Source organism: Pipistrellus kuhlii, unplaced genomic scaffold (genome assembly GCF_014108245.1).
Source record: "Pipistrellus kuhlii isolate mPipKuh1 unplaced genomic scaffold, mPipKuh1.p scaffold_m20_p_4, whole genome shotgun sequence".
Taxonomy (NCBI): Eukaryota; Metazoa; Chordata; class Mammalia; order Chiroptera; family Vespertilionidae; genus Pipistrellus; species Pipistrellus kuhlii.
In genome coordinates, this window is record NW_023425540.1 from 29,696,740 (window position 1) to 29,944,608 (window position 247,869).

General features: G+C 37.5%; 3 protein-coding genes, 2 long non-coding RNA genes and 1 pseudogene across 8 annotated transcripts; 5 read left to right on the forward strand and 1 right to left on the reverse strand.

Moving 5' to 3' along the window:
* Window positions 1-48,257: 48,257 nt before the first annotated feature.
* On the forward strand, window positions 48,258-66,006 carry SHISAL2B (shisa like 2B). The gene is made up of 3 exons (XM_036409101.2): window positions 48,258-48,522; window positions 55,505-55,662; window positions 65,788-66,006. Exons 1-3 carry the CDS (start codon window positions 48,332-48,334, stop codon window positions 65,922-65,924), a joined length of 486 nt encoding a protein of 161 aa, XP_036264994.1. The 5' UTR covers window positions 48,258-48,331; the 3' UTR covers window positions 65,925-66,006.
* LOC118702769 lies at window positions 49,500-50,744 on the forward strand (annotated as a pseudogene).
* An 883-nt stretch (window positions 66,007-66,889) lies between the features above and the next one.
* Window positions 66,890-82,884, forward strand: LOC118702770. Its single transcript, XR_004982841.1, has 3 exons — window positions 66,890-66,973; window positions 81,652-81,656; window positions 82,874-82,884. It is a non-coding gene; the product is annotated as an uncharacterized LOC118702770 (long non-coding RNA).
* LOC123651154 lies at window positions 67,529-68,528 on the forward strand. The gene is made up of 2 exons (XR_006739657.1): window positions 67,529-67,574; window positions 68,044-68,528. It is a non-coding gene; the product is annotated as an uncharacterized LOC123651154 (long non-coding RNA).
* On the reverse strand, window positions 68,598-94,368 carry SREK1IP1 (SREK1 interacting protein 1). Of its 2 annotated transcripts, XM_036409102.2 has the most exons (5): window positions 94,191-94,363; window positions 88,449-88,496; window positions 82,217-82,360; window positions 75,512-75,584; window positions 68,598-72,544 (listed from the first exon to the last, which is right to left on the reverse strand). In XM_036409102.2, the coding sequence occupies exons 1-5, from the start codon at window positions 94,201-94,203 to the stop codon at window positions 72,355-72,357; spliced, it is 468 nt and encodes a 155-aa protein (XP_036264995.1). In that variant the 5' UTR covers window positions 94,204-94,363; the 3' UTR covers window positions 68,598-72,354. The 2 variants fall into 2 exon arrangements, with proteins under 2 accessions (XP_036264995.1, XP_036264996.1); XM_036409103.2 differs by lacking the exon at window positions 88,449-88,496 and having other exon boundaries at window positions 94,191-94,368.
* Window positions 94,369-94,592: 224 nt separating this feature from the next.
* On the forward strand, window positions 94,593-237,893 carry CWC27 (CWC27 spliceosome associated cyclophilin). 3 transcript variants are annotated; one of them, XM_036409098.2, is made up of 14 exons: window positions 94,595-94,857; window positions 100,441-100,537; window positions 103,906-104,018; window positions 106,147-106,290; window positions 107,888-107,986; window positions 109,106-109,209; window positions 111,236-111,305; window positions 116,298-116,377; window positions 117,385-117,418; window positions 119,643-119,800; window positions 173,893-173,996; window positions 211,447-211,556; window positions 216,568-216,671; window positions 236,268-236,860. In XM_036409098.2, exons 1-14 carry the CDS (start codon window positions 94,816-94,818, stop codon window positions 236,428-236,430), a joined length of 1,422 nt encoding a protein of 473 aa, XP_036264991.1. In that variant the 5' UTR covers window positions 94,595-94,815; the 3' UTR covers window positions 236,431-236,860. The 3 variants fall into 3 exon arrangements, with proteins under 3 accessions (XP_036264993.1, XP_036264991.1, XP_045427132.1); XM_045571176.1 differs by lacking the exon at window positions 94,595-94,857 and adding an exon at window positions 98,359-98,382; XM_036409100.2 differs by lacking the exons at window positions 211,447-211,556; window positions 216,568-216,671 and having other exon boundaries at window positions 94,593-94,857; window positions 236,268-237,893.
* The last annotated feature ends 9,976 nt before the right edge of the window (window positions 237,894-247,869 follow it).

Here is a 247,869-nt window from a genome sequence, read left to right on the forward strand (position 1 = left end):
GGATTTGCTCCATCCAGATAAAGCTTCTGGATTCTGGGATTACAGTTCATATATACAAGATGAAGGATGATGGGACAAAACATAGCCCCACTTTGTAGTTGGTCCCAAGACAAGTATATTATCGATACCCATTGTGTCCCGCCTCTATTTGCCCATTCTAAATGCCTCTCATCTTACTTGGGCACTCCTGAGCTTGGTGACCAGGACTGCCACCCCTGAGTGGCCAGACACCCTGCTTACCATGCCTTTAGTAGATTGTGGTTGCTGCACTTGCCCATTTACATTTAAACTTGGGCATGAGATACCAAAAGGTGACCAGATGGGTCATCTGAGTGCCAAACATACTCCTCTGGACCCTCATTATGTTGCAAACCACTGGACCCCTACAAACTTCACTGATGTAACAGGCCTCATAATCTTTGTAAGGTTTATCTTTCATCCTCTGTGATCCTTGTGTCTTACCAGGCAATGCAGAGTACTCACCACCTAGCCAACTCCTGGTAACATGATGTCATTAACACAGTGGGCAAATGTGATATCCTCTAGAAAGAATGTTGAGATCAATAGGATCTGACTATTCTGCTATGAGGCATGGTGAGGTCTAGGAACAGAGAAGTCTAGTTCCAAAAGGTCATCTAAGGACATGGAGTTATGCTAAACACCAGATACCCAACCACTCAATGATTAAGATAAACATTTTACAGTGAGAACAGAGTGCTATAGACATGTGAGGTCTACTAGTGGTAGAGGAGGCTGTTTCCAAAAGGTTATCTGAGGCCATGGAGTTGGGCTATATACCCAAGGCACGTAGCTGCTAAGTAATAATAAATGAGCACATAAAGTTCCATTCTCTATGTTCTCATTGTTAGATAAAAGACCACCACAATCTGGTATAATTTCTAATAGTGCCCATGCACTTGCTGGTCAGTGGCTGGAAAATAAGGCAGTTTTCCTCTGATTGCATCTGTTTTCTCAGTGAAATATGAAACAAAGCCTGAGCTGAGAGGGTCTTGTTGGTGTAAAGAAAGAGGGCATTAGGTATGAAATAATTTTAGGAAGTAGGACAGCAACGATTCACACAATGTAATAGGATTGCAAGGATTTGTGGAGAGCCTACTTAAGATATGTGGTGATAAATGTAATGTGAGACTAAATGAGCACAGCTGTGTTTCTTCTCCAGCTCCATCCATCCGCTCCATCCATACGGGTAAGCAGGGAGTAGGTGGGGATGTTCTTTTGTGACATTTGAAACAGTTGCTACTATTGTACTTGACTCCTGCGTAAAGCTGCAGGGTTGAGGCAAGTCATCTTTGGAAATTTTCTACCCCCTTCCTGATTCCTATAAGGAAGATACCTCGGATGACCTAACCCCTACCATTACCACACCATGATGTTGTAAAAGAGGAGCCAGGAAACCAGAATGGAATTCTAATTGGTGGAAAGGTTGAAGGAGAGGAAAGTAGATTTTTAACAGTACCTTACTAAGCCACCATTCATAGGATCTAAAAATGTACGAACCTTATGTATTACTGCTTGACAACTTTGCCTACTTATATGCACTAGAATTGGATCACCACTAGATCAAGATTTAAAAAAACACAAACAACCAAAAACGTAAAGACAAACAAACAAAACATTTCCATCACCCCTGCCCTCAAAGTTTCCCTCCAGCCATAGTTCACATTTGCAGATCAGAGGCTCTAAGGCTGAGTCTCTGATTTCCACTCTCAACCCAGACAGACCAGGGTCAGAAACAAATAGCTCTGCCACCAGTTTCATTTATTCATTCTTTCTTCCTTTCATATATAGATACATAGACGATACATGTAGAGCCTGATGGCTGTTGTCTCTCCCTTGTGCCAGAGATTGACTTTCTCCTCTTCAGGGCACCTCCCAGACCTAAAATCAACTACTCTTCCTGTTACTAAATCCCTGAGTTGAGCTCAGGGGCAGCAGACAGGAAGCCATCTGCAAGGACTGGCTTCTAATGTTCCTTCCAGTTTTAACAGCTAATCATTCCGGGAGACCAGCCTCATTCCTTTGCATAGCTCTGTGGCATGTGTTAGTCATTGTTGACTCAATTCCTTATGATTTATCTAGCAGCTAAAATGCCGTCAGGCTCTACATTGGTGATCATAATCACTGTTACTGATAACATTTAAAACATAGCTACATTGCTTTTGGAAAATTGCACTTGAGTGTAGTTCCAAATGTGTCCCAAAGAGGGCAGTAAAATAATACTTTGTGTTCTGCTGTATCTTCAAATATTTTTAACTGGTGAATTATAAAGCATGCTGAGGGGAAAACATCATGAGAAACTGATGGGAAAATAAGAATTTTTGTTTTCTATTATTCTATTATTGCTAAAGAACTATGACTGCAAAGAAATAATAGTGTAAATAATGCAAAACACCATCGCATACATAATTTTATTTACTAATAATCATCACAACAAACCTTTATGTTGGTTATTTCCATTTATATCATGTATCATGACTAATTCAGGTCATTCAGCTAGTAAAGCAGCAGAACCGGTTTTCCAAAGACCAGAGAACTCTTTCCTGCACACCTCTGCTTATTTCTAAAGGTCCATAAATTACTTCAATTATCAACAGTTATCATCTTTTTAACTTAAAAAATTTTAATTACAGTTTACATTCAATACTATCTTGTATTTAGTATCAGGTGTATAATATAGTGGTTAGAAAATCATATACTTTACAAAGTGTTCCCCTTGATATTTCCAGTACACACCTGGCACCATACCAAGTTATCGTAATATTATTGACTATACTAGAGGCCCAGTGCACAAATTTGTGTACCAGTCAGGTCCCTCAGCCTGGCCTGCAGGATCGAGTCAAAACTGGCTCTCCAACATCCCCTGAGGGGTTCCGAATTGTAAGAGTGCGCAGGCCAGGCCAAAAGACCCCATCGGTGCATGATCGGGGCTGGAGAGGGATGTGGGAGATTGGCCAGCTTGGGAGGGGCTATAGGAGGGCTCCAGGGCATGTCCAGCCAGTCTCACTCAGTCCTGATTGACTGGACCCTAACAGCAATCTAACCTATCAGTCGGAGTGTCTGCCCTCTGGTGGTCAGTGCACGTCATAGCGAGCATATCATTAGAATATTAATGCTTTGATTGGTTTAACGACCAGACACTTAGCTATTAAGCTTTTATTATATAAAATTCCCTATGCTGTATTTTACATTCCCATAACTATTTTGTAACTATGAATCTGTACTTCTTAATCTGTTCATCTTTTTTATCCAGTGCCCCAACTTCCCTTCCCTCTGCCAATCATCAGTCTATTTTCTATATCTATGAATCTGTTTCTGTTTTGTTTGTTCCTTTATATTATTCTTTAAATTCCACATAAAAGTATAATCCTATGGTATAATTCTCTGACTTAATTTCGTTTAGCATAATACCCTTTAGGTCCATCCCTGCTGTCACAAAAGTGAGATTTCATTGTATTTATGAAAACTTTATTATTCAAATTTGTATCTTTCTTCTTCTTCTTCTTCTTCTTCTTCTTCTTCTTCTTCTTCTTCTTCTTCTTCTTCTTCTTCTTCTTCTAGAAGACCCTTTTTTCACTTCTTATAATACTCATTTGGTGGTGATAAACTCTTAACTTTTCTTGTCTGGGAAGCTCTTTATATGTCTTTCAATTCTAAATGATAGCTTGGCTGGGTAAAGCTTAGAGCACTAGTCAAGTATACAATATTACCTATATGTTCCCAAAAATTCTAATTTAGCACTTCTTAGTTGGGATTCAGGAATCTGTATTTTAAAAACTCCACCAGGTGATTCTCATCATGAGAGAAGTTTGGGAAACACTGCTTTAGTGAATTTCTTATTTCAGTTATTGCATTCTTCATTTCTGACTGGTTCTTTTTGTGGTTTTGTTGTTGTTGTTGTTTTATGCTATTGAAGTTCTCACTGAGTTCCTTGAGCATCCTTATAACCATTGTTTTGAATTCTGCTTGATTGCATTTCATTTTTGAAGATTTCTCTTGTTCTTTCTTTGTCTCATTTGGGACCTGTTTCTTTGTCTCATTTTAGTTGCTTCCTTGTATTGTTTCTGTGTATGAGATAGAGCTGCTGCATCTCCTGGATGTAGTAGAGTGGCCTTATATAGTGCCCTATAGGTCCCAGTGGCACAGCCTCCTCAGAGTCCTATGCTGAGAGCAACCCTGCGTGGGCTGTATTCATGTCCTATTGTAGTTGATCCTTGATAGCATATCACTTGGAGGGATTGACCCCCTGGCTATTTGGCTACAAGGAGTGGCTGTAACTACAGAGAAGGAGCTGATGTGTAGGGGTTGACCCCACAGCAGACTTGCTTTAGTGTAGCTTTGGTGCTCACTGAGTTCTCCCCTTGAATGTGTGGCTTGGGGATGTGGTAGGGTGGTAATCTGGCATGATCTACAGCTGTCCACTAGGTACATTAACTCTGGGGCCTCCTAGGAGGTGAAAGGTCAGCTATTGCTTGTGCCCTATCTGGGGCCACCTGGCAAGAACTATTGAGCAATCTGCAGATAACTACTGGGCTTGGAGGTGCCCAGGAGAGGCCATACTGTTAAACCAAGGCCAGCTACTGCTAATGCCAGGCCTGGGGCCAATTAAGCAGGGGATCAAAGTAAGAAGAAGCCAGATTCTGCTTCTTTTCCAAAGCCTGAAGCAAGAGAGGTCATTTGTATAGAAAATATACTGGAAATGTCTTGGGTTGGGCCCATAAATTGGGTGGGGTGGGGTGGGGTCTCAGGGAATCACCAGGGTAGGGCCAGCAGTGTTAGTGAAGTTGATAGAGATTCAGATATGGCACCCGCCTAGCGGTCTGAAGAAGGGCTCAGAAAGGAAACAGTGGCCTCTGCAAAAACTTCTGTCTGGGGAAAAACTGTCCCCCCAGCCTTCACCCTAAAGCCAGACAATTCAGTTCCCTAACTATGTCTCTGGTGCCTTTTGAGCTGCTGCCCTAGTGGCTGGAGCTCAAAGCAAGAAAATCTGAGTAAGTTCCTGTGCGGGCCCTTAAAGAAGAACACCTGGGACTGCAGCAGCCACAATCTATGCTGGATAATAATATCCCCGGGATGTCCCAGTTAAGATGGTAGAGTAGAGTAAGATGGTCCCCAATATTTCACAGTCAGAAGTTATGGGGACTTCTCCTTCTGGCACTGGAACTATGCAGTGCCAGAAATACTGGTGTGGGGCTGAGACCCCCTAGCTCCTCGAGGGGGTTCTCTGTAGCCAAGATATCGCTCCCAACTTTTATCCACCATACCTGGGTGTGGAACCAGACCATTCCTGTCTCTGTTCCTCCTCCCAGTCTCAATGTGTCTTCTTCTTTATATCCTTAGTTGTAGGACTTGTGTTCAGCTAGACTTCAAGCAGTGATAAATAATTGTGGTTCTGTAATTTAGTTGAAATTTTGATGTGGTTGTAGGAGGTCCCCAATATTGCATTTACCTACTCTACCATCTTAACTGGGACATCCCGGGGATATTATTATCCAACAGAAATTTGGGATTCAAATCATAAAATTTGGAGCTGAGGTTTTCTCAGTAAGATAAACAATTCATCCTGGTTTGCTTGGGACTTTACAGTTTTAGCACTGAAAATCCCACATCCTGGGAACCCCCTGAGTCCCAAGCAAAACAGAACAGCTGGTAATGAGCGTCTTGAATCACCTTGTCCATTGGTTACTTAATAGCAGTCCAATGGCTCTGTGGGAGTTCTGTCAAGTGGTGCCCAACACATTGCCTTACCCTTAATACTTCAGTAAATATCTATGAAATTATAATTCAGTGTTATGTTTTGTTTGGGGGGAAATCTTTTCTGCTAATTCCTAGATAGGACATAATCTTTGGAGTTACTCTTGCTGATTCGAGACTTATTGGCTCAACCTATTTGGCATCATTATCCACTCTGGTCTCAGCTTGGTTTAAATTTCCTTGAAGTTTCAATATGCTATTCAGAAGCAGCTTTTTGTGAGAGGGCAGTAAAATACCATAGCTGAAAGATATTGTGACTATAAGAGGACATTTCTCGATTTGCCTCTAGAGTCCACAGGTTGAGAATCTCTAGCAGGGTCGCCTAAGACCATCAAAAACCACAGATATTTACATTATGATTCATAAGAGTAGCAAAATTACAGTTATGAAGTAGCAACAAAAATAATTTTATGGTTGGAGGTCACCACAACATGAGGAACTGAATTAAAGAGTCGCGGCATTAGAAAGGCTGAGAACTACTGCTCTAGACCAACACATCATAAAGCAAAACCAAGTTATTTTCCCCCATTTCAGATATTTAAGCACTTTGTCAGTGTTGAATGTGTGATACACAAATGGTCAGCCTCTCATTGCCCTTTAAATTATGGATATGTGAAAATTAACATGCCCCCGAGAACATAAACAAAGTCAGATCTCTCAGAAGTTCAAGGTGACTTTCTTCTCCCCCGTAAATTAAGTTCTCAGGCAGGGAGCCATTCTGTGATAGCCCCAAAGAAGGGAGGAGCAGAGTGACAAAGTCTCCCTCCCAGGAAGAAAGATATATGGAAGGCAAGAGGTGGCAGCTGGGACCCTTTCAGGGTCTAGGAGATTATGGAGAAGAGAAGAGGACAGTAGAGACAAAGCAAGATTTGTGATGTTTGCTGTCTAATTTCCAATTTCTGGGCTGGTATCCCAGAAGAAGATAGGCTGAGAAGAAAGATGCATACTTCTCTGAGGTATTGGGATCCTTGCATCACACTATGTCTGAGGGCACAACTATGGGAGCAGCCTTTCAACAACTGGAGGCAGCTGCTTTAGAGTAAAGTTGCAAGGGTTATGAGATTGCATGGTCTTGGAGACTGCCTAATCTTCCTTAGCTTCTGGTGATGTGGAAAATTACTCGTAGCTCCCATAGTAGAGCACACAGGAGTCGATATTGCTGGCTTTTCAGGGTCATTCTGCAGTGATAGCCATTTTTCCAGGATCATGACCCAGGACAAGAACCAAATAGGATTCACAGCCAGATCTTACGGGGAATATACAGCATCCTCAACAGCTTAGGGGAGTCTGAGTTAAACTTGACTAGTCTGAGAGAAACTAGAGCACAAGTTCTCCAGTAACCTTACCAGGCTTCAGCAACGTGAGCCATTCGGGAGAGCAGGGGCAAGATGGACCGGTGACATTCTCTCCACAAAAACATAAGGATCCACTCACAGATCAGAGCACTCCCCTTCCCCCATCACTGCCACAAGGACACATAAGAGCATGATCCCAGAAGCCATCTTTGTCAGGGACAAGGCAGAGAGTGAAAACCTGGGGAAGAATAAGCATTTAAAAGGCATAGACTAAAAGGAGACATCTGAAACCAGAATATGATAATATACCCTTAATTTAAGTTTCCCTGGCCCACACTAACAAGTAGGGTAGGAGTTTGGGGACTGACAGGAGTGCTCGTAAGGGAGATTGAATTAATTGTTGAAAAATAAAATAGCCACATTTTGTTTGCATTTTTGTGGATAGAATGAGTAAATGTGCCATTCTGCTATGGTAGCTAATGGAATGAAGTTTTAAGTGTACTGATAATTCAGCAAAGCAGGTCTTTTGATGAAGCAATCAATCAGCTAATCACTCAATCATAAATCATGAACTGGTACTCAGCAAATTGTTTTTAGAAAACTGATCTTTTGTTAAACTGCTGTTCAGTGAATTGATCTGTTTTGCACTCCTGGTAAGAAAATGCAAAGAATTCCCACTTTCATGATATTTATTTAGACTCTGTACAGTTTTAGCCACTCAGATTTTGCATTAGTTGAAAACACTTTAAGATACATTTATATTGTTTCCATATTAGCACCCAAAGCTTCACCATTTCGGCATAAACATAAAATCAAATGAACCATGCATGACTAGTCATGAATCTGGTGTGAGTGGCTCTCTTAACACAGGTCCAGCCTTAGCAGAATCCTCCCAGGCATGATCAGAATGCAAAAGAGGAAAGGAGAGAGGAGGGAGAGAGGGGGTGGAATGATACAAATAACCCTGCAGCAACCTGCGCTAATGCCTGAAAATGCACGTTTTGTCCTATTGGAGATATCTTCCCCACTTCAAACCACTTTGTAGTTTCCTACCACACAGAATTCTCTCTCATGCACTTTGTTGGTGCATAGTATGCAACATTTTCCCCCCTAAGTTCTACTTTGCATAAGTTGAGACTGGAGTGTCCCCAGCACATCTGTAATAAGACATCCTTACCATAAAAATGACCCTGATGTCATACTCCACAATGTGGAAGGAAGCTCTTGCTATCTGAAAGGTTCCATTTTAGCTCTCAGCTCCAGCTCAGTTCAAGCAAGTCAGGGCCTTCAATGTCTTCCAGATACCACAGGTCATTTCCACCACTGCACTGTCTCTTGTTCTCCACTGTTACACACACACTGTTACACACACACACACACACACACACACACCCCTATATCCTGCTCCATTTTTAAAGCTTTCTGATCTCAACAACCACACAAAACCTTCCATCGACTACCACAGCCCACATTGATCTCTTCATTTCTTGGAGACCCTATAAGCACTGTTTAACTGCATCATTCACTTTGGGTTTTAAACTCCATACATGTTATGTTTTACTTCTTTCATGTATGCATCACTCCAAACACCAAAACTTCCTGAATTCAGGTGTTATATCTGATATTTCCACATCTTGTTCTGCGATGAGGACATCCAGATCCACTCTAAGAAAGGCTTCCAGAATTGAATAAAACTTTCAGCTGCAATTTCAACACTTTGCTATGATTTAGAAATAATTCTGCTTGCTCATATGTTCAAAATAGACACCATATCAAATCACTTAGGAGAAAGAATGCTTTTGGAGAGATTTTATAATGATGGAAAATGATGGTATTCAGAAATAGAACTGAATTGGTTCTTTGAAAAACAACTTTGCAACATAATAATCTTAAAAATTTGTTGAACAAAGCATACAGGTCTAGCATATATAGATATGTCCACAGGGGAAGGGAAATAATTTAGTATCCAAATGAAATAATAAAGACTGAGCAATTCATTTAATAGAGAAAAACATTACAAAATGTAAGACAAGGAAATAGAGAAATTATCTTCATGTCACAATAGGTCATAAATTGAATGTAAAAATATTTTTAGAGTAAATATGATATTGCAGAGGATGAAGAAGACATATAATACTAATGAACAGGGATTGGAAAACAAAATAATTTTTGACAAAGAACTCATACACAGGTCTATCTTTAAATAGCAAGTTTCTTAGTTTCCTTAAATGAACTTAAAATCATTTATTAATGTAGCTCATGCATATCTCAAGAATAAGTGTATTAAATACTTATGGGCATTAAGGTATATTCTTTATGTTCTATTGCAATTTACTAATCTTTAAGGTCTGGAATTTTCAGTTGGGAACCTCATCCAGAGGTGTGGAGAAAGTGAAATAAAAAAGCAAATGAAACAGAGACCCCAAAAAAACAAAGGTTAAAGATTTTGTGAGCATGGAGTTACCTATATAACTACTGTGAATATTTTTGATGTGTATAAAAGTCAAAATGTTACCATTATATATTTAGAAATATAGAGAAAAACACCAGAAGAGACAACTAAAGATTTGAAAATAGTTCCTCTGTGGGAAGAAAAATGGAGACAGACTAGGATAGGAGACAGGGTCTAGGTTATTTTCATTGTAAGTTTTGTAATACTAATGTGTTTTAAAAAGCTATTCGTGTATTACTTTGAAAAAACTAAAATTAAAATTTTTTAAAAATGTGAGATGCTGAGGAGCCAACTGGAGGTTCTGCAGACCTTTGTGCAGCTGGGCAGCTGCTGACCTTCATTCTGGGTGATGGGTAGGCCTTGGGGACCAGCATCTGTGATTGTTATTAAATGAAGGTCTTTGCTCTGTGGCTATTTTTCTGAAGTCAGTTAATAGTGTCTACAGTTGATCAATCAAAATGCTAGTATAAGCATATTTTTAGAGACTGTCACCAGAACTAAACAGATTTTTTTTTTCTCTAAGAAGGAGTGAAGGTGAGGAGTTGAGAAGAGCAAATTGTCACTTTGCTTTCAGGCCTGGTGGGAACACTTACAGCATTCAAAGCTTGGTGTGTGCCACGAGGGGAGAGGGGAAGGGAATGGGGTGGTGCCACTCCTAGTCCTTGATCCCAGCACCCCTCAGCTCCTCTGTGTGAATGACTCCCACCCCCACTCTTTAAGTTTTAAACAGGCAATTGGTGCAATCCATTATGAATCATTTTCAAAACGTAAATAGCAATTGTGCCATTTTTATGTTTGTTTCTTTCACATTACTGAGTCCCGTGCTTTGCACATACCAAGTAATCAACAGGTGTTGAAAGAATAAATGCACCTTGCTCTATAGCTATCTGCACCCACGCTGTCTGTTGGCTTCCAGTTGACTGGGCCATTGGGAGCCCCCCTGCCAGAGATCTGATTATGGGAAGAGAAAGAGGTCCAGGTATTTGCTCCATCAGCTCTTCTTCTCTCCCCCTCTCTCTGTCTCAGTTTGGCAGTGTCTGTGTTCCCCCACCCAAGCCCATAGCTCTTGCTAGGCAGTCTTTCTCCTACAGCTTCAGATCTTGCCAGATTCCAGCAGCCACACCCTCTCCTTGTCCCTTCAGACCTCTCTACTCTTTCTAGCTCCTATATGATCCACATCTTCATAGAGTCCCTTCTTTAAACTCCTTCTATTTCTCTTTTGATTCTTTGTCTTACTGATTTATCTCCTATTTCCTGCTCGAACCTTGTCAGATTCAACACATACATAATATACTTCCTAGTAGTCCAATTTAATGAGTCTTTAGGGTGCAAGGCATCATACAAGGTAATACAGAGGAAACAAAGATTCAGTCTCGACTTTTAGGTCTTCAATCCAGTGAGGAAAAATGAGAAGACATAAAAAAAAAAAAAAAAAAAAGAAGCCCAGCTGGCATGGCTCAGTGGTTGAGCATTGACCTCTGTACAAGGAGGACATGGTTTGATTCCCAGTCAGGGCACATGCCCAGGTTGTGGGTTCAATTCCAAGTGGGGAGGAGGGTGTGGGAGGCAGCCAATCAATGATGTCTCTCTCTCTCACTCTCTCTCTCTCTCTCTCTCTCTCCCCCTCTATGAAGTCAATAAAAATATATTTTGGAAAAAAACAAATAATTGCATAATCAACATACAGATCAATTTTATTCATTACAGATAAATACTAAAATAGAACAATTGATAAATCAGAGAAAGCAGATGTGTTCAAATTTGCTCTGTTCATTATTGAAGAAAAAAAAAAGGCTCTTCAAGAGCTAGTAACTGAGTGGGCACATATCTGCCTTATCTTATGTAAGACAAGGCAGAATAGTTACCTTAATATACATGTTTCTGGACCTGGGACTCACTCCAGCACCTATCTGATATACGTTTATGACCTTTGAAGGCTGATATGAGACAACAAGATATATAGCAAAGGCTCAGATCCACTAAGATTTATGATGCATAATCTTTTTGGTAAAAAGTGAAGAATACCAAGAGCTCAGGATTTACAGTTGGTGATTTCCCAGAACAGAGGGGGAAAAAACCTGTTTTCCTGATCCTGTTCACTTTTGTCTGCCCTCCTGAGCTTTATCATGGGAACTGTTACAGTGTTTTGTTGGAAAAAGAATAGAATTTGTGAACCAGGATTTTAAAATTTATACAACAGGCACTATGGCTTACCAGTTTAGGGCAGACTGCTTAGGTTCAATCTTAGCTTTGCTATTTCCTTTGAGAAGCTGGTTAGCATTTCTGTTTTTTCTTTATCTTATCCATAAAATGAGAATAAGAGCTGTACTTATCTCAGAGGATCATAATGAGAATTAGATGAGTCAGTATGAGCAAAGCATTTATACGCAACACATGCTATATATCCATTAACTGTTGTTCTTGTATTTTTGGACCTTATAAAGATACTAAAGGCCTGATGCATGAAAATTTGTGCATTGGGGTGGAAGTGGGGTTCCTCAGCACAGCCTGCCCCTTCTCACAGTCTGGGAGCCCATGGGGAGCAGGCCTAAACCATAGTATGGCCTCCCTCTGAGGGAGACAACCGGGCTGATCAGGGGAAGGGACCACCCCCATCACCCTGCTGCTGCTGCCTCTGCTGGCCACCAGCCCTCCTTGGCCTTCACAGCTGCTACAGCTTTGTCCAGAAGAACATTCAGAAGTTGGCCGTCTATCTGATATAATGAGCATACTACCCTTTTATTAGTATAGATTCTAAAACCCTGTCTATGAATTAGACATGGCTTGTCTGGATTGACTTTCTTGGTGTGAAGAATTCCATGTGGCCTGTAAAACTCTTGATGTCCTGTCAGGTAAATGTTTTTTATAAGAACTCTTCAAACTCTAAGCTTCAGTGGACTCAAAGCAGGAAGAGGTCATTGGTGATTGAGAACAGGTCAGGAAGCCCTTTACAAAGGTGGGTATTTGAGACAGAACATAAAATAATCAGTAAGAGTTAGAAGAGGAGAAAAGGAAAGGTACTCTTTCCCAAATTGTGCTTGTCTTTGTTGTTTATTTCAGGGTACACTTTCCAAAAGCACTTCATCCTCCCAAGGACAAACACTAATAGTCTCTGATGTTGTGTATTGTGTGGGGTTGGGGAGAAAGACAAGTAAAGGTTGCATAACACGTTTAAAGTCTTTGTGTTCCACTGTGGCAGAATTTCATTAAAGTCTGTGAGTTTACAATGGTTAGGAGGTACCGAATGCTTTTGTGTGTGTGTGTGTGTGTGTGTGTGTGTGTGTGTGTGTGTGATCCAGATTCCAGGCTTCTCACCCCATTCTGTCTTTTTTTTTCCCCCCAGGGGAAAGGAGGATTTGCTTCATACCTTTCCTGAATCAGTTTCATGCCACAGCTGCACCTCTCTGTCTCTGTAGGGGCCCCAGGGCCATCATTCACTTTACTGATAGTTGCTGCCAGGACACTTGGTCCATTGTCCCAGTGAAAGCATGTTGTCACTACTAATTGTGGGTGACAGCAAAGGGCTGGCATTTTTACTGCCCTGACTTTTTCTTTACCCCATCACAAGGTTGTTCTGACAAATTTAATTTACACTGAATATTTAGTTATAGGAAGTTTACTTAGTCACAACACAGCTTAAAACAGACTATTATATGTCCTTAGTCTTAAATGTCTTCCAGCTACTCTGTGCCAGTGCAGCACAGCCAATGGTTTGGTGAGCCTGAGAGGAGTTGAGGGGAGGGCAGCGAAGAATTGAAGAAAAGACAAAGAGAATAAGCTGGGTCTAGGTGATCTCCTATGCCTGGCTAAGGCCACAAAGCAAGATCCTGAGGACTAGCTGGGCCTTTATTTCATAGCCAGAGGTAAACAAGGTAGTGGTCGTCATAGTTAAATGGTCTTTTGAGTTTCACTTGTTTTGTTAACACTTGCTGCACCTCCCATAGCCCATTTGCTACCCAGATAAGATCTAGAGAGTACCTCAGGTCAAGCTTATTTATGCTAAGAGGGCTGTGGCCTCTAAACTGGGAATTTTTTGTGGCTTTGCCAACAGGTCAGTTCGAGGCTTAACCCTATAGCCACTCTCTACACTGCTCTACAATTGGAAATTTTCTTCCTGGTTTTATTGCCAAATTTCTCTCTCCTCTCTGAATCCTCTGTCCTTTTAAATTCCCTCCAGTATAAACTCTGTTTATTCTTATGCAAATAACTTATCTATCTTTTAGTTTTATCATTCTCTTTAAATACATGCCTCTGGATCTTTCCTTTCACCCTCATACAGCTCATCAAGGCATCTTCCAAATAAAGACATAAAGACAACTCTGAAGAGAGTTCTGGCACCAGGTGCTAACTGGTAAACATGTGATGAGATGGAGAAGAATTCTCACAGAGGGAAACTGTACAATCATACCTCTGAGATACCGTGGGTTCCAGACAGTGGCAGTAAAGCCAGTGTCACAAAAAAGCAAGTCATAATCATTTTGCTGGTGGGAGGTCTTGCCTTCTGAAATTCATTTAAAAAAAAAAATCAGTATCTGTAAAGTGCAATAAAGAAAATGCAATCATATGAAATGTGCCTGCAACTGCATATGAAAGGATTAGCCCTGATAGTTATCCCTCCACTGATGTGCTAATGAATCCACAGACCACAGCAGCTTGGAGGACCATCTTTGCTTAGTCAGGTCAAATGTTAGATGACTGTCTTAGGTTGGATTCCCTAGAAATGGAACTGAGATGCAAATTACTGTGCAAGTTGTTTCATTGAGAAACTGCCTGCAGGGAAAGCCTGCAGGAATGGGGAAAGCAGATGAGGTCAGGGGAAAGGCCAGGTAAAGATGTGTGTTCAGTCCATATGAGCTCTAGCTTGACCCTACAGGGAACTTTGCAGCAAGAATAATACCAGAGAATTATCCTGACTCAAGACAAGAGGGCCAGGCTTGGAGCCAATTAGGCATCTCTGGGACTAGCCAGACCCCGGAGATCAAATATAAATCAAACTGCATTCCGCCAGTCACTGTCTGTTGCATTTTTATCTTCTCCAATTTAAAATTTTTACCCCTTTTATATCTTTATATTTTATTTTGTTGACTCGCTAACCATAAACATTTATGTTCTGACTAATTTTGATTAGCTCCACAAATGGCACCACTATAGTTGAGCCACCAAATTCTGTTAGATCGCATAGCTGGACACATGTATGAGGCTTATAATGGATTGAGGAATTACTGCCTTCTGATTGGTTGGGTTACCGTTGACCCTTGAACAATGTTGGAGTTAAGGGAGCCAATTCTTGTACAGTCAAATATCCATGTATAACTTTTAAACTTAACTACTAATAGCCTACTATTGACTGGGAGCCTTACCAATAACATAAAGTTGATTAATACATATTTTGTATACACTGAGTGGCCAGATTATTATGATCTCTGAATGCATAACAATCTGGCCACTCAGTGTATTTGTATCTCAAATGGGTATCAAAAGTATTCTAAACTTTTGCTGGAAATCAACCACCTATTTACCCCGAGCTTTCTATCAGCTAGTGCAAAGGGAAAAACTAATCAGGTACATGATTTATAGTATCTTTGATATAAAATAAATGAGGTACTCAAGAGAAGTTCACTGAGTGGCCAGATTATTATGCACTCAGAGATCATAATAATGTGGACACTCAGTGTGTATATATATATATATATATATATATATATATATATATATAATAGTCTTATAATAAAGTAAGCTAGAGAAAATAAAATGTTATTAAGAAAATTGAAAAGAGAAAATGCATTTATAGTAATATACTATATTTATCAATACTATAAGTTTACATAGTTTATTTACAAGATGGGAAAAAATCCACAGATAAGTGGACCCATGCAGTACAAACCAATGTTATTCAGGGTCAACTATAGATTGATTGATCCAAGTCTTAGCTAAAGAGGCAAAGATTCACAAATATTTGATTGCTCTTAAAAATAAGATGTCATATTGATTTAATATTTTATAGAGCAGTTTTTTCTAAGCAAATATTTGACAATGTCTTTTTATCTGATAACTGCAGATAAAAATAACCCAAAACACAATAGTTTCTTATAACAGAAAACTGAAATTTAAGAATGCACCATTATAATAATAAAAGCATAATATCTAAATAGACTGGAGAGTCGAATGACCTTCTGGATGTCATTCCAGATGTCCTTCCAGACAAAGCTGTGGTGGCAGGGGGCTGAGGCAGAGGGGGTTAGGGGCAATCAGGCAGGCAGAGTGGTTAGTGGGGATCAGGCAAGCAGGCAGGTGAGTGGTCAGGAACCAGCAGTCCCAGATTGTGAGAAGGTGCAGGCCAGGCTAAGGGACCCACCCCCCAACCCTTGTACAAATTTCATACACTGAACCTCTAGTATAGTATAATATTAGAACCAAGATTTGTCAGTTGCAAAGAGCAATCAAATTAATCCTACTAAAGAAAGAAGTTAATTTCAAGGCTACATAAACTTAACAGACTTCAAGACAATGAGACAGAAGTCTGAACTATCAGAAGCTCTCTGTCTTAGTAATGGTGTGGTCTCCTTCATCTCTGATTCTTTCTATAGTCTATTCCAACTGTCATCGCCTCAATCATTTTTCTTTACTCCCTCATGTTCTATTGGGCCATTGGCTCAACTCCAGATTAGACCACGAATGACTGAACCCTCCTTCTAGGTCTCTTGGTTCAAATCCTTGAGAAAAGAAATCTGATTCAGTGAGGTAACTATCTCTTGATAGAGTCACCACTGTCCACTCAGCATGGCTAGAGCAAGAGGGTTTAAAACTAGAAAATTAAATTTGGTATGAATGATACATTGATATTTTTGCTATAAATAAAATTTTTAATTATATTTCTATTGATTTCAAAGAGGAAGGGAGAGGGTAAGAGGGATAGAAACATCAATGATGAGAGAAAATCATTGATCAGCTGCCTCCTGCAAGCCCCCTACTGGGGATCAAGCCTGCAACCTGGGCATGTTCACACGACTAGGAATTGGACAGTGACCTCTTGGTTCATATATCGATGCTCAACCACTGAGCCACACCAACAAGGCTATGCTACAAAGAATTTACATAGACCACACATGTTCATATTCAGTAACTGGTATTCCACATTCTCCTATTAAGGCCAGAAGAAAGTTTATTCTAGTATAGGCCTAAGGCCTGGAGACAAATAAAGCTTTAGGATAGAATAAAATCACCTTAGAATAGACTGAATTCTGTGGGTGAAATAAATGAGGACATAAAGAATACATCTGGAAGAAGTTTTAGCTTTGGATTATGTCTGTTTATTCAACGACCAAATGAAGTAGAAATGTCAGCGGGGAATAAAACATATTTTTTTCCTAAAGTTATTCTTGTTCTATGACACTGAGGTTGAAACTAAGATGGTAGATTCTGCTATAATCACCCCTTCTCAGTCTCATTCAGCTTTCTGAAGCTCCAGGAAGGTGTCTGACTCACAGGCCAGCCTTAAGCATTCAAATGTCAAAGTTTATAAACAGTATTATACACAGTGTCCTTGGAGAAGCTTTCAGAAGGGCATGACTATGCCAACAGGTCCCTTGCAAAAATAAAAAATAAAAAATAATAATAGCAATGCCGGAAATCTCATCATTAAAGATGAGTTTCTAAATACCATTTCCCACTAAAAGGAATAGCACATCTTGGAGAATGGCTGATTCCAGGTCAAGGGCAGGAAAAGTTCAATGTGAGCCCTGAACGTCTTGTCTCAGAAACCAAAGAAGGGTCAGGGGATGGTGGGAAAGGGGGCATATGTAATACTTTCAACAATAAAGATAAATTAAAAAAGAAAGAAAGGAAGGAAGGAAGGAAGGAAGGAAGGAAGGAAGGAAGGAAGGAAGGAAGAAAGAAAGAAAGAAAGAAAGAAAGAAAGAAAGAAAGAAAGAAAGAAAGAAAGAAAGAAAGAAAGAAAGAAAGAAAGAAGAAAGTAGTGCTTGAAAACTAATTGGGTCCTATCAAAGGGAGATAGAAACTTCCGCTGATTAAATTCAGAATGACAATTATAACCTCCAAAAGTCCATAGCTATATTTGAAAGAAAAAAAAGGAAAGTTCTTTGTTTATAAAAGAATGCAACTAATAAATGTAGATGAAATGGTAGGAGGAGGAAACGAACATTTTGCAACTCTCAGCATAATATCGATAGTTGATCAAAACAAGGATTCTCAGTGGGTTTTTCAATTATTACTATTGTTGGTGATGGTTCCTGGGGTCCATGCCACTCTCTCCTCTCACTTCTATAGTTACATAGCTACACCAGAGCTTTGAGTGTTGGAGCTGGCACCAGGCTAGTCTGTCACGTTGGCAGAGAGCAAAAACTTAGACATTTTTATAGCTCTTGATCTATGGTAGATCCAACATTTTGGACACAACATTGTGTCCAAAATTTTGAAACAATTTGTACAGCCACTATTTTGTACCTTCACAAGTAATGTGTATAATTATATGATTTTCTAATTAAGTGGGGTGGGGAGAGAAGTACACCTCATTGATTGGTTTATATTTCTTTGTTCACTAATAAATTTGAACTTTTTTCTAATATGTTTATTATTGAGTCCATGGATTTCTTCTTGTGAGAATTTGACTATTTGTAGAATTTGCTCACTTATGTTTTTAAGGCTTAGTGTTCTTTTCTCATTTATTCCATTTTCTATAGTTTGTGATGTATTATGACTTATTGTTACTGACATTGAGGATTTTTAAAAGTATACTATAAAAGGCCTTTGTTATAGAAAAGCAATAATAGAAGATCTGATGACACTGCAGAGATTAATTCATTCTTCTTCAATAGCTCTTAAAATATTGTAATTTCTTTTTGTTTTTATGTGCAAAGGCTGTTCCTTGTATGCACTTAAATTTAGCAATATTTCTTTACTATTATATCTATTGTTTCTAAGCTTAAAATTATAAAGATATCTCTTCACAATTTTTATAGCTGTTAATTATATTTTATTCTGATTTCTAAATGTCAGTATTTTTTAGTATAACTCTTAAATGTATCTGAAATGGATTTTGAGAATGAACAAAAATAGTTTAAAATGCAAAAAAAATGACAAATTGACTTTCAAAAGGAACTTGCTCTTTACCTTTTATCCAGCTAAATTATGACTACAGTGGATGGAAGAAGACTATGAATCCAGGCATTGCAAAGAAGATAAATACTCATGTCAAAAAAAGGAGAGCTCAGCCAAAGAGAATAATGATAGAGAAGAAACTCATAAAAAAAAAAATGTTCTTACTGAGTGACTGTTTTGGTTTTATTTTGTTGTTGTGTTAGCTTGATTGTTGGGGGAGGGCTAAAAAAAGAAATGCAAAAAACTAGCTGATTTTAACTCGATCTTACTGCAAAATTGCCTGAATAACACAAGAACAAGCTTAATGGCCACGGCTGGGGCAGCCTTGCCTGGACCACCTGGAGGTTCAGGGATTAGCCGAGCCATGACTATTACCCTTTCCTGAGCAGATAATCCTTCTATTTCCTGAATAAACTCAGCAGTTAGGACTTACTTCATCTTTTTCTGTTTTTTTTTTATTTATTTTTATTTATTTATTTATTTATTTATTTATTTATTTATTTATTTATTAAAATCTAATGAGTTTATAACGTTCTTTAGTGACCACAGTGTTTACACGTTGCACTCAGCTCCTTTCACTTTCCTGAGACATGTCTGTTCACCCCACATGCTGATCTTTGGCTTCCAGGCAGTCTTTATAAACAAGGAAAAATCGTGGTCACTTTTTGCTGATTGCCTGGAAATATAAGAGACCCAGATGACAGAAATGTTTTCGGTGCCCTTCCTGTAGCTTTCTCCCTGTGGAAATAATTTGGTTTATTGAATTAATACCGTTCTTACCTTCAAGCTGGTGGATGGTATTTATCAAGCTGCTTTCAGACTTCACACCTGGGTAATTCTTGAGCTAATTTTCTCGTTGGTTGTCAAATAATTGAGCTAAGTTAATTTCTTTCTTTGTACCGTAATGTTTTAATTTCCAATAGCAAATAGCTCCTACCTGTTGGGATTCAGTTGTTCAAAATATATTTTTAAATGTTTGAGGCTCATCGTTGAATTGTGTATCATAATTGCAAAGGAGGGGATAGAAAGGGAACAGGAAAATTTCCAGTTGTAGCCTATAAACCCTAATGGGCAACAGTGGCAGCTAATTTTTAAACTGATATTATCTAGCCTTTGCTTTAAATATATTTTTATTGTTGTTGTTGTTAAACCACAGTGTCTAACATATATAAATATCCCTTAAATAAATGAATTAACAAAGTCCAGAAGTTTAAATACTATACTCCAGAATTAATTAAAGACTATATGGCAGCTTAAAACCAACCCAGTACAGTGATGAATTTGAAGAAAGCACATTAAATCATTAGACAGATGGGCCCATGACTCATTTTAAAAATGTAATTCTCTTTTACAACTTTAAAAGCTAATACCATGAGAAGGTAATTTGGTTTGTTTTCTGACTCTATTAGAAACAGCTGATTAACATTCCTGTTAGTTGTGTGTAATTCATATTAAAGGAAGGGGGGAAAAAAACTACACTTTTATATTTTAACCTCTTTTTCTTGTATTCTGAGATCTGGCTCCTTTACTACCCAGCCTTAGAATACATTTCTTAGGTGGATTTTACCCATTACAAGCCCATATGAAATGCTAGATCTCCATATTGGCATTTTTTAAAATTAGATTAGCTATCTTGTTTATCCCCCCTACCCCCCTTGGCCTTCCTGAGGGACTAGGTTCAATGTGGCTAAATTGTCAAGTCAATGAGGGATGCAGGGAGGATGGAGGAAAGCTGGGGCAAGAGGACAATGGGCATCTGTCTAAATGGGAGAGGATAAGGGAAGGGAAATTATAAAGGAAACAGGGGAAAGCAAAAAGGATAAGAAATAAGGATAATTTCACCCTCAATGTTCATGCAGCCCATCAGTCACTCAACCAACTTTTATTGCCTGTCTGCTGTATGCTGGTGTTGTGTCTCTTCCATGCTGTGCAGGAGTCAAAGACACAGCTTCTTCCTGTCTTCAAGGATTGTATAATCTAGAACAGGAGAAAAGATAAAGACAATGATTTAACAGAAGGTAGAATGAGATCAAGGCTGTGCATTCATTCATCCTTGAATTCCTCTCCTCCATTTTCTCTTAAGTCTGCTCTAAAAAGGTTCTTACCCCCACTACTCCTTCAAAACTGCTTTCAGAAAGGTCACCCATGATCAAATGCTAAATGTAATGGCCAGTTCTCTGTCCTTATCTGAGTTATTAGCAGTATCTGTCACAACCCAGCCTTCTCCCTGAAATACTGTCTTCTCTTGGCTTCCAGAACACGCACTCTTGGTTTCATCCTCTCTCTTCTGTCTCTTTTTGAATTCTTTGTTAGGATATCTGCTTCTCTCATATTTCTTTATGCTGACATGTTCCAGAACTTGATTGTTGTCCCCTTCTGCTCTCTCTCTACAGTCACCCCCTTGATGATCTCATCTAGGCTTCTGACTCTAAATACCACCTTCTTGCTGATAACTCACAAATTTATAGCTCCAACCTAGACCTTCTTCCTGAACTTGAGATTCATATATCCAACTGGGTTCTTGATACCCAGACTTGAACAACTAATACATATCTCATGTCCAACCTATCCAAAACTGAATTTCTGATCTCTATGCCCCCATACTTAACCCACAACTTTCCCTTTCTCAGTTTACAGCAACTCTATTCTTCTGTTCACTCAGGCTTAAAATCTTGGAGTCATCTGTGGTTCCTCTCTCTCTCACATCTTATATGCAAATGTTTTTGAAACTCTTGTTGGCTCTACCTTTTAAAAAAATCTAAAACTTTATCATTTCTCACCATCTTCAAAGCTACCACTGTGTTCTAAGTAATCTGGTCCTGTTAGGTTTTCTTACATTCTAACTGATCTCTCTCCTTCAACCTTTACCCTACTGCCTTAGACTATTATTAACCTGGTTGCCAGAGTAATTCTTGTAAAACTTAAGTCAGATAACTCAAAACATGTCCAAAACTCCACTTTTCAATTTACCATGAAAACCAAAATCTTGACAAATAGCCAAAACACCGCCGATGATGTTACTCTTCTCCTTGCTTACTTGCTCCAGACACACTGCCTCCTGCTATTTCCCAACACACCAGGAATTCTCAGGGCCTCTGCATGGGCCATCCCTCCTAACCACTCTACCCCTAGCCCAAAAGCCTGCATGGCTAACCCCTTCTGCTCAAGTCTTGGCTCAAAAGTCACCATTGCAATTGGACCCACCTGACCACCTTATTTAATGTTACAGATTATGCACCTCCATTTTTTCTTTATACTTCAGTTTTTCATTTTCATTTTACCTTACCTTGTCTTTTTTCCATAGCAGTTATCACTTTCTAACATATATAATTTTCTTGCTATCATGTGTATTGCTTGTCTCTCCCTGCTGAGCTCCAGGAAGGAAGAGATCTTTTTTTTCTTTTTTTTAAATTAAATTTGTTAGAGTTACATTGGTTAATAAGATTATATAGGTTTCAAGTGTACATTTCAATAGTACATGGCCTGTATATTGCACTGTGTGCCCACCACAAAGTCAAATAACCTTTTGTCACCATATACTTGGTCCTCCTTACCCTTTACTACTCCCCACACCTTTCCCTCTGATAACCACCATACACACTGTTCATGTCTATGAATTTCAGTTTTATATCCAACATATGGGTGAAGTCAGATGATCCTTAGCTTATTCTGAATAATTTGTTTTGCTTAGCATAATATCCTCAAGGTCTATCCATGTTGTTGCAAATGGCGGTATTTCATCTTCTCTTTATTCACTGATAAAACTCAAACACCTAGAACACTGTCTGGGATGTTGAAGGTGCTTAATGAAATTTTTTTGAATTGAAATTGAAGTCATTCAATATCCATTTGACAAATATATAATTAGTATCTACTATGTGTCAGGCACTGTGCTAGAGGCTTGATATTCAGCAATGAATAAAAAAGACTTGTCCTGCCAAAACCGGTTTGGCTCAGCAGTAGAGCGTCAGTCTGCAGACTGAAAGGTCCCAGTCAATTCCGGTCGAGGGCATGTACATTGGTTGTGGGCACATCCCCAGTAGTGGGTGTGCAAGAGGCAGCTGGTCGATGTTTCTCTCTTATTGACATTTCTGGCTCTCTCTCTCTCACACTTTCTCTCTGCAAAAAATCAATAAAATATATATTTTTTAAAACTTGTCTTATGTTCATGAAACTCACAGAGCAACAGGGATCACAGATTCTGGGCAAGTAATTGCAATGTGATGATTGTCGCAACAGAGGAAGTACTAGTAAAGAGCATTATGGGACATATATTAGGAATCTCACTGAGGCTTAGGAATCACAAAAAGCCTCCACAAGGAAAAGATTTAAGTTCAGACATGAATAAAATGTAGAGGGACCAGCTGGTAGGAGGGCATGGAGAGAGGTCTACACTAAGAAAACACATTGGGATAGTATTGATAAAAGAATGCCTTACAAGGAATAGTTTGCTGATGGCGAGGGTGATGGGGGAAGGCAGCATGACCGAGATCACATGTAAAGGTAAATTGAATTAGCCAGGTAATATGGAGGGATTGATAAGAGAGTGGAAGTGAGAGTGTGTCAGATGAAGGAACCAGTTTCAACTTAAATTTAATGAGCAGGCAAATGTGGAGCTTACATGGTTCAGTTTGCCTGGAGCATAGGAATGGGTTCTCAAGGAAAGTACTGAGTGAAGAAAAGTAAGTTGAGGCCAGAGGTAATGCAGAAGTCCTGAAAGATTTAAATATATATATATTTTTATTGATTTCAGAAAGAAAGGGAGAGAGAGATATAGAAACATCAATAATGAGAGAGAATCATTGATCTGCTGCCTCTTGCACACCCCACACTGGTGATTGAGCCCACAACCCAGGCATGTGCCCTGGCTGGAATTCAAACTAAGTCCTCCTGGTTCATAGGTCTACACCAGTGGTCAGCAAACTCATTAGTCAACAGAGTCAAACATCAACAGTACAACAATTGAAATTTCTTTCGAGAACTGAAAACTGATTTCTATGCATGGGCCAATAAGTTTCAATCACACTGTACACGTGCGAGCCCGCACGTGGTATTTGGTGGAAGAGCCACACTAAAGGGGCCAAAGAGCTTCATGTGGCTCGTGAGCCGCAGTTTGCCAACCATTGGTCTACTCTCAACCACTGAGCCATGCCAGCCAGGCCTGAAAAAATTTTTTTTAAATTAATATCTTTTTGCTATTTATTTATTTATTTATTTATTTTATTGATTTTTACAGAGAAGAAGGAAGAGGGATAGAAACGTCGATGAGAGAAAAACATCGACCAGCTGCCTCTTGCACATCCCCTACCGGGGATGTGCCCGCAGCCAAGGTACATGCCTTGACCGGAATGGAACCTGGGACCTTTCAGTCTGCTGGCTGACACTCTATCCACTGAGCCAAACCGGTTTCGGCTGGCCTGAAAGATTTTTAAGCAGAATTGTAACAGGACCAAAACTGCATTTTAGAGAGATTTAATTTAGCTGCAGGATGTAGACAGTAGGAGCAGGAGAAAGCAGGTTAGCTGGGTCTGTAGGGAAAGCCTGCTAAATCTTGCCTTCTACTTTGAAGTCCCCAGGCAAGGACCTTGTTTGCACTAAGGAGTGAAAGAGACCATAATTAAAATCCACAGGAGACTAGAATGAACACAAGAATTCCAATTCGTTTATTTACTGTGAGAACTATAATGTACCACAGAATTGAAATTCTCATGTCAAAAAATGGAACGTATTCTTTCCATCTTGAATTGGAAAAATCAAGACAAAAATCTCTTTTAGAATCTGCAAAAGAATCATCACAAGAAGTTGATGAGTGTGAATTCCTTCTATAGCCAATCTCCAGTGAGCAGGGAATTGCTCAGTAAACATGGAATCAGAATGAAATGCTAGCTAGCTTGGGGCTAATGGAAAGTATGAACCAGGTAGAGCCTATCTTACAGTTGGAATTTAAGAGTTCACCAGAGGATTGCAAATTTAGAGTTTATCTGGATTGCAATCTCCTAAAGAGCATTTAAAAAAGACCAAAGCTGCCAAAACCGGTTTGGCTCAATGGATAGAGCATCGGCTTGGGGACTGAAAGGTCCCGGGTTTGATTCTGGTCAAGGGCATGTACCTTGGTTGTGGGCATATCCCCAGTAGGAGGTGTGCAAGAGGCAGCTGATCGATGACTCTCTCTCATCGATGTTTCTAACTCTCTATCTCTCTCCCTTCCTCTCTGTACAAAATCAATAAAAAAAATATATTTAAAAAAAATAAAAAAATAAAAAAGACCAAAGCTAACACACACACTACACACACACACACACACACACACACACACACACACACAAGATATTCCAGAATAACCCAAATACTATATTCAAAATTATTTCTGATCCTTATAGCATTAAACAATTTTGCATCCTTGGCTTTTCTTTGACTAGGCAGGCAAAGAATTAAGAACAAATAAATTAAACAAAATGTTTAAAAAAAATTAAACTCTATCATGAATGTCTCCCACATTGTTCAGTATTTTGTTTTGCTTTGCTCTTTTTCAGATAAGAAATATAAGTGGTTCTTTTACATCAGTATTCCCAGAGATATTGAAAGGCAGTATGTTGTTTACCAAAACCCTTTCAGGTTTTTCCTCTCTGTTCAGAGATATAGCACAATCACATAACCATCTAAACAGCTGTCCTACTGAGTTAATAATAGTCGGCCCACTCACTGTGTCATTTTAGGAGTTTCCTTTTCCACTATTTGGATTCAATGGCAATTATCTCAGTTAAAAAGTAAACCAAATTGAAAAGTTTTGGATAGAGGTAAAATATGATTTCTGAAATTTTAGAAACTGAACATTTTCTAAGTTTTAAAAACAATGGCTTGTCATCAGTGGTTTTAAAAAAAAATCCTTTCTTGCTAAAGTCTTTGCTGAATGCACTGAGAATTTTTTTAAATAAATTTTTTTTTATTGATTTCAGAGAGGAAGAGAGAGGTACAGGGAGATAGAAACATCAATGATGAGAGAGAATCATTGGTTGGCTGATACCTGCATAATCCAGGCATGTGCAGAAATCGAACTGTGACCTCCTAGTTCATAGGTCGATGTTAGCCACACTGGCCAAGCAGCACTGAGAATTTTTCTAGAGTCATACAGCAGGCCTTGGGAACGAATGCTCCTAAAACACAGTATCCTCTGGGCTCAATCAGTCTCAGTGGGATTTGGAAACAGAGTACTGACAGAATTAGATACTCTTTGGGAAGTTGTCTCTAACCCCGCTGTCCCAATCAACTTTTGCCACAGCATTAATACACCACAAACTGTCAAGGCCATCCACAACAAGGACACACTCCTTGCTTTCAAGTCTGCAGGTGACGGTGGCTCAGCTGGCCCAGACCTGACTCAGGGTGGGGTCTGTGCCCTGTGTCTCTCATTTTGTGTGTTTTCATTCTGGCAGGCAGGAGTGCAAGAAGGTAAGTGGGAACACACAATGCCTCTTAAAGTTCCATTCAGAACTGACACTGTGTTCCTTCATCTCACGTCCCACTGGTCAGAGCAAGTCAGATGGTCAAGCCCAAGGCGAGTGAGGAGGCAACATATTGCATGACATGAGTATGCAGAGGAAAAATGAGAAAAGGTATATGTTCCACCATTCCATTTCTCTAAAAGCTAACACCCTTTTCTCCTTGGGGCTTGGGTTCTGGCAGAAATATTTATCAGTCCTATTGGAACATAAATCCCAATTTTAAAACCATTAACACAATGTGATATGGTGTGGTCTTTCCTTACCATGTGGAAACATGAGTAGTAAAACTGACTTACTTTAGCATAGATGGTAGGCCACCTCTAAAATGGCCCCAGTGATCATTGCCTTCAGGGTCTTACATCCTTTCCTTGAGTGCAGGCTCAACCTGATAACTCTGTTTAGAAAAAATACCCTTGTGTTTTTCTTTACTCACTAGAGGCCTGGTGCATAAAATTCCTGCACTGAAGGGGGAGGGTCCCCTCAGCCCAACCTGCACCCTCTCCAATCTGGGACCCCTTGGGGGATGTCCAACTGCCGGTTTAGGCTCGATCCTAGGGAACCAAGCCTAAACCCGTAGTTGGACATCCTTCTCACAATCCTGGGTTGCTGGCTTCTAAATGCTTGCCTGCCTGCCAGCCTGGTCACCTCTAACTACCCCCTCCACTGGCCTGGTTGCCCCACGTAGCCTGCTGTTCAGTCGTTTGGTTGCCCCCTCACTGACCTCCTGCCTGCCTGGCCACCCCACACAGCCTGCTGCTCGGTCATTTGGTCAGACCTCACTAACCCCCTGCCGGCCTGGTTGCCCTATGCAGCTTGTTTGGTTGTCTGTCCAGTTGTTTTGATTGTGATGGCTGCTTAGGCTTTTATATATATAAATAGTACTTCTGGCACTAGATGTGTGTGTTTTACATACATGGCACAGTTCTCTGCAACACCAGGGGTTGGGGAGGGTGACCTGAATTCAATTAAATTCTGACACTATCTACCTAGACTTAGTGCATCCCACATGGGTGCCTTAGTTGCCCTATTCAGATGCCAACCGCAAATCCCAGATTGTCACCTGTACTTCCAACCAATCAACCATAGATTGGGGTTCCTTTATCCCCTCCTTGAGTTTGATAATTTACTAGGTTAGTTCACAGAACTCGGAAACACACAGATCTATCATAAAGAATACAATGAAAAATACAGATGAACAACCAGATAAGGAGACACATAGGGCAAGGTGTATGGGAAGGGCACAGAGCCACCATGTTCCTTCCAAGGACACTTCTCTCCTAGGATCTTCACATCTTTATCAACCTGGAAGCTCTCTCACCCCCAAAATTGGGGATTTTTATGGAGGTTGTATCGTCTAGTTGTGACTTATCAATAACTCATTCACTATTCCCTCTCTCCTTCCCAGAGGATAAAGGATGGGATGAAAAGTTCCAAACTTCTAAATATGGTTTTGTATTTCTGTTGAGCAACTCCCATCCTGACTAGTTAGCCCATCAAGAGTTGCCTATTAGAACTCCCATCACCCAGGAAATTCAATGGCAGGAAGGGGATAAAAAAAAAAGAGGCCTGCAAGTATTTATCCCAAAACTCTTCTCTGAGGGTGTGTCTATGTAGGTCTTCAGGGAGCACACTGAGGCAATTAGGAGTGTAACCGGTAAGAGTTGAGGGAGGGGCAGTACAACACCTTGAAGAGAAACAGGAAAAGGAAGCAGGAATGGGCAGAAGAGTTTTTGGACCATGATTCTGTGAAAAGAAGGGGGTGGGGAGAGAATCAGAATTGTTAGGAAGACTCTCAGATTGCAATGGAGATCCAATCATCTCAGCCAAACCAATGGGGAGCTCTGAAGCAAAGATCACTGCGATGTTTAATTTATCAAGACCACAGTACCCAGATGTTTGGCCAAATATTATTCTGGATGTTCCATGAAGGTATTTTTTAGATGAGATCAACATTCAAATCAGCAGACTTTGAGTAAAATGACTATCCTCCATAATGTGAACAGGTTTCACTTAATCAGTTGAAGGCCTTAATAGAAGAAGATGGACCTCCACAGCAAAATGACTTTTGACTTGAAACTTGTTTTGGTATATGTGAAATATTATAAAATTTATATACTGGTCCCTGCCCCAACTCCACACAGAGCTCTTAAAATCCTTACAATTTCCTTGCCCAACTAACGTGGCTCAGTGGTTGAGCATCAACCTATGAACCAGGAAGTCACGGTTCAATTCCCAGTCAGGGCGTATGCCCAGGTTTTGGGCTCAATCCCCAGTGGGGGATGTGCACTAGGCGGCCGATCAATAATTCTCTCTCATCATTGATATATATCTATCTCCCTTTCCCTTCCTCTCTGAAATCAATAAAAATCCTTACAATTTCCTAAATGATAAGAACACGAGGGTCATCTCTTGTTCTAATATTTGGTCTGCTGGCACCTTGAATTCAGACCACTATGAGAGAAAAACTTCTGTGAACTAAGATGTCAATTTGCAGTCATTTGTTCCAACACCCACAGGAAACTGACATAGCTCTCCATCATTTATTTTCTCAAAACTAAAAAAGCAGAGCTGTGAGTAATTTGATTGAGGCACCTAATCTGCTGTATCTAAATAATATACTTAAGGTATTCTGGCAGGAGATAAAGCTATTACCTCTGAAAGAGCAAAGATAAGAAAAGCAGAGGTTTCCATCTGTCTATTCCTTTTTATTTGGAGAAGGTCACAGAAGTAGGAAAAGTGAGCCGGTTGGCCTGGGCTCAGGAAAGGAGTGACAGGCAAAAGAAGAGCCCTGAAATCTGAAGAGGAAGAAAGCGAAGTACACTCCAAAGGAAGATTCAGGCGGGCATGCTCTACAGAGCAAGAGTGTGCCCCCTCTACCTATTTTTATCATTGCAAGATTAACCATTTCTATCTTCATTACCTAAGATCAGCCTTCAACAGGAAACAAGTCCTTATGTATAATATAGGTATTGGGGTGATTATTTCACAAAAGAAATCTTGTGGTTTTGTCCATTAAGATGTATGCGTTCCTCTTATTTTAGTATTATAGAGCTACTTGTCTTCTTTGATCTGTCTGTTCTCCTAATTAATGTCAGTGAGGATTTAAAAAGTCCCTGTTGATTTTCTATGTTTATTTGTAGAATGGGATAGAAGATGCTTCTAAACTTTATTTTAATCATACGTGTTTGAGAGATAGACTTTTTTCAAACCATGTTCCTCGGCTTACAATTTTCATTATACTGCATCCAAAATTTCATTTCTTATTACATTTTTATATGAATGGTTTCTTTGTACAGTGTGTTTTCTATGTTTATTTATTAAATTGGGAATGGAAATGTGGAAGCGTTGTTTATTTCAGTGTGTATGCATACCACAAACACAATTTATTATAGAAGTTGCCTTTTATGTTTTTCTATTTTAGGGTGTTTGGGGTTCTTTTGTTTGTTTTCCTTGGGAATTATTCCTATGATAGAAAATGGAACATTTACAGAAATTTGTTTTCTCTGCTGCATATATCCATGTTATTTCTCAGATTTCCTATAATTTACATAATAATTAGAAAGTTAGTTTAAATTTGACAGTTTCTATTATTTACATTATTTATTACTACCAAATTGAATGTTCTCTGTAGCATTTTTACTATTTATTTTCATCTTCAATATGAAAAGAAAATTTGAATTATTTTATGTACACACATAGACTTATTCAGTTTATTTTGTTAGAAAAGTAGTGTTCACTTGTTTGCACACTGTTTTGATGTGAGGATAATTTTTTTACAGCTTCACTGAGATACAATTCACATACCATACAATTAACCCACTAAAGTCTGTACTTCAATGGCTTTGGATTGTGTTTTTCATTCATCATTAACATAAGTAAGAGTCCTCATGAAACATGGTCGTTGCAATGGAAATTGTGTGGAGGATTGGAGGAGAATCTAAAGAAGCTAGAACCTGGGGTTTGCAGGGGGTCACCAACCAGAGATGAGGGAGACACTCTCCTCTCACACCACACAGCACTCACTGCAGGCTCAGCACCTAGGAGCCTGCCACAGGCTGACTCAGCACTCACGTAGCCAGCACCTGAAGGAGATGCATGGTCAAAACAATTAAGTGACTATCTGTACACTAAACAGTGGGATAGGCAGCCTCCTTCACCCAACCAGCAGACAATATCATACACACCCAGACACACACACACACACACACACACACACACAGGAAATTAGCAATTATTTTCCAGAAAAAACTGAACGCTCCAGGAAAAAAAGGCATTTCACAAATTATACTTAGCAGTTTCCCATACAAATCAGGCAAGCCCACACAACTCACAGAGCTTCAAATAAGATTTTCAGTACTTCACATCTTAACACGAAAGGACTCTAAACATTTGAGAAATGTTCTAATACAAAGAGAGACTAAGGGACACGTGTATGCACACACACATACACACATCTCACACATCGGGCAACTGCAGAAAATGAGACACAATGAGGAACAAAAGAAATTCAAGAAAAAAACATTGTACAAGAAAGAGGTATAATCATATTAGATGATTTGCCTCTGTAGTGAACAATTATAATAATTATCAATTATGATATAATTATATATAGTATTATTATTACAATAACAAAGCAGACTAAATAAAGTGATATAACTATATTGAGAGGGGAAAAAAGAAATAGAGGAATATATATGAAAAAAGCTAAACCATCTATACCAGTGGTCAGCGATCCCTAATCATAATAGAATATTCTACATCCCTAATTTCCAAGAAGAAAAATGCACAGGCGTGTTTTCCATCAGGCTATGACTGATAGACACATAGTTTAAGGCTTTAACGGACAGACAGAGAGACTCTCTCAACTCGCTCTTCTCCTAAGTATAGTGCCTCCAGATTCAAGTGTAACCTCTGGAGGTAGAGCATTTTCCATCTGATGGTCTTCCAGGTGGGAATAGAACTTTCAGATCTCTACCCTTGACTTTTCAAAACTGTGTGGCATTATGTCATCTCCTTGATGATTCAGTCCTTGTTCTACCTTGCAGAGAACAGAATTTCCCAACAATTTAACATGTTAGCATTTCATTTCTGCAATTCCTGAGGAACACTTATGACCATTTTAATCTTGGAAGTCTGAAGCTTTTTGAATGTCAAGGTACTTGCTTTTCTTCATGTTTGACAGAATTAATTAATCTCTGTACTAGAAAGAGAATGATGAAATTTGATTTTAATATATATTTAAAACATATCATTTAATATTTAAAATAACTTCATCTAACATTTTATTTATTTACTTCTCTTTCTCCTTCTCTCCATTTCTGAGAATTCCAGGATTTATAGAACATTTGAATTTCCTCTCCCTCTCACTCCCTCTCCCCTCCCATCTGTATTTAGGTTCAGCATGACATTAGTCTGTTGTTCCCACTCAAAGCTTGTACTGGGAATGCACTTGCTGGTACTTTCAAGTGAACTTGCATTTGATTGAACAAGCAGGCCTTTGCCTTCTTCATTGTAGCCCCATGTACCCAGTTTCTGAGTAGATAGCTCAGAAAAACTGTGGTAATCAAGGAGGTGGTTGTTGCTAAGCAACAGAAACGCAAGCAGGATGCCTTGTGTTGGGGTCTTGGCAGTGCACTAGGAATAAAGAAGACCTGCCAATCATTTCTTGTCCTCAGGGAACCATTGAAAATGCAGGTGCAGGGTAAGACGAAAATGTGGAGATTCAGCACTGGCATCTGGGCTTCTCTCTGAAGCCCTAGCTTGATCATCACAGTTCATTCCCTCCCCAAATGCCTCATTCTGATAATGGGGCTGCTGTGCCCAGTAGACATACATTCTCCTTTCTTCTCCTGATACATATTAGTTCCAACTGTTCCCAGTTGGAGATCCTATTTTATTCTTGAAATCCTACTTAGGATCTTCAATCTTAGCCCCAGCCTGGGACAGATGCCTTGATAATGACAATTGTCCCAGCTCCAACACAACTGAGTCCAACATCTGTTGGGGGTTTCCTATATTATCCATGACTGGCAATAACCATTTCCAAACTCCTTCCTGGATCCCATCCCAGTTTTTGCCCTGCCTGGCTAGCAGGGTTTAATATCAGGCCCTGGCCCTCATTCCCGCTTCTAACTACAATCCTTTCCCCATATACGCCCCAAGTTCTGGCATCCATGCCTCTCCCATAAAGCCTGAGGTAAGATGTGACTATCCATTTGTGTCTTGCTTTGATGTCCTTCGTTTGAACCTTTGTTCTGAACATTGAGGCTCACGCTGTGCTTTAGGCACAGGCTCGAGTACATGGCCCAGACTGTTTGTGACGTATCAGAGGGTTTCTAATTTACAAACAGGTTTTGTTCCCCAGAAAAAAAAAATCTATTCCTAAGACAACAATTGAGTTATAGGAACAAACATTTCAGAATTGACATTTAATTGTAGTTGGGCTCTCATGTCAGCCTATAAAAAGCCTACTTGATACGAAAGGCATCAGCCATGAGAGGTACTGCCCCCAACCATTACTTCAGCTCTGACAAAAACCGTTTCTGTGGAGAAATGGAATTCGGGTTCTAAGGAGCACTTCCAGGCCCAAGTCCCTGAGCTGCAGCAGGGACTTCATTGCCTACTAATGAGAGCAGGTGGCCTCAGAAAGGCACTGGAATAAAAAGAGTTTATTGAAGCTGGAGAAGGAATAAAAGGGCTAGAAGCACATTGACCTCAGCTATTGGTACAGAAGCTGGGGAGTGCAGAGCTCAGCTGATGGAGAAGCAGGGAGAAATAAACTGTCTGTTGAGAACCCTCGTTTCTGGGCTGTCAGTGTCGTTGGTGGAGAGATGGGAAACGAACATGGCCCAAGATGTTGACAGGAGGATTTGTACCAAATCTGGGACTGAACCAACATTATACAGAAAAGAGGTATCAGGAATGCTAAAAACCTATGCAGAGGGTGCCCAGAATCTCCTTTGAAGAAATTGTTCCCTGCTCCCTACCCGTATCCATAGGCATGTCCTTCCAATCAAATGAAGGGCCTTTCTTCCTCCCAGGAACTGGATTTGAAGATTGGGAGATTTGAGGCACTCTCGGTATACCTGGATGTAAAATACAAACCTTCAGGGACTACATGTTGGCATGTTCTGCCATGTGGCCACGGATCAGAGAAAACTGGCATGCAGCAGAGAAGAATTAAATCATGTGTTCAATCATTCAGTGAAGGGGAAAAGGGAAGGCAGAAGAAGAGAACTAATGTTTCACCAAAATGTTCATGCTAAACAGAAGATTGATTACTCGGAGGCTTCCAGACAATGGCTCAGGATGATATAGTCAGCAGGAGGAATAATTTGTTTGTGATGATTAACTAGGAGCCAGACTCCAAGAACATACCTTGGCTGTTTGGGATGTCTATCCAGGGACCCCAGGTACCCCAGTCCTACCACTAAAAATGTTTTTTCTTCTCTTGCTGAGTGGTAGCAGACCTAAGAGAACCTCTGTGGATAACCTCTGAGGATTAGTAACTTGTTGTTTTCCATATGCACCTAGTAGCCACGGTGTTGCAAAGCAAACCAGTGGTTAATGCTGAGGAAGACAGCACCCTGAGACAGAACCCCCAACAGTCCGCAGGGTCCATGAAGCGCCTGGATTTATGCACAATTGAGTGCTAAGTTAATACGTCATGGCTTAATTGATGAACCCGCTCTTACACAACTGGGATCTCTGTCAGCTTCAAAGAAACACCATCACCCCTGTACTAACAAGACTACAGAACAATAATATAATCAGTGATGGACACTGCCATGTCCCACAAAAATGAAGCCCAATTGTAATCAACAAACTCAGTGACTCAAGTGGAATATAATATTTCTAAGCATATGTGATTTAAGAGCACTACAAATGCAATAGTTTTTACTTCTCTAAATTGATAGTACTCACAACAATGTCTGCTTCAATAAAATTTCATGAAATTCTTGACTAATGTGGCAAGATAATCCAAGGGAAAATTTGGCATGTATTTCATGTTTCTCCAGTCTCAAGACAAAACAACGAGATATATTACTCCAAATTCCTATCTCCTTTTAATGATATACACAAAGAGGAAAATTGAGCTCTCTCTGCAGGAGGGCTATGTTAGGAGAATTTGGCTTCTGAAAACCTTAGCAACAAGCATAATTATCCAGGAAGGATAAGGTATGAAGCGTGGAGAGGAAAAGGGTGGCCTGACCCAACATGACTAAGGAATGAGTGACAGTTACCAATGGCCCCACATTGCCTACAGTAAGGCAATCAGTGGCTATTTTATTGATAGGTAGTACATGAACGCCCAGGAGCCATTGAGACTGCCCCAGTGACTGGGCAGGCAGATCTGCCACCTTTAAATAGACCTACTGCCCAAAACAGTGGCACTTGCATTGGGGTGAACAACAAAGCAGGTGCATAGCTAGCACATTTGACGCCAGTAGTTAATCATTATTTTGACATCCTTATCTCCATCGGCCAGACTTTTAAAAAAAATTAACCACATAATAATAACTGTTTTTTTAAATTTATTTCTTAGTTGTAAAAGAGTTAATAATATAGAATACAAATTTCTAATGTAAAACTTATGCAAACTCAGTAGGCTATTTCACTTAGGAACTAAAAGGCACTAATCAAACAAAAACATTATCTGCAATTTTCATTTTAATTCACTGATTTAAATTGTAAATACAAAATTATGAGTTGTCTTGTAAGAAAAACTGAAGTTCTATTGTTTCATCTTTATAATGAGTGTGTCATCTTTACTTGTTTTGAATTGAATCTACTGTTTAGATGCAGGAATAGGTAGCACACGGGGCTTCCTTCAAATGATTTCTAATCTTCAGGAACTCATAGCTAAACAAATGTGCATAATGATGGGACCCTGGCAGAGATAGGGTGATGGGCGGTGAAGAACTGAATAACTAAATGGTCTTCTAACTGAAGTCCATGTAGAATAAAATATTTTTAAAGGATATTTAAGAAAAAGTGCCAATGTGGTTTACATATATTATTAAAACTCAACAGTATTCACAGCAAATGTTGAATATTTATACCCATAAAATTTATTTTTCACAGTGGAATATCTATCACTGCTTAAAATTGCCAGTGTGTGGTGATAATAAAAAGCAGAGCAACTTTTTAATCAGCATTATTTTTGTACATAATTACTTACAAAAATGCACCCTCTATTGCCCATACCTGGGCAGGCTGTTTCTACCATCTACTCGTGGTACTTACAAATTATTTGAAATTGCATAACCTTTCCAGACACTTGCAGTGCTAGAGCAGTGGTAGGCAAACTGCGGCTCGTGAGCCACATGTGGCTCCAGAGCCTTGGTTTTGCCACTCTGTTGACTAGTGAGTTTGCTGACCATGGGATAGGGGCTTAATCACAAGGAACCACAACAGCCTGTTAAGTATTGAAATCGAGAGTTTAGTTCAGTGGTCAGCAAACTCATTAGTCAACAGAGTCTGACCACTGTGCTAGGGGAAATAGCAAAAAGCCTCCCAAAGTATAATTGAGCTTAAATTCCCTACGAGTTATACTGCTGCTTACATCAGATCATCAGATTTCATTTGATTTTAAGGAATGATTTTCACTTGTGTACTGTAAGGTAAATTTGTATCAGTTATCTATATTTATAAAAATCCAGAGACCGTAATGCTGTCACAACCATAAAGAACTAATGACCAGTCGCTATGACACCCATTGCTGTCAGCAAACCAGCCTGATCCAGGCCGGATAGCCCCCAACATCCCAATTAGGGTGGAGCCAGCCAGCCAACCATCTTGGCTGGCAGAAATTTGGGGTCTGGGGACCTTGGAGATTCTAGGTCTCAGTCTCTGGCATCTGAGCAGGCAAAGCTCTCGTTTGGTGAAAGTGGGCCTGGGATCAGGGCGCTGAAGTTGGGGATGGGGTGGGGAAGATTTCCTGGTGGTCACAGCAGTCCCTGTGGGCTGTGCACAACACCTGGGCATCTGGTCCTGGTCAGAACTGTGGCAGGAATAGGAGTGGGGGGTAAGGGGAGCGGCACACAGGAGACAGAAGGTGCGAGGCCCAAAGTGGCTCTTACCCCAAAGTGGCTCTTACCAGCAGGTGGGCCATGATGTTCAGCAAGGCACTGGGCCTCAGATGGGAGCAGAAGCAAGCAGGAGGGCAAGGCCCCTCACCAGTCAGAGCCCAAAGCAGTATAGAAACCCTGGCAGGGTGGATGGCCCTGCAGCCCTGCACGTTTTTGGCCTTGGCCTTGGAACTCATAGGTCAGCCCCCCTCCAAGAGAGAGGATGTGGTGGAAAGTGGCAAGGCCACAGGAGGGATAGGAAATGTTGTGGCCATCTTTGGGAAACACAGCTGCCATGGTCTTCACTAACTATGAACAGGTAATCTTTGGTCTCGGTTCTACGGAAGAGGAAGCTGAGACTCACACCTCACCCGATTCTCAGCCCTGACCCTGTGCAGCATTGTTTTCATTGAAAGTAGAGGATCCAAAATGATTTTAGATCTTTGCTATTTTGGGCAGGAAAGAATTTAGCACAGGGAATTGGTGCTTGGGACATCATCGGAAAGCTGGAGGAGTGGGTATCAGGCTGGGCCACCAGGAAAGACTCCCTGCCCAGCGGGAGGAGCTGCCCCCTCAGCGAAAATTGAATTCTTGGACATTCTGGCACAGCTGTGGCCCAGGGATCAGGAAACTGCTGGCCCCACAAGTGCCCTCCGGCTCCCACAAAACAGGTCACTGGGCCCTGCCTCTGCCACAGCTGCCTGTGCACAGCCTGGATTCTGCTGCAGAAATTCTCCACATCTCTGCAAACATGATCACTAGCAAACAGTCCAAACTGTGGGAAGATGCCTCTGCCCCACTTCTGCCTTCAAAATATGTGTAAGTACATCCAATCAGCAGAAACAAATTCATACCCAGAAACCTAGCTGCAAAGGAGTTTGGTCAATTTCAGACTTTTGTCTAGGAGCGATATCTTGCCAATATACCTTATGTGCCTGGTATTGATAAAAATGGGGCCTGGCTGGTGGGGCTCAGTGGTTGAGCATCAATCTATGAACCAGGAGGTCACGATCTGACTCCTGGTCAAATTTCGGGCTTGATCCTCAGTAGGGGCGTGTAGGAGGCAGCTGATCAATGATTCTCATAATTAATGTTTCTATCTATCTCTCCTTCTCCCTTCCTCTGAAATCAATAAATATTTTTTAAATGGGGTTATGCTGTAAATATGTGTTATAATGAGGTTTTTTCACTTCATAAATCACTAATGTATTTCCTGTTAAAACCATACTCGGAGAAATTATTTATCATTCATTTTTACTGATCTCAGAGAGAAGAAGGGAGAGAGAGAGAAACATATTCTGTTGTTTCTTGCACTCACTGGACTGGGTATTTAATCTGCAACCTGGGCATGTGCCCTGACTGGCAATCGATCCACCACTTTCTGGTGTATGCTATGTTGGTACCCTGACCCCAAGTCCCAGCCTCCAGAATTGTGAGAAAAATACGTTTCTGTTGTTTGAGCCACACAAATTTAAGATATTTTGTTATGGCTGTCTGAGCTGACTAATCTATACTAATAAAAGGGTAATATGCTAATTATACTGGGCCAATGGGACATCTTCCAGTTGTCCTTCCAGACAAAGCCACTGTGGCCAGGGCCGAGGCAGAGGTGGTTAGGGGCAATCATGCCAGCTGGGGAGAGCAGTTAGGAGCAATCAGGCAGGTAGGAAGGCAGAATGGTTAGGAGCCAGTGGTTCTGAATTGTGAGGGTGCAAGCTGGGCTAAGGGACTTCCCCCCACTCCCATGCATGAATTTCATGCACTGATCCTCTGGTAATATATAATATAATAAATATGGCCATAGCACAATTTATATAAGTAATATATGATTAAACATTTTATTTTTCTAAATAAAAATATCTAAATATCCCTACCTGGTTTGGCTCAAGTCCCAGGTTGCAGGCTCGATCCCTAGTAGGAGGTATGCAGGAGGCAGGAAATCAATGATTCTCTCTCATCATTTATATTTTTATTTCTCTCTCTCTCTTCCTCTCAGGAATCAATAAAAATATGTATTTTAAAAAATATCTAAGCATCTTTGGGTGTATTTTTTTCCTGAAAAAATATGGGAAGAAGTGGTCAAATTTCAATCACAGAATTATGAACAATGTTTTTCTAAATAATTCTATTACCAGAAAATCTTATATAGGTATGGTAACAACACCAACAAAAAAAAAAACAACCCCAAAACACAAACTTTTGTATTTTTCCTCTCCAAGTTGGTAGTCATTAAAAGTGTTCCAGGCTTAAAAATTGTTCAGACTGTGTTTTCCCAGGTTGCACCATTCTAGAAGTAAAGTGATGTCGTATAAATAGTAACTAAAAGCATTTCTTTGACTCAGCTCCACCCACTGTCTCAGCACTTCCAGTCACTTTCTACTTTCCAATTACCTGCACTTATATATAGGTGAATTCAACTGAGTAGCTAATTTTTGAAGATAAGCTTCTCAGATTTCATCAACTCAGAGATCTCTAGTGCCTCACACTTCCCTAAAAGCTTTAGAGCCTTCTAGAGCCACCTATGCTGCCACAATGGCCCTTTGCTTCCACTGAGCACACCCATGTCGCCTCCACAAAGCTGTTGCTGTCATTGCTGTTGCCATAGCCAGCACTGGTGCAATGTTCCGGCTTAGACTTGACCCTACACTCATTTGAATATTGGTAGCAGCACTTGAAATTACAGCCAAAGCTAAGAGGATGGTCAGGAAGAAAACAAGGAAAGAATGTTCCCCAGGAGGCATGAAGAATCTGAGATGGCCAAGAAGCAGCCTCAGTTACCAGAGTCTAGGAACCAAGATCATTTCTCCTGGCAGGAGCATCCCTGCCCCCCAAGGTACTCACACTTTCAGACCAGCAGAGCCCATCCCAGGCCTTGATTCTCAGACCTTCATAATCTAGGAGAGAGAGAGAGAGAGAGAGAGAGAGAGAGAGAGAGAGAGAGAGAGAGAGAGAGAAGAAGAAGAAGAAGAAGAAGAAGAAGAAGAAGAAGAAGAAGAAGAAGAAGAATCTTTGAGTAAATGCTGGTTCAGATTAGTTTCTTAGCCATAGATTAGTTTCTCAGCCATACATGTCAAACAGAACCTTGGTAAATTGACTAGCAATTTGTCCTTGGGGGCAACTGGTTCCATGGACCAAAGCTAAAGATCTAGATGTATTAGGCTACCCCACTTTTACCACTCTATGGGACTCACTGCTGTGGACCACCCATTCTCACCACATAAAACAGCCTCCATCAGGACAGTACTCCTGCCATCCTTATACCAAACTCCAAGAACACAAACAAGTTTCCCTTTAATCTGCAAAAAGAAAGGAAGAGTTATTCTTTATCACTATACCTGATTCACAGTGAATGCTAAGTAAAGGAGTGCCTTTTCAGTTTTTTGGGAGTGGAAGAGGTAGCACAAACAGTGACTATAAAAGTAGGTTAATAATGTCTAAGTGTAAGTTACTGCAGTAAGAGAAAACGCTTTAGAAAGTAGTACACTGACAAATGGAATGCTAATTGAACTGCCTCCTCAAATGAAGAAGAGACTCTTTTCCCTCTCCCCCATATACTGAGATGACCAGGGAAGGAAGAGGGTCAGAAATCAGTCGATTGGTTGTGTTATCATACAGTAATCTTGCCTCATTTCTGCCACACCCCAGCGATGAAAGGAGGACCGAGGCCCTTAAGAGTTAGGAAAGACCCTTCTCTCAGCTCAAGTCATGAATGTTACACGGTGTGATGTGCTTTCCGTGGAACATTTGTATCATTTGTTGGTGGTAGCCACCACTTTCCAGGAAAGTGCTATTTGTCTTCACAGTCGCTGGTTAGGTCCCTCAACTCTACCCATGTTCAGCCATGTTCTCATAGGAGAGCACCAACTCTGCCAACGTCTAGACACAGTGATGCTCATCCAAAGGAGAAGGGTGTAATGAGCTGTGTCTGCTGGGCCATGAGTCCTGAGCCCTTTTAGCTTATTCACGGGCCAGAATGTTCACCAGGTACATTCGAATGGAACCTGACACTTCTTTCCACACCAGACTGAATTCTGAGTTTGCCAGCTGTTTCTACTCTGCAGCTTTTCCAGGAGGGGGGTCTACTCTTGGGCCAGGCACCCTTCCTCCACCAGATGCTGAAGGTCCCAGGGTGGATCCCAGCCTCTTAAGGGAGAGGGCACTCTGGGGATTTTGATTAAAAAAACAACAACAATAATATAAATATAAAGAGTAAATAATGTGTAATTTTATATATATAAAGTATACATGGACAGTATATGTGCACATACAAAATACATAATTTAAAACTATAAAGATGAATATCCTCCCACAAATTACTAGAGGATTCTGGGAGCCAAAAATGAAGTATGGTGTGTTGTAAAAGGGTTGAGAAACCAGAGTCACATTGCAGTGGTGAAATTCCTACTCTGTCTCTTACGTAAAGCCATCAAACCTTAACCTCTCTGTGCCTCAGTTTCCTAACCTCTGAAGAGGAGATACCCATATTTTCTACTGCCAAGTACAACATGAGAATTAAGTGAGATAATACATGTGAAGTGTGCCTGGCAGCACTTGGTGGTACATGAAGAATGATCAATAAATGGTAACTGTTAGCATTCAGCTCTTCTGTATGAGGTTGGGATCCTTTGGTGGGAAGGAAAAGGGAGCCACTCTGCTTTACTTGGTAAAGAGGAAATGTTGTAAGGCCACACCTGGAAGTAGGGACAATAAATGATGGACGACTTTCCTAGCCATGTTGCTGGTTTCCCCCCAGAGCCTTTGGAGTTTGCAGGCATCCCATTGCCACTGTGCATATGAATGAGGCTCCATAGCCTGCTGTCTGACAATGCTGCTGCCTCTGATTCTGTGTGCCAGCTATAAAGTTAGTCCGACGGTTATAATCCAATGTGTGGTTTAGTAAAGACACTGCTGTTCGCGGTAGCCATTTGCAGTGGAAGCTGGCCTGGAATTTACAGCACAGGAACCAGCCTCTAAACCACTCTCTGGCCAGAGAGTAGGGTATTTACACACCAACTGCCCCAAATGGTGTCATGTTCCTCCTCTTCCTGTGGCTTATCCAAGAAGGAATGTCAAAGAGGGCACAGTGTTTGTTAGGCTACTTCTGGTTATGACAGAAAACCCACTCAAAGAGGTTTAAACAATAAAGGCAATGAATGGCCTCATGGAACCACGACCTCATGGGGCTGGCTGATCCGGGGACTCGATGTGGGAAAAAGACTCAGTTTCCTTCTGCCTCTCCACCTGGCACCTGCAGTGCCCTCTTTACCCCAAGGCAGACTCCCATTGTGGTTCTGGATGGCTGACTGCCAGCTGCACTTTCCTACTGCCAGGAGGAGACAGATGGCTTGTCCTAGCATTCAAGCAGGAGTTTGAAACTCACCAAGGTTTGACATACTTAGGGCCTATGCTTAACCTTCCAACCAATGATTGCAGCCAATCAGCCAGGGGCTGTCCCTGGTGCTGGTGGGGGGTGGGGGAGAGGAGAAGGGGAGCCACTTCTGGAGTTCAGGGGCTGTGTGGAGAAACTAATTTAGGGATAATCTTAGAAAGAAGGGAGGAATGGGTGATGCAGCAACAAATATCCATTATAGGCATGATGTGGTTTGGAAATTGTAAAGGGTTATGCATCTGGAGGTCCTCTGACCTTAGCTATGTGTTCCCAAAGAGTAAGTGACAGCTTTCGTGTGCAATGTATTAAGGACTTTGATCCCAGGAATATCCAGCTCTCCTGGAGATTGCTACACTGAAGAAAACAGCACAACTCTAGGGACAGGGTTTGTTATCAACCCTTCAGCAGCATGAGCTCATTAATACCCATCCACCACTCAGTAGTCTCCTCTCTGCTTCTCACCTCTTTTTATTGCCAACAAGTCATTTTTGGTCTTCCATATGTTTATGCATGTGTTCTACTGCCTTATAGCATGTAAACCATGATTTCAGCTTCCTCACGGTCTCCCTATGTGTGTATTTTCAGATTCTCCTCTACCCAGTAATTGCTCCATTCTGTCAGTTTCAGGGAGCTACATGGTGAGAAAATCCTACGGCTAGGCTTTGAAAACTGACAAAGCCTTGGAGAGGAAAAAAATAAAGTCATGGTAATTTTTGGATAGAAAAACATAACATGAAGATGTTTCTGAGGCAGAAAGAAGACTGATTAGTCAGATCAGGAGAGCATGCTAGAGATGATCAAGAGAGCAATAACGATGGAAAGTCGAGTGGCACTGATTATAGAAGTTTGGGAAATAAGGGTCTATTGAAGGCTTTTGAGCAAATCACTCATCCTGCCTCTTCATTATTTTTATATCCACGTCAACTTTGTTTGAACTCTTATCTTGCTTTTACCCAATAGCAGATACTTCTTGTTGTTAATTGCTCCCCATTTGTTCTATTCATGCCAGATTTTAGGTGAGCCTGGTGGGCTATAGTGATGAGAAGGAAGGAGCAGCACTCACCTTTGAGACACAACACTGGCCACTGTCCTGTAGTTAAGTTAGATCAGCAATTCTTAAACCCATCAGACTCAATGTTCACTTTATAAGAACGATTTCTGTAATTCTTCTTTTACTATCTTGAATAAAATTTGCCTGCAAGATGATGGGTCTTCATACATAATTATAATAGATGAACAGTGTCCCCTCAAATCTGTATGATGAACTCTTCGCCCTCGTACCTTAGAATGTATCTGTATTTGGAGATAAGATATTTACACCGTTAATTAAGTTAAAATGAGGTCCTATGGGTGGGCCCTGAACCATTATGACTGTCCCTCACAAGGAGAGGACACTTGGGAACAAACACAAAGGGAGGAAAGTCAACGTGAAGACTCAGGGAGAAGACAGCCGTCTGTAAGCCACGAAGACAGGCCTGGAGCAGATTCGTCCTTCACAGCCCTCAGGAGGAAACAGCCCTGTGCACACCTCGATCTCAGACTCCTAGCTTACATCACTATGAGAACATAAGTCTCTGTGGTTTAAGCCTCCCAGCCTGAGGTTATGGCAGCCCTGGCAGAGTGGTACACTAATGATAAACACAAATGACTTTTCTATAATGCAAAGAAGAAATAAATGGAATGTGATTTACAATAAAATATGGATTTCTATTTGTAAAAGCTCAAGCACATCTATACCAAACATTTACACCACTACTGTGCCTGCAGCCAGGTAGAAATCACTGTGGAGGGGAAGTTCAAATGCAGGCTGACACAGATGGCTTACAATATTGGCAACTCAGCTACAGAACCTCCAGCAGCATTACTATTGGTACAACATTTCTGAAAGAACAAAAAACTCTTGGTAAAATGCCAAATGAGACAAGCAACAATCTTCCCTCAATTTAAATGGTGGTTACATTCCTGGAAAATTCAAGAACTACTCTGTACTTATTCTAACACAGTAACAGGTGTTATGTGCAGATAATTATAAATAGGTTTTTCAACTACATAAATGTCCCATGGATCTTTTGAAAGTCACAGCAGTTCATCATTTTTTTCTGTACATGTTGCAGGATGTCAGGATGTTTGGCATCTCTGGCCCACGCCCATCTCAATCATCGTGACAACCAATAATGTCCCCTCGTTTCAAAAATATTCCCTTAGTGTTCCCTAAAGGGGAGTACCACTTTGGTTGAGAACCAGTATGGCACAAGGAAATAAAAGAGGCAACTTATGGTTAACTTTTGGGTTATGGGTATTGGTCCAGCCCTACCCCCACTACCTGCCAGAACCAATCCTGCCTGGAGGCAGAGACCTGGGGACTAGGTAACATGGGACCACAGTAGGCAAGTCAAGCTAGGAATATACATCTTCTGAACTGGTGTTATTGAATGCAGTCTTTTTTTTTTTTTTAATATATTTTATTGATTTTTTAAAATGTATTTTATTGATTTTTTACAGAGAGGAGGAGAGAGGGATAGAGAGCTAGAAACGTCGATGAGAGAGAAACACGACCAGCTGCCTCTTTGCACACCCCCTGCCGGGGATGTGCCCGCAACCAAGGTACATGCCCTTGACTGGAATCAAACCTGGGACCTTTCAGTCTGCAGACCGACGCTCTACCACTGAGCCAACCCGGTTTCGGCTGAATGCCAGTCTTGACATTGACCTTAAGCCTCAGTGCAAAAAGGCCTCCTTTGTTTGCTTAGACTTCAGAGGCCTCAAGGTGTTTGAAGTTTGGTACTGACTAGCAGCTGTGGGCCTGCCTTTCTCTCTGTGTGTTCATGTGTGTCGCTAAGAGTGCAGCTGTGATTACAGGGACAGGAGTGAGCCAGTGCACAGCCACAGAGAAGCATCCTGACTAATCCTATTGTTCATTTCTCTGCCCCTGTTCCTGGACCATTGAACATTCACATGAACCAACAAGTTGGTCCCACCAGAAAGCAATGATCTCTAACTATAACTGGGATCCAAACAATGCACTTAAACCTTTGCTCTGGAGAAACCAAGATGGTGGCATAAGGTAAATACCTAAATGCAGCCTACCACAACAATTTTAAAATACATAATCTGTGCTTCTCAAATGTTTGCTCTGTACCACTTCACACTTATAATAGACCTACATGAGTAATTGTTCTTCCTAACTGAAAGAAGTCTGAAGAGAATTTTCACTTTTATGGAAAAACAGTGAAAATAGCCCTCAGTGCTCGTTCTGCAGTGAGCCATTGGCACCCTCACCACCAAGCTCCTTCCCTGGGAACTACACTCAGTGTCAAGCTGCCATCGTTTTTGAACTGTCTGTTTTGAATTGAACTTGCTCAATAGGCAGCGAGAACCATCTTCTCTCTTCAAAGACATAGGGGACTTGTTCAGCAGGAGAAAGAGGTCTAAAAGCCAGCTCTAAAAGGAGTACATTGAGTGTGTCTCCAATTGCTGCTCCTCTCAACTCTGCTATAATCAGAACATGCCAAAGAAGCAAACTATATGTGCATGTGACAAGTGATTGTAAGCTGAAGCACAAGATAACCTAACTGCCTAAAAAAAAAGTATCTTAAAAAGGTAATTCATTTGATTTGTACACGTTGTGCTCTGAAGGTCCAAAAGAAACATTGCTTAGCAAATCAATATGTTCTTCTGTCTGATACAGATGAGACTGAAAATCAATTTGCATTCTTCTTGAAATAAGATTTAAGACTTAAACTGAGTCTAAGTTAGGAATGAGGGGGGAGGTAACAGAAAGGCAGGGGCACTTCCTTCTCTTATTCAACTTTTTTATAATAAAAATGTATTCCTTTTAGTGATCAACAAGAGTGAGTACACATTTTTAATGTATATTTATATAACTTCTTTATACATTTTGGATATTAATCTTTATCAGATGTATAATTGGCAAATATGTTCTCCCATTCAATGGGTTGTCTTCAGTTTTGTTGATGCTTTTCTTTGTGCAAAAACTTTTTACTTTGATGTAGGCCCATTGGTTTATTTTCTTTCCCTTGCTGAAGGAGATATATCAGAAATAAAGATTGCTATGAGAGAAAAACAAAACAAACAAACAAAAAACCCTTTGCTCCGCCCTGCTGTCACCCAGGCATGCTTCCAGCTATGCTTATTCTCAACCTTCCATTCTCTTCAAGCAGTCTAATTCTGCCTTGTGGTTATGCTCTGTAGAAGACTTTTGTATCTTTTACCACCATCATTGTCCTGAAGGACTTCTCGCCTTCTCCCCTCTCAAATTTTCTTTTCCTCTTGCACAAGAGGAAGCAAAGTCCTTTGTTGCCTGTACTGCCTGTTCCTCCTCCTTCCAAGGGAATCTGCTCCATAGATTAAAGAGCTTCAGTCTTTCCATTTCCTTTGCCTGAAGATGTGCATGATGGGTCAGAACCCTTCAGTTGCAAGCCATAGAGTACAACTTCAATGCACTTCAGCCAGAAAAGGGGATTTTATCCTAAGGAATCCAGGACATCTCAAAAAACCCAATGGTGGGAATGCCACAGTGTCAGGAAAGGATTTGAACATGAACTGTGAAGCCATCAGCACTCTTTCCACCCTTCTTTTCTGCTCCTCTTATTGGCTCCATTTTGTACACTCACTTCTTGTGGCTTCATATCCTCAAGGCAGAATCCCAGTTCCAGGAGCAAGAACCTTACTTGACTAGCTTGGATCAAGTTCAGTTTGCTGGCAAGTCCAGCTAAAATAACCTAACAGGGACCAGATTCACCCTGCTGCCTGACACAAGTAACTCCACAAAATATAGAAGTCCTAGGTTGTGAGCATGGATACCAGGAAGTGCAGGACAGTGATCCTCCAAAGAGGAAACCAAGGAGGTGAGCCTTATGATTGCCTCAACTTGCTGCCTGGAGAGTTTCCAGGCTGCAGCACCAGTGGGGGAACCCGAGAGGAGCCCAGTAGTCTCCCTGAGTTGAGAAAACTGAGTAAGATGCGGTGGCTAGAAGTAGCAAGACAGAATACCAGAGAGAAGACAACTGGAAAGAAGGGGGGTGGGGGAGATCTCACTGAGTCTTCAGCTGAGTACTGACCAGTACATCCCTGTAAAGAAACCACTGGAAGGCAGGAAAAGGGCCACCTAAATGGGGCTGTCACAGGGCCTGACACCGTTTGTTTCCACCAGTCAGACCACAGGGGTAAATCTAGTTATTGACAAGGTATCCAGTGGAATTCTCAGATTGTCTGGAAACATTTAGTCCTCAAGTCTGCTCTGGTCCTGCCTAACAGACCTTAAAAGTAAACCTGAGAGAATCCAGCTGTGTCCGAGTATCTTCACTGCATCCCAGAACAAATTTCAAGATTACTTACAGGAACACAAAAATACCCACCTTCCCTTCCCCCCACAGTAAAACTCAGGATGCTGGCACCCAATCAACAAAGAAGCAGAAAATGAAAGGGAAGGAACTCTGCTCAGTCTATCGGAAATGCTGTGGACATTATTGTTGCCTCTTCTCCCATCACAAGGCTATTAGTGCTTTCTTCTGCACAGACCAGACTATTTGACTTAGTACAAGGAGCCTCCATGACTATTGTTATTTTAAAAGGCTTTGTGAACAAATTAGAAAAAGGAGAATGCCAAACACGGAGGAGACTCGGGAAGTTTGTGCAGCGCTTTAAAACCGGCCTGGGCCTCTTCTTCCCTGTTTCCCTGGCTGTCCCCTCTCCACAGAGCCCTCCCTCTCTTAACCTAGTCTCTTGGCTTTCCTTGTCTTTCCAGGATGTTTAATTGAACCCAACGCATGGCTGGTTTCCGGAGAAAATTTGTTTCTTTTCTGATTTTTACATGGGCAGATTTTATTTATTTTTTATTGCCCCCCCCTTTTTTATTAAGTTTATTGGGGTGACACTGGTTAATTCAGGTGTGGGTTTCTATGTTACAAAATCTGTCTCTCGCACCGCGTGCCCACAGCCCAAAGTCAAATATTCTGTCACCTTCTATTAGGCTCCCTCTGCCCCCACCTCCTTCTCTCTGGCAGCCATACATACTGTTTGTGTCGGTGAGTTTCAGTTTTATATCCCACCTATGCGTGAAACCGTGGCATGGGCAGACTTTAATGTTTCACATGTACTCCTCACAGAAGGGGTACTTCTCCACACCCCCTCACCGGCAGGTACTTCAGTGCCTTTTGTTCTGTCCACTGCCCCTCTTTCTCTCCCCCCCACCCCCAGGGGCGATGGCCTGTGGTGGGCGAAGGCTCCTGCTGGGTTTGCCTGGGCTTGGGCAAACGGAACTGCAACTTGGGCGCATCTGTGACCTGGGCCAACATACCCTGCACCTCCACGTTCTCCTCATGTGAGGTCTTCCTGGCATGGAGTGGGGACAGGCTGTGGATGAAGTGAGGGGAAGTGGGGGGGGCGGGGGGGGATCTGGGGAGCCCGAAGGAAGCAGAGGAAGAGCTCGGGACAGGAGGCACAGGGCTGGGGCCTCACGGATGGAAGGACCAACGGCTCTGTAGCGAGAGGGAGAAGAAGCGCGAGTGCAGCGACCAGACACCATGTGCGCGGGGGGCGGAGGGAGCGCAGAGGAGGCGCGCGAAGGCTGAACCCCCGGCAGCAGCCAGACATACTCTAGACCCGGAGCGGGGCGCCGGGCGGAGAGGTCCGCGGGAGCTGGCGAGGCGGGGTGCGTGCGGTCCGAGGGCAGATCGGGGGACCTGGCGTGGCCCTGCCCGCAGCCGGCGGCGATGGGCGAGGCGAGCCCCGTGTGCTCCGGCTACTACAGCCTCAACCGCAGCTTCGTGGAGCCCTTCCAGTGCCCCCGGCGCGGGGACGCGGCCGCGCTCCGCTACTGCTGCGGCTTCGCGGACCTCAAGTACTGCTGCGGGGAGCCGGGCAGCTACTTCCCCTACAAGCACAGCTACATGTGGAGCCTCAGGTGGGCAGGGCGGCCGGCTGGCGGGCCGGGGAGGCGGCGGCGGAGGGCAGCGCCCATGGGGAGGCGGGAAGGCGCCCGCGTCCCCACGACCCGCTCCGGGCGGTCCCTCCGGGAGGATGCGGAGCCTCCTAGACCGGCGAGGGGTCTGCAGAGAACCCCCTGCGGGCTAGGAGGTGCCCCGGGAGCCCGGACTTCTCGGGCGAGGGTCGGAGCGAGGCCGCCCGAGGTGTGGATCGGCTCCGGGACCCCCGGCGGGGCGCACGCTGCCAGCCCGGCAGGCCAGGCTCCGCTCCCCGCTAGGCTCGCCCGGGCGAATGGCTCTTCCCTCTCCCCAGGGACCAGACCCAGGCGGGCGACTCTTCTGGCTGACAGGGACAAGACGCGCAGATAACTTAAGGAGGTTTTAATTCTTTTTTTATTTGGTGCATTTAAGTAGAAAGGGCCAGTTTTAAGGCATGAACTAAGGATCAGAGTATTTTAAGTCTCTTTGGAGGTAAGAAAGAATTGGCTGTAAAACTATCAGAAAGGTAGGGGTGAGCGTGTGAGAGCGCCAGCCAGCAACTGGGCTTACATTTGACACACCCTGGACCGAACTGGAGACCCACGGAGGTTCAGTTTGAGGTGCTAGGATTTCACACCCTGTAGAACCTTTCCAGGACACCCCCTTTCTAAATGGGGTGGCCATCGCTGAAGAGGCTTTCTCAGGTGGGGTCTTTCTTGATGAGAATTTTACTTATTCCAGCTAGTATTTAGGCGGCTGTTTTAAACTATGAAGCGCTTTTCCTCGCCTTCCACTCCAGAGGCTGTACACTTTGAACTTGTTTCCTTCCTTTTGTCTGGAGAATGAATGGGGTGTCAGGATTATAGGAAAGAACTCCCACCCACCTTAAATTGGGGGCAGGGAGAGAGAGAGAGAGAGAGAGAGAGAGAGAGAGAGAGAGAGAGGGAGTTAGGGAGAGGGAGAACAGGTTTACAGTTGGGGATGGAGCTGGAAGAGGGGACACCCTTGTGGTCACTGCAGAAGCTTCTGGGCCTGCAGCTTCCTCACAAAACAATTGATAGCATTTGTGGCCCAGTTTAGCCTCCTCTAGCAGGATTATCAGAGTGTTTGTGATTCCACAGCATGGATGCATGCTCTAGATTCTAGAAGATATTACCGAAGTTTTCAAAGCTGTAGTTGTATGAGAGGACCAGGAGACTTCAGATGACTATCTTCTACCTTTTGTATCACCTGGTCAGCAGGACCACTAAATTTTATGGCTAAGTGTGGGCCTGTGTATCCTTTCACAGGGATTCACTGAAATATTTTGTTTGCATTCCATGTCCGATGTGTATGGACTACCTGGGATTCATAGCATCCACCTTTGTGTCATGTCACGGGTCATGTGTCTGAGCATTTGCTCAACTTTTGTAGAAACTGTGTACATTACTCCTGCACATTTCCTTACTTCTTTTACAAAACAGAAGTAGAACTGCATGTATATCTTAGTAACAAATTAGGCATGGTTTATGCATGTATTTCAATAGTTTTAATAAATGACCTCAGTTTAGCAAAAGAGAGAGAGAGAGAGAGAGAGAGAGAGAGAGAGAGAGAGCGCTCTGTAGTTGATAAAAGTTTCTGTGATAAAAAAAAAATCTCAGCAATTCAATAAGTTGAATTCATTTCATCAAGAAGTGATTGTGAAATGCTTAAAAGGCAGGAAAGATGAAATTTAGCAGGTCCTGTCAGAGGAAATAACTGGTATCTCCTCTGCACAGCTACAGGATTTCGATTGGCAGTTAAAGCTTGCACTTTCTATGGATAAAATTGCTACATTACAAATGCCACTTTTCAACCGTCATCTACATGTAAAAGAAAACGGTGAAGTCAAACTGTATTCTGTTGGAAGGAGTAAAGAGCTGCAGAATCTGGAAATGTCTTGGCAGCAACTAATAAGGTCATCCTGCATTTGAAATAACGGAAAGATGACTGTCACCAGCATTATCAGATTCCACTGCTATCGCAGAGTGAATACTGTGTGCTCAGAAAACCTGTGACACACTATTATGCCAAGCTGGGAAATCAGCAGTGTTGAGAATACAAAGATAAAAAAATTATCAACTTCTGAAAGAACAGGAAATTACATGGCTCATAGAAAACATAAACATTAAAGATAAAAAGCTATAATAGCAGTCTGTATTTTCATGACTGTTTTGCTTCATTGATTAAATATCTGAGAAATCTTTATATAAAGCTTTACTGAAAATTAACAATAGGCGCTACAATAATGTAAACATACAAAGCACACATAAACTGGAATCTTGCTTTAAGAAGTCTGTGGCTCTGGCCAGGGGATTCAGTTGGATGGAGCATCATCCTGTACACTAGTAGGTTGCGGATGTGGTCCCCGGTTGGAGAGTTAGATGGGAGGCAGCCCATCAATGTTTCTCTCACATCTCTCTCTCCTTTTCTCTAAAATCAATGAAAACATCTTCAGGTGAGGATTAAGGGGGGAAAAAAAGGATGTGAATATCAAGGATGTGTGTTTTCTTTATATGTATATGACTGGACTTATGGTATTTTAAAATAACTTTTAAAGCATGTTCAAAAAATTCCATTTCAAAGAAAAGATTATAAAATGTAAATTCCCTTAGAGAAAGAAGCTCTTCTGAAACTAAATCTGTGTAAATAATTTTGAGTTTATAAATTCTAGAAATGAAAATCTTGTACTGGGACATAGGAAAAAAATGCAATGGGCTACTTTTGTATTTCAAGATCTTGGGAGAGTAGGAACTGAAAAAAGAATATATACCATTGCATAGTGTATATAGTACTATTCAAACATCAGCTGAGACCACATATATCTTTATTTTTGTTATAAACTCTTAATATTGAATTTAACAGTTTTGGATGCTAACTTTATTGGCAAACAGATAATTTTAAATTTCAGCTAATTTTAAAGATAAGCATTCTGAACATAAAAGTACAATTTTATTTCAGCAAAAAATATGTTTACAGTTTTGAATATTCTTTATCATTATTTATTAATTGTATTATTTTCCATACAAACAGCTGTAAACCTACTTTTGCCCCACCCTGTATTATTTCTCCCAATCTCCTAGGAGGATCCAGAATTTAACAGGCATGCCAAATCTACAGCAGATGACTTTAAATGTTGTTTCCTGAAGCAGTACAATCATTTTTTTAATGTATTGCAAGCCTCAAAAAATCTCCAAAGGAGTGCCCACTTACCAGTGAGTTCAACTAACAAAATGGTGATGCATCAGAGTGGGGCAAAATCTCAAAAAATATAATGATAGCTTATCCTTATTATTTGGAGAAGCATTGTATGCTGCACTGTCATATTATTTGGCCTTTTGGAAAATAATGTAATAGCCCAGCTCTGAGACTTTGGAGATGTTAATAACGGTAGCACCAATAGATACTGGCAAGCCATAAACCAAACTCAGTTGTTTGATTTAAATCCCCAAGTGCCTGCAAAGTGTCTGGCTCACTGCCAAGAGACAGGCAGCAGAGGTTGAAACCTGTGCTAAGGTTTATGAGGGCACAAAGATGGAACAGTTTGCGGGGGTCTTCGTTCAGCACTGACAAAGTGGACAGTGCCTTCAGTTCCTGGGAATTATAAAAATGTTTTCAGCTGATGGCCTCCTTTGGCATTGTTAAACCTGAGGATCTTGTTAGTTATTGAGCTCTGAGGACCCACTGGGGAGCTCCGCCCCTAATTTAAAATAGTTCAACTCCGAAAAGTATTCCAGAAGCCACTACCATTTGTTCTGAGATTCTGCAGCTTCTGGAGAAAGGCACAGGTATAGCTACTACCAGGTAAGTAAAGTTGCTGAGTAGGAGAATTGCTCATTAACATGACTGCTGCAGACCTTCTCTCCATGAGGAAGAATTATTCTCCCTTTTCTGTGCCCACTTCCATCTTTTCTCCTCTTATAGATCTCTAACCTCTTTGATAGTCTTCTTCAGGACCTAAGAAAATAATGCCTATTGCACAAGGCTATGCATGAGTTCAATAGTATGTGTTGAAATGAATATCTTAGGATATTCCCAGAGCTCCATCTAGGTTCGCGTGCATAGAGCAATATTTCTATAAAGCGGAACTGTGACATTGAAATAGTTTGTCAAGATTGGCAAGATGTCCTTTTAAAACAGAAAACAGAGCCCAGCCGGAGGTCATGGTTCAATTCCTGGTCAGGGCATATGCCAGGGTTGTGGGCTCAATCCCCAGTGTGGGACATGCAGAAGGCAGCCAATCAATGATTCTCTCTCATCATTGATGTTTGTATCTCTCTCCCCCTCTTTCTTCTTCTCTGAAATAAAAAGTATTTTTTAATTGTTTAAATGTAGCAGTACATATATCCCACACCAAGTGTCTTGTGTCCATTGGTTGTGCTTATATGCATGCATACAAGTCCTTTGGTTGATCTCTTTCCCCTGCTACCCAACACTCCCTAGCCTTCCCACTGTAATTTGACAGTTTGTTTGGTGCTTTCCTGCCTCTGTATCTATCTTTTGGTTCATCAGATTATAATTTTCTTTATTTTACATAAATGAGTGAGATCACGTGGTATCTTTCTTTCATTGCTTGGCTTATTTCACTTAATATAATGCTCTCTAGGTCCATCCATGCTGCTGCAAATGGTAAGAATTCCATTTTTTTTTTTTTTTTATAGCAGTGTAGTATTCAACAGTGTAGATGTACCATAGTTTTCTAATTCACTCATCTGCTGATGGGCATTTGGGCTGTTTCCAAATCTTAGCTATGGTTAATTGTGCTGCTATGAACATAAAGGTGCATATATCCTTTCTGATTGGTGTTTCTAATTTTTTTTGGATATATTCCTAGAAGTGGTATTACTGGGTCAAATGGGAGTTTCATTTTCAGTTTTTTGAGGAAACTCCATATTGTTCTCCACAGTGGCTGCACCAGTCTGCATCCCCACCAGCAGTAAAGGAGGTTTCCTTTTTCTCCACAACCTCCCAGCACTTGTTTGTTGATTTGTTGATGATAGCATTGTGACAGGTGTGAGATGGTACCCGCATTGTTGTTTTGATTTGCATCTCTCAGATAATTAGTGACTTTGAACATGTTTTCATCTGTCTCTTGGCCTTTCTCAGTCTTCTTTTGAAAAGATTCTATTTAGGTCCGTTGCCCATTTTTTTTTTATTGGATCATTTATCTTCTTTTTATTAAGTTGTATAAGTTCCCTGTAGATGTTGGAGATTGAACTTTTATCAGAGATAACATTTGCAAATATGTTCTCCCATGTAGTGGGCTTTCTTGTTGTTTTGATGATGGTTTCTTTTGCTGTACAAAAGCTTTTTGTTTTGATGTAATCCCATTTGTTTATTTTCTCTTTAATTTCCATTGCTTTAGGAGCGGTATCAGTGAAGAAATTAATTTAGCATATGTCTGAGATTTCTCTGCCTGTGGATTCCTCTAGTATTAATAAAAAAATATTTAAAAAAAAAACTAAAATCAAAACAGAAAGCAGAAACAGCATGTTCTGTTTTTATTTGTGGTTGTTTTTTGTTGTTGTTGTTTTTGTTTTTTTCAAATCATGTGGAGAGGTTTTTTAAATTGTGTACATTAAAAGCTCACTATATGTATGTTGAATTCAACAAAATTGACAATTTTACTTTTAAACTGACTAAATTATGTGAGGTTTTTTTTGTTGTTGTTGTTTTGTTTTGAGATTCCATTTTTTTAATAACCAGGCTCTTACTTCAGAAATCTTGCCAGATGCCTGGTCTCTGAGCTGCCTTGTGCAGCAGATAATATTAATGAAATGAGTCCTCACCCTCCTTGACCTGTACAATATACAACAGCCATCTTTGAGGCAAACAAGCAGGACAGAGGAGTTGTCAAAGCCAGGAGTCTACCCCTTGGAGTGCACCAAGTGAATGCAAACTCCTATGTAACTATATAACTATATACACACTCTAGCCACAGAATCACCCAGTCTTCACTTGTGTACAAGGCTAGGCTATTAATAAATCCAGAATAAGAATTCCCATGTCTGTGGCTCAGGAGGCAACCTTTAACTTGCAGGGGTGATTTCTCTCCTAAAAACAAGGTTAAATTAGATGAGCTTAGCCCCTTTTAATTCCGTTCTCCTTACTCCCAAGGCAGTGGCATACCTGGCATCGCTTCTCAAATTCTCCCTTCCCTCCCTTCTAGTAGATGTCACACTTATCAAGGCTCTAACTCTAGGAAATAGCAGAAGCTACAGGCAAGCCAGGAAGATGATGAAGGAAAAGGTCATTACTTTTCAATAATGATGACTTTTTAATCACTACAAGTAGACCCATCATCAGTAAATTATTATTTACTTCCACTTATGGAACATTTATTGCAAGCTAAGGATTCTGTAAACACTTTTAATAATTGTGCAAAACACCATAGGAAAGTCAACAGAAGTATCTGCCCTTGAGCAGCTTAAAACCTAATTACACATTTACACACCCACACATACATAGGGTTCATGAAGGTACATGTATTTGCTTTAGTTTTTCAAAATAATCCTTTTTCTTTCAAGCTCCATCTGCCATTTAAAAGCATTAAGTTCACAGGTTTATGTAAACTATGTTAGTACTCATCTGATTAGTTGTATAGACAATTGTATCAGAAGGAATTATTACAAATTTAGTGCAGAGTAAATAATATCAGATATACACTTTACTTTTAGAGAAAAGTACAAGGATATTTTCCTCTAGAGAATGTAACCTTTTACCTATCATATGAATTCACATGACATACTATAATAACATTAACATACACACATATATAGAAAAATATAGTAAGAATTTCATGGTAGAGAAAGGAGAGCTGTAGATTGCAATCATATACTATTTATCCTAGAATATAATTTGGTTAAGAGTGACTGCAGCAAGAACTAACAGTATAGTATTTAAACCTCCTTTAGTTCTTATACAAACTGGTCTGTGTGACACAATGTTTTCTGTTTTCCTCAGCATCGGTGCCCTGATTGGATTGGGAATTGCTGCTCTTGTTTTACTTGCCTTTGTCATCAGCGTCTGTGTCCTTTGCTATTTATTTCTGCATACAAAGCCTCAAAGATTAGATACTGGCCTTAAACTTCAACACCTAGAGGCTTCTTCCACTCAAGAAGGTAATCAGTACAAATTATTTATAGCCAATTACCTGTACTCTGTTGAAAAGAATAACCTGTACCTGGGTAACAGATGATACTGTTAATGAGTGCTTTTTAAAAATTCAATTCATTATGTTTCTTTGTAGAAATACATGTTAAATTAGGCCTTAATGATGAAACACCATAGAGAAATTGTGCCCGGGGGAAAATAGCAGCAGGATGTAGATGTTCTTGTGAAAAATAATACATAGATCCAATAAATCCTCTTTAAGATATGTATGACTCAGTTACAAAGGTTTTATCTTTTTGAAATTTTTAAATTTTGTGGGTTTTTTGGTTGTTGTTTTTTTTTTTGTCTAAAGTTTTACATATGTCTCCTTTTTCCCCAATTGCCTCCTCCCCACCCACACTTAAGTTTTGTTTTTGATGGAGCCACAGAAATCATATAAAGAAACGACATACCTGATAATGAATTCTCAGTGTTGCATTACTCTAGATTGGTAAGTCCAGTGGTCAGCAAACCATGGCTCCCGAGCCACATGAGGTTCTTTGGCTCCTTGAGTGTGGCTCTTCCACAAAATACCATGTGCGCACACGTACAGTGTGATTGAAACTTCGTGGCCCATGCGCAGAAGTGGGTTTTCTGTCTAGGCAAGTCTATTTTGAAGAAGTGGTTCTAATGCCGAGCCACACTCAAGGGGCCAAAGAGCTGCATGTAGCTTGCAAGCTGCGGTTTGCCCACCTTTGGGTTAGTCAATGGCCAACTAAGCATTCACCTTCACATGATGTGTGCCTATGGTGAATTTGGAGGAGGTGTGCAAAATCAGAAGCATGTAAAAGAAACAGAAAAATAGATGATAGTCCTGTTCTTGAACAGATTATGAACTAGTTAACATATAATGCTGTGTTTAGTGTAACTATAAAGTAGGAAGACATTTTTATGTGTGGCTCATGGAACTGGGTTTCATTGTTACCTCAGTTATGATGTGCTACACAAATGCTAATTATTATTAAGAAACTCAGAAAGAATTGTTAATATTCTGTGGATATAAATTTCTATAAGTGTATTTAGAAAGTAGTAATTATGGTCCTAGCCAGAGTTGCTAAGTAGGTTAGAACATTGTCCTGTGCACCAAAGGATCACAGGCTCAATTTCCAGTCAGGACATATACCCAGGATGAGGGTTCGATTCTGCTTGGGGTGCATAGAGGAGGCAACCAATTGATGTTTCTCTCTCATATTGATCTTTCTCCTTTTCCCTCTCCCTTCCTCTCTGAATCAATAAAAACATATCCTTGGATGAGGACTTTAAAAAAAGTAGTAATCATAAATTGTATTTGAATATATATATATATATATATATAGCATTTTAATAAAAATTTAGAATATACGTATATATATATTTAAAACATGACACACATGTTGACTACCATTTAAAAAGAAAAAGAAAATTTAAAGTTATTTTTTTATTTTAAATTAGAAAATTCTCTACTCATATGCTCTATTTTAGCTGAATCCTGAAGCTCATATGTATGGAGCAGATGCTCTGTAACCTTTCAATCCTCAACTGCCATGTGATTGCATTAGCTCTCTGTGGGGAGCTCTCTCAGGGGTCTTTAGCGTCCTTTTCTAAAGCAATTTCTGAAGTTTGGAGACTGTCTGAAAGACTTGACAGGTTTTCATGGGTTAAACCCTTGTTTTATCCACAGGCAAAATGAAGCAGTGGATTAGTGATTATGGAATAACCAGGTCACATTATCAATTTTTGTCTCAACAGCTTAGATAATGTAAGGTACCAATTCTTAAGTTTTTCGATGCATGAGAATCACACGGGGAGCTTATAAAAACTACAAACTTTAAAACAAATAGCTCCTTTTCTTATCCTTGCTCCCCTGCTGTTGATTGCCCATGCTGGCCAGGCAGGACTGGTCCTTTTTAATGCTGCTGAGAAAGATGGCTTCTGCAGTATAAGGGAATGATTCAGGACAGGGATACTGGTGGCTGACCTCTCAGCTCTCTCCCCAGAGCCACCAACCCGACTCTCCTCATGTAGCTCTAGTCCTGAAGCCCAGGGTGAATGGCTGCAAACATTGTGTGTTGGCCCTTTAAGAGGCATAGACAGAAACCCCAGTGCTTTTCACAGTCAGGTATAATATTATGTAGGCACCTTTCCCAGTTCTGGGGCTTTGGGCTGGGGAACCTACCTCGGAGTTTAGACCCCAGGTTTTCAGGGAGAATCCCCCACAGCTGAGCTGTTCCTCCAGAACTTCAGTTGCCATCACTGGGAGTCTGGCCAGCCGTCTTGTGCCTCCACACTTCCTTGGGTATAGGTTACTCTCCAGCTAGCCTTCAGTAGGTTATTCAGGATGATCTTTCTATGCTCTAGTTGTAATTCCACTTTGGTCCTGGGAGGTGAGTGTAGCTTCCACCTAATTCATCACCATCGTGGATCTCCAACCTCCCATCATTTGTTTGTTTGTTTGTTTAATTGTTGAGAGTATTACAGATGTCCCCCATTCCCATCCTTTTAGCCTCCCCTATTCAGCCCCCACCACCCAGGCCTTCCTCACATTGTTGTCTATGCCCATAGGTTATGCATATATTCAGATATGTTCTTTGGTTAATCTCTCCCATTATTTTAAATTAATTTTTATAATTGAGACATTTTCAGTATAAGCAATTTGCATGGCCTTAAGGGAAATGTATTTTTGTGTACACACTAAAACTGACTTAGGGCACTGGATTTTTTTTTTTTTTTTTTTTTCTATAAATGACAGTAAGTTAAAAATAATCTAATCTTAAATAATTTGCCAAGATTTTTTCTTTCTGTATTTTTATTCTATTTGTTTTCTTTTTTTTTTTCAATGTATATAGTTTAAGGCTTAATACATTTTCAATTGATCCTGAGAGAAGCTGGTCTCTGGCGGTGACTATAGCGTTTAATTGGGCTACCTCCAGAGCTCACTCTGTGCGGAGATCCTATTTCTAAGCAATTGATTGCCTTTAAATTGTGTGCCATAACCATTTCTTCCTTTTTGACTTTTGTATTTTAAATAATGCATGTTTCAAATGCCAGCTTTTGAAAGAACAGCAAAGCTTGTAAATAACACTGTAAAGATGTACAGTTCTGAGCAGAAGATGCCTGTGTTACGGGCATCTTTCTGAGTAGACACTCCTGAGGGTGAAGGCTCATTTGAAAACATATGGAAAAGAAGGGATTCTTACCATTTGCAACAGCATGGATAGATCTGGAGAGCATTATACTAAATTATGAGCACACTTATGAGCCTAACCAGTGGTCAAGGACAATAGGGGGGTGGAGGCATGAGTGTGTGTGTGTATGTGTGTGTGGGGGATTAGAATGGGGGTTTGAGGACAAATATGTGATACCTTAATCAATAAAGAAATTAATTAAAAAAATAAAATCTATATATAGTATAGCTTAAAAAAAGATAAATGCCACATGATCTCACTCATTTATGGATAATAAAGAACATTACAAAATGTTGAACAAAAATAGACAGAGGCAAAGAAGCATCAAGCAACTGTCAAACTACAGCGGGAAGGCAGGGGAGGGTTGAGGGCCGGTAAGAGATCAACCTAAGGACTTGTATGCATGCATACAAGCACAACCCACAGATGCAAGACACTAGGGGTGGAGGGGGGATGGGGAGGAGGCAGGCGGGAGAGGGTGAGTAAGGGAGTCCAGAGGGAGGTTAAAGGTGGGGGGAGGGAAAGAGACATATGTACTGCTATTTGTAATACCTTATACAGAATTTTAAAAAAATAAAGAAAATGCTTCAAAAAGAAAAGAAAACATGTGAAAGAATTAATAACTAGTAGAGGAGCAAGAAAAGAGGCGAGAGACTTAGATCCCTGCTTCTCAAACTTTTCCATTGGTGAATCTTTGAAGGTCAATAAGAGAGGAACTTATGCCTCCAGAATCACAAGGGCTAGAGGGGAAAAGCCTGCTTAAGCCTTATGAGCTTTCAATTGTTTGAAGTTATCCACTTCATTTTTTAATTTATGGAAAATTTCTATTTGCATAATGTAATGGCTGGCTTTACTCTAATAATACCTTATTTCCAGATCTGAGTAAAATTGATGCTCCAGGATATTCACTCTGTGATTTTGAGTGCCCATTGACACCCTGCAGCTGTGGAAAGGGGTGGAGGATAGAGGAGAGGCATTCTTAGGAGCAGAGTTTTTGATGAAAATTAGAAGGCCGATATTAGCAGGGGTGCCTGGTACACATAAATAATATAGTTGTACGGGAATAATAGACAACGCCAGGCCTCTATTGGATGATTTCTTTTGTAAAGGCAGGTGATGCAAATGAAAAAGGATAAACAAATCAGCGGTAAGACAGAGTTGTCTAGGAGAAAAACTTAAATTATATCTGGAGTACTGAGAAAGAAAGCAAATTGAAGATCATATAATCATTTATTCTGCCTGTGAACAAAATAGGACTTACACTGGCTCAGAATGAGCTATTTTTTCTTTTTAGAAGACACCCTTGCTCCTGAGTTAAAAAACAAAAAACAAAAGCAACAACTCACTTCACTTTAATTGTAGGAAAATTAGAAAATATAGAGAAACAAACAAATATCATCCATGATCCCACCATACAAAGATAAAAGATATTAAACATGGTAAATATCCATGGATTTTTTTCTTTGCATCTAAAGACATATATAAAAAAAAATGGGGAGGGGGTAAGTCTTATAATAACATGCTTTTTTTTTTCACTGAATAATACCGATATCTTCGTTTACCAGTAAATAAATACCTTTGCCATAATTTTTAATGGTTACATTGTATTGTAATGCCCAAGTGTCATAAACCCCAAAGACTACCAGGGAGCCGAATCCGATGCAATTGCAGAAAGCCTGTATTTATTTCGGACTAGTCCCAGCTCAGTCCCACTTACACTAGCGAGGGCTCGGCGAGAAAGAGAAAGAATTTAACATATCAATGGGTTTTATAGGGAGGGTGGTGCCACTACCTTGGCTGACCTGATTGGTTGGGTTAGGCCTAGGGTCCAGTTACCAGGAGCTGGCCCCGCCCCGCGGTGCCCTCTCACCCTGCCCTGCCCTCTCATTATTACCATGATGGAGTGCTATAAGTATTTATTTTTTCTATTGATTTCAGAGAGGAAGGGAGAGAGAGAGATAAAAACATCAATGGTGAAAAAAAAAAAATCATTGATTGGATCCCTCCTGCACGCTCCCTACAGGGGATCAAGCCCACAACCCAGGCATGTGCCCTGACCAGGAATTGAACCAGTAAATTCTTGGTTTTTGGGTCAGTGTTCAACCTTGAGCCACACCGGTCAGGCTATTCTTTTATTTTGATATAATTTCACCTTCCAGAAAAGTTACCAAAAAATTATAAAGTTGTACCTTTTCTCAGATTTCCTAACTTAATATTTCGCCTCATTGATTTCATCATTGACTTTCTCTTGATATATATTTTCTGAACAATTTGAAAATAATTTTCAGGTATCCTATCTTTTAACCATAAATATTTCAGTGTGAATTTCCTAAAAACAAACTGTATTTTTACATAATTATAGTAAATTTATCAAAGCCAGGCAATGTAACATTGATACAGGAATATTATCAAATCCGTAGTCTATATTCAAAATTTGCCAATATACTTAATAGCAATTTTTTTCTTGTCTTAGAATTACATCCTGTAATTAGATGTCATATTTCTTTAGCTTCTTTCAATCTTCAGTCTTTCTTCGTCTTTCATGACCTTGATATTTTTTAAAAGTAAAAGCCAGTTATTTTGTACAGTGTCCCTCAATTTAAATTTTTTTCTGATGTTTTCTCATGACTGGAGAGAGATTATACATTTTGATAAGAATACCATAGATGTTATATGCTCAGGACACCATAACAGGAAGCGCATACTAGATTGGTTTGTACCATTATTGGTGATGTTAACTTGGATTCTTTGGTTAAGGCTGTATTTGCTAGATTAATCCATTGTAAGGTCACTATTTTTGCCTTCATCATTACTAAGTAGTTTGTTGTCAGGTACTATGAAATTATAAAAATATCCTGTTCCTCCTCAAACTGACAACCCACCCATTAATTATTGTTAATTGTAATTTTTTCATTCAGAATTTCAGAATAATTTCAGGATTATTATTATGATAGGTGTAAAATGGTGATTTTCTAACTTCATCATTTCTTCTACAATACATCTATTACCTATTATTTAATTACAGGAATTCTACTTTCCATTCTCCCCTATTTATTTACCTATTCATTTATTAAGATCAGTATGAACTCAGATTCTTTATCCTAAAATATTCTACTGCTACCATTATTTATTTGGATCCTTGAATTGTTTCAGATTTGACCCATGGGAGTCACTTTATACAAGGTCCGGTGTCCTTCTGAAAAGAGTTCATTCTTTTTAAAGCCTTTTTTGCCTTCCGTCACAAGATGTTCCAGGGTGTCCTGTACTTTCCCTGTTCCATCCTAGGAAACTGACGTTTCTCCAAGAAGAAACCTGGTGCATTTTAGTTGGGAATGGTGTTTAGAAACCAAAGTCTGGGTATACCATATTTTACTAAATCACTGATTTTGAACTAGTTCTCACCCCCTCCACCCCCCCATTACATACTAGTACTTACAATGAACATTTAAGCATTTCCTTAGCACAGATGCCTGGGAGTGAAGTTGCTGACCAAAAGGAGGGGCACATCTTAAAGGCTTTCGATACAAGCTGCTAATGGCCCAGCAGAAAAATACTATTTCATGGGTATTATTTCAAAAGACATGTTCTACTAATTTCATTGAGAGAAATAATGTAGTGTTTTGTCTTTATCTAATTAGGAGAGTGGATATTCTAATGTTTATTTGTCATTATTTTTTTGTGGCATGTGTTGCTCATATCTAATACACACTTTTCCATGGCAGTATTCTTTTTTCATTATTTTATAAGAACTTTCCTTACAATAATTAAACTTTTTCATATATATTGCACATATTTTTTATAGTTATTTCCTTTTTAATTTTGTAAGTGACAATTTTTTAATTTGTTTCACCATTTGTGATTTCTCTCTTTAGTTTCATATAATACATTTATTTATTTGCTTTTAACATTTAAATCTTCAATAAGTCAGGAGTTTTTTACTTTGGTGTAAAGTGTGAGGTAGGGATCTGCCTTCATTTTTATTTGGCAAACAATGAGTCAATATTTTAAAAAGCCATATTTCTTTTGCCAATTTTATATATCATCTTTGTCATAAATTAAATTTTTATATACACAGGGATTTGTTTTTAGATTTTCAGTTCCATCAAATTTATCAGTCTGTTTATCCTTAAGCCAGTACTATACTTTTAAAATTATTATAGTGCTAGAGTTTAATATCTGATTAGGCAAGACTTTCTCTTCTCTCCATTATGCTTCTTTTTCAAAATTTCCTGGCTACTCTTGTAAGGGTCATATTTCCAAATAAATTTATGAATCACACAGTCAAGATTTTAAAAATCAAGTGGTATTTTGATTTTTTTCCTTAATGTATAGATAATTTGGGGAGCTATTTTTCTTAGTAGGTTTAACACCACTCCAACAAAACACTGCTTACAACTCATTAATTAGGCTGCTAGTTTATTTAATAATACTATTCCATTTAGAAGGGCTTTAAGAATTCATTGAGATCTTAGTAGAGGATGGACTAATTTGAATTCAATGACAGGCCATTTAAAGAGAATTTTCTACTTAAAATAATAAGCCTGGAATTTCCTATGGCTGTTTTTGTTCCTAGAATGTAGAAAACCAAATTGCTCAGCAGTATCTGGCTACATTTAGCATCTGTGAGTCCTCTTCAGGGCACAGTGTTAGGCAATCCTGGTTGATGCTGGAAACAATAAGCAAAATAGAAGCCAGTTTCTTAGTGTGAAAATTCATTTGAAAGGACTTAAAGTAGCAGTTAAATTCCTTTGTTAGTTATGTTAGTCATCAATGGATGCAAAAAATTAACAATGCACAAAATGTAAAGAAAACAACAACAACAACAACAACAACAACAAAAACAAAGACCAATTGTGGAAAAAATAGGGTAGGAAAACATTTCTGGATAGAATTGTCTTTACTCATTGACAAGTGGACACAGCAAAAAGGTAAGACTAGGAGTTAAACTTTCACAATGAATTTTTAAGTATAGTTCATAGATAACCTACATACCCTTAAGGGAAGGCAGGTGGCAAGGGGGAAGATTTTTTGCTCTTCTATAATTTTGCTCCTCACCATTTACTTTAGATCCAGCCCTGTGCATCATATTAAACTTGAGAGGAAAATGTCTTCTTGCAAATAAAAAAAAAAAACCCTCTTAGGTGAAAATCCAAGATTGCTTATTTCCACTAGAAGGTACTTGTGGTATGAGTGGGATATGTAGATTTTTCTTTTAAATAATACGAGTAAAGTGAGCCAGCTGACTAGTAGTTAGAAGCTGTTGTGGGCCTGCAGAATGGTACACAGAAGCTAGGAGCTAGAGAGACAATGGCAGAAAAGTTTAATTAAAATTCTGCTAGAGAGCCAGGAGATGAAGACTGGCAGAGGTCCCAGCATTTTATTTTTTTTATTTTTTTTAATGGCAGGCAAGAAAATTGTTCATAAATAATAAAACACAGAAATGGGTCCTGGCCATGTTCTCAGTGGTTAGAGCATCAGCATGCAAACTGAAGGGTCATGGTATGACTCCCCATCAAGGGCACATACCCGGGTTGCAGGTTTGATGCCCAGTCTGGTTGTGGTATGTACAGGAGGCGACCAATTGATGTGCCTCTCGCACATCAATGTTTCTCTCTCTCTCTCTCTCTCTCTCTCTCTCTCTCTCTCTCTCTCTCTCTCACTTCCCCTCTCTCAGTCACTCCCTTCCACTCTCTTGGCCCTATTTTAATTGGTTTGTTTCTGTTGTTGCTGAGTTGGGAAATAACTTCCTGAATTTATTCATCTTAAAAGAAGAAAAACAAAACAAAACAATGGTATGTGACAAGGTAAACAAAAATCTTGCAACCCTGATTAAAATATTATAAATTTAATTAAGTGACAAGCTTTGGAAACATGAAGGACTTGAATTCACATTAGTTTTCAGATTTCTTAGAAGTCCAATAAAATATTCAAATTTTAGATGTCTAAAGACATGCTTACATAAGTACAAATGCTATGCAGGTAATATGAAACTTTGATCTTTTCGCATTACCTGCTATGACACAGAAGAGTAAAAATAGTACTAAACAAATGAAAAGTAAACCACAAACATTGTTTTCATATTTTATACGAGGAAAATAATTTCAAGTGCCCTCGTATAGGATATATTCTATTACTTAATTATTTTAATAGTATTTAAATTTAAAGCAAATGTATTTAATAGTATTTAAATTTAAAGCAAATGTATTTTTAAAGTCTACTTTTCAAATAACAATCTTTTCAAAGAACTTATCATTTCACCCGATTTTCATGCCAGCTTTCCCTCTTATGTTTACTTTAAACAGCTTTACTTGCTTGTTAGGGCAGAGGGCTACTTGCCAAGTCAGAAAATGTGTCTTCAACAAATTAGTTTTTAAAAATCAAATGGTTGAAACACCTTGCCTGGATGTTTAGAAGTAGAACATTATTTTGCCACCAAACAGTTCTCTCTCCTTGTACACTCTGGACTCATACTTACATGAGTGTATTGTGGCACAAATGTGTTCTCTCTTAAAATTACAACTAAAGCGACTGTGATGGCAAAGCCCTAAAGTGCTGCAAATTATGATGATTGGCTTCAGTATAGTTTTGTTCACTTCATGAATAGGGGCAGTCACACTTTTGTTCCAACAGCTCAGAAATCGTTTCTTCTCTTCAAGTGTGTAGTTATCTCCAAGGAAGCATGGAGAAAGGTAAGCCTAGAAATAAAACCTGACTTCCGTTACTGAACATTTCCCTTATTTGACTTCCAGGAGAAAATGCTCAAAAACAACTTTGAAGGAATTCAGTTCTCACATATCCATCTGGTATTTTCAGGACATCCCATTTTCAATATTGCTACAAAATGTATATTGTTAAGCAAAAACGTTGCAAAGTCAAGTTTCATGACATAATTTCACATGAATTATTTCAATTTGTTTTGTGTATTTGCAGGCAACTCAAAGAGGAAAATCAAAACTCCTAATTCAAATGCAGCATCAAATTCAACAAATGAAACAATCTATGAAGCTGAGGATATAATTGAGGAAAAAACAATGGATACAACACAAATCAACATCGTGTATTATTAAAAATCCTGTGTGATAAAAGCTTACTGGAGAGATGGAACAGTAAAAATAAAGTGCATTTTAAATACTTCGTAATAGTACTTTTCAAGAATTCGCCACTCACAGAGCTAAAGATAGCTGCATTTGTTATCAATCTTTTTATTGAACACCCACTAAGGTTTTGATAGATTTTCATGTATATAAGTTTACTTTTATTTGCTAATTAAAGTGTGCATATACAAAACTAGAGGCCCGGTGCATGAGAATTCATGCACTGGGGGAGAGGGGTCCTCATAATGGCCTGCCACCTCTCACAGTCCAGGAGCTCTCAGGGGATGCCCTACTAACGTCTTAGGCCTTCTCCCCACAGCACTGCCCGTCCCACGCTGCTGGCTCTTGGCCGCTGTGGCTTTGTCTGGAAGGACCTCCAGAAGACTTCCAGTCTATCTGGTCTAATTAGCACATTACCTTGTTATTAGTATAGATTATGCTAGTACTTTAGGCAAAGTTAAATAATTTATCAATAACACAGATAAGCAAGCCTATCTCAGTGAGGAACAAGAAATATTAGCAGCATTTCAAAATTTAGGTACCTAGAGGCAGTCACTTTTTTTTTTTTTTTTTTAAGAGATGGTACAGATGGGTAGATTTTGGGAGAATGGTCTTATAAACTAGAGGTGGAATGCTCTTAAGTCTCTTAAAAGTCAACCCACACCTTTTTTTAGAAGACTTGCTGGCACCCTCACCATGTATTTATTGCCTTTATAAAAGCTAACATTCAAAACCAAAATATATTACAATGTATAATCTACATAGTACATGTTTCCTGCATACTGAAGGATAGCCATGACAAAAATCCTTCCCTGGGAGAGTTCCTGGATCTACCGAATGCCACTTAGCTAGAAATAAAACTAAAGTTCCTGTAAATTATCATTGTCTTCAAAGGTTTTTTCCTTACGTGTGATTTCTATTGTAAGAACACAGAGTTGGTTTTGTAATAGAATTCAATAGGAAAAAGGAATTGTTTTAAGCTGGCTCTGCTGAACACACACATCTCTGTGTTGCATAAAGTGGTGAATACAGCTTCTGTGTTCTGATAGGAAAAAACGAATGCCTTATTGCTCTCAGGGATAGAACTTTTGATCATTAGGTGGCCAAAATTTCTACCAAGAACAAGGGAGGGGGATCTTCTCAGCGAGTGCTGTCCAGTGGGAGTTTCTGAGATGTGAATATCCTGTCTATATGTGCATGGTATGGCAGGGTAGCCACTCTACACAATGTGGCTACTGAGCACTTGAAATGTAACCAATGCAACAGAGCACACTTTTATTTTTTTTAGTTAATTTAAATTTAAATAGCCACATGTGGTTATGCTGACATCACAGTTCCAGATGTAACACTTACTGCCCGTTACATTTTATGTTCCAAAAAAGCAGTTTGGTCAACGTTTTTTTATTTTTTAAAATATTGTATTGATTTTTTTACAGAGAAGAAGGGAGAGGGATAGAGAGTTAGAAACATGGATGAGAGAGAAACATCGATCAGCTGCCTCCTGCACACCCCCCACTGGGGATGTGCCCACAACCAAGGTACATGCCCTTGATTGGAATTGAACCTGGGACCCTTCAGTCTGCAGGCCGATGCTCTATCCACTGAGCCAAACTGGTTAGGGCAGTCAATGTTTGATACTGAGATTGCTTAAAAGAGTGCATGGGAAGTTTGGAAGTTAAAACACTACATTATAAAAATTCTCATGTGGTCACAAAAGCCAAGAATTTTCATTTATTTTTGTGAAAGCATGTATAGCATTTGTGATACTTCTTGTTCTTTTATCTAGCTTGATTAAAAAAAAAATCCCAGAAAATCAGCTACCTTAATACACACGTTAATAATTATATTACTAATTAGATGCTGCCTCTGGTGAAAATGAAAGTAGATTAAGTTTAGTGAAGGCACTGGTACAGTGCTACTTTTCTGCTCAAGGGGAAGGACACAGGCCATACATGGAAGAAGTAGGAAACTTAAGACTCAGGGTCAGCAAAATGCTCATGGTCCCCAGACAACTGGCCTGCGGGACAGGCATGGGCTGGGCGTGGCTGGGTGCCTCATGGGTGTGCTCTGGGGGAGACATCCCAGCCTGGAGCACTGCGTATTTTCAGAGGAGTTGGGAGAAGACAGATGAGGTCAGAAGACCCTGAGCTTCACAAGTGGGATTGGTGTTATGCAGGCCTAAGAAACCTGTTCTTGAATGCCAGTGCCCAAGAGGCTTGAATCCCAGCACTAGGACCAGAGAGAGTTCCGGAAGCACTTCCTGTCTAGCCAGGTAACCGGAGGGGGCACCACGGGGCTCATCCAGTGAACCAACAGGTTGTCTCTGTCACTTTGAAGCAGTTGTGCTTCACAGATTGAGACAAAGTATTAAAGGCAAGAAGCCTTACCGACAACAGTGGGGTGATGGCCAGAGGGAAAAGTTGGAGGTATCTGGAGGTGGGTAAAGGGGGAGAATGGGAACGGAAAGAGACTTTGTTTGGGGTGGAGGCCATTCATTGCAGCGTGATGATGTTTTGTTGTGTTGTACACTTGAAACGTATGGTTTTGTGAAACAATGTCACATCTATAGGTTGTTTTTTGTTTTTTTTGTTTTTTAAAAAAGCAGGAAGGCTTATCAAATTACAGCACAGCCAGGACATCGAAAAGTACATTTTAAATTATTTATTTGGACATAACAAATACTAACATAGCACAGAATTTGTCAGTCAAAAATAATCTAAAATAAAATTAAAAACAAAACACATTTCATAGTACGTACATATGCATGTAATTCTGGGGACAGGTCTGATAACACTGTAACTTTATGTGTTTTTAGGAGACAAGTCACTGTATGATTTTCGGTAATAACCAGATCTTAGAAAAGCGGGACTAGAAGAGTACAAATAATAGGACATAAAGATTGTAATCATTCTTATGTGGCCTTCTAATGAGAGCAACTTCATCTTTTAAAACTGGAGGAATTACAAACCAAACCCCAGTAAGTCATTTCTTTCCTTAAAATTCTGTCATTGTGCCTCACTGCTTACCCATTTGAGTCCAAACTCTCTAAACATGGAACCTAAGACCTCCTCCTTTTGTTCCTGAGAACCTAGAATGGGAGTCTGAAATCTTACCTCTTCCTGCCTCCCATATTGCTTGTTATTTCTGACACACAGACCCCCCAGCCTCCATTGTGGTCTTTGTTCACAATGCCCACTGGTCAGGAACTACCATACCCACCAGCCTCATCCTCAATCAAAATGCACCTCAAGCACAACTTTCCCTAAGGAGCCTCTTCCAACTTCTCCAGAGCAGGTGAATACCCCTATGTGCTTCTCTAACCCACGTTCCAGTCAATTACTGCACTAAAGTGATGTTTCTCCTACCGACTGAATGACGAATGTCTTCAGGGAAGCAAGCGAGTCTTTTTAATCTGTGTATCCCCAGTGCTTAGCAGAGTGTTTGCCGTGCTAGGCGTGCAATTAATGTTTGTTGAAGAAAGGCCACGATGGCATTTTTATGAACACTATTAACAACTCTTCAACCTAGTTTAACTGAAGGTGACATTGGGCTCTATAATTTGAGAGTGGTAAGAATAGATACGTACAGTGAGTATTAAATGTGAAGCACTGGGAAGTCCTCAGAGAGATTTTATTCAACAGATGATCCAGAGAAAAGAGGGAATTGTGTGGGGAGTGGGTCTATCACCCCAAAAGGAGTAGCCTCAAAATGTTCAGATAATGTGATTACTGATACAGGTCTAAACAAAAATTCTGTCTGCATCTGGCAAAAATGGTGCAGTGGATGGTGAGGAAGTGAACCAAATATCAATTTTCTGCTTATAGAAGTTGAGTGTGCTTAACAGTAGAATTAATAAATTTGACCTTTATCATTGCAGACTGCTACCTGCTCCTTTGTAATAATTTCTAAAATGAACAGTATCAGTTGGATTTTACTAAAATATCAATACTCATACATTAAGGACTGAAAGGGATCTTAGAGATAATTTGTTACAATGTTTTATAGATGAAAAACGCCAAGGCCAAGAGAAATTAAAATGACTCTGAAGAAGGTCACATAGGTAGTTACGAAAGTCCAGGACTTTTTGGATTTTTTAACTATAAAATTGACGTTCCTTCCTGCTAATACTGCCGGAGAAGAAATTTCACTATTTCTCCCCTAAAATATACTACTGAGATTTGCATCGAAGACCAATAACAATAATATGACGTTAGAAGAAAATTACTTTAGTAAAAATAAATTTATTTAATTCAGCAGAGGTGTTTCATAAACTATTCTCATATGATAGAAAATTTACTTAAGAATAATTCCAAGATTGTTTCTGGGGGAAAATAATTACCATTAAAATCTTTTAATTTGTGTACTAGAGTTAATGAGAGCTAAATTTTATATAACTCTCTAAACCATTATTAATCATGTCACCATGCAGAAACAAATTTAATGAGCTAAATTATAATCTTTACAATTAACAGAATGAAACTTACGAATAACCAAATTAACTCTATTCACTAAAATTATCTTATTTAATCACATTACACACTTGAGAGGATGAGACCATCCTTTTGCATACAGATCTTTCCAATCATTTTAAAAAAGATTTTTGTACTTAGTTGGTCATTTTGATAGACAAAGAACTATTGATATATTTTCAGAAAATACAGTTTTCAAAAATACATAAAGTACAGTCAAAGAAAAATAAGCCCTTAAAAACCTAACTCTGTGTTTCTCTCCAAACAGCTGACTGAACTTAATTTAAACAAGATAATTTCTTTTCATGGTCATATGACTAATTAGGTATGGAAAAGCTGTCAGTGGCTGTAATGCGATAGGACAGAGATGTGGCTGCAGCATCCCTAGAAGCTGAGCATGGTAAGCATATGGCCACAGGAGTTGTGAGGCTCCGAGGCTTACTGAAGTCATGCCAGGTAGGGGTGTATGGTGAAGAAAGAATCAGTACACCTCTCCAGCCAGTGAGGTTACGTGTACTTACCTGATTTCCCCATAATGAGTTCATCTGTAGCCTTGTCTGTGGGTTACCAATTTTAAAACTCATAACTGCACTGCACTGAGGTACCTGCAGTCTTTGGTGCTGTGCATTGGGAATGATTTGACTCCTGATGCTGCTACAATAAAAGTAAGTTATTGGGCATAAGGGATACCCAAATGTTAAGCAAAATCACTAACACTGATCATTGTGACAGTTCAAATGTAAGAAACATATCGACTAATATTGTTGGAAAATGCTTACCCATATAAAATTCCCATTATATAAAGACTTTCATGATGCAACTCCCTGGTTCTTAAATTTTAAAAAGTACAGAATAAAATTCTTAATCCTAAATTTTTATCACTGCTCCTGAGGTTTATGACTGAAGTAAAAGAAAGAAACACCCCAAACTAGTCATTTATGAAAGCATAAATTCAGTGTGAAACCTGCTTCAAAACTACAAATTATTTCAGACAAATAAATATATATGTTCACATTTATAAAAATTTTCCACATAGAAACAAGTTTCATAAAATTTACATATTGGAAACAATAAAAATCAGTTATAATGAAGATTTTGCTGTCATCTCCTAAATAAAAGTTCTGTTCTTGAGGTATCACTCTGAGACATGCCAATATGGCACATTTGTAAAACAACCTAGGAGTCTATTCTAAAAATCCTGCCCAACACAACATTATCTCTACGAGACTAATAGGCTGAACCAGGCTTGTGTTTTTAAACAGGAAGAAATATTTTAATTGTTATAAAAATAAGGAGGCAGGTACTAGAAATGCTGCATGTCGTAATACAATGAAACTTAGTTATAAATACAATATTTTCATTATCCTCTTCCATTCATTTAAAAAGTTCTAGTCAAGGTCTATAAATCAGCTTCATTTTCTATGACATCCAAAAAAAACCCAGAGATTAAAAACCAGTAGTGAAGAATATTACTATCTTCATACATTATCATAGGATATAAAAAGCTATTAAATTTATCAGTGTCAAGAGCAAAGCATTATCCCCTATCTCACTGCATCACTGGAAGGCAGACACTTGATTCGGCAATACTTATTAACTGCTAGGTAGATTACCAGTGTTGACTGTAGTACAATCAACTTATAAAGTAAAATACTAGCCAAACATAGAGACACGGATACGAAAACTGATGTGTTTGTATGTACAGATATCCATATTGGGGGCACAGCTATCAAGTAATAAGACTGATTCGTACTTTTAAATCATAGTATGTTAAAAATATATTGCTAGAGGATAATGGTCCCATATGTGGAAAAAATGTCCATATGAACAAGCCAGTAATTTATTGCAAAGCATAATTATATAGCAAATTCCAAAGAAGGTGAAATCATTTTCAAAATCAAAATTTTAAAGTTAATGGTGTAAGCCATAGTCTGTTACTTTTTGGAGATTTCAGAAATAGTAGGGGTGGAAGAATGCTTTTCCTTTTTTCTCTTCTTTTTTTCTTTTTTGTGATGTTTCCCCTTTTTTGACTTATTCTTTTTTTCTTTTTTCTTTTCTTTCTTCTGATATTTTTGTTTCTTTGGTTTTGAGGTGTCCTCTTCAGCAGAACTGGATGAATAAGACCTATCGGCAATAATGTATACTGATTGATAATTGCATTTATAGCTGATAGGTAAATTTAAATGGGATTTTATCTGCCTTAAATCCTTCTTGGAGCAAGGTGAGAGTATAAACAAAAAAACTCAAAATGTGCTGTATATATTTGGATCCTCTTAAAATGCTGAATTTAGAAGTTTTGCTACTTGGTCACTGAAACGGACAAAACAAATAACTCTATTCTGCTCAACTCTAGTTACATAAGTTTCATATCCTATATAATCCTATATAATAAAAGCCTAATATGCTAAGTGTCTGGTCGTCTGGTTGGCCATTCAACCAACCAAAGTGTAATATGATAATGATATGCTAAAGCCGCTCAACCACTCGCTATGATGTGCCCTGACAACTAGGGGGCAGACAGTTGACTGGTCAACCAATTTAGTATTACAGTAATCTTAGAAAAATAAAGTATTATAATAAATCATTATAATTAACTTTTGACGTGCATTGACCACCAGGGGGCAGATAGTCGACTGGTTGACTAGTTGCTATGCTGTGTACTGACCACTAAGGGGCAGATGCTCTGATTGGTAAGTTAGTTTGCTGCTGGGGTGCAGCTGATCAGGACTGAGCGAGATGGTCCAGACACCCTGGAGCCCTCCTGTGGTCCCTCCTTGGCTGGCCAACCTCCTGCATCCCTCCCCAGCCCCAACTGTGTACTAGTGGGGTTCCTCAGCCTGGCCTGTGCCCTCTTGCAATCTGGGACCCTTTGGGGGATGTCCGAGAGCCAGTTTCAGCCCAATCCCACAGGCATGAATTTGTGCACTGAGCCTCTAGTAATTATATATAGTTTTATAAAGTTACATAAAGTTTTATGAATTATAAATTTGGTGAGCATGAAAACTATTTTTCTGATTTTCAGTTTTTCATCCTATTGTACCCTTCAAAAATTTATAAGGCAAAGTTGCATTTATCAAGCCTTATTATATATAATACACTAGAGGCTTGGTGCACAAAACTTGGGCATGGGTGTGGTCCCTAAGCCTCGCCAGCGATTGAAGTGCAAGTGTCTGGTATGGAAGGGCAGGTCCCAGCTGACCTCTGGGCTGTGAGCAGCACCTGGGTCCCCAGACCCCCATGTGTTCCCCTCTGCCTGAGTTATTGGGCCCCTGCCTGGCTCCCTCAGTAACCGGGAGCCAGGCGGTGGCCCCGCCCCACAGTGCTGCCACTGGTCACTGTCAGAGGGATAATGGGTGGGGCGATTGGGCCCTGTCAGACCCGTCTTGACCTGGCACCACCCGCTTACCTGCTCGACCATCCCACCACAGTCCTGCTTTCGTTGGGGCCCACTAGGGCTGACAGCACCTCCACTGCCATCTGCTGTCAGCACTGCATCGCTGACGCCAACCAAGTTTCGCACCACCCCCTGATGGTCAGCGCACATCATAGCAAGTGGTTGAGGAGACAATTTGCATATTAGGTTTTTATTATATAGGATAACTTGTATTGCAATAAGTTGTTAGCATAGTCCATCAATCTTCAACCTTTTTCATCTCATGGCAAAAATACTAATTTGTAAAATTCTGCAGTACTCCAAAAATATATATTACTTTTGCTGATCTGACAAAAAAATTGGTATAATTTTGATTCATTCACACCAGATGACTATTGTTCTGATGATTGTTGTCATTTTTTTAATTGACTATCTAAGGGAAAAAGGTAAGTGCCTCTGACTATATGGTCAAATGTTACATGTTTTAGAAATTCTTGTGGCACTCCAATAGAAAATTGCTGGCATATTCTTTTAAAAGAGCACAAAGAATGTGATTATATAGAAAGGGTTATAATTATATAATGCAGTATAAATGGATAAAACTGAAAATAAGCAAAATAAAAGTATTTTTGTCCTTTCTTTTTTCTCCCTTTATTTTATCATTATTTTTTTCCATTACCATTTATCCCCCATATGCCCTCTTCCCCTTCCACCCATTCACGTCCCCCTCGCAGTCACTGCACTGTTGTCCATGTCCATGAGTTCTTTCTTTTTCTTTTTGCTCAATCCCTTTAGTGTTAATTCTTTTGATTTTTCAAGTTAAAGTACTTGATTTTTCTAGATGTTGTGATAACAGATACACATTTTTATTAAAAATAATTTTCACAAGATATAGAAAAGATGCTTTTAAATGAATATTCTATATAAATTAATTACGCTGATTTATTATTATAATTTTTCTAATATTTCTATAATACTAAATTGGGGAAAACTATAGAATCCTTCCTCTAATATTAAAGAACCCCTCCCCCCCAAAAAAAAAACACACCAAAAAAACAGAAAGCAGAGAAGTCATTTCTTAAGACCTTATATGAAGTGTGTAACAACCCACCCTTACCCAAACCCCAAATATGTATGACTATACAGGAATTGTGGCCAGCAGTGCCAGTCTTGGTCAGAATGGTTACCTGAGTCTTGGGCAACCCTGGGAAGCCCTGGGCAGCTGGGAAGCAGCCACCTGAGGCTTGCCTGCAACTCGGACCAGCCCTGGGCAGCTACCATCTCCTGCGGGGCTGAGGAGACTGGGTGCAACCATCTTGGGGCTGAGGGTGGCATCTTTGAGGGCATGGTAATCAATTAGCATATTCTCTCCTTATTGGTTGTGGATGTTACCATCTTTGAGGGTGAGACAGTCAATTAGCATATTCCTGCCTTATTGGCTGTGAGTGCATGCCATCTTTGTGATGGTGTGAGGGTCAATTAGCATATTTCCTCTTTATTAGATAGGATTTGCTCCAAGAAGAATATTTAAGAATATCTAAGTGCTGACTTTATTTTTGATTCCTGAATTGAAGGACTTTTGTTATTTCACTGAGACAATTGAATACCTAACTTCTACTAAGAAAAAAATGATAAATAAACTGGATTATACAGGGGGAAAAAATCTATAATCCATCCTAGATTCAGTCCTACTTTAAGAAAATGATGTTAAAAAATACCTTTTCCTTTTTTTTTTCAACTTGATTTTCTCTTTGCTTTTTGCTTTTTTCTTCTCCTCTTCTTCATTTATTCCTGTGTGTTGAGGGGAAAGAATCAGGTCACCATGGGTCCAAATACTAATATATTATGTACACATTTTAAAATTTTGGTTGTTGGCAGATAATTTTCACTGATTAGGATACTGAACTTTTCTTGTAACAATTTCCCCTTTCTTAATTTTTTTAAATTGAAGTATAATAGACATAACACTATATTACCTTCAGGTGTACAACACACCAATTCAAAAATTTAATATATTGCAAAACAATCACCACAATAAATCTAGCTCACATCTGTCACCATATATAATTACAAAAATAGTGTTTTTCTTTGATCAAAACATTTAAGATCTAATCTCTTACCAATTTTCAAATGTACAATACAGTAATAAACTACAGTCACTATGCTGTATGTTACATCCACATGACTTAACTTATTCTATAACTGGAAATTTGTACCTTTTGACCCCCTTCAGCTATTTTGCCCCCACTCCCAACCCTGCCTCTGACAATTATCAATCTGTTCTATCTATTCTATGAACTTAGTTTTTTTTTTCTTTATATCACACATACAAGTGAGATCCATACTGTATTTGTATTTCTCTCTCTAACTTATTTTGCTTATCATAATGCCTGCATTGATTATTTTCATTATATGCCTTTTATAAAAATTTCAAATATTATTATGTATATTGAGTAACAAATTTTAGTATTTTAATGTTAATTCCTATAGAAAATCAATTTTTGGTGGGCACCATTCCAGGGCTTAAAAAACAAATGATACAATCAAGTATAGTTAAAAAAAATTTTTTTACAAACAAAATTGGGATTGTGGGGTCCTAGGATCATGGGACAATAACAATAGATTTAATATTTATGCAATTGGTATTCTAGATGGATAGAATACATACTGTTAGGAGAGAGTATAGGGACAGAAAGGAAGGTAAGGTTTCCACATTTTACTTAAATTGGTAAAGTGACAATATAAGTAGACTGATAAATTATCTATATCCAATACCTGGAGTAACCACTAAAAATACTATACAAAATACCACAGAAAAATTTCAAAACACCAAGATATATTCAAGGACACTAGCTGAACCAACATGGAATTCTATGTGTTCAAATGATACTAAATAAATCAAAGTACTATAGATAGTTCTAAAAAAATGTTCAAGTAACCCTCAGGAAGGCAGGGAAAATAAAACAAAAATGCAAAACAGAACATGTAGAGAACAAATAATAAAATAACAATTATCCCCAACATATAAATAATTACATTAAATTTTAAAAAGGATACCAGTTAAAAAAAATTGACAGAGTGGATTGAAAAATATGACCCATCTACAAAATGTCTATAAGACTTTTATCTACAATTTGTGCACATTCATTAGAAGAAATACTTAAATATCACTATTTGCCCTTAATAGAAGTGTCAACCAAATTCACCATCAACAATGACAGATGGAAACACATACATGCTATTGGTGTAGCAGGGAGGGAAATTTAAGATTTTGCATAATAATTTATTAGAAAATGATACAACCAACCTTTGGAATACAAAATAGAAGGCAAGAAGGTCTTGTGTACTTTACCACTTAAATTTTGTAATAATCAGCAACAGTGGTGGCCTCTTATGAAACATACAGGAGTTGGAGGTTAGGATCCAGTGCTTACAAATATACTTGGGATAGAATGGAAGATCCATCCTAATAGTACAAGCTGGCTCAGCTACTAGATCTTTGTTTGTATATCTGTCACCAGCCACTTTTAAATACCTGAGTAGGCAGTTCCAAACCTAGACCCATTAATCTAAATTTCTCATTCCCTTTTGTATCTTCTAATTACTTAACAATTATCTTTTAGAGCTGAACCAAATATAAGCTTTCTCCAATTACTGTGTGAATTATTTAAGCCTTATCTTAATAAAGCTTGAAGCCACTGTTGTAAGTCATTCATCTGAATCTGATTTCAGCAGGATAGGAGAGACACAATTATGGCAAAATGCAAATACCTATGTAGTTTTCAGTGTCAACCATCTTTAAATAAAATCAAGTATAAATTTAACACAAAACTCTCTTAAACCAAACCAAACCAAACCAAACCAAACCAAACCAAACCAAAAAAGGCCCAAAACCAAAATTTGTCAAAATACAACATTACTTTTCTGTACTAAATAAAAGGATATAAAAATATTAAGGGATGAAATATGAGAAGAGAACTATTTCCTAATACTAGGCAAACTGCTGATTAATATTAAATAACACTAGGTTAAACAGAGTTTGGAAAATCCAAGTCCTATTCTCACATTCTTTAATTCCATCAAAATTGTATTTGTCATTTAGGATTATATTTGTTTTAAATGAAAGATATTGTATTAAGATATTAAATGCATTGGAAAATATGCACTAAAATAGAAGCAAATTTCTATAATAATAAAAGTATAATATAATATGCTAATTAGACTGGACAGCTGGATGACCCCCGGATGAAGCTGGGGCTTCGAGGGCCAAACCCTTTGCACAAATTTTGTGCATTGAGCTTCTAGTATATATAGAGAGAGGCAAAATAGAATTTATATAAAAATAAGTTTTGAGTCTTGTTTTTTAGGTAACATTTCTCTCTCTTCTTTTTCATGACTATTTCATAAAAGCAGAACAACTATTTACAGAGAACTCTTTGCTTTACTCTCATATTAAAACAAACACACAAAAAGCTTACCACATTCAAGATAGTTGGTACAAGAGATCTCCACCTCCAAGGACCAAAGGAAGGGTGATGTGGAATGAGAACTCACCCTCAACAAGCCAGTGTTTCACCCTCACCCCTTTAGAGATCTGAGCCATATCAGAAAGTTATCAATGGAAATAAGCACCACGATCTAAATAAGCACCCTCTTCCTCCATGTACTGAGGAACCAACCTATGGTTTATTTGGGTAGGGGTGGGTCACGGGCAAGTATTAGGTGACCATGAAATAAATATGGATCCCTTCACTAGTACTTTATTATTGGAATCTGCATGATATACTAGTACTGAAATGAGCACTGTTCTAAGTGGAAGTGACGAGAGTTGGAAACAAGTTCTGAGCCTTTAAGCAACCACGGGCAAGCGTCTTTTTAAGGAGATGGGGGAAAAAAAGCTAGATGGAGTCCATCATTCTCAATGTGAGGTCGGAGGAAAGCTGATTCTAATAAGGAAGTTTTACCAAACTACTTCTTATCCTGGAGGTAATATGTTAATCCCTTCCCCTTCCTCCTAGGATGGATTTGTCTCAGGTCTTCTGATTAAACAATCACCTCTAGAGTAAGTCACCCCACTATTTATGTTCTTTATCTTTCCAGACTGATGTGATAAGGGAAAAAATGGTTTAGAATCAAGAACCTGAATGGTCTTTTAAGTTTGGAGAGCAGCATGTTAGAATGAAGAGTACAGGACTAGCAGTCAGAAAACCTGGATCATGGTTCTGGCTTTATTGTGACCAGTTAGTGATTTAGGGAAGTTACTTATTCTTAATTTATTTTTCTTTAAAACTAGGTGTTTACACTATGTGTTCTCTAAGATTCTTCCTAATTCTAAAAGTTTATGCATTTATTTTTTAAAAAATAGGGTAGTGTAGATCAAGCATGTCAAACTCAAAGGCTAACACAGGCCAAATAATCTAGGCCTGGGGTCCGTGGGCCACAAGTCTGACATGCTTGGTGTAGATAGATGGGGTAGAAACTGTACTTGTGGAATGGACAAGCTTAGGCTTTCTCTCCTAGAAGCTTCTGCTCTATTCCTAGGTGACCTGGCTGCTCTCTGTGCCTGGGATCTCCCTGCACCAACATCCCAGGTATTCCCTTCTTCTCTCTTCTATTTCCCATGTTCCATGCATTCCTTTTTTGGGTCTACTCCCTTATTTTGACAGATAACCACCTCCTGGGGTCCTTGGAGGTGGAGATCTCTTGTACCAACTATCTTGAATGTGGTTATCTGTCAAAATAAGGGAGTATGTGAGAGGCATATTTTTTTGAAACTTTGAATGCCTGACAATACTTTCACTCTACTTTTATACTTGGTTGATAATTAAGTTAGGTGTATCATTCTAATATGGATATAATTTTCCTTAAAAAATATGAAAGCATTATCTACATCTACTAGCTTACAAGTATTGCTTTAGAGAAGTAGAAAGCCTGATTCTTGACCTATGACCAGTTTTGGCCCTGGCTCCAAAAAGTTTGAATTATGTTCTCCTTGTTTCTTATAAGTTTCAAAATGGTGTGCCTCTAAGTGGGTCTATTTTTTGAGACTGAATGTGTGGGTCTATTTTTAGTACTGTGTTTGGTACTTATTGAATCTTTTCATCTGGAAACTAATGTCCTTCAGTTCTTGGAAATATTTTCTGTTTTCTCTTTCTGGGACTCATTAGAATAAAATATTTCCTAGATATATCCTTTAGTTGTCTTATTTTTTTCTCATTACATCATCTTTATCTTCTCGCTTTATCACATTTTATGCCTGCTTCTTTTTCAATTTTTAAAAGTTCTTTGGTTGTTTTTGTCCATGAAACTGGATATTAATTATTCCTGTTAAGTTTTCTTCTACCTTCATAGAATGGATACTTCAAGTTGATGTTTTTGTTTGTTGGATTTGTTATTTTTATTTTATGCTGGAGTCTTTCCTCAGAAATGTAGTGCTCCTTGATTGTCTAAAAAGCTGACTGGAAGCTTTCAGCAAGCAAAGTTTGGAAACCTGGATTTCCTGGTAATCTGGCTAGGGCCATGTCCTTGAAGAATTCGAGATGTCAGTAACGTTATTACTTTCCTCTTAGATTAGGCAGAGTTCTCAGGCAAGAATCTTCAAACCTTATGTCTGGGAACAAAACAGGTGAAGATGGCTGAAAGATTCTCACCATTCAGTACCTAACCCTTAGCTTATGTTTCCCTCTGTGTTTGGGCTACCCCTGTTTAAGGACCTTGTCTTATGTTGTCTATAAAACAGACCTACAAGTCTGTGAGGTGATAGAGGAAAGCCATCCAGCTTCACAGAGCAGAGAAGGGAATTGAGTATCTAACTGCTTCAGATTTGTAACCAACCCTCTGTTTTTAGCCTTATATAATTCCTCAGTTACAAAGGTACCTCATTAGCAAGTTTTGGGAGGATTTGAAGTGTGTGTCAGCTTACTTCTCAGCTTTTCACACTGTTATAGGTTTCATCTTTCTCTGTCATCACTAATACACCTGCTTGTCAGCAAAATGTTGTTACTACTGCTTCCTATCCCAATTTCTTTGTCCTTGTCAATTTCCTTTACGTACTATCATTTCAGTGATGCTTCAGTAGGGAACAAATGTAAGTGTGTGTATTCAAGGGCTGTCTTTACCCTGCAGCTGTACATACTCATATGTAATGTCCCTCTCATTTGCCCTCTTTGCCTTCTCACTTGCCCCACTACCCTGGGGCATTTGATATCTTCACTTACTTTCATTGGATATACTAGTAATATGGAAAGCTGAAAAATTTAAAAAGTGTTTGTTGTTATCTGATGATCTAAAATGAGTTTAACTTTTTGTATTTCTCTCATCCCATGCCTAAATCCATATTCAAATAAACTGCATTTTGCTATCTTATTTCACAAAGCATTCTCACATACAACATTTTATTCCTAAAAACCTCAGTGCAAGGAGAGGCCATTTTATAGACAAGATGGGAGAGAAATGGTTAAACAGTAGGTCTGTAATCTCTCTTCTCTTTGAGGGGGCAAGGATGCCCCCAGGAAAGAAATTACACACATGCTAATTATGGACCTCTTGGGAGGTCTGGGAACAAATGAATGGTACTTGCTAGCAAGAGAACCCTTTTAGGGAGAGGTGAGTGACTTAAATAATGCTAACTTATTTTCTCACAGTTCTGAAAGCTAGAAGTCCAAGCTCAAGCTGTCAGCAAGATAATTCTTATTAACAAGAATGCTTATAGCAGGATGTACTGGCTTTGCTAGGATTATGATTAATAACCTGGAACCTATGGATTTATGGGGCATCGTTCCCTAAGAAATGCAGGTGTTTCATGATGAAATGACTTCCTTCTGTGCAAGTACTTAGAAACATCTTATGTTGACCCCAGCTAGAGTGGGTTCTGAAGTAGAAAGAAAATACCTGGAAGCGGCATTGGCCAGCCCAGAGCACTGGCTGCTCCGCCTCTGCCTCAGGACCATTTATATCTCCCATCATTGGCAAAGCTTCATGTTGACTAAGATCACTGATTTGAAAGTGTGATTTGACAACTCAATCTTTTGGGCTTTCCACAAGGAAATTATGTTCAGAGTGGTTAAGTGACTTGCTGAAAGTCACGTGCTAAAAAATGGCCCAATGGGGCCAGAAACCAAGTCTTAAATCAGACGCTCTGTCCCACTGGCACCTGCTAGGGTGATGGAATAACATGAATAACAACAAAACCTGGGTTTTAGAATCAAAAATAGACTTGCCTCCCGGTTCTGCAACTGATCAGCTGTTTGATTTTGGGAGAATTATTTACAACATTCAAAGCCTATTTCCTTCCCTCTGCAGTATCTCTTACCTTAAAAAGAAAAGGTATCTTAGTGATAAATGCAATGGAACAATAGATAAGCATGACACAATACACACATTTCCAAACATTTGTAAAAAATGTAAAAAAAGGCATCGCTTACTTTTTTCTTGTAGTGCCTGCAATTTATTCAGTTCCTCATTCTCTTCGTCACTCTCTTCACTGCTTGTGCTGCTGACATCCAAGACTATGTCCCTCTTGGGGTCTACTCGGAGGAAATTGCGGCATTCAAAAGTCAGGTGACCAGCTAAGTAAAACAAAAAAAAATGTGAATGACAAAATGATAGATACGTTACGTAATTATTGCTTGTTGCCTCTTGGTAAGCAACAAACTGCAATTTTAATAATATAATGTTTAGTTTTAACATTTACTCAGTGGGTAGTGGTTTGCTTTCCCTGAATGCAACACTCAGAGAAATAACTTTTCCTTTCTTTATCAGGGCTTCTAATTCAATAAGCATTTTTTCTGGGTACTGAATCACACTATAGTTTTCCATTTTTTGTAATACCAGAGGGCTGGTTCATGAAATTTGTGCATTGGGGGTGGAAGGGTGGGAGGGGAGAGGGCTTTAGCCTAGCCTGTGTCCTCTCGCAATCTGGGACTCTTCAGGGAATGTCCAACTGCTGGTTTAGGCCCAATCCCTGCAGTCAGACAACCCTCTCACAATCTGGGACCACTTGCCCCCAAATGCCTGCCCTCCCGCCTGCTCAGCGACTGGTTGTTCCACTGTAATGGTCACTTAGGCTTTTATATATATAGACTAGAAGACTGGTGCATGCACACTGAAAGAAAATTAATTAGAAGAAATATTTTAGAGGCCGGGGAGGGACTGCAGAAGATTGGATGGCCAGGGAGGGACTGCAGGAGGTTGGCTCCAGGGCATGTTTGGCCCATCTCACCCAGTCCCGATCAGCCGGACACCAGCAGCAAGCTAACCTACTGGTTGGAGTGTCTACCCCCTCGTGGTCAGTGCACATCACAGTGACTGGTCAAATGGTCTAATGAATGGCTGGACAGTTAGCATATTAGGCTTTTATTATATAGGATATTAAAGAAAATATTCTCATATTTAGGATATTTAAATCCTTTCCCATACCTTTTTCTTCTCAGCTTTACTACTATATTCATGCAATTAAACAACTTTCATAATGAAAGATACCATAATAACCTAATGGAATGTGCTTTTTTGAAAAACAACTAAAATCTAATTCTGACATCATTCACCTCCTAAAGGTTCTTTCTATAAGAAAACTATAGCAGTTTTCTACTTATAGCATGATACAATTTTTAAAAATCAATTATAAATTACAAAACCAGAAAACTACAGGGAATAACATAACCAATACCCAAGTACCAATCACCCACACGTTAACATTTTGTCATATTCACCTAAAATTTTTGTGAGGGAAATACTTGCATGCCTGTGCGCCACACACAAAGTTAGGGAGTGCCCTATCCTTTGGAAGCCTGACTTCAGTTCATCCCATTATCTGTGTCCTCAGTAGTTAATATACTGAAGTTGGTGTCTACCTGAATGAAACAGCATATTGTGTTATTATTTTTTAAAACATAAACTCAAGCCCTGGCTGGTGTAGTTAGGTTGGTTTGAGCATCATCCTGTGCACTGGAAGGCCTGGTTTTGATTTCCGGTCAGGGCACACACCTAGGTCAGGGCACATACCTAGCCGGGCATGTACGGGAGCAACTGATCAATGTTTCTCTCTCTTCCTAACTCTCTAAAATTAGAAAAAAATGTTACAGCTTTCAAAAAGAATAATAAAAACAAAACAAAACACAAACTCAATTTTGCTTACCTATCATTCTGTAACTTGTTTCTGACACTTAATATTACATTTTTTGCTTTATCTGTGTTATCATAAGTAGATGTAATTTTACCTGATGAATGAAGTTCTATTGTATAAAAATATAATTTATTGTATTTTCTGCTACTGACAGAATGTTAGGTTGCTTTCAGTTTTTTGCTATTATAAATAGTTTCCAAACACAGGGCATTTTCAGACCATGCTTTTGATGATTTCTAAATTTAATACACTGTTATGAGAGAATGGGATCCGTATGATATCAGTTCTTTGGTATTTGCTGAGATTTCTTTTGTGTTCTCCATATAGTATATTTATGTATTTTAAAAGAATACACATCAGTATTTGTTGAATATGGTTCTATGTCTATTTTATTGTTCAAATCTTCTGTACCTTATAGTTTTGTCTAATAACTTCTTTCTGAAAGTAGTTACATTTTTAAGTACCTCTATCATAGATTTATCCATATCTTCTTGTGAAAGCTTTTGCTCCACATATTTTGAGATTATATTAGTGAGCAAATTCAAGAACATTATTAATTTATCTTTTTGGTTGACTGTTCTTAAATCTCTCTTTGTCCTTAGTACTGCTCTTGCTTCAAAAGTCTGATATTAAAATTGCTCCACTAGTGTTTTTTGGTTATTATTGTTTAATCATATGAAGTAACAATTTTTATGAGTGAAACAGCTGAATATCAACAAGATTCAACCCAATATCTATCTGTTTGCCCCAGCCCTTTATTTTGAAAATTTCTAAGTAGTTTTTAGTTTTCTACATAGTTTTAATCATAATATGTAGATGGAATTAAATATTTTAATGAAATGTGTTGCCAGACCAATTTTTAATGTTAACTTTTTTAGCTTGGGAAAATAGTTTCTGCCACACTGGGTAGTACCCTCATACAGGGGATCAATGCCTTCCTTATAAAAGGGACTCCAAAGGCATCTTTAGCCCCTCCCCCTAAATGAGGATAAAACAAAAAGCCGGGGACTTGGAGAGGCCTTCACCAAACCATGTTGGCACCCTGACCTTGGACTTGAAGCCTCTGGATCTGTGAGCAATTCATTTATCTGTTTATATGCTGCCTGGCCTGTGGTATTCTGTATAACAGCCCACATGCTTGAGGCAATCCCATACTTTCCGCATGTAAATCTCTGGAAAACAGAGACATCACAGACTGTCTCCATATTTCTGATTCCTCACTATTCAGGTCTGAATCTATCTATCTATCTATCTATCTATCTATCTATCAATAAATATATATATTTATAATCTAAAAATCAACTAAAGCTAAATCTTACTAAGGCCAGCAAGCATCCTACCTGGCAAATCCAATGAGCATTTCTCAGTCTACTTCTTACTGACCTTATCTGTTACACCTGACAATGCCCCACAGTTTCAAAAAGATCTGTTTCTTTGGCTGATGTGAGGCTGCCCTCTCCTTATCCCCCTGGCCGTGTACTTTCCTGCTCACACCTATACATTTTATTCCACATGCTGATATCAGCTCACACCTATACATTTTACTCCACATGCTGATATCGCACTTTCCCCAAGAGTCGGTTGCTGACTGTTTCAAAATCTGCTTATATAACATCATGCAGGCCAAAACATGTAAGTGTGGAAAAAATAATGAGTGGTAATTTCTATGTAACAAAGCTGTACTTTTAGAAAGACTTGATTTAGATGAATTGCTTTTAAAAAGCAATTTTCAAAATAGGCCTTGGCAAAAAGATTGTACAAGATGGGGATTAGGGGGATCTAAAACAATGAAAAAATGGCCTATTTCTCAAAGAGGATGCCATTAGTATTTTAGGCCAAGCAATTCTTCATTGTTTAGGAATGTGCTACACATTGCAGGTTATTTTAGTCCCTGGGCCCGACGTACTAAAATGTCATATTGCTCCCCTCCCCTATGGACAACAATAACTCCAGATTTCTGGAAGGCTTTATCACACAGAGTTGAGAACTAGTGATAGAAGAATTTTGCACTCAGATTTCTTTACAGGTATCTTAACTGTTTTTCTACCTTTGTAGAAACAACAATAAAAGTAGAAAATGCATTTCAGATATGATTTGCACCCAAAATACAGTGTAACACCAATTAGCAGATCCACAGAAAAAAGGTCCCTGACTATATACCAGTAGATTAGGATTTTAAGTTACATAAAATGTTAAGGCTATTCAGGTATGTTTTTATTTCCTGCTTCTGTAATTAAATGCTCAGCTAAAGTCTACAAGGACACTAAGCCTTTGTCCATGGAATACATGTCTCAAATAATGTCTTCCATGAACAAAGGCTTAGTGTCTTTGCAGCTTTTCAATTTTCAGAAACTATCTATTAAAAAAAAACCCACAACTAATTATAGAAATAACTATTCTTCTAAAACTGCTGAAGAAATTCTGCCATGAAAAAAAAAAGATCCATTGTTATTTAGTAGCACATTCATCCTTAACTTGAAAGTTTTAAAAAACAGTGTAACTACTATTGAAATACTGACAAAATATTTTTCTATTTTTAAAAAAAATTTATTTATTCAATTTAGAGACAGAGGAAGGGAGGGAGGAAGATAATAAAGGGGATAAGAGGAACAGAGGGAGGAGGGGAGAGAGAAAAAGAAAAAACTAATCAATTTGTTGTTCCACTCATTTATGCATTCATTGGTTGCTTTTTGTATGTACCCTGACTGGGTATCAAACCTACAACCATGGTGTATGGGGATGATACGCCAACCAACTGAGCTACCCAGGTAAGGCTGAAAATTTTTTAAATCAAATATTAACATTTTTAAAATTATAAAATCAAACCTGTTTTCACAACAATAAAAAGAGAATAATACTCTTTTGTAACTGACTGATGAATATCTACATTTTCAGCTATTAAAAACATTCAAAGGGTTTTGTTGCCTTTCTCTTACCTCCATAAGCAATACAAATGTTCTGGCCTCCATATAACAGAAAATTTTTAAAAATTTAGTTTCTACCAGAAAGATCTGTAAATGCAAAAGACCCTCAACCTCTAACAGCTGTAAGCTGTAAGTTTAACCCAGAGTAAATATTACTAAACTTTCCCACAGGAGACAATTAGAAGTTGTTTAATAACTTAATCACTAAAATCAATGATCTGAAAAATCAAGCAGAACTCAACTTGGAAGACTATCAGCACTATTTCCTTACTAGACTCCTCTAAAAAAAAATTCTGCCCTGGCCAGTGTGGCTCAGTTGATTGGTCATCATCCATGCACCGAGAGGATGCTGGTTGGATCCCAGTAAGGGTGCATGCCCAGGTTGTGAGCTCAATCCCTGGTAGGGGGCAGGTAGGAAGCAGATCAAGCAGATCTCTCTCTCTCTCTCTCTCTCTCTCTCTCTCTCTCTCTCTCTCTCTCTCTCTCTCTCTCTCTCCATGTCTCTGAAAATCAATAAAAATATTGTTTCAAATGTCTAATTACTACAGATGCTTCTATTAATGTCTAAAATAAATAGCAATGAGGAGACTAGAACAACAAATATCCTATTAAAAAAAAAAAGATTTTAATTGTTTCCCTACAGGTTTTAAGTTAAAAGAAGTCCAAGTAGATAAACAGATAGTATACAGACTGGCAATCTATTCTGGATTTGAAATAAATACAATATATTGATATATATAGAGGGTTCTTAAATCTTGAATAAAACAATGAGACATGGAAATTAGCAAGGATTAGAAGTAAAAAAAGTAAATAAATATAAACAAATTTGAACAACAGAAAAGATTTCATTGCACTCATTCTTTATATACAAGTACATTCTTCGAAAGTTTTTATGTATATGAAGAATACGTATACTTATATATCCACTTTGTTAATTGACCAAGCTTCCTTTGATCCAGATTCCAGCCTTTGATTGGAAGCATGTGAGTTGGTTCTCCTAGTGTGCTTTTATTCTGAATCCTTCTGATGAATAATATCAATGACTAGATTGCTTTTTTATCATGTGTTCTTGCATGGAAATCTTTTTTTTTTTAATCACCTTTATTTTGTTAGAAAACAATTTATGACATTAACAACAATCCAGGCTCATTTGCATGGTCTCCAAACATCTTAAAAAACAGCAAATATTATTTCAGCTTTATCAAAGCCTTAGGGATTGCTACATTTAACTAGACAAATAGCTGTTTATAATACATAATGACAAATTCTGAGTATATATAGTAATTACACTTGTTAAAGCTTACTTTTCCATTCCATTAATCATAATAGAGATTAATGGGCCATTTAAATCAAATTTTGACAGTGAGCAGAAATTCTGGGTCCATTTTCACTCTTATAAAGAAGAGTGAGTTCAACAAATAAAAAATGTTTCATCAATTAGTCTGACAGATACATTTCTAAGTCATCTGCAAATGTGCACTAAATAACAGGACTGAAGAACTGTCTGAAGAACTGTCTGTGCGTAAGGCCATGAAATCTGGATGCTAAATCACACTGTCCAATATAGTAGTAATTCACCATATAGAAGGTTATTTTTAATGTACTTACGGTAGCCACATTTTTTACACCCTGCTCGAACACTATCCTTGTTGCAACCTAAAATACAAATGGATAACATTTTAGGAGACATATAAAGTAAAAACATAAAAATTTTTTCATTAAAAAAAATCACTTAAAGAATTTATTTCTAAAAAAAAATAAATAATAATAATAACCTCAACCTAGTTTACTAAGATTACTCCATTATGTTTATTAGGAATTACTGAAAAAGTCAGTTTACTCAAATTACTTCTTTTAACAAATTCTTTAAGAACATATTTTTCTCTAATTCAACAAATGCAGCTCCAACATATGCTGCACTGTGTGTGTTGTGAGCAGTGCCCATACACATCTGGTGTGACAACTTTCCATCTGATTTAATATCATCACCTTCCTACCATTACTTCAAAACAACGCACCAGCTGCAAACTTCAGGTCTTTTAAAGGTATTTATTGCATTTTTATGTATCTTTTAACCAATTAAGATGTGCAAAATGATACCACTATTTTCATCAGGTTCCTATTATTTTTTAATGTATCAGGGATGAGGTTTTTGAGTATTGTGCCCAATCTCATGTTTTTCTCATATATGTTATGGTTCTTATTGCATAGAGTAGGAACACATACGCTGTGCTTGTAGCAGAATTGTGGAATAAAACTGAATTAATAATAAAATCTGAGGCTCTTTCAATATGAAATAATTGCACGTTGAAAAAAAAAAAGCCCAGAGAATCCAAGTCAATATGAAATATGTATCCATAGAAACCATAGATGCTGAAAAAAAAAAAATTAACTCATTTATAACTAAAGATGGGAGGACAGCGTAGCAGGACAAGCACTTCATTCTCGCAGATATGGGAGCTTTGGCATTACAGCAATTTATCACAATGCCTCCATTACAGAGACAAGGCAATGGAGCCTCGGAAAGGGTAAGTCACATGAAGAGAAACACTAAATTCACAAGTACGAGTCTATGACAGGATCAGACATATGATTTAGGAACATTATTTCAGCAGCAATGTGCAGCATAGACTTGAGAGAAAAGAAATGACTTCTGAGTGAGAAGACTGGATGTAGTGTGACTCAGAATTCTTCCATGACTAAGATGCTCTAGTAATGTGTTTTAAGAATTTTACTCATTTTGACACATCAGATGTAACCTTAATTTGGCTACAGAAAACCCTACCTGGCTATGTAGATTTCCCTGAAGGGGAGAAACAGAGTTTTTGTGCCAACCACATCAGTAACATAGATGCCAACTGTGCCAGGTCAACTCTTCCTGGGGAATGGAGACTCATTAAAATGAGTGTCAGGACGAATTTCACGCAATTTGTAGAAGAAAGTAAACTTCACCGAAACCCGTGTTTAAATGTAATTTCTTTAATAACCACTGAGAGCCTATGATTTCCCTTACCAAGAGAGAACGTACTTCATTGTTAGTTACATACTGGGGTAAACTTATACAGAATGCTGTGGAAAAACAGCTGAAGCTGTGATCACAGAATAGGCGAGGCTGATTTTCATTGTGGAAGCAGCCTCGTTACTTTATAGTCATGCCTTGTAATAATCACTGGTTCAACCACCCAGGCCATGCCATGCCGAATCCATAGGATAATTACACCTACAAATAAAAGGCATAACAATACTTGTCCTTCTTGATGATTATCTCAAAATGTTTCTGATGGAGTCCTATTACCTTTAATATGCTATCTGGATCGATCAAAAATTACCTTACCATTTTCTGTGTCTATATTTTCTAATGGCACTTGCATTATCTTTCTGCAGTGCTGTCATGCCTATTACCTTCTTCTTCTTCTTCTTCTTTTTTTTTTTTGGCTGGGTTTAAGCCAAGCATGTCAAACTCAAAGGCTAACTAACACAGGCCACATAAACAAGGTTTAAGTTTATGTGGGCCGCAAAAAAACAAAGCTTCAATTTTCATAGAAACTTAGGTTTATTTTGATAGACATGCTGAATACACAGGGCTTAAATAAATAAGTAATCGTTCACATAAAATAATAGAACATTTTAATAAAAAATATTTTTCTTGAACATAAACTTACCAGACAGTGAATAACTGCACAAATTAGTAAGCGTAACACAAATAAACCTATTTTTCTTGTTCTCCAAAAGCGAGATATTTCCTGTTGCGCACACCAAACAAGTCAGTACAAGAGTAATGACATGGCCATCGGCTGCTAAAATATTCCCTGCTACCCTGAATCCCCGAAAATAAGACAATGTCTTATTTTGCTCCCAAAGATGCGCTAGGTCTTATTTTCAGGGATGTCTTATTTTTCCATGAAGAAGAATATGGTACATATTTATTGTTAAATGAAAATAAAGGAAATTTATTACCTGTATACGGTACGGTAGTACAGTAATTGTCAACACAAACCAGACAAACTGTGGATCCTACAGTATCAAGAATTTACTCATTTATTCAATGACAATTATGTCATCATCTTCTGGAACATTATCATAACAATACAATTCCTGAATTTCCTGGTGAATTTCTTGTGACTCCATTTCTTTCAGAATCAGTGGACTAAATCTTTCATGTTTAGCCTGGGGGAGGAGGCCCCTTATTTTCAGGAGGATGCCCTATATTTCACTCAGAAGGAAACCTGTATGTAGGTCTTATTTTCAGAGGATGTCTTATTTTCGGGGAAACATGGTAGTATTAGTAGAAATGGTGCACCTGTACATAAGGCGTGTAAGGGAAATGAATGCAACACAATTATAGTCATCAGTCATCAGCGAACATTGTTGTTCGTTATTAATAACTACATATAAAAGGATATTGTAAAAATTAAGTTACGAAATGTTTATTAAAACATTTCTTACATATTGTTATATTGGCTGGGCCGCAAAAATATTCATTACGGGCCATGAATTTGACATGCTTGGTTTAAATAGTTTATCTGTCTTACATCTAGCACCATTTAAGATTAATACATTTTAACCTATTATTTTGAATTGAAAGAAAGTTAACATATCTATACCTGTGGTCTAGATTAACGGGAATTTCAATAAGGACTTCAAAAAAAAAAATCTTTCTTAAGCAGTGTATTTTCATTACTAGGTAAGTCTTATGAGGACAGAGACTGTGACTCTGTGTCCCTTAGAGTGCCTATACCATGTAGGTGCTCAAAACATTTGCTTAAGTCACATGTGTCAAACACAAGGCCCGCGGGCCAAATCCGCCCCGCCAGGCCTTGCAATGTGGCCCGCACCACGCTGTCATCACTGCACTCCGCTGCGTTTCCATCACAATGACAGTTTATGACTGTTCAGTAAACCATTCGGCCCGCGATTTAGGCTGTATTTTAGATTTTGGCCCCTTCTCTGATTGAGTTCAACACCCCTAGCTTAAGTGATGACACTGACAGTGACAGCAGGCCGGCTTTGGATGCAGCTCTGTGTGCAGATGCTAGGGCAGACTTGGCCTCTCAGGATGTGCAGATAATCTACCAGGCACACGGGCTTCTCTCTGACAGCCCCTCGCATGCTGATATCCTCAGCTTCAGCTACAGACCTTCCCTTCCCACGCTATACACTCCACCTGAGCAATGGCATCCACGTGCATGGCCTGTTATTACACGTGTGGATGACATTATTGTGGCTCTGGCTTCTTTCTAAGCTATAAATTTTATCACTTATTAGATATTGCCATTCCTATGGCTGATGACACCTCAACAAAGGCTTCATACTGTTTATCATCACACCCCAAAACCTGCTCCTTCTCCAGGGCTATTTTAGTGACTATGTCCTCCCAATTACCTAATAGGGAAACCCAGGTATACCTCATTTCTTCTCTTGCACACCTGCGTTGGTAATTCCCAGTAATTCTACTACCAAAAACATCTCTCTAATTTCTCTGCTTCTCTCCTTTCCTACTGAGACCACGCCTGCAGCATCATCATAACATACCAGAATGACTTCTAACTGGCGACTTTGCCTTCAAAATAGCTCCCCTCCAATCCAATACGCAGTCAGAATGATCTTTCCAAAATGTGCATCTGTTTTAAAACCTTTAAAAGGCTTCCTACCCACCTCAGGAAAACATTCAAACTCTCACTCTTACAAGATCCTTTAAGAGCTCGAAACGACCATGTGATTTACACTGTAACATGGCAAAATGTACAAAGCCCACAGGGTCTCCGGAGCCAGACTGACCTGTCACTTACTAGCTGTCTCAAAACAGGCAAGTTACTTGATTTCTCTGTCCCTCGGTGTCCTCACATGTAAAGTGGAAATGCTAATACCTATTTCACTGTGTGAATGTTAAGAAGAGATGTGTGACACAGTGTCTGACACGTAGCAAAAGCATCCTAAATTCTAGCTGCTGTTATCTCTCTAGTTAATTTCCCACTTCTCTCCCATGTATATTCTGAGCCCCATCCATAGAGAACATCTTTCATTTCCTCCTCTCACACGTTTTCTCTTCTGTGTTCCGTAACCCAGTCCCTCTGACTGCGCTGCCCCTCCCACCACCCCGCCTCTCCTGCACCGCTTCAGGTTTTGTACGATATATTCCACGCCATACACGGGTCTGAGTTTCTGGTGCCCTTTTCAATCTTTACCGCTATCCAGTAAGTTTAGTTTGAATAAGAACTGTCTTGCTCACCATTGTATTCCCAATGCTCAGCAAAGACAGCGCCTAGCACGCACTTAAGAAGAAAAATCAGGTGTACGAATGAGTGTATGTTTCCTCTCTCACAGTTCCCCCTGTGTTCTTCAAACTACAGTAACTTTAACCATAACTTCCCCACAGCAGCTCTGTAAAATAAGGTGCAGGACAAACGCAGTCACACAATACTGGGGAGGGTAGGCTGAAACAAAGTTGTAACTTTTGAACCACATTATTTCTCAGTCTTTTCTACGCTAAAGTGCACTGCCAATCTCCAAGGTCCCCGTGTGTGTGTGTGTGTGTGTGTGTGTGTGTGTGTGTGTGTTGGGGGGTGAGGGGGTGGGGTGAGAAGTAGGGAGAGAGGGGAGCACATTCCTCAAAATATCAGTATCTCCTGCCTGCAGTGTTCCCTAAAAACATCCTGGCAAAACCGGGTTCAGGGAATGCCTCTCCTACCAGGACTTCCAGGTGAGCTTGTGATTGTGGACGGGAAATCTCTGAAGCCCTTACTTCGCAGGGGTACCTGTTTTGGGGTCGCCCCCCACCCCACCCCCTGCACACAGAACCTGGGGGCTGTTGGTAACCACAGACAGAGGTCTGCAGATGCTGAAACGGAGGCCCTTAGGGCGAAGCCACAGAGCCCCTAGGCACCCCAACCAGGAAGAGAACCCCGGCGCCCGCTCCGTCCCGCGCCTTCCACCGCGGACAATGCCTCCGGCTAGGGTGCACCCGGAGCGTCCCACCCCGAGTTTTTATTTTATTTTATTTATTTTATTTTTTTTTTCAAGCCATGTCAGCTCCTGTCGGCCACCCGCCAACCAGGCCTACTGACTGCCCCTCCCGTCCCTCTCCCCTCCCCCCCTCTTTCCCCGGGGCCATCCAATGCACTTGGAGCTTGGCCGGGCGGGGTAGGCAGTTTCTTTCTTTCCTACTTCCCATCGGAGTTTATTTTTTGGAGGGTGAACTTTTTCACGTAAACCGAACGAACCTGCTCCTTGTAAAGCCTCCTTCTGGAGCCCCAATGGGCGCTCCTCCTCACCCTGCGCACCCCAACCTACCCCCCGCTCCCCGCTTCCTTCTTCCCGCTCAAGCCCGGGGGCCTGCTGTTCGCTCCTCACCTGGGACTGCCATGGCGCCGGTGAAAGGGATCGCAGGATCCCCCTAGGCTTCGGAGGCCACGCTCGCTTCCCGCCGCCGGCTGCGAGGACGAGGCGCTGCCCGGGTGGCGTCTTCTTGGCCCCCGGGCGATAGCGCGGGGAGGCCCTCCGAGACTCTGGCCGCGGGGAACCAAGCAGCCGCCGGCGCGGTTTCCGGGGGGATCCTATTGCCGAGCACACGGGCCAAACCATTCCTTCAAGTTGCGGGGGAGCAAGGACACCTGCATACTCATGTAGAAAATGTAAACACCACCAATAATTAGGAATCGTTATTTTAAAAGTTGTAATAGAAATTAAAGTTATCTAGATATGGGCTTAATACTTTTTCCTCTTTCCCTAAAGGATATTAGACTCCCCCTCCTCAGGGTTAGCGGTGCTCTGATCCCGGAGCAACATGGCGGCGTCCGTGAGAGGCTAGCTACGGGCCAAGAGAGGGTTGGGTGTTGTTTTCTTTCCGGATATTGACAGACTGGAGCTCTCCCGCGACCGAACGACCGAAAGGAAGTGTGATAAGTGGATAAGTTTAGGGGACCGGTCACCCGCGGTCCCTCCTCAGTGAGGAGCAGAGTCCTGAGCATTGACCAGCATGAGCAATATCTACATCCAGGAGCCTCCCACCAACGGGAAGGTGAGATCCCCGCCTAGGACACCTGGGTCCCCCGGAGTGATACCTCACCGAGGAAGGGAGTTCTAGGATTGGGAAGGATCCCCAGGTCAGGAGGCTTGCCCTTCCTCCGGCCTCTGATCAGGATGGCATCGGAAAACCATCTGTTGGCACTTCTCAGCATAGGCACACTTTGAAAAAGTCCCCAAGTGGAGATTTCTCCATCGACCAGCCTGTGGTCCTGTTTCCTGCTTCAGCCCAACTCATGCAGGCAGGGGGTCTTAGGTAAAAACCTAAATACATGAACACATTTGACTTATTGTTGTTGTTTTTTTTATCTTTACTCACTTCTCTTTCTCCATTTAGTCTGCAATCATTGAACTAGGCACCTGATACTGTACTAGGTGCTGGGGATACAAAGACGGATGGATAAGGTCTAGTTGTTGCCCAGGACGAGCTTATGGTTTAGTTTGGAGGCAGACAGGTAAAGAAAAATCTTATGACATGTCTGGAAGGCGTGCTTATGAGAGAGGAGCATGTTGCTTATGGAGTACTGAGAAGTGAGCAGCTGGGAAGTTAGGGGAAAGCTTCATGGATGAGGTATATTGCTAGTCTTAAAACATGAGATCATTGTCAGTCACAGGAAGTGGGGCATGGGAAACGTTCCCACATTGGAACGGAAGAATACTTTTCTGATTGATTTGAGCGTCACGGTGTCTCAGTTCTCTTCCAAGGTGTTCATATGCGGTATGAAGTAGAGGAGTCAGTGATGTAATAAATATCACCTGAGTTAATCCAAGACCTAGTCTTTATCATCACATATGAAACATAATGAACTAGCAAAATGTAGAAAACAGGGGGACTGAATTAGGGTGAACTAAGTTTATATCAGATATAATTCTGTTGCATGACTATATCATGATACTCATGCAATCTTTTGCTGATTGACATTTGGTAATATAATGAGGGCAATTTGAAAAGAATAATGGGAGTTTTGTAATTGACAGCCCCAGCAAAAATTTTAGTAGTTATTTTGGGCAAAGCAATTACTTTAATTCTTGGTTGTTTGAACTTTTCTTTACTCTTCACTCTTACCCTATATGATTGTGAAAACCCAGAATAGCTAACTTTTTTTATTTCCAAATGTTTTTTTTTTTCATCCCCAGTTGATAAATACTGGTAGGGATTGATTTCATTGCCTATATTGGTAGGCAGGGTCTTCACACTTGTGGTTCCTTTCTCTAATACTAGTATACTTTTTAGCCTGGGCAAATGTCACTTTCACAGAGGCCTTGCCTATCTACTCTTTTATAAAATATCAAACCTCATTTATGTTCTGCATCCCAGCATTGCTTTGTCCCTTTAACCCCTTTAGTTTTTTTCTATTGTTTACTAGAGGCCCAGTGCACTGATTCATGCATCAGTGGGGTCCCTTGGCCTGGCTTGTGGGGATCTGGCTAAAACCTGCTCTCCAGCATCCCTCGAGGGGTCCTGGATTGTGAGAGGGTGCAGGCCAGGCCGAGGGACCCCACTGGTGCACGAATTTGTGCACTGAGTCTCTAGTATGCATGAAAGATCTTTGGTTAATCTCTTCCTGCCCTTCCCCTTCACCCTTCTCTCTGAGATTCATCAGTCTGTTCCATGTTTCCATGCCTGTGCTTTCCTCTCCTGTATTGAGCATCTGTTCCCTGGTGGTCAGTGCGCGTCATAGCTACCGGCCAGTCGGCCAGTCACTTAGGCTTTTATATAGAGAGATTGTCTCCTCTCTTTACCTTTCTCTTCCCCTACAAAAGCCAAGATAAACATATAAGAATGGTACTTGACACATGGTAGGAAATGTTCAAATATGTACTGAATGAATGGATTAGTTAATATTATTTCTCTCTTCTGATAAATATTCAGCATCAGTGAGTTTGTGGTTATACTGCAGCTTATCAAGGGCAAATTTAGTTGCTTTACTCTGGAGGAAGATTTTATATGGTCATAAAGATGAAAATCTTTAACAAAGGTATTGCCTGAACAGGAGATCTTTCATTCTAAAAGTATTTATTGAACATCTAGCAGCTGCCTGGCTCTATGTTCGGTTTTAGATACAAATGAAAAGAAAAACCACCATTGTCCCTATTATAATGGAATTGGTTGAGTGAAATAAATATTGACCAAATAATCAAGCAAATTTGTGTCTGCAAACAGTGATAAGTATTGTCCTTCTGAACAGAATTGGACTGAGGGAGAATATCAGGCCTGACTCAAGTCTTACTTCAAAAACAATTTTGGACTTTTTTTTTTTTTTCCAGCATAAGGCTGAGTGAAGACATTGAAGTTACTAAGTTCTGTACCAAAGTAGGTACAGAACCTACTTGGAGCCATGGCAGGTGTGGCTCAATTGATTGGACTTTGTCAAAAGTTTGCTAGGTTGATTCCTGGTTAGGACATTTGCCTGAATTGTGAAATCCATCCCCAATAGGAAGTGTGCAGGAGGCAGCCAATCGATGTTTCACCCTCACATCAATGTTTCTCTTTCTTTCTCCCTTCTTCTTCCTCTAAAAATCAATAAAAAAACCTCTTACAAATATTTTTGGTATGGAAAGAATTCAAAGCAGATGTAATAAGTTTGCTCAATAAATGTTTGTGTAGTGTTTATACTCTAATGTTACATTAAGTACTGAAAGGATATAGAGATATTCAGAATAAACGGGACAAAATTCCTCTCTTCAAAGAGTATAATACTTCTCTTAGAAGTAATTGATGCATGATGACACAGAAATGAACTACTTGATAGAAATATCCTTATTCACTGAAGATTAAATTTCCACATACAATTTAATGTAAATTACATATTAACATTTATTCTTAGGTAGCTTTTTACTATCAAAGTATTGTTTCATTTAGAAGCTTTAAGAAAAGGGACCACTGCCTTGGCCAGTGGCCTCCGCACTGAATGGCTGCAAGTTGGATTCCCAGTCAAGGGCACATACCTGGGTTTCAGTTTGTTCCCCAACCTGATTGGGACAAGTGGGAGAGGTGTCCCTCTCACATTGGTGTTTCTCTCCTTCCTCTTCCCTTTCATTCTCTCAAAAGAAAAAAAGGAAAAAAGAAAAGGAAAAAAAAAAAAAAAACACCAATGGAAAAAGTATTCTCATGTGAAGATTAACAAAAAAGAAAGGAAGCTATTGATGGCTGACAAAACATAATAGCCAGTAGGAATGTATGTGTGGCCAAAGGAGGAGGGAGCCACGGGTCTTCTTTTTTAATTCAGTAGCTTATCAGTGAAGGTTAAGAAACCCTGGTAAGCAAGGTGACCCAACCTTACTTTTATGCATTCTTTTTAGGAGATGTAAGTGGTATGTGTCCAAAAAATTTGTATGAAAATAATGACAACAATAATAGCTACCACTTTTTGAGCATTTATTATTTTGTCAGGTGCTGTTCCAAGCAATCTATGTATAATAACTCACTTCATCATCACAACAAAGCTACAAGATTATTCTTATTCTTAGTTTTAGATAAGGAAATTGAGTCACAGGAATGTTAGACATCATGCCTAAGGTAAGGAAGCTACCTTATCCTTTATAAGCACATGGGTCAGTATTTGAATTTGGGCAGCCTGACTCGAGCCTGTAAAAGAATGGCAGTGATGTGCATTTGATTGTTTTTTAGAACAGTAGTTTCTAAACAGTGAGCGCACACTCCCATGAGATACAGGGAAGAAATCTACATATTTCTTTTTGTATTTATTTTGTCCTAGTTTAAATGCCGTATTTAATATATAAAAAAATATATATATATAAGTTCACTTCTTCACCCTAGCCAGTGTGGGTCAGTTTTTGAGCATTGCCCTTTGCACCAAAAGGTTGTGGGTTCTCTCCCCAGTCCCCAGGCATCTGATTGATGATTCTCTCTCATCATTGATGTTTCTATCTCTCTCCCTCTCCTTTCTTCTCTGAAATCAATAATATAATACTATATTTTTAAAATAAAAACTACCATAATATAGATATATCCACCTCTCCCACCCCCATGGTCATTAAAGAATATGTATGAAAGAACTATGAAGCTAATAAAGGCCCAAAAGTATATAATAAATTCATCAATGTCATATAAGTTATGATAATATCTGGGCTTCTGAAACAAATTGAAAGGCAACTGAGCAAAAATACACTGAATGAAGAAGGAATGAGAGAAATGTTATTCCTGCTTTGCTATTAATAAGCTCTCAAACTCTGGGCAATTTACAATTTCTTTGAGGCATTTGTATAATGTATTGGGTGGTGGGGCTTAGCTTAATGACTTCTAAATTCTTTCCAGTTTAAAAAAATTTGTGGAAATTAGTAAAGGAGTTTTAGAAAATAAAAAGTGTGACTTACCTCATTGACACTGACATCCCGTGAGAAATCAGTTTCATGTTTTTAAATACGTACATAGTCACACTGCATACACTTTATTTTAAATGATGGTGCTGGTCACAAATCATTAACCATTGATCATTGATTGATACTGACCCATATTGGTACATTGGGGGAGAAAAAGTGATCCTAGAGAAGTTGGACTCCCACTATGCCACAATAGTCAAATTTAGAGTCTAACCTTTTTGGTTATCCTTTATAAAAATAAAAACATAATATACTAATTAGACCAGACAGCCAAATGTCCTTCCAGACATCCTTCTGAACAAAGCCACGCGGGCTGCAAGGGCCAAGGGCAGGCAGCCATGGCCTCTGGAAGCGGCAGCAGTGGCGGGTTATGGGGGCAGTACTTTCCCCTGATCGCCTGGTCATCTCCTGCAGAGGGAGGCCAGATGGCCTGGGACCGGGCCTGCAATGTCAGTAGGACATCCCCTGAGGGCTCCTGGACTGTGAGAGTGGGCAGGCCAGGCTGAGAGACACCCCCCCCCCCCAGTGCACGAATTTTGTGCATCAGGCCTCTAGCTTATTAATAAAATGGTTAACAGCTATTTCTTCCTATGGGGTCAGTAGGGGTTCTGATTGTTGAAAGATGGCTGGTTGCACCAAGGAATAACTGCCTTTATGAGCTGGTAGAAAGGAGGTTATCAAAAGATTCCATTTACTGTAGATGGTGATTTTCAGGCATAGAATTTTAATTATAACCCAGAATTAGATTAAGACTATTATTCCTTTATAAACATTATCATTTATGAGTTTGAATGAGAAAGTATTTATATGTAAAACAGTAATTGTAAAACTGTCTTACAGTTTCACAATTTCATGTGTTCATTGTTCTTTAATTTCTTAATTTGCTATACCAATTTTATTAGAAGAAATGCTTTGGGAAACTATCTTGATTAAAATAAGTTTAAATTACTTATTTTTAAGTGAATGAACTTTTTTCTTTGATTGAACAAGGTGTATGTTATTTTTCTTAAATCTTAAATAGTTCTGAAAATGGTATTTGAAAACTACAAATGTACAGTGACTTACATGAATAGTTGAAATTTTTATGAGTATAACAATACAAGCCAAGCAAAGTTTCTAATTTTTATTTTAAAACTGAAAACTCATTAGCGAATGCTTCAAAGTTGTTAGGTCATTCAACTGATTATCAAGCAAAATGATAATCTGATATAATGAGGTTCTATTCTTTCAACAGGTTTTGTTGAAAACTACAGCTGGAGATATCGATATAGAGTTGTGGTCAAAAGAAGCACCTAAAGCTTGCAGAAATTTCATTCAGCTTTGTTTGGAAGGTAATCATAATTCTTGAGCTTTATTCTGTAGGATAAATTTTGTAAAAATACACAAACTGCAGTGTGTTTTTCTACAACATTGAAGACTGGTGTTAAATAGTGGTAATGAATGATAAGAGTTAAAAGAAGTGATAAGGTGTTGAACTATGTTTCAGGAAATAGAGGAGATAAAAATTAATAAATAAATCTCTACATCTTTAACAGAGAAATTTACTCACCATATGATGCTTTGATCCTTTTTGGTGTCCGTGGCTATTTTCCATTTCTTTCTTTCATCCTCTAAATATGGGCATTCCCTAAGATTGCCTCTAGTTCTCCATTGCCTTTACTTTTGAGTTGCTACTTCATTCAAATGACTATTAAATATAGAATTCCAGCCATTTCTTCTCATCTTAGTGCTAATTTACGTATCAAATTGCCAAGTGGACTTTTCTCTTCAAATCTTCCAGTGTCAGTTAAAACTAAAATCAGTGTAAAACCAAATTTACCAGGTTCTTCTCCAGTCTGCCGTGACTTTCACCTAATTGTAATTGCCTTTTACTTGGTCTTCCTCCCACTCATCTTTAATATCTTTACCCTCTTCTTTATTCATCTGGTAGTTGAATCTTTAGGCAGCATGGCTTCCTAGCTTTTCAACTTTATTTTTATTGCACTCAATAACCCCATGGTGTTAGTTGATCATCTTTACCTCCTGAAGCAGTTTATTTTCATTCCCACTTTCACACATATCCTCAGACCTCCTTCAGATAAGTTGAGATCGGGCACATTCAGGGTGGTATGACCATAGATGCATACCTGCTTCAAATGTTCAATTTCATCATATCTTCAGTTTTCTATTTGGAATACTTTCTCTTTTTTTCTGCTTAAGTCTACCTTCTTTTTAATGTCTGTTCAAAATTCCACTTTCTCTATGAAGCTTTCCACTTAGCATTCAATGCCTCTAGTATTTTTTTAGATTTGAGTCATAAAGTGACTATTTTTCTTTTTCTGTTTAATCCTCACCCAAGGATATGTTTATTGATTTGAGAGAGAGAGAGCAAGAGAGAGAGAGAGACAGACAGACATTGGTAAGAGAGAAAAACATCAATCAGTTGCCTCCTGTACTCGCCCCAACCAGTGATCAAACTTGCAACCATTTTGGTGCATAGGATGAAACTCCAACCACCTGAGAGATAGGCAGTATTTTTCTTTTTAACAGACTTCACAGAATTATACATTCACTTGAGTGTTTTCCCCTTCAGAATATTTCCTTACAGAACTAAAACATTCCATATATTTTGGTAACTTCTTGGCATTTAGAATACATTGCATATGGATTTGAATATCTCCAGTTACTGTAAGTCATTATGCTAAGTTATATCGGATTTGTAGAGCCAGACAAGGTTAATCAAGGTTCAGAAAACAGCATTTTGAGTCCAGAGCAAGGTGTGAAAGAGAATCCAAAATATCCAATAGGAGGGCACAGTCAAAGCTCTTTCAATAGATAATTAGAACAATAGATAATACCAGGGAAGATCTAAGGAGTAAATATACTCAGACCAAAAAAAGAAAAAAAGAAAGCTGGAAAAAAAAAGTCTGCAAAGGCCATTATTAATAATTGCTATGGCAGGCAGGAAGGAAATTGAGTCAGACACGTAGTTCAGTTAGAGAAGCATCAAATAACTGTCAACAGAGTCAACACAGTAGAAGAGTCAGATTTGTTTCTGGAAAGAAGTTTTGAAGAATCGAAAGCTCAAATTTTACAGTAGAAGAGGGACAGTAGAAAAACATTAGAAAGAATGAATAGTAGATTACAGTCTATGATCAGGCAAATGGAAGAAGCAGGGAACATCTGGATATAATATAACAATGAAGAAGAAAGAAGTTACTTAAGTTATGTAATGATGAAACTTAATTGCAACAATAAGAAATCATTCCTCTGTTTCTAAGAGTATAAGAAGAAAGAATAGAAAAGTAACTAGAGCAGTTATCTTAATTGAACAGATGAGAGATAGAATTATCATTACAAAGAATAACAAGAAGCCCAATTGAAATGAAAATACTTGTAAATGAATAAAGTCAGGGTTTTAAAAATATGATTCAGAGAACCCATTTAAAATTTTTAAAAATATATATTTTTATTGATTTCAGAGAGGAAGGGAAAAGGAGAGAGAAAGAAACATCAATGAGCGAATCATCGATTGGCTGCCTCCTGCACACTGCCTACCGGGGAACGAGCTCACAACCCAGGCATGTGCCCTGACCGTGAATCAAATCCTGACCTCCTGGTTCTTAGGTGGACAGTCTACCACTGAGCCACATCAGCTGGGCTAGAACACCATTTTAATTCTCTGTCCATGTCTATTTATTTATGATTTATTAACAAGTCATCATATTTCTAGATCTTGTAACATTCTTATAGATATATTTTAAAACATGGTTTCCATAATTAAAAATAAGTAAATGAAAACGAGGAAGGGGAAGCATAGCCTCAGCTATGACTCCCAAAGATTTTCACAATTAAAGGGAAGTTTTGAGCTTTTTATTTTTCAAATTTATTGAGATACAGTTGATGAAATTGTATATATTTAGGTTATATGTCATGACTCTTTAAAGGTGTGCAATGTGATGATTTAATATATATACTAGTGAAATGATTACTACAGTCAATTTTAGTAACCTATCCATCATCTCACATAGTTATCTTTCCTTATATTTTTATGATGAGAACACTTGAATTTACTCTCTTAGCAAATTTTAAGTATTCAGTACAGTATTATTAACTGTATTTACCATGCTGTACATTGGATCCCCCAGGCTAATTAATTGTATAACTGAAAATTTGTATCTTCTGACCAACATCCTACCAGTTTCCTCACCCTCATGCCCCCCTCCAGCATCCACCATTCTACTCTCTGGTTCTGTCAGTTTAATTGCTTTAGATACTACATATAAGTTGCTGCCCAGGACCAGCCCAAGGTGCAGGCAAGCCTCGGATGGTGGCTGCCCAGCTGCCCAGGGCCATCCTGAGGCTCAGGTAACCAGGGCTGGCCGAGAATTGCACTGCTGGCAGTGGTAGCAGCAGGGGTATGTTGGAGTGTTGCCTTCCCCTGATCTCCAGGTCGCCTCCTGCCCCTGAGGGCTCCTGGACTTTGAGAAGGGGAGGATGGCCTGAGGGAACTCTCCCCACCAACCCCCCTGTGCATGAATTTTGTGCACTGAGCCTCTAGTTTTATACTAAGTAGGGAAGAAAAGGTTTTGGTTTAGGAACCTACTTAACATTCAGGGAAGGGGGAACCTTATGACACTAGTTGTAGTAATTCTGGTAACTACAGATATGAGGTACACTTTGTTTTAGACTTTAATAAATTATTTTTTATTTCTTTCAGCATATTATGACAAGACCATTTTTCATAGAGTTGTACCTGGTTTTATAGTCCAAGGGGGAGATCCTACTGGCACAGGAACTGGTGGAGAGTCTATCTATGGAGCCCCATTCAAGGTGAGACTTAATTTATTATTACTTATTTGCAGATAAACTTGGGTTTCTTAATTGAAAATAATTATGCCTCACAAGAAGAGAATGTATTTCACATTAGTGCACAAAATCAGGTGTCTATCAGATAATTGGAATTACACAGGTATAATAACAGCACTTACCCTGTCAAGAATTCTAAGTTGTCTTATCACAAACTTTTTTGCTAGATTAAATTCAGGTGGAGAAAACGGTGAGTGAAAAATAGAAAAGCCTGATATAACATATTTCCTGATATTTGCCTATATTTGATTCTGCAACTCTGTAAATGTAAAACATTTTTAGAACATTGCATATGCCATTCCATTTTAAAACATTTTATTTAATACTATATGAACTTTCTATCAATCTGCGTGGACCTTTATAACAAAGTGCCATTGACTGGATGTCTTAAACAACAGCAATTTATTTTCTACAATTTTTGAAGCTAGGAACTCCAAGATCACGATGTGGGTTCCTGGTGAAAGTTCTCTCCCTGGATTGAGAGAGAGAGAACTTGCACAGGCTAGCTCTGTGTCTTTTCTCTTTTTATAAGGGGACCTACTGGATTTGGGCTTCATTCTTATGATCTACTTTAACCCTTAGCATCTCCTTGACAGGCCCTCTGTCAGATACAGTCACATTGGGATTAGAGCTTCAAAACAGGAATTTGGGGGAGCACAATTCAGTCCATAATAGATGTAATTCTAAATTTTATACAATAGATAGAACTCTGTAGCACAAAACGCATGCCGTAACAGGAACTCAGTGGAAAAGAAGAAAGAAGCAACATAAAATTGTTAGCAAAAGAAGTGAATATTAATAAATAGGTCAGTGGTTTGTTAATTACCAACATAGATTAAAAAGAAAAAAGAGTTGATGTTATGCTTAAGACATTAAGAATAACATGGGTTCAGGTAAAAGCTATAAGTTAAATTATTTGTTAATCTGATGGTACCAATAGCATGTTCTTTGAATGAGTAAACTTTAACAACTCTTAAAATATGGGTGTTTTTGAAGACTTTGTGCTTATACAAATGGGACAGAGTACCTGGAGTTTCCTTTAATATTTAATTGAGTCACTGTATGATTCTTGCAAAAAATACTTGAACTATTTTTGTTTGCTTTAATTTCCAGATGATAATATTTTTAGAAAATGTGGAATGGTTATAAAAGTTTCTCATATTTTTATATTTTACCAAATTGAGATAGATATCTTACAGTTTTACAGCCTCGACCTTGTAGGAATCATTTCTGTATTCTATTATTTTGTGAAACAGAATAGCTCTTTTTCACAGTTTATTTCTAAATTGAGATTTTTTGCTAATCATGTTCAGGTAATAAGTTATCTTGGTAAGTTTTCCAAATATGTCATTTTTAATACAGTATGCAGAGTTATGATCCTTTTAATTTAAATCTCTTGAAAATTATTTTTAAAGGGAAAATAAACTCCTTTCTGAAAAGTTTGATTATATAACAACTATATTACAAATGAGTCTAAGAATGGGGCCTGGACAGAAATTCTATTAACTAAGAAACTAATGTTATGTAGCTCGACTATGGCAAGGAAACCACCTTAAAAGGGCTTGCTACTGCCCTTTAAAAAATTTAATTCAGGACTCTAAAAAACACAGTAAAGCACATAACATAATCACAGTAGATTTCTTGAATTAAAAACAAGGAAAAGCAATTGTTTCTGGTTTAGAATAGGTTGGAGGGGGGCAATAGTTGAAGACTCTGTAGTGATCCAAAGGTAATTTTATTGGAGAAAAAACAGAAGGTTCTAAAAACTTAGATGACTTTGAAGGAGGGGAGAATAGGGGAATGACTCTTGGAAATCCATTCCTCATCAAGTACCGTGTCTCTGTAAGTAGGCAGATTTCCACAAAATAGGCTGAATTTGTAGCTGAGTATATTCAGAAGATAGAGGCTACTGGAGTCCAAGTTTAATAGCATTGAAGGAATAGTAAATATTGGATATGATTATACTTGAAAAACAGTTAGGTACAACTTCAGCATTTCTTATTAGAAGCTTTATGGAACCTTGTTGGTTAGCTGAATATAAAGGGCCTTATCACTGAGGTTATTCACTAAATCTTTTCTTTTTATGCTTCAGGATGAATTCCACTCAAGGTTGCGTTTTAATCGGCGAGGACTGGTTGCCATGGCAAATGCTGGTCCTCATGATAATGGCAGCCAGTTTTTTTTTACACTGGGTCGAGCAGATGAACTTAACAATAAGCACACCATCTTTGGAAAGGTTTGTGTCCATTGTATTAGGCTTCTGTGATACATATGATCAACTTACCTATGAGCTGCCTTCATAAATTATTCCCTAGGATATTTATTTCTTTTCAAAAATGATGGACTGTATTCCTGTTATAATGAACTATGAAGTTTTGTGTGTGTGTTTCAAATAAGACATTGGTTGGGACTTTAAACTTTCTTTTTCTAAAATCGTACTAACCGTATTAGCTACTATGCCATTCAGCTGATACTGTTTTTTATGTTTTTTTGCAAGATACCTAGGAAATAAAACTTACTAGCGGTTTAATGTTTATTTTGTTAATGATGAATTCCCATAAGTTTAAAGTGGAAGTTATATAAACATTAAACATGTTTACCTGAAATACTACTTTCAGTAATAACTATTTAATCTTGCACACAATCAACATAATATCAGGGAATGTCATTTCCATAGAATTTTTAACAGTTTCCTTTAAAAAGGTTTCTGAAGGTTTTCTTTTCTCATTCTTCTCCCTTCTCATGAACACTACACTCCTATATGTTTTGTCTTAGGCATGATAGACATCACTAGTGTGTCAGCTCCCTCTACTGGTTCGGTAAGAATGGTTTCTCCATATCCTAGGCAAAGCTGGATGTTGGGAGGATGAAAGGGTGAAAACAAACTTAGCTCAAATATAAAATTGGTATTATTTTAGAACTTGATAAATGTTGAATGAAAGGCGTCCCGCTAAAAACATGCACTATAATATTGTTGCTTAATACTTAACAACGTGGGTTAAGAAGTATGCATTGGCACAGCTGAGCCACTCCGACATAGGTTGCTGATGTTCATATTGTAGATTTTATTTCTACTATTTAAAAAAATAAAAGTGTTTAATAAGATGAGGTTTAGGTTGCCATTCTGCACCGTTGTTTACAGTTGATGTTATATAATCTACACATTCTGAAAGGCCATCACTGTGGGCTCTATAACTTCTTTGAACTTCGGTTTTCTTATCTGGAGAAGGAAGATAATGTTTATAGCTACTTTTAGGATATTTGTGAGGATTAAATGAGAATATCTGCAAAGCAATTACCACATTGTTATTTGCTTGTTCTATCCTATTATAAAGTCTACATTTGTTTCTGATGTTTGAATGAAAAGTTCTCATTCAGTAAGAGGTTATTTGGCATCATTTTAGTTTTTAGTAAAAGTATATAGGAAATTTCATAAAAATTTTATTGAGGGGTTGCACTTCATCTAGGCTTTTTCCTCTTAAGGTGAAGTTGCTTTTTCTGTATTATTTAATGCATATGCTCTTAAATAATAATATGAAATTCCCTTTTAATTATTTAAAATATATTTTCAAAAGTGTTCCCTTATTTCAGATTTACTATCGGGGAAAGGGAGGGAGGAAGAGACTGAACATAAACTGTGCACCTATGGATGAGGACAATGGGGGATGGGGAGGGGTCGGAGGGTGGGGTGGGAACCTGGTGGAGGGGGGAAGAAATGAGGAACCTTTGTAATAATATGAACAATAAAGATTGATTTAAAAAAGAAAAGTGTTCCCTTATTTCAAAGAATGAATGTAATAATTTGCAATTAAATTTTTGTTTTTATTTAATAGATTACAGGGGATACAATATATAACATGCTGCGACTGGCAGAAGTAGACACTGATAATGAAGAAAGACCACTTAATCCACACAGAATAAAAAGTTGTGAGGTAGGAGCATGATTAGTATAAGATATAGCACTTAAATGGTCATAGAAGAAATTTTCAGTAGTCTTTTTAAAAAATAATAATTTATCGGTTGTTTTTTACAGAGAGAGGCAGGGAGAGGGAGAGAGAAACAATCAGTGTGAGAGCCTAACATCGATCGGCTCCTCCAGCGCGCCCCCTACTGGGGTCAAACCCACAACCCTGCCATGTGTTCTCTGACTGGGAACCAAACTGGCAATCTTTTGGCAACCAACTGAGCTACACCAGCCAGGGCTTATCGTTACTATTTTTAAACTATCAGATGAAGTCTTTATACTAAATTAAGCCACAACTCAGATTTTTTCTGTGTAATTTAGGTACATTTTCTTTTTTTTTCTTTTTTTCTTTAATCCTCGCTTGAGGATATTTTTTCCATTGATTTTCAGAAAGAGTAGAAGGGAGAGGGGAGGGGAAAGAGAGGAGAGAGAAAAACATCAATGTAAAAGAGACACATTAATTGGTTGCCTCCTGCATGTGCTCTGACAGGGCCATGGGTCAAACCAACCCAGGTATATGCCCTTGACTGGGAATCATATCCGAGACCATTCAGTGGTGTGTGGATCAGCACTAAACATTGAATAACATGATCAGGGCTAGGAACAATTTCTGATTAAGACTTTTTAAATTCAAAGTTTTGATTTCTAAGATGAAATTTTAGATGATAATCTAATGAATGAACTCAACTCAGAATGGAAAGTTAGAGGAATTAGGTTTATTTAATCCAATGAAGTGACTTCATTGGTAATTTAAGAGTGATCCTTCATTGAGGGAGCCATTGAGGGTGATCTTTAAGAACATTTGATTTGGAGTCAAAATCAGAAGAGACCTGATTTTGTTTTTCATACTATGATATATATTAAGTTTTCTTGAATATTTTTTCCCTTTGTAAAATAAGAATAAGATATCCTTTACTTAATAGCACATAGGATTATTGGGAGATTATATTGAGGCCATGTAAGTGGAAGAGCTTTATGTGGTATATGTTTCACTATACTTATAATGTTTTTGTAAGGAAAAATTGTAGACACTAATGTCAATACAATTAAATATTGTTTTTAATTTTAAAAATGTTTCTTTTCATAGGTTTTATTTAATCCTTTTGATGACATCATTCCAAGGGAAATAAAAAAGCTGAAAAAAGAGAAACCAGAGGAGAAAGTAAAGACATTGAAACCCAAAGGCACAAAGTAATCATAGTAGTTAGATTTTTCTTCAGCTTGAAAAGCAACACTGATTCATTTAGTTCACTTCATTTCCTTTTGTAAACATTGTTTACTAGTGAGAGGAAGGCCAGTTTGGACCAGGGAGATAACTGAATTACCAGTGTGTGTTCTATTCTGCATTAGCATTTCTTGTATTCAGATACAGTATATAACTTAAACTTAAGCTAAAAAAATATTGCCTCAGATGTCCATATAAAATCTGTGTTAATATAAATAAGTAGGGATTACTATAGCAATTACTTATATAAATGAGTTATTGAGAATTGTCCTGTTTTTCACTTGTTTTTCAATTAATATGTGCTCAGTATAAGGAACTTGGAAAGTAAAATATGAAGTATATGACAATGCTTATATAACTTTTCACTCCTTTTTTGGTGTTTATAAATATTAAGTATAATGCTATTTCTGTATTCTAGATATTTCCTTAGAATAGTTTTCAAAAAAATAGAAATTACTTTTTTTAATTTCCAGTATTTTTGTGAACAGTATTCTTTACATTATTAGTCTGTCTTATTAAAATAGATATTTGAGAGTTAGATTTCAGTTGATTCTCTTATTGAATTGTGGCATCCATATTAGAGATTTTATTGTAGTTAAAGTGTTAGGTTCAAACAGTTCTAAATATAATCCTGCCTAGCCCAATAAATAAAAAGCGAATTTTATTAATTTTTTTGGCCTTTAGTTTCCCCATCTTATAAAATGGAGATTATAATAAATAGAACAGCTGGTTGTTATGAAGATTAAATGGGAAGGGGAATTTGAAAATGCCCAGTAATACAGGGATTTAATACATATTCATTTCTTTCCTTAATAACCTATAATATAAGTTAAGTTGTTTTTATAAACTCTCAGATATGAGGCAGACATTTTAATAAGCAATTGATGTCTTATGGCAAAATAACTTTATATAGAGCTATGTATTTAATTTCCTTTTACTTTTTTATTTATTTATTTTGACATTTATCTTTGGGAGAAAGGTCACTCTCACTGTGTTCTGATACAATATTTTTTTTTTCTATAGTTTATCTTCATAACAAGTTCTGAAGTTGGGTGTTTTTTGTTTTGTTTTGTTTTTAATTTATAGTAAATATATTGGGAATTATGTGGTATTCATTGATTGCATCTAGGTTTTGAAATCAAAGTTTCTTTTTTGTTACCAAATCTTTTATTTTTATAATATTTGAGGAAGAGTTTTTTTTTTTTTACTTATTTATTTTTTACTGATTTCAGAGAGGAAAAAAGAGGGAGAGAGAGATAGAAACATCAATGATGAGAATGAGTCATTGATCAGCTTACCTTCTGCACTCTCCCTACTGGGGATGGAGCCTACAACCCAGGCATGTTCCCTTGACTGGAATTGAACCTGGATCTCTTCAGTCTGCAGGCTAATACTATATCCATTGAGCCAAACAAGCTAAGGCTTAAAGAAAAGTTTTAATAACAAATCATTTATTTTTCTTGGGAAATCTTTGGTTTGAAGGCTCAAGGAAGAGATTTATTTTTTTCTCCTCATGGACTTTTATTTGACAATTTTAACTTGTTAATTTTAAAATATTAAGCCATATTTTGACAGTCACTAGATTAATTGCTTCCCATTTGTAGTGCTCTCAGGTCTATATATTTATTAGTTTTTCAGAATTCTCAATTTTGATAACCAGTTTTGACAAATATAAAAAGCTTAATTATTTCTGTCCTGCTTGACTTAGTATATTTAATGGTAGTGCTCAGAATGGATTTTTGGTCATTAGTTTAGTCTAGTATATTAATCATATGTGGTCTGAGGCCAAAACCATAACATTATGCTAAAAATATAGATCATTAGTATATTTCTATTGAATATTAAGTAATATTGTCTACTGTTAAACAGAAAGCATTTCTTCTTATAAGTTATTTTTTTTGGGGGGGACAGGGGCAGAATAGAATATTTATAAGTTTTGTTTAACTTTTTCTTTCTAATTTTTTTTAATTCTTTTTCCCTTTTTTTAATTAGAAATTTTAATTTGCTTTCATTTGGAGAGGAAGCTGAGGAAGAAGAGGTGGAAGTAAATCGAGTTAGTCAGGTAAAACCATAATTTGCCCTTTTTTCTGAATTGTAAAAAAATTAAAGTTCATATCTTACTCATTTTTGTATTTCCTGCTGGACACAGAGCACATTCAGTAAACACTCATGGAACTAATTTGTAAAATTATTATGGTCAGTAATATTTGCATCTTCTGAGAAGATTTTCCCTCTTAAAAAGAACTCATGGACATGGACAGCATGGGGCAGGTGTGGGAGGTGGGAGAAGGTATGGGGGGGATAAATGGTGATGGAAAAAAAGAAAAAAATTGATAGTTTTTTTCAACCTGGAATTTTTTTTTCCAGTCAGTTAGAACTAAAGTTAAAGAACTTTATGATTCAGATTTTAACTGCTATTTGTTTAATGGTTTTGCTAGATGATAATGATTATTGTTAGTATTATAAATAGTGATAGACCAAAAGGTCTTGTATTCATTTAAATATTTATATATATTTATTCATTTTATCAATTCTCATCACAGCCCTTTAAGATAGGTATTATTAATATCCCCATTTTACCCATGATTCTATTAATGTATAGATAGGTTATAATTTGCTCAAAGTCACAAAAGCAGGAAGTTATCAAGAGCTAGGATTTGAAGCTACATCTATCTCACTATAAAATCCATGTCTTTGGATTATATATCACCTCTTGGCCTTTTACCTCAAATACGTCCCATATGCCTTCAAGTACTGTGTTCCTCAGGCTCACCTTCCCCATAGTACTCATTGCTGAAACCCATATAGTGCCCTGCCATTGTTCACATCAGTGATTCTAATAAGTATACTTCAAGAAAATCATCTATTCTAAACTATCATATTTTTACTCCCAAATACTCTGATATGTCTTCTTTTTTGGAAAGTTAGCGAACACTGAGATCTAAGGATTAGGTTCAAAGTCTTTACTGTAGTAATTAAAACTCTATAACCTAACACTGCCTTACTTGCTTAACTTAGTCATCTTTTTCTTACCAACACTAACACTAGCATTGACTTAAAAGCACATTATTGTTTTCCTTGTCTTTACTTCTTTACCCATGTTTTTGCTCCCCTAACCATGGAGCATAGTTTTGGTGGGCTAATATTGAGCACACAGTAAGCACACTACTATACCCCTTGCATTAAAACTGAATTAAAGTGGGCACATATTAGAAATATTTTGGTCATATATATATTTTTCTCACTGACTTCAATATTCTTGAGTAATCTGTTTTCTACTGTGATTCAATTATCACCTTTAAACTAATACTCTGAACATGGAGATAAGACTATATATTTTTTTCTGGGCTCTTCCTCATTCTGAGTGCCTTGAGGAAGTATCTCTACAACAAGGGAGGAGGGGCTTGGGAAGCTGTACTTTTGTTGATTCCCTGCAATTCTTATCAGGGAAACGTAGGAAACACTGCATCAGCAGATCTGAACTGTTTGCTATCCTATATAATAAAAGCCTAATATGCTAATTAGACCAGATGACATCCTTCTGAATGGAGCCAGGGCTGTGAGGGCTGAGGCAGAGGCAGTTTCAGGGGCCGATCTTCTTGCACAATTTTCGTGCATCGGGCTTCTAGTTTTACATAAATGCCTTGTATTTTCCCTTTTGTGTTTGTGTCTTTGTGTTCTCCCTACCTGAAGTGTCCTATCCCACTTCTGGGTATCAAAGTCATATTTATTTTCCAACCTAAAATACCGTCTTTTCTTTTTCTGGTCTAACCTTTGCCTTGTGATCCTTACATTTTCTTTTTAAAAATATTCTTTTTGCTTTATTGTATAAGAACCCTGACTTTGTTCTCATTATATACTACTGAAACATTTCCCCCCCTTTTTTTTTTCTGCCTTATTGTGTGGAGTTCCAGGCCATGAGCTCCTTGGTGGTAAACTTTGTGTCATCTTTGAGTGAGAGTGTGTTGGGGTAAAAATAGCATGGATTTGAGGTCATACAAACTTATGTTGGCACTTCACTTTCCACCAGTACTTGGTGAATTTGGATAACAGTCTCTCTGAGCCTCAATTTTTCTCTTTGTAACATGGAAATAATATGTACCATTTAGAATAGTGAAATTAGGCTATGTATATCCTTATATTGATATATTATACAATCTTGGAAATGTTTTTGAATATTAAATGTCTTAAACAATATACTCTGTTATAATTTGTATTTTATTCTCAGAGAGCTAAAGAATATCAAACAATCTCTAATGTGACCATAACTGTTATGCAGAAGCTGCCACCCTCATGCTCAAGCAATCTAGAGGTTGGGGAGAGACCTCCTCAGCAGTTCAGCTTTCTGGGGTAGGATGCCATATGCGCAGCATAACTAACCTAGTGCCCTTCCAGAGCCCTCCCAGAGGGTCCTTGCCACTAGCCTGAGCAGAGCAGCCTGGAGAGCACAAGTAGACACCTGTACAGCATGACCCAGCCACAGCCTGTTCTCCACATGGAAGTGTGTCTTGGTATGCTGTGCGGAGTCTTTGGCCTACAGAATTTAGCTGTTTTGTCTGTTTATATAATGGAGTCATTATTAAATTCATCTTGAGAAAATAGAACAAAAATTGTTAAATTTATTGACATAGAGGAAAGAAAATTTCTCTACAGTGCATGAGATAAATTTAAAAGAGATTCAAATGAAGTGTATTTGTTTATTTTGCTTTTGAACTATTCTTTACACTATGAGCACCATTCAAAATACATTTTACCTTTTGTGTACAATGAACCCTTAGGGAAAAAAGGGGGGCGGGGAGGCTAGCTTGAATGTTGAATGACTTATAGAATAAATATATTTTAAAATTTAGCCTTACTGTTTTAAAATGTATATAATAATCAGAAACAGAGTCAGGTGTCTTTTACAATGACTAAGAACAATTTGCCATTTCAGTAGTTGCATGAAATTAAATATTTCCAGAGGACTTGAAAATAATTGTTTCATTATTCATTTACTTATCAAGTTTCTTTTTTCAGTGACTCCACAGTGTTAAGCTTTATTCCAGAACCAGTCAAACATCACAACTTAATAATGGGTGAAGTCTGAATTGAGGCTTTCCTTTATGTGAAAGGAGAAATAAGATAGAGTCCCCCTGGTTTATGGATTATCAGTATGGGATTACAGACACCGCTTCACCCCACTCATTTATTCGTGACAAGGTGCCTCTCCCACGTGGGTTCGCTTTCCTTCATTATTTATTTCAGTATCTTTCTACTACCTGATAAAAATCTCTTTTAGAATAATAGAATTTTATAGCTCAAAGGGATCTAGTCCAACTTCCTTTCTTTATAGATGGGGAAACTAAGACTCTGGTTAAGTGACTTTCCAGACTGACTCATTTCCTTTTTGATAGGATTGCATGATAGGGGTGTGCCATAACGACACATCTTGAGTTCAGGAAAGCACATTGTCAGAGTCTCTCATATTCTTGTGGAGGGCGTGAGGAAATGTGATCCGGGAGATAGTACAGTCAGATGGATTTATAGCTGATTGAATACTTCTGCCCAAAGAGTGCTTTGTTGTCAACCTGTGCCTGATTATTTGAACTTGTCAGTTGAAACGTAATAGGAGCACATGTAAATTCTATACTTTAGTTTAATGAAATCAGCTGAACAGGTATAAGACTTAATAGCCTATAAGCCCTGGTTGAATTATTAAGAGAGTAAGGTCTCTGGAATAAGGAATTTAACATTCTTTGCATTTTTTGCTCACATTTGCCGCATTTTGTTCAGTTCTGAACACATTGAAGAAGGATGTTGACAAAGTAGCTGCATCCAGAGGCTTGGCGGGTTATGGGGAGGATGGGGATAATATTATACCAGAACCCATCTCACATAGGGACTGTTTGGGGAATGCGATAGACTTTGGAGAAGTAAAAACTAAGTGAAAATGTGATCCTAGGCTTCACATATTTGAAAGGTTTTTGTCTGGCAGATTCCTCCCTTCCTATTACTGTCTTAAATAATAGCTTTATTCAGTTGTCTGTATTGGTTCAAAGTTTATTCCTAAATCATTGTGTATAATTTAAATTCAAATGTCATAAAATATTTTCAAATGAAAGCTTATAATCAGACAAGAAGTTTTTATGAGGCAAGTTAAATGGTAGATATCATTATAAAAGAATCTTAATAACTAGATTTTTAAAATTGTGATTAAATTTTACCACATTTACAATAATGATGCATATACTATTTCTTTTACTTCAAGATGTTCACATTTTTACTCCAAAAGCAGTTATAAAAAGGTTTGTGTTTTTTTTTTTTTTCTCACCCAGGAAAAGTTGTATTGATGGAGAAATATATTTCAGAAGGGAGGGGAGGTAAAGGAGGAGTAGAAATAGTGTACTATAGCACAGTGCCTGGCACAAAGTATATACTTAATAGTAGGAGTAGTTGCTATTTTATAGTCCTGCTTATATCTTCCCATGACTTGTTTCTCTACTAAAATATAAATTTATTGAGCTCATGAGCTTTGAAAGTAAAGCATTTATTAAGCATTTGGTCACTGATGAATGTTGTCATACTTGAGAGGCTCTTTCCTTCTGTGTTTTCTGCTTGTTGAATGGCATCTTATAGGTGCACTCATGTGGTTGCTTGGGCACATTTAAAAAGCGATTCTGTGCAATGTAAAGAATCTATTAGGAGGATAATAGTGTACATTTATTTCAAGTTACTCATGATTTATCTTCTAAGTTTTACTATCTGGGCTAAATTAATTAGTTTAGCTGTATGTAAATCTTAAGAGGGTTCAGTGTTTGGAAATAGTAATTAATAAACTTATTTTCAAGGATATGTCACCTTTTGAAAGAAAAGATGTTTCTAAAATAATATTCTCAGCCAATTCAGGAAGGTTCTCATTTATAAAGCTTGAGTTTATACTGAAATTTTCAGGAACACATTTCTTTTGCTCACCACTTTTATCGGTACTAGATTTTATGTAAAGTTGTTCACTTGTCCTTTTGGAAGACTCTTTTTTCCTCCCCCACTTATGATTTTACCATGCATTCCTTTCTAGAGCATGAAGGGGAAAAGCAAAAGTAGTCACGACTTGCTTAAGGATGATCCACACCTCAGTTCTGTTCCCGTTGTTGAGAGGTTGGTATGGTGCTATGTGCTTCTAAGTTCTCATTTCCTGGCTAACTAATAGGTACTTTATATCTCCCTTCATGAGTAGACAGTTGTTTCTTATATGTCAAATTTTTTTCAACACGGCCAAAAAGCTACAGCATTTTGACAATGGAGGTAGTAGAGCTTCTAACATGTGGAGAGAAGCACTGTAGTCACTTTCACTCTTCTTGCTATCTACTTCAGTTGAACTCATTAAATTTAAAATTGTTAAACTTTTAAATCTTGGGATAGTTTGAAGACTAGGGAAACTGCTTTAACATTTTTATGTTTAATTCAAAGTTACTTTGCTAACTTTTTCCTTGGAGCATTTTTGTCTCAGTTGTACATTGGGTAAAAAAATCAAAATTGAAAGGTTTTGTGAAAGTCACCACATTTGGGGCCAATCCATTGACTTATTTCTTATATATTAAAGGAGTTAACAGAAAATTATCTTACTATCTTTGTTGCTTCTCTTTGAGAAGGGAAGATATCTTACTGTTACATATAAATGCATGCTAAATATTGGGCCAGTGTCTTAAAGGGGGACTAAAATACTACTATACCAAGTTTAGCTCAGTTTCAAAAATTCTGCTTCAAAACAGTCTTTTCTTAATACCATTGTATTTGTTGTATTGAAGGATTTGATTTCATGAACCATAATATGTCCATCCAATGTAAAAAATATTGTTTTCTGCAGCCTTTTGTTCATAAAAATAGCATTGTTGATTTTTTTTTTTTTTTGCAATTTTCTTTTAATTCTATTGTTTTTGTGTTTGTGCTGATGGCGCATACCTCTTATTCTATTTATTAAAAAAAAATTTTTAGGATGTTTCTACTTACTCTAGAATGCCATTCTGAAATTCCTATGTTGAAATAAGTTTTTAAAGTTTTAATCTAACAAAATATTCTAAATTTTTGGGTTATTGAATAATTTTATTACTTCCATTTTGAAGCTGAAATTTACTTGTTTTTCTTATTTTTATTTTTTTTTGTAGTGAAAAGGATGATGCAGCAGGAGACTTAGATGATGTGAGTATTTTTGTATAAATATAGTTTGAACAATTTACAGAAAATTCAAAATTTTTATTAAAAATTTAATTGTTTTTCTTAAAAGGTTATATACAGGGTTTCCAGAACAAATGTATACACGCTTTAACAACTGATAGCTCAATTGATGTTCCTTACTTTTCAGATGTAATCTATTAGAACTAATAATTATTTAAAATTTGTATATTTTGGGGGGACACAGAATATTACTTTTATAATTATGTATATCAAATTTTGAAAAAATATGAAAGACTTTAAAAATATATGGTATTTTTGCTATTATAGTATTTTCTTCCAAGTGTATGTCTACATTTGTGTGGAATCTTATATATTAATTTCTAGCTTGTTTTTTCTCCCTATGATGTAACATAACTTGAATAATCAAAATTCAGATGTTATTTTATTTTATTATGTTAAAAGTTGAAATGTTGATGCTTAGGTATCTTATATGATGTATTGGGAAATACTTGGATCAGTCCTAGTAGTATTCCTTCTTTATACACACATTTCAGAAGATTCTCTTTCATGATTGTAGTTATCTTTTTAGTTATACTAGCTTAAAGCTGACAAAAGAGAAGGCAGTTTCCTTTATATATAAGAGATCAAGTTTTTCAAGTTATCTATTTGGCACTTTATGTAAAACCCATTGATCTATGCATCATATAATTCAGTAGGAAGTACATAGCTTTCTATGCATAAATACTATTGCCACAGTCAAAAAAGAGGGTTCTTTCTGATTATGGAGGGTAGAGAAAGAATGAATATCTAACCTGTTCAAGAAAATCTTCCTGGAAGAGATGATTGTGTTGTGTCTTATAGAAGAATTAGAAGTTAAGAAGATCAAAAAAGGTGATGAAGATTCCTCTAGCTTGGAGATAGCATATGCTAAAGCCCGGTGACAAGGAGAGATTATATCTTATATAGAAAGCACAGTCTGAGGTTAAAGTTTAAGAAGGAACTGGCCTTATGTAAGGAGTAGGGAGGAAGAGTGTTGAAGGTAGAAGAAACTACATATATAAAAGGCTCTGAAGCAGGAGAGAGTTTGGTATGGAAGACCTCAGTCAGTGGTTATCAACTTTTAGGGCTAAAGAATGTCTTAAAACATCTTACTGAAAATATTCACAATTTCTGTTCCTCAATATTTGTTATGGAAAGACTGGGATAAGGGATAGGATTTTATATTTTTTTAACAAACAATCCAGGTTATGTAGTCTAAGAACCAAACTTTGAGGACCATTGCTCTAAAGGTCTACAACCTCAGGTTAAGAATCTTGCCTCACTATGACTCAGTTGATCAAAGAAACAGAATAGAAAAAGATCCCTTTGAAATATCATTCTTCTTATCCTCCCTTCTTTCCTCCCTCTCTTCCTCCTTCTTTTTCTCTCCACTCTTTTCTCTGTTGATGCTGGGAACTATTCTAGAATTTGAAGATACAGCAGTAGGCAAAATGGTCCAGAATATTAGCTCTCATGGAATGCTTCCTCTAATTATTGGGAGCAAGACAATAAACACATAACTAATTAAATTGCAGGTCAGATGGGTGATAAATTCTTTGCAGGGGGAAGGGGGCAACAGGGAAGGAGAATAGAGTGCTGGAGGTGAGTGGGTGATTCTTCCATTTTAATAGGGTGATCAAAATAAGTGTCACTGAGAGGGTAACATTTGAGAGAGATCTGAGATGAAAGAGCAAGCAATGCAGATAAGTGGAATAAGAATGTTTCAGGCTGGAGAGAATAACAACTCCAAAGTTGGCAGGTGTTGCTGAGGTGGAGCTATGTGACATCATGTCAGGGAGGTATAGATTGAGTAGGGTCTTGAGTGAGTTGGAGATCCACTGAAGGGTTGTGAGAAGAGGAGTAATTGCTGTGACAGATTATAGGAAGAAATCTCAGCTGTCCCATCTCCACCTCTTTACTTGATTCCTGGTTGAGGTCAGCATGCTGGTGATACAGGAGCACAGTTTATTGCACAGAGGGACTGGGTATGAATTGAGCAAACAGCCCTGATTGGGTTATCTCATACTTACATAGTTCACCCAGAGCAGACCTCAGAGGTATTCCCATCTGTAGCAGATTCTTCATTCAGCCTTTGCTAATTCAAAACCCAACAAAAAGAAAAACAAACATTGCTTAAGATGCAATGAGGAGTCTGTAAGTGAAAGGGGAGATGGAATGCCCAGTACATACTCCATTTCATTTTCTACAGGATGAAGAATTTGAGGGTGCAGAGAATGATGAAAGCATTGACAGTGATGAGAAGAACCTGATGAGAGAAAGAATTGCAAAAAAGTTAAAAAAAGACCCAAGTGCAAGTGTTAAATCATCTGGAGAGGGAGAAGGGGAGAAGAAATCAATTAGCCGTAGGTAAGTTGCTAATTGTGCTTCTAGGTATCAGAGTATTTGTTTTTTTATATTTCATTTTAAATTAAGATTGAGTCCTCTGTTCAACTTACTGTTTAAAATACTATTTTCATAATGCTTGATATATGCACTAGTTGTGCTAAATTACCCCATTTGGAAGCCTAAAAGAAAATAGACCACTTTTAAAGTAATTACAGCAATGGATCAAATTCCACTTCATTTTTTTCTGATCTCATCTTCAAAAATCCTCTATACAATTTGTTATATATGAGTAAGAAATATATTAGCTAGATGGGGAAGGTTGTGTTTGTTTAATATCAATGAGAGCAGCAGAATAATTGTGTAGAATGAAAAGAGATGTCTTCAGATTCAGGTGAGTAAAATTTGTCAAAACTGGTTAAAGAAAATGTGTAGGCATAAAAGCATTTTTAAATACCCTTTCTAGTCTGATTTATACCATATACCCCTACTAATCTTAATGGTATTATAGAAGAAATTTCAGCAAATGCCTGATAAAGAGTTGTTGAACTTTGTGACTCAACATTTTATTTCCCTTAAATTCAACTTAATTGAAAAATTCTCCTTTGTGATTCTATTACTATAACTTTATGGCACATGTGTCAAACACAAGGCCCGCGGGCCAAATCCGTCCCGCCAGGCCTTGCAATGTGGCCTGCACCGCGCTGTCATCACTGCACTCCGCTGCGTTTCCATCACAATGACAGTTTATGACTGTTCAGTAAACGATTCGGCCCGCGATTTAGGCTGGATTTTAGATTTTGGCCCCTTCTCTGATTGAGTTCGACACCCCTACAGTTTATGGTATATGTTTTAAGTAATATTGCTTTAAAAAGTAATACTATTTGTTTTCTTTTGATGACTTACATTTGGGGTAAGATAGATATAATTACATATTGGTGTAAAATTGCCTATCCCTTGGCTGAGTCTGAGCTCCTTCAGAAGCTCTTATTTATCTTTATATCCTCTGAGTCATATGCATATAGTAATTGGTCATTAAAGTGTGTGTAATGAATGGATGCAAATGAATGAATACAGTTGTGATTCATTAGAGGAATGGTTTTCACTGTCCTCTGAACATTAGATTCACTAGATTTCACTCCTGACTGGACATTAGATTCATATTAAGTTCACATTGGATGCCTGGCTTCTTCCACAGATTCTGTCATTTTATCTGCAGTGAAGCCTGGGCACATCCTTTTTTTTTTTTTTAAACTTTTTAATTGAAGTATCGTATACATATGGAATATATCTGTATAAATTATATTTCATAGTGCATATATCATAAGCTTATATAGCTTGCTGAATTTTTATAAGCCAGATATACCCATATACCCACCCAGATCAAGAAATAAAACTGCTATTACCTGGAAGTCTCCCTCTTGCTCTATTCTGGTTACTTCCTCCATCATATTCTAATAGTAAACACTTTTCTAACTTCTAAAAATGTACATTAATTTAGGACAATAATTCCTTATAAAAGCGCTCCAAATAGTCTACTATGTACCTCGAATTAGAACCCCAGTCCCCACCAAACACACACTTCCTTGGTTATTTCTGAGGCATAGAATAACATAGAAGTAGATTTTAAAAATTCTAGTGTTACCTCAGATCTTTTTTATAGTCTAACAGGAATAAGACATATCAATTAAAGTGAGTTTTGATCTTTGGGTCAATATAGTGGAAATTAAGTAACTTTAGAAGAAGGAAAATATGATATTTGAGTATCCCTAATGTTTTTAAAAGATGTGTACTGGTAAGGATTTAAATCAGTCTCCTTGAACCTTTTCTATATATTTGGATTACTTGAGAACAGGGGATCAGAACTTTTGCTGTGGGATTATAGACATTTTAAAAAGAACCCAAGTTATTCTTTGTGCACTCTAGATTAATTGAAAGTTGAGGGAAATTGGAGTTTGTATTTGGAAAGTCCTATTTTTTAAAATATTTTTTTCAATCTATTAACTTATTTCATAATTAAGTCCTTATCCTCTCATTGCGCCCCTCACCTCAATTCATGCCCTCAACCCCCTGGTGTCTTATCCCAATAAACTAGAAACACCAATCAGAAAGGATATATGCACCCTTATGTTCATAGTAGCACAATTTACCATAGCTAAGATTTGGAAAGTCCTATTTTAAACTTAGTGAAAAGAATCCTTTTCTTGCCTGTAGGTGGAGCTCAGCTGCTACAAGTTAATCATGTAAACCAAATTAAATTGTCTGCCCTACTTATTTTTTACATCTGAGTATTGATTCATAATAAATGGCTAGTGAGCCTGGCTGGCATGGCTCAGGTGATTGAGCATCAACATATGAACCAAGAGGTCACGGTTTGATTCTTGGTCAAGGCACATGCCTGGATTGTGTGCTGGGCCAGTTGAGGAGAAACATCTCATCATTGATGTTTCTCTCTCTCTCCCTCTCCCTTCTTCTCTGAAAACAATAAGAATATATTTTTTAAAAATAAAATAAATGACCAGTGAAATCAAATGTAGCGAGGGACCAGACAGTCAGAAATCAGTGGTTTGTTGTGATTTTTACAGTCATTATGGAAATTCTCTTTTATTGTATTATTTCTATCATGGGTAATTTTATTGTGATTTCTCTTCTAAATTATTTTCATCAAATTGAAATATAAATCAAAGAAATCTTGACACATACCATCATATCTCAATTATTAAAGATTTGATAGTAATAGTTCAGGGATAATTAGGGTGGTATTAGTTTTAGACTTGAAACAGTTACAGTGGCATGATTCCTTTTTCATAAACCAGCTCTCTTATTTGATAAAGTTAAGTAGAATTTATGTTTTACTCATGAGTTGTATTAGGTTGACTGAATATGAAATATCTTACTGTAATGAAAGCATCAAGAATTTAGATATGAATATTTCAGTTGAGGTTGAAGATCTAATGAGTTGGAGTGAACTTTAAATTATGGAGCATGAGATAATAGTCATAAATACCTCCAGAGGCCTGGGTGAACACCCAGATGACTGTTGCTAATTTTAGTCTCTCATATCTCCATTTGTAAGGATTTCTTAAGGAATTGTGATACCCCTCCGCCCCCTGCCCCTCTTCCCCTCGGTACTTCTAGCCTTCTCTACAACATTAATGACCTATCTCTTTGCTTTTGGGAATTTTTTGAGTTTTAATATATTTTGTGTTCTGGTTTCTCTTACTTAATGATTAGACTTAGGAAGTACAGAGTTGTCTTTGTACATAAACTCTGTTTGCTTTAGCAAATTCAAAAAGATATTACATTTAAATTTCAGAAATTTAAAGATAGTACTCATTTTAGAATGGTAGTAAATATTCTAAAAGAACCAGTAGACACATTCAGTAGGGGGGTGAGGGCTTGTGCTTGAGGGAGGAGGTGACTTGGGAGAGGTCAATGGGGTTGGGGGGGGTGAGGGGGGAGGAAAGAGACTCATGTAATACTTTAAACAATAAAGAATTTTTTAAATTCTAAAAGATTATGATAACAAGAATGGAAATCCACAAACATTCTAACAACCCTATTAAAACCATTGGAATCTTTATCTCCAAGAAGTTCCCCTCTTCATCTCATCAGAACATTTCCAAGGAATGAAATTGAACTGCTAGAGCATTTCTGCTTTCTTTGCCTTCTTTGCCTCAGGTGTACTTAAGCAAACAGTAAAAGGGAGTAAGGAAAAGAAACAACAATCTACATATAGATCATTGGTCTCTGAATAATGAAAATTGCATTAATTATTCCTTTGGTATGGAGTAGTAGTGGTCCACACGTTGTATTTTCATGACATATTTGGGTTTAACAGTAGAGCAGTCCTAATTTTAATCAAACTTGCATTTAGTAGGACTTGGTTTTCAGTTTTTATGTGTTCTTTCCTGTCCAGTCATTCTGTTCTCAAACATATGTTACTCTTGTTGTGAGTCATTGTACAGGAACTGCTGTGTGCCAGACAGTACTAGGCTCCAGGGACATGAAAATAAAAGAGAAAGGGCTTCTGTCTGCAAACTTTCATAATATAGTGTAAGAGTAAGAACTAGTAAACAATTCAAAATGTATGCAAAGAATTATGGAATCTAAGTAGACAATATATATTTCAGGAAAAACTCAAAATACGAGGTTGAATATAAAATTGCCATTTTTGTAGGTCAAGAAAAGTAAAATATCAGCAATTTTGTAAGTTTTACCCCAATGCTAGTAAGATAAACACTTTTTTTGGAGCCACTCTTTAAAAGAAATAACATTTTAGCATTAAATTAAATCCTTTAATGTTGCATAATTTCCAAATATAGATTAATGGTTGATTTATTACTTTTACCTGTTACATGTATAATTTTGGAACAGTGGCTATTATAATATAAACCATACCATCATTTGGCATTTCTGGCAAGCTTTCATTTTCCTTCTGTTTGGATCTTCACAGCAAGAATTTTGGATATTCTGGACAAAACCATGCCTTACGCTGTTTGAAATAAAATACCACTTTAAAAATGTCCAGTTAATTCATTGAGAATCTTAATCCATATCCAAGGAATCACCTTCAAAATAAAACAAAACAAAAAACATTCTTGAATTTCAGTTACTGTGTATGCTTCAGAAATATGACAACCCTACTGTTTTTCCAATTAGATTTTGTAGGGCAGACAGGATGCAGTGAAATGCACATGTGGGGAGATTCTCCTGTCCCAGTGAAAAAGGGTACTTGCATCTCTTTAGAATGTGTTGATTTGTGTTAACCCTTCAGTATAACTTGTTTATAGGGAATGGAATTGTACCTTTGACATGCAGTATTGAGATTATGTGCAGAAAAACATTATTTAAATTTTCAGCATTTGAGGGAGTGTTTTCTCTCTACCCTGTAACATATATAATCACGTTGGAATGTTTTGAAATGTTCATTGCTTTTCTGCCTTCCTAGACTTCCTAATGAGTAAATTCACCTGTAGATTAAATGTGAGGTAAAAGTTGGATAAAATGAAGAAGAGAAGGGCTACCCAAGGCAAAAAGTTCTTTGTTTAGCACTAAGTTAAAAGCACATGAAATTACACAGGCCACTCTCTATAAAACAAGAGCTATCCAAATGACCTAGAGACAGATTTAAAAATTTTGTTTGACTTTTACAAAATGCATGTCTTAGGACCCATTCCCCTCAGACAAACCAAAAAAAAATCTCATTCAGTGTGTCTAGCATGTGATTTGCTCATAGTTTTTGTAGCAAATTAATTAGTGATAAAATTACGTTATTTAACCTTTTCTTGTATATTGGGAACCTAAGTGAATAGAGGGGGAAAAAGGTTAAAAGCATGTTTGGATCTAAATTATCAAGATTAATCTTCTAAATGAGTGGCTTTTTGTGAGTGGGAATAATATTATTCTCATTTTATTTTTTATATTTTTAACTTAGTTTAAAATTTTTATTGTTAAAAGTATTACATATGTCCCCTTTTTCTCCATTTGACCTCTCCCACTCTCCCCTTGCCTCCCTCCCTAGGCCTTCACCACCCCTGTAGTCTGTGTCCATAGGTTATGCATATATGCATATGAGTTCATTGGTTGATTTCTTCACCACCCTCACACTCCCCCCACCCCTTCTGAGGTTTGACAGTCTGTTTGATGATTTTATGTCTCTTGGTCTATTTTTGTCCATCATTTTATGTGCTTTTGTTCTATTTTGTTAGCCTTACTGAATCTTTGTCTTTATTTAAGCTTGTCTTTTAAAAAGTGAACGCAATATATAAATTATTCAGTAATGACTTACTTTGAAGAGGAATCTCATAGAATCATTAAAGTTCTTTCCTATCTTTTTGTAAATTTTGATATGCTAGTAATATTTGATCTCTCCTTGCTCCTTAGTCTTTATTATTCAGCTATATCATGTATATGATTTATTCAATATATGTTACATTTATATTGATTTAATGTGTTTACTATTTAATTACACTTATGAGAGTGTTAAATCTTAAATACGATTTCTATTATACTTTGAAGTATATCCTTAGCTTCCTAGACTTTTAATGTAATTTTATATTTAATTTTCTTCTACTCAATTTTTTTAAAAAAAGATCCTTAATACATTTTCCTGGTACTGCTAATTACCAGTGTTGTTACGGCAACTTACTCTGGTTTCTATTTTAAATGTTATGATATTGATTTAGCTGCTTCTTTAAAGAACTATCTTGTTTAAACAGTCTCATTTATTATCTGATAATGGGTAGGTTTCTGTGCCTATTGAAAAGCATTTTTCTTATAGTCAAAGGCAAATATTAATTGGCATATGAGTTTAAGTACTGAATTTTTTTAATTGGTATTTTCAATTTATTCTAGAAATTCATTAGATCAAACATATATATATATATACTCAACAAATAGGAAGTTAGAATTATTCTCTAATGTATATTTGATTTTCTTGATTCTATGAAAAAGAATGTTTTCTTAACTTTGTAAGTTACATAATGACTTCATAGCAATTTCTTCTTTTTAGATAAGTATTTACCTTTTTAGTTTTATTAATCATTACAAATTAATAGGAAATTTCCAGATATGCTTATTTGTTCACAATATTGACAGTAACTTGAAATTCCTTAAAGAGAGGGTTCTTTAAGGGAGTTAAAAAGAAAGCCCTTGGCTTGGCTTCAAACAGTTTAGAAAGATATCTTGTAGGCATCAAAGACGAGTGTTGCAGTTGTATTTTATATCCTGCTGCTATTCGGTAAGACTCCATTTTAGGTGCAGTTATTCACCACCCTTAATTATTTGGCTTTAAGCTCATTATTATCAGGATTTATCAGTATTCCAGTGAAGTTTTAAAAATCATGTGTTTCCCCCCCCCCCTTTTATTGTTTTATCCCATGCTAAGTAGGAACAAAATGTGTTTGCATTTTAGTAGATATGGAAAGGCCTTTGCACATAGTTTTAGCAGCAAATTATTTAGTGATGAAAATACCCATTAATTAATTGTTGCAGAAGACAATGGTCACTCTACTCTAGGGAAGTCAAGTGAAGGGGTCCCTTCTCTTGGCCAAACTAGCCAATAGTTTTCAGTAGGAAGTAAGGGACTTTCACTTACCACTTGTTGTAGTATTTAAGCACAGCCTGCAACAAAAATTAAGCACCTATGACCCTGAGATGGTTTAGCAGCCTAAGAATGGTTGAATTACAGTATCACTGCTTTGAGTTTTTTATGTTATGGCCATAATATGGAAGGAGGTTTGAACTACCTTATTAATTCATGGAATTAGATGGAGCCTTTTATGATGTCCAGGAGCTTCTATTCATCAAATTACTTTTCATAAAATACTAATTAAAAACTGTTTACTCCAACAAAAAAGCATAAAAATCACTTGTGTGTGAGAAAATTAATTTGCCTGTTCTTTTAAAAAGTTTTAAAAACATTTTAAGAACTTAAGTTCGTATTGTATAATATATTGTATGTTATCTTTGAATTATTTTTTTTAAAAAACACTGTAATTGCTGAGGTTTAGTATTAATCAACACCTGGCACCTAATCCAGGTTAAAACAAAATGCAAACATTAAAACCTCCTATGAAGCTCTAACTCTGACTTGGAAGAAGAGTATACCAAAGGTATTCACCCCATCTGGCTCTGTACGGTGAAAAGCTCCCAGTTCCCTGGCAGAGCAGTAGCCTCGCCTTAGTGTATTATTGCATGCTGCCACATTCTCTTCTCCTTCACATTAGCCAAATTCTGCTCAAGTTAACCTTTGTGTTGTTACATACCCTTCTATGGTATGTGTGATACCTTCAACTAGAGGGATTATTTAAGTATATATTGTTTACCAAAGTCTAGAGATTACATACGCATTAAATCTTAAACAGAAAATTTAAAAAAATGCTGGCTAACATATAGAGATAATGGAACAGAATACAGAGCACAGAAATAGACTCACACAAATACCATCAGCTAATTTTTGATTAAAGTTCCGATTTGATTGAGAAATGATATTCATTTCAGAAATGATACTAGAACAATTGGAGGTTTTTATGCAAAAAGCAAACAAACAAAAAAAACCATACCCCTGACTTTATACAAAAATCAAGTCAAAAAGTACTAAGCTTCTGAAAGAAAACAAATAAGAAAATATGTATGGACTAAGGTTTTATAGAATTTGTAGACACACACACACAGATACAAAATGAAAGTCACTGGTAAATTGGACTTCATCAACATTTTGTCCTGGCCTGGTGGCGCAGCTGGTTGGAGCATTGTCTGGTTGTGGGTTTGATTCCGGGCAGGGCATTACTTATTGTAGGTTGGGGTTTAATTCCCATTAGGCATATATGGGTGGCAACTGATGGATGCTTCTCTCCTTCTTCCTTTCTCATTTCCTAAAAATCAATAGAAACATCTCCTCCAGTGAGGATTTTAAAAAATTTAAAAACTTTGGCTCTGCAAAAGATGCTGTTAAATGAGAAGACAAGCTGTAGACTCGGAAGCATTATTTGCCAGTCACACATCTGATAAAAAACTTGTACCCAGAATATATAAAGGACTCTATTGTTTAAAACCCAGCAATATAACAAACAAACCAGTTTAAAAATTGGACAAAAGGCCCTAGCTGGTTTGGCTTAGTGGAAAGATCATCAGCTTGTGGACTGAAGGGTCCTGGGTTGGATTCCGGTCAAGGGCACATACCCGGGTTGCTGGCTGGATCCCCAGTAAGGGGCATGAAGGAGGCAGCCAATCAATTATACTCTCTCATTATTGATGTTTCTCTCTTCCTCTCCCTTCCTCTCTGAAATCAATAAAATATATATATATATATATATATTATATATTATATATAATATATATTATATATATATATATATATTATAATATATATATTATATATACATATTATTTTTTTTTAATTAGACAAAAGATCTGAATATATATTTCACCAAAGGGGTGTGTGTGTGTGTGTGTGTGTGTGTGTATAGCAAACAATATATGAAAATATTTTATATGTACATTCTGAGATGGATGACTATTATAAGCAATAAGGGATTTAAAATTTTCTTTGTGTTGTTACTTCACAATACATGTAGTGAATAAGGAACTAGAAAAAAGGTAAAACCTTATTTCTTTTTAAATCTGGAATTTAATTATTTCTACCTGTAGGGAACATAGAGCTTAGTTTCTAATGCTGGCTCTTAGTTTTGTATTTTACATAAAATCTGAAGTTGCCTACTAAAGCATAGGAGAAGAGTAGCATTGCAAGAGTAAGGGAAGAGTGGTGAAGCTAGAGTGTTCTAGTCTTCCCTTAATTGTATTTGCAAAATTTGACTTAACTCAGGATTACTGAGTAATGCACAGTCTAAGATTTAAGCTCAGATACAATTGATTTACCTGCCATATTATACCTCCCCTGAGATGCAGCATAAAGAATGAGATATTAGAATAATAGACCAACGATGCAGATTGTATATGCAAGGGGATATGTGAGAGTTTGATATCCTGATAATTGAGGAAACTTGTGTACATATGGACACACATCTGTAGGAATTATGACATAAAGTATTAGAGAAGTAGACTGGGGCCAGATCAAGATGGGCCTTGTATTGCCATATTGAGAAACTGGACTTTGACATTCAGATGGTGGAGAACAATATAAAGGTTTAAAATTGGAAAGTGACATGATTAGGTTTTTGTCTTAGAGGGCTCACAGTGGTAGTAATGTGGAAAATAAATCAGAGGTAGCCAAGACTAACTAGGAGATTGCTTTAATGGTCCAAGTCCAGACAAGATATGATGAAAGCCTCAATTAAGACAGTGTTTTGTTTCTTGGGTAATTTGCATTCAGAAATCATTTTTTTCAAATATCTACAATATGCTTGTAGTAAATTCTACATACTAAAAGGCTAATATGCAAATTGTCCCCTTCACCAGGAGTTCAACCAGGAGTTCAACCAGGTTGGCCAACCACACATGGCTCCTCCCCCTGGCTGGCCTTGCCTGATCCGCCCAATTGGGGCTGGCTGGCTAGACCCCACCCATGCATGTATTCATTCACTGGGACTCTACTAGTATAGAGATAAAGAAAGATACTACTCTTGCCCACAAAAAAGCTCTCAGCTGAGGCAGATAGCCATCTGTACTCACAATGAACTCTATATATATAATGGAGGTTCAGAGAAAATATAGCAACTTCTGGAGGAGAGATTAATTTTAATTTTAGATCAGGAAGTCTGCATGTATGCACACTAGATAGCATTAATACTATTAGGTCTTGAAGAAGAGTTAGAGTTTAAATAAGTGGAAATGGGTGGGAAATGGAATTTCCAGTAGAGGAAACAGAAAAGTGCAGCGTGTATTTGAAGGACAATCTGTTATGACCAGAAGAGAGGATATAGTTGGAAATGAAGCTGGAACCAGATCATGAGGTACCTATCAAAATACTGTAGGCAAATATAACTCATTTTGTTTGATTTATATGTTCATTCAAGTATACAGCTAAACATAGATCAACTGTTTTTCCAATGAGAGTAAATTTGAAAGATTCAAGGTTGTGTGTATTTCTGCATTTTTGGGGGGGAGTAATACAAGTAGAAAGGATTGGTGAGATTACTATATTAGATGATTATGTTTATTTTACTTTTTATCATTTGAAAATGAATACCAAATCCCTATACTAAATAAGGTGGTAGTTTAGGGAGAGGAATGAATCTACCTAGTGGCAAGATGAAAACAAATTTTATTTCTAACACTATGCTAAAAGTGTTATTTGTATAATGAATCTTTTTAAAAATATATTTTTATCTACTTCTGAGAAGAAGGGAGAGAGAGATAGAGGTAGAAACATCAATGATGAGAGAAAGTCATTAATCAACTGTCTCCAGCACACTTCCTACTAGGGATTGAACCCATAACCCGGGCATATGCCCTGACCCAGAATCTTGGTCCTCCTGGTTCATATGTTGACACTCAACCCCTGAGCCACTCCAGCCAGGCTTGTGTAATGAATCTTATTCAATTTAATGACAACTGTCATCTATGAAGACTTAGATTCTGATCCCATCATCATTTACTCTAAATGAGATCTGAACAAATCAATGTTTCTGAATCTATTTCCTCATCTCAATAGGGATGTGGTCAGGCTAAATGAAATACCATAATGTATGTGAGACTACTTTTAAAACATGATGCCATCGATGGCCAATGATTATAGAGTTTAAATCCTCTAATGCTGCACAATGCATCCCTCTCACTTAACAACCATAGAAGAACTCACTTTTTTATACTCCCTTTCAACAATGGCATATATATATATATATATATATATATATATATATATATATATACACACACACACACACACACACACACACACAAGCCTAAGTGACCAGCCGACCAGCCAGTAGCTATGACTGAGCAATGACCACCAGATGACAGATGTTCAACGCAGGAGCTGCTTGAGCTACAGAAACTTTGCATAGTGCCTTTCCCACTCCGGTACCCCTCAGGGGATGTTGGAGAGCCAGTTTTGGCCCAATCCCTGTAGGCCAGGCAAGGGACCCCACCTGCCAGATGGACCCCACTCACTCCGCAGACGCCCTTCAAGCCCTGGCACTGCCCCAGGTGCAGCCAGCCAGAGAGGGACCAAGGGAGGTTGGCTCCAGGGTGTGTCCAGCCCATCTCTCCCAGTCCTGCCCCACCAGCCACCTTCTAATTAATTTCCTTTCAATGTGCACAAATCTGTGCACCGGGCCTCTAGTTTCAAAATAAAATGTAAAAGATTTGTTAGGAAATTGACAATAATTATTATCAATAGGATTTATGGCAAAACAGAGTAATCTTTAAGGCGATGTATGTATTTAAAGGATATGATTCCATTGAAGCAGAAGAGATGAACTCCATCCATAGGGACATTTTGGAGATGAGCCAAACTTACCTAGAAAGAAAAGTAGTCACTGCTGTCCTTCATAAACATTCTGGTTCTCTCACCTCCTACATCCCTCTCTTGAATACAGAGAGTGTGCTTTGTATAGATGTGAATATTGCTAAAATCATGCTTCTATAAAACATGAACACATGAAATTACTTAAGACAGTAATACATTAAAAAGTTCCAAATGGCATAGACAGGCTGAGTACTCTAAATACATAGGAAATTCCAAGTAAAATGTTGTTATGAGATTAATTGGTGTTCCTAAAGGTGTGTGTTAAGGCAGGTATATTCTGCCAACAGCCAGAACCTCAAGTGGAATAAGTAGATTACAAGAGAATTTTGCTAGTAAAAGAAATGGTGTCTTCTAAATTAATAGGATGCTAATTTCTGTATTTTAATTAAATTGTTAATTACCTTTTATTTCATTTGTTCCATTTTGAATATTAATAAAATTGGAAGCATTATTTTTTGGAACATCCTGTTTATAACAAAAACATAACTTCATAAAACAAAAATAGCATGTGTCTACAAATGTGATTATGGACATGTTCATTTAAGGAAACAAATTTAAAAGATAAATTTCTAACTTTAGCTAGTGAAGGCAACTGTTTTATTTTAGAAAGATAAATGTCCTGCTGAAAATTTACTGATGACATTTATTGCTTAGGAAAGCATGTTGTTTTATTTTTTTCCTTCTATGTGTTTTTTTTTTAATATAGCACTTAAAATCTTACTAAACAAAACAAACATTAAATATCACTTTTTAAAATGAATTCCTAGTAATTAAGTTTTCCTGTCTACTCTTTAACATTGTGATTCTGCTTGAATATTTACAATATTAGAATTTTGGTATGCCAAGAGTTTTAAGATACAGCTTAAGTGTTTTAAGATAGGTTTTTAAAAGTTTCTCCCCCCCACCAAATTTACTCGATAAATGGAGTATTTTTATGGATTGACGTGACTTGATTTTCTGCATTTGATGAGATTGATAAACAAGGCTACTGAAAACAATTGTAGAGATTATGACCAGAAAAAGGGGGCTTAGCCAGAAAGTGTGACCTATAGTTCCACTCCAAGCCAAGTGTGTTGGTGAAGGGCCTCATTAGCCCTAAGAAAAGGGTGCCTTTTTCTAATCTTTCAGCCAAGAAAAACTATTTATATTCTTGGAGGTTCCCTCAGAGGGGGTCCCTTTTTCTAGTTCACATAAAGACACTTCATGTGCTAAGCCTATGGATAAATGTAGAAGTAAAAAGATAATGAACAGGTAGATATGGTGGTCTGTTTGCCAGTGGTTACTGTGGCACAAAGGCCTAGCTGTGGCAGGTTTTAGTGACATAAGGCAACTTAGAGACAATGTGTTGCAGTGGGAAGAGCTCTGGGAAGGGGTTTTAAAAGCCAGGGTTCTAGTCCTTGTGCAGGTTTATTTTCCCAGCTGTTCAGCCTTGGGTGTTCTTTTGTGAAAATGAAAGGTTTGAACTACCTTCCACCTTTAAGGTTACATCCAGCACAACTTACATGGAAAGTTTTATCCAGAGCATGGTAAGCAACAAGAAGTTGGAGCTGGTACTTTTCCAAACTAGCACATCTTTCATGTCATTAAAAGACTTTGAGATGTCTATTTAAGTGATCTATAATAGTAAGTCTTGAAATCAAGTAGTCCTGTCTATTTACTTTTTGTTTAATTTGCCTCTTCTCCCTCTCCTCTTCTCCTAGTCTGATTTGTTGGTACAATTGTTTTGTTTTTTAGCTTCTTTTGCTGGGAGTTTAGATAGTTGATTCTAATCTTTCTTCTTTCCTACTAGAAGCATTTAAAACTCTAAATTTCTCTCTGAGCACTGCTTTCTTTGCATTTTACCAATTTTAATATCCTATATAATAAAGAGATAATATGCAAATTTACCCTCACACCCTCACAAGATGGCTGCCTATGACCAGGCCTGCAGTAGGGGTTAGTGAGGGACGACCAAATGACTGAACAAGCAGGCTGCATGGGGAGATCAGGCCAGCAGGGGGACCATGAGGGGCCACCAGGCCAGCAGGGGGGCGGGGGGCACGTAGTTGGGGGTAACCAGGCCGGCAGGGGAGGGCAGTTGGGGGCAGTTAGTGGTGACCAGGCAGACAGATAGGTGAGCGATTAGGAGCCAGAGGTCCAGGATTGTGAGAGGGACATCCCCTAAGGGGCCCAGATTGGAGATGGTGCAGGCTGGGCTGAGGGCCACCCCCCAAGCATGAATTTCATGCACTGGGCCCCTAGTGTTGTAAAACAGTCTATTTTATGTGTCATATGCCTAAGCTATAGACCCTATTTGTTCAATCAAATACTAATATAGTTGTTGCTCTGAAGATTTAATCTATAGATGTGATTAAAACACATAATCAGTGACTTTATGTAAAGAAGATTATCTAAAATATTCTAGGCCTTAGAACACATGTGTCAAACACAAGGCCGGCGGGCCAAATCCGTCCCGCCAGGCCTTGCAATGTGGCCCGCACCACGCTGTCATCACTGCACTCCGCTGCGTTTCCATCACAATGACAGTTTATGACTGTTCAGTAAACCATTCGGCCCGCGATTTAGGCTGGATTTTAGATTTTGGCCCCTTCTCTGATTGAGTTCGACACCCCTACCTTAGAATCTAGGGTGTGATTCCATCAGTTAAGAGACCAAGAAGCAGAGCTGAGGCTTCCCTGAGGAAGAAATTGCAGACACAGTCATCCACAGCGGTTTGAAGTTGTGCTATGGGAGAGGCTTCTAGCATGCCCTTCTTGATGTCCCACACACGCAAATTAATTCTTGGTCCGGATCTTTGGGATTTACTATTTCTGGAAAAAAAATAAAATAAAAAAAAAAATATATATATATATATATATATATATATATATATATATATATATATATATATATATTCTGATAGTCCTGTTTCTCTGGTTGAACCTGGGCTGATAGAAATGGGGTTATATCGTAAGTTTCACTTGTGTCTTTTTTGACCTTTGGGTCATTTAGAAGTGTGCTGTTGGTTTTCCAAATATTTGGGAATTTCCAGATATTTTTCTGTTACTGATGTCTAAATTAATTTTATGGTGGTCAAAGGACATATTCTGTATGATTTCAGTTATTTTACATTTATTGAAACTTGTTTTTTGACCCAGGATGTAGCTTATCTTGGTGCATGTTCCATGTGCATCTGAAAAGTATGTGTATTCTGCTGTGGTTGTTTGGAATGTCCTAAAAATGACCCCAATATTTTTTATGGAACCTTAGACTTGCATTTTAATGCTTAAATTATACCTGGGAGCTTACACATTTCTTTGATTGATAAGATTTTTTGAAATGAACTTATTTCTGAATATCTAAAAGACCAAACAGTAAGCTTTGACCTGATTAATTATTTCAATTAGTAAGTTAACAGTTATTTTAATTTTTTTCTTGCAATTTGGTTATTTGCAATAGGTTATATAGTATATGACAACTGTTAGTTCATGTCTTTTGCTTTTAGTTTTATCCTATATAATACTTAGAAATGTTTCTCAGTTTCCTGCTGATTATCCAAGAATGAATTTTTAGTTGTAAACTTTTTGGATGTGTCCTACTTAATTTTTTTCAGAAAACTTTGCATGTATGTGTGTGGCACTTTTGTTTTCTAGGCCTAAGAATAGATAGAGTACAAGGAAATGAAAAATCAAATCAGTATATTCTCCTTCGGAATAAGTTTTTCCATCTCTAAGAAAGTATTGTATTATTAGTCAGGGTTAAAATGGCCTTCTGAATTTTCAAAGTGCATTTTTTGTGTGTGTGTTTTTTTAAACCCAGTGAAAGAACAGCAAGTAAATAAAAGCAAGTCTTTGGGTACTTTTCTTAGAAGACTCCCCACATTATTCCTTTAAATCATATGCTTATTATTTGTGATTAGTCTATAATTTATGTAATATATGCTATAAATTTCTATAATGAGTGGGAAATAGATTAGATGACCTGTTTAAGCTTTAATGAATTGAGAATATTCCTTACATTTGAGACTTGGATGGTGCCTGAGAAGCAATCTAAGAATCTCACCAAGTCCCAGAACTAATTTTCCTGGAATTTATTCCATGTTAAAAGCTGTTATACCATCTTTGTCTGGGATTTATTTTTCCGTGTTGTTCCTTTTCCCATTACCCTTAGTAATTGAAACTTGACAATAAAAAAAGAAACTCATTTATAAGAATAAAAATGTATTGTGTTGTGATAGAAGAAAAAGTATTGCTTTGGAGTCAAACAGACCCAGTTTGGAATACCAGCTGTGCCATTTTAAAATTTAGGGCCTTTGGATGAATTATTTAATCTGTGCCTCAGTTTCTTCATTTAAAAATAGGAATAAATTTTATTAGATTATTGTACAATGAGTTAGTAGCATTCCATAAATCATAGTTATTAAAATCTCATCTACATTTTCTTTTTCTGTTTTCAAGATACTATGTATTTATAATATTATTCTCTAACATATTTTCAGAATCTTTCAAGTGATTCTTTCTGAATACTGTTTACTCTTTGAGTTTCTTAACTTAAGAAAAATAATTAATGTATAATACATTACAAATGTTATTGATTGATTTTAGAGAGAGAGAGGTGAGGGGGGAGATAGAGACATTGATCTGTTGTTCCACTGATTTATGCATTCATTGGTTGCTTCTTTCTATGTGCCAACACTATGGTCGAACCTGCAGTCTTGGTGTACAGGGTCAATGTTCTAACCAACTAAGCTACCTGGCCAGAGCCTATAATATATTTTTTAAACATCTAGGATGAGTCATTTAGATCACTTTCATTTCCCCATCAAGTAGCATTTAATCTTCTGCCCTACTTAATCTCCTATGCCAAATATTCACAGCAGCTAAATAGAATTATGAAAGTATAAAGTTAGACAATTCATATCAACTGTGTCTCAGTTTCTTCATTTTACCGACAGAACTTTTAGAGGTTAAGTGACTTGATCAAAATTATCTTGTTACTGTCAACCTGGGTAGTTTCATTGAGTATGAATGTGAATCTGTCATACTTTTTCCTATACTTCCTTCTAATATTCATCAGTTTATAGTAACATATTAAATTATGTAAGTAGCTATTAACTTCACATTACTTTTCCTCTACTCACTAAATAGTTAATAAAAAGGATATGTGCAAGTAAAAGGCCAGGAAGCTGTCTAGCCAATGGTCATCTGATATATGGTAAATACCCAACCATTGTGAGAGGAATGAGTGAATGTTGAATCTGTGATTCATACAAATAATCATGCCAGTGATTGTGCAAAATGAAAGTGTAATTTTTAGTATTTTACATTTATTTAAGACAAATTTGGTTACAAAAGTAATTAGGCTATGAATGTCAGTTATCATAAAATGATTTTTCTTGATTTGGGCTTTCTGAAATCAGGCCTTATCTATACCTTTTAAGACTCATATGTTTTATTATTTTATTGTTAGTTTATGTGTTAGGACCAGGAAATTTAGCTAGTTTCCTATTTTAGCATTATTGGCTCAATATCAGGGCACTTACTGACTCATAGTATAAATGGATCATATTTATAATTTTATTTGTATGTTATTTAAAACTGAAGAAAATTTTCCTATGGAAATAGGCTGTATTTGGTAATTGCTTTTTTCCCAATTTGGGAAATTTAATTTGGTATCTATTGGAACACCACTAGGAAAAAAAAAATGGTATCAAGAAATAAATATGTAACCTATATTTGTATACATACACAAAAGTATTTGTGCGTGTGTATAAATCTATAGAATACCATTAGAACCACACATCAGGTCACACTTGCATTATTGTACAAGTTATCCTAACAATATTTTCAGTGACAAGTCTGAGGAAGGAGAATCATTTAAATCAGTCTATTCACTCAGTTTTCTAGTTAACAGTGAACATTTATTGAGTATCTGCTTGTGATTATGGCATATTTTAAGAAGTTTCTATCTCAACTGGATCTTTTAAGGATGAATAAGATTTAAATGGGTGGTATATATTATATTATCTGTGCTTATATCAGTATTTGCTTTAATTTTAAGTACCATCTGTTTGTGAATCTTACATTTACTTTTGTGTTCTTAAAACATTCAGGAGTACTCCAAATAGGTTTGCTGGTCATTTGACTCTCAGAGCTTTCTAATTTTTATTATTTTCCACTTAGTCAAAATTCTACTTTTAAAAGATGCTAAATGCCAGGTTCTTGTATAATAGAATTATAATTGCCAAACTAATTTTCACATCTGTGTCAGTATATGCCCTTCTTAATAGGGAAACAGGGAATCCCACGTCAGAAGCAAGCCAAGCTCCAAAAGATGGGTAATAACTGTGCGAGCAGCCAGGGGCTATTTTGTAACAAATTATTGTGCTCAGGGTTGAAATTTCATAAAATTAATAGTTTTTACTGCTTCATCAAGGGTATTATTGAGTGAAACTTGCTTTAAATTTTTTCCCTCTACTGTGAGCACCTGGCAGTGACAAATACAATGACTTCTAGCACAAAGTGCTGCCTCTGCTACAGTTTTACCGGCTGTTGCTCTCTACCATCAGTACAAAATGTGTAAACAGTGAAAAGAAGAACTCTCATCTTAATATTATTGTTAAAATTGCGTTTACCTCATGGACTCTCTTGAAATGGTTTCAGAATCCACCAGGGTCCACAAAGCATGGAACTTTGGGACCTGCTTGTGCAGTGATTTAATAGTAGATATCACAGCCTCTATAACTAACCGATCTGGCTCTGCCTGGTTGTGAGACCTAGAGTCCAATTCCTTCAGCTTTCTTAGTGTAGTGAGTGTATAACGTACTGTATATAAGATTCATGTGAGGGCATAAGTTACACTAGGTAACCTCTTAGACCTGTACCTCGCATAGAGTAAGCTTATCTGTTTGCAGATTATTTTGTATCATACAGATTAATTCTGGATATTTGAAAACTCCATTCAAGTTCATCTCACCACTTTTAAATCAGCTCATATTTAAACAAGACCAAATAGCTGACACATTTTAGTTTTGAAGATTCTCAGAGATAGCTTTTGTATACAATGCCTTATTTATACCACTTTAGAATTTCAGCACTTTGAATTGCTTTGCCAGCAATGATGCTTCCCTCTAGTTATACAACTGGATTCTCTTATTGACTGCGTGTGCTTTTATGATGATTCCTTCTGCAGTTTAAATGGCCTTGAGAGATGTTTTCAGTGTTAAGGGGTTGTTGGATTGATTTGGTGGTGAATTATGGCACAACTTGTCTAGTCTTGAAAGTTAAACAACCATTGGTATTGCTTTCTGTGGGTAAATTGCTTTCAGTTCATTGCAACATGGATTTACTTGAAAGTTGTTAGCTCTGTGATAAACTCTAATTTTGATTCTCTTTTTCCTATGGTCTTCGTCCAGAGCTTTGTTCTAAGAGGTTAGTTGCCATCTTTGCCCATGCAGCTTAGGAGGAAAGTAAATAAATCCATCATTTACTCCAAACACACAAGCTATTGATAACTTCTATCTTTTTTTTAATAAAGTTGCCATAACTTTTGATTGAAAGTAAAAGTAGCTTAGCTGTACTTTTGGGGCCAACAGGAGCTTTTATGCTATTGACCAATCACATTGAATAAAATTATTCTGTTAGAATAGTAAATAACAATTATCTCAAATTGTACAGTATTATTAAACATGAGATGGGGGAAAGCAATTGTGAAATTTTTTCAAGCATCCTCAAAATGTTCCCCCTCTTTGAAAAAATTAAATCATGTTGCATAATTAATATTCAAATTGTACATTCTAAAGAAAGTAAAACCAAATTAATTCTTTGAAAAATTTCAACATTTATTGAATTACATATGTTCACATAAAAAGTTAATATGGAAAATTCTTGTTGTCATCTTTGTAACAAGCAAACTCTGCTCTTTCCTGATTCAAACTATAAGTAAACTCTTCCCTATCTCCTCATGCTAATTCAGAATTTCTTCTACATAGCTTAAGCAAAAAAAGGAGCTTGCTTTTTTTTTTCTTTCTTTTTTTTTCTTTCTTTTTTTTAACCAAGAGAACTTTAATGTGATTTGCTAGGACCCTACAAAGATCTGGAATCATTTCATATTTTGTTTTAACCTCCCGCTTACAATTGAGTTTTTGGAGCTCTATGAAACGCCTTTCACTCTAAGTTAGACTAGATGTTAATCCCTCTTCTCATCCTGGCCAAAAGGTAATGGTCAGTTCAGTGACACACTCACAGGAAGATGAAGATTTCTAAGCATTTATCTTAACTGTATTTTTACTGATGTATGTCTTTCCTTATATTTTCTGTTGTTTGTTTTGATTGAAACTGAAGTGTTTCTTTGTAAACTCCAAGGACACATATGTATTCTCTACCTAGGGCCCAAAAGTTTCCCATTCATGTGCTTCTACTGTGCTGCTTAGACTTGTGTACACCTAAGCTCTTAATCCTTTCCCCTGAGCCATCTCCAAAAGAAAGTTTCATATTTGGTGAAGCAAGAATTGTTTCTAAAGATTGTCCTTGGATTCAGTTATAGAACAGGAAAAGAGTTTGCAATACTGGGAGTTCCCTGGCTTCCACCTCCAAAATAACTGAAGGTTTCTGGAGCCTGCAAATGTCCCCCGCCTAAGAGTACAGAGACACGTCTTTTAAAATCTGGATTAACAGACAGAAGTGGGGAACATTATCATAAATATGTACTTTCTTGTGGTTTTTAGGTTCATAAGCATAATTTTATTTGATAAATAGAAAGCTACGCTTTCAGGCAAATATTAGTAACTTTTCTAACAATAGGATATCTCAATTTCTTCAGTATGTATTAAAATAGTCTTTAAATAGTAAACATCTCCCAACATTTTACCTGGAAAATTTCTTTTCAGAAGTTATTAAATAAATGAACAATTACTTTCTTTGTAAAGTGAACGTCTAAATTGCATGTTTAGATGGTTATAGGCTAAATCTGTGTTCCTCATTCCCAATACGTGCACATCCATGGAACAGAAGGCAGTCCTGCCTGTGGATATCTCACACATTCAGACTGTAGATTGCTGAGCATTTGGCCAAAATAATTATATACTTTGGCTTGGGATGTGGAAACAGCAAACTTTCCACTTTCCATTATATAAATTAGTAGTGGAAATAGCTGTATATTTCTCTGTGATATCTTGCTAAATACAGGTAATGCTGATTCATTTCTGTTAAAAGGAACAATATGCCACAAATTGATAGTCAATTTTTTGTGTTACTTACATTTTATATTAATATGTTTTCATTGTCTGGAAGATCCAGTATCTTCCAATAATCTTTTTCTCTCAAGAACCATGAGATTATAGCCTGCAGCAAAATTAATCAGACTTCTCTGGTGACTTGTTCTATAGGATATATTTATATTATGAGGATTTTTTGTTTGTTTATCTTTATGAGGGAGAACTCTTTTTTCTTGCCAAAGGAAACAAGACTTGTTCTGCCATGATATATGTTGCTTCTATATCTCTTGTTTCTTTGTGAGCCCATCTTAATTTGGGGTACTGTTGAAATGTGGGCAGGCAAGCCCAAACAAAGATTTAAAACTTCCTGGTGTAATTTTAATGATAGAATAGATAGACATTCAGTTGCTTAACTAAAAAGAAAATATTTAATTAAGAAGTAAACTACTCTTCAAATTTTATCCCACATCCAGTTTAACAAATATTTAAATACTCTATTCCAATAAATATTTCATTATCACTCTTAAGGCACTTGACTGAGACTATATTATTCTTCTCTCTCTCTCTCTCTCTCTCTCTCTCTCTCTCTCTCTCTATATATATATATATATATATATATATATATATATTCTATCTATCTCTATATATAAAAGGCTAATATGCTAAGTGTCCGACCATCCAACCAGTCGCTATGACACTCATTGACCACCAGAGGGCAGATGCTCAATGCAGGAACTGCCGAACTGCACTGACCTAGCAGTGGTGGTTCTCGAGTGACGCAACCCGAAACCAGAGAGGAGGGAGCCCGATTCCTCATGGGGCCTCATGATTCCACCTTCGGCAGTGGGTTATGTTGTTGCTGGGGCATTGTCAGCCCCCAGTCTGGCTTACTGCATACTTGTATTTGTGTTCCACATCCTATATGACAGAAACTTTGCAGAGTGCCCTCTCACACTCCAGGACCCCTTGGGGGATGCTGGAGAGCCGGTTTCAGCCCAATCCCCACAGGCCAGGCCAAGGAAACCCTGCTTACTCCACAGACATGGGGGAAGGACCACAGGAGGTTGGCTCCAGGGCATGTCTGGCCCTTCTCACCTAGTCCCGCCCCACTGACCACCTTCTAATTAATTTCCTTTCAATGTGCATGAATTCATGCACCTGGTCACTAGTTGATTTATAAATAATAATGGTATCTAATGAACCTCAACAAATGGCTTGCAGTTAGGTTCCAATACTGCTGAGGCCCCACTTTTTCAAAGGGTTTCAAGTCCTATTCATTGCTTGGTTCTAGAAGACAATGAACAGGAAAGAGAAGAGATGAATTTCAAGAAATTGGGCACCAATAGCACTGATTATTTGCTGTGACTTTTCAGAACCTAATGTGATATGTTCTATTTTTAGATTTCACTTAACTGTCATGTTTTTACTTATATTCAATTACTAATCAAGAATTTCCTCTGTGAAGATGTTTTTGCCATTCTTGGAACCACATGGAGTTTTTCCTTTAATAATGATGCTGTTTGCTGAGGTCCCAGGCATGTGACCTTTAAAGAAAAAAAAAAGGCAAATCATTTTCCTACTTTTAGTATGTGGTTAGGAGTGAGTTGGCCCATTCACATCAAGCTTAATTTGATGTGAGTTAGTACTAACCTTTGACAGGATCCATGGTTTAAAATTTAGACCAGAGTAGACAATAAATCTTACTGTTTAAATTACCTAACAGGGTAACAGTACTGTTTGTAACATATCTCCAGTCTTCATTCCTAAATCTGTTATTCTGTGATGTAAAGCCTTGGTTGCTTTTCAGCACTTTTAAATTTGTTTGCAGAAGGTGGGGCCCAGAAAATGTGCCCATCATTGAATGCTCTAAGTTTAGCTGAGGAAAAGCAAGGCTGCTGTAATGTTTCTATTCTAAAAATGTTGTATTTATCTGAGTTACAGGACTGGTTTACATAAATGAGAAACTAAGATTTTCCATACACCAGGAAAAGTTTCAGAAGGATGGCTTTTGTGCTTGCCACTTCATACCCACCAAATGTTATAAACAAATACTCATGTCTGCAGTAGGCCATTTGTGGATGTGCGTAACTGTGTTTTCACAAGTCCTCAAGCTCAGGACTTTTCCAGGTACTCATGGGAAACCCTCAGAAAATTAGTCCTCCTTTTGCATTTCTGGAATGAGTATCTGGAATCTGTATCTTTTAAGGCTTACAAATTTATTTTTTGCCTAAAAGTAAATAGATAAGAGGCTCACTTTATTTCAGATAGGAATTCTAACATCTTTGGTGTGAAATGGCACTATTGCAACCTTTATCATATGTAACTACATTTTTTGTTTTGGTGATTGGAACTTAAAGATGCTAAAATCTTTAATAACTTACTTTATGTTAGTTGACTTTTAAAAAGATCTTTGTACACTGATATGTTTTTAATGTGACTCCATTGCTTACTTTGGCTACTAAGTGCTAAATTTGGTGTCAAAACTCATGAGAAGATAAATCAGTCTCTCTCATAAGGCAAACAGAAAGATTTCAGTGAAGATAGTGTTTAGTATTTAGGATTAGTGTTATCTTTAATTAAATAGCAAAATGGTATGTCCTTAAGCCAGCAAGAAGTCCAGGCTTAATGAAATCTCTCTTACCACTTTTTTTCTTTTCTTTTTGACTTAAAAAGCAATCAAACAAACAGAACAAAAACAGCTCTTATGGATCTTTATTATTTAGAGCTCTACAACTTTAATCACACAAATCATTAATTTAGCTTGTGATTTAACCTTTTCTGTCTTTTGAATTATCATTTTTAAAAAGTTGAAGTATCTCTTAAAAGCACCTTACTAATACTGAATTTTTCCTAGAGATTGTTGAATTATCTAAATATTGCTTCCTGATCAAGACCTCTCCTTACTTAAGAGTGACTTTGGTTAATCAAATGAGCATTCTGCACAAGTAGTAGTGATCACACAATCAACTTATTCTTAAGTTGATTCTTAATTAGAATTACTTAAAGTGTTTAGATTGCCTCTGCTATCTTAGTTTTTCTCTAAGTCAAGTATACTTTTTTGGCTGCCTGATAGACTGACAAGATGAGAACATAAAAACATACATACATGCATACACATGTGTGCCTTTTAGCTTTAGTTTCCAATTTTATTAACCAAAGATCCAGTATTTTATCAGAAGTAAAGCCAGGCCCAGCCAGCAAGGCTCAGTGGTAGAGTATTGACCTAGGAATCAGGAGGTTGCGATTCGATTCCTGGTCTGGGCACATGCCTGGGTTGCGGGCTTGATCCCCAGTAGAGAGTGTTCAGGAGGCAACCAATTCTCTCTCATGACTGATGTTTCTATCTCTCTCTCCTCTCTGAAAATCAATAAAAAACATTTTTTTTTTTAAAGTGAATTCAGGGCAGACACAGATACACTATAATCTCAGCATAGCTTTTCTTAGCCACCATAGTCCCTAGTGGGGATCAGCAGTTGCTAGTAACAATATGCATGCAAGATAAGGGTCCCTTAATCAGGAAAGTTTATTTCTTGCCATGTCACCACTCTTTTACCTCACTCTTTTAAAAGAAATAACAACCTGTGGGCTATTCAATTTTCATAACTATTCCAGAAGAATGTTGAGTAACAATCTGTGGGCTTCCTTTTACGGGAATGTTTATAATTACTAGACTTTTCTGGTTCTTGAACCCAACTCAGTGTCAGCAAGGACACTTTCTCATCCAGAGGGAGAAAGCAGAATTAATCCCCAGGTGTCCTCTGCCTCTTAGCTTGTAAGTGGTCTGGAAAACCCATTTCCCCATAAGTATTAAAGCTGACGTCTATAACTTTGAATCTTAAAATAACCAAGTAAGCTCTTGGTTTTTGTTATAAAATAAGGAACAGAAGTATGGTAATCTAAATTGACCAAATTTGTAAAATTGTTTATGATGTTTGGATTTAGAATGATTTTTATACTCAGGTTTGAATGTGGTCATATAAGCTTAGGGTATTTGTGAAAAATAATGAGTCATATTGACTCAAGAGGAACTAAAAAGCTATCTAGTATATCTCTTCTTTAATAGGAAAAGAATCTTTCAAAACCTTTCAGGCTGGCCATAAAAGAAAAAAGTATTTGTCTACTCACAACACTTTTGACAACAAATATGTGGGCTTTCTAAACCAACCATTCTTCCCGGACACAAACCAGGTGTTGTGCAATTTAATTTAAATCTGATATTTACTACTTGGAGTTAGTGCACACCTCATAGGTTTCATACATAACTAACTCCCTAACTTCTATCCCCTGCCTGATCACATACTTCCTATACTGTAGCTTTTTCACCCTGAAGTCCCACAAGACCCTCACTTTACATGCAAATTGCAAGTATATGGGGGGGGGGGTCAGGGGGACAGTGGTCCCAGGTTACCCACACTTGTGTTCAACTCCTCTACAAATCTGGGATTCCTATAACCCCCCTCTCAGTTTCAATAATTTGCCATAACAGCTCAGGTACTTGGGGAAACACTTTTGTTTACTGGTTTCTTTTAAAGAATTTATAAGGGATACAAATGAATAACTATATGATGATGACAAGGTACATAGCATTAGATCTGCAAGGATGCCAAGCACCTGAGCTCCTGTCCCCTTGGAGTTTAGGGTACACCACCTCCTCAGCCTATGGATGTTTCTCCACCCAAAAGCTCTCAAACCCCATAGTTTAGGGATGTCCATGAGGGCTTCCTTACATAGTCATGTAATATCTTGATTAATAACCCTTTTACTTCACTCTTTTAAAAGAAATAACAATCTGTGGGCTATTCAATTTTCATAACTATTCCAGAAGAACGTTGAGTAACAATCTGTGAGCTTCCTTTTACGGGAATGTTTATAATTACTAGACTTTTCTGGTTCTTGAACCCAACTTAGTGTCAGCAAGGACACTTTCTCATGCAGAGGGAGAAAGCAGTAACTGGATTTTCAAGAACCAGAAAAGTCTAGTAATTATAAACATTCCCGTAACCCAGTCTCTAGCTCCTCTCACCCCAGAGAATGGGGCGAGGGCCTGAAAGTTCCAAGCTTCTCCATGACTTGGTCCTCTCGTGACCAGTCTCCATTCTGAACCCAGGCATGTACCTAGACCAAGAATCGTCTCATTAAAACAGAAGATGCTTCTACTACCCAGGATATTCCAAGGGATTTAGGAGCTATGTGCAAGGTGACTCTATCACCCTGTAACTCAGGAACTTATTAGGGTTTTAGAAGCTCTGTGTCAGGAACCAGGGGCATAGACCAATTTTTTTTTTCTTATGTCACAGACCATTTTTATAATTTTAATTCAGCCCTCTTTGTAAATTCCTAAATTCTGTGCCTGACATATACTAGGTGCTCAAGAAATGTTTATTATGTAATAACTAAAGTACTTGTATGTATTAGCTAGTTTCATTAGGCCCTTAAATATATTAGGTGCACAGAAATATGAGAGTAGTCTTGCTTCTTAAAATATTTGTGTTCAGAAGAAACATTTATTCAGTATTCACCTGCTGTACATTGAATTACGGTGGCCTCTGTGAAGATTCCAATAATGACGAAATGATGATACAAAAGTTGTAATATTAGGAATCATATAATCAGAGGACAGAAATTGAGGAGCATGTATTTATGACATAGGCACTATTAAGGAATTCAAGTTAACTTTTATGAGCAAGGAAAGCTTGACCGAGTAGGCAGCATTTAAGGTAGGCCTTAAAAACTGAGTGGGTAAAGATAGGCAGAATTTGAAAAACTATCTAGACACCAGAAAATATAAGACCTGATGAGAGAACTGGGAAAGGCCCAACTATTTCCATAGGCAAATACTGGGAAAAGATTTGGGGCTGGAGTGTGAGAATCTTGAGGCAGACCATTTCAGCTTTCTTCCAAGGTCTATGTAAGGTTTGTGAGCACCCCATTATAATATGGATTACAATGGAGGAAGATCAGTTAGGAATCAGGGGCAGTTATACAGGGAGAGATTAAAGCACTTGAAAAGAATATGGAAAAGAGAAGATGGGGGAAAGTTGGTTGTGAAAGAAAAAATGGCAACTTGATTGAGTGCCCAAAGAGGATGGATTCGGAGAGGATTCCTGACACTTCTTATAAGGAGCATGTCACCTGCCTGAGCAAGACCATCTATAGCCAGAAGACTGCTAATAAACTCCCTTAGCCCTAATTTTTCAGGACACTCTTTGGGAGGAAACTATTGCAGATGAGCTCCATGCCAGGGACATGGCCCTTCAAGCTTGGCTTCTCTGGAGCCAAACCTCCAGCTCTGGGTCTGGGAATCATTGTGGTGAGAGCAAGTGGCTAAGTGTGTCAGGCAGAGAAGTGAGCTCTGCAAGTTACTCAGTCAGAGGAGAGTGGCTGCTGCACCCAAGTAGTGTCCTCAAGGGATAATAGATATAAGGCAAAGCCTTCCCAAGAACTGATCAGAGGAGTTGGCAGAAAAAGGAACTTGTCGTCCTTCTGTGTGTTTTAATACTCTCCCTTTTCATTCAGAAAAAGTAATGCATACTCAGTAAGGACATTCTAGAAGACAGGTAAAAAGGGAGGGTAGGGGAGATAAAAGTCTTCACAGCTCTATAAGAAGTACAAATGTTCAATGAATTAGTGGGCCTTGGCCTGAGGTGCTAAGAGAGTGGGCTTTTTATTTCTGACTAAAGGCCCGGTGCTTGAAATTGTGCACTCTAGGGGGAATCCATCAGCCCAGCCTGCACTCTCTCACAGTCCAGGAACCCTCAGGGGATGTCAGACTGACGGTTTAGGCCCAAGCCAGCAGTCAGACATCCTTAGGGCTGCCTCGGAGGCAGGAAAGGCTCCCATCACCGCCGCTTCATTCACCAGCTGTGAGCCTGGCTTCTGGCTGAGCAGTGCTCCCCCTGTTGGGAGCCCAGTGACCACCAAGGAGGAGCAGCTCCTGCGTTATACGTCTGCCCCTTGGTGGTCAGTGTGTGTCATAGCAACCGGTCATTCCACTGTTTGGTCAATTTGCATATTAACCTTTTATTATATAGGATTATAAGAAATTAACTTTAAGCCTCCTTTTTTTTTAATTAAAAAAATATTTTATTGATTTTTACAGAGAGGAAGAGAGAGGGATAGAGAGTTAGAAACATCAATGAGAGAGAATCATCGACCAGCTGCCTCTTGCACACCCCCTACTGGGACGTGCCCGCAACTAAGGTACATGCCCTTGACCGGAATTGAACCTGGGACCTTTCAGTCCACAGGCCAACGCTCTATCCACTGAGCCAAACCGGTTTCGGCAGCCTCCTTTTCTTTTTAAAAATTTAAATATATTTTTATTTAGAAATGGTTCTTCTTATGGCTGTTGCTCTATTAATATTCCAATTTTCAGCACCAATGCTGACTTTTATGTGCTATTCTCATAAATACCAATCACTGTCCTAGCTTGGGGTCATAAACTACCCATGGCTTTCATAGTTTGCTTCTCTATTTAATTCCAGATTTGTATAACACTTGTGAAAGAGAAACTTGCTGATTCTCTATAAGAAAACTATGTAGTCTACCTAGGAATTAAGGTGGGGGGTGGAATTGTTTTGTTTTTAAGAATCTTGTCAAAATAGAATCTAGTTTACTACATTTAGAGTTGTAATGTTTAGTCTTTCTCTTCTCCTTTTCTCCCCTGCAGTGCCTACAGGTTGATATGAGATCACTGGTGCTCTGAGCCAAGTTTATAGTTAGTGTGGACATGTTTAAATTTTTGGTATCTTGACTAAATGCTTGGTAACTTGTAATATTAATGGTCTAACAATTAGTAATTCTTGGCCTTTGGAAAAGAGATTTATTGTTGTCATATTTGGAAAAAATGAACTAAGAATAAATAAGAAAGTAAGAGCAGAAAGTTTTCACTCCTAAGTATGTTTTAAGTAGTTTTTTTTATTAGCTATGAGAGAAATCAACATTCTCAGAGACTTTGTGCTTGCAACTTGATAATATAGATCTGTCTCTGAACATGTTGGTGTAACTGCAGGTGCTTTGTAGCTGTTTTACTTTGTCTAGTGTTGATATAGAGCAGAGCTCCCTTCTGTGTTTAGAATGAGGTTTCAATTAATTTAATGCTTCTTTGAGAGCAATATAATAAATGTGTAAGGTATAATTATACTCTTTTTATGAGCAAAAACCAAATGCTATGAGGTTCAAACAAGTAAAACACCTTTTAATCTCATAGAGATAAGTTATTTAAAAAACTAGAGGCTCGGTGTATGAATTCATGCACGGGTTCCTTGGGCTGGCCTGCGGGGACAGGCTCCAGCTAGAGACCGCAGCCTCATAGCCCTACCTGTCACCCTGCCACCCCCTCACCTGCTCCACCATTCCACCCGCAAGGCAGTTGATCAGGGCCAGACCCCTTGCTCAGCTCCCTCAGTGCCTGGGAGCCAGGTGGCAATCTCGCCCCCTGCCGCCACCGCTGGTTGCAATCTGCAGGACTATCAGCTGAACGATCAGGCCCCTACTCGCACCTGCCTTGGCCTGGTGCTGCCCACTCACCTGCTCCACCATCCCTCCATGGTCCTGCTCTCATTGGGACCGGCAGTGCCTCCATTGCTTCCTGCTGCCAGTGCTGCTTCGCTGATCCCACAATGTTCCACACCATCCCCTGGTGGTCAGCACATGTCATAGATAGCAAACTCCCCGTAAAACAATTTGCATATTAGGCTTTTATTATATAGGACTAGAGGCCTGATGCATGAAATTCATGCAAGAGTAGCCCCTCCTTCCTCCTGCTGCTGGCACCAGCTTCCCTCTGGCACCCAGGACCTGGGCTTCCCTTCAGCTGCCAGCAGGCACCCGGGACCCAGGCTTCCCTTGTAGCCTTGGCTTCATCCAAAAGAATGTCCAGAGGATGTCTGGTCTAATTAGCATATTATGTATTTATTATAATAGATGACCAAGTGAGCAGTTAGGGATAATCTATTAACACTACACCTACTTAAATTATGCCCCATCATGACCATTTCACAAATGATATTTGGTTGAATACAAAAAGAAAGCTTCAGGTTTGCCTATTTACTTAATAGGATAAGACAGATGAGGGTATGGAAACATGAATAGCTATCAGATTGAACACATGGAAGTAACCTTTTTTATTCAGGCATTTTTCCTGACACTTTAGACACTTGCTTTTATAAAATATAACTCTTTCTTGATTTAGTGCAGTCTTGCTTTAGGCCTCCGAGCGATAAGCAAAGAAAGAAAATAGCTGTTTGTAAAAAACAATCTATAATAGGGGCCTATCGAATGTAAATTCATCTATCAAAAGGAAGACTGGCCAGGACTGGTTTGGCTCAGTGGATAGAGCGTCGGCCTGTGGACTGAAAGGTCCCGGGTTCGATTCCGGTTAGGGGCATGTATCTTGGTTGCGGGCACATCCCCAGTGGGGGGTGTGCAAGAGGCAGCTGATCGATGATTCTCTCGCATCGATGTTTCTAACTCTCTATCCCTCTCTCTTCCTCTCTGTGAAAAATCAATAAAATATATATTTAAAAAAAAAAAAAAAGGAAGACTGGCTTACGGGGAATTATCAACGTCACTATCCTCTTTACTCCAAAAGCCTATAGATCATTCTTTTGGAAGCAGATTTTTTTTTTTTAAGATGACTGCAACATTAATGATTCTTTTTAGCAGATACCTCACATTCTTGTAAAAAAAAAAAAGAAGAAGAAAAAAAAAGGTCTTTTGGTGGACCAATTCCGTATCTAGCACTCACCACGTACATACTTAATGGACACAATTGATTTGTTCTAATTGTCTCAGTTTTGAAAATATTAAAATATTTATGCTTTAATCAAAGCTTATAAAATATATATGTATATGTATATGTATGCAATAATTGTGCCTTGGATAAATGTCAATGGCTAATACTGCCACTGCACAAAGTTTAGAATATATTTTCAAAAGTGAATGCAAATACTTTTTCTAATTAGCAGAAACCTTATAAAGCATTTACTGTGGAATTGATATAGTTTGTTTTTAAAAAATTTCTCAAAACTGTGTTCTGTATATTTTGAAAGCTGTTATGCCACTTCCATTCTTATCTTAAAGAAATTTGGGATATATATGAGAGATTCCTAGATTTTAATATAAACTTTTAATTGTTAAACTTTTCAAAACGTTTTTGTTTTTTATTGGTAACGCTTGGGTTAAGAAATTTTTGAAGTTCTCTTATTGCTTTAGTTGTAAAAAGTAATCCCAGGAAAAAAATTGGGGACTTGGGTCATTCTAGAATATTATGTCCATTAGAAGAAAAGATCATGTTAAGTAGGTTATAATTTTAAGGAATAGAAATTGAGTTCAAAATAAGCATTAGAAGGAATATTTAGAGGCAATAAAATTGAATTATTTTTAGTTGTCTTTTCACAACCTTTCTGTATAATAAATTCCACCTCTTATAATTCTGAAAATCAAATTTACATTAAGTTTTATTATTTCTGTAAGTGATCTTCATAGAATAATGCTGTGAGGAGCCAGATGTTGCTAGCCCAGTTTGAAAATGTAAGTATGTTGATAAAAATCTATAGGTGTGTAGAAGCCCGTAAAGAACAGTGGTATTTTAGTAGCAGAGAGAAAAGTGTCAGTTGACAATGCATTTTCCAGTTTGTTCTCCCTGAGAAGGTACCAGATTAAAGATGTTGTAAGCTCCTGCTTGATTTAAGGTTTGAGTAAGTTAACAGCTGGGCGATGTATTGTTTTAAATAATAAAGTCTAGGCAGCACCATTTATTACCGGTTTAAATTTCAGTGTTCAGTTCATTTATCACTGCCTAATAAAGACTGAACTTCCTTTCCACCACATTTACTCACTGACTGGTGTTCCACCACGATCCAAAAAATAGACAAAGACTGATGCTTATGTGTGGGCAGAATATTCTCAGTCAAGATTGTAACTGATGGCTACCAGGTTTCAGAAATCCAGTAATGCAGGACTATAAAAGTAGAACCTCTGACAAGGACCTACTGTTAGAAAGTTAAGAATCATATCCACAAAGGATCTGTTAGCAGCTTTTGGCACCCTGGAGAGTATATTAAGTGCCTGTTCCATGTTAATACCCAATTTGTTGACTTTGAAAAAAGGAGTCAAACCGAAACCGGTTTGGCGCAGTGGTAGAGCGTTGGTCTGCGGACTGAAAGGTCCCAGGTTTGATTCCGGTCAAGGGCATGTACATTGGTTGCAGGCACATCCCCAGTAGGGGGTGTGCAAGAGGCAGCTGGTCCATGTTTCTCTCTCATCGACGTTTCTAGCTCTCTCTCTCTCTCTCCCTTTCTCTCTGTAAAAAAATCAATAAAATATATTTTTTTTAAAAGAAAAAAGGAGTCAAGATAATACTCAATGTAGTTGCATAGATAAGATGGCATTACTGAAATACTACAAGTTAAGGAGTCATTCAAAAATGGTTTTAAAAGTCAGGGGTGGGGGAAGACTTAAAAATGGAAAGTCATTTAGTCAGGACATATGTATCAGAAGAAAAAGAAACTGCATCAGAAGTCAGTGACAGATCTAGATCTTCATTGAAAATTCATTTGGGCCTCATCGTGTGTTCTTTTGGACTTGATAAATGATTATTGGAATTTTGATTGCCCTTTACATCATTTCAGTGTCAATTGTACCTTAAAGGGATTGTAAGGACTTTTACAAAAGTAAAATTTTCAGCTTATTAAAAGACATCATTTATAAAAGTAAACAGGTGGCCACAGATTGGTAGAAAATACTTGTGACATGTACATTTGATAAAGACTTGTATCTAGAATCTTACCATTCAAAAATAAGAAAAATGATTAAATGGGGAAATGACTTGAATAGATACTTGAATAGATACAGGAAGACAAATGGGTGGCCAATAAGCAAGTGTTTAGTGAAACATAAATTAAACCATTCTGAAATAACACTTAGCAGACTAGCTAAATAAAAATAGAAAATAATGAGAAAACTTAATTTTATCAAGTTTGTAAATAAAAAATATATGATAAACAATTTGACCATTTTTATGAAGTTAAGCATACATATACCCTGGGGACCATCATGCCTAAGTATTTTTCATGCTCAAGTATTTATCAAAGAGAAATGAAAGCAGTTTTCCACAAAAATACTTATACATGCTTGTTTATAATGCCTGTATTTATAATAGCCAAAAACTAGAAGCAACCCAGATCTTCATTAGGATAATGGATAAATAAACTATATACAGGCTATCCCAAAAATGTATATACACTTTACATCATTTCAGTGTCAATTGTACCTTAAAGGGATAGTAAAGACTTACAAAAGTAAAATTTTTAGCTTATTAAAAGACATAATTTATTAAAGTAAATAGGTGGCCACAGATTGGTAGAAAATAGCTGATAGCTGAATTTTGAAAATGAAATGTATATTAATAAACACTTTATAATTATTCCAAGTGTGTGTATGCATTTTTTGAGACATCCATATTATAGAATAGTAGTCAGCAATAAAAAGAAACAACTACTGATACTATAGTACTTTCTGTGGGTCTTGAAAAACACTTTGTGCTGAGGGAAAGAAGCCTGACACCAAAGAGAACATACTGTCTGATTCCATGCAATATGAATTGTTAAAGCATGTAAACCTAATCTACAGTGATAGAAAACAGAACAGTTTGTGGGTAGGGTATGGGGAGGTGGCAGGCATGGCAGAGATGACATGCAAAGGAGTACAAGGAACTTTCTGTGATGGTGGAAACATTCTAGGAGTTTGGGGTACACAGGTGTATACATCTGTCAAAACTCATCGACACTTAAGATATAGTTATGTTGCATCTAAATTATAGTGTATCTTAAAGAAAAGAAAGAAAAATTTAAAATATAGGAAGACCTTATTACAATAGAATTCAGAGGAGAATGGCAAACATTATTAGGAAGTAGGTCTATCGGGAATGGTAAAATTACTAGAGTGTTTTGAGCATATTGTTAAAAAGAAAATTGAGCATTTATATAAAAGTTTGTCTAAGGAAAGTACTGTGTATACAAACATTAAGAAGGCAACATTCTAGAAGTAGAATCAGATGATTTCTTACCTTTTTCTAGTAAGATTCTATTATTATTATGAGCATTTATTATGTCCCAGGGACTGTACTGAGTCCTTTATGTTGATTTTCTTATTCTTAGCGAGACCTTTTCCAGAGAGTGTGAAAATTTAAAATGTGATTGTTCATTTATTTTGACTTTTGAACTGTAATACCAGCATTTTATTGTTGTTAAAGTAAAAATATATTGATACATAATCCTATACAATAAAAGGCTAATATGCAAATAGACCAAATGTCGGAACAGTCAAACAACCAGTCGCTATGATACACTGACCATCCGGGGGGCGTGTGTGGAACATGGCAGGCATTGGCCACAGTGGGATGATGGAGCAGGTAAGCAGGGATGCCAGACCAAGGTAGGGCATCAATCACTGTCATTGGGAGAAGCCTCTGGTGGTATCTCCCATGCAGTGCAGTTGTGCCTGGCACTTGCACCTGCTGCTGGCATTGGCCCTGCTCACACCCACTGCTGGCGATTACTCGGCGCTGTCAGTGGGTTCAAGTGGCAGCTGCTGTCCCCAATTGCCCCTCAAGGCTTCTCCACCTCTCCCTGCTCCTGAAGGGAGATCCAGGCTGGCAGCCACTGCTCATACTTGCTGCTGGCAACAGCCCCGTTCCCACCCACTTTTGGCACTGTAGCCACTGTTGCATCACTGGAGCAACTGCTCGCACCTGCTGCAAGTGCCTGATGCTGCTCCCAATTACTCAGCCCAATCAGCAGGTGCAATTGTGGCTGCCGGCCCTTATTGCCCCTGAGGCCTTGTCCACCTCCCCCTGCTCCTGAGGGGCAATCGGGGCAGCAACTGCTGCTCTCTCCTACTCATGATGCTGGCCCATTCGCACCCACTGCTGACACCAGCCCCAATCTCTCTGTGCCTTCAGTGGGTGCTAGCGGGGCTGCTGGCAGACAGGATGGGGCTGTGGCAGGAGGGTCCAGGCAGGGGTGTGGAGGATGAGCCAAGACCTGCCCTTCTGGCTACAGTAGCCTCATGGGCCACAGTTTTTTTTCAAGGTGCACAAATTTGTGCACTGAGCCCCTAGCCCACATGTGTCAAACACAAGGCCCGCGGGCCAAATCCATCCCGCCAGGCCTTGCAATGTGGCCCGCACCGCACGGCCATCACTGCACTCCACTGCGTTTCCATCACAATGACAGTTTATGACTGTTGAGTAAATCATTCGGCCCGCAATTTAGGCTGGATTTTAGATTTTGGCCCCTTCTCTGATTGAGTTCGACACCCCTACCCTAGCCTATAATAATCTATAATAGTAAAAGCATAATATGCTAATTAGACTGGATGTCCTGGACGACCTTCCAGACGAAGCTGGGGCCGTGAGGAAGCCTGGATCCTGGGTGCCTGGAAGAATTAGAATATTTAACATGATGACACTAGATTGTAAAATATATTTAAACCTTCAATGTGAATAAAATTCAGAAGTCTTAGCATAGGTAATAAATAAAACATCAAAAATCTACATCTGTCTAACAATAGGTTTTGTCTGCCTAGGCTGCCTAGTCCTTTATAATCCATGAACTTCCCTATATGTGATTTCAAAGCATACCACCCTCTATGACAGATGTCATCAGACTAGATTTTCACATTTTTCTTTAGCTGTTTTGACTATGTTTTATGATGGGTAGCTGTTCAATACAGCTCATTGGAGCGTTTTGGTTTTTAATGTTGTTAATATAACAGCATTAATCTTTTCTGGCTTAAAATTTCCCATAAAAATTTTGAGTGGGTATTTAAAATATATAACAGTATGTTTTATTTTATTTAAAATGCTTTTTAATTTTCTTTCCACATATAATATTATATTAGTTTCCACATATAATATTATATTAGTTTCATTTATATATCTTATAAAGTGATAATCCCAAGAAGTCTAGTACCCTTCTAACACCCTACATAGTTATTGCAATGTTATTGACTATATTTCCTGTGCTCTACTTTATATCCCTGTGACTTTTTTAATAGCTGGCAATTTGTACTTCACCTTTTTCACCCACCCCCCTAAAATCCCTTCCATCTATCAACCACCAATTTAATTTGTTCTCTATATCTATGAATTTGTTTTTGTTTTGTTTGTTTACTTGTTTTTAGATTTCACATACATGTGAAATCATATGATATTTGTTTTATTCTGTCTGACTTAGTTTACTTAGCATAATACTCTAGGTTCATCCTATAGTGTTGTTGTGAATGGTAAGATTTCATTATTTTTATGACTGAGTAATATATCCACTATACATATATATCAAATGTAGACATATATCTATCAGTAAATACTTAGGTTGCTTTCATATCTTGGCTATTGTAAATAATGCTTCAATGAACATAGGGATGCATCTATCTTTTCAAATTATAGTTTTGTATGCATTCTACAGATTTCATGGAATTTCTATCAGATTTTTACAGAATTAGAATCAATAATCATGAAAGTTAAATGAAACTACAAGAGACCCAGGACAGCCAAAGCAATATTGAGAAAGAATAACAAAGTTGGGGTATCATGCTATCTGATATCAAACTATACAAAAGGCTACAGTAATCAAAACTAGATGTTACTGGCCAAAAATGGCCCATAGATCAATAGAACACAGTAGAGAGCCCATTCATTAACCCACAGCTATGTGGCCAACTAATCTTTGACAAAAGAAGCAAGAATGTACAGTGGGGTAAAGACAGTCTTTAATAAATGGTGTTGAAAAACTGAACAGATAGAAACATGCAAAAAAGAAATAAACTAGACCACAATCTTATACCTATAAACTCAAAATGGATTAAAGACTTATATGTAAAACCTGAAACCATGTAACTCCTAGAAGTAAACTAGGCAGTAAACTATTTGACATTTATTCTTAGCAATATTTTTTGGGTATGTCTCCCCAGACAAAGGAAACAAAAGAATTTTTAAGCGAATAGGAATTTATCAAATTAAAAGTTTTTGCATGGCAATTCATGTTTTTTTAAGCCCTCTGGTGATTTGATACATGCTCAAGTTTTAGAACTACTATTTAAACTATAGTCCATTGAAAACACTTTTCACTATTTTCTAAGGGGTCTTTAAGCTCATACGTCCAGTTAAACGCTTGTTTTGGTGCTGAGGGTGTAGTATGTGTAAAATCTATCAATTTTAATCTCCCGGGTTTATACTTTGCAGTTTTAGTTATTCTACACTACCCACCAGGTAAGCTAAAGTGTTACCTCATGTGCTTTGCTGTTTCTTGTGCCATTATATTTGCATATGCCATTTCCTTTGTCCAATCCCCACTTATAAAAATAAAAATAAAAACCTTTTAGAGTTTGATGTGAGGACAAAATGAGATAACATATAGAGATGTGCTTAAAAGCACAGTACTTGGAACATTTTCTTGAATAGAGCAAAAGATAAAAAGTAACCTTGTGAAATTCCAGTCATATTACTTTATTGATCATAATGTTTTAATGAATTTATTCCATTAAAGAAAATTTTAGTTTATTGACAGAATGGAGGGCAAATATTGAATCTTGCCACATATCAACAAAAAAACAGTAGAAGTACATGAAGGCCAAATGAGCACCTTATTCTATGAAATGGTAGCTGTTATTCATGAAGCATGAATCAAGCCTAAATTAAGAACTCATATAAATATAAATAAAGCATCTTTTCCAATTGGCCTGAACTAGTTTGAATTTCACATTAGCTAAATTAAAAATATGTTTTTATTAGGTGCAAGTAGTTTCCAAAGTGCTTTTCCTGGCTCACATCTTGTCCTGATTTTCTTGAAGGGTTGGTTAGCATAGTTCAAGCAAAATTCTTGGTCCTGTTGGTCTGCCAGGTGGTAACAGAATAGGAAACCCACAGAAAGGTTAAGCCTGCGTGACTTACGGAAAAGAAAAACTGGCCTTCCCTACAGCCAGAGCCTGGGCATTAGTCAGCTCTGCATCCAGTCACCAATGTCTCTGAGGATGCAACTTGTTTTTAGCTAAATGCCAGCCAGAGTTCTAGCAGTAGAGAATCTGCAGATTAATTTAGAGCACATCTTTAAACCACAATGTACTGGTAAATAAATTTTTTTACAAAAGTCAGGACACACACTTCATGGCCCCTGCTGTGGCTTAGAGCCTATTGTATCCATAATACTTTTTTACTGTGTTCTGTATGTTGTGGAGCTTTACTGTTTATTGTTGGGAGAAAAAAAAAAGGTAAAATCTTTCTTTTATTCTTTTCTTACTGCCTTGTTTACTTGCTGAAGTCTTCCCCTTATCTCCTGTTCCTCCTACCCCCATGTCTCTTAGAATAGGAAAGAGCTTTAAAAAGTGTAAAGGTTTTATTCATTCTCCAAAACACCTTCTTAGTGGCATAGTGGCCATACAATAGAAGCATATATCAGCATATTCCCAAAATGTGTTGTTTTGAGATGTGAGATCAAATTTGAACATGTTTTTGAGTGACTTGGGAATGTAATTTTATCAAAGTCAGACAGTGAATTTATTTATTCATAGTGATGGATAATACAATTACAATGGAAATTTTTAGAAACTTGCTTAAAGTCTTAATACTGTCATTATGGTAGCAGAGTATTAATTAGTAACAAATTTGAATATATTCTAAGATAAAATTAATATGTCTTATAAATAGAAAAATATTAGCATTGTATAAGCACTCATTCAATTATGCCACACCTTTCTCAACTTAATCATTCTGTTAAAGAAAACTAGGCTAAGTATTTGAAGTTATGCAGTGAGAACATTGTGGAAATAAAAAAATTTTTAACAACCAGATCCTTAAATAAGTAAAAATGATGGAAATAAGTGTCCTGGACATTAGATTAGGTTCAGTTGATTGGATTTAACTTAGTTGTAGTTCTTTATTTTAACTTTAGAGAAGGGCACAGAAGGAACAATGAATTATAATACCTATTGCAGATATTCAGGGAAAATAATTTGAAATATTCCACCTAGAAAAGAAACTGTGCTCTTCCTAAACAGAAGTATATTTACCTTATAATGGAAATTAGGAGTTTATAAATTTGTTGTCACATGATAGTGTACTCTACAGAACTAACTAGTTTTAATTTGATAGACCTTTCAGATCTTTCTCCATTTTTTGATATGTTGACATACATACACACTCATAAACATGATTTTGTTTAAGTCAAATAATACTTTGTCTCTATATGTAATCTATATTATGTAATCTGATTATTTTAAAAAGACACTTCCCATTATGAACAGTGTTGTAATGAACAGCCAGGACATTCTTCACTTGCATTTGTCCAGGTACTTGCACTCTTCCAAGTCCTTAGGATGCATGCTTGGAATTGCTGAGTTGAAAGATACACTTTTTAGCATTGAGGCATTTTGTCAGTGTTTAAGAGAAATGAATTATTTTTTAATGTTAAATGTATTTTTTTACCTACCTAAATGATGAAAAGTTGCCACATAGCAGTCTAAAAGAAAAATTGCTACCAGCAGTTTAGTTTGATTTGATATATTTACTGATTGCAGGGTACTGCTTATGTGTCAGAGTCCATGCTAGTTATGAGGGTTGCAAAATTAAAATGACTCAGTTTTATTGGACTAATGGAAATTACAAAGAAGTAACAGGCAGTTAAAATATGATAGGGTAAGAAGGACAGTAAGGATAAATATAGAGAATTTGTATACCAGTATCGGAAATACAGAAGTCTTTGTAGAGAAAGTGGTCTGGAAGCCAAGATCTGAAGAATAAGTGTGATTAATAGGAGAAGAGAGGCATGTTTTAGGCCATGAGGATTAGGTATCAGAGGTTATGATGCATTCTGAGAATTAATATGATTTTAGAATGTGTGGAATGCATGCGAGGGGTGAGGCACCAGAGACAGAGCTGGAGAATAAAGCAGAGCTGAGACCATGGAGAACCTTGTAGTGGAGTTCTTGTAGTTCAGAGAATTAAGGGTGCTGTAATAATGAAGCAATGAGATCAAATTTGAGCTTGCAAATCACAGAGTCCCAAGGTCAAACATTTGTGGCAAACTTGATTTGGGAAGACATCTACCAAGAATCCAAGCTTAATTAGACAAAACAGTAAGGAAGGGCAATTTTCAAAGTCAGGTAAGCAAAAGCACCATTTATCTCACAGCTCTTCTTGAAAAAGCAAGCAAACTACTTCCTAGGGGACATGGGAACTGCTGCCCATCCACCCACTCTTGTCTAAAATTAGAGATAGAAAAATAAGGTATAATAATATTCTTATTATCATCACCATCATCCTCTTGTAGCTATTATGAGAAAGACTACACTTAGGTGTTCTTAAGTTTAGACCTAAAACAGTGACTCATTCTTGGGCGGAATACTGGTAAAACTTTATGATCTTCTAGAAGCCAATTTGTATAATTCTAATTTACACGGACGGGAAGTCTAGCTGAATGCTAGAAAAACGACTGCCTCATTTCTCCCCTATTCAATCCATATCATATATTGTATTTAAAAATTACTTGTTTAGCCCTGGTTTGTGTGGTTCAGTTGGTTGGAGTGTCTATCATACATTGAAGGGTCGCTAGTTGGATCTGCAGTTGGGGTCCATATGGGAGGCAACCAGTCAGTATTTTTCTCTCACATTGATGTTTCTCTCTCTCTCCCTTCTTCTCTCTCTAAAATCAATAATTAAAAAAAATATATATCCTTGGATAAGGATTAAAATATATATCTCTTGGGTAGAGGCAGGCAAATATAGAGAGTTGCAGCATACCTGAGCTCAAGTGAACCCACCATGGGAACAGCATTGGGATAGAAAACTTGAACTGTAACTGACGAATTGCTGGAGGCACAGTGTGGACAGATCTGAGAGTTAAAACTCCAGGGGGAACCAAGTCATTGGCGGGCCTCAACAATATTGAGATTTACCTTGCAGAGCTTAATGAGGTTCTCGAAGTAAATGTCACTGATAAAGCTTAACTTTGACTTCTTGGAATAGTTAAGCTAGTTAGGGATTAATTTTTGTTTAAGCATCCAGCCATTAGTTTTTCTTCACTTTTTAAAAAAAATACATTTTATTGATTTTTTACAGAGAAGAAGGGAGAGAGATAGAGAGCCAGAAACATCGATGAGAGGGAAACATCGACCAGCCGCCTCCTGCACACCCCCTACCGAGGATGTGCCCGCAACCAATGTACATGCCCTTGACCGAAATCGAACCTGGGACCTTTCAGTCCACAGGCCGACGCTCTACCACTGAGCCAAACTAGTTTTTCTTCACTTTAATGGTTGTAATGAAAGACATCATTTATGTCTTATGTCCATAACTGCTTTCTTCTCGTGATATGTCAGTCTACATTATGTCAAAGGAAAAAGTAAACTTCATTTTACATGATTTATCTTTATTAATTTATGCTGATTGTTTTAAGATCACTTTGTCTATTTTGTTGTGCATCTGGACTATGATATGCTTACATTTGAATTTTTTTTTATTATCTTGCTCGAATTCATTGAGCTTACTGAACCTGAAGACTGAAGCTTTTCATCAATTTTTGATAATTCTCGATATTATTGTCTCACTCTTAGCCTCTTTGTTTTCTCTTTCTGCAGTTCCACTTATACATGTAGTGGAATTCTCACTCTGTCTTCCACGTCTTTTAACCTCTTAGAGTTAATTTTTTCACTCAAAGCTATGCATGCTTTCCGAATATCTTTTAATTCACTCTCTCTTTTTCAGCTATTCAACTTTTCATTGAGTTTAACTTTAGTTATTCTATTCATCCCTTCTAAAAGTTGTTTTGATTCTTTTTCCAGTTATTATTGTAGACTTACATTCAATTTTTTTATTTTCTTTTATTCTCTCCATATAATAAGCATGCTTGTTTTATTTTTGCATTTTGTGAAGATTTGAGGGTCAGGCTCTGTTATATGTTGTTCCCTGTTTCATTGTATATTACGAAATATTTTAGAATTCTTTTGAGTTTGTACAATCTAGATTGGGAATTCCTTCCTTCGGATAGCATTTACCTTTGGTCCGATGGGGTACATTAGAGTACTGTCACTGGTGATTTTAATAAAAAAATATTCTGTATATAGTACCATAAGAATATCCATTAGCTTGAAAGCCTGCTTACCTGCATGAACCTGAGACAGACAAGCTTTTTTTGTATATGTGTTTATTCCCATCTTCCAATGAGTCGAGAATCCTTACTTTGTGTGTAGGAATAGCAATTGTATCCTGATTGTTAAAACCCCACGTTAAAACTCAGTCTTTCTCCCTCCTCTACCTTCCCTAAAGCAACAAAATAAAAGATAAAACAACAAATAAGCTCAGCCTTCCTAGGTTACTAAGACTAGCAACTCATAGTGTACCAATAATAGGTCTGATGCTTTCACTCTGGTTTTCGGTCTTTTTCTTATTTTTCAACACCTTCCTTTTTAGTGAGCTAAGTAAGATATGCATTTAAAAGTATTTTTTAATGTACTTATTCAACATTTCTAGGTATTTGATTGCAAGAGAATTTTCAGGTTACCAGTATGCTGCATTACTGGAAATGGAAATCTCATTTGTTTTTCATATTGAGTTAATATCATTTGTAAAGTTGGATTGAGGAGTAGACACATTGATAAAGACCAAATTTCTGCCACAACAAATTTGCTCCACTTCTGTGAAATATGGCTAAGCCAAGTTCTTGCTGTGAAATAACATGTTTGATTCTGAATGCCTTACTTGGTATTTAGACACAATAATAGTATCATCTACTATTGTCATGGACATTTTATGATTTTATGCAATATTCAGTCCTGTTTAGTCTGTTTTGGAAAAGATGATACCATTTTTTAAGATTTGAAAGAGATCTTACAAAGATTAATGACAATCTACATCTGATGTCAAACTTTTTATTTAAAAATAAATGTGATCTTTCAAATGAAAGGAATAAGATTATAAGTCTACAGGTGTTATATGGGTACAGTTAAATTTCTCCTTCTTTCCAAATTGCAGTGTACTTACTGATAGGCATATAGTTTTTCGATTTCTATATATTGGTCTAACAAATTACAAAGGGCCTGTAAAACATTATCTCTCAGATTGAATGCTATCTTCTGATAGATGCTTTCCAGGATCACTTAGAGTAAAATAATGTAGGTTCTGTTAGTCTCTCTTATAAAATTAGTGAACATACATATGTAAATATATAGAGAGATTTCTTTGTTGTCATGTTTAATATTTACCTTTCAAGTAGATTATAATGAAAGAATATAAGCAATTCAGTTCTGAATTGTTACTGATCAGAATTACTGACCAGAATTAGGATATGAGAATTTTATAATTTTTAATTTTTTAAATGTTCCATTTTCCATTTTCATAGTATATGGTTTTTAATCCAAGCAGTGCATCAGTAAGCTTTTAAATCTATGCACCTATGAGAAAAATAGAAGGATTCGCCTTTTTAATCTCTTTAATTAGCCCAAGGTCTCATTTTGTTGTAACTGAGTTTTTTAAGTAGTAAGAATAAAAGTAGTATTGACGGTGGAAGTGAGAACAATAATGGTAATAATAGGAGCTAACTGATGGTAAGTATATTTTCTGGACCAAGCACATATTAAAAAATGCTAAGTAATTTCCATGGGATCATGTTGTTTTCTTCCAGCCTTTCTCTTATTTTCATTTCCAGATAAGAAAACTAAGGCTTAACATTGATTAACTTAGTTGTCTAAAGCCATACTGCTAATAATACGTAGAACAGAGCTTTGGACACACAGGGAGTTCCCTGATTTAATTTGGTTAGATATTTTCTGGATGTATGTATATATTTTCAAAATTTATGTAGAAACTAGAGCATATTCTGATACTTACTGATATATGATAAATATGCATCTCTGCTACTGCTGATGATACCAAAGTCTAAAAGTCATTTCTTATATCTATAGTCCCAATACCTATAATGGCCTTTTTTTATGGCTATTTCATTATTTCATCAACAGTCAAATTGTTGTTTCATTAAAAACAGATTTGATACCTTTGTTATTAAACAATAGACTAAAAACCAGGAAGGGCGTACTGTTTGGTTTTCAATCATTTTCATGTGTTATGAATTATTATCAGATGTTGGGAAATTGCAAACTTAAGCTAACTGCAAGTGTTACATCCATGATCCAAAAAAACAGCGTAATGGACATGTGTTTATCTGTCAGCTTGCTGTAACAAGGTTTCTTTTTTTTTTTTTTTTTTAAACATATTTTATTGATTTTGTACAGAGAGGAAGGGAGAGAGATAGAGAGTCAGAAACATCGATGAGAGAGAGAGTCATCGATCAGCTGCCTCTTGCACACCCCCTACTGGGGATATGCCCGCAACCAAGGTACATGCCCTTGACTGGAATCGAACCCGGGACCTTTCAGTCCCCAAGCCGACGCTCTATCCATTGAGCCAAACCAGTCTCGGCTGTAACAAGGTTTCTAAGCAAATTCATTTACTGTCTTATAAAAGAAATTTATACATATTTCATACATTTTTGTAGATCTTAAAAAACTTATCAAACGCTAAGTCTTGACAACTTTACCTTTTCTTTTTAAGGTGTATATTAGAGAAGGTCAATATTTGAGCTTAATCTTATATTAAGATATTTCTTATGACTTAAGTACAAAGAACAGATATAACTCAGAATTTTCTAAGGCACATTTCTAGAACTAAAAGAAAATTAGAAAACACCTGGGAAAAAATAACAACTGACTGAAAATTATGCCATTGCCATTTTAAGTCTTCAATTTCAAATTGAAAAGCTGCATGATTTTAAAAAATTGCAAGATTTTCAAACTCTTTTATAAAGTAATATAAATAGTCCAATAAACATACTGTAGTTATAAAAATTTTGCCATGTAGTCACTTATTCATAGTGTCAGTGTCTTCTGTTGCATAAAAGATATTTAGCTTAAAAATGAGGTACTCAAGTTTAAATATACTCTTCACTCAGTGGGTAGTTAGCTGATTAAGTGAGAAACTGCATAATGAATTAGGAGGTCTGTAACAGGATTACCGTTCAATTACTGACTTGGGCAATATCGAAAAAAATCTCTCACTATCTCTACACTCTACTTCTTTGTATCTAAGATGAAGATGACTATATTCTACACCTCACCATTTCCTAAGATAATGGGCTTTAAGATCCTAAATCCAAAGTAATTGAAATAAAACGATCTACAGAGTACAATATAATCACTTTTCACATTTATATTATAACTAGAGGCCCAGTGCACGAAATTCATGCATCCTCTCCAATTTAGTAGCCCTCAGGGGATGTCCTACTGATGGCTTAGACCTGCTCCCTATGGTTCTCTGCTCTCTGTGGGGCCTGCTGGCTCCACACTGCGGCAGCTGCCAAGCAGGAGGCTGTGCTGGGTGCTGCCTGCAAGTTGCGCTTCACTGCTCCCGGTTCGCTGAGGCTACGCAGGGAGCTGCCTGTGGGCCCACTTGCCTACTCCCAGGTTGCCGCAGCAACAACCATGGAGACGGACAGGCAGGCCATGCAGGGAGCTGCCCATAGGCAGCCACCCGCCTGCTGTTCAGCGGGGCTAAGGAGACTGGGCACTGCCATCTTGTGGCTGTTCGTGCCACCATATTTGAGGACATGGCAGTCAATTAGCATATTCCCCCCTTATTAGCTGTGGGTGCCACCATCTTTGCGAGGTGTGATGGTCAATTAGCATATTCCCTCTTTATTACATAGTATTGCTTTTATAATTTTACAGTTATGAGTTGGTTGTATTTTATCATTAAAAAACTGCCTTCTAAGCACCAGAAAGTGTTCTTACTAATATTAATTCTTAATAGTCTTACTATAACACATTTAGTGAATATAGTCACAATTTATAGATGAAAGAACTGACACCCAATGAGGTTGGCAACTATGCTTGAACGCTATGCTTAACTGCCATGTTCTCCAGGAAACCTTAAAAGATGAGGAAGATTTTAGTAGGCAGAAATAGGAAGAAAGACCATTTTAGGTCATGGAAAAATAGTAGGAACAAAGGGGTATGTGTGCTCTAGTTCAGAGTTTGCCAAGGTGTGCTGAAGCCTAAACTTTGCCAAAGTAATTATGACTAGTATATTTTTGCTGAAATTTATTAAAACTATAGAAGATATGTGAGAGGTAAATTTGAAAAAGTAGTTTGAAGGTAGCTCATGAGAGAGAATTAAATGCTTGGAAAAGTAATTAGTGCACAATTCTGCAGGATTTGGGTATATCTGAAGATCAGAGGAGTAGAATTGTAGGATTTGGCATAAGTGTGCAAAATGAATGGAAGAAACATCAGAGCAGAAGCACATAGACCAAATAGGAAACACTGTAATAGTTAAGTCATGAAAGCCCAGACTGCTGTTACTAATCACAGAAAAGAAGAGACTTTGTATAGGAAGAAGGGTGATTACTTATCAGCTGTAGAAAGTAAGGGAGTGCCCAAAGGTGGGTCTCACAGCCAGCATTCTGGTGATTTTATAAAAAAATTGGAAAGATAGAAATAAGATGGTGGCTTTTGAAGAGCCGAAATTATCAATCTGACTTTTAAAATGATAAACTTGTTGCATTTATGGGATATCTAAATAGAAGTATCCATCTGGCATTTAGAAGTATGAACTTTAGCTTAAAAGTGAAATGCATCAAGAACATTAGGCCAATGATCTTGATTTTATACAATGACTGCATTGAGATAAATGGAATTGAAGTACTGAATGTGGTGAAATTTCTAAAGAGAGAGAGAAAAGAAAAAGAAGAGGGTTAAGACTAGGCAACTGAGAAGCACCTAAATTTGAGGAGCAGGAGATGGAAGTGTAAAACCACTGGAAACAGAAAGAATATCAACAGGGGAGGAGGAGATTTGGTATGTCTGGGGATAGCAAAGGGTCTGAGGTAAGATGGTCAACAAAGTCAGATTCTCTTAAGGTCTACATTACCACTAAAGAGAAGCTGTTGAAATTTTTGATTAGGAGATTATGAGTTACTTCTTAGAAGACAGCAATCTAAGGAGTAACATATATGGGTTATAGTAAAGTATTAAAATAGGTGGAGAGTGGGTAAAATGAAGAGAAAATTTCGTAACTGCTCTTTTTATACACACACACACACACACACACACACACACACACACATACACACACATGCTCAAAGGTGTGGAAAAATTGAAGGAAAATATTCTCACCTGGCCACTCACAAATGCTTAGTATTTATATTTAGACTTTGCCCCAGATTCTCATCCTAGCTCTATCCTTTGTTACTATCCCCCTAACTCCTTTAAAACATGCTTTAGCATAATGTTCTAACATGCACCTGGATTTTCTCATCTCTCTGTCTTGATTTAGGCACACTGGATCTTCTTCACTGTATCTCCATATGACTCACTCCTACTCATCTCTCATAGCCCAGTTCACATGCTACTCTGTGAAGCCATCCTTTATTTAGCCTGTGCTAATCTTTCCTTCTCTGAGTTTCAAATGTGTTAGTCATTTCTTTGCCAAGGCAGTTACCACTTTTTATTATGTACTGTTGTTATTTCTTTATGTATTTGGCCTATGTCTCTCCCTCCTTGGAATTTAGACTCCCTTGGAGACTTTCTCAGAGTATCAGTGTAATATAATGGAAAGAGCATAGAAATCAGTCAATCTCATTTTTCGTTTCTAACTCTACCATTTACCGATTGTGTGACTTCAGGCTAAGTACTTAATCTCTGTAAGCCTCAGCCTTCTTACCCCAAAATGCTTAGATCACAGGTTATTAAAAAGGGTAAGTGGTGAGGGAAGAAACAGGTTTAAACGACCTATTGAAGTTAGGTTTCTTCCCCTCCATATTCATTTTGATTTCTGTGCTGTCACTCAGAATGGTACCAAATGAATATGAAATGCTTCAGAAATTGTAGAATGAATTAGTAGTTTCTTTGTTATTATTAAATATATAAAAGCTACTATAATTTCTAGACTGCTGATATTTTATTGGACTGGTTTTTAAAAGGAATTCTTTCTGTCATTGGAGCAGAGCATATTACATTAAAAATATAAGATTAAAAAATATTATAAAACAACAATCAGAATGGATGACTCTTGTATCCTTAAAGAAATAAATAAAAATAACTAAAAGAAAATAAGTAAATACCCAGGGAGACTAGAGAAATCATTACTAAAAAGCAATCAGAAAAATAAAGAGATTTTGGAACTCAAAAACATTGTTGAAAACTGAATTAAGTATCTTGAAGCTCAGAGGAAGAATTATCACATAAATAGGAAAACCTCAAGGAAATAGAAATTATGAGTGAAAAGCAAAAGATAGATATGAAAGATACATTCTGTTGTTGTTAGAGAGTAATCAGTTCAACCTTGAAGAGTAATCTGGACTCTCCATCTAATAATAAGCTTATATTAGTATAAGAGCATGAGTCAAAACTAATGTTCAAAATGCTTTCTGCAAATTTATTGTAATAGCAAAAAATTACAAGAAACTTCATCAATATAGGCCTGGGTTAAATAAATTAAGGCATGTTCTATAAAGAAAGAAGAGATCTGTATATACTGATTTAGAGTGTATATCCATAAATATGTATATATTTTATATTTTTATTGATTTCAAAGAGGAAGGGAAAGATGGATAGAAATATCAATGATGAGAGAGAATCATTGATTGACAGCCTCCTGCACACCCTCTATTGGGGATTGAATTCGCAGAATGGTATGTGCCCTGACTGGGAATTGAACTGTGACCTCCTGGTTCATAGTTGTCACTCAACCATTGAGCTATACTGGCTGGGTCCCAAATATATTAAGAGAGTGCCAAGACCGGTTTGGCTCAGTGGATAGAGCATTGGCCTGCGGACTGAAACGTCCCAGGTTCGATTCTGGTCAAGGGCATGTACCAGTAGGAGGTGTGCAAGAGACAGCTGGTTGATGTTTCTCTCATCGATGTTTCTAGCTCACTATACTTCTCCCTTCCTCTCTGTAAAAAAATCAATAATATATATATATATATATATATATATATATATATATATATATAATTTTTTTTTTTAAAGAGAAAGAGTAAAAGCATATTATAGAAAATTAAATAGCATGGTTTTGTTTTTATTGAAAAAAGTTTAATAATACATGCATATATGTATACATGTTTATGTATGCATGTGTGTTTTTGTAAACAATTTAGAATGTTATTCTCACACACTATTGATAGTAATTACCTCTAGGAAATGGGGCTAGAGTGTTCGGTAAGATGTTCACTTTTTTATAAGCTCCAAAATAAATCTGTGAACTTGTGAACTCTTTTAGTTCATTTTAATATTCTTTTGTATTTTCCAAAATTTATATGTATATATACAATGCATAATTATCTGGTGGATAATGGCAATGTCATACAAATCACATTAAAATTCAAATGAATTCAAATTATAAACACACTATTAGAAAAAAAAATTAATTAGCTTAGAGTTAATAGTTTATAGAAGCCTTTCTTTTTTTTAAATTTCTTTATTGATTAAGGTATTATATATGTGTCCTCATCCCCCGTTACATCCCACTCATTCCCTCACTTCCTGTTGTCTGTGTCCATTGGTTAGGTTTATATGCATACAAGTCCTTTGGTTGATCTCTTACCCCTTACCTCTACCCAATATAGAAGCCATTTCTTTTGCCATACAAGCAGAAATTAGGCTCTGAGGGAGCCAGATAAATGCTGTCTGGACTCAAAAGCCAGCCCATAGTTTGCTTGCTTTGTAAGCAGTATTCTCCAGACTTACAATTTTCATTCCCATTATATCACATTTCAATATATTCTAGTGCCCAAGGATAGGCTTATGGTCCAGGAAATATAAGATTAGGAACCCTTAATTAATAAAGAAATTTAAAAAAAAAGAGATTGGGAACCCTAATATCAGACTGCAATCTAAAGACTAGACTAGAAATTTGCACTTCATTCCAAGAGTCATGGATCCCACAATACTAACAAATGGTGTTGTTTGAATAGTCTAAAAAATTATGATAATATTGTAAACTCTTCATCACATGAAAAATTCAGCATAATGAAGCATATTTTAATCATCAGTATAGACCTTTTTTATCTCACTTTGTCTTTTTTGACTTTTTTGGAGAGGAAGGGATTTTCTGAATCCAAAGTTATAGAAGCTCTACTGCTTCTATAATAGTACTAAGGTTTATGCTTTCATTGCCTCTCATTCTCTGCATACTTCAAATTACTCTTATAATGCTTATTCATCCACCACACAGCATTTCCTCTTTAACCTTTAAGAATAACCTTAGTCATCAGAAAACACTATCTACATTTCTGAATTACTTACCAAAGTGAAAATGTTTTAAGTCATTATAATAAAAAGATAAGGGTATTTAGTGGACAGAGCAAAGATGTGGTTGCTATTCCCTGTGTTTATATAACTTCAAGAAATAGGAAGTAATTACATTTATCTAAGAAATACATAATGAGAACCTAACCTAAGCATTGATGGTGAAAGTCAAGAAGAGTATTTATATGTGAGAGAGGTTGGAAAATGATGTACTTCAACAGTGATTCGGGGTACGGGAGCAGGGACAGTCCCAGTGGAAGTTTAAAGTCTGGTTATAACAGAAAGTGCTTCCACAATCAACTAGGGATTTCAGAAGAAGGAACAGGTTAGGGCAGGAAGGAGATGACTTCAAGTTTGGACATAAGCTTCTGTAATTATTGTGACATGTAACCTCTGCTATTCCTCTAGATTTGGAACCTTGAAATGTGGCTAATTTCATGAGATGTATAAAGTATATACCAGATTTAGGAGCTATAGCACTAAAAAGAATGTGAAATATCAAAGTAATATTTTTATATGGGTTATATATTGAAAAATATTTTGGATGTTAATTTAACCTGGGTGTTTTTGTTTGTGTGTGTGTGCACGTGTGTGTGTGTTTGTTTGTTTTTTACCATTAATGTGGCTGTTAGGAAATGTAAGTATCTTACATTTCTGTTGGACAGTACTAATATACATGGAGATTTGTAATAGATAGTTACAAATGCAGGACCAAAATCAGAGCAAAACATTTAGATTTGGAAATAACCTATGTAAAGGTGATACTTCATGTTATGTGATTATTAGATAAAAATACCATTGTACAGGGTATGGAAATGGGGAAAATGCCAACAATTATAGGATGAGAAGAAAAAGAGTAACTGGGAGAAGAATTGGCAAATCAAGACTCTTAAGTGGTAGATAAGTCTGATTAGGATAGAATTTCAAGAAAGAAGAAGTGGTTAATATCATTGCATGATAGGCCAAAGAGGAAGAGGAGGACTGAACAAAGGCTATTGAATTTGGTTGATACAGAAGCAGTTTCAATAGAGTATAAAAAGGATAGATTGCAAGAGATTAAGAAGTTAGAGATTGATGCAGTAGGCTGTATATATAAACTATTCTTTCAGGCAAGGAGTCCACTTGGGAAGATAATAATCACTTGATTGGAACACAGTCCAAGGAAATGTGATCATGTTTGTTGGCTGTATAAAAGGATCTTTTGAAGTAGGAGTGCTTGAAGTTGTATGAAAGAGAGATAATTTCTATAGTAAGATCCTAATGCATTGGGTCCCAAACTTGAGTGCATAATGGAATCACCTGAGGAACTTGTCACAAAAGCAAATTCCCAGGCAACATCCAATATCTAAAGAGATCATGTTCTCTACAGGTTTGTCTTCTGGGAGTTGTTTTAACAAGCTTTTCTAGGTGATTATGATGTATCCATAAGGACAAACAAGTTAAGAAAACGAAAGGTGCAATTGAGTATATCAATGAAATGGCTGAAAGAATCATCCAGAATGGATGGAGAGCCAATTGAGCTTAGGATAAGACCAGTAGACCATGAACTACTGTTCAGAATTTGGCTTTTGTTATTAGAAGAGTAAGCACGGGTTCAGACAAATGAACGACCAAGAAAGCTAAAAAGGTTGCCCTATCAGCATGGCTCAGTGGTTGAGCATCAACTTATGAACCAGCAGGTGACAGGTTCGATTCCTGGTCAGGGCACATGCTGGACTGTGGGCTTGAACCCCAGTAGGGCTTATGCCGGAGGCAGCTGGTCAGTGATTCTCTCAGATCATTGTTATTTCTATCTCTCCCTCCCTCTCCCTTCCTCTCTGAAGTCAATAAGAAAATTAAAAAAAAAAAAAAAAAAAAAAAAGAAGATAATAGAGCTCTAACCAGTTTGGCTCAGTGGATAGAGCGTCGGCCTGCGGACTCAAGGGTCCCAGGTTCAATTCCGGTCAAGGGCATGTACCTTGGTTGTGGGCACATCTCCAGTAGGTGGTGTGCAGGAGGCAGCTGATCGATGTTTCTAACTCTCTATCCCTCTCCTTTCCTCTCTGTAAAAAATCAAATACACACACACAAATAGATGTTAATCAGAAGGAAAGTTTCAGAATTCAGGATCTTGGAGGCCAAGCAGATACATAATATGGCTGTGTGTGTTTGATGTGGGAAATAGGTAAAAAGAGAATTGAATCACTGACATTGTAAGACCCATCAGTTTGGTAACTATTATAGAACAGTGGTAAAATATATATGTTAGTATATATGTTAGATTTAGAGATTAGGAAGAAGAAATAAAGGTTGAATTAGTATAGAATTATTCAGACTTAAGATTCCACTAAGCCTTCACATGGGTGTCTGTCTCAGTCTTTGTGATACACTGTAGCTTTAGTTGAAAATAGAGTGGATGTTTAACATTTACAGATATAAAATGCATAGTTTTGATTATTCACAAGTAACCCTAAGGGTTCATCACAAGTTAATACTTTTTCCAAGGCATGAATTTGAATCTCCTGTCCTAAAACTGGCTTGTTGAAACTAGTCATTTAACTAGTGGCTTACAGTGAAGCCACCATTTACATTCATTTTGCCTTTAATATATGATTGTATTCATCATCAGAATACATTCTTGTGGTAGTTTTCACAAAAGAGGAAATTATTTGCCAAATTGTGGTATTAAGTGGGTATTAAAAGGTATTAAAATTTTTATTGAGTTTATAAAAATTCTAGCACTGCAGCTAACTTGTAATAATTGCTTAATAAATGGTAGTTATTTGTACCAGTTCAGGAATTCAGTAAATTTTAAAGCCAAATCTTTTGGGGTATGCCCAGGTTAGTTAATAATACTTATATTAAAATTTTTACTTTGATTTGGCTCTCCACAAATTATTAAACTTATAGTAGGATGTTAAATTTGCAAATAAATTAGTGGGAGAACAATGGGTCATTTATCACTTACCTAATTCTGTTTGATATACGTGAAAGGAGGTATATTTTATAATAATTCCTATTATACTAGAGGCTCAGTACGTGGATTAGTGCACATTGAAAGGAAATTCGTTAGAAGGTGGCTGGCAGAGCAGGACTGGGCAAGGTGGCCAGTCATGCCCTAGAGCCAACCACCTGAGGTCCCCCCCCTGCCGGCCGCACCTGGAGCGGTGCCAGAACTCAAAGAGTATCTGTGGAGTGAGCGGGGTCTCTCCAGCAGGGGGGGTCCCTCAGCCTGGTCTGCGGGGATTGGGCCGAAACCAGTATTCTGGCACACTCCAGGGGGTCCTGGAGTGGGAGAGGGCACTCTGCAAAGTTGCTGTTGCTTAGCAGCTCCTAGGTTGGGCGTCCGCCCCTTGGTGGTCAGTACACATCATACCTAACAGCCAGTCGGCCAGTCAGCTGGTCAGCTGGTTGCTTAGCTTTTATATATACAGATTGATTGTTATTATAACTTAAAAATATCCTTTAAGTATATTTCCATATCACAAGTACACATATCCTTTAAGTATATTTCATATCACAAGTAGACATACACATAAACAAAATGAATTACATTACAAGCTGTGTTTTTCTTAGAGATTTAATAAATTACTTGTTTTTGCTAAACAACTTTCTCTCAGTATATTTTATAATTATATGATTGTTTTTGCTTTATAGTGAAGAGCTCAGAAAAGAAGCAAGACAGTTAAAGCGGGAACTCTTAGCAGCAAAACAAAAAAAAGTAGAAAATGCAGCAAAACAAGCAGAAAAATCAAGTGAAGGTAAGGATATTTGCTTATATTTTAACTTGGTACTTCTTCTTTCCTTATACCTTCAATGTTAAGGTCTTGTGTAATCATAGTGCAACAGTCAAAACCAAGCAATTAATATAAATACAGCACTAGTAACTAACTATAAACTTTATTAGAATTACGTACCTTATTAGAATTGGAATTTACCAGTTTTCCTATTAATGTCATTTTTGTTTTATGATTCCATCCAGAGTTCCATCATGTCTCCTGATTCTCACTTAGATATTTTGTAGAATGTCTCACCTTGTGTTTGCCCGCTGTTTTCTCATGTTAATATTGAGATTATGCATTTGGGGGCAAGATTGCCACATAAGTGATATGTCCTTCCTAAGTGCATTATATCAGAGGTAACAGGATGTCTGTTGTCTTTTTACTGGTGATATTATCATGATCACATGGTTAAAGTGGTGTCTGCTGAGCTGCTACACTATAAAATACTCCTTTTCCCTTTGAGATTATAAGTATTTGGGGAAGATGCTTTGAGACTATATAAATATTTGGTTTATTTTCAAGCTTTCTCCCACTAATTTTATCATCATCCATGGGTGGGTCTTATCTGTAGTCAACAGTTATTTACTCTGGTGTTGTAATGGTGAGTTTGTATGTCCCTGATCCCTGTTACTTTTATTTCTTGGAATTCTTCTGTAAGAGAGAGGTCTCTCTTCTATTATTTATTTATTTACTTATTTATGACTGTATGGCTTATCCACATTTATTTTATTCTATGTTTTAATCCCAAACTGTCATTATTTTGTTGTTCAAATAATACCAGCATTCACCCGTAGTAACTTTTTCTGGCTGGCCTCTGTCCTTTCATCCTGCCCCATCCTTTGCATTCTTTCTTACTTTCTGGCACAAGATGCTCCTGCCTGATCTTGTGTTTTGCCTTCTGCACACCTGGAACTCCAAGGAACTCCAGTTTCTCTTACTGGAATTTGTATTTAGAAAACAAAATGTGAACACTAAGTTGGTCATTTTATTTTGATTCTATTATTTTTAAGAGTGCTACTAGGAGCAATATTATATTATCACTATCTTCTTAGAATGCTAAACGAAATTCATATTTAGCTTCTATCTGTAATGCATTATGGATTACTTTTTTCTTAGGATTATATTTCCTCTAAACTTATTTTGATCTTTTAAAATTGACAAGTGTTGCTGATAAGATGATAGAAAATTATTTTGTTTGAAAGATTTATGAATTTCAGTAAACATTATATTTTACTTGATATTTACATATTTTTTGCAGTTTTTAAGTCTAGTAATCTTTCTTCCCCAAGATTGAAAATGATACCATGAGTCATCTCACTGAATAGCCTTGTGGAAACAAAGTAGAATTTTAGGCATCCTTGAACGTATGTTGAACGTAGCCTATCTTCCCACCCAACAGATGCTCCAAGTTTAGGATTATGTAAACTCTGGGAACAGATCTAGAGGTTCTCATATGCATTTGCATGGTAAGATTATCACATAAAAAGAAGTAGGAAAGTGTTATTTAAGCTGAATACCCTCCTGAATACATTCAGGAAAGATTTCTTGTTTGAGCTATATGGCTACATATCAGGCTTTTGTAAGCCACTTTCTTTTGGTCCAAGATTAAATTATTTGAGTATTATAGCAACTCTGTATGATTTGGTCTTTTGAACATGATATGAAAAGACTGAAAATGCCTGGTCTTAGTACTTTCCTGTTTGTTTATATCTAGCAATTTAATTTGCCAATTAACTTAGAAGTAGATAATCAATATAAAAAAAAAGAGCCATGTGGATGTTTTGGAGTGTAGTAAATTGTAATATAGACCTACCTTTCCCAGGAATTTTTATCTGGATGCATAGACTACATCTGCTAATCCAAAGGGACTAAAAATACATTAATTTTATTTTTCATAGGAATTTGACAGTAATATTCAGTGCTCATTATATGTAACACAAATAATTATAAGAATCCTTTGGAATATTAACAGGAAAGGAAACTTCCATTTGGCCTAGTAATCGCACTTCTAGGAATATATCCCAGGAAATCAGAAATACCAGTCAGAAAGGATATATGCACCCTATGTTCATAGCACCACAATTTACAATAACCAAGATTTGGAAACAGCTTAAGTACTCATCAGCAGATGAGTAGATTAAAAAACTGTGGGGCATCTACACAATAGAATACTGTGCTGATGTAAAAAAGAAAGAACTCTTACCATTTTGCAACAGAATGGATGGACCTCGAGAGCATTATGCTAAGCGAAATAATCCATTCGGAGAAAGATAAATATCATATTATCTCACTCATTTGTGGAATATAATGACCAACATAAACTGATGAACAAAAATAAATCCAGAGATACAGAAGCATCAAATAGACCATCAAACCTCAGAGGGAAAGGAGGGGAAGGTGTGTGTGAGGCAGGAGAAGGTGAGGGGGGAAGAGGGTAAGAGACTAACCAAAGGACTTGTATGCATGCATATAGGAATAACCAATGGACACAGACAGTAGGGGGGTGAGGAAATATGCTGGAGGTTGTGGGCAGCCAGGGAGAGGTCAATGGGTGAAAAAGGAGATGTAATACTTCAAACAATAAAGAATTTAAATTAAAAAAGTAAACAAACAGAAAAGTACTAAGACCAGGCATTTTCAGTTTTCCTAGTAAAGCTCAAGATCTGATATTCCTTATATCATAAGGATATTGTAAAAAAAAAAAAAAAATGGATATAATTATATATCTGCATAAGAAGATCATGACCTGTTCAATTTTGTCATTAGTTTGCCATTTATTTACTTTTTAAAAGCTTTAGATAATCTATAAAAGAAGTCTTTAGTAAATGAAAGAAACAGAATGTCAAGGGATAAAATCATTATTAGAGTCATACTGGAGGCCTGATGCACAAAGACCTGTGCAAGAATGGGTCTTCCTTCCCCTGGCTGCCAGCACCGCCTTTGCTCTAGCTGGAGCCCCCTTTTCGCTCTGGCCTAGAGCTGCCTTTCCACCTTCCCACACTTCCCAGAGGCCTGGAGTGGCTTGGGGTGGTGCGGAATGCCTTTGTCAACACCATGGCAACAACACAAGTGTACTAGGCTGCTCTGCACCTGTGTATGCAAATTAACCCACCATCTTTGTTAGGATAATTTGCATACTCACTCCTAATTGGCTGGTGGGTGTCATGATGGTACTGTCAATTTGCATCTTATTCTTTTATTAGTGTAGATGATTAGAATTTTTATAGTAGCAAAAAGTTGAACTTAAAATTCTAAGGAGTTACATACCTTTTTGAATGCAGAGTTGCAGTAGCTGTAACACCCCAATGTGGATAAACAAGAAGTGTAGTGTTTTATTTAGAGACAGCATTGTCAGGAGAGATGTGCTGCAGGACAGTTCTGTTTGCAACCCAGGGGTCTCGTTAGTCCCCTTGTAAATCACCCAGGCCTATAAAGAGGATGTTTGTGGGGGGTAATAAATTTTAAATAAGATTGGTAGTTAATTGGAGACAGAGTTAGTTTCCTGTGTTGGCTCTGTCAAGTACTTTAATAAACTATATAATCCTTTTCATTAAATTGTGTTTTTAAGTACTTCCCAGGTTTTTTTTATTTTCATCGTATCAAACTAGTACCAAACTGCACATAGTCACTTAGAGATATAGGTTTGGACATATTCTCTAATCAGCTTTAGGGAGATAAGGTGTCAGATCCTCTTTTCAAAGTTCTAAGCACACAATACCTGCTCTATGGCTAGTGCAAGAAATTAGAGGAGGAAGGGGCAACCGGAGCTTGTAAATCAATAAAGAATTTTAAAGCCTCTTCAGAAAGCACATCCCTGAGGTGCTTAGTTCCTCTCAAATTGCACTGGTCCATTTCAGGTTTCTTCAAACTAACTTTTTAATTCTGGATTAAGTCAGACTAGGGCCCCTCAGGTTTTGATAGGTTGTGAAAATGTATCTATAGTTTTTGACTACTTTTCATCTATCTAACTATAATGTTAAAGTAGCTCAATCTTGGTTTTTATAAGAAACAGAAATCCCTTTGGAATGTTAGCTTTGTGCTATGTCCAATACCATATAGAATTAATTCCTCTTTTTGAGCAAACTAAGCAAAAATCCTTTTTTCAAAGTAGTTCATTTTTTCAAGTACTCTTGAATTATTTTTCTTAGGGGCCAGAAGTATGAGACCTATTTTTCCTATAGTCTACTTTTAATCTATGTACTAACTTTTAATGTCATTTATGTAGGAAACTGAAAGTATATGCCCTTGATTCATTGAAAGCCTCTTGGATCAGTATTACTAAACCAGTAATACTCTTTGTTTCTTACTTTGGTCAGGCTGCTAACAAATTGATTATCTGGTTCTAAGTTCAAAATAGATTAAATAATAATAAAAGTCAGGGAGAGTACCTTTTAAGAGGGTAAATTCATAAAATGTATGACTATATTAGCTATATATCTCAAGATTAAAAAATCTATATAATAAAGGCCTAAGTGACCTTTGCAGTGGAACAAGAACGACCAATTGCTATATGCGCACTGACCACCCAGGGGGAAGATGCTCAATGCAGGAGCTGCCCCCTGGTGGTCAGTGTAATCCCACAGGGGGGAGCCAGGAGCCGAGCTCACAGCTGGTGAGTGCAGCAGTGATGGAGGAAGCCTCTCCCACCTCACAGCAGCACTAAGGAGCAGTGAGCAGCAGGCAGGTGGTAAGGAGCAAGGGCTCCCAGACTGCAAGAGTGATGTCCACCTGCCAGTTTAGGCCTGGGCTGAGGTCCCCCTGACCCCTCAGTGCATCAATTTCATTCACCAGGCCTCTAGTAAATAAATGAACAAGCAAAAGAAAAGCAAGGGCAGGAACTGGCCTATGGATCTCTCTAGCTGACTGTATTACTGGGCTAAAAAAATGAGAGAGAAAGACATAGGTAAAGACATCTATTTTGACAACAGTAAGAGATGAAAGCTGACCACCTGACACTAGGAAAGTAAGGAAACACAGGAACATAGGAGTGGATTATTATGGAAACCTTTGCTGTAGATGATACTTCATTTATTCTTAGAGAACATGCAGATGCTTATTATAATAATCTTGAGTCATTAAGAAAAGTTTAGCTGCTATTTATTATTGCTTAAATAATAGAGTATGGGCAATAATTCTAACCTAATTGACAAGAAAAAAATTAGTAATTTTAGCAATTTAAAGATAAGATTCTCTTATCTGAAATATTCAGTTGTGCAGAGCATCCTGTTTCCTGGAAGTCTTTGAAAAATAAAGCTTCCCTTTTTAGTCAGGACCACCAGTCTCCCCAGTGAAATTTTAGTGCATACATGTTATTACCTTCATGAGCCAGAAAGCACATGTCTAGCCATGTCTTACAGTCATATAATTTTTTAAATAATAAAAACTTTTAAAGGTATATAGCGAGTGTAAAGATGCATATAGCCTGACAATTAGACAAAGAATCTAATCTCTTGGTAAAGTGAATATGAGGTGATCATCTTTAATTTGAGAGTCCATAAAGCACTTTGTTCTTTTTTGGATATGTAGACATCAAGAGCAAGTCTTGTTGAAATTTATTTTAGAACCATACATTATGAGCAAATTTAATTTTTATGTGCCTTGAAAAATAAACCCTAACTAATTTATATATTTTTCTATTTCTTAAATTCTATACCATCCTACAGACCTCCTGTTGGTAACTTAGAACTCATCTCTAGGAACCAGTATGTTAAGGATATCTCTCTGCAGCCCTTCACTATCTCTATATAGTTTTTTAATAAGCATTCTTTCTGTCTGGTGATTGACATATTCCAATGTAGGAAATTTAACAAGAGCCTTTAGCTATATTTGTCACAACTCTAGTTTGTCTTATTATCAATATTGATGCCATTCCTAATCCAGAAAAATTTAAGTTTATTCATTGATACAGCTAAGCATTAATATTTGGTGGTAACTGTTAATAAAAACTAAATTATTTCTTCCAATTATAAAAGTGACATATGTCTTTTGCAAAAAATATCAGAAATACAGAAAAGCATATAGATAAAAAGTAAGATCATCCTATAATACTTCTTCCAAAAACAGCCAGTTAACTTTGCGATATTTATTTTTCTGGGCTTTTTAATCTTCATGCCAGAAATATACATTTGTCTTTTTTTCCATAATATTTTATGATAATCTTGTTTGTAATATGCCTTTTTTTTAAAAAAACAAAAAACTTTCAAGTGAAATTGGCCAGTAACTCTTAAATGTACCATATAACCTGCTTTTAGGGGTATTTGTTCCTCTTAATTCTATCATATCAGAGAGAGTAAGATAGAGAAGACATGAATGTTGTGAAGAGATGAAAAATTCCTCCCGTCTTCAGCTCTAGGTAGAGGATGTGATGATACTGGCACCCAGGGACTTCATCTCATTATGATGGGAGTTATTTAGAACTCTCATAAATTAAAACAAAACCACAAGCAGAAACCTGCTGACACTGCCTGGTAGCCTGCCACCTCTTCACGTCTCAAGTGGCCACTGATAAATCTGCAAGGAAATTTTATAAATTGCATTAGATATTTGGAGACTGAACTGACATAATTACAAATTTGTCCACTTTAGAAAGTAAATGAGGTGAGGGCTGTCTCTGTGTGTGTGTGTGTGTGTGTGTGTGTGTGTGTGTGTGTGAACATGTGGTGTTTTTTATTTTGTCTTGGTATTTAGATTGTCTCATGGCAAGGGACTACTCTCGTCATTAAAAGTTTGATTACAACCAGCATTCCCATTTAGGAATGGAGCTCTTAACTATTCCAGACTGCTGTCAAGACCTTATTTTAAGTATGATGTTTTTCTTTTATGTGACATTTTCTGAGGTTTTGCCAAAAATGACATCAAACATATAATTCATTTGAGTGCTGACTTTCTTCAGCATCTTGCAGCACTTAATCAAATTTGAAAAAGATACTCTTTTCACAGTTTTATAGTGTAAACCTGTGAATATGTTGCATTAAAACTTTTTTTGGACAGGTTAATCCATGTGGCATTAGATTGATTTTTTAAAATGATTAATGCAGTATGCTGACAGTTTTAGATGGTTATAGTTTCAGAATTCTTCACATCAACTCCTGGCACATGGTACAGATGCAGCTCTTGAATATTAGCAATTTCTCATGCAAAAGGCAGATAATCCCTAAATTATACTAATAACTACATTAAAGAATTTGAAATGCCAGAAAGAACAAAGAGAATAATAAAGTTCTCAGAACTAAGATGATGTCAAAATATTAAGAATCATTAAACATCTATTTTGAAGTACAAAAATAGTTTATATTGTTTTTTTAAGTGGCCACACCAGAGTGTAAGCTTATTTAAAACACTGCTGCAGTATGTTTAAAATGTGAAAGTAGGCTCGCTTTAAGAAATACCCTGTGCATCAAAACTCTTGATCTTGAGTATGCTCTATTTACATTGCATACTTCTGTGCCGTTGTCACGGTTTGGGTTCTAAGTGGAACATCCAGTCCTACCCTTCCATTATGTATACGGGAAACCAAAGGCCAGCCAATGAAGGGACTTACCCAGAAGCACACAGCAGATTAATAGGACTAGAACTCAGGTCCCCTGGCTTCCAGTCCAGTGCTCTTCCATGACTCCATTCCTCAGTTTGATCCAACTTCGAGTAGATACAGTCTATAAAGTTTTAATTGGTATTTATTAAACTTCACTTTGGTTTTGGTGAGAATACTTGTTTTTGAAACCCCTTAGTAAACCTAGAGTCTTTTAAAGAGCAAATTATTATCATGCTTACTGTGCCTTTTCAAAAACTAAACATAATTTTGGAATGGATGACGAAATTTTAAATGTTATAAAAAATCAGTTTCTGGCAACATGACAGAGTAAGAGTACAAACCGATCCTTCCACTGAAAACAACTAAAAATATTGGATATAACATGAAAATATCTTCTCATATGTTCCTATGAACTTAAAATAAAAAGATAAACAAAATAAGGAGTATTTAGACCAGGGAATAAGTAAATATATCTATGAAGGAAGAGAAGTAAGTGGAGGACTAGATTGTAGCTTTAACTCTAATGACAATTGATAAACTGGGTGAACTGGGGCACTTTTTTGAAGTCTTACAATGGGGGAATATAAAGCCTAGGGCTTCCCAAGGTAGTAGTCGTCTAATAAAAGACTCTCCTATTTAGTTGGGGACTCAGAGATTTCACCCTTAGTGGCAGGGAGAATTAGCAATTAGCAGCCACCTCACTGTCATCAGAGGACTGCAGGAAAACTGCCTATCTTGAATTATGGCACAGAATATTTTAGGGCAAGAGCATGTCCTAGGGACTGTAGCCACAAGGCAGCCTTCCCATCAGTTTGGAGCCCCAATTCACTGAGCCTGGGTGGCCTCAAAATTCTCCAGCCAAGAATTTAGTTGGAAATGATCCTGGATTCTTAGTGCCCCCAGAAGTCTGATACAAGGAAACATAAATCCTTTCAGGAGGAACCCACTTTTATTCCCTGTCCTTGAAGAAAGTACAAAAGAAAATGAGTAGCTTAGAATGAACACACACAACACACACTCTCAGTTCAGACACCCTGACAAAAAAACTATTAGAAACAACAGACTACAAAATCAGATGCATAAATTCTCAAGATTTTATTAACCCTTGAATGTTAAAAACGTATTTATATTTCAAGAAATACATTTAAAAATATAAAGAACAAGCAGATTTTAAAACAAAGGAAATCTAGAAATAAAAAATAATAGTTGATATTAAAAACTCAATAGATTTTATAACAATTTAGACTGCTAAAAAGAGCATTAGAAATCTTTTTGAAAACTCTTTTAAGACATTGGAAAACTAAAAAGAAGTGAAGAATTTCAAGGCTAAGAGCCAGTGAAGAATGGAAGTCCGGAGTTTGGGGCAACTCTTCCCCTTAGGAAAATTTGCTGAATTCATGGGGCACAGGGTGGGGCTGAAAGGCAGTGCGGTGCTTTTAGCAGCCTCTTGGGGAAAGGGTTGAGGGAATGGGTGCTGGGCCTGGAAAGTAGATGTTTGTGACTACCTCTTGCTTTGGTCTGGCTGCCTCAAGGCTTTTCTCTATTAGTGCAGGTCAATTGGAAGTGGACAGGCCTGTATAGGTACAGCTTCTAATCTTCTCGGTTCCTGAAATTAGATTATAGTGATCCTGAATTGCTAGAGCCTTTGGGCACTGGCAGAAGCAAATGTAAATCATCAGTGGAGGAAAATACCATTTTAAATGTTACTTTTTTTTTTTTTTTAAATAAACAATTTAGCAAATAGATTACCTGGTATACAATAAAAAATAGCCAGGCACATAAAAAGATATTATCAGCAACTAAAACCCAGCAGAAAAAATCAATAGAACTCTAGAGGGACTCTAGATACTGAAATGATCAGAAACAGTCTTTAAAATAAATATCCTTACTTTGTTCTTGAAATTCAAAGACAATCCTAAGAAGTTGGAAACGAGAACAGCAAATTAAATCCAAAGAAAGAAGGAGATAATTAAAAATAAAAGCAGAAATTAATGTCGTAGAAAACATACATAAAGTATAAGAATTACAAAGACCAATTCTTTTAAAAGACTAAATCACATTGTTAAATTTTTAGTGAAACTGTATGAAAAAGGTGTAAATAATCACCAACAATTTTTAAAAAGACATAATTACAGATCCTACCAACACTAAAATGTTTTTAAGATGATATTATAAAAACTGTATGCAACTAAAAATTATTGCACCTTACCAAGACTAATCTAGGAAGAAGTAGGATTCTGAATATCACTCTTATTAGAGAAATCATATCTGTAACTTAAGACTTACACAAATAACACCAATCTCAATGAAACTCTTTCAGAGAATACAAAAAGAGGGAACACTTTTTCTCTTCGACTTTTGAAGCCAGTATAACCTTGATAATAAAACCTAGTAAAGATATTGCAAGAAAAGAAAATCATAAACCCACCTCCTTAAATTCTAAACAGAATACTAATATATCAAATAAGGCAATATTTTCAATACATAATACATCCTGACAAATTTGGATTTATTTCAAGAATGCAAGTTTGGCTTTATATGCAAAAGCAACCAATATAATTTACCACAGTATTAGAATGAAGAGAAAAACCATTTTATCATTTTGATAGAAGGAGAAAGAGCATTTAATAAAATTCAACATGTGTTCATGATTTTAGTAAAACATTGTAACACACTAGAAATAGGTCTGAACTGTTATAAAGGGTACCATAGGAAACAGACAGCAGATAACATGCACATGGTGTGGTGATATCCAGAATGAGTGAATGATGCACATTATTACATTTTAAAAGATGTACTATAGGTCCTAGGCTGCTGAACAAGGCAAGAATTCAAAATTAAACAGTTTAAAAAGCAAAGAACTGTTTTTGATCTCTGGTACAATTATATGTATACATGATCCAAAGGAATCTATGGATAAATTGTTAAAATTAATAAGTGAGTTTACAAGATAACTATATAAATGTAGAATACAAAAACCATTTGCATTGTCACAGCAACAAAATTTAGAAAATGAGATTTAAAAAGAGATCTCATCTACATTAGCATAAGAAACTGTGAGATACGTTGGGGAAAATGTCACACAGATTTGCAAGACACAGAAAACTTCATAGAATGGCATTAAAAATTATCTTAAGAAGTGGAGAGATGTACCATATTTACGATTGGATAATACAGAACTGTACTATGTTGATTTTCCCAGACTTTTCTTTAAATTTTAATGCAGTTTTAATCAAAATTTAACACTGTAGAATCTGATGAGCTGATTTTAAAATTTATATGGAAACCCAAGTAGCTAAGACACTCATAAAGGGGATGAAGAGAGTAATCATTCTATCTGATATTATTATAAAGTTAAATAATTATAATGGTGTGGGACTGACACGTGACAGTCAGATAGATATATGCAATAGAACAGGGAGCCTATGAAGGTGGCCCTGAAAAGCAATGGGGAAAAGGGGAGTCTTTTCAAATGATGAGGCTACAACTATTAGGTGATTAACTTGAGGACAGAAAAATATTTGACCCCTAACTCACACCATACATGAAAATCAATTCCATCCAGGTAGACCATAGATCTAAATATAAGAGACATAGTAATAAAACTTCTGGAAAACATTTTAGGAGAATGTCATTATGACTTTGATGTAGATATTTAAGGACTAGGAAACAAAAAGAACTAATCATAAAAAAATTGTTTGCTAAGTTTTACTATATTAAAATCCTCTGTTCATCAAAAGACCCTGAAGTGAAAAGACACACTACAGAATAGTAGATATTTACAACATAGCCAGAATACTAAAGGACTATTATTAATTGATGAGAAAGATGACTCAAAGTAAAATGGGGGGGGGGGGGGGGGAAGGAGAATAATACCTATTTCACAGAGGAATATATTCAATATCCAGTAATCCTCAGAAAATTTCCATGAAAACGCAAATTGAAGCCAATACTACACACCCACCAGAAGAGTGAGAGTATTAATTGCTACTGAGAATGTGGAATATTAGGACTCTTGTCCTCTGGAATTGGGAGTGTAAATTGATATAACCATTTCACAAAACAATAGGCATTTTTTGCCAGAGTTAAAATTATACATATTCTGTGATTCACTGATCTACTGTTACGTACATAATCATCAGAAATGTATGCACACATACAAGATTTTCATGATTGTATTATCTGTAACAACCAAAAAGAAGAAACAGCACAAACATCCATCACCAATGGGATGATTAAAAACTGTGGTAGATTCATACAATAGAATATTATATACCAATGAAAATCACAGCAATATGGACAAATATCACAAATATAGTGTTGAGCCAAAGAAGCTAGACACAAGAAATAGTTGATGTGATTCCATTTATATAAAATGGAAAAAAGTAGGCACAATTTAGAGTTTAGTAACATGCTGAAGTGGTAACATTATGAAGAAAGGATGTGATTATCACAAAGGGTGGGATAGAAATTGCTTTTGTAGGGGAGAGTGAGATTCATCAGCAGCTGGGGTGAGCAACAGGTGTGCTTCTGCAGGGCCAGCGGGGTTTGACCTCCTGATGGGTGTTCACTTTGTGCTGAATCATTGAGCTCTACATTTTAAATCTGTGCACTTTTTCAATGTGTGTATTACCTGTCACAATAAATACAAGATTAAACACACACACACACACACACACACACACACACTGCGGAGATCCTAACAAAATTAAAAATATCTACCCACTAGATACTTTTATCCTTTGAATTTCCAGTTTTGTATATTTCCCAACTCTTCTCAGCAGCCTTCTGTCAGTCCCCTAACCATTGTTACCGGACTCAGTTGAATGACTATGGCAATAATAACAACTGCCATTTCATAAATGCTTACTATGTGCCAGGATCTATACTATAAGCTTTATAAATGTTATTTACAGCCTTTTCTTGCTATCAATGGAGGATTTGTTCCGGGACCCCCACAAATACCAAAATCTGTGGATGCTCAAGTTCCTTATATAAAACATGATAGTATTTGCACAGAACCTATATTTGCATGAAGAGTGCACCAGGGTATGTGTAAACATTACTTCATTCACGTGGATTCAATGTAGTGCTCAGTGAATGGCAAATTCAAATTTTGTTTTTTGCAACCCTCTGAGGGTTTTTCCTTAAGTATCTTCAGTCCGCAGTTAGTTAAATCTTGCAGGCCTGAAACCCGCAGATAGGGAGGACCGACTGCGATTTAATTCTCACCGTGACCATATGGAGATAGACATCACCGTCCCCATTGGACAGAGAGGGAAATGGAAACTCGGAGAATTTATTGAGCTCATTTCACACAACCGTGGAGCTAGAAGAATCTTAGTGTGTGGGTCTTTCCATTGTGTTAACCTGCAACAGAAAGTCCGTGCTCTTTTCACTCTTCACCCTCTTCTCTGAAGGCATTGTCTCCTTTCCTCTCACGACTGAGAAAGAGTGCAGCTGGAGTGTCATTTTCTTATACCTTTGGCAGTCCTTTTTATATAATATCCAATATCAGATATGCCCAATAAAGGACTTCCCTTTCAGCCGTGAAGTTATATTAATAGATTAATTTTACAAGATTTTCCATGTTAGCTTAACTACTTTCAAAAAGTTTACTTAGAAGCCAAGATATAAAATTGGGAGAATGTTATAATTTCTTTTGGTGGCAGATAACATTGCAGGATCCCAGTTTTCAAAAACCATTGAGACGTCATGGTTAAGAACACAGCCTTTGAAGTCAGAAAAATCTAAGTTTGTATTTTTATTGATATCTCTCTGCTTCTGTGTATTATATAATGTATCTATATATTTCTTAAGATCCTTGGTTACAACCAACTACAATTTAAATTTTCTAAAGGAAAAGCCACAGGATAGGATACTGAGAGAGCCCACAAAATGGAACAAAGCACCGAATAGCTAAGCTTCAGAAGGGTAGGAAGACCAGAGGCCACTACAGCGTCTTGGGTACAAGAGCTCTTGGACTCTTTCTAGGATCTATCATCAGACACTCACCCTAGCTTTTTTCTAGCCTTCTTGAGCACCCAGCTCTCAGGATTTAGACAACTCATTGATTGACCACATATCACTTTGGCATAGGGACAGGATTTGTTACCAGAAGAATGGATCAAAAAGCACACTACGCAAACAAAAACATACCTACAACACTTGGCCTCTCTTGGCCTCAGTTTTCTCATCTGTGAAATGGGTATGTTTATTTGTTTATTGTAAGGTTTAAGCATGTAAAGTATACAATATTTTCATAAAGCTCTTTCTGCTTATATATGCATCTATTGTTCCTGTTTCTCTGGAGAACCCTGACTAATACACCTGATAAGGACAAAATAGAACACACAAATATTTAATTTTCCCAGTTGACATAATTAGTAATAATTCAGAATCCTGAATATGGTTGACAGTTGCAAAAAAAGACCATAACCCACACACACAAAAATAATAGAAAATGGAATTCTTGATTTAGCAGATGATACTGTTTTTAAATCTTGAAAGTATCTACATATTATTTGACTAAACCACAAGAATGGGAATAAGCCCCATGGTATTAATATTTTTCTCAAATTTAACAAGCGTAATGCAATCTTACCTTGGATCTTTTCTGCTTGTTTCTTCATGGTTTCAGTTTAATGTCTTCCACTTCCTTTTGTACATGGTTGTATAACGTTACTGCTGTGTTCTACAGAATATCTACCACAGTCCTGTTCACCTCTCTGCCCACCCAGCCCACCTCCATCCCTCAGTGGTTACATGTTGGACATGAGCAGTCATTCTTCCAGGGTTTGGAAAGCCCTTTGTGATTATTGAAAATGAATGGTGTTATATAAATGTCAGGTTGTTTCATCACAGTTCTTAAAACAATGAGATAATGTCTGTTAAAGAATTTTAAGCTCCATGGAGAAATGCAGGACATAAAAACAAGTCCTTTTATGTGTTATATGCATGTATTTTTACTATACAACTCAACCCATTATAATATCCTTTAAAGGTATAAGACTTTGTGTGTGTGTGTATGTGTGTGTGTGTGTGTGTGTGTGTCGCTAACTGACTAAGAACTAAATAGATTTTGTTGCTTTATTTTATCATTTGAGTCCAGTAAATTTGTTACCATACGGTTTAATATAAAATTAGAAATCTAAAGCAGTCTCTTTTTAGGATTAAAAATAATCTTTTTTTTCTCTTAATTTAAAGCTTTGTAACTTGTGCAATACTGGAATTACCCCTGTATATATTAGTGAATTTGTGAGGTTTATAAAAACTTCAATGAAGTCACTTATTTAAAATAATTCCCAAATCCTTTTTCTACCTCTAAGCTTCAGGCCCACATTTCCAACTCCCGTTTAAACAAGTTTACTTAAAACTAATGGCAACCAAAAGTAAGTGTATTTTTCTCCCACAAAAACATGCCCCAGTCCTAATTTTCTACTGCTACTATTAATGGCACCATGGTTCTTCCAATGAGCCAAGCTAAAATAGTTTGGTATCACGTTTGGCTTCTTTACCCGCCCGTTATCCCTAACCCAATAGACAATCCTATGTTTTTTTTTTTTTACTTGCCCTTTCATGTCTATTACCTCATTCATTCCTCTATGTGTGTCTCTCACTACCTCCTCCTAAAATAGCTGATTCCTAATTGTTTTCCGTGTCTCTGGTGTTCCTCATTCCAGTTAGCCCTAGAGTTGCAGAGTTGACATGTGGGCTTTAATCCTAGTTTCACCTTGTGTTGTTGTTTCCTTTAGAAAATTTACTTAAACTCTCCATTTCTCGGTTACTTCTTGAAGATAACTATCTCATGGGTTAATTCACTAAGATGATGTATTGTTCTAGTCTGTACTTTATAGGGTCATTGTCCAAGAACCATTTAGCTAGCTAGTAAAGGAGATTTTTGTAAGGATACAGTGGAATCTCATGAGTACCCAAGACAGAACCAAAGAGTAGATAGAGAATGTGATCAGAAACTGAGGCTTAGTACGGTGCTCAATAAATGCTAGTTATTTTTACATACCAATATAAACTAAACAAAAAGAGAGGAAAAGATGTGTGGCAAAATATTAAAAATTAGTGATTTTGCATAAAAAGAAATAAATTTTATATTACTCTTCCACTTTTCTGTAAGTTTAAAATTATTTCAAACTAAACATATTAAAATGTAGTCTATTTAAAAAATATATCCAAATTGATGAACTCATTTTTCCCCCCCTTTTTTTTACTTTGTAAGGTATTTTAAACATACAGAAAAGTTCAAGGATTTAACTGACTTTTGCTCCATCTAATCATAATTTTTTTTGCTTAACATTATTCTTTCTCCACTTACCCATGTTTTTGTGTGTAGTACTTGTTTATTCCTTTTAAATGATATAGTCACTGGATGCTTATGCCAGTTTATTTTTCTCCTGTTCACAGACTTTGCGATTCTTTCCATATAGGTTTTATTTTAAGCATTTGGGGACAGCATCCTTGCACATTTCTCCGATGCACATTAGTAAGAGTTTTCTCTAGGGCTTGTCTTAAAATGGCATTGCTGGGTGCCCACTGCCATCCTCATCGCTATCATATGGTAGGTGATGTTTACCACTTCCAGGTGCCAGGAGCTCTTCTAAGTACCCTGTATGTGTTCATTTAGTCCTCAGAACTATAGTAGATAGTATTGTTGCCCACATTTCATAGATCAAGAAGCTGAGAGGGTAAGTAATTTTGTCCAAATTCCTGCAGGTCAGCAGCATCCGAGCCCTGATTCAACTGATATGTGCTTAGCAACTGCACTACGCACAACCCATATTCTGTGGAGCAGGTACACTTTCAGCTCCTTGAGATAGTGCCATTTTTTTCCAAAGTAGTTTTACCAATTTATCCTCTCAACAGCTAATAGAAGTGTTTTTCAAAATTCTCAATTTATAGAATTAAAAAGCATCTCATCTATTAAAGTTTGTTTGGAATGTTTACAGGTCTCTAAAGTCTGCAAGTCTGAAAACCACTTCCTTACATGACACTGTTTAGACGAATGTGCTTTATAGAATCACAAGGCCGGAATTACTGCTTCCTTAGTTGACACTGTTTAGAAGAACATGCTTTTATAGGATTACAAGGCTGGGATCCTGAGCCTTTAAAAGGCCCAGCTATAGGAAGTCTTCTTGAATTAACCTGAATTCAAATTCTTCTCTCAGCCATCAGCCCGGAATTCTCAGTAACCTTTATTGCTTTTGTCTCTTCTTCACCTCCTCCCCTATTCTTATCCTTGTGCCTGTGCTATCCATTGTGGATCTCTTCTCTGTCCTGTTCTACTTCCTTAGGCTACTCCCAGTTCAAAACATCTATTTCTTAGCACTACTCTAGGGAAACGTAAACTGTTTTTTTCCTCTAAAATCTCCCAGAAATGATCCATTTTATATACTACTACTAGAGTGATCTTCTTAATATAATTATTATATTATCCCTTTGCTCACAAACCTTTAGTAGTGTCTTATTGTATACCATATTAACTATAGAAATAATCTATCATTGTTCTCCATAATCTTGTTTTCAAGTGACTTACTATCTTACACCCTCTTACTGTGCTATATTCTAACAGTATAGCATGGATAGGTCTGGGATGGATTGGAGAATTTGCATTTCTATCAAGTTTTCAGGTGAAGCTGGTGCTATAGGTGCAGTCTGGGCACCACACTCAGAGCCACTGCTCTAGCTGGTCTGTAGGGCCTGGCATGGTGTCTCAATGTTGAATAGAATGGAATATTTTTCTTAAGGCCTAGACAAGCTTATTTTCCATAGATCCCAGGGACTAAGCATTCAAATCATAAGAGATGGTTACTTTGAAAATATTTTTAATTTACCAAAAACTTATAAGGACAGTGCAATGAATGAACACATATAGCTTTCACCTTGATTTGCCAGTGGTTTACATTTTTTTTTTTTTTTTTTACATTTGCAAGTGCTTTATAGATGCTATGTCTGTGTATCTAGATAATGTGTTTTTCTTGAACTATTTGAGTGCACTTTAGTGATGTCAGGTCTTTCCTGTAAATTAGGGGTGTCGAACTCAATCAGAGAAGGGGCCAAAATCTATAATCCAGCCTAAATCGCGGGCCGAATGGTTTACTGAACAGTCATAAACTGTCATTGTGATGGAAACGCAGCGGAGTGCAGTGATGACAGCGCGGTGCGGGCCACATTGCAAGGCCTGGCGGGACGGATTTGGCCCGCGGGCCTTGTGTTTGACACATGTGCTCTAAATAGTTAAGAATCTGTTTCCTAAAAACAGGGACTTTTATTTTTAATTTTTTTGTTAATTCTCACTGGAGAATATTTTCCCATTGATTTTTAAAGTTAGTGGAAGGAAGGGGGAGAGACACACAGAGAGAAACATCAGTGTGAGAGAGACCCATCGAGTGGTTGCCTCCAGCACACTCCCTGACCAGGACCAGGGATCGAGCCTGCAACCAAGGTTCGTGCCCTTGACCAGAATTGAACCTAGGACCTTTCAGTCTCTGGGTCAATGCTCTTTTTTCACTGAACCGAACTGGCTAAGACAAAACAAGGACTTTTATATAAGCAATTTAATTATCAAAATCAGGAAATTTAATATTGATATAATACTTATTATTTCTTTGCTCACAAACCTTAAGTAGTGTCTAATTCGCAAAGTTAATATTTTGTCATTTGTCCTAATAATGTCCTTTAGAGCTGTTCTGCACCCCTACCCCCAGTCCAGGAACCAATCCAAGATAATGCATCAATAATATTTAGCTGTAGTGAGATTATCAAACTTTCGCCATTAGTTTTAGTATTCACTGGTGATTTTCTAACTCCACCATTCCTTTTATATTTATAGTTTGCATTCCATTATAAAAGAGCTGTCCTTTCTTCCCTATTTACTTATGCATATCATTATAAACTCGTAGGATCTCATTTCATGGGTTATAGTATGTTTTTAATCGTTATTGGTTTTGATGCTCAAAATAAATATTTTTTATTTTGATTAGGTCAGTGGTAGCGCCGTCAAACTGGCTCCTGTTCGATATTTTTCCATTTTTATTTGAGCACTTCTTTATTTTCTGACTGAACAAGATATTCTAGACTTATACTTCCCTTGCCCCATCCTGAAATCATTCTTTTTCCTAAGGTGCTCTGGTTTCTTGTAGTGGAGAAGAATGTTTAGAAATCAATATTGGGTGCTGGGTCCTATTGCTTCTAGGCTCTCTTAGCTAGTAGACTTGGGAGATATTCTGATAATCTAATTACAGGCCCACACCACAGGGTACATTCTCGTCTTCCCACTCTTCCATATTTGTAACCATGTACTTCAGGAGCAAGAATCTTTGTTTCTTTGCTAATTCTTTTATTCAGGCGAATATACTATTTAAGTATTTTACGTAAATATTCTATTTAAAATATTTATTGCAGAAAATTCCTACCACAAAACAAAGAAAATGAAATCATCATATTTCTCACCTAGAAATAGCCACTGCAATATACATTTCTATTCTTTTTCTATAAAAATATGTACATAAATATAGAGATAATATATATTTATAATTTCATTTTTAAAATAGGATTGACAATTAAATAGCTCAATACAAAAATCTTACCTTTGTGAAACATTTTAGTTTCTCTGCCACACTGTCAGGAGTATGATTTTATAGACACTATGTCAGATAGATGTAGGCTTCATTATTCACCATGAGTGAGGGATGGGCAATCTTGGACAAATCATTTCTGAGCCTCATTTTCCTTATCTGTTAGTAATAATAAATAAATTTGATGTAAGATACTAAATAATATATACATATCACCAATCACAGACCTCTTAGTTTAGGAAGCATTCAGCACATTAATGATTCTGCACATTACCAAAGCACTTATTTATATGTGTAGACAAATAGTTCATTAATAAGTTTGTTAGTATATTGACTATATTACACTAGATTAAAGCACTTTAAAGGGCAGGGAGTATTGAATCTTACACTATTAAAGAAAAAGTTTACAAGCGTGCTTTTTAAAATAAATGGACAATATGAATGTACCAGTATATTTATAATAGCTTATGACATATTTAAAGCAGAGTTGTTTATACCCTTTACATATAAATCCATAAATTAAGAATCACAGTTTTATATACACCAAAAGATTGTTAAATAGATGTGTTATTTACTGTCAGCATGTGCTTGGTTAGCCTATTTTTAGCTTATATGCTCATAACAAGTAATGAAAGCATTGACTTTCCACAGTCAACCAAATATTTGTTTTGCTGCTACTTACTTGTTACTGTAGACTAAATAATTTTTCTTGCCTTCAGCAACATAAGTATGGTTTTAGACCAGGCGTTGGATACTTCAGCTTTGATTTTACTCCTGTGCATAGAGTGCCACATGTGTGCTCTTACAATAAAATTATAAATACTTTATCTCCTGTTGTATAGTGAAGGAACTCATTGTTCTCAGGTATACAAAAATGATCCGGGGGGTGGAGGAGCGGAGAAGATAATGGTATCTGCTAAAATGAAAGGAAGAAAATGCATGCTGGCATGAAACACAGAAATATAACTCTTCTAAAGAAAATAACAGACATTGAAACTCTTAAATGTCTAAAACAGGGCATCCTGTATACTTTTCAATAAAAACTGGTGATAGCTGTGGTAAAATGTTTCATCAGTATTAGTGTAATCCTAGGTCAAAAAAAGATGGAGACAAGAGGGGGAAATGAAGTTAATGAATAAAACAAATGTTATCCAAGATCATGGTCCTATTTGTGTCTTACCAAGGAAAAATATAAAGATTGTGTAAAATATATTTATTTTTATAAAAAATTGAAGAACTTACAAGAAAATATTGATATGGAACACACACTCACAAAAATCATTTTAGAGTTTACATTCAAACAGTGATGAGCTGATTTTCACAGTCTAAGAAGTCCATTTCATTTCTGAGTCAAGATTAGCTAATCCTGCCAAAACTGGTTTGGCTCAGTGGATAGACAGCATCGGCATGTGGACTGAAAGGTCCCAGGTTCAATTCTGGTTAAGGGCATGTACCTTGGTTGCGGGCACATCCCCAGTAGGGGGTTTGCAAGAGGCAGCTGATCGATGATTCTCTCTCATCAATGTTTCTAACTCTCTATCCCTCTCTCTTCCTCTCTGTGAAAAATCAATAAAATATATTATAAAAAAAAAAAGTAGCTAATCCTGCCTCAGCTTCTTAGCACACTTGGAGCATGGGAGTGTAATTATATCTTGATTTGCTCGTGTATAGAGGGTGGAGCAAAAGTAGGCTTACAGTTGTTCATATGGAAAATAATACTGTAATTAATTTATAATAATACAAAAATAAACTCTGTTTCACATACGCACAACTATAAACGTATTTTAAAAACATGGCCCATTCTGAACATAGTTTGTTTATTCCAGGAGTATTTACTGAGAGTATACTATGTTCTAGCCACTCTTTGGACACTTTGGGTATACCAGGGAACAAAATGAAGACCTCTAAATCCTTTCACAATGTATACGTATTTCAAGTCATTAAATGTACACTTGAAATAGCTTACAACTTGTCAATTAAAGCTCAATAAAACTGGGGGGGAAACACTTCTATCCTAATGAACCTCACATTCCACCCATATTTGCAAACTTACTGGAATATTATAGATTTCCCTCTTGGTCATAAGATATCTATAGCAGCTATGAGCTTCATGTCTTCTTCATAGAATAACATCCAAAGCAGGAAGGAAAAGTTGTTGCAAAAGGTCTTTCTCCTCTTGGACCTTTCTCTTTATAGGAAATAAAATCTTTCCCAGAAACCACTATCAAATCAGACTTCCCTTAACATATCATTGGAAGGCAGAACAGGTGGTATTTTACACAAGGAAATTGTGGCTCAGATAAATTAATTGATCTTTTCCCCCAAGAGCATCAACACAGCTACTTGGGCTGAAATTTCCTAATAGTAACTGAAGTCTTCTTTTTCATAGTGTCTAGTACAGTATTTTGTGGGAGACTGTATAATCCTCCATGTGAGCCAGGAGAGCCTTCAGCTCCAAAAAAGGGATTATAAATCTGCTGTTTGTTTGTTTGTTTGTTTGTTTGTTTTTGCCTGGCATCTCAAAATGAAAAGGCAAACACTGCATATTTAAGATTCTATTTTATATATCTTGGATAAAAGAACTTTCATAATAACTGATAAATTAGTTACCAATGTCTTATTTATAACCAGGGTGTACTTTTTACACAACGTAATGCAGAATATGTTGATTTGTCGTCACATTCCTCCGTATTTGACCCACATCATTTCTAGTCTTCCCAACAAGAAATTATAGCTTCCAGAACCACAGTCACAATATTCCAAATGCTGCATAAAATTGTTATTTTCAATCAGTCAAGTAAGTGAGCAAGCAAAGTTGTCACCTGTTTCTGTTAGGTGGTAGAAAAAAAGGTAAGTGTAAACTCTTTTACCTAGAAGGAATTATTTGAGATATTCAAGCATGCTTAGGTACTATATAGTATTGTATTAGTATATTAGCTGTCTACTAGTTTAAATGTTTTTATGTAGACACATACCATAAATGTGTACATGTCTAATGCATATGTAAAATATATAGCACTAAAACTATCTTGAATATGATTTATTCTCTCTTTCACATTTCAAAATGCACTTCTGGATTTTGTGGCTTCTTTTAGTAGGTATCAGGGAAATCATTTATCATTTGCACTGTGGATAAACAAATATTCAGTTTCACAAAATGTGGAGAATGGAGTGAAGAACATTCAGGTTCGCTGTTCAACGAAGAAGACACAGTGACTGCCCTTATGTTCTAAAATGAGATTAGATGAGCAGATGAAGGCAATGGCTTATTTGGTGTTGGACTTGAGAATGAATACCTCTATGCTAAGTGTAAGGAAGATATTTATTAATAAAACTATTGTCATTTGCCGTTACTAGCTTTTACAGTTACAATTTCTTTTCCATTTCATTTTTATATTGGTATCATAAGTTGTCTATTATTTTGGGAATGGTGAGTAGTCGGGTGTCTCAGCTGCTAGGACTCATCATTCCTGTATTGCTATTCTTCTCATGCTTGACCTGCTGATGTAAAAGGCCAAACATAATCTTGCATCAACTAGAACTCAGTTCAGTTGCTAGTATGCATATCTGTAAGGCCAGATATTAACTTATAATTATTTTTTTCATTTCAGTGTCTGAGTGCTTTCTTATATATATGAGCCATTTACTTGACTGTCTTTGATCTACAGTTTTCTAAAAACTAACAACATTTCTTATACCCGCAACGTGTGACAGTCCATTCCAACTAGCTTTTTATATATCATCTCACTGCTACTTCCTAAAAAGGAAACATTCCCTCCAGCCAGCAAGTGTTCCACCTTGTTCCTCATCAGTAGGGCTGGCATCAGTTCAGGTTCTGTCAACACTGTTCCATCAGATAAAACTGCTGGAACATGAAGGATGCGAGGCAGTGGTATGAATACACATGATATAAGCCCCAGTGAGCGGGCTACCCGCGCTCTCCCTGCTCCCATGCAGCCTGTCTGCCTGTGTTCTCGCTTGAAGCCTCCTTCTTCTAATTTGGCTGTTCCTCAGGGCTAATAGTGGCACTCACCACCGGTAATTAATCAGCATCTGTCTGATAACAGCTGAGTCACTTGGATAAGAACTTGTGTTTACTGGTTTTCATTGACACAATGGTTAATAATTAGGCATCTGTACAATATCTTTATATAAACATCATTTTTAACAAGCTAGAAGTCCAATCAGAAGGTAAGCAGTACTTCCATATCTGTTCTCACTTGTACTGTTTCACTAGTTATTAACAGAACTGGATAAGCCCCACTTTTAGAAAGTGTTAGACAGCATGGAAATGTTATACAGTTCTTGTAGCATAAGGATCTTCTAGAAAGCAAGACAAAAACTGTCAGACTGATATATCCCCTCTAGGCTTTCCCTCTTTGTGGAAAGCAATCTGGCATTGCATGTAGAGTTTTTTTTAGAATGAGCAAGGACTTTGCAGAGAGCCTTATAAAACGTATCAGTGTGTCCCAAGGGATGATCCTCACTTTGAACATTACCAGTTAACCAGTCAGTCGGCCACACTGAGTCACAGTCTATCCTATGTGATCAGTTCAGTCTCAATTCAGAAAAGATTTAGTCAGTATCCAGTATCAGAATTCTTTCCGGTTAGTATAATCTTTGCCACTGAAAAGTGTACAGAGAGAGTTTTTAGACAATTATGCCACCTTTATTACTTGCTTCATCTTTACCCTGCTGTCGTGGTCCACTTGTGAATCTCTCAGAATTCTCTTACTGGGTTCCCCTAGAGGCAAGCCTAGATTATAAATTAAAGGCTAGAGTGGAGTTTTCCAAATTGTAGCCAGTAATTCACTGGTGGATTATGAAGTCAATAATGTAGGTTAATATTTTTTATTGACTGGAATGGTGTAGACAGGAAAACATCAGAGTGTATCATATGTAGTAAGAGTAAAGAGTGTTTTATGGAATTTTGATTTTATTATATTTGATTGAGCAATATGAAACTGCTGTTTTGTAGATAAACAAAACAATGGAAGGAATGTCTGTAATTCTAATCTTAAATATAGTTTTATTTATCAGCTATATGCCAAACAAATATGTGTATAGAGTTCACATGAAAATATATACTCTTTACAATAGATTATGATCCAGAGAGCTCAGCAGAAGCCACTAGGTTAGAATAAATGTCTAATAGCATGTTAGAAAATTCTCAGAACTCAGAAAATTCCCACAGAACACTTCACCCTACTGCTAAAGTAGCTAGCCTCCACTGCATAGAACAAGACTAATTTTGGGAAACAGACATTTTATAATTAGTAATGGACTAGTATTAATAATTAACAATCAGAATAAAACCATATTCACTATCAGTAGACATTTCAAGTGCTGCATTTAGTGTGCAGATGAACTGTAAGATTTCATGATATTCAGAGCAGTGAGAACTCCTTTAGTGAAGAAAAGATTCCTCGTCAAGAGAGGTATTTCTGAAACATGAGCTCAACAGTTTCCAGAACCTTGATTCCATAGAACGAGTAGTCTATATAGGGAAGAAATCATTAATAATACATACTTTTGATGAATTAGGATCAGAAAAACAGTTTTACTTTGAAAAGCATTAATTTTATTGTTCTGGAAGACTTTTGAAATCTCACGTTAGAGTTTATGGTACCTTACAAGACAGTTTTAATTTTACCTAGTTGGTATTTTGGGGGGTCTTTTTAGATTTTATTTTTCTTTTAAGAACCCTAGGAAATGTAGAAAATTATAACCTTAAGGAAATTTATTATTTTACTTAGAAAATAAAAAGTTACTTAAGATTTCTTAAAATGAATGTGAAATCCAAGACCTCCAGGATAATTATTTTGTAAAGTTATAGTGCAGAAACATAGAGGTATTTTAAGACAAAAACATAATTCATCATGTGTCAATGAGGGATTAGCATTTGCTGATATTTTTGAATGAATAGAATTAAATTCAGATTTCAAAGTCCTGCAATATCCTCGAAACAAATCTGTTCTTTGTACATTTCTCTTGCAAACTCCACCCCTTCCCTACAGGTTTCTAGATAGTTTGTGCCTAATATACTACCGTGACCATTTTAGCCACAATTTTTTTTTCTGTTGGGCTATTTTAACAACCTGCTAACAGGCTGCCAACAGATCTCTGTTCCTAATCTTAGATCCTGCCAATACATTCTGTGTGTGGCTTTTCTTAAACACAAACTTGATCATGTGTCAATCCCCTTCATAAAATTCTTTAATGGCGTCTCATTTCCTACAGGATAAAATCCTCTGCATGCCATACAGGGCCCTATAGGGCCTGAAATTTACCTGCCTCACTAGTATTATCTCTCACTATGGATTGTATGCTCCATGATGGCTAAATTTTTCTACACACCAGCCTGTTTCCCATCTCAGCCTTTGGTGGCATAACTCCCTCTTCCTAGAATGCTTCAGTATGTGATGAATACTGCCTCCATATTCAAGTTGTTGTTTGAGATCATTTCTCTAAGATCTCATTCCTGACCTCTCCTTCAGCATTAGACCGATGGGTCTCAAACTTTCCTGTATAATAGAATCACTTGGAAATTCCAAAGCTCAGGAAGTGAGATCCAGGTGTCAGTACTTTTTGAAGCTTCCCAGGTATCTAGCCAAGATGGTTCAAACATTCATTGATATCTTCCTCAAGTTATTTTATTATTATTATACTTTTACTTTTAATTGTGTAAGCCATATGAAAATTATTTTAATCTATGATGTGGGTGAGGATATAAGGATTGTAGTTTAGCAGATGAAAGAGGCAAACTACCAAGTATTAATACAGCATGGTGTGTATTCTCATGAAGGTTTGAGGGAGCAAAGGAAAGGCAATTAAATCTAGAGAGCAACATACATTTCTAGATACACAACCCAAATGGAATCCTCCATTATAGAAATGGATAGTCTCCAAACATGTTTTTTATACCTCTAGAATGAAGCTTTTTTAAAAATGGTTTTATTGAGATATAATTCATATTTCATACAGTTCACCCATTTATAGTATGCAGTTCAGTGGTTTTTAGTATATTATAGGTATCTGCAACCATCACCACAGTCCATTTTAGAAAAGTTTTATGATCTCAAAAAAACCTTGTGCTCTTTACCGTCTTCTACTACAGCCTCAACCTCCCCTCCCCCAGCCCGAGACAACCACTCATCCCCTTCCTGACTCTGTCGATTTCTCTGTTCTAGATATTTCATCTGGACACAATCATGTAATATGTAGCCTTTGTGTATGGCTTCTTTCACTTAGCATAATGTTTTGAAGACTCTATGTTGTAGGATATATCAAGTGCTCATTTCCCTTTATAGTTCAATAGTATTTCATTTTATGGCTATACCACATTTTGTTATTAGTTGATGGACATTTGGGTTATAAAATAAATTGTGAACACCTCCAACATATGTGTGTGTGTGTGTGTGTGTGTGTGTGTGTGTGTGTGTATTTCAGAGAGGAAGGGAAAGGGAGAAAGAGATAGAAACATCAATGATGAGAGAGAATCATTGATCGGCTGCCTCCTGCACGCCCCTCCTGGGGATCAAGTCCCCAGCCCAGGCATATGCCTTTGACCAGAACCAAACTTGGGACCCTTCACTCCACAGGCCGACTCTGTATCCCCTGAGCCAAACCAGCTATGTATTTTTTAAATGTGTTTATAATTCATGCATAGGTACTACTGAACAAATGTATTGTGTACTATTTATTTATAATACACATCCACCCCGCCAAAAAAAAAAAAATAGTTTTAAAGCTACAACAAAATATAAGGAGAAATTTAGCATTTTCTTTTCACCTCTCAGTGGGTCACTTTGTACTCTAGACATCTCTCACTTTTACAGATTTTTGAGGTTAATTGTTCAGGTGAGTAAGTTAGGTGAATAAAGGTATTCTGGACAAAGGATACAATGTATGCAATTGCATGGAGATAAGAGAAAGCATGATACCTTTTCTTATCTTCAAGTTGTGTGTCAGGAACACTGGGTGAAAGCAATGTGGAATTTTTCAAACAGTCCTTTTATCCTCTTAATTCTATAGTTTTACTGTTATTATTTGGCAGTGTATATTAGACACTATATTGCTAAACCTTTCTCTCTAGAAACAACCTTATAGTTTGGGTTTCTTTCAAATAATCCCAACCAAGATTAGCAGCTTTAATTTCCTCTTACCACTCTTTTTTGGTTTACTTCTTTTTTTTCTTTTTAAAAAAAAATATATTTTATTGATATTTTACAGAGAGGAGGACGGGAGAGAGATACAGAGCTAGAAACGTCGATGAGAGAGAAACATCGACCAGCTGCCTCTTGCACACCCCCTATCGGGGCTGTGCCCGCAACCAACGTACATGCCCTTGACCGGAATCGAACCTGAGACCTTTCAGTCCGCATACCAACGCTCTACCACTGAGCCAAACCGGTTTCGGCTTGGTTTACTTCTAAATATTTTATTTCAGTGTTGTCTGTGACATAAGAAAAGTGGATCTCTGCTGTAGAAAATCAACATAAAAAATGAGTACTTTGTACTTTTCCTTCTATAAAACCGATGGAGAAGTCCCTTACACTTTATTCTACACTGAGTAGCCAGATTATTATGACCACCTGACATTTGTAGGCAGATTAGCCGTACACTGCATCGTATGGGATATGGAAGCCAAAAGCCTGTTTGAACACCTTTGCTGTCTTCAGTTACCAAGATAAAACGTCTCCAATTCGCACGGGAACACAAGGATTGGACAGTCGAGCATTGGAAAAAAGTCATGTAGTCCAATGAATCACATTTCCAGTTGCATCAGGCAGATGACAGAGTGAGAATTTCCCAGAAACAGCATGAAAACATGCACCCCACATGCATGAGTACAATCCTTCAAGCTGATGGGGGCAGGGTTATGGTTTGGGGCATGTTTTCCTGGCATGATTTGGGCCCTTTAATTCATGTGGAACATCTGAATAGTACAACATGCCTAAGTATCATTGCTGATCAAGTTCATCCTATCATGTTGATGGTGTATCCCAATGGAGATGGCTTCTTCCAGCAAGACACTATGCCATGCCACGGTGCTCATATTGTGCAGGAGTGGTTTCAAGAACTCGAGGGAGACTTTACCTTGCTTAGGTCAGCGTTTTTCAACCGCTGTTCCGCAGCACACTAGTGTGCTGCGAGATGTTGCCTGGTGTGCCGTAGGTGCAGACAAGACAAGAATTTTATAATTTTTCACTATTTTGTTTACTTAATATTTCATAATAAAGTAATTATAAAATACTTTCTTTGTGTTTATTTGATTCCTATTCAAGAGAATTACTTTATATATAGTCAATATAGGCACAGAGTTAAATTTTTTAACATTTTCTAATGGTGGTGTGCCTCGTGATTTTTTTCATGAAACAAGTGTGCCTTTGCCCAAAAAAGGTTGAAAAACATTGGCTTAGGTGGCCCCTAATCACCAGCGCTCAATCCAATTGAGCACTTGTGGGATGAAGTTAAAAGAGCCATCAGGCAGCTGGTTCCACAACCATCAAATCTCACAGGTCTGGACAGTGCTACTCATCAGGCATGGTGTCAGATTCCTCAGATCACCTTTCCACATCTCGTGGAGTCAGTGCCAAGAAGAATCGCCGCAGTATTGAAGGCAAAAGGTGACCCAACGAAGTACTGATGGGGGTGGTCATAATAATCTGGCCACTTAGTGTATATTGTGCTGATTTTCCATGTGAGGCAAGTATGGAAGAATAGTAATGTTTATTCTTACCAATTTGTTTGTGGTTGAAGAGACAATGGTCATAATATTTATTCTACTACAGCCAAAGACGTTACTAGTCTTGGTATCTTGTGAAGATGCTAGACAGACTTTGGGATAAATTCCAATCCATTTCTCAGAAATATTTCTCAATATTGGCTTGCTTATTTTTCTGTTATTGATATTCTTATTATTCTGGGTATTTTTAGCAGTATATCACACATTCATTTACTTCATTACATACCTTAAAGATGGGAGTTATTAGCACTGAATTTACCATCTAAGAAAACAGAAACATAGCATTTGTGGAGTCGACCTAATAAGCCTTTACTCCTGTGAATGACAGAGCTGGGGGTAGGTTTGAAGTTGCTAATTTGAAATATTGAACCCAGTCCATTCAATGTGTTGACTTTGTTTTGTGACCAAGCCAAAGATTTTTCAAAAATTAATCAGTAAGAATGTGTCTGTAATTATGTTCTAATCCAAAATAAGAGGGTGAGAAATTTTCCACTTGACCAAGAAAAAAGTGCAAGATTGCTTTAGTAACCATTTTAGTTTATGAAATTATTCAAACAAACCCAAATAACCTCCTTCTTCATTAAAGGATTAGTTCATGTCATTTCAAAACTGGAACACTTTAAAAATAATTATTTTTCCTTTCCTCAGCAAATGTGTTTTTGTGATATAGAGTTCAGAGACGATAGTTCACAAATACAGTACTTTCTATATACTGGCATATAGAAAGTATTGTATTTGTGTTGTTTCCTATCCTGTTTGGCTGTGTACTACTTCAGAGACATTAAGCCTCAGATGGCACCTGAGGATTGCAGTTCTTCAATGTTTGGGGAAGGAAGGCCAATTATTTAGCCTGTTCTGCTTTATTCCTACCATTTCTCCCTCTTTTTCAATTATTTTCTCTAGGAATATTTTCCTCTGAACAAAATCACTTTCCTTTTTAAAAAATTCGTTCATTCAAATACTATTTTAGGCTCTGGATATAAAATGGCAAATAAAGCAGAAAAGTCCCTGCTCTCAAAGAACTCACATTCTTGTGTCCAACTTTGGTGCCTTCTCACCAGAACTCGCTCACATTCACTCATCAGATATATTTTTGTTTTATTTTCAGCTTTTTCCAAAAGGATAAATTTCCAAATATAATATTTATTCTACTACAGCTAAAGATGTTACTAGTCTTGGTATCTTATGAAAATGCTAGGCAGACTTTGGGATAAAATCCAATCCGTTTCTCAGAAATATTTCTCAATGTTGACTTGCTTATTTTTCTGTTGTTCACATTCTTATTATTCGGAGTATTTAAATGAGTCACTATGCATAAGACAGTTAGAATGCTTACTGGCATATAGAAAGCACTGTTTGTACCAGGGTCAGCTATGAGCAGCAGATAGGATAGCAAAGCCTTTTCTGACCTATCAGTATGCCAGCAGATATGCTTCTTCTTAAGCAAGTTCTGAATTATAGCTAAGCTTCATGGTAACAATGCTACATTTGAATATCCAAATATATAGAAACATAAGTTAAATTTTCAAAGTTCACTTCAAAAAAGTATTTTCTACATTCCAATGATAAGTTTTATTGGTGCTTTGAAAACATGATTTAATATACAGAAGTAATTTTTATCCAAACAAGTATGTTAATAAAATGAAAATATTATATCTACTTCTTCCGATGAGATTTAATCATCTGAAGGAACCATGACTATGACTATAAAGTAGCTTACAGACATAAAATATGGTGCACTGTAGTCACTGCCAAATAATAATACCTCATATTTATATAACATGAACAACTTACAAAGTCCTGTCACATGCCTCATTACATTTACTTTTATAACAGTTCTGAGAAGTAGATTAAACAAGTATTATAGTTTTCATTTTGCAAATGAAGAAACCAAACATTAAAGATATTTAGTTCTCACACGAACTTACACAGTAGATTAGAGGAATCAGTTCTTCTGTCCAATATTCTTTTCATTATAAAAATGCAAACCATTGTTTTCTTAAAAAATAAAATAAAATAAGCCACAAGAAATATGACCTGTTAGCTGGAAGCCAGAATCAGCAGTCAGATTCTGGCCTGCAATCTTCAGCAACACCACTAAGATTGAGTAGGTAACCCCCCATCCAACTCACCCTCCAACCCCAGGCTCCCAAAACACATGTCAACTCCAGATAAAGCATGATTTGATTATTTTTTTTCCTACCTTCACATCATCTTAGAATTTAGCTTGCTAGAGATATCATTAAATATGGGGTTGGGGAAGAGGAGTAAGCTTGAATTTGTGTACCTATAATAGAGAACATGATTTAGGCAGGTAAAAAATTCTGAGATGGTGAACAGTCCAGGAAACAGCCTGACATGGTGCTTTCAAATAATTGTGTATTTTTTCACGTTTAAATTAGAATATTCTGTTAGAGGTGGAAAAATAATTTACCAGGATATTTTTCAGTTTCATCCTAAAGTAACTGGGAAAATCTCAACAAGATTTGGGGACTCAGACTCACTCTCTGTCTCTCTTTTCTTACCCACCTTTGCTCTCTTGTTACTGAACTGCGGCATGTACTGTTTGCATCAAGAGAAGTGTGCACATCAGGAAACTTGGAACTTATCCCCCATTTTATCAATTAACTCCATCGAGTACCATGAGAAAATACCCTTTTAAAACATTCTTAAGAAATGAATTCAAACAACACAACAGTCTTGATTGGTTCAGCTCACTTCATTTAGTTTTATAAAAGGCTAAGATATAAATTGTGGCTGCTCACTGCTTCCCAAAATAAAGTTCAAATTCCTTGATCTGGCCCTCGGGGATTTTCCACGATCAGATTTTATCTTATTTTCCTTATCTCCCATCTTACTTACTCACCCTTCATTTTCACAAAACAGTTTTCCTCCCTCACCTGCATCCTGCACTTTGTTACCTCCATGCTTTGGTTAGTTATACTGTCTCTCCTACTGTTATGGCTAAATTTTTCCCCATGAAGGCCTAGTTATACTTACTGCCACTACCTCCACCCAGCTTTCCTTCCTCTATGTGAAGTTCTTTATCAGGGCCTCTCCTATGTTATTTGTACCACCACATGGTTAAAGAGTATGCCTTATCGCTTTTCCAGCCATTACTCTCCTTTACATTGGGAACTGTCTGTTCTCCTTGCTGCCATACATAATAGAGCCCCTCTCCTTCATGACTGTTTGCAGTGGAACAGAACAGAAGTGGCATGGGCTTTGAAGTCTGACAGCTTGATTTCAAGTCTTTGCTCTATCATTTATTAGCCATATAACCTTGGGCAAGATACTTAACCTCTCTGAACCTCTGTTTCTTCATTCATAATGCAGAGATGACAATACCCCTTCTGTCCTGACAAAATTTAGTGAGAAAGCAGGTAGAGTTCTTATCTAGGTTCTGGAAAGTGGTGCTGGTGCTTGTAGAAGTAGTCATACTTGTACTTCTAATAATCACTTTGAAATTATATAGATTTATAGTGTAGTGTGACCATTTATAAAAGTAAAGCCACTGTATTGCTTTACTTTCCTCAGCCATGTAGGAGACATAAAGAATTATTGTCTCTGCCATACCACACATGTAAATATATAAGAACTATTTTGAACCAGTTTGTAAGAAAAGCATCCATGAGTTTACTACAAAACAATAGAACCCACCTTAGGACTATTAGGAAGGCAGATATTCTGCATTGTTTAAAATTTGCTAGAATTATCATAGCCATTGGCAATTTTAGGTAGCAGTTATTTCTTTACTATCTTCCCATATTGGTTTTATGAAATCTTTTTATCTTGATTGAATTTTATATTTCTTTTCTAATTGCTACAACACAGAGTATATAATTTGTAGTTGTCACATTTAGAATGACAGGGCAGCATAGGGGTGTTGTCAAAGTGCTCATCAAACTCCAAGCACTGAGGGTCACACCATCTGGAGAAGTACAGAGTGTGCTCTGTGGAGGACCCCAGGGCAACATCAATCAGCCTTTGTGCTGGTGCTGAGGTCTGTGAGGGAGCGCGAGGTACATGTGAATGGAGCGACACACTGCAGCTGACAGGTGGAAGCGGGGTCCCCCAGAAGAAAAGCTACTCGTGTCCCGTAATAATTTATAATAATCATTTATATATTGTAATTATTTTTCATAATCACTGGTAAGCCAAATAGAGAAGTATGTTACCAAAAGCTTAGATTCTACATAATTTATTATATAGATAAATATTATATTAAATGATAAGAGGATCCTAATTTAAACCAATTTAATGTTTAGTATTCAGAACATGTTCTTACTGATCTAAGTTCTCTTCACCTCTCAATTTTTTCCATAAGTTCACTTAAATTCATTTGAATTAGTTTTTAGTACAATACTCTGTAATAACTGACTTATGTGCTTTTATTACGGTAAGATATTACCAACATGACTGCTCTTTGAATTATAAACTCAACAAAACAATGTAACTCTAAAAAAAAGATAAAGTTTTATATTTAGATAGGAGTGGGACTTTAAAAACTTTTAAAACGTTTTTTAAAATTTCTTATATCTTAAGGAAAAATAACAAAAGTAAAAATTAGGAAAATTTCTAATTAGAGAATTAAGTTTATATTGGGGCTTTATTGCCATTTTATAAATAGTCACACTATACTATAAATCTTTATGACTTCAGAGTGATTACTAGATTGTAATGAAATATATCTGTAGTGATTATGCACTACAAAGAGAAGGTACACATAATAGTGCAGGTAGAGAGGAAACAATATTGGGTCCTCAGAAATCTGGGTTCCTATATTCCTGGCTTAGCACAATCATCTAGCATCTCTGAACCTGTTTTTTCATCTGTAAAATAGCAGATCATTGCTGCCTAATTACTTCTTTGGCTAATATTCTGTGTTGTGATTTTGGACATACTATTTTCACATTGAATTTAAAAATTAAAATTAAGTAATTAGTAGAATATAAATATACAGAACTCTTAGATATGAACTCTCATATAGTCCCAAGCTAGCCCCTCTGGAAGTGTCACAGAAAATACAGCTGAAAAATCAGTGAGTATTTTTATAGCTTATATTCCAAAATGGAATACAGTTTGAAAATATGGATGAATTTAATTGTATTATAACTGGTTACATTTTCAAATCAGCGAGTAGAGAAAGACAGAGGAAAATGTTCTACCTTATTTTGAGAATTTTTAAGCCCTAAAAGTATTGAAGCTAGGATGAACAACAGGGAAAGAATAATAAAAACGTCATATAAATGTAGACTGAATTCCATATAATCAGTCTGAGTGTTGAGCATACTCTAATATTTAATGTTTAGTGTGCAAGCATGTTTCAGGTAGTCTCTAAATCATTTAACCACTTTTGACTAATTTTCATGAAACTAAAGGGTTATTTTGACCACCAGATGGAGCCAATATTATTCAATTTGTAGAATAAAAATTATGCTGAAAATAGAAATTGATGAAATAAAATGAATAAATTGTAGATTTCTTATTGTAGTTCATAGTACAGAAAAAAATATATAGCCTAGTCTTTACCTAAATTTCTGCATAGTCTTTGTAAATGTCATAGAGACACCTTCATTAAGTAATTTCTTTATTATGAATAAGCTTGCATTTTGACTCTTCCATTGGCTAGAGAGACCGGATTTCTTCTTTCCACTTTTTAAAGATATCATCTAAGCAACTTTCAATTATCTTTAAAACATAATTAGTACAGATTCAACCTCTAGTCACTCTTTAAATATAATTGATTATAATTACAAAGGGAAGATAGTAAAGAATATATTCCATGAAGGCCCTCATTTCAGTGTCACAGGATAGTCTCATTATTATCATTTCCATAAAGTGTTTTCTTAATAAAACAAACCAGTGAACAGGATATGAAGTTTACCCCCCAGAAGCTCTTCCAGGAGAGAGAACGCCTCGGTGAATGGCGCCACTCTTCCAAGAACTCCACCCCAAAAGCTCAGTGCTCAGAGGCCACTGCCTTGAAGTTGACTTCTCCTGCTTCTCTCACCTCTATTTAATAAGTGCCAGAAATTATTTAATTCCTTACAATTCAACTTAATTAGGCAACTATCAATTGAAAACGTATTTGAGCCGGGACCGGTTTGGCTCAGTGGATAGAGCGTCGGCCTGCGGACTGAAAGGTCCCGGGTTCGATTCCGGGCAAGGGCATGTACCTTGGTTGCAGGCACATCCCCGGTGGAGGGTGTGCAAGAGGCAGCTGATCGATGATTCTCTCTCATCGATGTTTCTAACTCTCTATCTCTCTCTCTTCCTCTCTGTGAAAAATCAATAAAATATATTTAAAGAAAACGTATTTGTATGCTAGAGTCCTGAAACCCCTGTTAAATTTCCAAGAAGTCACTCCATCTAGCAAGCACAGTAAGGCACTATGAATATTATTATAATCTAAGACCCCCAAAATGATCAGTCTGATCATTTGTTCATTCAGCTATTGTTTATCGAGTACACACTATATGGAAGGTGTATACTTGGCCACAAACAGGGAACAGTCCCTGCTGTATGAGTTTATAGCATAGGAAGTAATACATACAAAGAGGCAGTTATAATGTAGTGTGCTTAGGATCTACAGAGTGTTTGAACGTTCAAATAAGGGGGAAATACACATAATTAAGGAGAATCAAAAAAAGCATAAAGGATTCTTCCTAGGTAGAAATTGTTCATGTAAATCCACAGTTTGGCAGACTGGACTTCCCATTTATTATGATCTGGGAGGAATTTTGGACCTTTTTTTGGTAGGATATTATTTCATCAGGATACATCCAGTTGGTGACCTGATGCCTTTTTATGTTACATTTGAATATTTTCTTCTGAGTTTTCTTGTGACTCAGACATGAAGAAAAAAAACCAAGCTGGTTAAAAGGTTATACTTTTCAACCAGACTGCATGGGTTTATAGTCTCATGTTTATAATCCCTGAGATAAATTATTTAACCTCTACTGCCTTAGTTTCTAATGCAAAATGGGACTAGTAATATGCATTCCTCATAGGGTTGTTGCTTATGAGGATTAAACAAGTAATGAAGGTGCTAGTATCTGGCATGTAGTGAGTATTTGAAATGTTAGGTAGCATGTTAGCTATTTTCAAGTCTGGTACTTTTCCTGGAATTAATTTAAGATCTCACGTATATAAAATTTCATAAAAGCATACTTTGTAGCTTCCAGAAAGGATGATGAGATACAACTAAATGGTTTATTATCCTTTAAAGTCTATCCCTTTTGCTTTCAAATGCTGTTTACTTTCATCAGTAACACATCACTTTTATTTATATAAAAGTTTTCATTTATTATGGGAATTTTTAAAAATTCCTTGAAATAGTGATTCCAGATTTTTTATAAAATCATTTATAAGCAGCCTTACTAACAGTTTCTGATACATAATAATCACTCAACAACCTTTTTCTTAAAAATGAATAAATGCGTAGCTACTTGGACTTGTTAGCTTCTTGTGCTCTTATACAGTAGAGGGTATAAACCCTTTTATCTATGAAGTGAGACTTGCAGATGGAAACCATTGGTTCATTAACTAAGTAACAATAATTGAGTAGTCACCACCCCTTTATGCTCAGGACAAAAAGGCTGCGGAATGAAGAGATTCACATTGGGCCAATGTTAACTTTCCAACTAGCTCTTAAGAAAGGGTTAGAGACATTTTTTATTTATTTATTTTAAAATAAATCTTTATTGTTCATATTATTACAAATGTTCCTCATTTTTTTTCCTCCCTCCATTGCTCCCCTTCACCAGGTTCCCACCCCACCCTCTGCCCTTTCTCCACCCCCCATTGTCCTCATCCATAGGTGCACAGTTTGTGTTCAGTCTCTTCCCACACCCCCCATTCCCCTTTTCCCTGAGAATTGTCAGTTCACTCCCCTTCCATACCTCTGATTCTATTATATTCACCAGTTAATATTGTTCATCAATTTTTTTTAATTCCCTTGGTTTTTAGGTTCACTTGGCAAGGGAATATTATAAAATAGTATTACTGAATTTCAGGAAAATCTTAATTATTATAAAAATGAGATAGGAGATTTTATACTCAAATATAATAGAGAACAACTGTAATAGTACAGTATATAATAAAATGTGTATAAAATTGGTTGATAAATTAACATCAGTCACTTTCTTTTTTTTTTTTAAATATATTTTATTGATTTCTTACAGAGAGGAAGGGAGAGAGATAGAGAGCTAGAAACGTCAATGAGAGAGAAACATCGACCAGCTGCCTCTTGCACACCCCCTACTGGGGATGTGCCCACAACCAAGGTACATGCCCTTGACCGGAATCGAACCCGGGACCTCTCAGTCCACAGACCGACGCTCTACCACTGAGCCAAACCGGTTTCGGCATCAGTCACTTTCTAATCTAGGAAATAGTTGTTGAGCTAGTGGAATTTATTGGTTTGGTTTTTTAATTAAATGGAGGAACACCAGCCCCAGGTTCTGACCTCCTCTTCAGCGATAAGAACATAGACTATAATAGGAACCCCCAGAGCCTTTTTACGGTTTATTCTAAGAATATTCTATTCTTCTTCTTCAGAGGATGAGGCTGCTCTAGGTGGTGCTGTTGCAGAATACAGAAAAGAAAAACAAAAGTATGAAGCTCTGAGGAAGCAGCAGCCCAAGAAGGGAGCTTCCCGGGAAGACCAGGTAATTTCATAAACTAAATTTTTTTCATAATTTATTGCCTTTTAGCTGTCTTCAGATATTGTTAAAGGAATCTAATTTGATTATACATCACGGGAAGCACTAACACTTAGCAATGAAAAAGCACGTTTTTATACAGAGTGGGGTGACAAGGACCTAGCCCCCTCATGCAAAAGCCCAGAGGATAGAGTTCTTTCCACACATTGTAGATGCAAAGCCTAAACTTTCAGGTTTTAAGTCTGTACTTAGATATCAAGCACAGGAACCTCATAAAGCCACATATTATCAGTTTATCGGGTGGAACCTCTGGCTAAGTGACTATTATGCAGTAGGGAAGTGGTGACTATAAACGATGGGCTCTTATGGCCCAGCATCTTTTTTTTTTTTTTTAATATATATTTTATTGATTTTTCACAGAGAGGAAGAGAGAGGGATAGAGAGTCAGAAACAATGATGAGAGAGAATCATCAATCAGTTGCCTCTTGCACACCCTCTACTGGGGATGTGCCCGCAACCAAGGTACATGCCCTTGACCGGAATCGAACCTGGGACCCTTCAGTCTGCAGGCCGATGCTCTATCCACTGAGCCAAACGGGTTTCGGCTGGCCCAGCATCTTATAAACTGACTAGCCAGATCCACTTGAAACTGCAGGTTGCCTGCAAAGAAGGCATTTGTTCTCCTAGTTGACTTCTACTGTAAGTAGTATTGCAAAATTCTGCTCATTGCAAGTATTCCTGTTTCTTTAACTAGTATTATAGGAAGATTGCCAGAAGTCAGAATAAAAGAGGTAGGGAATCAGCTCAACAATTTGGGAGTCCACCGTGCACACCAGGCAGCACTTGTCCCTCAATAAAATAAATCTCCCTCAGCAGCCCTTCATGTTGAAAAGCTAAGGGGCAGATGAAAATCTTTTCTTTTTGGTGCTGCCATATATATGTATGTGAGAACACACCATTTCAGATGTATAAATAAAAAAGGCAAAGTAAAAGTAAATTAAAAAGCTCAAGACTATTTGGATAAAGAAATCTATCAGTAGCTATGCTATAAATGACACCTAATTCTTGATAACGAAGGAGCATGCATCATTACTTAGCATGAAAACAATCATAAGAAATGTTTAACAAGAAGTAAAGTATAGGAAATTATAATTGCAAATAACTAACATGTAAAGTTTTCAAAAGAAATAGAACATCAAATAAAATTAAGAAAAAGTACATTATTAACTTGGAGTCACACTGTAATGAATATACTACTAAAGATCTAAGTATCACTCTTATTCATGCATTCCTCTTTTTTCCTTCCTCACAAATAATTATTAAGAACCTACCATGTACTAATCACTATATTTGGTGGTAAACAAGGTGGGCACATCCCTGCCTTCTCTGAGCTATCAGGAAAAAGAGCCAGTTCAATGGGAACAATAATACCAATAAAAGGGGGAGCATTATGCCAGCTTAGGTACAGGGAACTATGTAAAGGTACAGTAGTAGGACCAAACAGTCCTAAGAATGTGGGAAGGTCCTTCCTGAGAAAGTGATTTCTAGGCTGAGCTTTGAAGTTTAAATAGGAGATATGTGGCCAGATAAAAGGAACAGTATAAGAGAAGTCTTTGATCTCTTTGCAAAGAATGAAAAGATGTTAAGTATGACTGGAAAATAAATAAATAAGAAGGAGAGAGATGATACTGGAGAGGGAAGCAGAAGGCAGCTCATTCAAGAAAGGTATTTTTGAGCCTTAATAATGAGTTTAGATTTACCCTAAGAGCAATGGGCAGCCATCAAATGGAGGAAGTATTATGGTTTCATTTGCAATTTGGAAAGATCGCTTCAGCATGGCTGCAGTAAGGAGAACAGACTGAACCGGGGCAGGACTGGAGACACAGAGGCCAGTTGAGAGACCTTACGTGTAGATATGCATGCACAGCTTCCCGAAGCCCCCTTTCAGAGCAGTTGGCAAAAACCAGACCGGTTCCCCTGTAGATGGCAAACAGGTACCTCCATGCAGATCCTGTCTTCTTCACCCTAGGTGGCACCCGGTTACTTTTGTGATGTTTGCTTTTCTGCCTACGGTCGTCTCTTGCCTTTAGAATGCACCTAGAGAAAGCCCAGTCTCAAACAGGAGAAGCTAAGCCAGGCCAAGAGGATGTTTTTTGTTGGGCATAGCCCCCCTTCTTTGAGGAAATGCCAGTAGCACATTGACTGACTCTGAAAACAGACTGCCTTGCCACTTTCAACTCAAGGAAAAAGATTCAGGTTTAAGTGTAATTTGCTAGGGAGTTTTAAAATTTCATTTCATTAAGAAGTATTCTTTGTTTTCATGTTTCTTTATGCCCTCAGAAAAGCCTTTTCCAAGTGTACAAAAGTCCACCATTACAAATTGATGGGATTTACTTTATAAGTGATTGATGATCGATAGATACATAGATAGATAGATAGATAGATAGACATGAATATAGATATTTATATAATACTAGAGGCCCATTGCATGAAATTTGTGCATAGGGGAAAGTTCCCTCAGCCCAACCTGCACCCTCTCCAATCTGGGACCCCTCAGGGATCGGGCCTAAACTGGCAGTTGGACATCCCTTTCACAATCTGGGACCGCTGGCTCCTAACTGCTCACCTGCCTGCCTGTCTGATCGCCCCCAACTGCCCCCCCACCAGCCCTGTCACCCCCAACTGTCCCCCAACCAGCCTGGTCACCCCTTATTGTCCCCTCCTCCTGCTGGCCTGGTCACCACCAACTGCTCCCCCTGCTGGCCTGGTCGCCCTTCACTGTCCCTTTCTGCTGGCCTGTCACCCCCAACTGCCCCCCTTGCTGGCCTGGTCGCCCCACACAGCTTGTTGTTGATCATTATTGTGAGGACATCCTGCTCAATTTGCATATTACCTTTTTATTAGTATAGATAGATATAGGTATTTAAGCACAGAAACACATAAAAAGCCTTGAAGAATATATACCAAAATGTCAGCGATGGTTATTCTGAGTAATTGTATAATATTGTTGTTTTGCTACTCTTTATTTTCTAATATTTCTACAGTAAACAAAATACAATAAAAATAGATTTATTTTAATAAATAAGGTTTAAAAACAAGAGATGCTTTCTTTATCTGTTAACGTTTGAAGAATTTAGTCCTGCCTAGCTAGTTTGGCTCAGTGGGTAGAACATCAGCCTGTGGACTGAAGGGTCCCAGGTTCGATTTCGGCCAAGGGCACATGCCTGGATTGTGGGCTTGATCCCCAGTAGAGGGAATACAGGAAGCAGCCAATCAATGATTTTCATCATTTATGTTTCTATCTCTCTCACCTTTCCCTTCCTGTCTGAAATCAATAAAAATATATATACTTTTTAAAAGAGCTTAGTCCTATTATTACTATTCTAGAGATGGATAAAATATCTAAATCCTAACCCACCAGGCAGCCCTCAGAATGCCCATGAGGCTATTCTACAGAACTTTATAGTTTTTCTCTCAAAATCATGTCATTCAACAATTATGGTGATTTGTATTTTTTCAGCTGTTGTTTATGTGGGCATTAAATCTTGTGAAACATATAAAGCACATTTCACTGTCATTTTTTAGCAATACTGCCTTTGCATTTATTTTGTCACCACCTGTCTTCATTAGATTCTAGACCAGTAAAACCAATTTAATTTTTTCATGAACTGTGGTGTCAGTGATATTTAGCAGATAAACTCTGGAGCCTTACAATTTGCTGTGACTCCTTTCTATACCTGTTATTTACATATCAAACTATCATATAACTTTTTCCTTATGAAATGTATTTTGGTACTGAATTCCATGTATCAATATTTTAATTATATACTTGATTTTTTAATATGGATAATACTTTATACTGTTTCTAATTATATTCTTTTTTAAATTGTAGAATAAAAAACTTTTTCCTAACTTCTTTTCTCTGCTCAAATTCTGGAGTAGACTGTTAAACTTCTGCCCGGAGACAATAGAATTATCAAATTGTAAGCACTTTACATGCTCATTCACAAAGGGCAAAGGAGCCAAACAATAATCAAAGGAATGATCCCTTTTAAAAAAATCATACTACACATGATATTTGTACCATACTTCTTTCACTTAACAATACAATGAAATGCTTAGAATTTATATATTCAATAGAATGTATAGAATTTAATAGCATAGTCATTGCTTTTTGCCAAATTTATCTAGTTCTTTATTGATAGACATTTGAAATTTCCATTTTCCCACTTGGGTGACTGTTGCTGGGATGCACATAAGCTATTTTCTGTGTCTCGGAGTATTTTTTCTCTATGTATTCCCAGGGTTGGAATTATTGAATCAAAGGGAATGATCATCTTAGAGTTTCTAGTACATAAAAATAGTTTCTAAAGATATCTCCAATGCATCCATCTTCCCAAAGTGAATGTGTCCATTTATTTTACCTTCTCCAGTATTGTTACTTTTTTTACATTTTTAGGAAATTGTTCAATGAAAAATACTATTTGTTAGTGTTTTGTTTATTATGTTACACTAGAGGCACGGTGCATAAATTCATGCAAGGGGCTTGGACTTTGCAGCCACAGCTACTTGCCTTGGCCCTTACAGCCCCAGCTTCGTCCAGAAGGTTGTCCAGAAGATTGTCCAGAAAGATGTCCAGCTGCCTGGTCTAATTAGCATATTACACTTTTATCATTATAGATATATTAATGAAGTACCTCCCTGTCTTGTGCACAGTAAAAAGCTAATTATTAGTAATAAGCATGCATGAGAAAATTTAAGTGTCTTCTATATAAGCAAATTTATGTTCTCCAAGTAAGAAAATAATCATGTATCTCTTAGGTAAAATGTTGGTGCAGATGCAAATAGGGTAATGCCAGGGATTGTGAATATCAATCACTATTGCAGCAGGAAAGCAGTTTTGTTATTTTCCTTCAAAAGTAAAGTTTGCATCCTGGTAGGATATTTTTTCTAATAAATATGAGTGTCTTTTCGAAAGTTATATTTATTCTTATCAAAAAATGTATTCTTATTTCAGACCCTTGCGCTGCTGAACCAGTTTAAATCTAAACTCACGCAAGCAATTGCTGAAACTCCTGAAAACAACGTTCCTGAAATGGAAGTAGAAGATGATGAAGGATGGTAAGGGCTTTGATTTCTTTTTGTTCACCAGAAACAAAGAGGCTCAGAGCAAAGACACTTCCACTACATCATCCCTTTGCTTTCAGACTTTGCCGTCAGTCATACCCTCATTGTTGTAGGGCCTTATCACCCTTTACTCCATTTCACTTTGCTAAGTATTTATTCAGTGCCTGCTGTGGTCCCAGCTTTGTGCTAACCAGTGCAAAATACACAAGATATATAGGACCTTATCCCTGCCCTACGTTATCTACTATTGATAAGACTCACATTAAACAACTAAACAAACAGCCTTAAAAGATTTTAAATCATTAATGTTTTTATACTTTCCCACAAACGTTTTAGAAATCACTATTCCATTTCATAATCCTACAAGTTCCTCTTAATTTATTACCTACAGGATCCTAGCAATATATGCATAGTTAACTTATTTTTTTCTTTGGATATTTTTCAGCTGTTTAAGACACTGATAAGAAATAAAGGAATTAATGACTTAAATTCCTCCTGTGCTTAGCACTTTATCCTATGCTGGCAAAAAGAAAGGAAAAAAAAGAAAAGAATAAGAATTGTATTTTCCCTTATCACACTCCTCTGCCCTGCAGTTGACTTCACATGTAGTATATTAGCCTCCCCACACCTACTGCCTCCATCTCCCACTGCACCCTGGCTCAGGCACATTGCTGCATGCAAGCCAGCAGGTCACCCCCACACATGATTCATCGCTGGAGCCTCTGAACTGTCACATGTGCCATTACCCCAACCCAGAATCGGAGCCGCACCCCTCTCTGCCAAACAGCATCTCTCCCCTATTTCAAAACTCTGTTCCGCACTCCCATCCTCCAGGAAACCAGTCAGCAAGATTTGTGGCGCACTCACAAATCTGGAGGGTGGAGTAAAGAGGCTGGGACACATATTAAAAAAGACATAAAAACACTCATTAAGAAAACATTTAAGCAAATAAGACTCAGCAGCTATATATAACTTGAGTCAAAAGGGCTGAGGGGATGATGATTTGAATGCAATGAATCCTAGCTACCCCAGGACTCTGCAAGTACTTGTGTATTTCTCTATATATGGTTTCTGTTTGATCTCAGTTGTGGTGCCAATTTTTTTTTTTAAGCCCTACGTCTCTCTTAATAGGTTTGTATTACTTACATATTTGTTTATACTTAAATTCTAAGTTGCTTAAAGACAGAAGCTGGCTCCTCCCATAATTCTATGACAGAGGCGAAGGTTCAGTGAGTGTTGATTAACCCATAGAGATAAATGCACATTGCATAGCATAGAACTTTCTGTTCTTTATATGACTGGACAGGTTTAGTTCTAGTTTGGATTCCATGAATGTCTCAAAATATTTTTCAAATGTTTTGGGTTCAATCACCACACACACACACAAAAAAATGTTTTTGCCAAGTCCTCTTCCCCTTATTTTTGAATCCATATGCATTTTTTAAGGAAATATGATCCATGTGTTTCTGATTCATTTACACTTAACTCATCAAGAGGGTGTTTTGTAAGAGCAGTTTGATGCCCAATAAGTTTTTTTTAAAAACTTTTTATAAGCCATTTAAGTCCTTTTTTATTGAACAGGAAAGTCACCAACAAATTTAAACCCAGAAGTTCCATTTGAAACTCAGAACCCACAGGACTCAAATTTACTTTCAACTTAGCAAGACCATTTATCTTCCCAAGGTTCTCCCTTGCCCCTTTGGTGCAGTATTTTCTCATGTTTAATTCCTCATTAGCTTCAGATATCAATTAGTGTTTTTAAGTGTCATTATTGTTTTTGATGTGCTTTCACAATACAACCACTGTTCTTACATGCTCATTAGAAAATTAAACAGATGAGGAAACTTCACTACATAGGGGGAAATCACTGGTCAATGATGTTGGCCAGTTCTCAGAGAACAAAAATAAGTGGCAAAGGGAAAGCAAACATATTAAAGGAGCCATTACCATGTCTTCCGGGGTTCATTTCTGCTTATAATTGCAGCCTCCAAAACAGAAAATCAGTACTGTGCACTATGTACCTGCACATTTTTTTGGTATTTGCTTTCTCTAATATCTAATAAAATGCCTTTAGTATTCAAGGCACTATACAGAATCATATGTAATGCTTTGGTCTCCTATATAATGCCCTCTTATTGAAATATAGACTATTGAAATTCTGTAGCCTGATAAGCAACAACATCGTTTCTGTTCATAAATAAACCAGTTTGGCTTTATCAAGTCTCTGGTGATTTAGATCATCTCTCGTAAAGTACATTGCACTCAGAAAAGAAGTCTTATATTCACAATGATTTATAGCAAATATTAGGAGTATATGGCATGTGCCTGTGTGTTATGCATAAATTACACAGCTCCCAGAGTATTTTGTAGGTCACGGTTGCCGCTTTTCTCAGAAGTGAAAGTCAGCCAGTGCTGTAGCACTGTCAGGGTCTGTTATCTGAGGTAAAATGATTGCTTCTGAGACATTTTTATGTGTCCGCATGAGTGACCACACATTGAGGGATCATTTTCATTTTCTGTCAAGATAGAAACCATTACCAATTTGTTATGTTTTCTTTTACTTGGCAAACTGTTCTATTTGCATTTTTGGCTGGGCTGCTGTATTGGCATAGTATACAACAGACATTTGGGTACCATTCAGCAGCATTCTATTTTTTATGCAAAAAAAAAAAAAATGTAGGCGGGGGAGAGAAAGAAAAGAAATATGATTCTATTGTAAACACTATATATGGTGTTTGATAATTATTTCCAGATTTCACTGTCTAGCAAGGCATTTAAAGAAGTGTTATTAGTAGAACTAAGCTGAAATACATGATAGAAAGTTTTCACTCAAAATTATTAGGATTCTTCTCTTTGTTGGGATATATACTGCCAGTACTTGGTGGCAGTGATGGGCACCAGATACCAGAGTAGCAGCAAGGGCCTGTTTGCCACGACATTCCTTCTCCTCACGGCGTTGCACTTTCATATAGAATCCTTCTCCAAGCATGGATTTTATAAAACCGATTAGATACATGTCTGGAGTCATCAGCCAAAGGATTCTTATGACCATGTGGATGAGGTCCATATGTCATTTTGGGTTTGTTTAGATAAAGCTTGGTTAGCTCCCAGAAAAGTTTTGAGAGAGCTGTGTCTGACAAGGCAGTCAAGAGACTTATAAAAAAGAAAGCCACCTGCTCCTTACGCAACAAAATCAGCATTCCAGGAAGAGGAGAAAAATTAAATCTAAGAGAGGATATTGGGATCCTGTGAGTCTTAACTACTCACTACTATGTTCCATTAAAAATTCTTTCCAGATAGTTAAGTCTAAGAGTAACCTAAAGCTTTACAGCAAATGGACATGAAAAATAATGCACAAGGGAGGTCTGTTTGCCTCCTCTTTCTCTATCTGCCCTCACCACTCTCCCATAGTGTCTATAGTATTCAGCATTGTATGAGTCAGAAAAGCACTAACAAGCAATTGCATGGTTGCCTTTAGTAAACATTTTAATCTTTTTATTATATAAGGAAAACCAGACTCCTCCCAAAAAAAAGTAAATAAAAATCACATGTGATCTAAAACTCAATAATAAATACCATTCATTTATACATGTATATACCCCTCCAGATATTTTTATGTGGAGACGTATTTTAAGCAGAAATGTGATCATATAATACTACAACTTTATAACTTGCTTTTCCCCTCAGCAATATATAGTGAATACTTTTCCTTGCCATATATAATTTTATGATATAATTTTAATATTTTGTTTTTATGGCCATCTAGTATTCCAAAATATGATGAACCACAATGTTCTTGATCAACTTCATGTTGTTGGATATTTAGGCTCTTTCCAGTTTTTTTCTTTTTTTGTTGTACACAACATTGTAATAAACATTCTCCTATTTTTGTCATTGCCAGTTTCTTCAGGATAAATTTCTAAAACTGAAATACTTAGTGAGTATGCATGTTAGGCTTCTGCAGAGTATTTTCAAATGGCCCTCCTAAAATGTCATTCCAATTTATACTCCCAAGTAAATATATTTCTGTGACTTGCTTTTAGGGCTGTTAGTATCTCAAGACTTAGTAAGATGCTTTGCCTTTGAAAACTCAACTTGACTTTTAGAGACCTTTAATTCTAAACAATATCTGTCTTCTGGAGCTGGTTACAGAATATATTACCATTCTCATCTCTGGGATACTTTCCGCATTCCTTTAAAGAAAAGCACTATCCTGGGGGACCCTCTTTAATCCCACATATTGAACTATCTCCTAATTATAAAGTGGGCTGGCAAACCAGACTTCCTGGATTCAAATCCCTGCTCCAACAATGATTGCTGAATGGCCTGAGCAAGCAACTTCTCTGTAAGATTCCATTTCTTCACCTGTAAAGTGGAGATAGCGCCTATATCAGAATTATTATTAGAATTAAGTGAGATAATTCATGTAATGTAGTCAACGTAGTGCCTGACTCTAAGGAAATGCTCAGGAAATATTAGGTGTGAGAAAGGGAGGTGGGTGTGTGGGACTAGGGTAGTATTAAGGCTTGACAAATTACTCAAGCAACACAAACTAAACATTCTAAATTAAGTTGGCAGTATGTTAGTTATACAGTCTTCTTGTAAAAACCTCAAAGAAAAATACATAAAGAAAAAGTGAATGTGAATTCAGATAAGATTATCTGTGACCTAGAAGGAATGTAAGTATATTCATTAAATTTGCTAGGGCTCGATGGTTCTATTTTAAAATCTGTTTCTGGAGAAAAAGAGAAAAGTATAGTAAGGCATGATGTTTAGCTGAATTGAGATATTATAATAAAATGCTGAGGCTCAAACTTTAGTGAACATAAATTTAGCCATCATTTTTGGAACAGATAAAAGCTACCTGGCATAAGTGGTTTATTTCTATTGGAAAGAAAGTTTAAAGAGCAAGGGTCTGGGGATTAGCACAATATAGTAAAAGTCATTTCACAATGATTGTTCCAGATAACAGCAAAGCCTGTAAGTACAGGATGGAAGTTGCCATTGTACACAGGCAATTAAGATGTTATCAATAAGCACTCTGGCACTTAAACCATCTTTGCAAGTTAAATGATGCTTCAAACATGATAGAAAACAAAGTAGTAAGATTCCAGGTGAAATTTAGTGAACAGAGATGCATAACTTCTATGCAGTTATCTGTGTCTTTTTAAAGGCAATTTTTTGTTTGTTTTTCTGTTTAAATATACTTTTATTGATTTCAGAGACGAACAAGAGAGGGGAAGAGAGAGATAGAAACATCATTGATTAGAGAGAATCATTGATCGACTGCTCCCCTGCACACCCCCTACTGGGGATGGAGCCCACAACCCAAGCACATGCCCTGACCGGAAATGAAGCTATGACTTCCTGGTTCATAGGTTGACGCTGAACTACTGAGCCACACTGCTGAGCTAAAGGCAGTTTTAAACAATGTGTCCTTTTCTTTTGTAGAATTATTAGATGAAGTTAATACTAAATGTCATATTGATTTTTCACATAACCTAAGTTGTGTTCATAATACATGTTCAATATGTAAAACATAAAAAGACAGGAAAAAATCACTAGTAATTTTGTATTCCACACATAATCATGATTAATGTTTTTTTAATCCTCCCTCATATATTTATATTTACACTTTTTCCAAGAATGGAAAAATTCATCCAATTTTTTGTTATAAGCCTTCATCAGTGAATAGTCCACTACTTAAATATTTTTGCAGATTCACTATTATTTCCTTAGGCTAAAGGAAGTAAAGCTGCTGAGTCAAGTGTGTGTGTTTTTTTTTTGTTTGTTTGTTTGTTAAGTATAACTTAATTTTAAGAAAATACATAGTTTGACCCTAGCTGGTTTGGTTCAGTGGATAGAGCATTGGTCTGTGGACTGGAGGGTCATGATTTCGATTCCAGTTAAGGGCACATGCCCAGGTTGTGGGCTCAATCCCCAGTAGGAGGCATGTAGGAGGCAGACAACCAATGATTCTCGTCATTGATGTTTCTCTCTCTTCCTTTCTGAAACTAATAAAAATATTTAAAAACAAAAAAGAAAACACATGATTTGTATCTGTTTATCTTGATGAGTTTTGACAATTATATACACCAAACCAAGATCTAGAACTTCTTCATCACCCAGAGGTTTCCCTTCAGCCAGCCCCCTCCCTCAGCTACTCCAGCTTCTGTCAACTCAAGTATGCCTTTGATGACATTTTTGCTAGATTGCATTCCAGAAGTTGAATCCCTTTTACCTGTTCCAGCAATAAATGAAGTTACTTATTTCTCCTTACTCTAGATATTATATGAGCATGTATGTGTCATATCACAGAGAACCAATATAGATATACTATTCTTTGCCATTTTCTACCATATATCATTTTGTATTTCTTTGTTTACCAGTAAAGTTGAACTTTAAAAATGTTTTAATTGACGATTTATATTTTATTATTGTTGTGATTGTGGTTGTTAATTGTATAGTCTAATGTAATTACATATCTCTTGACTTATAAAAGCTTAAATATTAAGGATATCTTTTTAAAAATATTTTTACAAGTTTGTCATTGCCTTACAATTTCTTTATGGAGGTTATTGTTTTGTTTTATGTTTAACATGGAATTATAAATCTGCATTGCCAAATCTGGCAATCTTTTTCTTCATGTTTTCTGCCCAGTGCCATTCTCTATCTCTTTTTAATCCCAGGATTATATAAATACCTATAGTATTTTTATGATTTTGTTTTTACTTTATTTTGACATTTTTAATCCACATGAAATTGGTGTTATTACATTAGATAAATATTATAACTCTATTTTTTTCTAAACTGCTAACCACCATAATTGAATAATCTTGAGTTTCCCCACTGATACTAAATGTGTCCTTTATCATAGAGTAAGTTCTTATGTATATGTTTCAGCCAGTTTTATTACCCTACATGAATTTTTCTGTCTATCCCTGTGTCAATCCCTCATTGTTAAATTATTGTAGCAATATAATACTACATAATATCTGGTGAGCAAGTTGGACCTTTATTGTTCAACACATATTTTAACTTTAAAAGCTTAATTGGCTGAATAATGTACTATAATTATTTTGTGTTAGTTAACCACACCTGGAAAAAGCTTAGACAGTTGACCGTAGAATCAATAAAAAGGCCCCATTATCTAACAGGTGGCCACTACCTGAATTACAGCCCTAGTGCCAAAAAGGAAATACTCACTCTTTAGACAAATGCCCTACCTTCAAAGTGATGGAAAAGATCACATGTGGAAAATAAGTAGTATGAGGAATAACAAAGAACAAAAAATCTAGGATTTGATTGCCATTTTTGGCTAGAGGTATATAAATGTTTTTATGAGACATTTGATCAGATTTTTTCCCCCCATCTCTCTGGTACTGAACCAAAACACAAAGGATTAACAAAGTCATAGAATAAAGGCAACCTCTTAACTTTTATGTTATATGATGTGGATTCCAGGTTCCTAGGATGGCCACATATAAATACAAACCACAAAATCCTTTTCCAAATAACTGCCCGCTATTTTGAATTATTATCCCTTCTCCTTCCTGTATTAATGCAGATAATACATGACCTGTAATAATATTGTTCTGTTCCTTATGTGCAGATAAGTCAGTTGATTGTGATAGGTAAAATATTGGGCTTGAGTGCTTTTTTAAGTAGAAATAAAAGTTATAGTAAGAAGCCAACTTTTAGGGAACATTTAAAAAACACCAATTAATCTTTTTTGAACTATAAGCTAGGTATTGTTGTGATGCCCAAATGATATGGGAAGAATCTGAGTCACAGAAAGGTTAAGTAACTAAAGGTTAAGATCATAGCCTCATGATGTAGAATTCAGAAATAATCAATTATTCTTGGCTCAACAGTTTAATTCTGTTTGTTTGGTTTTTTTTTGACGACATTATTTCTTGTGATTTTATATTGCACCGGTTTCTCTACCTGAGCTAGCTTGTATATTTTTCATATTTTCAAATAAAGTAGTGTTGTTGTTGTTGTTAATAATGCTAGACAAGTGACTTCAGGACTTGGTCAAACTCTTGGTAAAAAATTGTCTAGCTCTCTTTAAATCATGGAAGATGTTAAGTCTATATCCTAATATTATAATCCTTGTATTATTTGAAGAATAAAAATAAAAGTTATTAAAAGTTTGCTTAACTTGAACAAGAAGTTCCTGCCACATTTACCCATCATTTCTCATAGTAATATAAATAGTAGTTATGAGTATGGGATTTGGAGTCAGGCCTGAATCTGAATCCCAACTTGGAAATTTACTGTCTTGTGTGATCTCAGGCAAATTATATAACCTTTCTAACCCTGCTCATTAATTTGTAAACTGGGGATAATAATAGAACCTCCCTGGTGGGTTAGTTTGTGGATTAAATGAGATGCTATTTTTAAATGATTTAGCAGAATGTCTGGAACAATCAGTGCTCAGTGTTTTGTTGTTCTTGTCTACAAGGTTGTCATTGATATTTTTAAGAATTTATTTCTCTGGATTTGACTATTATCAGTAGATCCATCATAATGATGATTAGAGTTTCCACTATTTCTATAATTTTTGTTTTGTTTTGTGTATTTTTGTTTGTTTTTTACCTTTTCTTAATTAACCCATAATACCTTGCAATAGTTAACCTAAATTTCTATCATAATTCCTAACATTCTAAAATAAAATAAATTTTAGATTTGAGACTTTTACAGTGAACAGTAATTCCTCACTAATGAAATTGGTGTGTTTTTTTCCTTGAGGCTAGAACTGAATAAAAAGGGGAGTAGATATCAATTATAAATATAATTTAAATAGAAAGCAAAATAATATCACTTCGAAGAGCATAGAATTATAAGCTCAGCATAATATTTATGTTTTACTTTTATTCCTCTCTCTGAGCCAAGTACTAAGGTAGTGATAAAATGAATCAAGAAGGAATGTGATTATCTACCAGATATCCTAGTTGGTGTGTTCATTTTATAAAGGAGTATAAAATGCTGCGGGAGACCAATGTGGTTCTTTCATAAGTAAATCTTGTCAGAGTTGCTGATCCTGGAAAGGTTATTATTTTTATTCTAAGCTCTTCATTCAGTCCCTGACTCTTCCTCTGTTTCTGCCATTTTTCTTCTGGATGAAGAAAACTCTTCTGTATTGACTCTACTTTCATTTAGTGTGCCCTGAAATAAGTTTCTGTTACGTTGGGGGATTTGTTTCAGAGACAGGCAGGTAGCCATGTCCCCCTGCTGCTTACCAGGCCTGTTTGGTTGGGAACCCTACCTTCCCTATGTGCCTTTGTTAGTTCACTGGCCATCGCTTATGTTATTGACTGAGCAGTTGTTTAAACCAAGGGCAGGTGTAAGAATGCATATTACTTATTTATTCTGGAAAGGCTCTTAAGCCTTCCCAACTGTGTCCTGCTGTCTGTCAGTATGTTAGATAGGCAAGAAAGCAGAGAAAATGCATTCCCATTTTGCTGAAGATGTTTTGAAAATTACATCTTTTGAATTTACTCCAACAATACTCAGCATTTATTAAAGACACTATAATAGGAGGGCTTCTTTTTTCTTTTTAACTGAGGAAAACAAGTCATGTTGAAGAGTGTGCTTTTCAAAACCTCAAACTGAGAGGAAAATACTAACATTCGTTCAAAGTCCAGAACCAAGGAGGTTTTTCCCTTGTGAATGGTGAGCAGTAAAGGAAAATCTGCCCGTTTTCATCTCCTGTTCTTCTTTCAAAGGCCAGTGCCATTTTCCTCTCTGTTTGGTTTACCTAATGCTCTATATCCCTATACTTATTTATGTTTGTTCAAATATTTTTAAATTTTGTTCCTATTTTTCTTGTAAATTTTAAATATTCTGAATTTTTGCCATTTTTTTCTGCTACTTTTTTTTTGTTTGCTTCCTTTAATAAACTGTTTCTGTTTCCCATCTTGAGTCTTATTTCTTTTTTACTTTTCCTCCGTAGTTTCTTTCTTCTCTTTAGCCTCTTCTGTTTCTCAGTCATCTCTGTCCTGTGCTTAAGAATTATAATATGGGGTTGATTGTAAATTATAGGATCAAATACTACACAGTGGATAAAGCAATGTTGAAGTATAGTTATTCATGTAAAAGATGTTTGTTGTGTGTGAAAAACAATTATAAAATATATACGTCATGATACCTTAAAAAATATAAATATATTATATACAAATACACCTGTGGGTATAGACATACATAGGAAAATGTGCATGAAGTGATGTGTCCATATGTTTATGGTAGTTATTGATGAGCTATGGAGTTACAAGTAATTTTGTTGTTGTTGTTGTTGTTTTTGCCTCTCAGATTGTTGTATTTTCCACAAAGAAAAAATTCCCACAACAGTGAATTTGTTATACTATACTAGTAAAAGTTGGAATAATAAAATTTTTATAGTTCTTTGATATTATAATCAGTTTCTGCACTATGGTTTATGGTCTAGTATAGATGGGACATATTTTAAAATATAGGTGTAAGCCTCAAAAGTTAAGTAGAATGAAGTTTGTCTTGTGTGTATGATGATGTACATGAAAACACTTTGAAAAAGGCAATGCAATTAGTAGAGTATTATAAAGATGATTAATAGTTATATAAGCATAGTTTGTATGTAATACACACTCACACAAAGTGCAAAATGAGCTGAGGTAAATAGGGTGCCTATTACCATCCCCTCATCACAGATAAGGAGGCAGAGAGACCTAAAAAAGCAGTGTGACTCTCCTACGGAAACACTTAGTGGCTGCGTTGTACCACAAACCAGGTTTTCTAATTGCAGTCCACAAAAGCTTCCACAGTATCAAAGGCGAGAGCAGGTCCTGAGGCCTAGGGAGTCAGGAGAAAGTGGGAATTCACCTAGGCTGTGAATGGAGAGCGGACACAGACCATGGGAAGGTGGTGGAAAAGATCACATGTGGAAAATAAGTAGCATGAGGAATAACAAAGAAACACTAAATGTGCCCTTTATCATAGAGTAAGTTCTTAAGGACAGAAGCACCGGAGTGTCCTGCAGCCCATCTCTGGTGCAGAGCAGGTGCGGTCTTTCAGAGTCAAATGTGAGCAAAACTGAAAATTGTTTTGTCTTGCTGAATTTTTTTTTTAAGTCTGTTTTGTTTCTAAAATATGTCTCCTTCCAAGCTCCATGCCCCCCCCCCAAAAAAAAAGTAATTAAACCAGGTCATTTAAGTTTCTAACCCATAGTTCCACAGAACGGTAAACTTAATAGCAGAAGTTATTTCATTTGGTTTCTTAAGAATTCTAACTGAATAGAGAAGTGAGAAGCTATCAGAACATTATACTGAACACAGATTATATGGATGCCAGTTTCATAAAGAATGACAAGGCCTTACAAACCGTGTAGATGAAGGCTGAGGACAATGTGTGTGTTTCTCTCCCGCCTCATCCCTCACAGGGAGTTCGTGTACAGAAGGCAAATGTCAATCATTAGGCAGTTTAACTGGCACATTTGAGAAAGTTAAGTGTTAGATTTTCATAGCATAAGTTAGCGGTGATGAAAATACTTTGATTTAGTGTTTTGAGTACAGTATTAACTTTTCTCTGCTGTAGAGTTTAAAAGGATAATTACCAACCTGGAAAACTCAAGGGTCTATAAACATTACTGCTAAATAATTTGGAATTCTGTATTAATACTACCAAGAAGAAAGATGAACAAAACCAGGATTCTAGCCAAAGGTTTTAGGGGTGTCAGGCTACCCAGAAAACATCTGTTTATTCAGCCAACACTGATTGAGGGCATTTTTCTTGCCCAGCGTTATGACCAGGGCTGGTACAAAGGCCAGTGAAACAGAGCCAACTGCAATCTAGCGAGGGAGAAAAGAGAGCTGACAGAAGAGTGCCCTGCCCCTGAAAAAGACAGGAAAAAAGAGCAGGCCAGGCCAGGAGAGGAGAGGGGCTGGTTCCCAGAAGGGATGACAACCTCAGCTAATAGGAAGAGAAGTGTATCACCCTGAAGAGGCAGCAGGAGGCAGGAGAGAGCAGGTTTTGTTCAGGAAACTACAAATCATTCAGGATGTCTAGAGTAGCAGTCGTCAACCTTTTGGACCGCACAGACCACCAGTGGCAACCGCTGATCTAATGCATGAAAAGTGATGGGGGAAGGTGACAATGGGAGCTAAAAGCCAAATCATAGAGGCCACGTAAGCAACTTGAATATGTACACAATGAGGGAACTCTGAAGGATGTAAAACAGGACAGTTTTCTTGGCTAGGTTTGCATATATATATTGTATATACACACACACACACACACATATAGATACGTAATAATGTGTGTGTGTATATATACGTATCTATGTGTGTGTGTGTGTGTGTGTGTGTGTGTATATATATATATATGTGTGTGTGTGTGTGTGTGTGTGTGTGTGTGTGTGTGTGTGTGTGAAAAATGCTAATTGACCATAGGCCAATCAGATCAAATATACAAATTAACCCAACAAAGATGGTGCTTAATTTGCCTAAACTGAGGGAGGGAGGAGTGAAGACTGAAGACAGCTTAGAAGGAAGAGGGAGGGAAAGCAGAAAGCAAGGTGGCTGCAGGAGGGAAAGTGTGGAGGGTGGCAGAAAGCAAGGTGGCTGCAGGAGGGAAAGTGTGGAGGGTGGTGGAGCGGCAGCGGCCGGAGGACTGGAGGGCCAGAGGAAAAGCATGGGGTGGGGATGGGGGGCAGAGGCAGCAGGGAAAGTGACGGGGGGGAGGGGGGGAGAGGTGGCAGGAGAGAAGCCCTGTTCTTGCAGGAATCTTCCTGCAACGGGCCCCTAGTATGTGTGTGTGTGTATGTATATTTGTGTGTGTGTGTGTGTGTGTGTGTGTGTGTGTGTGTTATATATGTCAAAAAAGACCTGGATATCACCATTAAGTGCAAGGCACTCCTTAATAATTTGATGCCTGAGAGAGATTGCCAGACTCCCACCCTTACGGATCCAGGCCATGAGCCTTGCCTCTGCCCCACTGAGAGCTCCAACTGAATGGGTGTCCCTACCTAGTACCCTCATTTTAGAAGAAACTGGGTTTGAGGTTAGGAGAAACTGGGAATGAGATTTCAGAGAGCAAAAATTATAGGCAGTAAGGGATAAAATATTTACAGTGAAAATTAATGCTTCCCTGTTTTAAAGCAAGTGTTCACCTAAAAGAGAGGCTCCTGCTGGCCAGTGTGGCTCAGTGGTTGAGCACTGGCCTATGAATCAGGAGATCATGGTTTGGATTCCTGGTCAGGATACATGTCCAGGTTGCTGGCTTGATCCCAAGTCAAGGGCATGTATTAGGCAGCCAATTAATGGTTCTCTCTCATCATTGATGTTTCTATCCCTCGCTGCCTCTCCCTTCCTCTCTGAAATCAATAAAAATGTATTTAAAAAAATAATTAAAGAGAGTCACCTTTTTCCAAAAGATTCTTCCACATTGCTCAAGGCATTTTTGGAACTGCTTTTATGGAATTCCTTTAAATACCAGCTTGGGAGCCACACAAATAATCATTCTTATCTCTATAGTTGCATTTTTAAATGTTTGTATCCTAAAATAAGCACCAACTACCCAGTCTGACTTATTTATCCTACTCATTAGGACTTAGCACTGAGTTAACACTAATTTATTCCTAAAGTTAAATCCATCTTCACAAGATGAAAGTTTACCTCTGAAGACACTATCAGCCAGCTATAAGTTTCTTGACCATGAACCTCACAAATTGCTTGTGAAGTGAGGGTGATAATAGCATCTTTCCTGTCTACTCCGTACAGCGTTTTTGAAGATAATACCAGACAGCATGTGCAGTACTATGTCAGTGGACGCTTTCATTGTTATTGCCTCACACTTGGCAGGCAGCTCCAAACTATGCATTTGTCCTGGCCTCTTTCTGTGTGTTCATCCCCTAATAGACTGTTCACTTCAGGAGAGCAGAGCTTGGGTCATATTTGGCTTTGTGTCCCTGGAGTCTGACATTGGGTCTCACACATAAACAACATTGGCCCAATGCTGTTTGTTGAATGAATAATGGAATCTAGCTCCTTGCCTCATCCTCAAACCATTTATAAGGCCTGGAAATACACTTAAGATCTTCAGTTAAAGTAATAGGCTCAGAGGCCGTGTACCTTCTTCAAGTAGGTGAGCAGTTTGTCACTGGGAAGCATCTGTTCTCATCTCTGAAGGGTCCAGACTGGTTGATGAAATCTCTCTATCTGAAAGTATAATGGTCCTTTTACATATACATATACATATACATATACATATACATATATATATATATATATATATATATAGTGATTTCAGAGAGGAAGGGAAAGAGAGATAGAAACATCAATGATGAGAGAGAATCATTGATTGGCTGCCTCCTGCACACCCCACACTGGGGTTTGAGCCTGCAACCTGGGCACACGCCCTAGGGAGGAATCAGACCGTGACCTCCTGGTTCATAGGTTGATGCTCCACCATTGAGTCACGCCAGCTGGGCTGAAAGTTAAAGGTTCTTAAACCCTAGTGCTGCAATCTTAACTTTGGCTGTATTTTAAAATCACCTGGAGAACATTTTCATTTTCTGATGCTGGGTCCCCATCCCAACCACAACAATTGATTTATTACCTCTGGAGGTGAAGGCCAGGCCTGGCATCCAGTTGATTCCAATGTACAACCTGCATTGAGGTAGGGAGGGCTCTCAGATTAGACTTTGCGAAACATTGCTTTAAAGAAATTGCCTACCTAGCTCTATATTAGTGCCCTAGGAAATGGGAAAGACGAACGGCCTGTCTTCAGCGCGTAAAAACTAGCACTTCAGTCTTCAGCGCATAAAAACTAGCACTCACCAGTGGGGTGCAGTGGGAAAGCAGTGGTCTGTGTGCTGAGCTGGGGTTAAGTCATGGAAAGGTGGGCTTGTGCCGAGCATGGGACTTTCTGAAGAACCTGTGAGACATTTTATAAGTGCATCAGAGAAATAAAAGACAGTCTCTGCCCACAAAAGGAGGGTCAAGTGTTAGTTTAGCAAACCAGTGAGTACCAGCCAGCAGGCCTGGCCGACACAGAGGTTCTGAAGACTTTGATTCACACCAATCACCATTCTTGGCACTGGGGATACAGCTGTGAACAAGATTCACGGTGTCTCGAATAACTGACAGCCTTTTCAAAATTAAGTAAACAGGCAATTACAGAATGCTGAGAGCTGATGAACAAAAGGAAAAAGAGGTTGGTGAGATAGGAAGATCCCATTGTTAGAAGGTTTTAAGGGTTAGGCTGAGATTTCAGTCAATACAATAGCTAATAGTTCCCACCCAAAAGAACGCTGTGAAAGAAACATGCAGGAAAGGTTATTTTGGAACCTTTGAAAGATTATAAAAAGAAGAAATAGTGCGGAACAGTTAGGACACCTATAACATTCTAAGGGTTGGGTGCTAAGTTCCTAAATTAGGGAGACTTGGAAATGGGAAGGAGTGGTTTATAGACTGCCCAGTGAAAAACATAGCCATTTTCATTATAGAAGCATAAATAATTCAAATACGTTTCAGTCAGAAGTGACTCGTTAATATTGGAATTCTATTTTGATTGATTTACTATACATCTGAGAATGTGTTTCCCATTATTAATTGCTGTAATATCTTAATCTATTTTTCACAACTATGTAAGAAGTTTAAAAACTGGTTGTCAAATTCCTGAGGTCAGTAAAGGTCTGGTTTCTTTTAAGAGACTCGGCTGTTTAATTTTTGTCTGTAAGCCCACGCAGTCTCGGACCAAAAACACTTACCTGATCAGCACAGCCTTTGTAACATGGTAACCCTCCATATTTCTATAACACACTCAAGTCAATGTTCTTATTGAGAATCTAAGCTTATGTAAAACTTTTGATAAAGAGCTAAATTTCTGTCTTTGCCTTCAAGTGAACAAGTTTTAAAATTTTTCATATGTAAATGATCAGTGTGTAAGTCCAATACATTCACTGCTCTTATTGGGCCAATGCCATGACCAGCCACAGAGTGAATAGTATTGAGTTGTCGATACATACAAGATTGTAAACTACCAGACCCAATGCACTGGAATTGGGTCTGTATTACAAGTCTGCATGTGTATTTTCACCGGAGGCTGTAAAACGTGGGCATGCTTTCAGTCCGTGCAGTCTGATTTATGGAGGCACATAGGTCAGGAGTTTATTATGCTGAAAATCATAATAACTGTTTTGTTTGCTCTCGAAAATGAAGTGATTGAAGCATGTTGAAAGATAAATGGGTGAAACATTTTTGATTATGCCTTTATTTCTATTAAAGATTAAATATTATTGCTGAGTAACCAGCCCTGCTAAGTATCATGATATTAAAGCTGAAGGAGTGTGTAAGCCGATAGCCCCTTCTTTCCTCTGGGTCTAGGTTTGTTATTAATCAAAACGTTGGACCTGTTTAGCACAGTGGTGTCTGAAACAAACAGTTGAAAAAGACAGCTACTTTAATTTACGGCTTTCTGTTTTTCCAGATTTGTAGGCAAATCTGTTTCTCTGTCTGGGCTTTGTGCTGTGTTCTCATGTCTAGATGTCATTTCTTAGACCAGAGCCAATGCAGTCCAATAGTTGCGCGATTCTCTTATGGCATAGAAAGGAGGAAAGTGCCTTATTATGGCTTTAATTGACAAATTCTGGCAAAGTCGTTTTTGAAACATGGACAGTCCCTACTAGAAGTAGATCTTACACAAAACCCATATGTATTGGGGAGCAGAAAAAGCGATAATTTTTTTATAGAAGAATGCATATATGGAGAAGTATTAATAAGTTAACTAAGACAGTGGCTTTTGATGTTTTATATCAATACTAGAGGGGTTTCCCTCAGCCCAGCCTGCACCTTCTTCAGTCTGGGACCCCTTGGGGGATGTCCCTGTGGGATCGGGCCTGAACCAGCAGTTGGACATCCCTTTCACAATCCAGGACTGCTGGCTCCTAATCGCTCGCCTGCCTGATTGCCCCTAACCGCTTCTGCCTGCCAGCTTGATTGTCCCCTTACCTCTCCCCTGCCATCCTGATTGACACCTAACTGCTCCCCTTTCAACCTGATCGCCCCCAACTTCCCTCAACTGCCTGCCTCATTGCCCCCAAATGCCAGCCCAATTGTCTCCAACTGCCCTCCCCTGCTGGCCATCTTGTGACAACGTGGAGGAAGCCATCTTGTGAGGGTGTGAGGGTCAATTTGCATATTATCTCTTTATTAATAGGAGAGGAGTATTGAATAAAATATTCTATAGGGCATATGATTCCAGCTACATTCTGGTGGTGGCTTAGGCATCTGCACAAGAGTCATTTGGAAAGCACTCACCACTTCCGGAAATGCAGTGTGGGGTGGGCTTTCCTGACATGTGGTCAGGGACCTTTAATAGGACCCTCTTGCCACTCTCCTGAACCTGGTCCTCAGCAGTGGTGGCAAACTTATGATTTCTAAACAGTGCGCTTTGTCGGGAATGCAGCACAGATTGTAAGACGTGTCAGAGGAAAAGACCACCTCTCAATATGTGAAACAAAGGGCTGACTTTACTACCTCCTGAAGCAAGAAAGAGCTGTGCTTTGAGGTACAGTCTCTCTGAGCAAAGCTGGTTGCAAATCCTTATATAGATTTTTGGGTTTGGGATTGCTTAGGAGTGGACATCACCCTCAGAAGCTCGTTATTCAGGAGAGATTGTCCGTGATTGGCTGGTTTTCTGAAGCATGTTCACTGGAGTGAGTCCACCACTGATTGGCCATCTTTCAGAAGCATTAGGCTGTCACTGACTAGTTGGCCTTCGGAGGTGTTTACTGAAGTATTTACCGAGGTGCTTTAGGCCGAGGCAAGTCATCATTAATTGATTAAATCTGGTGTAATTATGTTTCTGGTCATTGTGGAACAACCAGCCTTTTTCTGGGTTTTGGAGGTTGTTTTGTTCTCATAAGCCAATGCTTGAACTGTAAGAAATTGAAGACACAAGAAAATCAGACTCTGAGGAATCCCTCTAAATAAGCAAGGACCCTGTGATGCGGTTTTCTAAATCAGGTGCTTACTAAAGCAACAGGGGGTATAAAAACTCAGGAGTTCTCTCTCCCATGTGAGATGGCGTGTTCAGCAGTGTTTCCCAAACTTCTCTCATGATGAGAATCACCTGGTGGAGCCGTTAAACTACAGATTCCTGAATCCCAACTAAGAAGTGCTAAACTAGAATTTTAATATTTTAATAAGCACTGCCTTTACAATTATTCAAAGTATGTGTACATTTTGGGGACACCCTATATTATTGAGTTCAGTTATGAATTTGATGCAAATCATGTATTTTAATAATAAATTGTAGAAATGCGAGCTACCTCAGTAAGACAAAGGAAACTCTTAAGTCATTATTATCACTATCCTCACCTGCATTCCACTCAGCTTTGTCTGGGGGAAAGGGGTGGGGATGGTAGTAAGACCCCACATGTCAGCCCTGGTGAACTGCAGCTACTGAATCCTGAGTAACTATAGCATCACTACTACTGTAACATTTTACTTTCCTCCCAGAATCTTCTTAGGATTCTTCAGAATCTGGGTGCATCCTTAGGAGTTTGTCACATAAGTAAGCTTCACCCAGCGTGTGTGCTACTGCAGGGGGGAAGAGCTAATGTAATATTCGGGTTTCATCTGAGAGTGACAGCTGGTGCGTGCAGAGTGTTAATCCTATAGGCAATTTGGCCCTATCTTCTGTGATAAAGGAAAGTGCTTTGTCTGTCTATTTTAAAAATCGCTTAACTGCCTAGTGGGAAAGCCTCAGTAGTTTCGTTTACATATAAAAATTGAACTTTCCTCTTTCCAAACTCCCCCAACTGCCCTGAAACCTAGTCTTTTGACTTGCCCATTTATTCCTGACACCTCCTAATGGGGACAGAGCTAATCGCCTACATGTTTCCCTGCGGCTAAGGATAGCCAGCTTATGACCACTTATGAGTCAAGCACATGTTGATACTTTAAGGCCAGTAAGCATTTGATAAAGCAGGAAAGCAGGGTGGTTAGATTTGTTGTAATCAACAGGAGGAGGAGGAAATTAGTCCACGGAACTGTGCCAAAAGCTTAGTTTCTGTTTGTATGAAAAATATGTATATTTCTTTAACTCAGCTACTCCACAGAAAAGGGAGTCATAATACCATTTGAACAAGAATTTTCTTACCACATTACCTATTCTTGATCCATTTAACTACTCAAAACAAAATGAAACAAAAATCAGATAGGGTGGCTTATTGTCAGGAGTCAGGAGTGTTGCTCTGCCGCCAGGCTCTCTCTAGCTAAGAAAGTAAGCTCTTTAAGGCAGCTGGCAGCACGTTCCGGGAGTTCAGTTTGGGGAACACTGTGTGTAGAAGTCTTTAACCTCCCATCAGGAAAAGAACCCCACGTGAAAACTGAGGCAGCGACACTCCCTACTAGAAATACAAGCCAGCAGAACAAACTCTACACACACGGTTTTCAAATTCAAGTGTTTTCTGAGAAGTTGGTTTCCGTGTGGCACAAGCACCAATAAACAAATCCCTCGGGTCCTGGGCCCTTAGAGTTCATCTTGCCAAGGATGGGGAAGTATAGAATTTCCGCGCTGCCATCACTGACCATCTCTCTCCCTCTTTAGGATGTCACATGTACTTCAGTTTGAGGATAAAAGCAGAAAAGTGAAAGATGCAAGCATGCAGGACTCGGACACATTTGAAATCTATGATCCTCGGAATCCAGTGAATAAAAGAAGAAGGGAAGAAAGCAAAAAGCTGATGAGAGAGAAAAAGGAAAGAAGATAGAAGGAGAAGACTGGCAATCAGAACAAGTGAAAGTGTGCCTGCAGTGCGTGACCTCAGAACAGTCATTGCTCCCAGCAGCACCATTGAGGGCATGGGAAGAAGTCTTTGACATCTTGTCTGGTTTTGAAAACCAGTTATCTTGTTATATAAATTGTGGACTGACACAAACACATCCTCTGGGTTACTGGAACATACTTTTATTCTGCATTGACCTTTTATATTGTTAAATGTGAAATAAAATCACTTTCTTTCCAGTTTTCATGTTAACCGTTTGCAGACCGTGCAAGCCTACTTGTGCTTTTTTACCCCAAAATATGTGAAGGCTTCATTTTTGAGATTTTTTTTTTCTAAGAAATTCCTGCAAAAAGAATATTTGAGGAAAACCTCTTCAGTATTCTGTCATCAGGATACTAACTTTGGAATATAATAAAATATATATATGTATATATATAATATAAAGATAGATTTTTTTTCCACATAAATATCTCAAAATAGCCAAATCAGTAGGACTCAGTAGCCCATACCTTAGATTATGAAGAACACCCACGTGACTGTCCACATCTGCATCAAGGTTAACACCTGGGTTGTACTGATGCAGTCAAGAAAACAGCTACTGTCAGTCCAGCTCACTGCACACCCTGGCCTGACCCTGGGCTGCCTGACCCCGGCCACCTGCCCACTCACCTCGCACAGTAGCCGCAGGAGACATGCAGGGGCCCCATTCTGGCAGAGCAGCTCATTGAGAAGTCAGCCTTTGATGGCACTCACTCACATGGGTTATTTACTACATATTATCTATATTTAGTCAGGTTTTTATTCCTAGAATCGGAATGCTAAAATTATACCACAGGCTATACTATCAGTTACCTCACAAAACCTCACCAGAGACATCTTTTCAGATAGTGTCTCATCAGCTTGCTCTCTCTCAAATGTCATCCAATAGGCTTTTTCTAAGAACACTAGTTCTCAAAATACAGTCCCAGACATTACAGCAACAGCACATGGGGACATGTTAGAAATGCAGATTCTTGCTGCACTGCCCTTCCCCCCGCTCCTCCCCCCTTCCGAAGGAATGAAGTCGAAACTTTGAACCCCTGAGAGCTTGTTAATCCTGGCCTCACTGCAGGTGATCCAGTGCTTGGAATTGGCAGTACCTACTAACGTTAAAGATGTGCCTACCCGTGATTCAAAATATTTAATCCTAGGTCTGTGCCTTAAAGAAATGCCCACGCATTGCTCAAGGAGACCTGTACTGAGTATACACTGAAGTGTCAACCAAAGAATTGATAAATGAGTGTTGTATATCCCTACTATCAAATACTTTGTAGTGGTGGAGATCAATAAACCAGCTATGTGTATTAGCTTATCTTAAACATAATATGAAAAAGGAGACCATCTGTTCAAAAATTTAAAATGCACAACACACCATTATATATTGTTTATGGATATACACATGTGTAGCAGGTATGGAAATAGTGGTTACCTCTGAGCAGGCAGAAGAAATACAGGGAGCCTTTCTTGTGTCTGTAGTGTTTTATTGCTTAAGGTAGAGGGCGGGTGCTTAATCCTCATTAGAGTATTCTCTATACATGTTGGTATGCCTGAAATATTTCATTTTTTTTCTTTTAAAAAAATATATATTTTATTGATTTTCCACAGAAAGGAAGGAATAGAAATGTTGATGAGAGAGACATCAATCAGCTGCCTCCTGCACACCTCCTACTGGGGATGTGCCCACAGCCAATGTACATGCCCTTGACCGGAATCGAACCTGGGACCTTTCAGTCCGCAGACTGACGCTCTATCCATTGAGCCAAACCGGTTTCGGCATTTTTATTTTATTTTATCATATCTAGAAGCTGAGGTGAGAAGACAGGACTCCCGATACTAACAAGAACCCTTTGTTCTCTTCAGGAAGCAGAAAGTTTCAAAGAGGAGGAGAGGGACAGGGTAGTGGGAAATGCCAGCCCCCTCAACTGTGGGGCAATTAATCTCAAAACCACCAAACAGTAAGCCAATGTTTAGAAGTGTGTCCTGTCTTCTCATCACAAAGTTGTAACCTTGGTTATTATAGGTATTCACAAAACAAAACTTTGTTTTCCAAACTTGCTAAGTCTCTGTCAGTTATTATGAAATGTATTTTTACCACTTGATTTGTTTCTGTGTCATTCTTCCTCAAATGTGTCCACCACCATAACCAGTGTGAGATTGTCCCAAGAATAGACAAATTAAACTCTCTGGTGGTTGGTTAAGTGTATCTTATCCTGATTTATTCACAAAGACCAGAAAGTTCTGAAATTCCACAGAGAATAGAAACTGATCAGTAGAATTTCACCATGATAATAAAATTCACTTTGAACTTAACAGAATTATACCAATAACATTTTTTTAAGAATGTAATTAATTATCTGTTAAATACAGGGTGGGGCAAAGGTAGTTGTGAGTATGCAAAATGCAATTTGTTCTATTATTGTTTATTAATTATAGTATTGTTTTCCATACAAACAACTATAAACCTACTTTTGCCCCATCCTGTATGATATTAAATGTGCTTATAGTAAAGTCTTTGGAAATGTCACAGCAGCGTGTTTGGGCCATATGAATTGAAGAAGAAAAAAATCAGTTCAAAGACAAAAAACAAACATGAAAACATGTAAGAAGTTAGCCTTTTTCAGTTTATTCTAAGTTGGCATTTATTTGGGCTTATTTTTCTTTTCTGTCTTGCCATATGGTGTTTTCCTGAAGCAGTGAAGCCTGTTAGCATTCTTGTTCACTGTCTGTGACAATGCTAGACATTCTGGAGAGCAGAGAAAATCAACTCCTGCAACTTTTTTTTTTTTTAATTCTCACCTAAGGATATGTTTTCTATTATTTTTTTTTTTAAGAGAGAGAGAGAGAGAGGAAGGGGGAAGAGAGAGAAACATATATGTGAGAGAGAAACATTGATCAGTTGCCTCCTATACATGCACCCTGACTGGGGATTGAACCTGCAACCTACCGTAAGTATGTGCTCTGACTGGGAATCAAACCCACAACCTTTTGGTGTATGGGACAACAGATCAACAGACTAAGCCACCCAGCCAGGACAACTGGAAAATTTTTTTCTCACTTTTCTGACAAGCCATTTTTTCACTTTGGTTGAACCTGTTGGCAACACTAGACCTCTTTTCCCATCAGGTAATGGAAGGGAATGCGCATCTCTCTGGAATTTTTAATTAATGGTGTAATATCAAAAACACATTGTCACATGCCCTCCGCTCCCAGTATGCTCTGAGGCCACACAGCAATGCATCTGCTGCAGCTAAAAATGGGGACACCATAGAACAAGGTCATTAAAAAGTGTGAGGAGATGAGTGGTTTGCTGCTGTTGTTTTTAGAACAAGTTCAGTAAGCTATGGTGTTCTTATCAAACTGTCAGGGCCACGTTTCTTGATAGGATCCGACGTGTGAGGTACATAAACCTGTTGCGTTGTGTCTGTTGTGTCAGTGTGGCCTGTACGGAAAAGGTTAGATAAATGCAGAATATTGCCCAAACATGCTGTTTAATCTTGGTGATAACGAGGGGGAAAATGGAGGTGTGAAGTGAGTTGCCACTAAGGGTTGAATCAGTATAAGCAATTTGTATGGACGGGGTGTAGAGAAGTTAAGAGGGGTTACATTCTTTAACACTGTCATTCACACACACACAAGAAAAAAAAAAAAAAAAAAAAAAAAACAGGTCTGGTTTCTCCATGGCTTTGACCCAGGTCCAAAGACTTCACATAGTTTATCAGGTGACATCACTCTGCTTCCTAGAAAGCAGGTTTCCTGTCCCCTATATATTTTACCTCTCGCGTCTTTTGGCTTTTAATGAAGAGAAGTGAGGCAGGGACCATTTTTTAGAAAAATCCTTCCTAATAAGGATTTGAAGATATTTGAAATCCAAGAGAAATAATAAAACACCAAGTCTTACTAAGATGGGGATTTGAAGTGCCCTGCTTTTGAAAGAATAATTATTAATTCTCCAAAGCCCTCCTCACCAAATCTATAGGAATATGTCACAGGTGCTAAGGGTTTTGTTAACCCCCATGGAGAGCTGTTTTCAGTAGTTAAATTGTCAATTAGCCCCACCCCCCAAAAAAAGAGGGGGGAGCCCTGATTTGCAGCATTTGCCAATTTCTGTGGTGTAAATACTCACCGTGGCTGATTTCAAGCCACCCAAGGAAGTCCCAGTATGCAACTGGTTATTTCCTGGGGTTTTGCTGCTTAGCTAAAGCTTCCAATGGTGACTCCTGTGCTTACAAAGAGCTCACAGAGGATTTTAACCCTGACCCAAGACCACAATCTTCACATATATTTTCACTTTATGTGATTACTTCACACAATTTGGTCAAGTTCTGGCAACATATGCACCCTACGTTTATAGACTAATTTGTATCTTCAGATTCTCTGTTGATGCCATTTTCAAAGCCAATGGCTCACATGAATTTTTCCCTCTGCTCGTCTTTTCTGCTTCGGTCATATGTCCAACTCAAGAAGCAAGCAAATCTCATAGGAAACAAAGAAAAGAAAAAAAAGGAGGGGAAAGGAAGGCAAGAAATGTAATTATAGTTCCTTGAAATATAATGTGCAAATTCATTTACGTGTTTTTTTCTTTAAGGGTTCTTGGAGTGAGGAATGGAGAGTCTTCTCTGGAGAGAAGACTGACTTCTAAATTAAATGCGGGCTTTCCCCCCCCCCTTCCCATCTGCTGGGAATTCTTTCCTTAAGGTATTTTCATGTTACTTGATCAGTAAGAACATTTTTTGGAGGCTTTCTTCACAGCCCTAGTAAAAAAGAAGGTGTTCTTGTTTCTTTGGAATTTTTTTCAATCCTTATATGCCAAAAAAATGATATTGTTGCTGATGTTTTCACACTTTTTAATAATCAAGATGATTTTGAGAGCAGAAAACACTTAAGTGACTTTCCCATTTACTAGTTATTTTCAGAATAAATCTGGTTGGAGTTTTATTGTAATATTCAAACAGTTGAGTAACAATATATTTGTCTTTTAAAGTTGTTAATAATTTTCAATGACAGTTGATATTCAATATTATGTTTTAGGTGTACAGCATAGTGGTTAGACATTTATATAACTTATGAAGTGATGCCCTCCAAATAGGTCTAGTGCCCACCTGACACTATACATGTTATTACAATATTATTGACTATTGTGCTGAACTCACATCCCCGTGACTATTTTGTAACTGCCAATTTGTACTTAATTCCTTCCCTTTTTCACCCAACTTCTCACTTGGAACCATCAGTTTGTTCTCTGTATCTAATAATAACAGTGCATTTGAAATGAAGGGTATCATATATAGAAAGTTAATGACTACTTTAAAGTAATATATAGTCCATGGTTAGTTCTCAACAGTTATGAGGAATCTTAATTTGTGAATTTCCTTTTGTTTGTGTGATATGTATAAATCATTCTTTAATCTGCAATTTTTGTATCCTCACCCAAGGATATGTTATTTATTGATTTTCAGGAAGGACAGGAGAGAGAGAGAGAGAAAGAGAGAGAGAGAGAGAGAGAGAGAGAGAGAGAGAGAGAGAGAGAGAGAGAGAAATATCTATGTGAAAGAAAAACATTGATTGGTTGCCTCCCATAAGTGCCCCGACTGAGGCTCAAACCCTCAACCTAAGTATGTACCCTGACCTGGAATCAAACCCACAATTTTTTGGTGTGCAGGAGGACACTCCAACCAATTGAGTCACCCAGCCAGGGCTAAGTTGCAATTTTTAAAATATATTTTTATTGATTTCAGAGAGGACGGGAGAAGCATCAATGATGAAAGAATCATTGATAGGCTGCCTCCACTGGGGATCAAGCCTGCAACCCAGGCATGTGCCCTGACCGGGATTCTAACTGTGACCTGGTTCATAGATAGATGCTCAACCATTGAGCCACACTGGCTGGGGAAAGTTGCCATTTTTGAGGAAACATTTTATTTAGGACTAGCTAGAGGCCCAGTGCATGAAATTCGTGCACAGGTGCAGTCACTAGGCCTGGCTGGCAATGGAAGCACTGGCAATGGAAGGGCAGGTCCCAGCAGACCTCTGGGCCCTGGGCAGCACCTGGGCCTCTGAGTCTCCATGTGCCCCCCTCTGCTTGAGTCATCTCCAGCCGTATTTTGCACTGCCCCCTGCTGGTCAGCATACATCATAACGAACAATTAAACTGCCAATCAAACTCCCAGTCAAGGGGACAATTTGCATATTAGGCTTTTATTATATAGGATGAGAGGAATGTGGTCATTTTATCTGTGTTCTAAAACTATATTATATTGTTGGTGTAAATGACCCAGAATGGATACTATCTTCCCAAGCAACTAAAGAATTCAACAAGTGATAGTTTAATTTAAAGTTAGATATGATATTATATGAGGTCCATTTCAGAGTGAAATTAAATAATGCTCATCATGTGCACGCCATGTCCCATCAATCCTACACTTCCCAGCACTGCCTCCACCAGACTTGCTTCATCTGCACTTTTCCTCAACTCTATTACTGGCAATGCCGTTTTCCAGTAGCTCAGGCCAAATAGTTTGGATTCCTGTCTTTATCTCACACCCCACATCTAGTCTGTTATGATATTCTGTTGGCTCTACCTTCAAAATATATCTAGGATTTCACCATTACTTACCACTACCCACTGCAACCCCCCTGGTCAGAGGGTCCATCAACTTTCATGTGGACTGTGGCAGCAGCATCGCCAGTCTTCCTGCTCTCACCCTTGTTTCCCTATTTTTTTTATTACCCACTCAACAGCCAAGCAAAACCTTTTAAAAGTAAGCCACACTGCTCAAAACACTTAAGGGGCTCCCCATTTTATTCAGAATAAAAGCCCACATCCGTGCAATAGCCTAGAGGGCTCCACCTAGATAACCACTCTCCCCCCAGCTCCAATCCCTGACCTCCTCCGTGCTACCCTCCCCGTTGCTCATCCCATCCCTCCTTCCTGCGCTCCATCAGATGATCCAGGTGTGGTCCACCTCAGGTGCTTCACACGGGACTGTCCCTCACCTGGAACCCTCATCCGAATGGCGGCTTCCTCAGTTCAATGAGGTCTACAATAACTTCTCTCCTTTATTATTACAACCTCCCCTCCCTACTCCCAACATGTTCAATCCCTCTCAACCTTCCTCTCTCGTTATATTCAACAGCACTATAAACACCTAAGCACTTTGCCTACTTCACTCTAGCAAACAATCAGGCAATAGGGGCTCTTGTCATCATTTTATAGAAGAGGAAGCAGCCTTAGAAAGGTTAATTACTTCATATATATATATATATATATATATATATATATATATATATATATTATTGATTTTTTACAGAGGAAGGGAGAAGGATAGAGAGTGAAAAATACTGATGAGAGAGAAACATCAATCAGCTGCCTCCTGCACACTCCCGTCTGGAGATGTGCCCGCAACCAAGGTACCTGCCCTTGACTGGAATCGAACTTGGGACCCTTGAGTCTGCAGGCCGACACTCTATCCACTGAGCCAAACTGGTTAAGGGGAGGTTAATTACTTCTTTATTGTTTTCCTTCCATCTCCAGTGCCCTCCGTGAGGACAAAGATTTTTGCCAATTTTGTTTATTATTGTTCCAGGGCCTAGAACCATGCCTAATAAATAGTAGAGACTTCATAAATATTTTTTGAATAAACAAAACTGTTTTAAAAAAAATGATACCCAATATAAAGTATTCCATATTTTATAATTTAATATCAACATCATTTCAAGAAATTAGGACATTTGTACACACACAAAAAAAAAGGAAAGGAGAAAAAGGAGAATAGAACATCAGTTCTGGGACAGCTCTAACATTTGAATAAATTAACTTTAGAAAAACCTCACTAAATTACTTTTTCTCATTTTAACATAAGACACTGTGTCACAGATGGACACAAACCCATAGACCAGTTCTGGGGAACTGCTTATTTGTGGGAAAACACATTTCTACCTATATCACTTCCTTAAAAGCCTGCTCATTATAAACAGCAATATTCTAATTCTTGAGACTAGGAAGAACTCAGGGCCAACATGCAATGTGTAGAAAGCAAAGCTTTAGGCCTACAACTGAGTTAATATCTTTCTCCTCACTCGAGTGGGAGTAATAGCAGCTGCCTTACCTACCTAGCCATCACAGTCAGAAGAAAGAATAGACAAGACAACCAAGCTTTTGCAAAGTATATAACGATAAGAGCTAACATCTGATGAATACTTCCCTTATGCCAGACCCTCTTCTAAGCACTTACCCTATTTAACTACCTAATTCTTTCAATCAGTGTAAACAACTCTCTGGGGCAGACTCTATTATTAGCTCCATTTTACCAATGAGATGGAGACTTGAGGCTCAGAGAAGTTAAGTAATGTGCCCTGGTCACACAGTAAGTAGAGGAGCTGGGATTTGCGACTTTCTGAGTTTCTGCCCTTGATCTCAGAGGCCACCATGCCATTCTCACTCCACGAGCCAGATTGTTTTGTGGAACAGCTTACATTTACCGACAGCGTTTATAACCTAGTGGAGCTGAGGTGGGGGGACAGCACCCCCAACAAACACAAAACGGGGATTTCAGTTGAAAGGAATTATATGTGTAAAAACTAAATGAAGGCTAGAGGAAACCAAGAGACGGATTTAGTGGGATTCATCTAGAACTGCCTCGTGGCAGAGGGACTTTTGAGCAGGATGTGGGAGGAAGGGAGAACGTGGCATTGAGGAGACAGGTCACGTTCCAGGTGGAGAGAACGCTGTGCAGACAAGCTATTAAGACAAATGTAGGAGACAGCCATGTGTCTACGTGATGCCAAAACATCTGGTCAGTTCCGTTTTTAAAAACCCCTCCATCAATGTAGTGAATTTCTTCAGTCAATCCAGATGTTTGGCGTCTTGTAGACAAAACATCCAGATGATTAACTGAAGATTTGACATCGTTGACTGGATTAACCAGATGTTATAGCGTTGCATAGACACTGTGTCAGGACGTTCACTTGGCCCAAGTAGAATCCAGCTGTAGAGGAGATAACAGCTCAGCAATGACGGAGGGGGGTGTGGGGAGATTGGGAGCAGAGGACTGGGGCTTGGATTTGATGCAATTGGGAGCTGCTGGAGGAGGCGTGTGGTGTAAATGATGCTTAAGGAAGAGGATTCTAACAACTGAAGGGGAAAAAGTGGTGAGAGGAAAAGTTGTAGACAGGAAAGAGGATGTTAGGAGAGTGCAGGTGTGTGAGGTAATTAGAGCCCAGACCAGAGTCAGGCTTGGGAAAGCAGCAGGAAGGAGCGGATCTGAAAAACATTATAGAGAAAGGACAGGAAGTCACGATGGGCTGGACAAGGGAGTGAAACTGCACATCACCCCAAGGTTGGAAGGGTGCGGGCCTGGGAAAGCAGCTGCCGTCAGCCTCACCACCGTAGGACACCAAGACGGGACCCCCGAGGGACACCTCCTCTCAGCCTCGGGTCCAGAGGCCACAGCCAGGCCTACAGCGGAGGGAACCCCGAGACCACAAGCACAGCTCTCAGGCAGAGGTTCTCTAACCATTGCAAAGGCACCGAAATTGATTTCCCTTCAAGTCTGGTTTCATGAAAGGATTGAGAACACTAGATTCAGATGGTCAGGTATACATAACTTCAGTGAACAGTCTTGAGAGGCAAAATAAATATTTTAATGACATTTGCTTTTAGACAGCATCTAATGTAAACAGATGTACGGGGGTATTAGTGAATTAGATGAAATGAGATTACAGGAAACTACACAATACCTATATTTCTTGACCGATTATCATCCTAAAAGCCTGTTAATGCAAAACCTGATAGCCAAATTCAAAAATTTGTTATATACTAGTAGCCCTGCACACCAATCCGTGCACCAGTAGCTCACCAGTAGCTTGCTGCCACCCTCCAGTAGCTCTCCATCAGCTGCCCCACCCTCGTGTAGCTCCTCCCCACTCCCTCTTCCCCCATCCCGCCCCCTCCTCATAGCTTGCTGCCTCGCCCCCTCCTGTAACTCTCCGCCGCCCACCTGTAGTAGCTTGCTGTCCCACCCTCCTGCTGATCCGTGATCTGGTCATTATGCTTCACAGTGTAATGACCATTTGCATATTACATCTTTATTATATAAGATATTTTAAATCCTTATTTTATGGAACTTTGGAATGCTAACCCTTGCTGAAGATATTCTGCAGGATTTTTTAAACATTCCAAATATCATATTTGATACCAATCAAGCTTATCTTTACAGTTGAAATTCATTAGGATCCAAAATTTAGAGTATAAAAATATACTCTAAATATCCATGCAATTCATGGTTTTACAAACCTGCAGTTTCAAATGTTTTCACTTTACAAACAGACCAGGCTTTCCCCAACGACGTCCTTGTTCAGAGAAAGAACTTGAACAGTTTAACCTCTCTTTTGTTCGCGGTTTGGTGCAAAATTGAGAATCAGTCTCTCTGTCTCTTTCTCCTTCCCCCTCACCCCACCAGCGGAGGAACACAGAATGTGATCTCATAAATATACTTATGTGTTTCAAAATCACCATGGAAAAGTGGCGAGGTCAGAAACATGTTCACATCAGTTTCCCAGGCCTCAGAAACATCAAGTCCATCTATCTGGAGTGGGAGCTCACGGACCTGTTGTTTTTGTTTTATTTTTAACAAGTTCCTTCAACTAATTTTGATGCCTATTTTCTGAAAACCAAACTTAGACAAAGGCTTCCCTGAAGCAAAATACTAGAGAGTGAAAAACATCTCTTGGACATACAAAATCTAAAATGGTAAAATAGCTTTAAATTTTTTTGTTGTTACCCAAGAGTCGCATCCCTTAATTATTCCTTTATGTAATAAGATATTAGGTACATTCACAATGGGCTTTGAAATGCAGAATTTTTTGCAGGAACTGCATAAAGTGGTGTACACCTTTGCGATCAAGCTGAAAAGCCCAGAAGACAAGTAGGACAGCCTGCCTGTTCTCAGTTCATAGCCCTGCTCACTATGGCCTTTCCTGAACACAGTGTTTGCATGATGGGGAAATGTAATTAATGGTCTTTGTTAGTCTTTCTAGTTTTCCAAGGCTAAGTGAGTCACTTATTTATTAGACAGGAAAAAAACAGTTGGGTTCGCTAAAACAATGGGTGATTTATCCAGGTGTTTAAATATAACCTTCCCACAGCCAGCATTTTTATAAGAAATGATTCAAAGTGAGTAGATAGCAAACTAGTTATTCAAAAAGTTTATCAGTGAAATGTCTCCAATCATAGCATCAAGATTAGAGTCTTTGTTCTTTATACATAATCTTTTGGGTGTCTTTTTTTTTGGGGGGGTGGGAGTGGGGGAGAAGCGGACAGCACAAACTATGCTACAAGACAGCTGAATAGCTTTTTCTTTTTTCTTTTTCTTTTTTCTTGTACTGTGG

Excerpts from the sequence above, each read along its gene's own strand:
- SHISAL2B (XM_036409101.2), top strand. The coding sequence starts at position 48,332 with ATGGGCGAGGCGAGCCCCGTGTGCTCCGGCTACTACAGCCTCAACCGC. Across the intron at positions 48,523-55,504 it reads AGCTACATGTGGAGCCTCAG|CATCGGTGCCCTGATTGGAT; the intron begins GTGGGCAGGGCG and ends TGTTTTCCTCAG. Across the intron at positions 55,663-65,787 it reads GGCTTCTTCCACTCAAGAAG|GCAACTCAAAGAGGAAAATC; the intron begins GTAATCAGTACA and ends GTGTATTTGCAG.
- SREK1IP1 (XM_036409102.2), bottom strand. Across the intron at positions 82,361-88,448 it reads GTGTAAAAAATGTGGCTACC|CTGGTCACCTGACTTTTGAA; the intron begins GTAAGTACATTA and ends TGTTTTACTTAG. Across the intron at positions 72,545-75,511 it reads TTGAAAAAAAAAAGGAAAAG|GTCTTATTCATCCAGTTCTG; the intron begins GTATTTTTTAAC and ends TATTGCCGATAG.
- CWC27 (XM_036409098.2), top strand. The coding sequence starts at position 94,816 with ATGAGCAATATCTACATCCAGGAGCCTCCCACCAACGGGAAG. Across the intron at positions 100,538-103,905 it reads CATTCAGCTTTGTTTGGAAG|CATATTATGACAAGACCATT; the intron begins GTAATCATAATT and ends TATTTCTTTCAG. Across the intron at positions 173,997-211,446 it reads AGCAGAAAAATCAAGTGAAG|AGGATGAGGCTGCTCTAGGT; the intron begins GTAAGGATATTT and ends CTTCTTCTTCAG.